General features: G+C 35.5%; 3 protein-coding genes and 1 long non-coding RNA gene across 11 annotated transcripts; 2 read left to right on the top strand and 2 right to left on the bottom strand.

The window, feature by feature from the left end:
* Positions 1 to 6,982: 6,982 nt before the first annotated feature.
* Positions 6,983 to 126,831, bottom strand: LOC136031787 (coiled-coil domain-containing protein 93-like). 7 transcript variants are annotated; one of them, XM_065711570.1, is made up of 12 exons: positions 126,721 to 126,753; positions 122,636 to 123,570; positions 79,503 to 79,654; positions 67,811 to 67,905; positions 53,674 to 53,785; positions 47,721 to 47,849; positions 43,245 to 43,429; positions 35,011 to 35,124; positions 22,222 to 22,451; positions 12,667 to 12,787; positions 10,814 to 10,898; positions 6,983 to 7,169 (listed from the first exon to the last, which is right to left on the bottom strand). In XM_065711570.1, exons 3-12 carry the CDS (start codon positions 79,632 to 79,634, stop codon positions 7,035 to 7,037), a joined length of 1,338 nt encoding a protein of 445 aa, XP_065567642.1. In that variant the 5' UTR covers positions 79,635 to 79,654; positions 122,636 to 123,570; positions 126,721 to 126,753; the 3' UTR covers positions 6,983 to 7,034. The 7 variants fall into 7 exon arrangements, with proteins under 7 accessions (XP_065567642.1, XP_065567641.1, XP_065567637.1 ...); XM_065711569.1 differs by lacking the exon at positions 122,636 to 123,570 and having other exon boundaries at positions 126,721 to 126,831; XM_065711565.1 differs by lacking the exons at positions 122,636 to 123,570; positions 126,721 to 126,753 and adding an exon at positions 126,152 to 126,221.
* LOC136031789 (uncharacterized) lies at positions 82,563 to 115,124 on the top strand. The gene is made up of 5 exons (XM_065711575.1): positions 82,563 to 82,683; positions 86,099 to 86,287; positions 90,373 to 90,577; positions 99,765 to 100,014; positions 114,514 to 115,124. Exons 1-5 carry the CDS (start codon positions 82,602 to 82,604, stop codon positions 114,697 to 114,699), a joined length of 912 nt encoding a protein of 303 aa, XP_065567647.1. The 5' UTR covers positions 82,563 to 82,601; the 3' UTR covers positions 114,700 to 115,124.
* A 15,676-nt stretch (positions 126,832 to 142,507) lies between the features above and the next one.
* Positions 142,508 to 183,704, top strand: LOC136031785 (mothers against decapentaplegic homolog 3-like). Of its 2 annotated transcripts, none has more exons than XM_065711561.1 (8): positions 142,508 to 142,569; positions 159,877 to 160,137; positions 164,891 to 165,084; positions 168,313 to 168,744; positions 169,859 to 170,014; positions 173,983 to 174,207; positions 176,625 to 176,769; positions 183,301 to 183,704. In XM_065711561.1, the coding sequence occupies exons 1-8, from the start codon at positions 142,523 to 142,525 to the stop codon at positions 183,422 to 183,424; spliced, it is 1,584 nt and encodes a 527-aa protein (XP_065567633.1). In that variant the 5' UTR covers positions 142,508 to 142,522; the 3' UTR covers positions 183,425 to 183,704. The 2 variants fall into 2 exon arrangements, with proteins under 2 accessions (XP_065567633.1, XP_065567634.1); XM_065711562.1 differs by having other exon boundaries at positions 142,558 to 142,668.
* Positions 183,705 to 186,125: 2,421 nt separating this feature from the next.
* LOC136031784 (uncharacterized) lies at positions 186,126 to 198,445 on the bottom strand. Its single transcript, XR_010618582.1, has 3 exons — positions 198,334 to 198,445; positions 190,856 to 190,936; positions 186,126 to 186,466 (listed from the first exon to the last, which is right to left on the bottom strand). It is a non-coding gene; the product is annotated as an uncharacterized LOC136031784 (long non-coding RNA).
* Positions 198,446 to 226,031: the final 27,586 nt, after the last annotated feature.

Raw genomic sequence — 226,031 nt, 5'->3', positions numbered from 1 at the left:
TGGACCTTTCCCGCTTATGGGAAATATTTGCGCAAGTCTCATAAGCGCCGCAAAACAGGCAGAACCAGGTTACTCACTGACATGCCAGAAAGGATGAAATTGAGACAAAAAAGCATGGAAAGGGAGAAAAAAAGACAATAATAATGATCTGTCATTCAGTTCATCGTCCTTGTCAGAAGAAGATTATGTCTTTGTCAAGTTCCAGCTTAAGAAGTCAACTCATTGCTATGTTAGTTTAGTGCAGAATATTGCAGACGGTAAAGCTATAATTAGTTTCATGAGCAACAAAAGCAAAAGATTTGTCATTACCGAGGCAGAAAATATTGCAAGTACGAATTTTTTATGTCCTCCAAAGTCTGCCAAAACTTTTTTCCTGTGGAGGAATCAGCAAAGTACCTCTAAGCTTTCGCTAGGAATTTGATTTTCCACAGCAAAATATGTCTTAATCAAGCAATCTTGTATTTTTTTTTTTCAACTGTATCCAAAGTAAAAAAAAAAAAAAAAAACTGTTTTATGGCCGAATTTACTGTTTCTACAGGACTGGCGGTAGATTCTTAGCAATTTTTTTTAGTTTGTCCGGTACAAGCCCTAGCGTATCCGAACCAACCCAAGTAGGTGGGGTTAGTTTGGACACTTTGACCGAAATTTTAAAGATAGATTTTGAGAAAATCTGAAGAACAAAAAAATGAAAAAAAAATTCAAGCATTCCTTATTCTGAGAAGTATCTAGAGAGCTTAATATTTCGGGTTTGCATTCATAAACAAACGAAATATTTTTTATCGGCGAATATTCTCAAGTTCAACCCCGAGCTCCACTACATAATACTAACACTACTACTTTTACCACTAAAACAACTCACTTCAGTACCAAGCCACCTATGGCCGACACAGCTACACACGCTCCTCTGCCATCCCAATCTATTTCAAACCTTCCTTTTTATCCCCTATCAGGAAGTTCCCATTTCTCTTAATTCTTTCCTTACGAACCTACTTTTCGTTTGGGCCTAGACGGTTGGCCTACAAGGCCAACTTTGGGAGTCTTTCATCCTTAATCCCAGGAAAGTGCCCTAGCCATCTCAACCTTTCTCTCGTTAAAGCCCTAAAAAGCGGGATTGAATCACATTTTTTGTACAACTTACTGTTTGAGATACGTTCAGGCAGTCAGGTACTCAAAACAATCTGTTGGCAATTTCTTTGGAAAACATCTAACAAATTCATCCTCCTATCGGAATGCCCACGCTTCAGAACCATACTTGACAACTGTCGTCACTGTAACTTCCATTATCCTAATGTTGGTTCGCAGAATTATCTTCCAATTGTTCCATTTTTTTATTGAAAAAAAACAAAACACCCTGAGCCTGTGCTATTTTACTTTTAACATATTCAATGCACCAACCGTCTTTAATAATAACTAATTAAAAAACATTTTACTATAAATAAATAAATGAAAGTCAAAATGAACAGAAATTACAATAAATGACCGAAACAAGCTTGAAACGAGCAAAATTAACCTAAGCTGGCCTGACAACCCCCATGCCTTCTCATGAATAGAACATAATTTCCACTTTACTGAAAACAAAACAAACAAATGACTGTCGATTGTCAGTTTCATATTAATTTTTAATAATTTTTTATTTACTGCGGTAAAAAAGGGAAAAAAGTAAAAACGCCGTCCTAGCAGAATAGATTGGTGCGCTGAATTTAGGATCCTTTGTCCTGGAGGGCGAGGGCTCGAATCCTAGTGTACCCAATTATTTGGTTTGGGACGGGGGTCAGTGGCGTGACACTGTAAGATCAGCTAGAGTCACCGCAGATCTAAATTGGTACCTGGAAAAATATGGGGAAGGTAAGCAGGAAGGGTGTGCGAAAGCACAGGATGGTTGGCCCCCAGCCCCGCCATTGCACTTCCTGGCTGGAAATCGGCTGGAAGAAACGGCGATCAGCACTGCCGGTAGGGACTGTAAAATCCAATTCCGTATTCTTCACCTTTTTACCTGTAAAAAAAAGTAAAAACATTTTAAATGTATTTTGTTTTCAGTAAAGAGAAAATTATCTTCTGTTCTCGAGAAGGCAACGGGGTAGACAGTCCTCTCATGTTAATTTTTGCTCGTTCTGAGTTTTATTCGATTAATCACTATAATTTCTGTTCGTTTTGAATTTCATAAATATATTGATGGTGATTTATTGGTAGTTCTGTGTTTGGAAGTTTATTTGACTTTATTTGTTCTCATTTTTTGCTTAGTGGGGCTCATTACTTTTCGTATAAAAATATTTATAAAAATATTAAAAATATTTATGTCGTTTGGGTAAATAATACCACACATTCGTGTCTCGTGTATAAACGTGTCTCTGTTTTCTTTGTTTGTGTATTTCATTTTTTCAAAATGTGATTATGCTAGTATAACGATATAAACTAATGGAATGTGACAGGCAGATGCATCTAATAGAGCCATAGAAACGATGCATTTTCATCAAGATCTCTCAAAGATATCTCTTAATATGGCTCAAATTCACATCTAAATAGATTATGGGAAAAACGAAGAAGAATATTATTCACATGTGTGCTTGTCAACCAGAAATGTCTTGGGTCAAAGAATTTGGTCATGAAACGAGATATTTTCATTAAGATCTCTAAGAATAATCTCTTAATATGGCATAAATTTACCTCTAATAACAACCCTCCCCCTCTGGAATTGCTTGCTAGGGTGGGCTAGCCGCATATTTCCACGACGGCGTGAATATACACAGTCTTACACATACACAGTCTATTGTAAGTAACGAGGCTTCTGCTTCACAATGCGTAATACTTACGGCTCATTCAAAATGTGATTTTGTGAATACGAAGATTTAAATTAATGGAATCTAGTATGCAGGCGCATCTAATAGAGGAAAAATCAATAGCATTAGGATGCTTGCACGCTCTCATGTGGAAAGGGTTGAAAACAACGGATCCATTTAATCATTCTCGAAAGTCGGGCTGGGAATATCCATTGAATTGAATTCCACCGTCTTGAAAAAAAATCCCTATTGTTTCTACTTTTGTGTTTGTTTGATATGGAAAGGCAGTGTGGTCTTTGTCGCTAGTTTCGATATTATGGTAGGTGAAGCTGTCCACTTGATCGATCTTCTTGTTACCCAACATTACCTTTTCACTTTCACTTATTCCTAGTCTTGCGACTGTTTCTTCTTAACATTAACTTTCAAACCTATTCTTGGATTCTGAACTCGCAAAGCTTTTAGAAGTTCATTTTTTTTGCTGGCACTTTCATCTAGGATACTTAAATCATGAGTATAATCTAAGTGCAGGAAACTTACCACAGGAGAGTTCATTTGATGTACAAAGTCCATCAAAATAATCCATGTGAATAGGGATAGAACGCAAACCTGCTTAGCTACTGACTTATTATGAAACCAGCTACTCCCTCATTTTCTATCTTAACCGCAGCAATATTATTGTCGTAGAGAGCATTGACCACTTTAATATCATAACTGGGAAACCATACAAGGATAAGACCTTAGCTAAAACTCTTCTATCAGCAAAATTCAACGCTTGCTCATAGTCTATAAAACTGGGGATTAACGGCGTAGGACTTCGCTTAAAATTTAATCTAAATCATCTACAGCATTTATAAGTCTAAAAAATAGTATCACATTAAGTAATTTACTTCCTAAGAAACTAGGCTTATGCTACTATAATTACCACACTCACTCTTATCACCTTTCTTATAGAGGGTTTAATTAAAATTTCTTTTCATAAATCGAGTTATCCTCAGATACTCCTTTTTTTCAAAAATCATATTCATAATCTTAAATAAGTTATCCCTAACCTCGTAACCAGGGCCGTTCCAAGGGTTGATGGTGCCCGGGGAAAAACCAATTACAGTGTCCCGCCTCAAATATAAATAAAAGGCCAAATCAAATTGAAAAATTAGATCAAAATCGGCAATCCCCCAGCCTCAGTTCCCTTCCCGCCAAAAAGTTTAGGGCAACTTCCACGGTTGCCCTCCCCCCTTTGAACTACTCTCCTAATAACCACCATATTCAAGACAATCATTCACCACACTATCAGCCACCTTTAGCCTTATTATGTTTCTTATTCTTTATGTACTGTCATCAATTCTTCCTTCACATCTAAAGCGTCACAGACTGTTCCGTTATTTTCTATATCTTTTCCTGTTCAGCAGATTCTCGAAATTTTCCGCTCATCTCTCTTTAAATCTTTCCGTAATAGCTGTGGCCTCGTTCCTATCTCTTCAACTGGGAAAAGTGCCGTCTGGCTGCCTCTTCCATATTTTCGGCAATTTTACCCATGGCCTAGACTTCGCACCTCCTTAATTCATATTTTAATGACTTCTCCAATTTCTTTACATTCCTCTTATTTTCATAAATAATAATTCTTGTAAAAGTCCCCTCTTTTTCAAACAGTTCGCGGCAAAGAACTGTCTGAGGTCTAATGAGGTTTAATTGATGAAGTTTAATGCTACCCATCACAACTTACGAACATGAGAAAATTTGCCCGATTTCTGAAAAAGGGGAGAAACACACCTAAAACATCAAGTAATTTTAATGAAAATCACACCATCAAATTCAGCATATAAGAGAATCCTACTGTAGAGGTTACAAACTTCTATATACAAAAATGAGGAATTTTAAATTTTTTGCCAGAAAAAAACGTGTTTATTTGTTGTTTTCGTTTGTTGGTTTGTTTCTCCCAGGGGTGATCATATCGAACCAGTAAACCTAGAAGATCAGGAGAAGGCTTATTTATCGAAAAAAAAAATGTTCGAGTGCGATTTTTAAGTGACTAATATATTTATTGGCAGCTAGCACCCCCCCCCCTTTTCTCAGAACTGTCCGATTAAAATTTTGAGATAGCAGAATTTTTTCCACCTTAGTCTAAAGATCTAATAGCTATATTTTTGAGGATGACTTGACCCCCCAAAACTCCTGGTGGAAGAGCTGGAAGCTATGAACTACGCCCATTGTTTATATATATAATTGACTATTGGGAAGCATACAGATATTTTTCTGGTGGGGAGGGGATTGTGTGGGAAGATCTTTCCATTGAGGAATTTTTTTGGGGAAAAGAAATTTTCATGGAGGGGGAGCTGGATTTCCCTGAATTATAAAAAAAAGCTATCTAAAATTAAATAGAAAAACAAATTTTTTGAACTGAAAGTAAGGAGCAAAATTAAAACTTAAAACGAACAGAACTTTTTAGGCATGTGAAAGGGGGGGGGGGGTCCGCCCCTCAATATCTCGCTCTTTACACTAAAGCTTTTTTTAGAACTTTTAAAAAGCTTGTGCTTCAGGAGTAATTCTTAAATAATTGGAACAAAAGTTAAACTTTCAAAAATGGGATGGAGTTGTTCGCTAGTGTCCATCGATGGCAGTTGAAATTTGTGCAAATCGTGGATACTGGTGAATGACTCGCTTTATGGTTGTTGGGTATTTGGCTTAAATTCTTCTAATTTTGCCTTTTACTGATTTTTATTCATCTTTCAATGTTGGTTTTTTTCATTGTTTTTTATTGGTTTGTTTTTCACAATGTTTTTCCATGTTTACTTTTGTTTTTAGTTTTTAGTCTTTTTCGGCATTTTGCTTAGATATATTTTTTATTTGCACTGAAAAAGAAAGGCGGTTGTCCTTTCCAAATAATTTGCTCTGTATTTTTTTTTTTCAGTATTTTCATTTAGCTATAAAAACCCCATTTTGGTTGTTTCTTACATTCTGATCCTGAAGTCTGACAACATCAGAGCTTCCTGGAGGTGGTTAGTCTTCCGAAATTAAGCTTTAAATTAATCCTAGATACTATTAGATGGTGATATTTACTTTTAACATTAATAACACTCATATAGACACTAGCATTTTGTATCAATCCTACCAGTCTTCCGTTTGCAATTACAGAGCCAACAAGAATAGCTTTATTGCCCTTACGTGAATACCATGTTAACTTATGGGCCATTTTACTACCAACTAGTGTATTTGTTACAATTAGCTTGCCATACCTATAAAATGGCAGCAGTCTCTAATCATTACTGTTATTTTTCCTACACCAAATTTAACAATCAGAAAAGCCTTCGACGCCATTTAGCGTTTGGCGATACTTGGCATTTTTCAGTGAAATAATAAGAATAATTAACTTAATTTAGATAGTTGGTAAAATTAGTGTAGTAATAAGTGTCTGACCTAAGTTCCTGACAGGAAACCGATTACAAAGCTTGAAAGAATACCAAGTGTCACCAAACGCTAGACGGTGTTCTTTGCCGATACTAGCGCCAGTTTCCACTTTTCTCACATTCTCAAAATGTTAGGCCCTTCTGTCTTAAACGCTTCTAAATTTTATACTTTTTTGTTTAGGCTGAGCAGCGTTCAATATTTGACAAATTGCCAAAGATTATTCTTAAAAAAAGGCCAGCATTATGAGCTTGGAACCCCCACATCAGGCTTTCCAACAGATTAAACATTTATACACTGCTTCCGCCGTCCACAAATTCCACGGATTTTGGAAGAAGGAGTCGGTAAAAAAAAAGAAGCCAGTATTATGAGCTTGGAACCCCCACATCAGGGTTTCCACCAGATTAAACATTTATACACTGATTCCCCTGTCCACAAATTCTCCGGATTTTTGTAAGAAGGCAAAGTCCTTAAAAAGAGAAAAAGAAAAAAAGAAGCCAGGATTAAGAGCTCGGAATCACCCCTTCATGCTTTCCACCAGATTAAGCATTTATGCACGGCTACAACTGTCCACGGATTCCCCTGAAAGAAAATTGAGTTCTCCAAAGGCTGTCAAACAGTTAACGTTTAAAAACAATTTTTTTTGTATTTCAAATTAACGTTCGTGACCTTATTAACGTTGATTCCCAGAGACATTTCAGAGAACTCAATTTTGTTAGGAAAGATTTGACAAAATCAAAAAATCCAGAAAAATTGGGACTATTTGAAGCATAGCATTCAGGGACTTACTTGCTGTCTTCCGTAAATAAGTAATATGTACGCATTTATTTCCGGATAACATTTTTTTTAAATACAAAATTAAGCATTCCTTTCAAGCAAATCCTGGAGTTCACGAATAGCCTTTTCATACTGTCGTTCGAGATCCCTTAAAGAAGCAAGGTCATCAAGAAGATTCTTCTTCTGTAACTTGGACTCGCGTAGCTTCTGATATATCTAAAAGAAAAATTTACCAGTATTGGATTTATATTTGAATATGCATCAACTGTCTCACACCACTAATCCGACAATGAAAAGAGGGCAAGAGGTATATTCTATTCAGTGAAAAAAAGAAAAAAAAACAGAGAAGTTTTAAATGTTTCGTCGAAGGTCACCAAAAACACGTTTTCAGTAAAAGAAAACAAAAAAAAAGAACAGAGAGAAAAATATGTCAAGAGCTTAAACACGAAAACCGAGAGAGCAAAACACATAATAAAGCAGGAAAAAGTAGCGTAAAACTAGAGACATCCAGCCTAGATCGAAATAAGTTAAAACAAAATAATTGAAAAAAAAGCGACTTTAAAAACCTGAAATAGAAAATAAACACAATGTGAACAACAAACCAAATTCAGAGCAATCTTATTAGTTACAACGTTATTTTAGTGTGAAACAGGGTACTTAAGGACTTTAATTGAATATATAATTGCAAAAAATTGTAGGGACTGATTCTATAGTTCTCGTTTAAGTTGTTGAAAGCCCCCCCACCCTTTAAGGGGCTAAATCCAAAGAATTAAAAAACACTACCCAAAATTAGAAATCGATCGACAGTAGGATTGCCCAAAATACAGAAATAATTTAGCCAAATTTTTTTAATCAGCCAAACAAGGGTTGCCAAAATTACGCTTTTAAAGATACTTATAAATTAATTAAATTATGTCAAAATAACAAATATTATTGCCCTAATCCATACAGCCTAGAACGTAGCTTTCTAAAGATTGCTTCTCGGAGTCATTTACAAGGCCCTATCTTAATTGGTAAAAAAAAGAGTTACAGAGATTTGCTGACTAAACAGAGAAGATTTACTATTTTTAATTACGCATGGGACGATTTGATAAAACCCGCTCTCCTCTTGCTTATTTGTCTCCATAGGATTGCCCCAATAAATCGTGAATATTTTCTATTTCTGTGTTTTGTGTCACTGAATGGCAATTCTGTATATTGTTGTACTTTTATTTTCCTAATAAATACAAGAATTGAGGAGCATAAATACAAATAATTTTTTTTTTATCACACTAAAATACCAGGTTCAAAATGAGAAATGCGGCAGTATTATGCCAAAATAAATAAGTAAAAAGGAAAGAAAAATGATGCATGTAAAATACAATTTTAAAAAAAGGATATACATACCTGTCACATAAATAATTTTCCGCTTGATCGTTTTTTCTTATTTGATCGTTTTCTTTTTTCTTTTTTTTTATGGTTTTATATGTTTCTTTTTTTTACGTAATTCTGTATCATTGTCCCGTAGTTGTTCTGATAATACCAAAATAAAGTAACGGACTCAGAATGATAGATACGACAAAATCATGTATACTCAATACAAAAGGAAGAGTTTTGGAAATTTTGAATACAAAATTCAAGTTTTTTTTTTCAAATAAAGTAAATAGATTTCTGTAACAAAAATAATTTTTAGCTTGACTGTTTTTTTATTTGGTTTGATCGTTTTCTTTTTTCTTTTTAGTTTTTTATGGTTTTATATGTTTATTTTTTTACGTAATTCTGTATCATGTCCCGTAGTTGTTCTGATAATACCAAAATAAAGTAACGGACTCAGAATGATAGATACGACAAAATCATATATACTCAATACAAAAGGAAGAGTTTTGGAAATTTTGAATACGAAATTCAAGTTTTTTTTCAAATAAAGTAAATAGATTTCTGTAACAAAAATAATTTTTAGCTTGACCGTTTTTTGATTCGGTTTCATCACTTCCTTTTTCTTTTTATTTCTTCAGTCATTACATAGTTTTTTATGTGATTTTATTATAATTCTTTCTTTTTCCACTCTGTGGACGTCTTGTTTAATATAGACAAGATTTCCGTGTAATTATTCTCCTTCCGTTGACGCACTTATTTAAATGCAAATAACGGGTTACATGACCCATGCAAAAAACATCAGCAGCTAGAAGTACATATGAAAAGCAAGGAGACTGGTCAGCCATAGCAAGGTCTGATTTTTTTTTTTCTTAATGTTGTCTTCGTTAATCTGTTTTTTTCCTATTTTCTTTGTTTTTTATCCATCTATTCCTATTTGAATTTTTGAAAATTTTAGCCACATTAAATCATTTTAGCCACAAAAGCTCTTTAGAGCTTATTGGCTATCCCTTTTTACGTATTTTGTTCCTTCGATTTTGTTCTATTAAATTGATTCTTCTTTTTTCACTCTCTCTTTATCCAATTAACAATTTTTTGTTTGAAATATACGCAGCTGGAAAGAGGATTGCAATTACATACATAGTATAAGCACAGCCCAAGACCATATCGGAATCAGAACTGATGGGGACGCACTTTACAATTAGCTTTAATGTCCAAAATTATAAAGGTTTCACATCTAGCTTTTGCACTGTATATTTTAAAACATAATCTAAAACAGAGCTAATGAAAATTATAAAGTGAATTATCTGTTATAAGACATCATTTACTGTTATAGCTTATAGCTATAGTTCATAGAAACAAGAGTTTTACCTGTGAATCTTGAAATTTTGTGCTCAATCAAGAATAAAAGTTAATTAAGGCAAAGCGAAGGCAAGGTATAAGAAAATAAGGGTAGAACAAGCCACTTTTAAATCAGTCAGTCTTTGAAATAACAGTCAGTCTTTAGCGTCTTGAAATTCAATCTCTTTGTATTTTGAATTTGAACTATCTTGTTCCTTAAGTCATATCAATAAATAAAGTTTCGTTTTAGGTTTTATCTCTTCATTCCTAGGGCTTCCTACTCAGTTTTGGGTTTCTTAAGCTAAATTCTATTTGTTTTAAGCTTTGAACTCGTTAATTACATTTCAATATATCGCAAGGAGCACCACAGGAAGTCGCAGGGTGTTTTCTTGCAGTTGAACAAAGTTGGGAAGATCAGTCTTGGAACTGATATTAGGATACTACTATTGATGGTAATGGCATCGTCATTTTTGTGTGTTCTCAATTTATCACATTATAGCAATATAGGTTCTCTAGGATATAACAGACACTATGGGTTAACACTGGAATGGGAGAAACGCTCTGCAAAGTATGTAGAAAATTCGAAAACAAGGAGTTCCCAGGAGGCGTCTCGGATATTCTGTGTGAATGAATTAAAATAAATTTATTTATTGATAGGACTTTAGGAACAAGATAGTTCAATAAAATCGTATTTGAATTAATTGTATTTTAATTCAATTTAATTTTTGTTTAATTTGATAAATCTGTTGCTATTCAATTAACTCCAATTTTTAATTAATTTAATCTAATTATTTTAATTTTAGTGTAATACCATAAAATAAAAGATACAGATGTTCCAGAGCCAGAGCCTTACTGGCGCACAGGACTCGAACCGACGTTTCAACAGGGTATCTTTTATGGGGACAAGTAGCAACCTTGTCCCCCAACATTGCCACAACAGGGATCCATTCTTGGGCCCCGTATGGCCAAGCAGAGCATTAACCCACAGTGCCACTACAGGGTATGTAACGTTAATTTTATTTTACTTTTTTTTTCAAAATCCCATAATAATGAGATTTATTATTCCTCATAATATTGAAAAATCCAATTAATTTCAAAATCTGTTGAAACTAAAATATTTTATTTCAAAATAAATAATTGAAATAGTTTACTTATAAATTATTTACCTGACTCTTTGTATTATTTAATCCATCGAGAACAGCTTTTAAGTTTTTGCTAACTTCATACCAGCCAGAAGGTTGATTGTACAATCTGAAACGAATAAACGATTATATAGGATTGTCAAAATAATTAATTTATGAAAACCTGGAGGAGGAGGGATGCAAAATGCCTTTTTTGGGCATGTTTGTTATTTTTTTTTCACTGGAATACCAAAAATATATTTTACAAGGAAATACCAAACAACGACATTTTTCAAAGTCTAGGGGAGGGAAGACAAATCTAGGATGATTCTGTATCCCTCCCCCTATTGGTGCCTCTAAATCCCAGAACAAAAGAAAAACAGGTGAAAAGTACATATACACTTTACCGTAAAAAAAAATAAAAAAATAAAAATTGATTGTGGATTGTCAGTTTAATCGACATATACTGATATTTATTCGTAAAGTTTTGATAATATTTTATTTACGAAAGTAAAAAACTGAAAACATTTAAAACGTATTTTCTTTTCAGAAAAGCGCAAATTATGTTTTGGTGTAGTCTTTTTCATGGAAAAAAAATATTTATTATCTTTTCAGATTTTTTTTTATAATTCACAAACTATTCTATCCATGCTCTTTGACAACCTTGATACACTTACACTCTTTTTGTTTATTTAAATTGCAAGAGCAGAAGTAGTAATAGTAGTAGCCTCAAAAGTTTCAACTTAATCCTCCCAGTCGTTTTCGATATATTCCTGGGGTGTCTTATTGGCAACCTTAAACACAATACATTTTGATTTAGTTTAAAGCAACATTTGGTTTTAAAGAATAATGGGCCAATTACATATTTGTGGGGGGTTGCTATGCCCAATATCCCCAAAGACATAGTTGCTGAACCGTTCAACCACACTGAAGAAAATAGCTGTCTCGAAATTTTGACTCGGTGCGTTTAGAAGATGAAGGGGCTTGAGAGACGGCCCGCATGCCCTCCAATCTCTTTTTACTCTGAAAAAGCACACAAGAACTTTTAATTTTTAATTTGTCATCAAAAGACTGGCTGACGAAATTCAACCAAACCTGGTCAAAAGTTACTGTTTAAAGTTTCCATTGTTGGAAAGTAATCCATTGTTGAACACCTAAATTTTAGTCTACGTCAACATAATTTTTTTTTTGTGTTGGTAATTTTTCAGTTGGTATTTTTTCTATAAGTAATTATTTTTTTTTTATTTTTTACAGAAAATTGAGGTACTTTCATTGAAAACATTTGAAAAACAACAAAATTACCCCTCCTAGATTTTGAAAAATTCATTCTTGGATTGTGGCTCTCAATTAAACGGGTTAGGGACTAGAACCTAAGGCTTAACCTTAAGCATACAAAGAATTTAATCCTATAAGCATATAGACTTTAAGCTTTTGTTTCAAGCTGCGGACGGAGTACATCTTCCAATCCAGAGACCGATGTTTTAAGGAAACTGCGTAGTGCATAGATAGCCAAAACAGAAACTTTCTGGACACTGAGATCTTTAAGAAGGAAGTATTCAGTACATCTATTCTATCTTTATCTTGTATACGTAAAATTCATTTCTATAATCCACAGAAAACGTAAAAGAAGAAACTGATGATACAAGTTTTTCTCAATGAGACATAGTGGCATATGTTGCTACGCAACTATGATCAAAGCCACAATAGTTACATAGCCACGGGACCTTGGCATTGTCCAGTTTTCTCTGATGTACTGCCACCCCTTCCCTGTTAAAGAGCCTTTTCAGTTACAAACTTTCCAGGTTGAGAAATGATGGGCAATTAATAAAGAAAAAAAAAACTTGCTTTTAAGAAGAAAATATTTTCGTTTGGTTACTACAAGTATGTTAAAGGAATACCTTGATACAGAGTCAAGCACTGAATCCACCACTGTCAGTTCCTTTTCTAAAAAACTATTTTCATCAGTTAAGCTATTAAGCAGTGTGTACAATGATGTTAGTTCTCGATGCTTCTCAGCAACTAAAATAAAAATTAATAATAAATTACTAACACATTCCTTTAACTTAACAATGTCGAAACATAAATGAATCGATGTTGCTAACGCTGTACAATTGTATCGTTTTGGTACAATTTAGAGGGCCTGGTAAAATTCGGTTTATTTAAATTTTTTGGTACAATAAAAATTTCTTGTATCTTTTGGTTTTATTTGCTCCTTTCTGACTCGGATACTTGTTCAAGTTTTAAATTACTGAGAATTTTCTTTCTGTGTCGGCAAATATTTTTATGTCAAAAATGATAGTATGTCTAATTAAAGATGATCACGTAAAAACTGAACTGTTTTCAGTAAAATATTATTTTCAACAAAATTACGATTTATTCTCCTTATCTAATTCAAACTGATTTTATGGTGGTGAAAGACAGTAAAAGCATAACAAATAAAATTTTCCGGTGAATTATTAAGACAGTAATTTAATTACATTTGATCAGGCAGTGCGGCCTAAAAACATTTTTGGAATAAAAAATAGCGTTTTCTGTTTTCTGTAAAGTGTTTATCTTGGAAGACAATTTACTAGAGTGAAACAGCGATATCCTTATTAGCTATCAGTGATAAGTAAATTTTCGTTATACTTGAGTTTGAATTATCTCATGATGCAACCTTAGCTCGTTCTGAGCTGTAGCTATTGTCAGCAGTTTACTGTTTTTTTGTCATTTCTTTACTGTTTTTTAATTTTATGATGTATGAGTTTTCTTAGGGATATAAACAAGAAACTAAACTTTTCGCAAAGCATGCGATATATAATCTTTCAATATTGAGGTTGAGGTGCAGTCACAGTCATGGGTTTTTCTGCCCCTGAAAGCAATCCCAGTTTTGCACACACACACACACACACACCCTTAAAACATAAGTTGGCCTATCTTTCATGAAATATAGCTAAAGAGGCTCCAATTGATGCTACAACCAAGAACAAGGGTACTCCTAAACTTCCTCCAAGCTGCACCAATGGCTATAGTGTTTTAATAACTTGATGAGCTGAAAAACTTGAATCAGGTGGAGTTGTTAAATGGTCTAGCGTATTCCAGCATAACCAGACGAAACTACTAGCTTCAACAGCTTTGAGAAAGAAAAATAATAGTCCCGTTAAAAGCTGCCTTTTTAGTTGGCGAGTGCTTCAGTCTTCGTTGGACCAATTGGTAAAATAATTTGAATATTGAAGGCCGAGGTATTACATAGAATCTAGATATTTACAAAATTTTGATATAAACTGAAACTATTTAGCTTTTTCAATTAGCAGTCTTGTCTCCATACTGCATTTGTTTTTAGCAACATAAAAATTGTCAATCCCGCTTTCTAGGGCTATAATGAAAGAAAGGTTGAGATGGATAGGACAAATTCTGCGGATGAATAATGACAGATTGCATGAGGTCGTCCTTGTCAGGCAACCGTCTAGGGGTAAACGAAAAGCAGGTCGCCTCCGAGTGGGTGGAAGGATCATAAGGAATGACTTGAGGGAAATGGAAACTTCTTGGGAGAGTGTAAAGAGGAAGGATTTGAATAGATTAGAATAGAAGAGGTGCGTGCGTAGTTGTATTGGCCTCAGGAAGTTTGGAGCTGCAATGAGTTGTTAGTGGCAGTGGCGTCATTGAGGGGGGCAAGGGGGCAGTTGCACCCCCAATAATTTGGAGAAAACTATAATTTATCAAGTAGATTTAAAACTGTTTTAAGTAGCTTTAAAATTTTGAAGCTTGTGTTGAGTGTCGAATTTGCTCTTTACTTTGAGCGGATAATTTTTTTTAACTAATTCATGCTCTTTTTAACATAAGGAAAACGAGAAATATAGGGGTCCATTAAACTTCGTAATACGTTCCGTATTATTATACCTTTGAAACCTTAGCATCAAGTAAAAATGTGACCCTAGTTAATGGAAAATTGAAAAATGTTCTACGCTTCCTGTTTGGCTACATTCGCTCAGGTCAATTTTATAGTTTGGTCATGGAATTTGGTAAAGCAACCTCTGCTCCAGGAGCCATTTAATTGTTTAATTTTTATATCCGGTATTTAATTGAAGATTTCGATTCTCTTATTTGTCAATGAATTGCCTAATAAGTGCCGATGACGTCCTATCCTTCGGTTTTGGAATCATGTAAACGCATAAATGAAGAACTGCCTCTATGCATAGTACAATACTCACTTCGGGATTTTTTGTTTTTCTAAATATTTCTTCTAATCAGCTTCAAAAAGAAAACTGACATAAATTTTCTAAGAATCATGACTGAAATTAGTCGTATTTCACACATCACCAACGTTACTTGTGGGACATTTATCTCTGCATCAGCACATTGTACGAAATGTCTGCTGAGAATAAAATAAAATGAATTTAAACAAAATATGTATATTTTTCTCACAATGTAGAAATTTGCTCACACGCTTTGCTTGTGAAGGGAATTATACACATAAAAACGATATTCAGTGTAACCCTTCTCCAGAAATGTATGCCCTCATACCTTTATTTACGCAGGAAAAACTTTTGTGTAAACTTTTATAGAATTAGTTTTTCTTAAACCAAGATACAAAGGAAAGGTGCTCAAACTCTAGGAGTCACTTTCCCCTTTCAATTGGCTTCCCTGCTAATTTTTAGTTAATTTAAGGTTTCTGCCGCAATGATGGCAAGAATTGTACAGATTTTCTGGGTATTCTCGCCCAAACAATGCCCAAGAGAGAAGATATTTCTAACTTCATTTTTCGAATAATCTGAAGTTTGAAATGCGGTCACTATTTACATGTGGGGAATATGTCACAGTATAATGTTACACAACCTGTGGTAATACTTCAATTTATCCTCAATCTTTGCTTAGATAGTGCTATTGTGCTGCCTATGATTTTTGTTTTGGCTTCATTTAGCCTGCTGATATCAATGCTATTTATTCATATATATCGGCAAAACCACACAAAATCAACTTAATAAAAAAAATCTTAATTAATATTTGAATATTTCACACATATTAAAAGCACAACAAATTAAATCTTAGAGAATCAAAATCCATTCAAAATTACAAGCAAATGAATACCGCAATACCCGGGGCTATTAGAATAGATCTTTGTTCAATTACGGAATTGAGCATCCTATTCTGGGCGTATGGGTTGGGGAAAGTAAAGGAAGAATGTGTACTGCAGCATTAGTAGTGAATCTGGCTGAAAAAGCTGAGTATATATGACATATACCTTTGCCCACCCGAAAGCTTGTTTATGCTATACTACTGTTTATGCAATATATACTGTGCTATATATGTGCTATATATATGTGCTATATATGTACTATGAAGGTATACGTACTATATATGTACTATATATGTGCTATGTGCTATATATATTATGCAATATATACTGTTTATGCAATATACTGTTTATACTACTTGTTTATGCTATACTACTGTTTATGCAATATATACTGTGCTATATATGTGCTATATATGTACTATGAAGGTATACGTACTATATATGTACTATATATGTGCTATGTGCTATATATATTATGCAATATATACTGTTTATACTACTTGTTTATGCTATACTACTGTTTATGCAATATATACTGTGCTATATATGTGCTATATATGAACTATGAAGGTATACGTACTATATATGTACTATATATGTGCTATGTGCTATATATATTATGCAATATATACTGTTTATGCAATATACTGTTTATACTACTTGTTTATGCTATACTACTGTTTATGCAATATATGACATATACCCACCCGACAGCTTGTTTACGCTATACTACTGTTGTCTGCAGCAGCTCATTGCTGACAATTTTAGCAAAAGTCAAGCAATAGCACTTATATTTTTGATTGTTTAATGTGTGTTTATTGTTTATAATGCATTGTGTAATGTTTTTAAATTTACCAAGTAGCCTGTACTTCCTTTTCTTGAATAGTGCTTGAATAGCATCTACTTAAATAGTACTCCCTCTTGCCCTCCCCCCAATAAAAATAATGTAGCTATGTTCCTGGTTAGTAGTAGTAGTAGTAACTAGAATATTTAACCGAATGCAATAGGTGAAAAGTCAAAAGTGCAAGTAAGCAAGATTGTAATAATAAGAAACTTTTGATTATGCCTCAAAAGCTAATTTTTTTTATTTTTGACAACGTTTTGACATGAGTTTCAGCACTACTTGGGCATTGTATTTTCGATGTCAAAAGAAAATGTCCAAAACTTTCATGTCGGCCATATTGCCCAAAAAACGCGACTATTTTTTTGGAAAAACTGCAGTTCTCTTAAACTCTTATGTACGATATATATGCAACTGCCATAGAAGGGAAATTTTGATTCTGTCCACTTTTTTAACTTTCACGTGTCATGACTTGAACATGCCTAATAAGTTAAAATATTGAATATAATTTGATATACATAAACTTTTACTTGATAAAACAAAATTTGGTCCTTTAAAAAAAAGTTAGGTTAAAATAGCAAAATTCAAGTTAAAATTATATGGGTCACCCTTCGAATATTAATCCAGATTATCTCACCGCACTGGGAAGTGTCACATGTGACGGGCTGTTTTGGTTAAAAGTGATTGCAGAGAAAAAGAACAAAACTAAGTTTGGATAAGGTAGGCTTTATAAGCCAAAACTTGACAGGATGATCAATAAATTCAAAATGTCTTCAAGACAAAGCGTTTCCTAGCCATAAGCTCTATCGAAGTCTAATAAATAGAATTTGAATTTGATCAAGGCGTAATTCGTTTCGGGGGTATGTGCCCAAACTCATCAAGAGGGCCAAAAGGGTCAATGAAAATCCTCAACTAACATATAATAATTTTTATAAGAATAAGTAATGATTTTGATACACATAATATCATCACAAATATTAGAAATATGTCGCAGTTTATTCGCTTGGGCACGACCCACATAATTCTACGACGACTATGTTTACATTGGCATCTCTCTTCTCTTTTAATTGTTTTTCTTTTTTTCTTTTTTTTTAAATTCGGTTATTTAATTGTTTAATTAATCCTTTGGTTCTTTTTGAATTTTTTTTCATAAAAGACGCTCAAAAATTTGGTATCGTATTTGGTCTTCTGTTCCAAGACCAAGTTCTATTCAGTTCTGTTCTGAAGACCAAGAGCTGGTCTTCTGTTCCAGCTTTTCAGAAAGACAAAAAAGAAATATAACGAGTGTATCAGTGATCTTAAAGCTTCAGCGTGCCTCTGCTGAGGCTCTTAAGAATCCAAACTTGATGTTGAAAAATATAGAAACATTCAGAGCGGTCGTAGTAAAGCGAGTGTTACTATTCCTGAAGAGCACTATTTCGCCATTACTCTGCTGTATTTGGCTGCTGTGATTCGAATTTAGAAACTGAAAGTGATGCCTTATTAAAAAGTAACATGTAACATGTTAAACGTAACATGTGTCTTGTTTCTAAAAATGATGTTGTGCGTGTGATCCGGCTTTTGAGGCGTCGTAAGGCTCCCGGTTTAGACGTTATCACATCCCACTACCTTCAAGCACTGCTGATTGAGCATATGACACTTTCATTTCAAATGTGTATTGATACAGGTCAAGTATCTAATTTTTTGGGTTCTGGCGCAATAAAGAATATTAAAAAAAGGGAAAATGCCTATTTTTGTAGTAGTTATCACGCCGCAACCGCAATTTCCAACGTGGAAAATCCTCCAGCGGACCCCTGCCCCCTTTTGCCCCTAAAACAACATTGGCAAACGGAACTCTAAATGTAAGGACCCTGGCTAGAGAAGACAAGAAGGATCTACTTGTACGAAAAATCAACAGGTATAAATGGGACATCATTGGTCTGTCAGAAGCCCATTTTCCAGTAACACGTGTTGAAAAAAATGCAAAGAATTCGAAAAAAGCAAAGAAATCACTTATCTCCACAACTCCATACTGGCAACGGCATCTTTCCACCTCCGTCTGAAGTCGACAACAAAAACTCCAGAAAAAGTCCCAAAATTCCATATCGAGCTTCTGAAAGACGAGTCAACTCACAACCGTCACCGGATGAATCTCGATTTGACTCTCAAAACTCTCTTAGAGAATTCTGCAATGAGTCCAGAGAAAATAGGTTTAGACACCCAGGTCGACAAGAGCACCGAGATCTTCATACAGAAAGCCGAGAAAGTCCTTGGAAGAACTAATGGCTTCGAAAAGCCATGGATCACCGATGAGATCATTCAACTATGTAAAGATAAGGGTGCTGTCGCTAATAGGCAAGACCCATAAAGCAGAGACACTTATAACCATCTTAAGCAACTATCGGAAAAAAAGATCAAACGCGCTCTAACCGCGTACTTTCATGACAAGTGTGACCAATGCAAGCTAAATTTACGAAAAGGTTATACCCATGCTCTGTACGAAAGAATACGAGAGCTGTCGAGGCGCAAAACTACACTTGCGAGTGTACTCCTGGATAAAGACAAGACTCCCATTAACAACGCAACCGGAATAAGAGAGAGGCGGAAACTACATTTTTATGAAAATTTGAACCCCCCAATCAATGCTGACTCTGCAGTTCTTTGGAATTTAACCATCTCCGCATTGGAGCCAAGCCCATCACCACTCAGAAGAGAGGTTGAAGCTACCTTGAAGTCACTCAAATCAAATAAATCGCCTGGATCATATGGATTGCAAGCAAAACTCATGAAAGTTGACTCTGAATTTGTAACAAACCTCTACCACAGAATTGCCACAGCTGCCTGGCACAAAGAATATTTCCCAAAAACGCGGTGGTCCGCTACCATAGTTTCTCTGCATAAAAAAGGGTCCAAAGCCGAATATGACAATTACCGTCCAATCAGCCTGACAAGCCGACCTGCAAAAATGTTGATCAAGATACTACTAGACAGAATAAAAGCATTAACCAGTCAAATCATCTCTGAATATCAGGCGGGTTTTCGAGCGAACCGCTCAACGATAGACCAGATTTTGTCATCCGTCAAGTAATGGAAAAATACCTTGAATACGGTCAGGACCTCTATCAACTCTTCATTGACTTCAAACAAGCTTTCAACTTAATCTGGAGAGAAGTCATTTGGCACATATTACTCGATTAAGAATTCCCGTCAAACATCGTACCACTCACTCGTAACATGTATGAGCGATTCAGAAGCCAAGTACAAACGTTGAGGGAACGATCAGAGAATTTCAAACTTCTGCTGGTGTTTTGTAATTATGTATCCTCTCACCTCAAATGTTTAATCTCTTCCTCTACCTATTGTGGAGAGAATTCTATATGTCACATGCTGAAGCAACCAATGGGGCAACGATGGGAGGGATCGTAATCAACAAGCTGGCATACGCAGACGACATCGACAAGCTCCAAACCAAACCAGATAACCTGGAAATAGTTACACGAACCTTCGGAATGAAAATTAACAAGGATAAAACGAAAGCCCTGCGCGTATCAAGGTTCAATAACCCATCCCCACCAAAAATAAAGCTTAACGGTACAGAAATAGAATGGGTAGCCAGCTTCACGTATCTGGGGAGCCAGATCACGAGCGACAATAATCACTCAGTGGATATCAAAAGACGCCCCGCTCTTTGTAGCGCCTGATTCAAAGCTCTGATGCCAATATGGAAACAAAATTGAATATCCATGAAGCTAAGACAAACTATTCTGCTCCTTCAGCATTCCTATAGCTATGTACGGATGTTAAACGTGGACAGTCAGAGTAGATGACTCCAGGTAACTCGCTGCGTTTGAGACAAAGCTGCTGCGTCAAATCGCCAGCATAACATACGTAGATCAAGTCTCAAATACCGACCTACTCGAAAGACTGCAACATGACACTACCATCCTTGACAGGGTCCGCGTCCAACAACTCTGGTGGCTTGGCCACGTCCAGCACATGTCCAACGGCCAAATACCGAAAATTGTCTTTGAAGGTCGTATCCACGGTTCTCGCCCTCGCCCTCCAAAGCACTAGAAGAGAACTTCTCCGACTACGACCTCCCTGGTTTTCTCAGAATGGGAGAAAACAGAGGGCTGTATAGGCATCACACAAATTCGCTCGTCATGAGAGAGGCCCCGAGACAACCACCAAGGCCTAAGGGGACTTAAGTAAGCATGTAAATGTTTCTAGTGTTTTAAGGAAGGTTCTAGAAAGTCTTATCCTGCCTGAAACGATACGTAAATACATGCTAGATTAAAGGCAGTTTGGTTTTCGTAAGCATCTGCATTTTGCGTTAGCTCATTTGCATTGCGTTAGATCATGGTTATATGATTCATTCTATATCTTGACTTCTAATTCTTCTTTAGATGTTATTGTTGCAGATAAATCTATTAAAGAGTCTTCTTCACTGAAATAGAAAGAGTCGTTTGGACTTCGTATAAGTCTAGATAAGCGTAGTACTCGTATTCTTACCGTTGAACATGCCATATAAGGTTTCCACGCCAGCAATTTTAAACTTGCTGCATTGAAGTATAGTTATAGCAAGCCTGTTCTTGCTAAACTATATAGTGCTCTAGCTCTGCCTCACGCGCTGTACATTTTGCCACTTTGGGATTCGCTGTCTAAAACAGAGCAGTTAAAGGTTCGATCGGGGTTTTCTCACTATCTGAAGTTTTTATTAAGTTTCCCGTTGTAAATTCATTTTTCAAAAATATTCCTACATCCCGGCCCTTTAGATGTAGTAGATTGAATAGACTGCGATACGTTTAAGAGAATTTTAAACCGTTTGCTTCATTTTCTGTCATTTAATATTATTTATCAGTGGTGTTCTGATTAATTTTATGTTATCTATTTTCCTTGTTTATAAGTTGATTTTTCTTTACACACATATATATATATATATATATATATATATATATATATATATATATATATATATATATATATATATATATATATATATATATATATATATATATATATATATATATTTACATACAGATGTATATATATATATATATATATATATATATATATATATATATATATATATATATATATATATATATATATATATATATACATACATATATATATATATACATATATATGTATATATATATATATATATATATATATATATATATATATATATATATATATATATATATATATATATATATATATATATATATATATATATATATATATATATATATATATATATATATATATATATATATATATATATATATATATATATATATATATATATATATATATATATATATATATATATATATATATATATATATATATATATATATATATATATATATATATATATATATATATATATATATATATATTCTCTTTCTTTACTCCGATTCTTTTATATGGCTTTACCAGCTTTGAAATACACATATATCTGTATGTAAATATACATAAATGCAAGGACACTCTGAAAAAAGAATGACTTAAAAACAAAAAAATAGAGCTTGTGTATCTAACTAGTTTGAACTGTCTATGTTAAGATACCTTGATCATTTAGCTGAAGGAATGTCTTTTGATAGAGACTAAGCTCTGCTCTAGATGGAATGTCTGCTAAGCGTCTCTGAATTTGAGAACATCTCAAATTCGTTTCTGCTAGTTTAGCAGTCAGGATGCCAAATTCCTTCTGGAGACTTTCTTTTTCGGCTTGAAGTTCCACAATTTTAGCCTGATCTTCTTCTTGTTTTATTTGATTTCCATCCAATTCAAGTAAAGACCTACAATCAGTAAAATACGGGTTTAATAAGTGGATATTCAGCCTTTAGTAAAAGTTAGGCTATAATTCGATATGGGACACACCGACACCCACACCAAAGAAGTTTAAAAAATAAGTATTCAGTTTTAAGATAAGAAAAAAGAAGAAAACAATATAAACACTAAAAACAAGAAGAACAACAGGGAATTCTTTTTCCAAGACAGTGGGAAACAAATTAGAATGAATATTTCGGCCCTATGTCTAAGGACCATTCTCAGCAAGACATAGATATATAAGAAAAAAGTTACAACTGGATACAATCAATACAACTAAAATGACATTTTTTTTCAAAGCAGTCCCAGCATCCTTACCGCAGCTAAGTTCAACCAAGACTGACAAATAAATTGTGATGAAACGAGTCATTTCATTGAAATGAAAGAGATGATTTAAGAACACGTTTTTAATACTAATCTTGCTTCTTTGGCTGCTGATCTCGTAGGTCTATTTGTGACAGGTTCTGTGTTAGTATCTATTGGTATTTTATAATATGGTGTAAGATTGTTTTTAACTAAATTCGTGTATATTGAAAACAATATACAAAAGAAACAATAACCCTTATATATTTTTCCTCTGGGAAAAGGATTTGGTCCTGTTTCTAAGGATCGTGAAACTCTGCTGAAGTCTTGCACATCTGACAAGCCTTCATATCTCTCAAAACTTCATAAAAATGTTGCCTCAAAAGATCATATAAACATATTCATAGTCAATAGAACTAGTTGTGAATTAACAATTTCATTGAATTCAACTTATACACGTTAACTTATGCAAGGAGGACAGAAAAGTAAAACTGGAACAATAAGAATTCAAATTTCCAGGACACATTTCAAGATCGATCTCAAAATATATGGAAAACTTCAAGAATTATTCTATGGTTAAAGAATTAACCAAATGCTGCACAAAGGAACTAAAATACCTTTCGGTTCCCAGATCAACAAATTGCAAGGCCGACACCATAAGTATATGGTAAATTTCAAGCACAATTTTATGGTTAAAATAATGAATCAAATGATGCTTAAAACAACAACTGTATCTTTATGTTGCCATGACACATGTCAGGATCGATCTCAAAATATATGGAAAACTTGAAGAGTTATTCTATGGTTAAAAAATTAATCAAAAGCAGCACAAAGGAACTGCAGTATCTTTCGGTTGTTAGGTCGAAAAATTTCAAGGCCGATACCATAAGTATATAGAAAACGTCAAGCATAATTTTATGGTTAAAATAATGAATGAAATGCTACAAAAAAAAATATTTTGCTGATTTGCTTGCAGCATAAGACGTTGCCATTAAATTTGAGCTTGGTTAAAAATAAATAAGAGTTGAATTAATAATGGGTAGTAGGTTTGGAAATCAGTTATAAGTTTACTGAATACCTACACGTTAATCGCTAAAATTAAAAAATAATTGTCACCAGTTTAGATTTTAATTATGCTGCAAAGTTGCCAGTTCTAATCTTACACACAAGTTTTGACGATTTAATTGCACCAAAATACCTTGTCACTGAAGTTTGAGCTTGTGTAAAAATGAATAAGAGCCGGAGGAATGATGGTAAGTAAGTTGGAAACCAGTTACAAATTTACTAAGAGCTAAGATGTTAATCACTAAATAGAAACGCGTGTCATCACGTTATATACTGAATTACACCCTATAAGGGCATAGATGCCAGTTATAAACTTATGTACATGTTATGCTGCTTGCTGGCACAGAAATATACTGTCGCTGGGTTTAAGATCGTGTGGATAGATTGAAAGCCATTCCCAAGTTCCAAGGAAGGCGGGACAGAATCTTGATCAGAAATTCTTAAAACCTTGGTAATAGAAACTATTCATTTTTCATTAGTGTTCGGCCATTAGATGAATTCACTAATTTATTACTTGCGCTGACTGAATGACACATTTACTATTTCTTTCACATAAACCATTTAAAACTGAGAAAGAATTCTGATCAAGAAACATTAGAAGTCTGGTAAAGGCTTCTTACCCTTTATACATGTCACATGTCACAATTACTAATAAACAGGCATGTGGTGCTAGTAGACAAGCATCCATCAAAAAAGTGAGAGCTGACATTTTATTCAAGGGCTACTAGCCCTGAATAAAATGTGGTGCTAGTAGACAGGGCTGACCAGAATAAAAATCTAAGGAAACTTGGAATTAAAAAGGAAGTACGGCTTAAAGTTAGTGTATACAATACGGCTTATTTAGTGTATACTAATGCTAGCGTATAATAAAAATAGCCTTGGAACTCCAGTTCCAAGTTAGCTATGCCATGTTAGTTGTTATGCCAGTTAGCTATGCCAACTCCAGTAAGCCTGCCTTTTTTGTGTCGTTTGATACTGATTTATTATCGCGTTATGAGGAAATAAAATGCCAAGGATTCAGTACACTAGTTATGAGGAAATAACATGCCAAGGATTCAGTACACTTGAATCAGTGGATAATGGATCCAAATAGAAGTACTTGAGGCAAGAGTTTTACTTAATATTTTTTTCTAGCCGATTCCCCGCTCACTCCATAAAAACCCTTGAATTTAGATATTAGAATTTGTACAGTAATTACAAACAGTAACAGAGCCTCAACAAACGTCAAGTTTAGCGACATTAATTTTCTCCATCGGGATAAAGCGTTTCTTAGATAAAGAAAGTGGTATTCATATCTGAAAAACAAGAGCTAAGAGCTTATATGGCACTTGTGACGAGATCGGAAGAGCCAGGAGCTCATATGGTATGAGCTCTAGCAAAATTCTAAGAATCAATAGATGGATTTAAAAGGAAAATCAGAGGTTTTCGGCCGGTCGGTGTTTAAAATAAGAGCTCCGAGTCATGAGGTCCTTCTAAATATCGAAATTCATTAAGATCCTATCACCCACTCGTAAGTTATAAATACCTCATTTTTTCTATTTTTTCCTCTCCCTTCAGCCCCCCAGATGGTCGAATCAGGGAAAACGACTTTATCAAGTCAACTTGTGCAGCTCCTGACACGCCAACCAATTTTTATCGTCCTAGCACGTCCAGAAGCACCAAACTCGCCAAAGCACTGAAACCAACCCCAACTCCCCCAAAGAGAGCAAATCCAGTACGGTTACGTCAATCACGTATCTACAACATTTGCTTATTCTACCCAACAAGCTTCATCCCGATTCCTCCATTCCCGTTTTCCCGTTTTCCAAGATTTCCGATTTCCCCCTCCAAATCCTCGCAGCGTCAACAGATCTGATCGGGATTTGAAAAAGAGCTCTGAGACATGAGTTCCTTCTAAATATCAAATTTCATTAAGATCCGAACAACCGTTCGTAAGTTAAAAATACCTCAATTTTTACAATTTTTCCAAATTAACACCCCCCAGCTCCTCCAAAGAGAACGAATCCGTTCCAAATATGTCACTCACGTATTTAGAACTTGTGCTTATTCTTTTCATCAGATTTCATCCCGATTTCTCCACTCTAAGCGTTTTCCAAGATTTCTGTTTCCCCCTCCGACTCCCTATGTCCCAGGATCCAATTCGAGTCGAAAATGGAGCATCTGAGACATATGATCCTCAGATATCTGTTTGATTTCTGTTTCCCCCTCCGACCCCCTATGTCCCAGGATCCAATTCGAGTCGAAAATGGAGCATCTGAGACATATGATCCTTCTATATATCAAGTTTCATTAAGATCCGATCACCTATTCGTAAGATAAATATACCCCAATTTTCACGTTTTCCTAGAATTCCGGTTTCCCCCTCCAACATCCCCCAATGTCAGGGGATATGGTCGGAATTTAAAATAAGAGCTCTAAGGCATAAGATCCTTCTAAATATCAAATTTCATTAAGATCTGGCCACCCGTTCGTAAGTTACAAATACCTCGTATTTTCTAATTTTTCCGAATTATCCCCCCCCCAACTCCACCAAAGAGAGCGGATCCGTTCCGGTTATGTCAGTTACGTATCTTGGACTTGTTTTTATTCTTCCCGCACAGTTTCATCCTGATGTCTCCGCTTTAAGTATTTTCTAAGATCCCCCCCCAATGACACTGGATCCGGTTGGGATTTAAAATAAGAGATCTGAGTTACGAGGTCCTTCTAAATATGAATTTTCATGAAAATCCGATCATTCCTTCGTAAGTCAAAAATACGTCATTTTTTCTAATTTTTCAGAATTAACCCTCCCCCCAACTTCCCCAAATAGAGCGGATCCGTTCAGATTATGTCAATCACGTATATAGGACTTCTGCTTATTTTTCCACCAAGTTTCATCCCGATCCCTCCACTCTAAGCGATTTCCAAGATTTTAGGTTCCCCCCAAACTCCCCCAATGTCACCAGATCCAGTCGGGATTTAAAATAAGAGCTTTGAGACACGATATCCTTCTAAATATCAAATTTCATTGAGATCCGATCAACCGTTCGTAAGTTAAAAATGCCTCCTTTTTTCCAATTTTTCAGAATCAACCCTCCCCCCCAACTACCCCAAAGAGAGCAGATCCATTCCGGTTATGTCAGTCACGTATCTAGGACTTGTGCTTATTTTTCCCATCAAGTTTCATCCCGATTCCTCCACTCTAAGCGTTTTCCAAGATTTTAGGTACCCCCTCCAGCTCCCCCAATGTCACCAGACCTGGTCAAGATTTAAAACAATAGCTCTGAGACACGATATCCTTCCAAACATCAAATTTCATTAAGATCCCATCACCAGCTCGTAAGTTAGCAATACTTCATTTTTTCTATTTTTTCCGAATTAACAGCCCCGCCCACCAGTGCTGCAACAAGTACTCCAAGTTTTTACTTAAGTATCAAGTATTAAGTACTCATTATTTTTTTACTTAAATATCAAGTAATAAGTACTTTCCAAATTCTTACTCAAGTATCAAATATCAAGTACTTGCCAAAATTGTACTTAAGTAATACTTCAAGTATTTATTCTATGTATATGGTTTCTTATCCCCTTCCCTTGCCTATAAAATGTCCCCTGTCATTCCTTTCTTGGAAACCTTAATCAAGAACCAGAATATCTGTTTTATTGTTTTTAACGTTTCCCTTATTCGGCTGGTACACACCCAATGAAGTCCAAGAAAATAATCTTAACCAATTTTCAACACAACGGCTTGAAAGGAAAAGACTATCAAAATAATTAAGTGTAGTCAAAAAAACTCTTGATTGGATTAGACATATCAGATGACAGGATTAACACAGTGTACGTAGAGTTGAACTTCTGGCGATTAGCATTCAATCAAATCTGGCACGTTTAAAAAAATACAGGGTTATTCTGAAACATGTGGGAATGATGGAAAAAATATTGAAAGTATTGTTTTCCATTGTTTGGCTGGTACATACCCAACGAAGTCCAAAAAATAATCTGAACCAATTTTCAACACAGCAGCTTGAAAGGAAAAGACTTTCAAAACAATTAAGTGTAGTCAAAAACTCTTGATAGGATTAGACATATCAAATGACAGGATTAACACAGTGTACGTAGAGTTGAACTTCTGGCGATTAGCATTCAATCAAATCTGGCACGTTTAAAAAAATACAGGGTTATTCTGAAACATGTGGGAATGATGGAAAAAATATTGAAAGTGTTGTTTTCCATTGTTTGGCTGGTACATACCCAACGAAGTCCAAAAAATAATCTGAACCAATTTTCAACACAACAGCTTGAAAGGAAAAGACTTTCAAAACAATTAAGTGCAGTCAAAAACTCTTGATTGGATTAGACAGATCACATGACAGGATTAACACAGTGCACGTAGAGTTGAACTTCTGGTGATTAGTGTTCAGTCAAATCTGACACATTTGAAAAAATACACGGTTATTCTGAAACATGTGGGAATGATAAAAAAAATATTGAAAATATTTTTTTCCCTTGTTTGGCCTGTAGACACCCAACAAAGTCAAAAAAATAATCTGAACCAATTTTCAACACAACAGCTTGAAAGAAAAAGACTATCAAAACAATTAAGTGCAGTCAAAAAACTTCTGATTGCATCAGACAAATCACATGACAGGATTAATACAGTGCACATAGAGTTGAACTTCTGGCGATTAGTTTTCAGTCAAATCTGGCATGTTTGAAAAAATACAGGGTTATTCTGAAACATGTCGGAATGGTGGAAAAAATATTGAAAATAGAAAAATAAACTTTGGATTGGCTTTAAAACAGATAAAAGGTAATAAAGTAGTTCATTCTCTGATTCAATAAATAAAAACCTTAGCAACAAAAAAAACAACTCAAATTTAAAAGTAAGGAGCCAAGTGAGTCAGTTGCAGACTTTTTTAACAAGAGAAATTAAAGCTCAATAATGAAAAATCAATTGATGGCATGTCTCGCCCTCGGCACCTTTACAAGGAAACTGCCTCAAGTTTTCAAGTTAAATTTCAGACATGCTATGAAAATGTGTGGCATCTATATCCTTTGGCTGGTTTTCACTCAAGCAAGCCGCATGGTGTGTAGTCAATTCAGATGGTCGGTAAAACTCCCTACAAACATATATTATAAAATCATGGTTCTGCAGCAAGTCCGTTGATCCAGACGCATTCCATACGGCTGGTCAAACTGTAGAATGAATGAATCAATGAATGCACTTTTTTATCCATAAAAGTATAAAAAAACACAAAGTACAGAGTATTATAAATAAACTAAAACAATGAACAGCAAGAAAAAAATTCAGACTAACAAAATGTTTGTAAACATGAATAAAGTAGATAGTCTTTTTCCATAAATCATCACCGGAAGACCGAATCCAAGAAGGCATATCTATTAAACCAAATCGAGCAATTATTTTTCTGTTTTGGTGCCATCCAGGAAGCTGGAGGAGGATTTTGCAATATCTGAAATAAGCTGCATGTACAGTATGGGGATTTTTCTTACAAAACAGATGAGCCATGCCTGATAAAAACAAAAGCACAGGGGCGCAATAAGTGTTATCAGTCATGCACAAACCATTGCAGTTGTAACGTCTTTTGTTTGGGGATATTTTTCTGTAAGCGACGTGTAGGTTTTTCATGGCTTGATTCACTAGGGATGAAAAGGTAGTGGAAAGTGTTGGACCAAAACACAGACCAAGCCAACCAACTAAAGAAGAACATGGCAGAACTGCAGTCCCAGCAACAAATAGAGCAACTTTCCAAGGGCTATTAAAACAAATAAACTTGCATTTAGACACATTAATTGACAGTCCAATCTTAGATAGCTCATTGGTTAATATAGTAAAATTGGAAAGCAATCCACAGCAAGTCTGGGCAACAAGAAGAACGTCGTCTGCATATGCAACAGAAGACAAACCAATATTACCATAAGAAATAGAACTTTTAAGGGGATGCAGGCACAATGCAAGCACACATTTAAATATACTAGAAGACAATACGGCAGAGTTGCAACCTATCTATTTCTAGCCGCAGTTTTCATACCATGAAGTGGTAAAAACCATGAGACTAAGTTGAAAATCTTCTGAGAAAAAAGGAATAAAACAAGAGCTAAGAGCTCATATGGCACTTGTAACAAGGTCAGAAGAGCCAAGAGCTCATATGGCATGAGCTCTGGCAAAATTATAAGAATTAATAGATTAATTTAAAAGAAAAATCAGAGGCTTAATGTTGGTCGGCATTTAAAATAAGAGCTCTGAGACACAAGGTCCTTTTAAATATCAAAATTCATTAAGATCCAATCACCCTCTCACAAGTTAAAAATACCTCATTTTTCTAATTTTTCCTCTCTCTTCAGCCCCCTCCCAGATGGTTGAATTGGGGAAATCAACATTATCAAGTCAATTTGTGCAGGTCCCTGACACGCCTACCAATTTTTCATTGTCCAAGCACGTCCTTAAGTACCGAACTCCCCAATGCACTGGACCCCCCTAACTACCCCAAAGAGAGTGGATCCAGTCCCGTTTCGTCAATCACGTATCTACGACATTTGCTTATTCTACCCACCAAGTTTCATCCCGATTTCTCCACTCTAAACGTTTTCCAAGATTTCCGGTTTCCCCCTCCAACTCTTACCCAATGTCACCAGAACTGGTCGGGGTTTAAAATAAGAGATCTGAGATATGAGTTCCTTCTTAATATGAAATTCAAAATACCTCACGAATGGTCATACGCTCTTAAGTTAAAAATACGTCATTTTTTCCAATTTTTCAGAATTAACCCTCCCCCCAACTTCCCAAAAGAGAGTGAATTCGTTCTGTTTATGTCAATCACGTATCTAGGACTTGTGCTTATTTTTCCCACTAAGTTTCATCCCGATCCCTTCACTTTAAGCATTTTCCAAGATTTTAGGTTTCCCCCTCCAATGTCACCTGATCCGGTCGGAATTTAATGTAAGAGCTCTGAGACATGATATCTTCCTAAATATCAAATTTAATTAAGATCCGATCTAATTTTTCCTAATTAACCGTCCTCCCACTCCCCCCCCCCAGATGGTCAAATCAGGGAAACAACTAATTCAAATTTAATCTGGTCTGGTCCCTGATACGCCTGCCAAATTTCATCGTCCCAGCTTATCTGGAAGTGCCTAAACTAGCAAGAACAGGATTGACAGACCAACAGACCTACATAATTTATGATCACTGTATGTCACTTGGTAAATACCAGGTGCCATACAATGTAATTTTTCTCTGGGAATGGAATATTTGGTTGAAGGTTGGCTTCAGTATGACTTATTTTGGAAAAGGGTTATTTCCAGGCTTTGGGCAAGCCATGGGCGGAAGTAGTTATAGGCCCTATTAAACTGAAGGAAAAATCGACTTTCTTAAAACTTGAAACCCCCTCCCCCTTGCCCTATTTTAGATAGGGCTTGTAATATCAGAGCTCGATATGAGCCCTGATCCTAGTTATCTTTGGTCTAGCTTTCATTTGGATCTGTTGCTCCATTTGCAAGTTATACTAAATTAAACCAAAAGCTTCACTGAGATCCATCAATCTCTCGCAAGCTACACTGAATTAAATAAAAAACTCAACTTTTAATTAAGCTTGGGTCTCCATCCCAGAACTCAATGTATACCATACTCTAAGGCATCTTTATTCGATTTTCCTTGAAATTCATCTCCATATGCAAGTTACAGTGAATTAAATAAAAAACTTGAATTTTTTTTAACACTTAAAGCCCCATCACCCTAATTAAGCTCAATTTTAAATCCAAATAGTTCAATTTCAATACAAATCTGACTGGTGGTTCTCTTGCTATACTTGAATGCACAGACAGACAGATCTCAAAAACCTATCTTGATGGATATTTTCCACTATCCAAATAGGTGATGATACCTGGATGATGATATGCCATTGTTTTCCTTTTTTAGGATCCAATTAGCCAACATGGCTACCTAAGACGTTGCAAAATTCGTCTGTCTGTCTGTCCGTCTGTGTAATCACGTATAGCGGGAGAAACTCTGGTTGGATTTGGATAAAAATTTTGATGGGCAGATTTGATGCCAAGGATCATAAGACATATCAAGTTGAAAGATGAAGATCCTAGCTCAAATAAAACAGGGGGGAGAGGGCTTTACCTGCTAAAAACGGTTTTTTGTTTAATTTAGAGTAACTTGCAACTGGAGTGATGGATCTGAATGAAAATTGAACCAAAGAGGCCTAAGACCATGACACATATCAAGTTTTGAGATAAAGACCCTGGCTCAAAATTAACAAGGGGGAGTGGGTTTTAATTCCTGAAAAATTTAAGTTTTCTGTTTAATTTAGTATAACTTGCAAAAGGAGTAATGGATCCGAATGAAAACTAGACCAAAGATGCCTAAGATCAGGGCTCATATCAAGTTTTGGTACCACAAAGCTTATCTCAAATAGGGCAAGGGGGAGAGGGTTTCAAGTCTTAAGAAAGTTGAGTTTTCCTTTAATTTAGTAGGGCCTATAGCTTATGAATGGAGTGACAAATCTGAAGTCAGATTCGTCTGAATACTTGAATTTGCTGGAAGGAATTTGACAAAATATCACTGCATTATATCCAGCTGGAATTACCTAGACATGTTTATTGCAGACAACATTTAGATGGGCAAAGATTCATAGCTTCAGTAGTTTTACCAATAATATGATCCTGAAGATGATGAAATGCTAGAAATCTGGTTCAGTTGATGAGATGACAAAACTTAAACACTAATGTCAGAAATATAAGCCCAAATTGACTACAGTATGCAACATTTAGCACAAAACAACGGATTTTAGCTCACTGTCGACCAGTGAACTGTGAAATAATTTCAATTTTCTTTGTTATATAACTTTTAAACAAAAATTAAACCAAGTGTTAATCATATTATATTTTTTTTCATAAAAAACAAATACATTATTTCATATCCAAAAATAGGGCATGGAGCTATATCTGTGTTTACTCTAAATCTAAAGGGTGATGTTTTCTTGTACATTGCCAAAGCACAGACAAACAAAAGCTATATCTGAGTTTGCTCTAAATCTAAAGGTGATGTTTTCTTGTACATTGCCAAAGCACACACACACAAAATTTTCATGTTAAAGGTAAAGTATTTGAAAAACAAGTTCATTAAAAGTATCTTAAGTAATAAGCATTTCGTAATCTTACTTAAGTATCAAGTAATAAGTACACCCTAGGGTTTTTACTTAAGTACAAGTACAAGTAATGAAAAATTTTACTTAAGTAGTACTTCAAGTAAAAGTACTTCAAGTAAGTGACAGCACTGCCGCCCACTCCCCCAAAGATGGTCAAATCGGGAAAACGACTATTTACAACTTAATCTAGTCCGGTCCCTGATACGCCTGCCAAATTTCATCGTCCTAGCTTACCTGGAAGTGCCTAAAGTAGCATAATCGGGACAGACCGACACACAGACCGACAGAATTTGCGATCGATTCTATTGTTTAACAGAAAATTAGTATTTCAATGACAGGAAAATGCAACAATTTTACGCGGAACAAGGTCGTGATGTTTTAAGGTTGATTTTCTTATTTATTCTTTTTCATTTATAAGCGTTGCATCATTAGCTGAATTAACTGAATTCACTACCTAAAACATCATTTGCAGAATAACCTGAACTCATAACCTGAAATAACTGAGTCGGTTAAATGAATAATTCATTAACTGATTTATAAGCAGTGGTGTAAATTTAGAAACATATTAGAGGGAGAGGGAGCATGTCTTCTCAAAACCTGGGGGGATTTTTTCGATTAAATTGTGAAAAGGGATTATTTTTACGATAGTACAAAAAGTTATTCTTCGAAATTTAGGGAGGAAGGGGGAACATACCTCCCTATACTCTTACAACTTTTGCCACTGTTTACAAGTGTATTTTCATTAACTGAAGACAAATTCATCAAATAAAACAGACATATAGTAGGAACATTGCCAATTTACGATCCCCTGTTTTCTTTTCTTTTTTTTGTAGAATTTTTTTAGTAGCTTTTTTTTGTAGCTTTTTTTTAGAATCAGCTTAAAATCAGCTTTTTTTGTAAACTTGAGTTGATGAGTTGAGCACCACTCCGGCAGTTTGATCTATTTATGAAAATTTATTTTTGTTTTGATGCAACATTTTTTGTTTTGATGCCACTAAATTACGGCTAATAGCCTACATTACATACTAAAATGTGAGGGTTGAAAATTCATGATCTTGATAGCTAATAACTACCAAGAAGTCACTAGGGGTCTCCTTGATTACTATGAAGTTCGTATACGCATTTTATTTCTCAATGAATAATTTGATATGTAGATTGCCTTCGGAACAGCCCTCGTGGAACTCACAACAGGGTTTTCTCTTAATACAGAAAAGCAATCGCAGTACAGAAAAATTAACCTCAGAAGGGGTTAAAAAAACGAAACATAACTACAACATCATGTACCCAGCTACCACTAATTTAGCACTTAACACTCAGCTCCTTCCTTAACACACAAAAATCAAAATAAAGAACTAATTTTTATGATTTAATACAATTTTATTCTATCCATTATTTACCCTATTAAATTAATCATTAACATCATATTTAGAAAACAATCCATTCTTCAACAGTCCTTTAAATTTACTTAAATCATTACTTTTATTATTCTCATTTAACGAATTCCATTGCTAAGCCCGTCAAAAAACAAGAGAAAACTCCGATTTAGACTTAACCAAAAAAAACGAAAAGAAAAAAGACACAACCATAAATCAATTTCTTTCTCTTACATTCAGATAGTGGCATAATTTCTTCAAAATCCTGGAGGAGTAGGGGGGCTAAGTTAGAGCCAATTTTCCCATATAGTACTATATATAAAGCCATATAGTACCATAAAGGCAAAGATATACTAAAGAAAACTAACATGTTACTCTCGATGCTTGAATTATGCGAGATTATCTTAGGCTTGACAGGAATTTTGAAGAAATTAAATTTCAGCTTGGGGGGGGGGGGGGCAAACTGGGTTCTAAGGGGGAGGGTGCAGTTTCCCCTCTGCTCCATAGCCATATACGCCCCTGCATTCAAAGGCAAATAAAAGATAATGTTTTTACTCTAAAACAAACTGGTGATAATGACCTGACATACTTAATTAAGATTAGAATACACACTCAATTAGTAAACTTGTTCTTGGCAGTACCTTATGGATTCTTCAATTTCTTCCTTTTCTTTGCGGCATTTCTCCTTGAAAGATTTCTCATTCTCTTTTGCTTTACTGACTTCACTTACAAGGTTAACAAGATCCAAGAATTTCCTTAAAGAACAAAAGCCTCTTAAAAAAACATGACTAAACTAGTCCACCGAAACATCCACCAACGTTAAACTTCGTTGTTTAAAGAAAAAAATATTTTAAATATTAATAATAATACCAAAAAAAAAACAAGCCAAATGAAAAAACTTCCATTTCCAAATTCCAGTGTCCAGAAGACATACAGTGTTGAAGGGTCCCATTCATCTGTACATAGCACTTGCGTAGTTTACGGCATTTTTATAGGTTTTTACTGGGTTTTATGCCACAATTTTTGGCATCGGAGATGGTGATGATGTTTTTCATAATAATAAACATTATATTTTTCTCCGCCATCTTCCCAATTTTCCCCACCATCTTCCCAAATTTTACCACCATCTTCCCAATTTTTACCGCCATCTTCCCAATTTTCCCCGCCATCTTCCCAATTTTTACCGCCATCTTCCCAATTTTAAGAAAACAAAAGAAACAACAGATTGGCTGTATTAATCAAAAAGAGCAGTCATATGCTATTTTTCCAATTCTACAGGAGAGCAATGAACGAAAACAGGTTTACAAAAAGATATAACCACAAAAAGACACAAAAACAAATAAAACATAAAAAAGCACATAAAAAAACAAAGAAACATTAAATTATTCATTTTTATAATGCTTCAATATTGAAAAATTCTGACTGGTCAAAATTAGTGAAATTTTACATTAAGTTGTTTGTTTTTTTTGTTGATATTGTGTGTCCTTCTTTTTACAAAAACGATACTTGTCTCAATTTTCTGCGACAGCTGATATGACGACTGTTGCAGCAGTAACTATAATCTATCAAACAGTTCTTGGTAACGAACTGTAGTAAGGAGCGACCAGGCTCAATAGTAACCAAAATTTTTAAAAACAGAATTTTGATAACCAATAGTTAAATTAAATATTTAAATATTTAATTTTAAATATATAAGTTTCATCAACTTAGTCTTACCCATCAAAAATTACGAGCCTGAGAAAATTTGCCTTATATAAGAGAATAGGGGAAAAACACCTTAAAAGTCATAGAATCTTAACGAAAATTAAACCATCAGATTCAGCGTATCAGAGAACGCTACAGTAGAAGTTTCAAGCTCCTATCTACAAATATGTGGAATTTTGTATTTTTTGCCACAAGACAGATCACGGATGCGTGTTTATTTGTTTTTTTGTTTGTTTTTTTCCAGGGGTGATCGTGTCGACCCAGTGGTCCTAGAATGTCGCGAGAGGGCTCATTCTAACGGAAATTGAAAGTTCTAGTGCCCTTTTTAAGTGACCAAAAAAATTGGAGGGCACCTAAGCCCCCTCCCAAGCCCATTTTTTCCCAAAGTCACCGGATCAAAATTCTGAGATAGCCATTTTATTCAGCATAGTCAAAAAACTAAAAACTATGTCTTTGGGGACGAACTAATCCCCCACAGTCCCCGTGGGAGGGGCTGCAAGTTACTTACTTAGATCAGTGTTTACACACAGTAATGGTTATTGGGAAGTGTACAGACACTTTCAGGGGGACTTTTTTTGGTTGGGAGAAAGGGTTGAGAGGAGGGGGTTATGCAAGGGAACTTTGGATTGAGGAATTTGTCACGGGGGAAGAGAATTTCCATGAAGGGGGCAGAGGACTTTTTATCATTTTTTAAAAGAGCAATGAAAAAATAAATATGAAAAAGTTTCTTCAACTGAAAGAAAAGAGCAGCATTAAAACTTAAAACGAACATAAATTATTACGCATATGAGGGGCTCACCTCCTCATAATACCTCGCTCTTTACGCTAGAGTAATTTTATTTATTTCAACTATTTATTCTACGACCTTTGTGATTCAGGGGTCATTCTTAAGGAATTGGGACAAAATTTAAGCTTTAGTGTAAAGAGCAAGGTATTGACGAGGGGGCGAACCCCCTCATATACGTAATGAAAACATACGGATTTAGAAGTTCGTTACGTAAGTTAGTTCGTAAGTTACGTTACTAATAAAACCGTTCGTAAAATTAAAAGTTCTGGTTGCCTTTTTAAGTAACCAAAAATTGGAGGGCAACTAGGCCTACTCCCGCGCTCCTTTTTTTCTCAAAATGGTCCAATCGAAACTATGAGAAAGCCATTTAGCCAAAAAAAAAAGTTAATACGAAAATTTCGTTTTAATTATTCATGCGCGGACAGCCAAAATAAAAAAATGCATTGATTCAAAAACGTTCAGAAATTGAGTAAAAAATAAGTTTATTTAAACTGAAAGTAAAGAGCGACATTAAAACTTAAAACGAACAGAAATCACTCCGTATATGAAAGGGGCTGTTCTCTCCTCAGCTCCCCGCTCTTTACACTAAAGTTTTTTACTGTTTTAAAAAGTAGAGTTGAAAGAGTCAAACTTTTGCGTAAAGAGCGGGGCATTGAGGAGGGAACAGCACCTTTCATATACGGAGTAATTTCTGTTCGTTTTTAGTTTTAATGTCGCTCCTTACTTAGTTAAAAAAAGTATTTTTTTTTATTTTATTAAAAAAGAGAAGCATAGCCCTTATACTCAAACGCAGTAAGCAAACCCACGTAGTAAGCAAAATCTGAAAAGTGCATTTGCTAAGTGAATGGACGCTGATTCAGAAATATTGCTATTATTCAGATCTAACAAAAAAATAATTTACAATTGTATAAATAAACTTTTGGGAATTTAACTTGCGGAAATAAGATGGTAAGGTCCATAGAGATATGACAGTCCAAAAACTATGGTAAGGTCCAAAAAACTAGACAGTCCGTTTAATTTGCAACTAGATCCTCTATCTAAATATAATCATCGTTTTTCACAAATACCAACGGATAAGTCTGTAAAAAAAAGAAAAGAAAAGATCTCTGACAAGATGATTAAAGCAATAATCATTCCAATTGAATATTCAAATCTTCCAATTGTCCAATTGTCCAAATATCCAATTGTTATTCAAATTGTATGTATCTGGGACGAACAAATCGCTTTCTGGAAAACCTTTGTTCATATTTCAAAGAAATCAGTTCATTAGCTGTCAGAGATTTTCAGGAATTGGTATTTGAAATAACTGTATAAGATTCTACTCACGCTCCTCAGCTATTTTCTTTAAATATAGAAAAAGTAAATTCATTGTTTAAGCAAGGACCGAATGTTCTCCCCATGTGTATATTTCTAAAAAAAAGACTTATCTCATAGCAATAGCGAGTAAAAATTGACGTTTATTGGAAGTACAGGAGTACAAGATTTTGAAGATAGCCTGCGTAAGGAATCAGGATTGCAAACACAAATGTAAGTGGCATTTTTGATACCATACGGTTAATGAGTGAGCCTTATATATTTCATAAGAAATATAATCTTACTCAAAGAAGATATTTCATAAATATTTGAAATTTTATCTCTAACTTTTCAAAGATACAGACTCTTTATCTATGAGACGGACTCTTTACAAAGACTTTACACAACTTCACAGACTCTTTATCCGTGTGAAAAAGTCAACCGCTTTTTCACACAACCTAATTTAAAACCTAACCTAATTTAAAAAAAAAGTTTTTCTGATGGAAGTAAAAAGCGAGGTTGAAACTCAAATTGGACAAAAAAATATTGCTTCCCTTTTAACGCAATATTCATCTACAAAAACTAGCTCCAATAAACTGATTCATAATATTTCCTTACATTCGCAGAATTTTTAAAAAATAGTACTTTCCTGAAAACTGACCTTGCTTGAAATTATGAAAGAATTTAAATTTAAAAACTAAAAATAATCGATATAAAGGCCGTTGAAAAACTATTGAGAAACTTTTATTTTCCGCCGGCTAGTTAAGGACTTTTCTACTCCTAAGAGAATATCCTTTTTCACTTTTTTGAGAGGGGGATGGTTAAATTGGAGACTAATGAAGTTACCTAATCCCCTGCATGGACCCCACGGAAGAGAGGCCCCCCTTTCCGGTATTTGATTTCAAAACATTTTTTTTACATGGACTATTTCTATCCAAGCATTAAAACTTGTCCCACGTTCAAAATGCTGACAACCGATCTTGTTAACTTTTGGCACTGAGTATCTGATTGCAATAACTGAATTGTGTTCAAAGTTTAATAAGCTGCAAATGATCCTTTTATAGATAGAAAATTCTTAGAATATTTATCTATCGGTACAAGCTGACGATAAATTTAGTTAATTTCAAAGGTATATAGGTTTGAGCGATTTTTTTTTTTTCATTTGAGAATTTCACTTTGATGTTTGAACCACATTCAGCGGAGCGCAATCATTAGCTTATTCAGCAAAGTTATTATTATTAATTGTAAATAACTCAAATAAGGTCTCTTGAAAACCGGGTAATTCGTCTATCTTCATATCATTCCTCTAGTTGTTATCCTATTGTCTTTCTAAAATAGCGATTAATAGCCTTTCCACATTGCTTTCCTCACGATCATTGGACAGATTTAATATTTTGTACACATTCCAAATGAATAGAATCCACTAATCAAACATCGTTTTACTGTTCTTCTTCTTATACATCTTTCTTTTACAATTCTTCCTCTTCTTCTGTAGTGCCTTCAGTTAGATCCATCATAAATACACCAACCGGAATTACTCACGGAGCTCTAGGGCCCCAAGTTTACTTCAAGGAAACGATTTGTCATGCGAAAAGTCTAAAATAAACTTTAACTTTAAACGTTAAATAAGATCCTTTTATTCTTCTGAGGTCGAGTTACCTCTCAACACCCCTAGGTTCTTGAAATGGCATCTCAGCTGAACGGTACTTGAAACACCACTTTTCATATTTTTTTTTTGGTAAAAAACAATACAATCGAGTAGTATGTATAAATATATAATTACATAATACATATTATGCAGAGTATGTATATAATATGTATTTATATTGTTTGGTATGAGATGTCCATATGACTATGAGAGGATGCCAAGAACCAGTCCTGTGATGACGCAGTAAGTTTGACCTTAGCTTGATAACACAGGACCCAGAGATTGAGCCTTGCTGAAGCAACTCACTACAGGGCCAACGCAGGGACCTCAATAGTCAAGAAGCGTCGTCAATTCGATTACTTTAATCCCATTACGTTAATCGATATGACCTTGAGAGGATGCCAAGAATTAAGTTAAGAGTGAGGCAGATCCACTAAGCCTCTGAAATTATTACCTTTGCGCTGATCCAGATAAGTAGTAAACATTGCTTTTTTCGCTGATTCAAATAAGTATTAAAAATTTCCTTTTTCGTTAACGAAAAATCGACCCCTTTTCTGACATCTCTTAGTATTTATGACTTATTCAACATATTTCACAAATTTTCATATAATTTGATTTTTTCGATGAAAAAAAAATCATGTAGGCTTATTCTCAATTTGATGAGGAAGGCAATACAAAAAGAAAAAGTAAAACACAACAGATTTTTTTTTTGAGAAACCGTAAAATACAGAGTAGTATCATCACTTTGGACCAATCAGGGCTGCTCACGAAAGAGGAAGCTAACAATCAACTTCGCCTAAATTTTACCCTATACCTAAACACTAAACCTAAATATACCTCAACAAGTTTCGAAAATCCACATAGGATTTTCGAAATTCGATGAGGAAGGCACTACAAAAAGAATAGTAAAACACAACAGAATATTTTTGGAGAAATCATAGAATACAAAATAGTATCACCACTTTCGAACAATCAGGGCTGCTTACAAAAGATGGAAAAAAAAAACTATGATTGGTAACTAATGCCTTTCACCTTAATTTTAACCTATAAATAAGTTGAACCCTAAGCCTTAATATACCTGAACAAATTTCGAAAATCAACACAGGATTTTCAAAATTCGATGAGGAGGGCACTACAAAAAAATAGTAAAATAGAACTTTTTTTTGAGAACCCATAGAATACAGAATAGCACAGCGTGAAAAATTTTGAGGGAACAGGAATTCAGAATGGTTAGGAAAGAAGAACGAGAGCAAAGTCTTTGAAAATTTACTATCGGGAACAAAGAGACAAATAGAGGCTCTATTATTTCTATCTCCGGTTTAAAAAGGGGTGTTTTAAGGTGGTTTATTGAATTAAAAGGTGTTTAATTCTTGGCGAAAAAAGAGTATATATTGGTAAGGTTAAGAAATGGTGAATCAATTAGTCTAGGAAAATTGTGAAAATAAGGCGTAAACCTCAAACACATTACTATACAAATGATTCTTCCAATACCCGAAACAAAAATATGTGCTGATTCTGGATCTGAAAAGTTTAATGCACTAGCTCTTTCACAAATTTGAGTTTTGAGGTTGAGTTTGAGGTTCAGGCAAAAAGTGTTGATTGAGTAAATACCAGCGAGTGTGATTAGATATGTCATTTCAACGCTCTTTTTTTGCTGATGAACATGAAACTAAATGTTTAAATCAAAAGAATTGTTTGCGGATTAAATCTTCGAGAGAGAGTGAGGATGGGGGAGAAGCTCAAGGAAAATCGTGAAAAAATGGAGTCAACCTAAAACAAATTGCTATACAAATGATTCTTTCACTACCCAAAACAAAATATGTGCTGATTCCGAATCCGAAAATTTTGCCGATCTAGCTCTTTCACAAATTTGAGTTTTTCGAGGTGAAATTTGAGGTTGAGGCAAAAAAGTGTTGATTGAGTAAATACCAGCATTATATATGTCATTTCTACGCTCTTTTTTGCTGATGAACATGAAACTAAATGTTTAAATCAAAAGAATTGTTTGGGGATTAAATCTTCGAGAGAGAGTGAGGATGGGGAGAAGCTTAAGGAAAATCGTGAAAAAACGGGGTCAACCTAAAACAAATTGCTATACAAATGATTCTTTCACTACCCAAAACAAAATATGTGCTGATTCCGAATCCGTAAAGTTTGCCAATCTAGCTCTTTCACAAATTTGAGTTTTTCGAGGTTAAATTTGAGGTTGAGGCAAAAAAGTGTTGATTGAGTAAATACCAGCAAATGTAATTAGATATGTCATTTATATCTTCGGATGTCCCTCTCTTTCTTTCTGCAAAGGCATTATTTCGTCGGGTCTTTCCAGTTCAATAATTTTTGTCTCTCTTTTTAATTCTATCCCAATTGTATGTCACTTCTCTTCTTTTAAAATCATTTCCAGCTATATGTTAAATCTCCTTCTAAATCTTCTATCTATTAAATGTCCTTGTCTTTTTCCATTCTTTTTTTTTTTTTTTTTATAAAAGGGTTTTATTCTTGGTCTCTGTGGTCCATTACAAGCAAAGCTTCTTGGGCCTAGTAACCGCTTTACTTTTGTAATAGTTTTTCTTTTAGTATTAATAAATTGATTGATTGATACGCTCTTTTTGCTGATGAACATGTGTAGATCATGTGAAGATCGATAAATGAAAGTGCGTTTAATTTTATGTGCAAGTACAAACGCTGGCAGTTAAACATGATTGGGAGGAAGTCTTACGAAAGTGGCTACGAAGATTTCTCAGAATGTGGATCGAATTGAAAGATGCAGACAATATCAACTAAGTTTACTATATAACTCGAAGTTATTGAAATACACGTTTAATCATTAATATTCGTTATCCTTTTGTTTGTTGCCATGACCCTGTGGAATATTTACAATGGTACACTCATTTGTCAGGAAATGTGCTAGGAAAGGACTGAATAACAGGTATTAAGAGAAGAAACTCGAGTTCATTCCTGAGAATAAACAACCACCCTCACATAACATAACCAAAAAATCATCTAATTCGTTTAAAAACTAACTAAAAGTACCGGTTTTTACTTTTTTGCAACTTTTTATTCAAGCTAAGCCAAAAAAACAATAAAATAAAAAAAATAATCTGCAAACACATTTTAGGTATTTTTTTTATTAAACAAATTTTGCATACTAACCAAGCCCTAACTAATTTGAAATGAACAAAAAACTGTTTAAAAACAAGAGAATGATTCTCAGAAAATCTCAGGTTGCATCCAAATAAATAAAGACCATGACTTAAAACTCATAATTTAATACACTAAAATTCGATTTCATTTAAATGTTTTTAATTTTCTGGCTAGCCCTGCGCTGGGGATGGCGCTTGTAGTCTTTAGTTTTCATTAAACCCAGTTTGAAGCAACTTGATTTTCCCTTCTGTCATATGTCTATATTCTTTGGGATTAACTAGACGAAAATATAATATGCATACGTTTCTTCTTCTGGAGATTGAAAATCGGGCGTTTCTTCTTCTTCTGCTATTTTTTTCCGTCTGCTTCTAATTTCACTATATTCTTCAGCCATTGAATTTTGCTTGTCTTCAAGATTTTTCTTTTCTTCCATTAAGACAGTTAACAAATCTTCCAATTGTCCAATTTGCTCATCCATATTTTCAGACTGAATTAAAAAAAAATATATATTGAGTTTAAATAATCGAGTGATGTACAGGTTTGCAGGTCTAACTGAATAAACACTAGAAGTTCTAAATTTTGTATACATTAAACCGCTGCTACCAGTGCAATAAAATATCTTATTGTGACAATTTAAACTCGGCAGGCCAAGCGATAGATTTGTCTTGGGCCAGGGCTCGTCTGATTTAAAATAAAAATCCATGAGGCTCAACAGGCTCAAGTTAGAAAATGAAAAATACCTTTATATTAAGTTCTAACAGTTGAGTTCTTAAAAACTGATGGAAGATGGACGACTAATTATTGGATACCATCGATGCAAGACAAAAAAAGCGTTCTTCATTTATATCTCGTTATCTGAATTGCGAGTAATGAGATCTTCACAAAAAAGTACTGGCGCTGATCCTTTCAATTTCAGGTGAAATTAGCGACACATTAAAACTTAAAATTTAAAACTAAATGCAATTGAAATTAAATTTAAATTTATTTAATTAAAGTTGAAACTAAATGTAACAAAATTTAGAATTAAATATAAATTAAATGCCAGTAATTTAAAATTTAAGAAGTGATATCGGGAACGCAGTTTCACGCAGTGATAAAGCAATTAGTGAAGCAGGGAAATAAAAAAGCTAACAGAAAATCCTGTAACGTAGCTTAAATAATTCATGATGAGTCTAAAGTTTTTAACGTCTAAATTAAAACAATCTTTTTCCCTGCTCCCAAAAAGACAGCCTCAAGGTACTAACACTTAAGATACCATTAATTATCCCTCCCCCCCCCATATAGGGCATGATCCCTAACGGACAAATCAGCAGGGACATATTCAAATCTTTGGTACCCCTAGGCACAAGCAGTTTTTTTTGGGGGGGGGAGACGCAGAGATTTACGAGAAATCCCCAAAAATTCCGGGATAATGGAAGCCCTGAAAAGAAGACAACTGATGAATGATGAGCCAAAAGTAATGCAAGAGAGAGGTGATACCGAGTTCTCAGCTGCCATTCTTAGGAGACATCTAACAGTTATTCCTGTGTTGTTTTAAAACCACTTTTCTGTGATAAAGAGCGCAGCAGCAAATTGCACCTGACACTTAGACGATAAATCACATCAGTCCAGTATTTGTTAATGAACAAAAAATCACTGTTTTTTTGCGTCCATCGGCATTTTGCGCCCCTAACGCTCGGGCCTATGCAGAAATCCTGGCCTGTAAATCAGTAAGGAAAACGAAATATATCAAAAAATTTTACAAAATCTTTTAAATTTCTGTTTTGATTGCCAAAGTTTTGTTACTGGTTAACATAGTGAATATTCCCCCAGTTTTTCACGTCTCCGACGTAATAGTTGAAATATCTGATTCTAATTTATTAGATCTAATTAGTCTCTTTCAAATTATTTCAACATCCCCCTCAACATTCCCTAAAAGTTTGGACCAAGTACCATTAACCATTCTCAGATATTGCATATGCGGACTTATAAGAACCGGGATGCACATAGTAGTAAACTTCAACTAAATACCATTAGCCAGTCAATTCTCAGATATCCTATATACACACTTTTCGCAACCGGGATGTACACAGTTATATTTTGATTATGCTCAACATTCTCCTCAATCCTGAAAGTTTCAACTTGCTACCCTTATCTATACCGGGACGCACATAGTTGTATGTAGCCAAGCACCGACTGTTACATGTGAAAGAACTGCCCGGATACTGCAGTGGGAACAAACAAGTGTCTAAACACGCAAGTTTTACTCGACAGGCATGTGAACACCGTTTTAAGGAGATCTTTGAATTTACCGACTGTTACATGTGAAAGAACTGCCCGGATACTGCAGTGAGGACAAACAAGTGTCTAAACACGCAAGTTTTACTCGACAGGCATGTGGACACCGTTTTAAGGAGATCTTTGAATTTACCGACTGTTACATGTGAAAGAACTGCCCGGATACTGCAGTGGGGACAAACAAGTGTCTAAACGCGCAAGTTTTACTCGACAGGCATGTGAACACCGTTTTAAGGAGATCTTTGAATTTACCGACTGTTACATGTGAAAGAACTGCCCGGATACTGCAGTGGGAACAAACAAGTGTCTAAACACGCAAGTTTTACTCGACAGGCATGTGAACACCGTTTTAAGGAGATCTTTGAATTTAAAAGTCTATTCCGAGAACTAATTGGCTAATTAGCTAATTTAATCCCTAAGCTATAGCTAAGGGAGTTGCTAGACAATAGGTAGAACTACTTTTTTCTACAAGTGGCCCTGTACACAATAGATACAGCGAATCATGGCTGTCAAAATCAACAATTCTAACGGAAAAAAAAGAATCGCACCTACCAGCAGCCCAAGGCTGACTGGGTCAGCGAGCCACACGTTTTGGTAATGGATTGGCTTTAGCCATTTTCACTTTCTTGCCATTTTGATTTTTTAGTCAATTTAAAAAAAAAATTAAAATAACTTATACTTGGGTAAGCTGAGCAAAAAAGGAATAGCGGAAAACAATGAGTACACGAGCACGAACCATGATTGCACCCAACAATCTGGCCTGTAATAGTTGAGCAAAAAAAAAGAAAATAAAAAGGCCACTGTTGCTGCAAAACACACGGTTTAAAATTTAAATCTTATGCAAAAAAAAAACAAAAAAAAAAAAAAAACAAAAAAAAAACAGAATAAACTCTTGTATCAAGTAGTAAAGTATAAGCCGGGGTAAAGTATAAGTAAAAGCAAAGTATAAGTCGGAGTAGTAGAGTATAAGTCGTTAAAATTATAAAATCCAATTTTTTCAACGACATTCAAGAGCGATTTCCATAAGAAAGTTTATATGGTGGGGCTAGCCCCTTAGAACTCCCTTACAATTGTTAATGATAACAATGACCAATATAAAGTGGAAAAAAGGCAAGGAAAGAAACAGTTTAATGCTCCTTAAAAGCTTATTGGTAAAAAAAAATGGCACTTGTTAAATATTCCTACCCCACTCAAGAAGTGAAGTTAGGTTAATCCTAATGAAATATACCAAAAAATGATTAAAATGTAATATTTTAGAAACACAATTATGGAAACTGCAGAAGAAAATTATGAAAAGCAGGCCACGCAGAACGCATTATAACCTAACCTAACCAACTCTATATATTAAAAATTTAATAAAAAAAATACCTACATCGTAGTTTTTCTCAATGAAATTATGCTAATTATAACCTACTGCGGACGGAAAAACCGGTTTTACTCAGATCATACAGATCAAAATTCTTCTGGGGTCGGGAGAAAAGTACCCAAAAAAAAGAAAAATGATGGATTCAATTTTTTTGTAGCTTGTTTTCAAAATGGCCTAAAAAATCAGATTTTTTTCAAGAATCTAGGAACAAGAGTGAAAACAAGATAACAGATTGGGCTTCACACAACACGGATACAATATTGTTCTAAATTATAAATTTAAAAGTGAAAAAAGTTGGTAAGTTGAAGAAAACGAGCTAAGAACAGTAATGTAAAGCCCAATCCGTTGTGCGCCCCTCGTCTTCGATTTTATTCATAAAATCTCGTTAAATAGAAAATTATTTTTCACTTTTTGGTTCCATTAATTTTTAGATGAGAGGCGTTTTCATTTTTTGCCGTTTGGATTTTTCAGCAAGTTAAAAAAAAAATTAAATAACTTATACTTAGGTAAGCTGAACAAAACCAGAACAACGGGAAATGATGAGTACACGAGCATGAAACATGACAGCACCCATGAATCTGGCCAATGGTAGTTGAGCAAATGAGAAAAAAAGAGCAGAAAAGGGCCGCATCTGCTGGGAAACGTCCAGTGTAAAATGCATATCTTATGAAAAAACAGAACAAATTCTTGTGCCCAGTAGTAAAATATAAGTTTTTCTCCAAGAATCTACGAACAAGAGTGATAACAAGGGGCATGTAAGGGATTGGGTTTTGTACCCCTCGTCTTAACTTTTATCAATAATATCTTGAGAATAAGGAAATTATTTTCAAACTTTTTGACCCATTTCGTCACGAGTTTAAACTATGTATATATATATATATATATATATATATATATATATATATATATATATATATATATATATATATATATATATATATATATATATATATATATATATATATATATATATATATATATATATATATATATATATATATATATATATATATATATATATATATATATATATATATATATATATATATATATATATATATATATATATTGTACTTATTATAGCTCAACCTCACTAAGCCAAATACACTCAACTATATACTCAAAATATGCTCACCGTTTTCGACTCTGCATCTTCGTCGTCTGACTGAATAAACTCTGGAAATAGCATTTTCATTGTTATTTTGGGTCTTTGACCCTCAGATCGGCCATCTTTTGAAAGGCTTAGAGTCAGCTCTACAAGCCACTAAAAGGGAAAAGAGTTAATAAATAGTTACAGTTAATTGATTAGATAAATGATTAGTCAAAATTAGCAAAGAGTTAATAGAAACATTCTACTCAGTAAATTGTTCCCATTGAAAATCACCTATACCACCTATATCTGTCATGTTGACTGTATCAACTGTGAAAGAAAGCATTTACCAGATTCTTCAATCGCAAGGGGAATTTTGATTAAGCACAATTGAATTTAGTTAAGCCAATTTTAACTAAGCACAATTTTAAGACACAATTTTAATTAAGCCAATGAAGCACACTGAATTTTATTAAACTGAATGATTCTTATCAGATCATGTTGGGCTTTTAACCCAACCGTAGCCCATCTTTTAAAACGATCAGTAGCTCTTTTTCTCACTTATACATATGGTTCAAAATTAACGATTAAATTAAAAAAATTTATGAGCTTCAATCAAAGTTTTTAATTAGGTTCAAAATTAGCAAAAACTTTGCTGACTCTGATTCGAATTAAGAATTCCACCTTGATGTCTCAATTTCGGCATGATTCGCGATTCTGATCACAAAATACTTTTCATTTTTGTTTCTTTGTGACTTTTTTTTTTCCAACACCGATAGCAATTACAAGACTTGCTGCTTAACCAGATCAATTTTAATGCTGGATATGTTTCTGACGCAAAGGTTGATTGCCAATCATTTGCTGTTTTCAAATTTTACGCTAAAAAACAATTAAAAAAAACGCACCAAGAAGCAAAAAATTCATTTGTATTTGGGCTATGGCTACGAAAATATGAAAAAAAGGGACTAGAATCTTCTCAAGGGCTGCATTTTTGTCAGCAGAGTCAGCAGAAACAAAATGAAAGCTTCCAATTCAGTGAAATGTCAAAAAATAGGTAAAAACTTTTTTATAGAAAAAATGAAAAAAATGGTAAAAACAGGTTTCCAAGTTTTCTGAGCTTTCTTCGTTTTCAATCTTTCTTTTATGAGAAAATAAAAATCAGCAAACACAAATAATTTACAAATATTTTCCAAAACTAACTTCACCCTAGCTTCATTGATGAATAGAGAACATTCTTAACTAAGCTACAAAAAATACAATTATACTACACTAGACAAAGCTGGTTCCAGTATATTAAATAAAAATTAAAAGACGCTGTTTGAATCCAGGCTGTCAGAAGGGCGTATCTGCAATATCTCGCGAATGTGTAGTGGATGTAATGTTGAATCTTCCATATTGAGAGAGAAATATTGAATATTGAGAAAGAAGTTGAACTTAGTCAACGGACACTTTATTTATCCAGGTTGTCAAAAGAGCGTATCTACGTACAATCTCAGGATCAACTAACAGCATAAAGTTTGAAATTTCGGGAAATGTTTATGGGGATGTTAAAACAAATTCGAAAGATACTATGGCTATCCAACTATCAAAAGGGCGTCAAAGTTTACCAAAAAGGCTGAAAAAAGTTTTTACTGATTTGCCTGAAGCTTATATACTTCAGCCTAAGCCGCAACGAAATAGGATTTGGCAGTGGCTGATACAATTATGCTCGACGTCGGAGTGCCGCCGAAAACTGATCGGTGACGCGACGTCAATTGAATCTTAACTTCCCCAAACATTCCCTACATCCAACTGATCGGCAGTGAAACCTTAAAATACCTGAAAACTGAATTAATCTAATAAAATAGGGAATTAGAAACTTAATTTAAATAGAATTCTAAAACTTAAATTAAAATTAGTTTATTTACCCCATATCTGGTCAAAAAAAACTCAAGAGAAACCTTAAGCGAATCTGATCCGTATATCTTACTTCAGATCTAAGCGTCCCCCTGTAAATCCCGCCTTAACTTCCTCAATTGCCGTTTGTTCAAATTTCGCCAAGCGGCATATGCATTATGTTCAAAATAGTGTAAAGGTTAAATAACTATGCCTCAGGATTTCACCCCCCCCCCTACAAGTCCCTGGGGCAAAGGCTGTAAGCTATGATAGTTGCCCATTGTTAAGATATAGTTTTTAAAGGAAAGGTGGTCGTGTAAACTTTGGAGGGGGCAGATACCTAAAATATTTCTAGTCTTTGGGGGGGGGGGCATATAAGATTTTTATGAAACGTGTGGTCATGTAAATTTTGGATCGGATGAAGCTCATTTAATTGGAATTCCGAAGTTTTAGTGCCCTTTTTAAGAGTCAAAAGTGAATGGAGAGCAATCAGTCCCCCTCCAAGCCTAACATTCCCACGTATATATCCGATCGAAATTATAAGAGAGCCATTTGGTTCAGCATTGCTGAAAGGTACAGTAATTATGTCGTTGGAGATGTCAACTCCCCACAGTCCTCAGGACAAGGTGTAAGTTAGACAATTCGTTCATTGTTTACACATGGTTTACGTTATTGAGAAAAGTATGTACGCTCGAAATTTACTTTCCAAGAAGACTAAGGGTATTCAGCTGAGCCTTTCAGAGGATATTGAGGGGAGTGTTGAACCAGATCAAAACATTTTATGCCTATACGGACTATCAAAAGGGTATAACACAGGAATAATTGAGCATAATAATTTGTAATATTCAGGAAATGATAAGGGAGATGATCAAAAAGGCAATATTTGCACACTACGAATCCTACTGCAACTACCACCACAACTGCTAGTACACTACTCCATTTACAGTATCGAGGGGAAATTTGAACTAAATCAAAAGATGTTGTGTGCTTGCACATGGTCAAAATAGCGTATCTCAGGAATTGATTTGGGTATCAAGTTGGATTTGGGCATTCAGATGAGCCTTTCAGAGAATATTGAGAGGCCTTTAGAACTAAATCAAAACATGTTTTGTGAATACGGATTGTCAAAAAAGTGTAACTCAGGAATGACTGAGAATATTAGTTTGGAAAATTCAGGAAATAAAAAGGGAGATTATGAAAAAGAAAATATTTGCTTGCTACCAATACTGCTATAACTACCACCACAACTCCATTTACCACATTGATGGAAAATTTAAACTAAATCAAAAGACGCTATATGCATGCAAATTGTCAAAAAATTGTATCTCAAGAATTGATTTGGGTATTTGGCCAGAACTTTCAGAGAAAGCTTAAATGGGAAAATCATCTCACCAAAAGGCAATATGTGCACACAACTGCTAATACTACTGATATTGCTGCATTTACTACTACGACTGCTTCTATTGCAACTACTTGTAACGCTAAGAGCATTGAAATAAAAATTTCAAGAAGTATATGAACATACAGATTATCAAAAGAATATATCAGCAATGTCATATCAACGGCTAATTGTATTAAGTTGAAACTTCAAGGACTTGATGAGAGGAATATTCTAATGACCAAAAGGCAATATGTCAATACTAGTACTAGTAATATCAATGCTACTACTGTGACTACCATTACGACTATGCCTAAGGGTATGAAGGTGAAATTTTCCAAGGATTTTGAGGGGGGTGAAATGATTGACAAAATGCCGTCTGTATACAGGTTGTCAAAAGGATGCAACAGGAATATCTTAGGAACAATTTAGTGTGTGAAGTTTAAACTAAGAGGGCTTGTTGAGGGGATGTTAAACTAATCAAAATATAATATTTGCATCCTAATGCTACACCTTCAACTCATACTACTACTACTTTTACTATTATTACTACTTCTATCACTACTACTGCCACTAAAGCTTAGGCTACTACAATTAATTCTACTGCTAATACTACTACTACTACTACTGCTATAAAGCTAACGACATTAACGTGAATATTTTGAGATACATAGAAACTATTTAGAACTAATTCAAAACACACTATGTCCACACAGGTTGTCAAGCGGATGCATAAGAAATGCTTCAGGAACGCTGGATGGTTGAAGAAACCAAAGGGGCTTTTGGTTTCCACTAAGGGTATTAAGGAAGAACTTTTATAGAAAGTTTAAGAGGAGTTTCAATTAACAAAAAACTGCATGCATGCAGGTTTTCAAAAGGGCTTATAAGCAATATCATTGGCAGCACCACTCTATAAGAGCAAGAAATATCATTAAAAATTCAAAAGCAGCCCTTTTTAATAGTCGAAAGTGATTGGAGGTCAACTTACCCCCTTCCACGCCCACCATTTTCCCAAACAATTCCAATCAAAATTTTTAAATAGCCATTTTGTTCAACGTAAATGAAAGATCCGGAAATTATATCTTTGAGCATGACATCCCCCTCCCCCAGAGTCCTCAGGGATAAAGTTGAAAGTTATGCTCTTGGGGCATATATTTTATGTATAGACAGGGTGATCGTATAAACTTCAGAGGGCTCATTGGATTCATTATAAGAAGTTCTAGTGGCTTTTTTTAAGATTCAGGGTGATCGGAGGGTAATGCATTTTTTGATTTTGGCTTTCCGCACATGAATAATTACAAAAAAATTTGCATATTAATTTTTTTTTGGCTAAATGGCTTTCTCATATTTTTGATCGGACGATTTTGAGAAAAAAGGAGCGGAAGAGGAGGCCCAGTTGCCCTTCAATGTTTTGTTTACTTAAAAAGGCAACTAGAACTTTTAATTTTTTACAAACGTTTTATAAGTAAAAAATATACACAACTTAGGAATTAACTTATGTACCAAACTTCTATATTCGTATGTTTTTATTACGTATATGAGGGTTTTTGCCTCCTCGTCAATACCTAACTCTTTACACTAAAGCTTAAATTTCGTCCCAATCCTTAAAAATGACTCCTGAATCACAAAGGCCGTAAAATAAATAGTTGAAATCACTAAAAATACTTTGGTGTAAATAGCGAGATATTAGGAGGCGGTGAGCCCCTCATATGCGTAATAATTCCTGTTCGTTTTGATTTTTAATGCTGCTCCTTACTTTCAGTCCAAAAAACTTTTTCATATTTATTTTTCCATTGTTTTTTTCAATAATCCTAGAAAATCCTGCACCTGCACCCCCTATATGGAAATTCTCTTCCCCCATGACAAATTCCTCCATGAAAAGATCCTCCCACATAACCCACTCCCCTCAACCCCTCCACCACCCCCGAACAAAAAGAATATCCCTGAAAACGTCGATACACTTCCCAATAACTATTACTATACGTAAATACTGGTCAAAGTTTGTAACTTGCAGCCCCTCCCACGGAGACTATGGGGGAGTAAGTCGTCCCCAAAGACATAGTTATTATGTTTTTCGACCATAGTAAATAAAATGGGTATCTCAGAATTTTTATCCGGTGACTTTTGGAAAAAAATGAGCGTGTGAGGGGGCCTAGGTGCCCTCCAATTTTTTCGGTCACTTAAAAAGGGCATTAGAAGTTTTAATTTCCGTTAGGATGAGCCCTCTCGCAACATTCTAGGACCACTGGGTCGATACCATCACCCCTGGGAAAAAAAAACATTATTTTTTTTTCGTGAAAAGACTAAATTAGTAAGAAATAAACAAATTAATTTTACAAAACCTTTACCCACAAAACAAGTTTTTCAAAGACAAGTAAAGAGCGCCATTAAGTCAAAAATGAGCAGAGAGAAAGTCGTATAATCTTCCAAGCGTAAAATTACCACAGATCACTATCAATAAATAAATGAAACTCAAAATAATAATAAAAAAATTAATTAATGAAACTCAGTAAAGAATAACAACAAAATTTAAAATAAGGGAAAAAAACTTGATGTATAAAAGCAAAGATAAAGAAGAAACTACTATTTACCATGCAGTAGTTTAGTCTACACAATCAAAGGTTTAATTACTGCCAGATTAGGGCCAAGCAATGTGAAATCAAGGCATTAATTATAGAAGTGGGCCAGCAAAATAGCAATGGGATTATTAAGCAAATTTTCCATCGAGAGCAATAAAATACTTACTTTTACAACAGGATATATACTAAGGTAGTCCAAACCCTGTATTTGATGAGGCTCCAATGAGTGAGGACATTTCATAAGCCGGAATGCTTGTACTAAAGCTTCAGTTAGGGCTCTAAAAAAATGATACAAGAGCTAAGAGCTCATATGGCACTTGTGACGGGGTCAGAAGAGCCAAGAGCCAAAAACTCATATGGCATGATCTCTAGCAAAATTCTAAGAATCAATAGATTAACTTAAAAGGAAAATCAGAGGCTTAATGCCGGTCGGTATTTTAAATAAGAGCTCTGAGACAAGAGGTCCATCTAAATGTCAAAATTCATTAAGATCCGATTACCCACTCGTAAGTTAAAGATACCTCATTTTTTCTAATTTTTCCTCTCCCTTCAGCCCCCCCCGGGTCACTGACACGCCTACCAATTTTCATCGTCCTAGCATGTCAAGAAGCACCAAACTCACCAAAGCACTGGATCCCCGTAACTCCCCCTAAGAGAGGGGATCTAGTCCGTTTACGTCAATCACATATCTACGACATTTGCTTATTCTACCCACCAAGTTTCATCGCGGTCTCGCCACTCTAAGCGTTTTCCAAGATTTCCGGTTTCCCCCACCGACTCCCCCTAAATGTCACAAGATCTGGTCAGGATTTAAAACAAGAGCTCTGAGACATGAGTTCCTTCTAAATATCAAATTTAAAAATGCCTCACGAGCGGTCACCCGTTCTTAAGTTAAAAATACCTCATTTTTTCTAACTTTTCAGAACTAACCCTCCCCCCAACTCCCCCAAAGAGAGCGAATCTGTTCCAGTTATTTCAGTCGCGTATCTAGGACTTTTTTTATTTCTCCCACCAAGTTTCATCCCGATCCCTCCACTCTAAGCGTTTTCCAAGATTTTAGGTTTCCTCCTCCAACTCCCGCCAATATCACCGGTTCCGGTCGGAATTTAAAATATGATCTCTGTGACATGATATCCTTCTAAATATCAAATTTCATTAAGATCCGATCACTCCTTCGTAAGTTAAAAATACCTCATTTTTTCTAATTTTTTCGAATTAGCCGTCCCCACTACCCCCAGAGTGTCGAATCACGGAAACAACTGTTTCCAATTTAATCTGGTCTGGTCCTTGATACACCTGCCAAATTTCATCGTCCTAGCTTATCTAGAAGTTCCTAAACTAGCTAAACAGGGACCGACAGACCAACAGAATTTGCGATCGCTATATGTCACTTGGTAAATACCAAGTGCCATAACAATCATTTTATGAAGTGACATGTAAGTAAAATAAAATCTTCAGTTTATGAGCTACTATGTAAATCTCACTAAGAAAAAGACATAGTCTACACAGATTACAAACATGGGGCGGAAACACAGGCGGTTTTAGGGGGCAGAGGGGGCACTTGCCCCGGGCACAGAAATTTTGTTGAAACTTCGCCAATTTTTTTGGAAGATAGGGGGCAGGGCGCCAATCAAGATTTCGCCCCAGCGGCAAAATAGGCCAGAGCCCTCTCCGGTTATAATCAAACTATGACTTTAGTTAATATAGCCTATTAACATAAAGGACCAAATTTGTAATAGCGATCTTATTGGGTCGGTTAGAAAATTTCAAGGCAGCAAAATCAAAATCAAATTTAACAAAAAGCACCATGTAAATCTTTTTTAGAATTACTAGTTTTTTTAAGATTTTTTAGAATAACTAGATTGGAGCTGTAGCTGCAACCACGAAAATAAGAACAATCAAAAAGTTCGAACGAAAAGGTAAAGGTAACGAAGCGTAAAGTAAGGAGCGATGTGGCTCAATAGCAAGAGAAACTTTAAGAAACAGATAACAATGAATACATCAAAAGAATCAAATTTTGATACTTCTTCAAAATATATAACATTTGTCAAGTTTAATGTTAACCATCAAAATTTATGAACCCGAGAAATTTTGCCTAATTTTAGAAAAATGGGTGAAACACCTCTAAAAAATCAAGTGATGTTAATGAAAATCATGCTACCAGATTCATCAAACCAGAGGACCGTAATATACAGGTTTTAAGCTTCTATACAAAAACGTCAAATTTTGCATTTTTTCGCCAGAAGCGCTTAATGTAACAGTTAATTCTGTTTAATGTAACAGTTAATTCGGAAAAATTAGAAAAGAGAGGCATTTTTAACTTACGAACGGGTGATCGGATCTTAATAAAATTTGACATTTAGAATGATATTGTGTCTCAGAGCTCTAATTTTAAATGCCGACCAGATCCGGTGAGGCTGGGGGGAGTTGGAGGAGGAAACCTGAAATCTTGGAAAACGCTTAGAGTGGAGAGATGGGGATGAAACTTGGTGGGGAAAATAATGACATGTCCTAGATACGTCATTGACAACCAGAACAGATCTCTCTTTGGGGGAGTTGGGGGGGGGGTCAATTCGGAAAAATCAGAAAAAATGAGGTATTTTTAACTTACGAACGAGTGATCGGATTTTAATGAAAATTGATATTTAGAAAGACCACGTAACTCAGACCTCTTATTTTAAATAGAGACCAGACCATTGGAAGAGTTAGGGGGGACCGAAAATCTTGGAAAAAACTTAAGAGTGGAAAGATCGGAATGAAACTTTGTGGGAAGAATAAACACAAGTCCTAGATACATGATTTACATAACCGGACAGCATTCGCACTCTTTGGGGGAGGGGAGCTTAATTCGGTAATTTGGAAAAATTAGAAAAAATGAGGTATTTTTAACTTATGAACGGGTGAATGGATCCTATTGAAATATGATATTTAGAAGGACCTCGTGTCTCACAGCTCTTATTTTAAATCCTGACCGGATCTGGTGACATTGGGGGAGTTGGAGGAGGAAACCGGAAATCTTGGAAAACGCTTAGAGTGGAGAGATCGTGATGATACTTGGTGGGAAGAATAAGCACAAGTCCTAGATACGTGATTGACATAACCACACCGGATTGGCTGTCTTTGGGGGAGTTGGGGGGGGGGGGTAATTCGGAAAAATTAGAAAAAAATGTGGTATTTTTAACTTACGAACAGGTGATCAGATCTTAATGAAATTCGATATTTAGAAGGACCTTGTGTCGGACCGGATCCGCTCTCTTTGGGAATAGGGGGGATTTGTTAGTTTGGGCACTTCGAGATCAGCTAGGACGATGAAACTTGGCAGGTGCATCAGGGACCATACTAAATTAAATTAGAAATAGTCTCTTCTCCGATTCGATCATCTAGGGGAGCAAGCGAACAAGATAGTTGAGAAGAGTTTCATCTGCCGATTTTTCTTCTTAAGTATGACTTGTGGTCTAGTGGTATGATTCTCGCTTAAGATGCGAGGGGTCTCAGGTTCGAATCCAGGGCCACCCTAATTTTTACATGAAGAAGATCCAAAACTTGATACGTGATCAATATAGCGATCACTGAAAGTTGGCAAACGTATCAGAGACCCGGCCAGATTAAATTATAAATATTCGCTTCCCCGATTTAACCATCTGGGGAGGAGTGGAAGGTTGGTTAATTCGGAAAAATTAGAAAAAATGAGGTATTTCGAACTTATGAACGGATAATTGGATCTTGATGGAATTTGATATTTAGAAGAACCTCGTGTCTCAGAGCTCTTATTTTAAATCCCGACCGGATCCGTTGACATTGGGAGGATTTGGAGGGAGAAACCGGAAATCTTGGAAAACTCTTAGAGTGGAGAGATCGTACTGAAACTTGGTGGGAAGAAGCTTTTGGCTCTTGGCTCTTCCGACCCCGTCACAAGTGCCATATGAGCTCTTGGCTCTTGTTTTTTGTTTGTTTTTCCCTGAAGTTGATCGTATCGAACTACTGATCCTACAAGATGAAGAGAAGGCTCATTTTATCAGAAATCAAACGTTGCAGTGCCCGTTTTTCAGAGACCAAAATATATGAAGGCGGGTAGCTCCCCTCCCACGCCCTTCTTTAGAACTACTTTTCCTCTTTTTCGCCCCTCCTCAATGCCTCACTCCTTACGCTAAAGCTTTTATTTAGAACTTATAAAAATCTTATTATTCTAATTAAAAACCCTTGTGTTTCAGGAGTCATTTTTAAATAAGTGGAACGAAAATTAAAAGTTTAGCGTAAAGCGTGAGGCATTGAGGAGGGGGCGATCCCCTCATATTCGTAATAATTTATGTTCATTTTAAGTTTTAATGCTGGTCCTTCCTTTCATTTGAAAAAAACTTTATTTAATCAAGGAAAAGGGCGCAATAGGCGGGATAGAGACCGTGGGCACAGGAAACATGAGAAAAAGAGAGGTATCCTCAAATGTCCCTAGGCGGCCATGGTCATGCAATTATGACCACTCATTGTTACTGCTATAGCTACTGTGTCTACTAGTATTTTAATGGAAATTTTATTTACGAGTTTAAAATTTACAATGGTAATCATGCTAAGCACAATAGCGCTGTTTAAATAAAGAGCAAAGTGGGCTATATGTTGTTTTTTCATTAAGGCACTTGGTATGGAGTGAGCTGTCGTAAAAACTTCGGAGGGAAGTCATTCGATTTGAATTTAAAAGTTGTACTACCACTACTTCTACTACTACTATTACTTCCACTACTACTACTACTAGTAAAACTGCTACTACTATTACTACTGCTACAACTACTGCTTCTTCAAGTTCAAGTTCTTTATTATTCTTTAACTATACATATTTAAAACTATTCACATAACATCCCCAGCAGGAAGACTGGCTCGAAAGCCGGGCGACAATACAAACGGTAGAAACAAACAAACCCATAAGAAACGGATGTCATCACACTTTTCACTCTATCTCACATCAAAAAACAAATGCCGAGAAACATTTATTAAAATTATTGTCAATATTTATCCGATAGCTGAAGGGCCGGGAGCTACTCACAAATTAATATTTACTACTTAGCAAAGCTTTGATTTTAGTTTTTAATGTTAAAAGCGATAGACTCTGATCAAAAAAAAGATTCATATGTATTCCAATAATTTGTAATAGCTTTTTTAGGCGAAAATCTAGACCGTTCGGAGACAATGAAAGGCACAGGAAGCTTACTTAAAGGACAACGAGGATTATAAGGTCGGAGTGAGGGAGCGCCTGGAAAAAATGATTTAAAACAATCTGGTTGCAGATCCTTTAGATAACGGACACGGAAAATTATACATTGAAAAGCTAAAATTTGTCTAACCGAAGTGATATTAAAACAACTGTAAAGACTCTTAGTTGGAGATTTACCAGGAAGAGAAACTGGGGAATAAAATAACATCCTAAGGATTCTCATTGCTTTATTTTGTAACTTCACAATTGGAAAAATATGTGACTGAAACGTACTCAAATAAATAATGGAACAATAATTAATATACGAATAAACAAGAGAAAAATAGATTGATTTTAAAGCATAAAAAAGAAGGAAAAATATAAGACGATGCATTACACCTACGTTCCTTCCCAACTTAAGCCTTAGGCTAGTGATATAAGCTTTCCAGCTTAAATTCTGATCAACAATGACTCCAAGATACCAAGTTGTTTGCACTCAATTTATTTTTATTACTCGACCTCCAAATGTGACTTCAACCTCTTGCAACGCTGGTATTGCAGTAGAAGTTCTTGAAAAAACCATAAAAAGAGTCTTTGAAGTGTTGACAACCAATTTGTTACAATGGAACCAGTGAAGCATCTTTCTCAGATTTGATTTTAGAGATTGATGATCTATGTCGCAGGTAGCGTTGGCTGTATCATCAGCAAACAGTAAACTGAGATCCATATCAGTCCTATGGCAGGTTAGGCTTAGAGGGAGATCATTTACATAGATAAAAAATAACAGTGGTCCAAGTATGGACCCCTGAGGAACCCCCACAACATTAGACAGGTTTTCCTCATCTGAAATGTAGCCATTTGCATACAATATTTGTTTTCTGTCCTTGAGGTAAGATTCAATTAGGAAACTTACTTGTCCTCTAACACCGCAATTATGTAGCTTAGATAGTAGAACTTTATGAGAAATAGTGTCAAAGGCTTTTTTTATGTCAACAAATATTGTTACAGGTAGCAGACCTTCATCCATGGGATCATTCAAAAGCTGGGTTAGCTTTAATATTGCAAGTTCTGTAGAGTATGAAGACCTGAATCCAAATTGAAATGGCTGAAAAAATTTGTTTTCTTCAAAAAACTGTACAGCCTGTTATATATGCACTTTTCAATAACTTTACTAAAAGCGGATAAAATGGAAATAGGTCGACATTTGGATGGATCTTGCGTGTTTCCTCCTTTATGTAGGGGAATAACTCGAGCAGTTTTCATCACTTCAGGGAAAGATCCGTATTTGAAGCATAGATTGACCAGACGAACCGGCACTTGAGCATAGCATCCAATGGTTTGTTTCAGTAGATAAGTAGATGAGCGATCGGTTCCTTCAGAATGTTAGTTCTTGACGATTTTTACCAGATTCTTAAGTTCCACTTCAGTTACGGGAGAGAGAAATATGGAAGAATCGACGGGATGTGGTTGGAAAGTCGCAAAATCTAGATTCCACATCCAAGCAGTCATTCAAATTACTATTTACGGTGGCCCCTCCAATCCTAGCAAAGTACTGGTTCATTTCCTCGGCTACCTTTTGCTTACCATTCACTGTTGACCCATCCGATACATTCATTGATTCGGGCAGCCCTTGACTTTTGCTTTTGTTAAGACACTTCGTTAATTATTGTCCAGGTCTTTTTTGGAGATCCTTCAGCTTCGAGAAATAGTTTCTCACAATGAATCTTCTTCGCCCATCTTATCAGTCTTGTAAGATGGTTTTTTATAAGATTTGAATGTAGTTTCATTATTTGATGTGGGAGAATTTATGTATTGAGCGTAAAGTCGATTTTTTTTCTCAATACTCTTAACCAAGCCTCTTGTTATCCATGGCTTTACGGGCACCTGGTAATTTTTACACCTTTTCTTTAGAGGAGGGTAAGTTTCATTTAAAGTATTCTGAAACGTTTCAGTAAGCAACTTGGATACAAATTCAACGTCATTTGACTCCAAGCATTGCGACCAATCAGTACAAAGTAACTTAGCATTTAACAGCTTAACCGAACCTTGACCCATCCTTCTAGATTTTTTCGTTTGACCCTTTTCACCGGAATACCGGAGGAACTCGCTCATAAGAATAAAATGATCAGACACATCCGTAAGTATTACGTCACAAGACCCAACAGGGAAATTTACAAATTGATTAGCAATAATAGATGCATTTTGATTCGTAACCCCAGTTGGAATCCAGACGGATGGAACAAAGCCAGCAGCTAATGATGTATTAAGGAAGTATGTAGCCAGAGTACTCGAAGGCGCAGAAGTACTTGAGTCATAACTTACTGAAGAAGTGTCAATGTTAAAGTCTCCCATGAGAATGACTTTTCTTTTCTTGGAACTGACCATCTTAGCAAATTCTTCAAATTTATCCGAATATTTCTTGGTGCTAGAACTAGGAGAGCGGTAGAAAATGCATAAAAGAACCTTCTCAGATGCTATGGTGACTTCGATAACCAGAAATTCGAACAGCGTTTCCTCATATAGAGAGTCAAAATCTTTGATTTCTTCAAAATGCAAACAAGTATGGATGTAGAATGCAAGTCCTCCTTTCTGATTATTCAATCTATTTTTCTGAAGTATTTGGTATCCTTGAATATTTGCCGCATTCAGGATATTTGCATTCTAAAAAGTCTCACAAAGCCCCATAACTCCTATCCCATTACCAGGAAGGAACTTAGATAAAAAAATCTAGGCTAGAAATCACCCCACAGCAATTCTAACTCGCAAGTCTAAAAAGGCCATTATTAACAGGAATAATTTCTTCAGGTAAAAGATACCTATTATGGGGTAAATTATCAACAAGAGGGTCTTGGGCTAGATCATCACCTATATTTATTGGATTTAATATTTTACTCAACTCAGTAGAGTATCTCTCAAACCGTTTCAGTCTATCAGACATATCAAAAAATTACTTAACAAAATAATTTGCTTTTAAATTACTTGCCAAATAGTATCCAAAAGCATGAGAGATAGTGAAAAACGCGCAACATGCCAGATCCTCTGGTGATGGATATAAATTCAAAAAGATTAAACACTGAATACCATTAGCATCTAAAGCATTATTTCCTAATTCATCCAACCGACCCTTCTGGTGTAACGGTAAAACTAATTATCAAGAAATAAGAACAATATAAACTGTACTTATTCCTTTTGAAAAAAAAAACTAATAATAAGAAAAAATTAAAAATAATAATACATAAAAAAAACTAAAAATAAAAAATAAATAAACTCAACCTAAGCGACATCTTGCAAAGACGATAAGCGACGGGGGAAAGCATCACTCACAAGGCGTATATAAACGCAACCTTGATCAGACCACACTTGTTTATTACGGTATTTTCACGTGCTAGGTTCAGAATGTCCCGTCTCTACTCTGTTAAGTTTTCTGATACAAATATACCAGTCCGCAGCAGCTTCGACTTAAGCTTAAAAACTTTCTGGGCCATTTCTATCGACCTGAATTTGACTAGGACCGAAGCTATGGCATCTTGACGAGTTGTAGAACTGTTTAGTTTAAATCTTCTCACTTCCACAATATCACCATCAGATACTCCAGATATGTCCATTTTATTGCGAATCACACCCCCGATTACAGACTTTAAGTCATTACTTAAAGGCTGTTTGATACCGTTGAAAAGAAGACTGTCTAGCCTTAAGTCCTGATCATACATAACTACTTTCTGCTCTGCATTCTTAACTCTCTCCTCAAGAAATATTATTTGATTTCTTAGAAATTTTAGCTCGTTAATGAAGGCTAGGAATTTCGGTTCAAACGCAACAATCAATGCTGAATAAACCTCACTGACGATAGTTGAACTCTGAGCTTTTATGGCATTCAAAGTGTCACTGGATAGAGACTGTCTACCAGCAGCAGTAGCCACTAGTTTTTCATCCAGCTTCTCGTCTATTTTTTTTTAGCAAGATTTTCCATTACACTTTGGATTTCCTGTCCTGTCGCGGAAATGAAGTAATTATAGCCGACGATCCCGCTATAGTTTGTTGCCCAGGAATTGGAATTTGAGTTTTTAGCTTCTCTTTGCAAAGTTCTATATAAATGTTCGGTTGATGAATAAAATCCTCAAATGCTCCCTTTACACCCTTGCTTTCATTGATTTCATAGCTTCAGCCTTATTTGCCTCAAACTGCATAAGCTGTGACTCGAGAACCAACTGTGTGTCATGTGACCCGTAGCAAAAAACTGGATACTTAAAGACTTTTGACTTTGAGTTCGCAGTCTTTGGATCCAAAACCGCAATAATACGAACTGGCCAATCGGGGAATCCTCGAAACTTTGCTAGGGCCAGATCATGAATACTAAATTTAGCCATTATCTGTAGCTCAAATTTATCAAAATTGATTTACAACAGTTGTCAAACAGTTCGTGGTAACGAACTGTGGTAAGAAGCGACCCGGCTCAATAGTAACCGAAACTCTAAAAAATGGAATTTTGATACCGATAGTTACATCAAAAGAATCGCATTTTAGTGCTGATTTTACATATATAAGTTTCATCAAGATCAGTTATACCCATCAAAAGTTACGAGCCTGAGAAAATTTGCCTCATTTTAGAAAATAGGGGGAAACACCCCCTATTGGCCGGATTAAATCCAGATCGATCTCATTTGATTTTAATTGGACGTTACAGTGTCCTTTTCAAGAGTCAAAATGATTTGAGAGAAACCCCCCCCCCCATGCCCATCATTTTCCATAACAAAAATCCAAACAAAGTTTTGAGAGATAAATTTTCAGCATTGTTAAAACGCTCAGTAATCATGTATTTAATGATGACGACCCACCCACACCCACCTCCCGAGGCCTCAGGTCAGGGGCTGCAAGTTATGCAATTTGTTCATTGTTCACATATGGTAGATGTTATCGAGAAGAGGTGTGCATGTTTGACTTCTACTTTCGAAAAATACAAAGGGTATTGAGATGAATCTTTCAGGGAATGTTGTGAGGAATTTTTAACCACATCATAATATCTTATGTGTATATGGATTGTCAAAAGGGTGTCCCAAAGGAATGACTGAGTATATTAATTTAGAATTTTCAGGATATATTTTTGGATATAACCTATTAATAAAGGAAGCTTAAACTTGTGTGATTTCCCTATGGATATTTATTGAAAATTCATTCATAATCGGATTATTTTCATTTGTTGGCTAATAGATAGTTTTGATATTTGAATGCAAATTCCCTTGGGACTTAGTGACTTATTAACTAAAAAGAATTCATAGGAGAACTGAATAAATTGAATGTATTAAAATTTTTCTAATAAGCGAGCAGAAGAGGGCAGTTTTTGTCGCAAGTACCATTGTACCTGCCGGGAGTGGTTTCTCCCTTAACTGCGGGGATCAGGTAGCAAGAAACTACGCTTCCTTCGCTTGTTGGTATCTGGTTCTTATGACATCGACTTAGGACTGGAAACGGACATTCTCTGGCTCTATGATGGAGTGCGGCATAGTGTTGTGCTGAAGTGTATATATCGCTCGATGGAGGGTGGTGCAGAACCTTACTCGCTAATTAAATCGTGTGTTCAGTTATTTGAAAAAATACGATTTTGGAAGCAAAAAAGTGCTTTATGATGAATTTGGATATGATGAGCGAAGTGTTCGACATGTAAAAGAGGAGGATAATGTTACGGATATAGGAAAAACGTTGACAAGATGTGCGAAGGACCGGAAAATCTTGCCGAAGTTTGTGATTTACGATCCTCAAGAGGTTATAGCTCCCTCAGAACTGACCGGAGTGTATATAGTATTAAAATACAAGAAATGTGCAAGAAAGTTTATAAGACCCTGGATAAGTTGAAGAAAATACTTCCTTCAACTTATCCAGTACTTGGCATTCATGAGGGGTCTAGCAAAGAACACGGAGGTAAGTCTCCTCTTCTCTACTAAGTAGTGCTAAAAAATCAGACTAAAACCATTATCAACGGCAGAAGCAAGAAAAAAATATAATTGACTCCGTATGTGGTGCCACTCATCGATGTCAGAAAAAAAAGATTTGATTTGAAGGTACTCGTAATTAACAAGCCTTAAGCTGAAAAGATAGCAAGATCATTCAAGACGTCCGATCAAGAAGCAGCTGTGTGTATTAAGTAAAAAAAAAATATGTTAAAATTATCAAGGGCATCTAACATAATTTCAGAATGATCTGTGCTCTTTCATTCATAAGTGTAGCAAGGCAGAAAAATGTGGCGGCTCACGGACTTCCAAGGTATTCTTCCATGATCAAGCGGACTTGGATTATGCAATCGCAAATCCTTCAAAAACAGGATACGAATGGCACAAAGTTGAGCCTTTTCTTTCCCTTCCCAGGAGATGTTACAGGTGTTACAAAACTGAGGGCCACCTGGCCAAAGACTGTAATAACGCGATTATTTGTTCTCATTGTGCTCAGCCAGGGCATATGAGCTCGCGCGATTCTCCGTGCGAAAGCGACTTTAGCTGTGTCTCTTTCAAGTCGAACAGGCATAACTGCTATTCACTTCGCTGCCCTGACAATAAGAAATTGTTGTCCGACAAAACCCATAATAGTGTAGCTGGCTCTGCAAGAAATGGACAGTAATGGGAGCATTTCAATTGTATCCTGGAACATAAACGGCGGGGTTTGTGAGAAGCTTCCTCTTCTATAGTCGCTGGTAAAGCAATTCAGTATCGTATTCCTTCAAGAACATTTTCCTTCCTGTGACTGGTTGCCCCTTATCGACCTACCAAACGCTCTTGCCACAGCGTTTTCAGCAGCATTTCGCCAGCAGAACTGATGTCACCTTTGCAGAGGCCTTGCAGTGCTAAGCAAGTATCAACTCCAAACCCTAGAAGTTAGTGAACGCTTTGTCGCCGTAGTGATCTATCCCGTTCTGAATACCCACCTTCTGAAACTATTATAAGTACGCTGCCTCCCTCGTTCTCATTACTTAGAAAGAACAAGAACTTCACATATATATATCATATGCTAGCACTACCTCAAATTAGGACAATATACTGTATTAAGCAAGCCCAGTCCAATGTGTGACAGTAACGGACGATCAGGCCACAAGCGACCATCTCCCTATATGTGTCTTGATAGCTGTAGTGGGACCAAAGCTGATGACTCTCAACCCAAGTTGTTCTTGAACAAGATTTGGAGTAGCTTATGCGTACCAGAATTTCGTAAGTCTTGCGACAGTATCCTAGTGAAACTGAAGGTTCCACACCATCTGTTACAGCCAAGTATCAACCTAAGTGAAAATGAGCTAAGGTAACAACTAAACATGTACTGTGAGCAAATAATATATCCACTGAAATGTGCTGATAAGGCGGCGAACCCATTGAGATGGATACGTTGTAAGAGTGAAAAATACAGGGACTCTAGTAACCTAGTCCAAGTGTCCCGCTGTGCTACGGCAAAGTGGTGGTTCCGGGTCTGGGACGAGTGCGAGAGGCCAAAGACCGGGGTTGTAAATACGGTCCAGATTTACTCTAAGAGAATATTTAGGAATGCTCTGCTGGAGCATCAAGCGGCGGTCAATTCGATTACTACCGAGAAGATTTTAAATGACCCTAATTACCTTTGGATGTCTCGTCCTCTTTCTGAGAAGCAGAACCATGAGGGCCCCAATAGCATTTCAGAGTCTGATTGGGTTGCCCATTTCAAAAGCTGGTTGGTAAAACCCAACAGCAGTTTAGAAATTTCTTTCGATAGTGATATGGCTCCGTTGCTTGATTCTAGTCAAAAATCAAATTCTATTGTGATAAGACCGTCTTTTATTAAGGAGGCTCTATTGAAGCTTAGAAAGAAGAAATTCTCGGCTGGCGCCGCCAGTATTTGTGCTGAGTATCTTATTGCCTCCTCTATAGCCACCTTGCATTACTTTTTCAAATGTTTTTAACGTTGGTGTCGTTCCGGACAGTTTATGCATTGGAGTGGTTAGCCCAATTCTGAGAAAGAATAAATCAAAATCATCATGTTCATCATATAGGCCAATGACTGTGTCAAGCGTTTTTGCAAAGATATTTGAGTTTCTGATTGTTGAACAGTTAAAAAGTGTATTATGCCACCATTCCAATTCGGGTTCCAGTCGGGATTAGGTTGCTTCCATGCTTTTAAAAGGGTATATAGACAATATCATAGGCAGCGCTGCTCTATCATAGCAAGCAATGTCATTGATACTTTAAAGGAGCTAATTTGGTTGGAAATTCGAAGTTTTAGTACCCTTTTTAAGAGTCAAAAGTGACTGGAGGGCAATCAGTCCTCCTCTTTAGTTCATAATTTTCCAACACTTCCAATCAAAATTTAAGATAGCTATTTTGTTCAGCACAGATGAACTGTCTGGTAACTATATCTCTGGGGCTATTGCGTAGTTCAGCTCCCCACAGTTATGCAATTCTCCCATTATGTTTAAAAACTAACTGTTGCCTTAAGATTAAATCAAATGCACTATGTTAATGCTAAATTCCAATAAGGCATCTCAGCAGTATCCCTATAACGACTGAGGGTATTATGTTCAAACTTTCGGGGATAGTTCTATTACTACTTCTGCTATTAAATTTAGTCAAATCAAAATAGTGTAATTGTATCCAAGCAGTCAAAGAGCATAGACAAGTTATTTTGCGAATGGTATCAAGTTTTCTATTTCGGGCCAACTAGAGGAGGTATGAAACTAAATTAAACACTACTATATGTGTCCTGATTTATAAAGGGGTGTAGGTCGTTAAAAATTGCTGAAAAATTTTCTCCAGCATACAAATAGCAGGCCAAACTACAAAGTCTTAAAAACAGAAAAATCTTAACTATTATTTTCTTTTACCCTGAAAAAACTATGTCAATACAAAACTAACAGACGTTAATTATAAAAACTTTTTCCACAAAATAAGTTTTTCAAAGAAAAGTAAAGAACTCCATTAAACCAAAAATGAGCAAAAATGAAAACATTAGCAAATTTATATTAAACTGACAAGGCACATTCATTTGTATTTTCTTTATACAAGATACTTTATTAACCAAAATAGCCAAAAAAAATTCGTAATGTTTAACGTTTAAATAAAGATCAAAATAAAGTTTAAAATGTGCTAATTATTGCTAAAAGATAAATACTTACATTTTTTGCCCTATGTTCAAATTGTCTTTAAAATATAAATCCACGTCTATGTCAAAGCTACAACGCTCAATACACCACACCATACCTCCTGCTACCTGTAATAAACACTAACATTTTATACGAGGTTTGTTGAGCCAACTCCAAAAAAGTATTTGAGAGAGAGAGAGAGAGAGAGAGAGAGAGAGAGAGAGAGAGAAATAATTTGTTAGCAAAAATAATGCTTACGTCATCTTTCAACAGTCATTGGGGAAACCCATTGGGTTTTATATGATGGTTGTTTACATCCTTATAATCTACTAATATATATTAACATTTCACTTCTAAATCAAAATAACAAAAAGAGATAAGAAAAAAAAATAAAACCATTAACGACTTCCAAAAAGGTAACGTTTCAACCCACTCTTGGACCGGCTAACATTATCTGCCACCTTTATACCTCCCGGGGAGAATTCCACAGCTGTGGTCCTGCAAAACGCGGAAATAAAGATCCTCGTTGAGTGCTCCAAGCCTCAGACACTACCACTGAAGAATATCTAGTTTCATAACAATGATAAAACGAGGTAGACTTAAAAATTTCTCAAGAGCACTCTGATGAATAACGATTCAAACATTGATAAACAAAAATAGCTAGTTGATAATCTTTTAACTTATAAACGTTTAGAATTTTTATTTTAGTGAAGCAACTCAAAATGTAATTTTCAAATATCACATAATCTCTTAGGACACGAAGAACTTTATTTTGTAAAAGTTGAACTCTTTTAAAACTTGACACAAAAGAACTAGTGAGAACAGCCATAAGAGAACAGCCATAAGACAAATGTGGATAGATAAGAGAACGACAGAGGATCAGTAGAATTCTATGTGGAATTGCATTGCTTCTATGCATAACCTTTTCGCATAGCTTTGAAAACAAAGACAGTGTCGAAATCGGTCTCCAGTTCGAAGGATCTGTTTTCAAAACTCCCTTGCGCAAAGGGATGACCATGGTCTCTTTTAATCGCGAAGATACTCACCCTTCTTCAGCGATAAGTTAATCAAATATACAACGGAGGGCAGCAATCATATCATTACCAATTTAAATGTTTGCATATTGAAACCATCACTCCCAGACGAGTCTGACTTCATCAATCCTATTATTTGCTTCATCTCCTTCAGATTATTTCAGCAATGTCAATGTTAATCCCCAAACCTCTTTCATCTTCAAAACGTTCGGCAATTTTACTACTATCACATTATGAAATTTCACTTACTGATTCACCTATTTTTGGAAAATGCTCACCCAAAACATAAAAAAAATTCATTCCTTTCAAAAACTATTCTATCATCGACCTTTAGGCTAGCTGAATTTCCATTCTTCTTGCCACCATTTAATAATTCATTAATGGTTTTCCACGTGCCTTTCATGTTCCCTTTATTATTTCAAATTTTATCCCATAGTATTTTTGAACGCAAGATCTGTGAAGCCGATTAGTTTCATTACGAAGTTTTTAAAGTTACTGAATACCTCCTGTGACTCTGAATTCAAATAAACATTTCTTTTCAGGATTAGTCGAAGATTAGTCCATGGGTTATCCATGGTTTTCTAGGAGTCGATTTCTTCAGCTTAACAATCCTCATTGGACATGTTGAATAAAAGAATGTATTTCTTTATTTTCTATTGAATAAAGCAGAGGTAGTGATAATTTCACATTCCACTTTTGGGACAGTCCTACCTCCAACAGTTTTTTTTTTCATTTTTGTTAAATCGTTCTATAGTATTAATCTTTTATTTAATTTTAAAAAAAGTAAAACTTTTAGAACATTTGCCCTAGTGTAAATTTTTAGATTAATTAAAATTATAAGTATTTGAATTCTTTCTGCTATTGCAAGTTTTCGCAGAAAAGCTGTTCGATGTTAATTTTAGGTTAATTTGAATTCATTCAACTATTTCAAATTTTCGCGGAAAAGCTGTTTGATGTTAATTTTAGGTTAATTTGAATTCATTCAACTATTACAAGTTTTCACTGAAAAGCTGTTCGAAGTTTTTTCTTATATAAAATAAGAAAAATAACACATTCAGATACCCATTACACAAAAATCCTAGACATTATAAAAATACAACTGTATTTGTGAGCTTTGTATAAGAGGTTGCATTTGAAATTAAAAAAAAAAAAAATATAATGTTGCTGTTAAGACGTCCAAAACACCCAAAAAGCGCAAGAACACTTCATAAATTTTACATTTTTCTAGCTGGAATTAAAAAAGTCAACCAACCGAATAAAATTTTTTGGCACAATTAAAATAGATATTTGAATTCATTCTACTATTCCCAGTTTTCACAAAAAGGGATTTTCGAAGTTTTATGTCTATGAAAAAGGAAAAAAATCGCAAAAAATCCAAACATCTATTAAATAAAAACATTGGGCGTTATAAAAATCTGACTGCACTTTTGAACTTTGTATAAAAAGTTGCATTTGAAAAAATGCCGTGAAAAATAAACATAATGCTCTTTTGACATTTAAAACGCACAAAAATAGCAAAAAACTTTTCTGTTTTAAAATATTTTTCTTTTTTGAATTTAAAAAATTAAAAGTAAAGACAAATTAAAATAGGTATTTACATGCATTCTATTATTCTCAGTTTTGTGCGAAGCAATAAATAATTTATCTTCAACAATGAAAAAAAGAGACAAAACCAATTAATAATTTCACAAAAACTCTGGGCGCTAGAAAAATCTGACTATCCTTTGAAATATCTGGACTAAAAACATCCAAAAAATACAAATAATCCTCCTTGGATGTTGGAAACACCAAAAAATCGCAAAAAGAACTTCTGAATCAGTCTACAAAAATGCGTGAGAAAATATTCGATCTATTATTGGAATAGTAAATTAATAGAACGTATAAAATTTAGTAGTTTGACCTTTAAACAAAACCAATGTTGTCTGTTATAGAGCAACATTCACAAAAAAAAAATAATTATTACGAAGAACACCGCTAAGCTTAGTTAAAAGACTTAAAAACAAAACGGTGAAAGAAAAATAATCTTAATTAACCAGTAAGTTACAGTTCTGTCTTCAAACGGTCGTTTTTGGTTAAAAAATAAAAATAAATAAATAAAAAAATCATAATAAAATAAAACAAACTTAAATAAATAAAAACAAAATCGCAGCAATAGACTCCACCCAGTTCTTATAACTTTCCATATATTCAATAAATTATTGAATAAAAAACTCTTCGCTAAGAAATATTTTCATTTTCTAGAATATTTTGAACGAAATATTACATTTTAGCTTCATTGTTACGGACTTACTAACTGCTTTTTGTTTCTTGCGTTTTTTGGCTTTGCTATTCAGTTAGGATCCCGAAAGTCTAATTTTTTGTCCTTCTTTTTTACTTGATTTTCCTATATTTTATTTGGAAGGGTCAACTTCAACATCGCTTGACAGCAGGTCAAATTTCAATTCTCTCGTAATATTTTCGATGATACGTTATTACTACTGTTGATTATTATTTGTAAAGTCAACGTGTAATTAGAGAACTTCTGAAATAAGTTGTGTTTACGAAGTATGTATCCGCATTGTTTTTTATTTTACCAGTATAAATACCGAAGAGATAATATAGTGTCGAAGAGATAATATTTAGTTCTGTAAGTATTCAGTTATTTTATGTTTCAACGGTTTGGCTTTTAAGCTAGGGTATTTCATTTAGACAAAATGTAGAGAATCCGAATCAAAATAAAAAAGTCACATAAGCAATTTTATTTCAGGACTAAACAAAAAAACAAGTTTTTTAAATGAAAGTAAGGAGCGACATTAAAACTTAAAGCGAACAAAAATTACTCCGTGTATGAAAGGGGCTTTTCCTCCTCAACGCCCCACTCTTTACACTAAATTTTTTTACTGTTTTAAGAAGTAGAATTAAGAGAAAGAGTCAAACTTTAGCGTGAAGAGCGGGGCGTTGAGGAGGAAAAGCCCCTTTCATATACGGAGTAATTTCTGTTCGTTTTAAGTTTTAATGTCGCTCCTTACTTTCATTTAAAAAAACTTGTTTTTTTTGTTAATTTCTGGACGTTTTTGAATTAATGCATTTTTTTATCTTGGCTCTCCGCGCATAAATAGTTAAAACGAAATTTGCATATTGATTTTTTTGGGCTAAATGCATTTTTCATAGTTTTAATCGGAAGATTTTGAGAAAAAAGGAAGCGAGACAGGAGGCCTAGTTGCCCTCCAATTTTTTGATTACTTAAAAAGGCAACTATAACTTTAATTTTTTACTTACGTTTTCATAAGTAAAAAATATACGTAACTTACGACTTAAATTACGTAACGAACTTCTATATTCGTATGTTTTTATTGCGTATATGAGGGGGCTCACCCCTCGTCGATACCTCACTCTTTACACTAAAGCTTAAATTTTGTCCCAATTCCTTAAGAATGACCCCTGAATCACAAAGGCCGTAGAATAAATAGTTGAAATTACTAAAAATACTTTAGCGTAAAGAGCGAGGTATTACGAGGAGGTTAACCCCTCCTATGCGTAATAAATTTCTGTTCGTTTTAAGTTTTAATGCTGCTCCTCACTTTCAGTAGAAAAAACTTTTCATATTCATTTTTTCATTGTTTTTTTAAATAATCTTAGAAAATCCTGCACCCCCTCCATTGAAAGTGTCTTCACCCTTGAGAAGTTCCTCCATGGAAAGATCCTCCCACGTATCCCCCCTCCCTCAACTCCTCCCAAACCAAAAAAATCCCCCTGAAAACGTCTGTACACTTCCCAGTAACCATTACTATATGTAAACACAGGTAAAAGTTTGTAACTGCAGCCCCTCCCACGGAGACTGCAGGGGAGTAAGTCGTCCCCAAAGACATAGTTATTAGATTTCTCGACTATGGTGAATAAAATGGCTATCTCAGAATTTTGATCCGGTGACTTTGGGGAAAAATGAGCGTGGGAGGGGGCCTAGGTGCCCTCCAATTTTTTGGTCACATAAAGAGGGCACTAGAACTTTTAATTTCCGTTAGAATGAGCCCTTTCACGACATTCTAGGACCACTGAGTCGATACGATCACTCTGGGAAAAAAAAACAAAAAAAAAACAAATAAACAAATAAACACGCATCCGTGATTTGTCTTCTGGCAAAAAAAGCGAAATTCTACATTTTTGTAGATAGGGGCTTGAAACTTCTACAATAAGGTTCTCTGATACGCTGAATCTGATGGTGTGATTTTCGGTAAGATCGTATGACTTTTAGGGGGTATTTCCCCCTATTTTCTAAAATGAGGCAAATTTTTTCAGGCTCGTAACTTTTGACGGGTAAGACTAATCTTGATGAAACTTATATATTTAAAATCAGCATTAAAATGCGATTCTTTTGATGCAATTATTGGCATCAAAATTCCATTTTTTAGAGTTTTGGTTACTATTGAGCTGGGTCGCTCCTTACTACAGTTCGTTACCACGGACTGTTTGAAAACCAACGAAAGTTCCAGTTCTTAGAAAATCAAGATCTGTCTATCCATGTTGGAAACAAAATTATACCTCGTCCAGAAAACATAGTTACCCCTAAGATGCCAAGAGAATCGATGCACGATGACAATTACAGAAATTATTTCTTAGTGCACAGTTTATTTCCGGATATATAAAAGTGCTTACTTTCCATGGCATCAAACGTCAAAAATATAACAAAGATCAAAATCCAACATTTTAGAAAAAAAAATTGGAACTTCTGTTTCAAAATCAGGATTGTTACATTATGCTAGTATCGTTACGAATAGGTTAGGTGGTTTAACATTAATACAGTTGTTTTTTTTTTTTAATGCTATTTAAAAGAATATTCTGATAACTTCTTGTGATAACTGGTTTAATTCTTCGGCGCTCACCAGATATACGAAAACCGCATATATCTTAATAGAAGGTACACATTTTACATTTCGTTGATATAGTAATTGTGCAAAGATATGTAATCAACATAAGAGATGGATGTCTGATAGGAACCTTGGTGAAAACTCCCTTCTTTACTCCGCCTAAAATATATAACCATATCACATCTAACCATATCACAAATCTATCCATATCACATCTATCCATATCACAACTAACCATAACCTAACCATATCACATCTATTTCAAATTAGGGTTATTCTGAACTATTTAGGGAAAGTTATAGTTAACCGTCAATCGTCAATATAAAATACTTTTAAGGGAAAATGACTTCTCTTTTACCTCTAACTTCAATTTATCTTTAATCTAAGCACGATAGTGGAGGAATCCAATGAATGGGGATAACGATTGCAGATGCCCTTCGTAGACTTAGAGATATCGTTTGATTAAGTCGATCAAACCCTTCGGAGTCTTAGGGTTCTACGGCATTGCCGAGAAGTTAGTCCGTCTAATAGTTGTCCGCTTTTATAAAGGAATGTTTTGTTGAGACCTCTGATGGCGACACGCACAAGTTCAAAATGATGACTCCCATCAGACAAGGCTATGTCCTGTTACATTTTCTCTTCGTCCTGGTTGAACGCTACATCTTTAGAGAGATAAGTGGACATGGAATCTGGACTGCACCAAAGTTTCTCTAGGATGTCGATTTTGCCGATGACGTTGGTCTCATAGAAGCTGACGAGCAAAAGCTTCAGGAATTCCTGAACAAACTCACTATAACAGCTAAATAGTTCGGATTACACATCACCGCTATGTAGACTGAAGCTAGGTCAATTAGCAATTCACTCATGGAAATCCAAAAAGGAGACAGACATCAAACAAGTGACAGACTTCAACATTGGCAACGCTGTTTTCTTGTCTATCTAAGTGTAATTAAAAAATCTTCAAAAATCAGAGGAAATAAGTATCAATCTGCTTACCTGCTTTGCTAATAAGTGACCCTATAGAGTGGTGTATTACCCTAACTCGCATTTTTAAGGTCAATCTTGTTATTTAAGGACTATTTTATTTGACCTTGTTTTAATTAGCCCACGTGTACGCTTGGTTTCAAAATTAGCGCGTGCGCACTGTTGTCACTATTAGAACGATAGAGTTATGGAGAAAAATAAAGGATCGTCTAACACAGTTGCCCAAAAAAGACCAAGACATTCGCCCAAAAAAGGTGTTGATGAGTGCAAAGGTTGTGACTCCAAATTGCAAGATGACGATTTTGCATTGCTTTGCGACTCGTGCGAATCCTGGGTATGCATCTTATGCTTGGAAATGACAGAGCCGGAATACAACTTATTCACAAAAATGACTCGGAGGCTCGGGTCACTTTGGTTCTGCCCCGTATGTAAACAAAAGAAAAACACGATCAACCAAGGGCTGACATCTGCAGAAATTAAAGATATTTTGAGGGGTGAAATTCAAACGTCATTTAAGGCGATGGAGGATAAGTTTTGCGCTTTATTAGAGCCTATCCAACGGAAAGTAGCTGAAATCGAGAATGACCTGAAAAATAAGTGCACACTTTCCGACGTCCAGTATTTTACCGAGAACCTAATAGGAGTGAAGTGTCAGAGCTTGGAAAAAAGCCTAACTGAAAAATTCGTGAAAAAGGACGAGGAAATTCGTGTCAGTAGCTCGAACTTAAGTTCATTTTATGTGTCAGAATTTGTGGAAAAACAAAAAAACCTGATTGTGTTTGGTTTAGCTGAAGACGCTACTTTGTCATCTCGTAGACAACAAAACGAGACCGATTGCAAATTTTTCAACGACGAGCTACTTGTACTTTGCCCTGCGAAATGTAGCTATTCAGTTAGACTTGGTAAACATACGCCTGGTAAGATCAGGCCTATTAAGTTGATGTTTAAGACACCGGTAGAACGTGATACAGCTTGTTTCTTTCTGATGTCCGAGACTGCTAGTATCAAAGCTACTTACCCCTTGTTCAAAGTCTCTCATGATCGTACTACGATTGAACTGTTGGAAAAAAAGAAGTACGATGCCCTGGAATAGGAGCTGAAATCGAAATTGGACGCTGGCGAAACTAACTGGAAAATAAAACGTAGCAAAAACGGACTAACCCTCGTGAATAATAACTCTTTTCGTGAAACCCCAAATAGCTACGCGAGCATCGAAGAGTGACTCCCTAAAAAAGTTGAAGTGTCTGAGTGACAAATTTTTGGTGACATATACAAATGCAGACTGCCTGTCATCTAAATGGGAAGAGTTTAGTGAGCTAATAAAGCAACGTAAACCGCATTTAGTTGTTGTTACCGAAGTTTTACCTAAACATTTCAGTGACCCGTCTATTTATTTTCAGCCGCTACCACAATATAATTTAGTATCTAATAATTCAGCTAAAAGAGGGATTTGTATTTATATTCATTGTTCTATTAAGTTTTCTGTGGTTGTTGATTCGTTAGTAGACTCAGTGTCGGAGTGTCTTTTGGTTGATGTTAAATTGCCTTATCATAGTACTTACATGTGTATTGCAGCTTTTTATCGTAGCCCTACTGTGAATTTATCGAGTCCAGTTAATAATGCCAATATTCTAGCGTGTATTTCTCGTCTTGTTGGTCGTAGTTCAAAGTTCCTTATTCTAGGTGACTTCAATTTACCTTTGATAGATTGGAGTGCGCATAGTACGAGTTTGTCCACCTCATCGTATGAGCAGCAATTTTTAGATAGATTGGATGATCTGTACTTATACCAACATATTGTTAGGCCAACTCGAGCCAGGAATGATGCTATTCCATCGATTTTAGATCTGGTTATTACCAAGTCAATCGATGATATTTTGAGTGTAGATTTCCATCCGCCTTTAGGTAAAAGTGATCATGTTGTGTTAGATATTTACATGAATATTGATGCTCAACAGAGAGGTTTTGAGTTTTATCGGCATGATTATGCTAAAGCTGATTATGAATCAATGCGACAATTTATTTCGTCTATTAATATCATGTATGAATTAAAAAACAATCATGTTTCTCCAGACACCGCGTTTGATTTTGTAAAAAAAAGTGTTGAGGGAATGTAGGGATAAATTTGTTCCTTTGGTGAAGAATTTTTCCGGTCGCAGAAATAATCCTAAACTTCCAAGACACATACTCCAAGCAATACGCGAAAAAAATAGTCTTTGGCGGTCTTATATTGAGTCACGACATAGTAAAGTAGTCAGACAAGGGCATTTGGATACTCAGTTACAAGAGGATTCAGGTGAATGGCATGCGTATTCACTAGCGAGAAACAAGGTCACTCGGCTTCTTAGGGCTAATCGTGAAGAGCTTGAGTCGCATATTATTCACTCAAGCACCGTATCACCTAAAATATTTTGGAAATATGTAAATAGGAATAAACCTAACCTTGCACCATCTATATCTACGTTCACACATCCGGATACACACCAAAAGATTGATAGTGATTCTGAGAAGGCTCTTATTTAACCAAATTTTGTCTTCAGTCTTTGTTAAAACACAGCCAATTCATTCAAATGAAGCTAATTTTGCATCTCAAGTAGAGTCGATTGCGTCGCCGGACATTCTTGTTCCATTTGATGATTCAGGTTTCTCATTGACTGAAGTTTATACTATTCTTATAAAATTGGATACGTCTAAAGCGCCGGATATAGACGGTTTCCCGAACATAATGATAAGACAAATTGCTCATGAAATTGCAGAACCACTTACCTATATATTTAACTTATCTTTGGCACATGGACTGTGTCCGTCAGGGTGGAAGAAGGCCTTGGTAAAGCCGCTTCACAATAGTGGCTCGAGGTCACATTTTAAAAACTATCGGCCAATTTCAATCACGTCTATTTTTTGCCGAGTGATGGAAAAGTAGATTGTTTCACGCATTCAAAAGTATTTTGACGGAAATCATCTTTGGAATCCTGCTCAGCATGGTTTCCGAAAAAATAGGTCTTGTAATACTCAGCTTCTTGAGGTTACTTTGGATTTTCAACGTTTTGCCGATTTAGCTATACCCTTTGACTGCATTTACATCGACTTCTCGAAGGCATTCGACAAAGTCTCAATACCCACCCTTCTTAAAAAATGTGCAGCTTATAAATTGGGTAAAAAAACAATTGCATTTATTGCTGATTATCTAAATGGACGAACTCAGCAGGTTGTCGTTGGTGGAGCTATGTCATCCTCAATTGATGTGTTAAGCGGAGTCCCCCAGGGTAGCTGCCTGGGTCCAATTTTATTTTGTTTATTTATTAATGATCTGCCTTCCTCTGTTCAGCATTCTACTGTCAAGATGTTCGCGGATGATGTAAAACTTTATCTACCAGTACGAGACCAAAACGATGTGCAACTTTTACAAGAGGATCTTGACTCTCTAACTTATTGGTGCGAATCTAATTCCATGTTCATAAACCCTTCTAAGTGTGTTGTTCTACACTATGCTCGTAAACTCCCACCTGTGCATACTTACCAGCTGTCTGGCATACGAATCCCTTCTAACGAAATAGTGCGTGACCTTGGTGTCTACTTTGATACCCAATTGAAATTTGATAAGCATGTTTCGGAAATTGTAAAGAATGCGAATTATCGTTTATCGTCTATAAGGAGAAGCTTTAGTAGGTTTAACCTTCGTAATTTCTTACTACTATACGAATCAATGGTCTGCCCTCTTCTTGAGTATAATACTTATGTTTGGTTTCCATTAAGTCTAGCGGATGAGTATAGGATAGAAAAGGTTCAGAGAAGGGCCACTAGATTGGTCCCATACCTTCAGCGGCTTTCTTATCCGCAGAGACTTTCTAGGCTTCAATTCCCGTCGTTGAAGTTTCGTAGACGTCGCAATGACCTTGTAAATGTGTTTCGTATAATTAAAGGAGTGGATGATGTTGATCCAAATTTATTTTTTAAATTTAGCCATTATCACTCTACTCGTCAGCATGATTATAAATTATATCCCCCAAAACCACTGAAAAAAATCGGTCAATTATCTTTTGTTAGTAGGGTTGCCGGACCATGGAATGGTTTGCCTTTGGAGGTTGTCGAGGCAGAGAGTGTTCGAAATTTTAAGAGTGCATTAGTAAATACGCCTTTTTATTTAGACGCTTTTGTTGTGTAATGTCGTTTTATTTAGAAGTTTTTGCTGTTTAGTTTTGTCGCCAATTTACTTTAGATTAGTATTATGATTTTGTGTTTTTGTGTTTTAGCCACAAGCATTTATGCTTACCGCTATTCGTAATAATAAATAAATAAATAAATACTTCGGAAGTACAGTAACTTCCAGAGGCAAGTCTGAAAAAGAAGTACGCACCATAATAGCCCAAGCCAACGGAGCATTTCAGGGACTTCTACACTCTGAAAATGAGCATTATACGGATCCTAATGAGCTTACGGATTCTATGGATGACCTTGAGAGACCATGTCGGCAACGACGAGATCCGTACTCGCACATGCCAACCAGAAATTGCCTCCGTTGTGAGGTAACGAAGATGATGATATCTTGGACAAATCCTCCATACGCCAGATCACAGACATCCTAAAATGCTCCTCCATTGGCAACCCAAAAGTACCCGTCACCCAGAAAGACGAAAGAACACGCCCCATAGAACGTACGAACATGACAGAAGAACCCTCTAGACTAGTGTAATCCCGGAGTGGGAGGAAAACTTCATTGTCTAATAAGAAGAGCGCAAAATCTTTTAATCATCAACATATATCTCCCCTTCTCAGTCAATACAAATGTGTCTGGGAAGATTCCGACTCATCAAGCGAAGTTTCCATTGACTACTACATTCATAAAAGCAATAAAATGCATACCTTATCAAACGGCTGAACGGTTTTTGATTTTGCTCTTGTGTAGCCCACAGAAGAAAGTAATTCCATCGATCGCTCATATGCTTCAAGGTCATCAGCTTGATACTTCACTGCTTCTAATTTTGTTTCTGCCATTAAAATTAGTTCATTTATACCTAGAAAACCAAGATGTAGAAAAATAGAAAAACAAGATCTTCAAATAAGTATGTGCAGTCATCCTTATTTACTATAACTCATTTACAAAGTTCTTGAGCATTTATTATCCATACTTCTTTATAAGAAGAGCACTACCGTAGTGAGTAGGAGTGCACACACAGAGTTGCAGCCTAAAAAAATTTACCACAACTTCTAAGAGTATCGCCCATATTTTTCCAGGTTTTATAGAAATTCTCTGGCAGGTTTCCAGAGCAATAGTCAAGCACTCTATAAGCATCATTTTTGGAGACAGGGCTAGTACCCCATCCGTAAAGTTCAACTGGAATTACTCCCGAGGATTGGTGTTGTCGCGACATCACCTTAACATTCCATATTTACGAAAGTTTTCTCCCGTGGGCTTTCAGGAAAATACGACTTCTTCTCGCCTCTGTCTCGGGACATTTACTGGTCTTAGAAGATTGACACCCCTCCCCACGAAGACTTTTCGCTGCATAAAAATGACCCAAGGGCCTTACCTTATTTTTTCACTCTATCAATCTAGTTTACTTTTAACGAAAAAAAAATTACCGAAGATGCAAATTTGCTTTTAAAAATCCGCAATTAAAAAATTGTGGTGACTTTTTATTTTCTCCCTTGTTTTGACAAACTTGTAAAACAGTAAGTGAAAACTGACACAAAAATAAGACAGTCCCTCCTCCGCAGAACATGTCGATGATTATCCTTGAATAACTTTTATTTTAATTATGAAAGTAAAGAGCAATATTAAATCTTAAAACAAACAGAAATTACATTATAAATAAAGGCGCTGCTGCCCATCCAAACCGTCTTTTTTTTACACTGAAATATGACTAGCACTTTACTAATATATTTTTACAGTTCGATATATATATATATATATACCCAACTAACAATTGCAAGTGTTTTATTTAACGAATACCTTTTGAAGCATTTTAAATGAAAAGCTAAATTGTTTATCGAGTCTAAATCTTAAAATTCTTATCACATTGCTGTTGTGGAGAACTCATTCTTGACTTACTGAAGAAAGGGGGTCAAATTAACGTAAAGAGAATTATATTGACGAGATAGCAGCCTCCCTTTACATAGAATATTTCTTTTCAGTTTAGTTTTTAATATTCCTCTTTACTTTTATACGAAAAAACGCGACTTTCGTTAAATTTTCGTTTGTTTTTAATTTCATATTCAAAGAAACCTAATATGAGGTGAATTCATACTTAAAAGAAGGTTCTTGTTATATATTTATCATCACCGACACTTGATTTTTTACAGTTTTACATACTACTAGCACAGCTCACTCTTCACTAATACAAATTAATACATTACTATGAATTGTTTAAAGGGATATATAAACCATGTTTAGAAAAGGATTTTTTCTTTTTGTTTTATCATGCTTAGCCGGTGTGGTCTCAGAAATTATTTGCCAACAGTCGGTACTTGTGTGTTATACCAACCGCACTGTTGTTTTTGATCTTTTTAAAATCGGTTTCTCAAATGTACATTCGAGAAAAAAATCAGCTTAGCCTGAGTGAGATAAATTACTATGCAGGTATATTTTAAGTAAATACTTAGTTTATAGAGTTGGTGAGGTCAGGATGGATACTGAATAAAATGCGTTCTGGGCAGCCTGTGTTCCACAATTCTCTGTTGCAGTTTTCATAATTTTGTTACTAAAGCATTATATTTTCGTCATATTTTGGTATATTTCATTATGATTAACCTAAGCTTAACTTCTTGAATGTGGTCGGTATAATAAACAAGTACCCAACAGTCAAACAAACCTGCAGGACGATACACTAGTGATAATTTGGCTAGTGTGCTTTTTCTCATGAGGGCTCAGGTTCACCCCCCAAAAAAAACTAGAACACGTACTAAATAGCAACTGTAGAAAGAGTATCTATAAAACTTGATGGTAATTGAGGTTTCACAACGAATGCGCTTTGCTAAGGTGTCCTTACAACTTTCTATGACCAAGCACAATATCAAGTTTATTTTTTACATGTTTTGTGTTTACTTGTGTCCTTGAGAACTGACGGAGAGTTCGCTAACCGTAGAGAAATGTCCTTGACAGACCATTTAAGTATCTGTCATTATTGTTTGACCTTGTCAAATTGACATCTAATCAATATGAATACAGCAAGACATTCATTATTGTTGAAATTTAGTTGCATTATCCCTTCTTTTTAAGATATAAACATAAAAAGATCAAATCCATAAAGATTTGAGCATAAAACAATTTGCGCTTAGCTGTTTTTCTTCTTTTTAATAATACCATTCAAGCCTCTAAGACCGTGATTCCCAACATGGGGCGCAGGCAGGAGGATGGCAATATTATAATGAGTCACGGGCAGGACGTTCAACCTTCGGCTGACTCTTCCTTAGAGTCGTAATTAAAAGAAAACAATTTCCATATGAATGATGTCATATTAAAATTTATTTTAAGAGCAAAAAAGATGCACAATAGTATTGCCATGACCTTATAAATTGTATATAAGGTGCTGTATTCAGACAATATTTTTCCTTAGTATGAAAGACTCGAGGAAGACCCAAAAAAGATAACAGGTTAATGACCTTTTAAGCTTCCTTCAGGTGAATCCACGTAAAATGTTAAACGGCAAATTAAAACATTATAAGGGATGCATCAGGATTTTAGAAATGAATAAATGGGTCGTTGCCCTAAATCGTCTGGGAACCTCTGCACTCTAAGATATGAAATACCTAACTTCATACATTACCAACAAAATTTCTGAAATAATACATTAAACCAAAAAAATTCAGAATTACTACTAAAGCTTATCTATCATAATTTGTGGGCTAATGAGGCTTCGCATCGACTTTATTTTGCTAAGGTTTCCTTGAACTTTCAAAGTCCAAATATAATTTTAGTTAGAGCTAAAATCCATAACGAAAATGAGATCGAGTTTTTAAAAAATGACTGTATTAAATAGCGATATTCATGGACTAAATGATGATAACCATTGTGATGTGATATCTCTTCTTGGGACTGTATCAGGTAATCAAGTTTCCGTTAGAATCAGACCCTGAATATTACAGCCCCAAAAATTATTTTGAACATTAAAGCTGAAATATTTTAAGAGGTACTTTTTCTTTAGAAATAATCATTTCCGGTCAACTATTGCTAAATGAAGTTAAACTAGAGCATAATCAGCAGGAACTAAGGGGAGTGTCAGCCTTCTCACGTATATGCGACCTTGCTATGCTTTATTTGAACTTTCAAAGCACAAATCATTTCAAGATATAACCAAAATCCATAAAAAATGAAATCAAGTTCTAAAAGATGCACTCATAAAAAACAGACATGACACTAAAGAAAAATTAAACTAAATAATAAAAAACAAATTCCACTGATTTACATCGATCATACACAAATCCCTTATTCAGATTTTATCCCAATTTGCCATGGGGTTGACCATTCTTTAGATTAATGTCAATGACATCTTTAGATTAATGTCAATGACATTGGTGGTACAGGGACCACTTCAAGCACAGTTGGCTAGCTTATACAACGGCACTTTAATCAGTAGGTCATGTATAAGAAAGAATTGAGGCAAGGTCGCTCTTTGTCGAGTTCTTTCAAAAACTACAGTTTTTGAAAGAGATCAAAGTTTTTTGTTTTTTTTATACGCTCCAAAACACCTAATCCACTTGACCGGCTATAGTGTCAAATACGATGAAGTATAACCCCATATCGACATGTCGCACGAGATACGTTTTTATTCGCAACGGTATTATAGAGGTTATTTTCCAACCAATCACATCATTTTTGCGAGACGTTTTTAATCGTCTTTGTGAGGCCCTTACCAGCCATTTTTCTAACGACAATCTCCTTAATTAAATGTTAAGATATAAGTCCATCCTTATAACCATGAGAACTGAGAAATACAAGAACGATGAATTGGTCAGCTGACGCCGATAACTAAGAAAAAATTGAGCTGACAATCTGTAGGTCTACTGCATTTAATTGGGTCTTGATAAGCCCTTCTGGTCGAAATGCATTACAAGAAAGTAGCCCTTTCCTAACAGAGGTGGGATCAATCATACATTGTAGCTGTCAGCCTGGTTTCCCCAAATTCCACGAGGGCCAACGACTATTTATAAACCGACAAGTAAAATCCCTCCCAGAGATTTTGGACCAAGTGCACACCCCAGAAATGCAAAAAATAGAGCTGATATTCGAAATACTCTTCTGGTAGACGCGCAGGCATCAATAATTCACAGGCGAAACCTTCCCCCTCCCTGAAATGGACCGAATATGCTCCAACGTGTCTACTAACCAATTAAACCGTTTAAAAACTTATATATCCTTGTAACATTTTTTCCCACTCCCATCCTAATCGGCTCTGAAATTATCATCTTCTAACATTAATACTAAACTAAAAATCTATTCTTATCATAGGCAGTGCAATAGCATTGCGCTGCCTAAGTAAAGAGCGGTGTGGGTACAATGATTTTTTTTTTCACCAAAGCACCTTGTATAGAAGGAATTGTCATAGAAACTTCAGAAGGAGCTCATTTCACTAGAAATTGAAGTTCTAGCACACTTTTTACGAGTAAAAAGAGACTGGAGGGCAGCCAGCCCCCTTCCACACCTATTAAATCCCCAATACATCTAATCACAATTTTCATATAGCCAACATTTTGTTCAGCACAGTTGAAAGGTCCAAAAACTGTATCTTTAAGGATGTCAACCCACCCATCCATCCGCCAGCCCCAATGCCCATTGTTTACATACAATATTTGTTATTTGGAAAGAGGCCATGCTTGTCCTTTAGTGCTCAAAAAGACCAAGCACATTCAGGTGAAGCTTTCATATAATCTTGAGTGAAGTATTGAGCTAAATTGAAACACATTATGTGCGTACAGTTTGTCAAAAAGGTGTAGTTCGTGAATGACCGAGGGTATCAAGTTGGAACTTTTATGGAGTTATGAAGGAAATGATCAACTGATCAAAAAATGAAATAATTTGCACGCTACTGCTACTGCTACTACTACTACTACTACTACCGCTACTAATGCTGTTATGACAAATACTGCTTCTGTAGCGACTACTACTAATGCTGAAGACATGGAGGTGACAATCTCAGGAAATGTTGAGGGGAAAGTTGAAGTAAATCAAAACATACTACGTGCATAGAGATTGTCAAAAGGGCCTATCAGCTATATCTTAGGAACCGTTTAGGAACAAGGGGGACTTTCAACTGACCAAAAGGCAATATATGCATCCGACAACTGCAACTTAGAAAAAAAATAATAAAAAAAAATAATAAAGAACATAAACGCTATGGAAAGAAAGACAAATAAAAACAAAGGAACTCCTTTCTGCTTAAACTACAGTTTTTTTGTTTTTTTTTTGCTCATATCAGAAGACGACTCGGCCATATACACGACGCAAAATAGTATGCAGCAGTCACTCTGTGCTTATTGCATTGAACCTGTTCGAAAAAAAGGAAAAAAAAACTATAGAGAAACAGATAAATTCATATCAGAAGACAGCTCCAACATACACAATAGTACATGGCACTCACCCTGTATGATTCTATGTGCGTATCTTATCGGACTCGTTTTGAAAACAACAACCATAGTTAGTTATATTTCGGCTTCTATTTTTCTAGTACAGCGCCTATCATCTTTCTACGTATGTGTTAATTTGTTTAATCTAGTTTAATTTTTATTTTTTCCCTTTCCTTTCTCTTCTGTTGATAATAGCTGGATGCGGATCCTTTGTAGTCTGATTTTTATTATTATTTCTAGAGACAAGTTTTTTTGTGTTTTGCAAAGCTCGCCGTCTTAGAAAGAAAACTTCAATATATTTTCATTTCATCTTATTTAAGACCTTTTATTTTATCAAGTTCATATTATAGCAAATAAGCTCTTTTATTTACTTTCAAGCCCAACTTTGGTTTGAGGATCTTGAAGATGAGCTTTTCCTTGAAAATCACCTTTTCCTACTAAAGTCTTCAAATGCACTTCACTATATTTACAGCTTGAGATCGCCGTACAGCAGCACCGATGTTGCGTTTAAATCGTTTCGTGATGACATGACATCGAAATAAGGCATGACAACCACCATAAGCGCTATGGTGCTTCCTTGTATTGGCGACGTAGTTGTTACTTCGTTCGTCTATATTTGTATGTCTCTCATTTGTTTCTTCCCCATTTATTTAGTTTTTCTCATTTATATTTACACATCTCTCATTTATTTTATTTATATTTGTTTTTTGTTATTATTTAATACTCCGCTAGCAACATCCTGTCGTTTTTATTGGGAAATAAATCCACTTATTCATTCATAATATTTATGAATTATTATATTATTTTTATTTTATTTATCATTATATTTATGAGTATTTTTATTGTTATTGTACAATTATTATTTTGTTAATTACTATATATTATTAAAATTTCAGGATTCACTGGGATCATCTCATCTTCTGCTGCATTGTGCATCTTACTTAAGAAGAAGCAAAAATGCGGAAGAGATGTTTTGCTCTACGTTAGTGTTCTGCTAAATATGGCACGTTCATTGGTCAGTATATTCATATACCAAAGTTCCATGTTTATTAGCCCTAATATAATATGGATATTAGAGTTGACTGGTAAGTTTTAATCAAAAGTGTGAATTCAAAGTCAGTCTTTACCTTTCTACAAAACAACTTCAGTCAGACTCAAAAAAGAAGCTTTTTCAGAAGTTGTGTTTTAACTATGAAAATAAACCTCTTTTTTCTATTGCCGTTCCTGAATCAGCGTCAAATGGCGACACTTTTTATTTTTCACTTTCCTTTTTACTCCAAAGCAGTTTTTCTATTTTCGGTTGCTAGAGCTTGTTTTTTATTAATGGAGGCCCTAGACGGTCAATCATTTCGATCAAAAGCTTCCGTCAATCGATTGACTCAAGCATGTTTGACCGTCTAGGAACCTGTTTGATGCTTGGGTCAATCGTTGACGGTGATTGATAGAAAGTTTTAATGAATCAGTCATTTTGATCAAAAGCAGTGTGTTATATCAGCTTTGGTCAAGATTGAAGGGTTGATTGGAGGGTCAATTGAAGGTTAATTAAAGCACACGTCAATCGATTGACGGAAACTTTTGATCTTAAATGATTGACCGTCTAAGGCCTCCTTAAGTTGCCTCTGACGCTACGACTATACCATACCGAAGAAAAAGGTTTAAAAATTTAGTTAGCAGATAACAAAAATATTATGTTAAAAATTAGTAGAGAAAAAATTAGCGGAAGAAAACAAACTTTATTGAACATTAGTTAGTAGAAAAAAATGTTCTGTTTTTCTGGAAATCAAATGTGTTAAAAATCAAAACTCATTTTTTTTCATTTTCGGTTGCTAGAGCTTGATTTTTACTAGGTTGCGTCTGACACTGCGACTATACCATACCGAAGAAAGAAGTTTTAAAATTTAGTAAGCAGATAAAAAATATCATGTTAAAAATTAGTAGAGAAAAAACTAGCTGAAGAAAACAAACTCTATTAAAAATTAGTAAGCAGAAAAAAAATTCTGTTTTTTTGAAAATTAAATGCTCTAAAAATCAAAACTCATTTTGTTTATTTTTGGTTGCTAGTTTGTTCTTTACTAGGTTGCGTCTGACACCGCAACACTACCATTTTTCATTTTAGAAAAGAAATTTTACACCTATGTGTAATATGCATTTGTTTTTCCGGATCCAATTGACCAATTTTTCAGTTTTTCCACTTATACAGTTGCTAATATGACTAAAAAATAGCCTCTATAAAGCTGATAACAATTATTGCATAGATTTACAGTGTTAAATATTAGTCAGCCGGGACTTTTTCTTTGAGGCATCAATTTTAGGCACCATGAAGGATCCCATGGTAACGGTCCTGAAAATGTCAATTATCTGCCAAGGAAACTACGAAAATTTCGATTGTACATCGTTAGAGTACGAAATTCTCCCGACAGTATAATTTAAATCGCACATATATACAACGTTAGGAGGGCATTTTATCAGGCATGAGATTTTTATTATCAGAATGCTATTCATTTCAATTGGTATTGATTAATTATCTCATTTCATCTCATTTTGGATATGTATATCACCTCATTTTTCATCAGATTGTTACCACCCTAAAATTGTTGGGCATGCTTGATACTACGTGACATAATACATGTATGTTAAAAACCTTCTGTCCCTCCCCCAGGGCACTGACAATCCTGAGGCATTCCATTTTAGCTTTTCATTCATTGAAATCTTGTAAAAGTGCATAAGACCGTAAAAACTGCGCATTGGGTGCTATTCATAGTAATTTCTGTTCGCTGAAAATTTGACTTTCGAAACTTCTGCTCGTTTTTAAGTTTTCATATTGCTGTTTAGTTGTCAGGTTTTTTTGCTTTGAGTCAAAATAAAATAGATTAAAATAAGTATACGTTATCTTTTTTTTTCGAAAGACGTATCAGTCCTTGAAACAAGTCACAGATATTTGTCACGTGGGAAAACAAATCTACAACTTAAAAATAATAATAAATATCTTAATTTGCTCACGACCAGGACAGTAAAATCTCAATGGAAGATTTATCCGTGTTCTTAAATATGAAAAAATGATATTTAAAGTTTCTAATTCGGCTCATTGGCTTCTTCAACAGGATAAATACAATTATTGAAGATGTCTTGTTTCTACCTTATATGGTCTCGCTGAAGTAATCAGCGAGACCGGAGGAAAAATTCACTGAAACATTCAGAGATCTAATGCTATATGACGGAGCCAAAATATTTCACGCCCTAATTATGTGGAATTTGGCTTTTCAACATTACAGATGGCGCTAAAAGGAAAAAAATATGAAATTGCATAAAATATTTTATCATTGTTGGGATTATTTTTCTGGAAGGAGAGGACGGGAAAGTAAAAGACCAACACACAAAGTAGGTGGCGATAAGTTGAAAATATTTGGAAGGGGGAAAAAGAATTATTTATTAAGGAGCTCCGTGACAAAAGGTATTCTCGGTACCTTTCAAAAGGATTATGACTTGGCAAACAGATTGAGGCGGACGGGCGATGGACAGGGCGGGTTGAAACGGCCAGGGAAACACGCACGGAACCACCGTTAATCAAGGCGGATAGATAAAGCAGAGACAAATGACATCGCTCCAAAATATCAGGTTATTAAGATATTTAGGTTTAAGGAAAAAAGGAAACGGGGCTTTACCCTCATTGCACATGATTCTGAGAGCGCATTTGCGGGCGGATTCGACTTTCTTACCAAATTAAATGGAATCACTAGGATACCCGATACTGGGCTGCCAAATTGACACATTTTGTGTCAAAATGACACAATTTGATGTTGAGTGACACAATGACACATTCAGTCGAAATGATGATACAATCGACAAAAATGACACATTTTTCGAAAAAATGACTTATTTTTCAAAAATGACATATTTTTCCAAAAATGACACATTTTTGTCATCCACGTCATGTTTTTTAAATGGTAATAAAAGAAAAGTAAAATTTCAATTTTCTACCTCCAGAAAAGCTACAAATTAATGGAAGGGAATAGCGCTACCTAACGGTGGCAGTAGTACACAAATAGTGCGGAATACATGACAGATGCCATCACCATATTTAAAATTTAAACCACACGAAAAGAACAGCCATAGGCGGAAATTTCAAATCAAAATGCACGCTGAATATCGAAACTTAATTGGCTTCTTGATTGAGTATTTGATGCAGCCAACTGGTACGTACTTAATAGTAAAAAGTAAACAGCATGCAGTTCACCAAAGCTGTATGCATAAGCAGCAACTCCCATTTTTAGGAGTACAGGAGGGGTATTCCACCTCAGACAAGATTACAAATTTCCAGAGATGTCTTTTCTTCAGAATAATCCATCTGGCTTAAAAGGCACCAACAAATATGACAAAAATACTAGATTGAAGCTGGTTGAATGGCTTACATATTGAGTTATTGGCTTAGCCGATTACGACGTCATACGAAAAGTCTATTTTCAATTTACTGTCGGAATTGGTTGTCCCTAAAACTTTTATAAATGTAAACTTGCCTCGTTGGCCGCCCAGACACAAATTAATAGTGTGTAACATTAATTTAATAGAGTATTTCTATTTCTTTCATGACGTCATAAAAAGGTCATGATCCCAAGATAATAGGATAAGGTTAAGTTTACTCCTTTTTGAACTGATTTGGAAAAGTTATATATTCAAAACTCTAAATAAAGATTTGACAGTTAATTATGATACCACTTATAGCAAACAAATATGACACATTTTGTGACACATTATGGAATGTGAGATGACACAAAAAGCACATTTTTGGAAAAAATATGACACACTCCTTAAATAAAAATTGGCAGCCCTGACCCGATAAGGTATGCAATCTGGCATAGCCCAACAGCGGCCCAATGAGGAAGAGATAAACAGAGAGGGAGCTAGCTCTAGCGCGCCTAAATTTATCGAAAATTTTATAAATTTGTAATTTTTTATGTATTGTTATATATATTTATCAATATTGTTTGTAACATAAGATATCTTGGAGTCAGCTATCAAATTGTTCCTGTTAATTGTGCTCTACGACGATTCTTGATATTTGCTTTATTTTTGTTTCTAATAAAAATAGTTGCAAATATACTACTTATCAGTTATGAACAGCATATCATACTTTGATGTGGTATGAAGATATTATAAAATTCATCGTTTTCAGATCATGTGGTCTTATCTGCAATACCCACGATGCAAAGTTGTACACTTAGAGACAGAGCAAAATATTCAGCACAAAAGCATATACATTTAGATGTTAAACCAGTCAAATACTTAAAGAAAGTCTTCTATTCTTTTTGCTTAACTTCAGTACCAGCTCTTGTGTCAAATAGTCTTATTTCTTCAGTGAGTTCATGTCATGTCTCAATGTAAGTACCATTTTATCTCTTCAACTCATAGGTTTTCCCAATGATCAAACAACAGAGGGCCGGTTTTATTAAGAAAGTGTCATTCCAGATCATTCCTCAGTTTCCACGTTTATTGAGGAAGTATGTAGCTTTAATTAATCTAAGAGGTAAACTGTACCCTAACCAACTCTATATACTAAAAATTTAATTAAAACATACTGGGATAGTAATTTATCTCACTGAGACTAAGCTAATCGTCTACGAATGCAGACAGAGAAACCGGTTTTACTCAGATCAAGAACTAGAGTGTGGTCACTAGTAATTACGTGTTATAACGACCATACTCAAGAAGTGAAGTTAGGTTAACCATAATGATATATACCAAATATGATGAAAATGTAAATACTTTAGCAACAAAAGTATGGAAACTACAACAGAGAATTATGGAAACAAGGCTGCCCAGAACACATTACATTAAATACCTTACCTAATTACCCCTATATATTAGATATTTAATTTAAAATATACCTGCATAGTACTTTATCTCGCTCAGACTAAACTGATTATCTCAGAGTGGACACAGAAAACCGGTTTCATTAAAGATCATGAACAAACTGGGGTCGCTTCTAACACGTAACTACCGATCAAACAGTTCGTGGTAACGAACTGTAGTAAGGAGTGACCCGGCTCAATAGTAACCAAAACTCTAAAAAATGGAATTTTGGTACCAATAGCTACATCAAAAGAATCGCACTTTTAAGCTGATTTTAAATATACAAGTTTCATCAAGTTTAGTCTTACCCATCAAAGGTTACGAGCCTGAGAAAATTTGCGTTATTTTAGAAAATAGGGGGGAACCCCCTAAAAGTCATAGAATCTTAACGAAAATCACACCATCAGATTCAGCGTATCAGAGAGCCATGCAGTAGAAGTTTCAAGCTCCTATCTATAAAAATGTAGAATTTTTTGCCAGAAGGCAGATCACGGATGCGTGTTTATTTGTTGTTGTTGTTTTTTTTTTTTTTTTTTTTTTTTCCAGGGTTGATCGTATCGACCCAGTTGTCCTAGAATGTTGCGAGAGGGCTCATTCTAACGGAAATGAAAAGTTCTAGTGCCCTTTTTAAGTGTCAAAAAAATTGGAGGGCACCTAGGCCCCCTCCCACGCTAATTATTTTCCCAAAGTCAACGGATCAAAATTCTGAGATAGCCATTTTATTCGGCGTAGTCGAAAAACCTTACAACTATGTCTTTGGGGACGACTTACTCCCCCACAGTCCCCGTGGGTGGGGTTACAAGTTCAAAACTTTGACTAGTGCTTACATATAGTAATGGTTATTGGGAAGTGTACAGACGTTTTCAGGAGGATTTTTTGGTTGGAGGCAGGGGTTGAGAAGAGGGGGATATGCTGGGGGAACTTTTTCATCGAGGAATTTGTCATGGGGGAAGAAAATTTCCATGAAGGGAGCGCAGGATTTACTAGCATTACTTAAAAAAATGAAAAAATAAATATGAAAAAGTTTTTTTTCAGCTGGAAGTAAGAAGCAGCATTAAAACTTAAAACGAACAGAAATTATTACCCATATGAGGGGCTCACCTCCTCCTAATACCACGCTCTTTACGCTAAAGTATTTTTAGTAATTTCAACTATTTATTCTGCGGCTTTTGTGATTCAGGGGTCATTCTTAATGAATTGGGACAAAATTTAAGCTTTAGTGTAAAGAGCGAGGTACTGACGAGGGGGCGAACCCCCTCATATATGTAATAAAAACATGAGAATACAAAAGTTCTTTACGTAAGCTAATTTATAAGTTACGTATATCTTTTACTTATAAAAAGATTCGTAAAAATTAAAAGTTCTAGTTGCCTTTTTAATTAACCGAAAATCGGAGGGCAACTAGGCTTCCTCTCCCGCTCTTTTTTCTCAAAATCATTCGATCAAAATTATGAGAAAGCCATTTAGCCAAAAAAAATAAATATACAAATTTTGTTTTAATTATTCCTCTGCGAAGAGCCAAAATCAAAACATGCATTGATTCAAAAACGTTCAGAAATTGAATAAAAAAAAACAAGTTTTTTTAAATGAAAGTAAGGAGCGACATTAAAACTTAAAACGAACAGAAATTACTCCGTATATGAAAGGTGCTTTTCCTTCTCAACGGCCCGCTCTTTACGCTAAAGGTTTTTACTGTTTTAAAATGTAGAGTTAAGAGAAAGAGTCAAACTTTAGCATAAAGAGCGGGGCGTTGAGAAGGAAAAGCCCCTTTCATATACGGAGTAATTTCTGTTCGTTTTAAGTTTTAATGTCGCTCCTTACTTTCATTTAAAAAAAACTTGTTTTTTTATTTAATACATGAAAAGAATAGACTTTTTATGCTGAATCCAAATATGTATTAAGTTCATTAAGTTTAATTTTACCTAGCAAAAGCTACGAACCTGCGAAAATTTGCCTGATTTTCGAAAAAGGGGGAAACACCCTAAAAGTTCAAGCTATCTTACTGAAAATCACATTGTCAGATTCAGCCTATCAGAGAACGCTACTGTAGAGATTTCAAGCTCCTATATACAACAATCGAATTTTGCTTTTTTTGCCAGAAAAAAAGAACACGGATGGGAGGTTATTCGTTGTTGTTTATTTTCACAGGGGTTTGTTATCAAACAAATGATCATGCAAGATCAATAGAGGGCTCATTTGGTAAAGAATCAAAAGTTCTAGTGCCCTAGATTGGAAGGCAACTAGCCCCCATCCCCCACATTCCTTTTTCCCCGAAGTCAATCTATAAAAACTTTGAGATAGCAATTTTATTCAGCATAGTTGAAAGTCTAAAAACTATGCCTTTGGGGACGACATGAGCCCCCGTAGTCCGTGGAGAGTAAGTATTTAGTTTACGCAATTTGCACATTGTTAACATGGAGTATATGTTATTGAGAAACATACGGATTTTTATAGGGAAGGGGGTATTTTCTGCGGGGGAGCGGGAGATTTCCCATGGGAAGAATTTCTTGTGAGGAGGAAATGTTCCAGGACAATTTTCTAGGGTAAATTTTACACGGGGGGAAGGGGATTTCCTGGCAGGATTTGAAAAATGGTCAGAAATTAAATAAAAAGACAAGTTTATTCAACTAAAAGTAAGGAGCAACATTGAAACGAATAGAAACTATTCCGTATGTGAAGGGGGTTGCCCCTTCTTCAGCGCTCATTCTTTACGCTAAAGCTTGAATCTTTATCACAATTCTTTAAGAAAGACTGCTCAAACACATGCCCGTTGAGTTTGAATGCAAAGCATATATAAAGAACTTTAAGATTTTAGCGTAAGAGCTGAGGGTTGATGAAGTGGCAACAACCCTTAGATACGGAATAATTATTTGTTCTTTACACGGGGAGGATTTTTACACTTTACACGGGGAGGATTTTCAACTTGGGATGGGAATACGCTAGACACCTTTTTTATTTCTAATATTCGCTTCACTGAGAAAACTCCCTCAACATAATACTCAATGAAGAGTATCGACTAAACTACTTCTAAAATATTAGGGTTATGCAGGTGACAAACACTAGGTTGTCTACCAAACTTGAATTAACGATATATTATTCCAAAAATCATGGGAGCTGAGTCCTGGCCCTGCTTCCATGACTAGGCACTCCCCCCCCCCCCACACACACACACAAAACGTATTAACGATATTTTATTACCAAAAATCATGGGAATTCAGTTAAATTTATTAGTACTCTATGATAGAGAATAAACAAAATATATCAACAAATGATCAATGATAGAGAATAAGAAATATTTAAGACTGAAATATCGGCAAAGAATTCTCAATCAATAAATGATCAACGATAGAGTGTGAATGAAATATCAATGAATGAAATATCAGAAATGAATTCTCTACCGATGTTGAAAGTGTGCAAACTAATCATCTTGCTTTGCTGCATTATCAGTTTTTGAATTTTGTGCTTTGAATTCTGCAGCGACAATTCGATTGGTTAGACAAATTCGTAAGTCGTGATAGCAAACATGTTTTTCTTTCACAGAACGTTCCTGGCGTGAACCTATTCTGGCACCAAATGCGTCTATGCTGCAGTGTGTTTATATTGTATTACATCAATATTGCATGTATGTACATTGCAGTGGATCTATACTAACAACAAGTAAAAAAAAAACGAGTATTTATGGCACTTGGTATTTGCCAAGTAATATACAGCGATCACAATTTCTGTCAGTCTTTCGGTCCCACTTTTGCTAGTTTGGGCACTTTTAGATAAGCTGGGACGATGAAAGTTGGCAGGCGTATCAGGGACCAGACGACATTAAATTAGAAATAATCCCCTTCCCAATTCGACCCTCTGGGGGGGGGGGGGAGGAGCGAGCAAACAAGATAGTTGAGAAGAATTTTATTTGCCGATAAAACAAATGATTGTTCTTCTTTAGTATGGCTTGTGGTCTATGGGTATAATTGTCGCTTAGTATGACAGAGGTCTCAGGTTGGTATCCCGGACCACCACAATTTTTACACGAAGAAGATCCGAAACTAGATACGTGATGAATATAGCGATCGCTGAAAGTTGGCAGGCATATCAAGGATCCGACCAGAATAAATTATAAATAGTCGCTTTTCCAATTCGACCATATGGGGGGAGTGAAAAGACGGTTAATTCGAAAAAAATAGAAAAAACGAGGTATTTTTACCTTACGAACAGATATCGGATCTTAATGAAATTTAATATTTGGTAGGACCTCGTGTCTCAGAGCTCTTATTTTAAATCCCGAACGGATCCGGTGACTTGGGGAGAGTTGGAGGGAGAAACCGGAAATCTTCGAAAACGCTTAGAATGGAGAGATCGTAATGAAACTTGGTGGGAAGAAGCTCTTGACTCATGACTCTTCCGACCTCGCCACAAATGCCATATGACCTCTTGGCTCTTGTTTTAACTGAAAGTAAGGAGCGACACTAAAACACAAAACAAACAGAAATTATTCCGTATATGAAGGGGTGGTCCCCTCCTCAATACCTTCTTCTCAATACGCTAAAGTTTTCAGCACATTTAAAGAAGCTTTCTATTCAAATTGAACGACCCTTGTGTTCCAGGAGTCATTCTTATAAAATAAGGACAAAGAGGTAAAACCTTAGAGTAAAACGTAAGGTATTGAGGAGGATGGAAATCCCTCCGTATACAGAATAATTTCTGCTTGTTTTGAGTTTTAATATTACCCTTACTTTCAGTGGAACACTTGTCGTTTTTTATTTATTTTCTTATTGTTTTTCAAATAATGCCGGTAAATCATGCTCGCACTCCTTGAAAAATTCCCTCCCCTCACGGGAAAGTCCCTCCGCGTAGAATACACTCTCCCATCCCGTAAAAATCCTTCCGGACAATTCCAGCCTCGCTGAAAACCCCCCTCCGTAAATTTTTTTAGTCTTTTCAGTCTTTTCTTTGAAAAAGGCTAAGCTCTAATCGTTTTTCCGATCACTCCGGAAATCCCCCTACCTTGAAAATTACTTCCTAAATATCCAAACGCGCTGAAAATTTCTTCCGGACAATTCCCCCGGATCGTCCCCACATGCAAAATTGAGTAGGCAAAGAGAAATAACACAAATAAAAAGAATTGCGTATAGGAAATCCGTCAAATCCCCTCGTCTAAGATTTCCCCTGGAAAGTTCACCCCCATAAATTTCCCTCCACACGAAAAATTATCCCCTTGGAAACTCACCCCGAGCATGTACCCCCCCTTCCAAACAAATTATGTATACTACCCAATAACAAATACTATACGTAAACAATGGGCAAATTCTATAGCTCAGACCTAGCCTACAGCCAGGGACTGGGGGAGGGGGTCATGTTATCTCCAAGGGCGTAGCTTTGAGACGTTTCAACTATGCTGAACCAAATGGCTATCAGAGAATTTTGGTCGGACGATTTCGGGGGAATATGGGGCATTACAGGGGGGCTAGTTGCCGTCCAATCTTTTCGGTCACTTAAAAAGAGCACTAAAACTTTTAATTCCCATTAAAATGAACCCTCTCCCGATTTTTTAGGACCATAGGCTCAATACGATCACCCATGGGAAAAAATAAAAAAAATAAAAATAAATACACATCCGTGATCTTTCTTCCGATAAAAAATACAAATTTCCACATTTTTGTAGATAAGAGCACGAAAATTCTACAGTTGGGTTCTCTCATACACTGAATCCGATGGTGTGATTTCCATGTAGATTCTTTTACTTTGGGGGTGTCCCCGCTTTTTCTCGAAAATAGGCAATTTTCTCAGAATCGTAGCCTTTTACGGGTAACACTAAGTTTAATGAATCTTATATATTGAGAATCAGGATAATCAGCCAATTCTTCTGATATATTTGTTTATGTGGAAATTTCGCTTTTTAGAGTTTCGGTTACTATAGAGCCATGTCGCTCCTTACTTGCATTTCGTTATCACGAAAAGGTTTGATATTAGCTGGTTATCTGACTAAGCTAATGAATAGTAAATTGCCCGGGCCGTATCCAGGATTTTTTTTTTGGGGGGGGAGTAACCCAAGAATTTGTCCTCGGAGGAGGGGGGTTCACAAAAAAACCTCGAAAACGCATAAAAAGATTTATATCCATTTTTGTTACGTTTTTACGAGTCAGACAAACATTTCGGGGGGATTCAAACCCCCTACTCCCCCTTGATACGGCTTTGTAAATTGGTATTTCTTATCCTTAATGTATTTTATAATTTTTTTTTGCAAAAGTCTAAAATCATGTATATTACATGTAGGGTGTATTATGCATACAATTTTGTATATAACCTTTGTTATAGTTTCTATTATGTAGTTAAGTTTTATCTTTACATTTCGATTCAGTATCAGTATTGAAATTATAATTGGAAGATTAGAACGTTTTTCAAGAAAAAATTAAACGATATTTTCCTTCGGGATTAACAATTTTGTTTGTAGATTGATTTTCTTGCTTGGCAGTGTTATAATAAATGAAATTGTAACAAACAATTAGCCTTTAGCTTCTAGCAGGTAATTACTTCGCATTTGAAAGGGGCTGTTCCCTCCTCAACGCCCCACTCTTTACGCTAAAGTTTGACTCTTTCTCTCAAAAGGGAAACTTACCCTAGATTTTCCAGGGTAAGTTTTATACTCGGGGGATTTGACGGAATTTCTATACGAAATTCTTTCTAATTGTCTTACATTCTCTTTGCCAACTCAATTTTGCATGTTGAGATATTCCGGAGGAAATACCCGGGGCTATTTTCCTTTTTTTTGATTTCCAAGAAAAAATTCAATGGAAGGGGCCATTTCAAAGGGGATTGAGAAACCAATAAGTGATTGAAGTCTTTTTCAAATGAAAGTATGCTAAAGATAATTTTTTATGCTTATTAAATTAAAAAAACACGTTTTTTAACTGAAAGTAAGGTGCAAAATTAAAACTTAAAACGAACAGAAATTACTTCGCATATGAAAGGGGCTGCTTCCTCACCAATGCCCCGCTCTTGACGCTAAAGTTTGACTCTTTCTCTCAATTCTTCTTTTTAAAACAGTAAAAAACTTTAGCGTAAAGAGCGCGGCGTTGATGAGGAAGCAGCCTCTTTCATATACGAAGTAATTTCTGTTCGTTTTAAGTTTTAATGTCGCTCCTTACTTTCAGTTAAAAAAACTTGTTTTATTTATTTAATTTCTGAACGTTTTTGAATTAATGCATGTCTTAATTTTGGCTCTCCGCAGATGAATAATTACAACGAAATTTGCATTACTTTTTTTTTTTTTTTTTTTTTTTTTTTTTTGGTTAAATGGCTTTCTCATAGTTTTGATCGAATGATTTTGAGAAAAAAAAGGAACGTAGGAGGAGGCCTAGTTGCCTTCCAATTATTTGGCTACTTAAAAAGGCAACTAGAACTTCTAATTATTTACGAACGTTTTTATTAGTAAAAGATATACGTAACATACGAATTAGCTTACGTAACGAACATCTATATTCGTGTGTTTTTATTACGTCTATGAGGGGGTTCGCCGCCTCGTCAGTACCTCGCTCTTTACACTAAAGCTTAAATTTTGTCCCAATTCCTTAAGAATGACCCCAGAATAACAAAAGCCGTAGAATAAATAGTTGAAATTACTAAAAAATACTTTAGAGTAAAGAGCGAGGTATTAGGAGGAGGTGAACCCCTCATATGCATAATAATTTCTTTTTTTTTAAGTTTTAATGCTACAACTTACTTTCAGTTGAAAAAACTTTTTCATATTTATTTTTTTATTGTTTTTTAAATAATGTTAGAAAATCCTGCGCTCCCTTCATGGATATTTTCTTCCTCCATGAGAGATTGCTCCATGGAAAGTTCCCCTCAACATAACCCCCTCTTCTCAACCCCTTCCCCAACCAAAAAATCCTCCTGAAAACGTATGTACACTTCCCAATAACTATTAGTATATGTAAGCACTGATCAAAGTTTGTAACTTGTAGCCCCTTCCACGGGGACTGTGGGGGAGTAAGTCGTACCCAAAGACATAGTTATAAGGTTTTTCGACTAAGCTGAATAAAATGGATGTCTCAGAATTTTGATCCGGTTACTTTGGGAAAATAATTAGCGTGGGAGGGGGCCTAGGTGCCCTCTAATTTTTTTGGTCACTTAAAAAGGGCACTAGAACTTTTTATTTCCGTTAGAATGAGCCTCTCGCAACATTCTAGGACCACTGGGTCGATACGATCACCACTGGAAAAAAACAACAACAAATAAACACGCATCCGTGATCTGTCTTCTGGCAAAAAATACAGAATTCCATATTTTTGTAGAGAGGAGCCTGAAACTTCTACAAGAGGGTTCTCTGATACGCTGGATCTCATGGTGTGATTTTCGTTAAGATTCTATCACTTCTAGGGGGTGTTTCCCCCTATTTTTGAAAATAATGCAAATTTTCTCAGGCTCGTAACTTTTGATGGGTAAGACTAAACTTGATGAAACTTATATATTTGAAATCAACATTAAAATGCAATTCTTTTGATGTAACTATTGGTATCAAAATTCCGTTCTTTAGAGTTTTGGTTACTATTGAGCCAGGTCGCCCTTACTACAGTTCGTTACCACGAACTGTTTGATAAGCTTTGAGAAGCAGTAAGGGTAGGATAACCTTTATTGAAAATTGATATAGTGACTAACTTAATTCAGGTTTTAATATTTCTTCTCTCTCTCTCTTTTAATTTAAAATATTTTTTTTTATTCTAGGTTCAGTGCATTTCCGTATGCAGATTTGAGTGATGAACAATTAATCTTGGCAATTTTTAAGTTCAGCCTGTGGATAATAATTTGTGCCTTTCTTCCTTCATTGGCTTCCGTTTTATATGTATATAAAGCTTTCAAAGGAATAGAAACTGAGAGGAAAAGAATTGCAAATGAAAAACGTAAATTAAAAGTTTTTACATGGTATCTCTATAATGACTTACTCAGGAGGAAAACAGAAATACGTATCAGCACGGTAAGCAGTGACCTTTAAGTAAATTAAATAAAAACAACAAGTTTTTTGAAATGAAAGTAAGGAACGACATTAAAACTTAAAACGAACAGAAATTACTCCGTATATGAAAGGGGCTTTCCCTCCTCGACGCCCCGCTCTTTACGCTAAAGTTTTTTATTGTTTTAAAAAGTATTGCGAGAGAGAATAAAACTTTAGCGCAAGGAGCGGGGTGTTGAGGAGGAAAAGTCCCTTTTATATACGGAGTAATTTCTGTTCGTTCCTTACTTTCATTTCCAAAAAACTTGTCTTTTTTATTTAATTTCTGAAAGTTTTTGAATTAATGCATGTCTGATTTTGGCTCTCCGTACATAAATTATTAAAATGAAATTTGCATATTAATTCTTTTTTGGCTAAATGGCTTTCTCTTAGTTTTGATCAGACGATTTTGAGAAATAAGGGGTGGGGAAGGAGCCCTAGTTGTCCTCCAATTTTTCGGTTACTTAAAAAGGCAACTAGAACTTTTAATTTTAACGAACGTTTTTATTAGTAAAAAATATACGTAACTTAAGAATTAACTTACGTAACAAACTTTTATGTTCTTATGTTTTTGATTATATATATGAGGGGGTTTGTATCCTCGTTAATACCTCGCTCTTCACACTAAATCTTAAGTTTTGTCCCACTTCTTTAAGAATGAACACTGAATCAGAAAGGCCGAAGAATAAATAGTTGAAATTACTAATAAAGAGCGAAGTATTTATCTCCTCCTACATACCTCGCTCTTTCTGCTAAAGTATTTTTAGAACCCTTCATATGCGTAATAATCTCTGTTCGTTTTAAGTTTTAATACTTCTCCTTACTTTCAACTGAAAAAACTTTTTCATGTTTATATTTTCATTGTTTTTTTTTTTTAAATAGTAATGCTAGAAAATCCTGCGCCCTTTTCATTGAATTTCTCTTCCCTCATGAAATACTCCTCCAATGAAAGATCCTTCCATATAGCCCCCTCCCCTGAACCCCACACCCAAACCAAAAAAAAAACCTGAAAACGTCGGTACACTTCCCAATAACCATTACTGTATGTAAACATTGGTCAAAGTTTGTAACTTGCAGCCCCTCCTCCAGGAACTGTGGGGGGGTAAGTCATCCCCAAAGACATAGTTATTATGGTTTTCGACTATGCGGAACAAAATGGCTATCTCAAAATTTTGATCCGTTGACTTTGGGAAAATAATTAGCGTGGGAGGGGGCCTAGGTGCCCTCCAATTTTTTGGTCACTTAAAAAGGGCACTAGAAATTTTCATTTCCGTTAGAATGAGCCTTCTTGCGACACTCTAGGACCACTTGGTCGATACGATGACCCCTGGGGGAAAAAAAACAAACAAACAAGTAAACACCCACCCGTGATTTGTCTCCTGGCAAAAAATACGAAATCCCACATTTTGATGACGAAGACTAAATTTGATGAAACTTATATATTTAAAATCAGCATAAAAATCCGATTCGTTTGATATATCTTTTAGCATCGAAATTCCGTTTTTTAGAGATTTGTTTACTATTGAGCCGGGTCGCTCCTTACTACAGTTCGTTACCACGAACTGTTTGATAGAAAAGACGTAGTAAAGATAAAGACGCAGTTGATTGTGCCGCCAATTCGCGAAAATGTACGGCAATTTTGCTGTAATGTATCTTCAATGTAATGTATCTTCAATGAAAATACTAGAAAAGAGGCATTTTTCATTGAACTACCCCGATAAGAGTATTTTTTAAATATTAGATAGATAGATAACATATAGATAAGAATTATTTATCATGAAATACGCATGCAATATTACATTTTACTATTCCCCCAAAGGTTCCTTGGCATGTAAAGAAGGGGGAAGACAAACGAGTCACTTACTCAGAGAAGAACAAACTAAACAAAATTAAAATAGTCACTTAGTCACAGATAGAAGAGCAAAAAGGAGAGGAAAAGAGAATAAAATCAAAACTATAGAAAATAGAACTAAATAGACCGAATACACCAAATTAATTAAGTAGATTAGTAGATTAAATAGACACGAATAAAATAATAATAAATATATATATATATATATATATATATATATATATATATATATATATATATATATATATATATATATATATATATATATATATATATATATATATATATATACTAGCTGTTGGTGTATATATATACACCTAGTTGGTGGGGGCGATTCGCGCCCCCCCCCAAGCCCCCCCGCGCGCGTAAGTCGTTACGCGCCATATTAGTTACACGCCATTGTAGTTGCGTCCCTGTGTCCCACCTGTGAACATAGATATATATATATATATATATATATATATATATATATATATATATATATATATATATATATATATATATATATATATATATATATATATATATATATATATATATACTAGCTGTTGGGGTGGCGCTTCGCGCCACCCCAACACCTAGTTGGTGGGGCGCTTCGCGCCCCCCCAAACCCCCCCGCGCGCGTAAGTCGTTACGCGCCATATTAGTTATGCGCCATTGTAGTTGTGTCCCTGTGTCCCACCTGTGAATATAGATAGATTTATATATGTGTTTCAAACTACGTAAAAATTGCGTATAAACAACATTCTTGGCTTTCCCATTGTCTGTGCATATACAAAGCCGTATGTACTAATAATGACGTCATATGCAAACGCTCTTTTTACAAACAAACAAACATGCATCCACACAACTCGTTTTTATATAGATAGATAGATAGATAGATACAATACAAATTAACTGCGTAAAACTTGCGAATATACAACATTCTTCGCTGTCCAATTGTCGCTGCATATCTATACATTGTCAGGTTTACCGACCCTCGAACATGCAAAGTACAATTGTCCATGGGAAAAACAATCAGTATTAAGATCTATACCACATTTTTCTAATGATTGACCTTGAGCTTTGTTAATGGTGATTGCAAACGCTAATCGAATTGGGAATTGCAATCTTTTAAATTGAAAAAGCAGATCCGTTGGAATCATGGGAATGCGAGGAATAAGAACAGCCTCACCCTCATAAGGCCCTGTCGAGATTGTGGCCTCTATTAGGTTTTCCATTGTTTTTTTTACGGCAAGTCGCGTGCCATTGCAAAGCTTTGGTGGGTTGATATTTCTGAAAAGTATTATTGGTACGCCTATTTTTAGTTGTAGCACGTGTGGTGGAAACCCTGAAGGATCTATGGAATTTAAAAATTCAGATGGATAATTAACCGCTTCATTTGGTTCCAAAACTGTGTCGACTGACTCGTAAAGGACTGCCTGGTCTCGAATCTTGGTCAAAACAATATTGTTGATTTCGTGGACGTCTATATTTTTGGGTGCGAGAATCGCTCTTTCACTTAGCCATTTATTATTTTTATAATTTTTTAGAATATTCGGAAATACTTTTTCAATCAATTCATTTTTGGACGTCACTAAATTACAGAAATCAGCAGGTAGTTGTATACGTCCTGAAATTGAGTCTACTGGGAGCTTTCCGTTTCCAATTGTCAGCAATTGATCTCAAATGTTTGACCAGAGTCATCGTTTTGCAAACGGACACGCATATTTGTAGTTAATTTTAATATTTTTACGTGTGCCCATAAATTAGAATTTTTCAGGCAAGCATTCATTCGTCTTCAATGGCTCTGGTGGTGCAGCCAATAGAGGAAGTTTAACTTTTCCTGAGGCGCAACACATTCCCATTGTTTCACCATTGAATTTCAAGGCCTTGCAATAGGGACAAATTTTAGACATTGTCCCGATTTGAACACATCTACTCGAGCTATAATCATCGACTGGGTTGTACCTGAATGCCAGGCGATAACTTTCAGGTTGCTCTGATTCCTCGGCACGCTTTCTTTTCTTACTTTCTCTATCAGCAGCAAGCCTGATTTCTTGCTGTTCTTGTGATTCCTCGGCACGCTTTCTTTTCTTACTTTCTCTATCAGCAGCAAGCCTGATTTCTTGCTGTTCTTGTAATTCCTCGGCACGCCTTCTTTTTTCACTTTCTCTTTTAGCAGCAAGTCTGCTTCCGCGTTGCTCTGGTAGTTCCTCGGCACGCTTTCTGTTCTTTTTTTCTCTATCAGCCTCAAGCCTGTTTCCTTGCTGTTCTTTTGATTCCTCGGCACGCTTTCTGTTCTTTCTTTCTCTATCAGCCTCAAGCCTGTTTCCTTGCTGTTCTTTTGATTCCTCGGCACGCTTTTTCTTTCTCTATCAGCCTCAAGCCTGCAGCCGACACAGAAACATGACGTCACCTGATCCACAGACAGACAGACAACTTATTTTTATATATATATAGATATATATATATATATATATATATATATATATATATATATATATGTTTTTAACTACGTAAAACTTGCGAATATACAACATTCTTCGCTGTCCCATTGTCTGTGCATATAAATAGATTGTCAGGTTTACCGACTCTTGAACATGCAACATATAATTGTGCATGGGAAAACAATCCGTATTCAGATCTATACCTCATGATTCTAATGATTGCCCTTAAACTTTGTTGATGGTGATTGCTAATCGACCATTCCCTGTGTCGCCGTCGTCATTTATATATCCCCCTGTGCCCCCCGGCGTCCCCGTTGCAGTTGTGTCCCTGTATCCCGGTTGTCATTTATATTCCCTGTGTCCCGGTCGTCATTTGTGTCCCGGTGTCCCAGTCTGTAATTTCTCTTTGAGTGTCCCGGTCGTCATTTATATTCCTTGTGTCCTGGTGTCCCGGTCGTCATTTGTGTCCCGGTGTCCCGGTCTATACATTCGTTTTTGAATTGGTCTTTTTTTTAGTTTTTAGTTTTTTACCTTTTTTAAGTTTTTTTAGTTATACCTCATGATTCTAATGACTGCCCTTGAGCTTTGTTGATGGTGATTGCTAATCGAACATTCCCTGTGTCCCCGTCATCATTTATATATCCCCCTGTGCCCCCCGGCGTCCCCGTTGTAGTTGTGTCCCTGTGTCCCGGTCATCATTTATATTCCCTGTGTCCCGGTCGTCATTTGTGTCCCGGTGTCCCGGTCTGTATAAACATTCGTTTTTGAATTGGTACATGATGAAATAAATTTTTGTGTTTTTCCTTTTTTTCTTTTTAGTTTTTTTTTGGTTTTTACTTTTTTTTTATTTTTTTAGTTTTTTTCTTTTTTCTTTTTAGTTTTTTTTTGTAGTTTTTACCTTTTTAGTTTTTTTTTATTTTTATTTTTTTAATTTTGGTTTTATTCTTTATTTTTCAGTTTTTTTCCTTTTTTAAATTTTTTTCTTTTTTAGTTTTTTTTTAGTTTTTTACCTTTTTATTAGTTTTTGGTTTTGTTTTTTTTTTGTAGTTTTTACCTTTTTTTGAGTTTTTTTTAGTTTTTTTGACGACCTGGACTTATGTCCTGGTCGTCATTTATACTCCCTGTGTCCCGGTCGTCATTTGTGTCCCGGTGCTTTGTTGATGGTGATTGCTAATCGAACATTCCTTGTGTCCCGGTCGCTTTCTCTTTGAATGTCCAGGTCGTCCTTTATATTCCCTATGTCCCGGTCGTCATTTGTGTCCCGATGTCCCGGTCTGTAATTTTGTCAGTCGAAAACATGACGTCAGTCGACACACGAACATGACGTCACTCGACAGACACACACACACACAGACAACTTATTTTTATATATATAGATTTTTACCTTTTTTTTAGTTTTTTTTTACTAATGTCCTGGTCGTCATTTATATTCCCTGTGTCCCGGTCGTCATTTGTGTCCCGGTAAACATGACGTCAGTCGACACACGAACATGACGTCACTCGACAGACACACACACACACACACACAACTTATTTTTATATATATAGATGTGCCGGTGTCCCGGTCGTCATTTGTGTCCCGATGTCCCGGTCTGTAATTCCGTCAATCGAAAACATGACGTCAGTCAACACACAAAAATGACGTCACCCGACAGACCCACACACACACAGACAACTTCTTTATACATATATATAGATATATATATATATATATATATATATATATATATATATATATATATATATATATATATATATATATATATATATATATATATATATATATATATATATATATATATATATATATATATATATATATATATATATAGTAAATAGATAAAATAACTTCTAAGAAGCCAAAGAATCTTGAATAATTTTTTGAACAAACCGAATGAGTGGAACCTTCGAGCTGATTTGGACAATTTATTCCACACAATATGACTCGCAACTAAAGGATTAAAATTAGACCTTCCACAAAGACTAAAAGGAACACTGAGGGGATGAGGGAGGTCACCATGAATTGAGAAATAAGTAAAATATGCACACGAAAGAATATACAGTGACTCGAGATCAAGAAATGGGATAACTCCTGAACGATTAGTTCCCTGAATGAGGTTTCTAGCTTTATTGCAAACTTTAGAAATTGGTTTTAACAGTGAAAGAAAGGTTGACATCAGATCAAGGAGTGAAAAAGGATTTTCAAAATTGATCAAGGAAAAGCAAGTTTAAGTTTCTTTAAAATACCGAGGCCCCTGCATATTTTCATTTTCATCCAATCAATGTGACGTTTGAAAGACAGGTTTTCATCAACAAGAACGCCCAAAGAACGAACATAACAAGGCCCCTCCCCCAGGCCCATCATTCCCCAAACACTTTCAATCAAAACTTTGAGATAGCCATTCTGTTCAGCGTAGTTGAAAGGTTTGGAAATTACGTCTTCGAGGATAACAGCCCACAGCCCTCAGCGCAAGGCCTGTAAGTTATGTACCGAGCGCATATTAGGCTTTTATAGAAAGCGTGGTCGTATAAACTTTGCAGAGGGTTCATTGGATTGGAAATCAGAAGTTCCAGTACCGTTTTTAAGAGACAATGTGATCGGAGGGCATTCAGCCCCCCCCCCCCTTCGTATATTCCTAAATCCGTCTGACAGAAATTTTGAGATAAAAATTTATTTGAAGTAGTCCAAAGATCATATAACAAGGCCTTTGGGGTTAACAAAATCCCCCTGAGTCTGGGAGTAAGGGTTGTAAGTTATTCCCAGGGCATAAAAGGTTTTTATGGAAGGGTTGGTCGTGTGAACTTTAGAATAGGCTTATTTGATTGGAAATGTGTAGTTCTAGTTCCCTTTTTAGAGTCAAACGTAATGGAGAGCAAGTAGCCCTCACCTCCCTGACATCCGCTTTTCATGAAATGCATTCAATAAAATTGTGAGATAGCCTTTTTGTTATCTATAGTCCAAAAATCATATATCAATGTCTATGGGGTGGACACAACCCCTCACAGCCAGGGGCAAGGATTGTAAGTTATGCCCAAGGGCATATTTGAGTCTTATTTGAGAGTTCGTTTGGTAAACACATTATTTTTGGATATAACCTATTAATACAGTAAGCTTAAACTTGTATGATTTCCCTACGGACATTTATTGAAAATTCATTCATAATTGGATTATTTTCATTTGTTGGCTAATAGATAGTTTTGATATTTGAATGCAAATTCCTTTGGAACTTAGTGACTTATTAACTAAAAAGATTTTCATAGGAGAACTGAATAAATTGAATGTATTAAATTTTTTCTAATAAGCGAGCAGAAGAGGGCAGTTTTTGTCGCAAGTACCATTGTACCTGCCGGGAGTGGTTTCTCCCTTAACTGGGGGGATCAGGTGCAAGAAACTACGCTTCCTTCGCTTATTGTAATCTGGTTCTTATGATATCGACTTGGGACTGGAAACGGACATTCTCTCGGCTGTATGATGGAGGGCAAATTATCGCACAGCGCAGAGCTATTTATATCGCTATATCTATTTATATCGCTCAATGGAGAGTGGTGTAAAATCGGACTCGCTAATTAAATCGTGTGTTCATTTCTTTGGAAACGATGTAATTTTGGAAGCAAAAAAAGTGGTGTATGATGAATCCGGATATGATGAGCGATGTATTCAACATGTAAAATAGGAGGATAATGTTGCTGACATAGGGAAAATGTTGACAAGATTTGTGAAGGACCGGATGAAAATCTTGCCAAAGTTAGTGATTTACGATCTTCAAAAGAATCCAGCTCCCTCAGAATTGACCGGAGTGTATGTAGTATCAAAAATTTAAGAAATGTGCAAGAAAGTTGATAAGACCCAGGATAAGTTGAACCAAGTGTCCTGTACTTGGTATCCATCAGAGGTCTAGCAAAGAACCCAGAGGTAACACTCCTCTTCTCTACTGAGTCTCTACTAAGTAGTGGTAAAACGATCCGACTAAGTCATTATCAACGGCAGAAGCAAGAAAAAACATAAATGACTCCGTATGTGGTCCAGCTCAGGATAAGAATACGACTGAGGTCAGACGAGATAGATCTGATTTTAAGGTACTTGTAAACAACAAGCTCTTAGCTGAAAAGATCATTCAAGGCATCCGATCAAGAAGCAGCTGTGAGTATTAAGTCAAAACAATATGTTATAATTATCAAGCATATCCCATCTGAATTTCAGAATGATCAGTGGTCTATTATTCATAAGTGTAGCAAGGCAGAAAAATGTGGCGACTCACGGACTTCCAAGGTTTTCTTCCATGATCAAGCGGACTTGGATTACGCAATCGCAAACCCATCAAAAATAGGATGCGAAATGCACAGAGTTGAGCCTTTTCTGTTCCTTCCCAGGAGATGTTACAGGTGTCAAAATACCGATGGCCACTTGGCCAAAGACTGTAAGAACACAATGATTTGTTCTCAGTTTGCTCAGCGGGGCATATGAGCCCACGCGATTCTCCCTGCGAAGACGACCTTAGCTGTGTCTCTTGCAAGTCGAATAGGCATAACTGCTATTCGCTCCGCTGCCCTGAAAATAAGAAATTGTTGTCCGTGAAAACCCGTAACAATATAGCTAACTCTGCAAGAAATGAACAGCAATGGGAACATTTCAATTGTATCCTGGAACATAAACGGCGGGGTTTGTGAGAAGCTTCCTCTTCAAGAATTGCTGGTGGAGCAATTTGGTACATTGCTCCATACATATCACATACATATCACATGCTAGCACTACGTCAAATCTGGACCATGTACTGTATTCAGGCAGCCCAGTCCAATGTGTGACAGTAATGGACGATCAAACCACCAGCGACCATCTCCCTATATGTGTCTTGATACCCGTCGTGGGGATCTGCTAATAACTCTCAACCCAAGTGGTTCTTGAAGAAGATGTGGAGTAACTTATGTGTACCAGAATTTTGCGAGTCTTGCGGCCAAATCCTAGGGAAACTGAAGGTGCAATACCATCTGTTACAGCCAAATATCAACCTAAGTGGAAATGAATTAAGGTTACAACTAAACCAGTACTCTGAGCAAATAATATACGCAATGAAATGTGCTGATAAGGGGGCGATTCCAGTGAGGCGGATACGTTACAAGACTGAGAAATACAGGTGGTCTTGTAACCCAGTTCTAGTGTCGCCCTGTGTTACGGCGAAGTGGTGGTTGCGGCTCTGGATGAGTGCGAGAGGCCAAGGATCGGGGTTGTAAATGCGGTCCGGATTTATTCTTAAGATAATATTTAGGAATGCTCTGCAGGAGCATCTAGCAGCGGTCAAGTCGATTACTGCCGAGAAGATTGTAAATGCCCTAATTACCTTTGGAGGCCTCACCTTCTTTCTGAGAAGTAGAACCATGAGGATCCCGAGAGCATCCCAGAGTCTGAGTGGGTTGCCCGTTTTAAAAGTCAGTTTGTAAAACCCAACAGCAATATAGAAATTGCTTTCGATAGTGAGACGGTTTCGTTGCTTGATTCTAATCAAAAAACCAATTCTATTGTGATGACACCGTCTGCTATTAAGGAAGTTGAGTTGAAGAAAGAAGAAAATTTCGGCTGGCACCGACAATATTTATGCTGAGCATTTTATTGCCGTAAGTGACCTCCTCTATAACCACCTTGCATTACTTTTTCGAATGGTTTTTACTGTTGGTGTCGTTCCCGACAGTTTATGAATTGGAGTGATTAGGCCAAACCTGAAAAAGAATAAACTAAAATCATCATGTTCATCATATAGGCCAGTGATTGTGTCAAGCGTTTTCGCAAAGATATTTGAGCTTCTGATTCTTGACCACTTAAAAGAAAAGTGTATTATGCCACCATTCCAGTTCGGGTTTCAGTCAGCTTTAGGTTGCTTCCATGCCCTTAGAAGCCTCTGTAATATACTCAGAGATACAGAAGCATCTGGGAGCCCTCTGGTTTTAGGAGCATACGATATTACGAATCTTTTTGGTTCCTTTGTCCACTCGCAGGCCATGTTAGAGTTAGATAGCCATGGTGTTAGTCTTGATGTAATTTCCCACTATATTATATATAACGTTCGTTTGAAGTTGGGAAATGTACTTTCGGGTTGTGAGCTCCCTGTAATCGTCTGGATAAAGCAAGGAGCCATCACATCACCGATTATCTGCAACAACGCGTCTCTGCGCGGATTGGCCTACCTATTAGTTGCATTTCAAAAGGGATGGATACATAAGTGCTTTGTTATGCGGACGATTTGTTAAATCCGTGCCGTCAATAGCTAGTCTTCAATGGAGTTTTGATAACCTATCTGATAGATATCTGGAAACAGGACTAAGTTTGGATGCTGCGAAGTCCCAAGTCCTTCTTTAATTTACATGGTATGCTCGATAGTGTCAGTCTAGGTGATAGTGAATAAAAAAAAAAAACTAATTTTGCAGAACTTTGTAGCCACTTAAGTAAGAAAATGATAATTCTATGTAAGTGAATTGGTTATTTAAGTAAGAGAATTATGCTTTTACCGTTTGGGAAACAGGCAGTAGCCAAACTCATGTTTGTAGTGAAGACACCATTCATAAGAAGTACATAAGGGTAAGCTTTTCAGAAAGAATTTGGGAAAAATCCGGGAAGTTTTTTTTTAAGTTAACTTTTGTTCGTTTTTTTATTGCAAAATTTTCCAGTTTTTAAAAAACTCCTTATTTCAAAATAAGATTTTTTTTCCGACATCATACTTTCATCGAAGTATCAAGACTAGTATAAAAGTAATAATACTAAAGTACCGAAAAATCAAAGTAAAGAAAGAATCGAAGTTAACAAGGCATCAATGTAAACAAAGTATCAAAGGAACAATAAGCAACTTATACAACTTACAACCCTTGCACCGTATATCGAAGTTACCACGTAAATCACTAAATCCAAGTATCAAAGTAGACAATGTATCAAAGTACCAATAATTAAGTTCCGTAGCTCAGAGCAATTTCCCCAGGGCTTGGAGGCGAGTCAACCTCGGAAGCATAGTTATTTGGCCTTTGAACTATTTTGAAGAACGTGGCTATCTCCAAATTTTGACCGGATGCCTTTGGGAAAGTAGGGGGGGTGAGCTAATTGGACATTAAACCCTTTTGACTCTTAAAACAGAGCTAGAAGTTTCAATTTCCGATCAAATGAGCCCCCTCCAAAGTCAACACAACCGACCTTTCCACAGAACCTTTTATTCAATAAAGGGCAACTTACGTAAGTAAAAATCCTTGCCTTGGGGGTTAGGGAAGATTTCTCAATCCCTAAGCAACACTAATTTGAATTTTAGACTATTTTGAACAAAATGGCTATTTTGAAATTTTAATCAGATGCATATGGAGAAAAAAGGCTCAAGGGGGGGGGATTGATACTTTTTGATCACTTTCGATTCTTAAGAACCTACAACTTACATGAGTTACAATTTTTGTGCTGGGTTCTATGAAGGATTTCTCAACCCCTAATTTAGAGTAATTTAAATATTTTAATTAATTTTTAATTAAAAAATATTTAATTTAGAGTAATTTAAAACTATTTTGAACAAAATGGCTATCTCAATCACTTTTTATCGGATGTATTTGGGAAAAAAGGCGTGGGGGTAGATACCCTCCGATTAAATTTGATGACTCTTAAAGAGGTGACTAGAACTTTCAATTTCCAATCAAACGAGCTATCTTTGAAGTTTATACGGCCACCCCTTATTTAAAACCCTATATACCCTCGGGGAATACCTTACAACACTTGCCCAGGGCTCCAGGGGGATGTGTCGACCTCAGAGTTTTGTTATTTGATCTTTAAACTATTTTAAACAAAATAGCTATCTCAAAATTTTGATTGGATGCATTTGGGAAAAAAGGGCCTAGGGGGGGGCTACTTGCCCTCCGATTTCTTTTGAATCTTGAGAAGGGCCCTAGAACTTCTGATTTACAATCAAATAAGCCCCCTCTGAAGTTTATACGACCAACCCTTCCATAAAAACCTTATATGCCCCCAGGACACATTTTACAACTCTTGCCCCCAGATTCTGGAGGGGGGATACTTTATCCATGGAGTTTTTGTTATATTATCTTTGGTCTATTTTAAACAAAATAGGTATAAAAAAAATTCTGTTGGGTACATTTGGGGGAAAGAAGGTTGGGAAGGAGGGGGGGGGCTAGTAGCAATCTGGTCCCTTTTGACTCTTAAAAGGTTATTATAACTATCAATTTACAATCAAATGAGCCACCTTCGAAGTTTATACAACGACCCGATAAGAACTTGATACGCATCCGAGGCATTACTTAAAACGCTTACCCCTGGGCTCTCGGGGGGAGGGGGGGTGTAGACCCCGGAGTTTTTGCTGTATGATGTTTGAACTATCAAAAAGAAATGGATATCTCAAAATTTGTGCCGGATGGATTTGGGGAAAACAGGTAGGAGGGGCTAGTTGCGCTCAGATCTGTTTTAATTCTAAAAAAGTGAACTAGAACTTTCAAATTCTAATCAAATGAACCACCTTTGAAGTTTATACGAACACTCTTTACATAAAACTAATACACCTCCCAGGCGTAACTTAAAACACTTGCCCCCAGGCTCTGGAAGGTTGTGTTGACTGGTGCTTCGATGAAAAGTGGAGCAGATTTTAAACTTAGAGCCGAAATTACTATGAACGAAGAAATGAAACATAAATAATATTTTCAAAACAAACAGAACTTGAAATCAATAATGAAGCCAAACTTAAAGAACATAGAAAACCACAGATACGTTTAGTGCTACCACCCCTAGTGAAGTTAATTGCAGGAAGGAGCGTCATCCCCACCCCTCATGCTCCTTTCTCTCTAGATTTCAAAAAATACCTTTGTGGGGGTATTTTCTTAGAAAAATGTTTTTTTTTGTCATTTTCGTTAAAAAATGAAAGAAATCGCTTGCCCCTCCTAACTCTAGATTTTGAAAATATGTTTTGCTACCCGTCCTCCTAAATCTTTATGAATTGACGCCAAGGATCACTCCATTAAATAGAGTAATGTTATTTGCAATTTATTGAAACGGAAATATGCCTTGAAGATTTATGCTGTTTCATTATTAAAATATTAAAAACGATAGATGCTGCGAAAATTCCTAGGATCTTTTCAATGTTGGTATATTGGTAAAAATCAACTTATCTTTATTAGTTATTAAACAACAAAAAACATCCTTTTTTTAACTGAAAGTAAGGAGCGACATTAAAACTTAAAACGAACAGAAATAATTCCGTATATGAAAGGGGCTGTCCCCTCCTCAACGCCCCACTCTTTACGCTAAAGTTTTTATTGCTTTAAAAAAGTAGAGTTGTGAGAAAGAGTCAAACTTAAGCGTAAAGAGTGGGGCATTGAAGAGGGGACAGTCCCTTTCATGTACGAAATAGTTTCTGTTTTTTTTAAGTTTTAATGTCGCTCCTTACTTTCAGTTTAAAAAAAAAAAAAACTTGTTTTTTTATATTTAAATTCTGCACATTTTTGAAATGCAGGTTTTGATTTTGGCTCACTGTACATGACTAATTGAAACAAAATTTGCATATTAATTTTTCTTTTTTTGGCTAAATGGCCTTCTCAAAGTTTTGATCGGACGACTTCGAGAAAAAAGAGGCGGGGGAGGGGGCCTAGTCGCCCTACAACTTTTTTGGTTACTTAAAAAGGCTACTAGAACTTTTAATTTTATTTACGAACGTTTTCATTAGTGATAAATATACGCAACTTACAAATTAACTTACGTAACAAACTTCTACACTGGTATATTTTTACTATGTATATGAAGGTTCGCCCCTCGTCAATACCTCGCTCTTTACATTAAAGTTTAAATTTTGTTCCAATTCTTTAAGAATGACTTCCGAATCATAAAGTCCGTTTAATTAGAATAAATAGCTCTTTTGAAATTACTAAAAATACTTTACCGTAAAGAGTGAGGCATAGAGGACGGGACAAACCCTCTCAAATATGTAATAATTTCCGCTCATTTTAAGGTTTAATGTTGCTCCTTAATTTCAGTTGAAAAAAACTTCCCCCGTGATACTCTCTTCCCCCTTCTATTCGCTCTCTATAGGAGTTTTATTAAAAAAAAACTCTCCTATTAACCTAACCCCCTAACCCCTCCTCAAATAGAAATAGAAACAACTAAATTGTCACACAAAAGATTTTTTTAGGGTCACATTTTCCAATCTAACTGTATTTTTGTGTCTAACATGCTATTTTTTCTAGGTTACTTTGGTCATCAGCTTAATGACCACAGCCAACTTCTTGATTGTAGCAGTTTGCAAAGTTTATTCTTTCTACCACTATTGTGCAAAAACACTAATGACACAAAAACTCCTTTTATTTTTACTGCCTGTTTATGAGTTAATAACAATTGCGTGGTTTACAGCGATTTATTATAAGGAGAAATGACAGAAAATTAAAAGGAACAAGTTAAAACTTCAATAGCAAGTCTACAGTGAACCTAGTATGTGTATTAAGAAAGAGAAAAGAAAGAGAAAACTAGAATTTTTGAAAATAGTGTTTCGAAAAAGGCATTTGTGAGGAATGAATACATCTATTTTACCATTTTTGTTGTTATGACAAGAGGTGGACGTCAGAGACTAGGAAACTAACAAGCTCCAATTGGTCTCAAAAGAAAGAAGCAATTAAAACCATCTTATGTTTTTACAACAAAACCCTAAGATTGTGGATTCTATTTTAACCTCACTCTTTTCTGTTATAACGCTTCCGGTGCAAGGGATATATATACATTAGAATTTTTGTTACAGCTATGGTAAAGCATCTGCAAGGGATACAGATATTAGTATTTTTGTTACAGCTATGGTAAAGCATCTGCAACGGATACAGGTATTAGTATTTTTGTTACAGCTATGGTAAAGCATCTGCGAGGGATACTGATATTAGTATTTTTGTTACAGCTATGGTAAAGCATCTGCAAGGGATACAGATATTAGTATTTTTGTTACAGCTATGGTAAAGCATCTGCAAGGGATACAGATATTAGTATTTTTGTTACAGCTATGGTAAAGCATCTGCGAGGGATGCTAATATTAGTATTTTTGTTACAGCTATGGTAAAGCATCTGCGAGGGATACTGATATTAGTATTTTTGTTACAGCTATGGTAAAGCATCTGCAAGGGATACAGATATTAGTATTTTTGTTACAGCTATGGTAAAGCATCTGCAAGGGATACAGATATTAGTATTTTTGTTACAGCTATGGTAAAGCATCTGCAAGGGATACAGATATTAGTATTTTTGTTATAGCTATGGTAAAGCATCTGCAAAGGATACAGATATTAGTATTTTTATTACAGCTATGGTAAAGCATCTGCAAAGGATACAGATATTAGTATTTTTGTTACAGCTATGGTAAAGCATCTGCAAAGAATACAGATATTAGTATTTTTGTTACAGCTATGGTAAAGCATCTGCAAGGGATACAGATATTAGTATTTTTGTTACAGCTATGGTAAAGCATCTGCAAGGGATACAGATATTAGTATTTTTGTTACAGCTATGGTAAAGCATCTGCAAAGGATACAGATATTAGTATTTTTGTTACAGCTATGGTAAAGCATCTGCAAAGGATACAGATATTAGTATTTTTGTTACAGCTATGGTAAAGCATCTGCAAAGGATACAGATATTAGTATTTTTGCTACAGCTAGGGTAAAGTATCTGCAAGGGATACAGATATTAGCATTTTTGTTACAGCTATGGTAAAGCATCTGCAAGGGATACAGATATTAGTATTTTTGTTACAGCTATGGTAAAGCATCTGCAAAGGATACAGATATTAGTATTTTTGTTACAGCTATGGTAAAGCTTCTGCAAAGGATACAGATATTAGTATTTTTGTTACAGCTATGGTAAAGCATCTGCAAAGGATACAGATATTAGTATTTTTGTTACAGCTATGGTAAAGCATCTGCAAAGGATACAGATATTAGTATTTTTGTTACAGCTATGGTAAAGCATCTGCAAAGGATACAGATATTAGTATTTTTGTTACAGCTATGGTAAAGCATCTGCAAAGGATACAGATATTAGTATTTTTGTTACAGCTATGGTAAAGCATCTGCAAAGGATACAGATATTAGTATTTTTGTTACAGCTATGGTAAAGCATCTGCAAAGGATACAGATATTAGTATTTTTGTTACAGCTATGGTAAAGCATCTGCAAAGGATACAGATATTAGTATTTTTGTTACAGCTATGGTAAAGCATCTGCAAAGGATACAGATATTAGTATTTTTGTTACAGCTATGGTAAAGCATCTGCAAAGGATACAGATATTAGTATTTTTGTTACAGCTATGGTAAAGCATCTGCAAAGGATACAGATATTAGTATTTTTGTTACAGCTATGGTAAAGCATCTGCAAAGGATACAGATATTAGTATTTTTGTTACAGCTATGGTAAAGCATCTGCAAAGGATACAGATATTAGTATTTTTGTTACAGCTATGGTAAAGCATCTGCAAGGGATACAGATATTAGCATTTTTGTTACAGCTATGGTAAAGCATCTTCAGCTTAGTGTTTTTTCTGGAACCAGACAGGATTACTTCATTTTTGTCTTTTTAAAGGGTGACAGATCTTTTTTCTTTATGCATTTGTTGGAAACTCCGCAGTGTTTTATCAGAGGCTCTACCGGTTAGGTTTCCACTGACCCAAAATTCTTGAAGAGTATTTAAATTGGCAATTGATGAAAAGACAACATTCTTCAAACCGCAATTTTCAAAAAACGTGCTCAACAGTATTCTAACACTGTCTATGGCAAAGGAATCTTCAGAGGAGAAAAGTTCCAACTCTCAATTACGAAATATATTATTAATACTAAATATCTAGCAAATGCAAGACAAACCTTCTTTAGTCATTAGGAGATAAAAATAGCTCTAAGTACTACCTATATTTTCCAATTTAGACCAGACAGGTTGCTCAAATACTTAACACGATATTATTTCAAACTTGAACTGAACAAATTCAGTTGAAATTATGACATATTTTTGGAGAGCTGATGTGCTGCTAAGATTTCTTTGAGTTACCATGAATTGCAGTAAAATTACAGGGGAGGAGCAAGGATGAAAGATGAAAGGATTTCAAGATTTTTCAAACATGAACTGGCATAAATATTGAAGGTAAGTCTCGAAATTAAAAAGTCTCGAAATGCACTCTTCTGAACCTAAATGGTCCTAGAAATACTTCATAGCTCTCATCTATGAATCTGAGCAATTTACCCCTAGCTATGGTAGTAAAAGTAATATAATTTATGGAAGCACAAACCAAAAATTGATAAAAAGACTAATATGTACATATATTTGTACAGGTAGTCTCTCTGATGAGGAGGGAAAGGCTAACATGGTAAATTTTCATGGTAAGCCTATAAACTATTAATAAAACAATGTTAATTTGATAATCAAACAATGTTCAATGAAACATTTCTAATAATGTGGCTGTCATTGAAGCAAAACAGCAAATACCTTTAAAACAATGTGATGAACTATTCAAAGGACCTAATACTAGTAAAGTAGCATTTTATACCAAAATCCTTTTATTTTTTCTGAGGGATCCTTTGGGAGTATCTTTTTTAAGGATTAATTTGAAAAACATTTCCACGAAACAAGTTTTTCAAAGAAAAGTAAAGAGCTCCACTAAGCCAAAAATGAGCAGAAATATAGTCAAAGGACTTTCCAAGCGTAGAACTACTTTTCTTTGAAAAACTTGTTTTGTGGAAAAAGTTTTTCAAATTAATTTCTTTTAAAGTTAATGAATGATCATATGTTGGAGGAACTGTTTATAATGTGTACTGCACTATGTGGTTTGCCTGTATTGCTTGATATTTGACTGAGATTTTGATTCAGTCTATGAAGTTCTTAAATATCATTTTTGTTGAAAATGGAACATATTTAAAAATATGTGAATTTTCTCTATCCTCTTTTTTATTTTGGAGAGCCATGCTTTGATTTCATTAATTTATAATCGTTAGCACTGAATCATTTAGTAACATTCCTTTAATAATATCTTACTGATCACAAGTCTTATTCTTAATCTTACTAAATATGCTGATGATTTTTTTTTGCTCATTTTTGGCTTAACAGTGCACTTTACTTTTCATTGAAAAACTTGTTTTGTGGAAAATTTTTCAAACCAATTTCTGTTCGTTTTCTATTGACATAGTCTTTTTCGTGGAAAAAATTATTTTATATCTTTTCCATTTTTTTTTAAGAATCCATAGCTGGGCTTGCTATTTTCATGTTGGAGAAAAATTTTGCAATAATTTTTAATTCTGAAGAGAATAGTATTGTTTAATTTAAGTTTATACCTCCTCAAGTTGACCTGAAAAATAAAACTTAATATCATTCCCAAAAAATTCTATCCATACGCTTTGACAAACTGGATACACTTACACTCTTTTTTGATTTATTTAAACAGTAAGAGCAGAAGTAATAACAGTAGTAGCCCCGAAAGTTTCAAATTAATGCCCCCAGCCGCTCTCGATATATTGCTGAGGTTTCTTATTGGCAGCCACACACACAGTGCCTTTACATTTAGTTTTAAAGCATAATGTGCCAATTGCATAAAATGTGGGGTTGACATACCCATTATCTCTAGAGACAAAGCTGCTAGACTATTCTACTATGCTGAACATAATGGATGTGTCAAATTTTGATTGAATGTGTTTGGAAAATGAATAGGCTTGGGAGGAGAGCTACTTGCCCTCCACTGCCCTCCTACTTGCAAGTAGGCTACTTGCCCTCCTTTTTACTCTTAAATAGGGCACTAGAACTTTTAACATCAAATTAGCTCCTTTTAAAGTTATAGGGATAATTCTAGCTGTTATAGAGCATCACTGCCAATGATATTGCTTATATGCCCTTTTGAAAACCTGCATGTATACATTTTTTTTTTCTTTTAAGTGAAACTCCCCCTAAACATTCCCAAAAATTTTCACCTTATTGCCCTTAGCGTCATTAGTTACAGTAACTGCAGTGGTAGTATTAACAGTATATGTGTTGCCTTTTGGTGATTTGAACATCATTTCTCATCAAATCCTTGAAGTTTCAACTTAATACAACTAGCCATTTCTACAACATTGCTGATATATCCTTTTGATGCCGTGTATATTTATGTACTTTAGTGATTTTAATCTTAATGATCTTAGCCTTACAATTAATTGCAATAGAGGTAAAATTTGAAGTAGCAGCAGTAGTAGTAGCAGTAAATGTAGCAGCAGCAGTAGCACTACTAATAGCATGCGCATATTGCCTTTTGGTCAATTCATCTTCCCCTTTAAGCATTTTCAGTAAGTTCCAACTTAATACTCAAGTCTCTTCTTGAAATACGCTCTAGTGACAATGTGCATGCACATTGTGTCTTTCGATTTCGTTTAAATTCCCCTTCTGTATTGTAAATGTAGTAATGTGGTAGTAGGAACTTTCGATTTCGTTTAAATTCCCCTTCTGTATTGTAAATGTAGTAATGTGGTAGTAGGAACAGCATTGGAAGTAGTAGTTATGGCGGTAGTTGTAGTAGCAGTAGTAGCGTACAGATATTACCTTTTTGGTCAATTGATCATTTCCCTTATCATTTACTGAAAGTTCCAAATTAATATACTCAGTCATTCCCGCGTTACGCCCTTTTGACAGCCCGTATACACATAACGTGTTTTGATTTAGTTCAACACTCCCCTCAACCTTCTCTGCCATGTTTACCTGCATGCCCTTTGTCTTTTTGGAAAGTAAAGGTCAGCATACATACCTTTCTCAATAACATATACTATAATTAAACAGTGAAGAAATGACCTAACTTACAGCCCTTGTTCTGGGGGCTGTGAGGGGGTTGACGTCAGCAAATAGGATCTTTCAACAATGCTGAATGAAGTAGAAGTCTCAAAATTTTGATTGGATGTTTTTTTTGGAAATTGATAGTCATGGGAGGGGAGGCTGGTTGCCCTCAATTCACTTTTGACTCTTAAGGAGAGCAATAAAACTTCCAATTTCCAATCAAATGAGCCCTATTAAAAGTTTATACGAACACCCATTCCATAAAAACCTTATATGCCTTCGAGGAAAAACTTAAAACCCTTGTCCAAAGGTTATGGGGGGGGGCTATTTCAACCCCGAAGGTCTTATTATACGATATTGAACAGAATAACCACTTTGTTCAAGATTTGAACAAAATCTTAATATTTGAACATCAAGATACCATCAGATATCAAGATTCAATATTTGAACAAAATAGAAATCAAAAAACTATTTTGAACGATGGAATGAGCCACATTCAAAGTTTATACAACCAAACTTCCCCTAAGAATGTTAAATGTTCACAATGGGCAACTAATTTAAATTAAGCCCTTTCCCTGAGAGCCATGGGAGGGGGGTTGTCAACCCCAAAGTCATAATTATTGGACCTTTCAAATATACTTACGAAATGGCTATCTCAATTTTGATTGTATCTATTTGGGGAAGTGATGGATGAGAGGAGGGAGGCTTGCTGCCCTCCAGTCACTTTTGACAATTTGAAAGGGCAAAAACTTCCAATTTTCAGTTGAATGAGCCCCTTTTGAAGTTTCTACAATCCTTCTTTACAAAGTGCCCTGGTCTAAAAAAAAAACAATAATAATAATACACAGTGTCCACATTGCTCTTTACTTAAATTTCCATCAGATTCATTTTGGGAAAATACGACGTGAGCGGGAGGAGGGTATGCTTTGATAATTTCGGCTCTTAAAAAGGGCACTAGAACGCATGATTACCAATCCAATGAGCCCTCTCAAAGGTTTATACAACCAACCTTTCAACAAAAACCTTATATGCCCCCAAAGCATAACTTACAACCCTTGCCCTGAGGGCTCTAGGGGGTTGTGATCCTCAAAGACATAATTTCCAGACCTTTCAAATACACTGAACAAAATGGCTACCTTAAAGTTTTGATTAGATGCGTTTGGGAAAATGATGGGTGTGGGGGGGTGGTTGCCCTCCAATCACTTCTGACTGTTAAACAGGACACTAACCCATTCAATTTCCAATCGAATGAGCCCCTTTCAAAGTTTCTATAATAATAGATTGCACTCACATCACTCTTTATTTAGGAAGCATTATTGCACTGCCTAAAGTATGAAATTAATGCATCTCCTCTTATATGGAGACATACCTGGACCCAGGGGTATATAGGGAATACACACCTCCTCTCCCTCCAAGATTAGTCCAAAGAACACCAATCCTGCAAAAAAAAAGAGCAATATTGGCATAAAAATGCCTTTGTTTTGATTTTGTCATGCCCCTAGTGAAACGATATGATGCACCTATGGTTTGGAAAACAATCTAAGGCTAATCCCTACAAAATATGATTTAGGTCTAGCAGGTTCTTGTTTATGTGATTAAATAAATGTGGTCTTTCCTTTGCATAGAGGTGATCAAACGTTTCTAGGTGGCTACCCATCCCTGAAAAATACCTCCCGCAGAAAATACCCCCCACTCTCACGGAAAATACCCCCTGTAGAAAATACATCCCCACTGAACAGAAATTACTCCTAAAAATTACCTCCCACTGAAAATTCCCTGACAATCCCCTCCCCATGCAGAACACCCCCACGAAAAATGTCAGTATGTTTCCCAATAACAATTACTATCTGTAAGCAATGGACAAATAACAAAAGTTAAAAGGCACTTAAACTTATAAAATGAGGTTCCATGATTGTTTTTTGGTTAGGGAAGGACAAGGATACCTTAAAGGGTGCATTTTAATGCCAAAACATCACAGCTCTCACTAAACCATCAGATAAATACAGAATTAGGTCTAAAGTAGAGACAAGGGAGGGTGGCGGTAGAAATTAATAATTGGGCTGTAACCATGATTTTTGTTTGGGGGGTTGGCACAAAAGAAACTTTCAAACACATCAAAAATATGAGATTTTTTTCTGGAGAAAAATTGCACTGGAGAAAAATGATGAGGGTTTGCTCCTGCACAAAAGTCCATGTCACTACTTACCTATTAACTCTACTATTTACTTAAACCTCAACTATTTAATTAAAACTAATATAAATAAACCAAAAAGATAAACTATAACCTATATATGTATATATATATATATATATGAAAAGATAGATAAATAAATAAATAATGGAGTTCCATAAAGATGGACCCAGGTGTTTCATTGAAAATGAAGACCTGGTACCATGATGCAGATCAACAACTATATTATTGCTTTGCCTAGTACCATAATTTCGCAGGTCACTATTAGTTTGGTAAAAAAAAAAAAAACTCTGAAAACCATCAGGCGTTAAACCATTCTTGCACTGAAAAACAAATACTTCAGCTTGTTAATCTCTTATCTTACCTACATTAAGGAGCTTCAGTGACCTAAAACAAGCACAGGTCTCATGTACATCCTATGCATACCTACTGATTGTTCTAACAGCTTTATTTTGCAGAACTTGCACTCTTCTATAATTGTATAAGAAGTTACTACTCCATAGGAGGCACTGTAGGAGATATATTGATAAACCACAAATAATATATGTTTAGAAGCATTCTTAGAGGGAGTAAGTGCTGTAGACATAGAAGTATGCCTACCCCACAGGCAATTTTTGATGAAATTGCATCACTGTGACATTTCCATGCCAGATGGAAATCAAGACAAAAATCAAGGCAGCAGAGATGATCATTTTTCTGAACTGGATTACCACATAAAGTTACCTAGCCAGACACATCCAACAGTATACTAAATCTACAGAATGCCATTAAAAATGTCTTAGCAAACTTTTACACTCAATAGACTAATGAAGTGAAATCTCCAGCCTTTCTAATGTGAGATTTGCTTCTATCACCAGGTCCTTCACAGATGAGGCAAAAACAGTTAGAATAGTATCATCAGCAAACGAGATAAGACACACATCTTTCAAATAAAGATGCATGATATCAACATAGATGAGCTAAAGAAGCAGACCTAGCACTGGACCTTGTGGTACTCCACACATCACTGGAAATGCTGCTGAGCACACATCATTCAATAATAGTTTGACGGATCTCCCTGTAAGATAATTTTCAAACCACTTTAAGCACTTTTAGCAGACACCTATCAACTCTATCTGACTTTGAAAATTAACTGTATCAAATGCTTTGCAAACATATGTAAATATAGACAACAATGTTTGACCTCTGTTCATACCACAGTTAACTGATTCCATAAGTTGTTTTAAAGCATTTGTCATCAAGTGCCCTTTGCAAAATCCAAATTGGGTCTCACTGAGCAAACCATTACCCTGCAAGAAACTATATAGACATTTATGAAGAACTTTTTCTAATAATTTGGAAAACAAGGGAAAAATTGACATCTGCCTCTAATTCTCAATTTCCTTTTTAGGGCCACCTTTATGAAGTTGCATCACTTTTTTAACTTTTAGCAGATCAGGGAAAATCCCCTTTTCAAGTGAATGGTTTACAATAAAAAGCAGAAATGGCAGAAAATAATGCATTATTGCCTTAAACACTCAAAAAGATAAGCTATCCACTCCCACAGAATTTGATTTCAGAGATTTTATTATATTAAGTGGTTCATCACTTGTACACAGATCAAAGGCTTATTCAAACTCTCACCTCTATTATCACAAATAATGTATTCTTCAACCTAATGGCATTTATTTTTTACACTATTTTGTACTTTAATACCAATACTGGAGAAAAAATTATTAAACTTATTTGCAATTCCAGAGTTATCATCAGGGATGAACCCTTCAAGGTGTACTTCCCCTCCAATTTCAGCATTCCCACCAGTCACTTCATTTATCAGTCTTTTTTATACTCCAATTTGAAAGTGATTGGAGACTAGCCAGTCACAGGGGGGGGATATTTTCCAGGGCAGGTATTTTCCAGTTTTTTTATGGGGAATATTGACCAGGGGTACTTTCCAAGGGAAGGTAAATTTTCTGCAAGGTGGATGGAGGGTACTTTCCAGGAGAGTATTTTCTTCAGGAGGGTATCTTGCAGGGGAAGGGGAGGGGATAAATGCCAGATACCAATCAAACATAGACACACATAAACTTGATTGTAAATCTTTATTAAGTTTGTAGAATGAATTCCACCATCCTAGCAGTTGATATGTTGATATGGATAATACCACATCTTCAATCCCCTTCAACAAAGGCTGTAAAGCTCATAAAAACATAAAACTACAAATCCATCTCTTACTTCTTGTCACATTTGTTTTAGGAACTGATGTGTTGTTCTGGTAGAAGTACTTATGAATAGAATTTAATGACTCTTCTTCCTCCCCAACAGACTTCCAATCAACTCTGGTGTCTGAAAATTCAATTTAAAATGGAATATTCAAGAAAGAAATGTTGAGCTTTATTTACATCATTTGCCAAGTCACCAAAGTATTGAACATAACAAGGTAGCCAATTTACTTGCAAATAAAACAATAGACTTCCACATAGACCCATCATTAAAATCAAAAACTCCACATGAAGCAATTTGTAGAAGAATTCCCAAGAAGAATCTACCACAGCTAGTACTCATTTTTCCATCACATGAAGAAAATACCCAATAATTCTGAATTCAAAATGATACATTGATCCTGAAGAAAGAAGAATATGACTGGAAAAAAAGAGGGGACTAAAATTATAGATTTTGCTCTTTAGTCCCTGAGACTACACAACACCTCATCTTTAGCTGCAATAGTATTTCAAAGTTGCCAAATAAAAGAAGAAATATTTTCAATATTTTAAATAAACCCTGACACAAGTGAAGTGCTTAACATCAAGCTGCTAGGAAACAACAAAATAATACTATTCTAGGAGATCATTTGTTTTCTAATGTGGAATGACATGGTTTACAGTGGTTGACATGACCCTGAAACCTGCTTCAGTTTGGTTAAGTGGAAGTATAATTGAAAAGAGTAGTATGATTATTTGAAAGAAATAAACCTGCAGAATTTTTTGTTTATGAAGCCAAAAGGAAACTATCTTTAGACTCTAAGTGATGTTTTTCCAAAGAAGAAGATCTATGAATACATTTCCTAAATTAAAAGAAAACATTGGTATGGCTCAAAACTATAATAAATGAACAGGACTTGCATTTTAAAAACTAAAAATCTAAGGAAAAGAAATGGAAAATGAAGGCATAATGTTTTTGTCAAAATTCTAATAGGTATAGGCTACAATATGTCAAGTAGGCAAATTGGTAAAATTCTAGTTAATTGACTTTTTGCTATCTCAGAAAGGGTTTATGTTAGAAAAATGAAACTTTCAGGGATGAATCTACAGACTAAAGTATGTCCCAGGATGGTATTTTGAAGCAACAACCTCCACTCCTTCTCCCTCTAGAGGGCGCTGACCTTTAAAAATATGTGTGTTATAAAAGTGAAACCTTGCAAAATAGATCTTCTGCTTAATTGAAGTACAACAAAAATTTTTTCAGCTTCATAACTTTGCTCAATTCCATTTTATAAGGTTTTAGAGATATGCACATACATTTCCTAAATTTTGAAAAAAAAACATTGATATGACTCAAAATTCTACTCAAATAACATTTTCAGAACTAAAGGCAGAGAAAAAGCAACTAGTAACTGAAAATTAAGGTAAAATGTTGTTTTGTCAAAATTTCAATAGGTAGAGACATGTCATATAGTCAAATTTTAGGGCCTCTAGAGGGAGAAGGAGTGAAGATGGGTACTTTAAAATACCTTCCTGGGACATACTTTATCCTGTAGACCCATCCCTGAAAGTTTCATTTTCCTAACCTAAACCCTTTCCAAGATAGCAAGAAGTCAATTAACTAGAATTTTACTGGCAAATCTAAAGTCTAAGACTTAAAAATCAGAAGAGTGTTAATATAGTAGCTTGGAAATACCTACCCAGAACATGTTTTTTGACCCTGAATTGATTTTCCTTAACTAGTCCTGGTTGCATTTTCCTAAACTGATTCTGGTTGCATTTTCCTAAACTAGTCCTTTTCAAATATAGAAGAAAACAGCTTGCCTAGAATTTTCAACATGTTGAAAATCTTGAAACTTTGGCAATCAATAATGAGCAGAAATTCATCTAAAAAAAGGCTATAAATTGTAAAACATTAAAAAAAAATGATAGTGAAAAATAATCTTGAATTTCAGAACTTTCAGCAACTAATATCATTCATGTTAAATATTCAGTTTAATATCACTAGTTCTTTCAAAACCTAGGCTGGTTATCACTAAAAACAGGAGTTTAGATAGTTTCCCCTTCCCTAACTGTATGATACTAAAGCCTACTGCCTCAGTTTCTTTTTATTGAAGACGAATTATTTCACAAATATTTTCATTTGTACTTATTACAACATTGACAACAAAAATTACATAGCCCCCAGTATGTAAAAATTCACTTGTTACGCTACAAGATGTGAAAAGTACCCAAACACTACCATTTACTAATACCTAACTCAAACTACCTCAGATTTAATTTCACTGCCGATGATTTTATGCTTGTTGACTTTTCGTACTTAAAAATAAAATAAAAATATCATGTACGATTTTCAAAATTTTTGCTATCTTCTTTAAAATTGTCAATTCTGCGAAAAGTTCTTTCTACAACAACAAAAAGGCGCATTATTACGTATATGAAAGGGCCTGGTCCCTGCTCAAGACCAGTTTACGCTAAAGTTTTGATTTTTGTCCCAATTCCTTAAGAACGACTCCTAAAATACAACAGTTGTTTAATAAGAAAATTAAGATTTTTCTAATTTTCAATCACCTGTTATGAAAGAGTGCCGGTGGGTGCAGAGTGGGGACAGGGGATGGTGCCTGAGACCACTATGAGGAAGCCGGATTTTCCGGCATGATCTGATCAACAAACAGATATAAAATTTTAAAAAAGTATTTTAAACTTAAAGTAAAGAACAACACTGAAAAAGGCAAAAATTAGTCCAGTATGGTAGCACCCTCTGAATCCCTTGCTGAGTAAACGGCCCCAATATTTATGAAGTCTTTCTGAAAGAATTGAAAACAAAGTCAAACTTTAGCGTAAAGAGACAGGGGCTTAAGAGGTGGAAGCGCCTTCATATATGTAATTGTACTTGTTTTAGGACTCAAGGTTTTCAGCTCTCTCTGGCACTATAATCTGGCAGACGGTTGATTGCCAAGCCGATTGGTCGTGTGTATATGGTGCACATATTTCAAGCCACTTCTTGTCCCAATTTTGGCAATGTCATGTGAAACCACCAATTGGCTCTAAGTCCACCTTGAGTATTAAGCCAGGTCTTGACTTGTCTATCCCGCTTCTTCTTCTAGTATGTGAGGGATATGCAGTATAGCGCTTTTTTAGTGAGGGTTTCATCTAACCTCCGATAAACATGGCCAAACCAAGTTAGGTGGTGATATTTTTTATTAGAGCTTCAAAGTTAAGCTTTAGGTGACATCGTCTACGAACTTTGAAATTGCTAATTATATCTCAGAGGGAGACACCGAGGATTTGTCTCAGGTAAAAGTGGTCGAACACTTTGAGAGCATGAACATCCGCTGCTTTCAGGGGCCATGTCTCTCATTTGTAAAATAATAGGGAGGGGACCGTTTCTTTAAAGATCTGGATTTTTGTGAGGCCGTCATAAAATTTATGAAGACGGCTATAGTAATCTGATTGTGCTTCATGCGGTGTCCGACTATGCGGCCCATTCCTGGCCAAAAGTTCCCCTGGTTTTGGCGTGTGATCGCGTTTCTCATTGAGCTGATGCGGTTGAGTAGAATCATGGTGAATATTTTGACAGCAATCTTATGAGTGATATCCCCCGGTAGTTCTTGCATCCGGATTTATCCCCTTTTTGTACAGGGGGATGATAATTGAACTCTCCAATCGTCTGTGAGAACCTGTTGGTATGGCGTCGATTCCCGGCGCTATTTTATTCTTCCGCTTCTCTATTGCTACCAGAATTCTCTCTTTGTCAGGGTGTCTATTTTGACTCCTGTGTATTGGCTAATGAGTGCTTATGAAGGAGGTGGGGGAGGTTGGGTCACTTGAAAATTAGGAGCAGGTGATGAAAGGTCCACTTGGGGATTTGGGAGTTTCTGGAAATGACGCTTCCAACGTTTCAACAGCTTTGTCAGGAGTCGTTAGGATATTACCGTGTTTATCTCTTACAGAGGCCATGTCCTTTGAGGTCTTCCCAGTTGACTCTTTAAGCAGCTGGTTCAGTTTCCTAGTATCAGACAGGCTAGCTGCTTTTTGCATTTCCACTGTCATATTATCCTAGTACTTCCTTCTGTCTTTTCTGCCTGACTGGTGGCATAGCTTGCGTAGCTATTTGAATTCAGCTGAGTGGCCTGATGGTAACATACTTTTCTTTGTTGCAAGTCGGAATGTCTCATTGGACATCTACCGTCTTCGCTTTCGCTTCATTCTTCCAAAATTTTCGAGAGCTAATTCCTGGAGTGTATTTCGGAACTTTTGTCAATCTTCGCTAACCAACGATGCGCTCGAGTTCCCGTCCTCAGAAGACTCATTTGAGTGTTCATGCTTGAGGGTAATGAACCAATTTGAAAGCTGATGACGGAATTGCTCTACTACTGCCAGGTCCTTAAGACGAGCAACGTCAAATCTTTTTAGGAGTTCTTTCCGTTTACGAGCCACTAGCCTGATCTTTATAGACATTGTAACCAAGGTGTGATCCAAACCGCACTGGGAACCTGTGTCAGGTTCTCTGTAGGCTCTGAGTTGTGGATCAAGCTTCTCTAACGTGACGACACGAGTAGATAGTTTAGCTGGGAAGATATTTTCCCATCTCTGGATCTCCAGGTTAATTGCGTGCAAGGGTTAATGTCTGAAAAGTGTATTTACTATTAGAAAGTTGTTCGCTTGGGCAAATTAGGCCAATTTGGCTACTCGTTTGCATCTTTGGCCATAACCGTAATTTCGAAGGTGCCTGTCACCGTTTAGCTGTCTGCTGCCGACGTGCGCGTTGAGGTCGCCACCGATAACGAGGGGGTCACGTTTGGGGTCTTTTTTACAGCTTCGTTGAGTTCGGCGTAAAACGTATCTATTGCTTGTTCAGAGCTGACCCTTGTGTGTGTGTAGACGGCAAACACTGTAACACTAAACAGTTTGCATCGGAATCTAGCTTTTGTAAGGCGAGATGATACGGGCTTCCATTCTATTAGAGATTTTTGTGCTTGAATGTTAAGGATAAATCCAACCCCTGCACTGCCACTACCATCTTTGAGTCCTGAGTTATAAAATAAGAAAGAGTTATCTGAATTTGGTGTTGCTATCTCTAGGTTTTCTAGTGTCTCATTTATTCTTGTATCTGATACACTGAAGATGTCGAGGCCTAGGTAATGTATTTTACCAGCTATGAAAGTCTGGGTCCTCAAACATTTCACCGAACAGACGTTCCAGCACCCTATTGCAAGGGATTGTCTTCATTTAAACATATGTCCATCTTGCCAATTTTTCGAAGAAGATCCCAGTAAATCATCCAACGCATCGCTTGCCGGGAATGCCGTAGCCTAGGTTGACATTCTTTGATTTTCTTTCTTCATAACGATTCGAGAGAATATTATTAACCGACAGGTCTCCAGTTCGTCGATACCTCCACACTTTAGCCACTCTTTTGCTAGGCATGTAGCTACATAGTATTGATACCGCTTGACCACTTTGACACCCGTACACCCGTACATTTTCGTACATCAGTCAGCCGGGTACCCTAAACAGTCCGTAGACAACTTTTCTGGAAAACATCTAGTAAATTTTCTTCCGCTTTTTGGAGCACCCATGCTTCTGATCCATATTTTACCATTGTCATCACTATATCTTCCAATATTCTATTCTTGGTTTGCAGACTTATCTTTCTATTCCTCGAAATTTTTTTCTAACTGTGAAAAAAACACCCAGAGCAGTAGCTGTTGTACTTTTAACATCTTTACTAATAATACTACCAAGGTAAGCAAAGAACCCACCTGATCAATCTTTTCGTTACCCAATGTCACCTTTTCATCTTCACTTATTCCTAGCCTTAGTGGCTTAGTCTTCTTAACATTAATTTTAACACCTATTCTAGCACCCTGAATTCGTAAAACCTTTAAAAATTCACTCATTTTGTTCACACTTTCACCTAATATGCTTAAATCATCAGCATAATCTAAGTCCAGGAACACTTTTCCTCCCCAGTTGATTCCATGGTCTCCAATTGCCTTTCCTGTGATCCCTACGACGAAGTCCATCAAAATGATCCATGTAAGGGAGATAGAAAACAACCCTTCTTAACTCATGACTTAATGAAAAACCAGTTACTAAGCTCATTTCCTACCTTAACCGCAGCAGTATTATTCTCGTACATAGCACAAATCACTTTAATGTATTTGTCTGGTATACCACATACATTTTGTATTGTAAAATTCATAATATTTTCCACATCAATATTTGTCCAAATATATTGCCTTTAAAACCTTATCATGAAGTAAAATTTGAGCCTAGTTAATGACAAAATTGAAAAATGTTCTATGCTTCCTGTTTCACCATGTTTGCTCAGGCCAATTTTTTCCCTGATATTTAAGGAACTCTTTCTTCCTAAACTTTATCAGTTAAAGGTTAGATTCTCTTTTTTCAAAACTGTAAAAGATGAATATGAATACACCCTCTAAATGTGCAAATAGTACAGAATAGTGGCAATGGGGAGGACCTAAAATCTTGGAAGACGCTTAGAGTGGAGGGATCGGGATGAACCTTGGTGAGAAAAATAAGCACAAGTCCTAGATACATGATTGACGTAGCCGGAACGGATACGCTCTCTTTGGGGGAGTTAGGGGCGAGGGTTAATTCTGAAAAATTAGAAAAATTAGTTATTTTTAACTTACGAAGGAGTGATCATATCATAATGAAATTTGATGTTTTGATAGATATCGTGTCTTAGAGCTCTTGTTTTAAATCCCGACTGGATCCGGTGACATGGGGGGGGGGAGCCTAAAATCTTGGAAAACGCTTAGAGTGGATGGATCGGGACGAAACTTGGTGGGGAAAATAAGCACAAGTCAAAAATACGTGATTGATATAGCCAGAATGGATCCGCTCTCTTTGGGGGAGTTGGAGGGGGTCTAATTATAAAAAATGGGGAAAATGAGGTGTTTTTAACTTACGAAGGAGTAATCGGATCTTAATGAAATCTCATATTTAGAAGGACTCATAACAGAGTCCTCTTGTTTTAAATCCTAACCAGAACGAGTGTCATTGGGGGGGGGGGCTAAAATCTTGGATAACGCTCGCTTAAAGCGGAGAGATCAGGATGAAACTTGGTCAGAAGAACAAGCACAAGTCCTAGATACGAGATTGAGATAACCGGACCACATCCGCTTTCTTTGGTTGAGTTGGGAGGGGGTGTAATTCGGAAAAACTAGAAAAATGAGGTATTTGTAACTTACGAACGGATGATCAGATCTTAATAAAATCTGATATTTAGAATAATCTTGTGCTTTAGAACTCCTGTTTTAAGTCCCGATCAGATCCGGTGACATTGGGGGAGTTGGAGGAAGAAACCAGTATTCTTGGAAAACGTGAAAATCGAGGTATCTTACGAATGGGTGATCGGATCTTAATGAAACTTGATATATAGAAGAATCTTATGTCTCAAATGCTCCATTTACTTAGAAAAACACTAAAAACACTTAGAGTGGAAAGATCGGGATGAAACTTGATGGGAAGAATAAGCACAAGTTATAGATACAAGTGATTGACATAATCGGAACAGATTCGTTCTCTTTGAGGGACCTGGGGGTTTTTAATTTGGAAAAATTAGAAAAAATGAGGTAGTTTTAACTTAATAATGGGTAATCCGATCTTAATGAAATTTGAGTTTTAGAAGGATATCGTGTCTCAGAGCTCTTATTTTATATCCCGACCGGATCCAGTAACATTAGAGGCAGCTGGAGGGGAAAGCCTAAAATCTTGGAAAACCCTTAGAGTGGAGGGATCGGAATGTAACTTGGTGGGTAGAATAAGTAAATGTCATAGATGCGTGATTGATGTAACCGGAATGGATCAGCTCTCTTTGGGGGAAATAGGGGGTTGCAGTGCTTTAGCGAGTTCGGTGCTTCTGGACGTGCTAGGACGATGAAAATTGGTATGTCAGGGACCTGCACAAATTGACTTGATAATGTTGTAAAATGTTCCCAGATTCTACAACATGGGGGAGGGGCTGAAGAGAGGGGAAAATTAGAAAAAATTAGATATTTTTAACTTACGAGTGGGTGATTGGACCTTAATGAATTTTTGATATTTAGAAGGATCTCGTGTCTCAGAGCTCTTGTTTTAAATCCCGACCGGCTATAAGCCTCTGATTTTCCTTTTAAATCAATCAATTGATTCTTAGAATTTTGCTAGAGCTCATACTATATGGGCTCTTGGCTCTTCCAACTTCGTCACAAGTGCCATATGAGCTCTTAGCTCTTGTTAAAATAGAATTGGGAAAGCTGACTCTTCATTGTTCTTCAACGAGTCTAATGGAAACATGTAATCATGTAATTATAGAGCAAAATCATGGGGGGGGGTCAATGTGACAGGGAGGCCAAGGAGCGAAATCTTAGGGAAAGCTGAATGTCACAAAGGTGCCAGTAATTGACGGTATTGACAAATTTATTAAGAAAAAGAGTGAAAAAAGAAACAAACAGAGAAAAGGGGGCACGGGAGAAATCTCGGGGGGTTAAGGGTCCCACCCCCTCGATCCACCAGTGTTCTAGTCCTTTATTATAAGTCGAAATGGATTGGAGACCAACTTGCTAAGGGAGGGAGTATTTTCCAGAGGGAGATTCGCCGGTGATTATTTTCAACAAGGCGTATTTTGCAGGGTTTTTTTTTGGGGGGGGTGTATTTGTCGGAGAGGAAAGACTGTGACAGATTCTTTGAAAGTGTGGTATATTCTTAGGAAGAGAGCTATTTTCTACAGGGATGATTTTCCATTGGAAGAGAAGTTTTCGGGGGAGGGGTAGACTTTTCATCAGAAATTTTACACGGGGGAAATTTGGCTGAATTCAAATACAAATTTGCTCATTCACCTCATGATAAATAATCCATGAAGAACTATCTATTAGAATTATCTACGAGAAACTTCTCGATGGAGGGGAGGGATCTTGGAAAAATTTTCAACATAGAAGTAATTTTCGGAATGAATTAATAAACGATCAGAAATAAAGTAAAAATTAGTATCTTTTTTTAGTAAGAATATGAAGAATAAGCTAAAAAGAATTTTTCATCCGGAATAGTGAACTTTTTTTGGTGGGGGGCATTTGTAGCAATGACACACTTTTACGATGGCAAGTTCACGGGGGAAGAATTTTATGTGGGGGAACTTCCTTAGGGTAATTACCATGAATGAGGAGGTATTTATCGGAATATTATTCGAAAAAATCAGAAGTTAAATTTTAAGAAAAACTATTTTTTCAGCTGAAAGTGAGGAGAAGCGCTAAAGCTGAGAAGTTTATATGTGGGCTGCCTCCTCCTCGATACCCCACTATTTAAACTAAAGTTAGACCTTCATTCAAAATTCTTAAAGAGGGACTTTTTTTGAAGTGTTTAAAACTTGAGCGTGAAGAGAGATGTATTGAAAAGGAGGCGGCATATATACGGAATAATATCTGTTCTCTTAAAGTTTTAATATTATTTCTTACTTTTAATAGACAAAAAGTGTAACTTTTTAAATTTAATTATCATAAAGATTGATAACTTACAACTTCTTTAAAATACATCTAAACTCCTTCCGAAATCCCAAGGCTATAATCAAATTCTCCAATTAATAGTTTATTCAAATTTCCAAATAAGAACTACAGTTTAACCCACCCTCTAGATTAAGCAAATACCTTTTGCAAGTAATTTTAAGGACTCATAACCTGTTTTGGTATTTTATTGATAAAAAGGACAGTAAGTGAAAAATATCCCCCATCCGAATTTTCATATATTAGATCTACCGTCCATTGATTTCCACTGCGAAGGACATATATTAAAACCAGGTATATGGGGTAATCTCCAGTACCTGCAACTGTTTATCAAGACCTGTTAAAGGTTTGACACATTAATATTAGACTTCAAAACACCACTTAAACATCAGAGATTCATCTCTCATACGCCATCTTCTATTCAAAGTACCTACTACCCGTATATTTGATAGACACGCCTTTATATCCATGCCAAAAGCTAAAACAAGAGACATCCAAGGCTACCACTTTATTCTTATTAACAAAACAAGTCTTGTGACGTATTTTCTGATTATCCCATCACCTTCCTATTAGCTTATGAAGCAAAACAAGTTTTGTGATGTCAGGTCTAAGACGTGCCCGGATTGCATATTTGTAACTTTTTTAATCAAATTGGCATGGCCGCAAGAAACCTGTTTTCTAACATACCATGAACGGCTAGGCCTGTTTTCGAGAGACCCGAAATAGAAATTATTCGAATGGAATTTCGTGAATGAAAAACAATAATAGAAAAAGAAAATAAAGACTAGTCTTTTATAATGTTATTCGTACTAAGGCTATGTAGGTCAAATCGATTGTAGTGTCATCATGGAGTTCGGTAGAGGGGAATCCACTCCAGGAACCTCAATTATTTTAATTTGTATTTACAGTATTTAATTGAAATTTTGGTTCTTTCTATTTTGTCATGGAATTGCATAATAAGCACTGATAATAATAAGGAAGAACTGGGTACCTCTATTTGTGACTCAATTTTACTGAATTAACCAGCTCTATGTACCCTAATCGCTTACCATTTTAATATAATTTTGTTCCTTTTCTAAAGTTTACAACAGAGGTTGAGCCCGTTTGTTTTCTGAATGCACTGATTTGGCCCCAAATTACCCATGCGCTGGGTACTATGGGACAGTTGTATATTACTTTGGGAAGTGTGTGTAAATAAAAATTTGCTCTCAGTTATTAAGAACAATAAAAAAAATGTAAAAACTTCTCAGTTTCAAGTCACAAAGGTAGATGCTACAGTAATACAATGTTTCCAGTTTCTCTCATTCAGCCGTATATGTAGCTTGATCAATCAAAAAAATAATCATCTTTGAAACATGTTCAGTTACCCCACAGAGCCTAAGAGCTCGAAGACACAATTTGACCTCTCCAGCATCCACAAAGGCCTCATCTCTTGTAGTGGGGAACACAAACTTTTGTGATGGGAGTTACCTTTTCAGGAAGTTGACAAAGTAACCATCACCTAGTTCTCCTAGGACCTCCCCAATATAAAAGTAAAAATCCTTCTTGCCTTTGTACTCTACCAAAGCGAAATCACCAGGATTTATCGCATCTGTTTCCTTTTGCTCCATAGCAAAACTGATTGTGTAATTTTCATTCATATTTTTTTAATTTTAGGGGTGTTTCCTCCTTTTTCAAAATTCAGGCAAATTTTCTCAGGCTCGTAACCCTATACGTTTACACGAGGCCTAGTATATATATATTTAAGTTGATATATAAGTTTGATGTTGTTAACACTTCAAACTTTTGTTTTCACAGAAAATAGTGGACTTGCTTGTGATTATGTAGGCCTATTTTGTTTTATAATATGAAAAAAACTTCGTTTTCTTAAAGAGTTAAAGAGGCTGCGTCCCAAAGTCGAACCTTAAAACGTACAGGAATTAGGAGAGGCAGTTGGGGGGCTGCCGCCCCCCAAACTCCTCGCTTTTAAAGACTCTTTTGTACAAGTTTTTTGTTTTGTTAATTAAAAGAGGGCCTTTCCGAAGCCAAGAGCGGGGGGTTAGGGGGGCGGCACCCCCCCACAACATAAAACCTGTACAAAAGAGTCTTTAAAAGCGGGGGGTTTGGGGGGCGGCAGCCCCCCAACTGCCTCTCCTAATTCCTGTACGTTTTAAGGTTCGACTTTGGGACGCAGCCTCTTTAACTCTTTAAGAAAACGAAGTTTTTTTCATATTATTTCTGTACGTTTTTCTACAATCCATGGTGGATGTAATTTAATAATTCCTTTACTCCTCGTACAGGAATTAGGACTGTCTCTCCTAATTCCTGTACGTTTTAAGGTTCTACTTTGGGACGCAGCCTCTTTAACTCTTTAAGAAAACGAAGTTTTTTTCATATTTTGTGAAAAAAACCGCCCGATAAGGGACTTGAACCCTTGACCTTAGGATTAAAAGTTCCACGCTCTACCGACTGAGCTAACCGGGTAGCTAACAGTTAACGTGAGCTAACAGTTAAAAATAACTTTTAAGAATTTCAAAAATTAACATGGGCTCTTATGGGGAAATGGGTTTTTCTAAGCTAGAAAATCGGGGGGTTAAGATTTTCCGACGAAAATTTCCAGGGCAATTACTCGGAGAATTCCGCGTCGAATGAGTCTTCGTACACCCAGATCCGATGTCGGCTGTGACCTGTAGGCGTGGCAGAAAAAAAAGAATATGAACATTAAGTGGCTATGCGTGGTTTCTGGAAAACAGGGAAGGAGTTATCGGATGGCCCTAGGGGACCTTAACTTGTGAATTTCAGCCCTATCGGACAACGTTAAAGGGGGGGGGGTTGACGGGTCGAAACTTTCGGCCAGATTTTCCCCATGAAGGAAAAGTCGGAGGGGGATGAAATTTGGCAGGTTTCTTAGTTGGAGCTCGGGCTACGAAATACATCCCTCCCCATCCCTCTGCAACCGCTGCAACCGAAGATCGCTTAACATTGTCGTGGTTCGTCTCTTTAAAGAGGCACGAGTGAGCCTCCTTGATCCATTCCCAAAGGAAAAGCCAAGCCTCCCCCCACTAGAAACTCTAGATCTACCATTATTCAAAGGTATAAATATAATAAAAAAATTTACTCCCCTTTACAGAATTTTTATAAATTTGCGCTGCTGTATCTATGAAAATAGATGGAAGAAGAAAACCACGGTTCTTTACAATAGAAACGTATAACGACGCTTCTTTACCGGTTTGAAACACTATTTTGTAAGTCTGAAATTTCCGAATATCTCCTTCTCGTGCACTAAAATAAAATCGAGAACAGAAGAAAAACAGGTCGGAAAACAGATACAGGACAAAATAGCTACAGAAATAGAACAAGAAAACCAACAACAGGTCATCTGGTTCTATTCTGTTTCCGTTTTTTGTGTGAACAGAACAGAAACACGTACTTTGAAAACAGGAAAGAAACAGTAAAAATTATTTACAAATCACTTGGAAAAGCTCTTCCTTAAGAGGGATAAGAGGGATCGAACCTGAACGTCTATGTGTTAGTGAGTTGAATTTGTCGAATAGTTTGCTCGCATTCTTTTCATAGAAGAGTTATGATAGTTAATGTGCAACCACTTCTTTGTTTAGCTGTCAGCAGACTTGAGGTTTTATTAATTAAACTAAAAAAAAATTAAATGAAAAGTAACATTAAAGCTCAAAACGAAAAAAAATTATTCCGTATACGAAGGATTACCCCCAGAGGTGAATATCCAACATTTGTATTGGAGGAAGGAGGGGGACAAGAAGGGTCCATATCCGGATAGTCAAGGGGCACGTGCTATATAATACTGTTTCTCCAAGTTATTAGGGGGAAGCTGCCCCCTCGCCCCCCCAAACGATGCCCCTGGCTGCCCCTTCCTCAAAATCTTGCTCTTTACTCTAAAGCTATTAGTCCTTTCAAAAAAGCTTCCTATTCTAATTGATCGGTCCTTATGATTCAGTAGCCGTTCTTAAAAATCGGGACAAACAGCCAAATTTTGACGTAAAGAGCAAGATATTGAGGAGAGTACAACCCCTCATATAGGAAACAGTTTATGCTCGTTTTGAGTTTTAATGTTGCTTCTTGCTTCGAGCTAAAAAAAACTTGCTTTTTATATTTAATTTCTGTTCGCTTTTCAAATAATGCAGGTAAATCTAACTCACCCTCCATGAAATATACCCCTCCAGGGGAGGACCCAGGATTTACTTTAGCAGGGGCAGCATAATAGGTTGCTCCGATAAACTTTCGAAAAAAATACCAGTAATTTATAAGGAACATCAAAAATTATATACGTCATAGGTAGGTAGTGGAAATACTACTGCTAACAACTCAACGCAGCACCAAGCTGCCTGAGTTCAACACAGATACACACTCTCCTCCTCTTTTGGACAAACAGTCAAACTCTTGCGTAGAAAGCAAGATATTGAGGAGGGGGAAAACCCCCCCATATACGGAATAATTTCTTTTTGTTTTGAGTTTTAATGTTGTTCCTAACTTTCATTAGAAATTAACTTGTTATTTTATTAAATTTCTGATCGTTTCTTAAATATTACCGGTCAATCTGGCTCACCCTCGCCTCACAGGAAATTGCTCCGTGGAAAGCTCCTCACACATAAACACGCCCCCTAAAATTCCTTTCGGATAATTCCATCCTCAATAAAATCCCCCCCTTGCCTCCACGAAATTTCTTGCAGAAGATTAAGCCTGAAAATTCTCCTTTGCATACGTTCATTTGGAATTGACTTGAAGTTCCGTTTGGTTTTTCGCTCACTCCAGAAACTCCCCTTTCAGTGGCAATTAATTTTCAGCAATCCAAACACGCTGAAACATCTCCACATGCAAAATTGAGTAGGCAAGGAGAAATTAAGAAAAATAAAAAGACAATTTATGTTGGAAACCTGTCAAATTCTCCCAGTGCAAAATTTCTCCGTAGAAGCCCGTAGAAACTTCCCTCCTCGTTCCCCATGGAAGCTAAACTTAAGCACAAAATTTCCCACTGAAAAATATCTGTATACTTCGCAATAAAAAACACTATGCGTAAACAATGGGCAAATTTTATAACAGTTTTGGGGAAAGAATGGGCGTGGGAACTAGTTGCCCTCCAGTCATTTTGGTTAATCCAATCTGTTTGGCTACTAGAACATTCAGTTTCCTTTCAAATGAGCCCACTTCGATGTTCAAGAACATTGGTTTAATATGATTACCCCGGAAAAAAAATTAAACACGCAACTGTGAGCTTCCTTCTGGCAAATAATAGAAAATTCCACTTTCAAGTAGGAGCTTGAAACCTCTACAGAAGGATTCTCTGATACACCAAATCTGATTGTTTGATTTTCATAAATATTCTTTGAATTTTAGGGTTTGTTTCCCCCTTTTTCCAAAATCAGGCAAATTTTCTCAGGCTCATGGGCAACACTAATCTTAGTGAATGTTATTTCTAAGTTGATATATAAGTTTGATGTTGTTGTCACTTCAAATTTTTGATTCAAAAATGCGTGTTGGCATGCTTCTGATTATGTAGGCGTTTTCTTGTGGTTCATTCCAAATGACATGCCGAGCCTCCCTCCCTATAGAAACTCTGGATCTACCATTATTTAAAAAGTGTAAGTATAAGAATATGAACTCCCTCTCCCCTTCCAGAATTTTTACAAATTTGCGCTGCTGTATTTACGGAGCTTAATGAAAGACCAAAACCATGCTTTTTTACAATAGAAATATATAACCACGCTTCTTTACAAGAGAAACGTATAACCACGCTTCTTTGCGATTTGAAGTACTATTTTGTAAGTCTAAAATTCCCGAATATATCATTCTCGTTCACTCAAATAATATCGGGAACAGAAGAAAAACAGGTAAGAAAAAAGAGAAATACGACAAATTACCTATTATAGAAACAGAAACAGAACAGGAAAATAAAAAACACGTCATCTGTTTGTGTTCTATTTCTGTTTTTTTCATGAACAGAACACAAACAGGTACTTTGAAAAAAGAACAGGAACAGAAAACAGAAATAGTGACCATGCCTAGTTTCAAAGGTTAAAAAAAATTACCTATATAAAGAATTAAACAAGAACTTCCTCACGAGAGCAGGGATTAAACTTGACCGTTTACGTTCATTGAACACGCTCATATCCACTCTGCTACCGTAAGGTAACTGAGAACTAAATTTGTCTGATAATCTTCTCACATTAAAAAAAAGGTTTTGACTGGACGTAAGGAGCAACATTAAAACTCAAAACAAACAGATATTATTCCGTATATGAAGGGCTTTCCCCTCCTCAATACCTTGTTCTTTACTCTAGAGCTGTTGAAACTCTTAGAAAAGTTTCATATTGTAATTAAATAGCCCCTGTGTTGCAGTAGCCGTTCTTAAAAATAGGGACAAACAGTCAAACTTTAGCGTAAAGAGCAAGGTATTGAGGAGGGGGCAGCCCATGATGTACAGAAAAATTTCGGTTCATTTTGAGGTTTGATGCCGCTCCTTACTTTCAGTTTAAAAAAAACTTGCTGATTTTTAAAATTTTATTTCTGTTCGTTTAAAAAAACTGCAGGTGAAATTAATTAGTTATCCTTAATATACCCCCCCCCCATGAAAAATCCTCCGTGGAAATTTTATCCAGCTTATAGTCTACTCCCCCCCCCCGAGTCAAGTTCCCTCCATACAATTCCACCCTTGCTGACCTTCCTCATAAATTTTTTTGCGGACATTTAAGCATAAAAAATTATCTTTAGCATACTTTCATTTGAAAAAGACTTCAATCACTTATTGGTTTCTCGATCCCCTTTGAAATGGCCCCTTCCATTGAATTTTTTTTTTGAAGCAAAAAAAAGGAAAATAGAACCGGGTATTTCCTCCGGAACATCTCAACATGTAAAATTGAGTTGGCAAAGAGAATGCAAGACAATTAGAAAGAATTTCGTATAGAAATTCCGTCAAATCCCTGGAGTATAAAATTTACCCTGGAAAATCCCCCCACCCCCGAAATTTTTCTCCTCAAGGAAGATACTCCCACTAAAAGTCCACGCCAAACATACCTCCCCCCCCAAAAAAAATGTCTGTATACTTCCCAATAGCAAATAATGTACGTAAATAATGGGCCATTTATAACTTACAATGGGTTATCATACCTTAACGACCTCTCCCCACAGACTGTGGGGGTCATTTTACCCCTAATAGTTATTTGGTCTTTCAACTATACTGAACAAAATGGCTATCTTAAAATTTTTATCAGATAGTTCTGGGAAATAAATGGGTGTGGGGTCAGTTACCCTCCAGTCTTTTTTGTCACTTAAGAAGGCCACTAGAACTTTTAATGTCCGTTCAAATAAGCTCTCTCCCGATCTTCTAGGACCATTATTTCAATACGATCATACCTGAAAAAAGAAAAAAAAAACAAAGCAAAAAAAAAAAAAAAACACGTACCCGCCAACTGTCTTCTGACAAAAATAGCGAGTTTCTACATTTTTGTATGTAGGAGCTTGTAAATTCTTACGCAGGGTTCTTGGGTAGCATGATGGTGCTATTTTCATCAAGATCTTTGAATTTCAGAGGGTGCTTCTCCCCTAATTTCAAAAAGCAGGCGAATTTTGTCAGGCTCGTAACTTATAATGAGTAACACTAAACTTGATGAATATTATATACATAGAAACAGCAAAAAAGTCTTATTCTGTTGATATCCAAATTCTGTTTTTAGAGCTTCGGATACTATTAAGCCGAGTCGCTCCTTACTTACAGCTTTTTACCACGAACTGTTGACTATATGATACGGGCCATCAACTAGGAGTTATATTTTCCGAAGAATCCTCCTCTTAAAAATGTCAATGTAACGACCCAAAAACCAATGTGGCATTCCAGACCCCCTTTACAAAAATATGAAGATGACAGTTTTTCCAGAGGATTTTTCTTAGCTTTGAAGTATTGTCGATATAATAGTCAAATTTTAGCATCAAGATCAAGGGTGAACTAAAATAAGCATGAAAGTAAAAACTAATAAAAACCAAATATAAAAATGTTGTGAGAAAATAAAAACAGCATAAGAACTAAAATAATCAGAAATTATTCTACATAATATAGGGATTGCTAATCCTCAAATTCTAACTCTCTAAACCACAGTAACTTCTCTTCCTTCAAGATTGAACCTTCTTACTAAAGTATATCAGGGCTATCTGAAACTTATTTTAACTAGAAAATACCAAATTGCAGTTATGTAATTTCGTTAAAATCTAGAAGGGGGGCCAATGTTGGAGTCAATTTTCCCAAATCAAATGAAAATGACAATGAAAACTGAAAAATGAGGCATATATTACCATAAAGGCGAAGGGCTAGATCTTCTTACGCCTAAGGGCGTTAAGAGCAGTGACGGTTGACCTCCAACTTGGTCTTACTTGTGCCAAAGACGAAAGTTTATTCTGAGTGGTTTGGAGACTTGTCACGGAGAAATTTCTCAACAATGTTGGCATGTATCTTTAAACAGTGGATTGTGCCTTATATTTGCCATTCAGTTGAACAAATAATCTCAAAAAGCAGTTTAGTGTTTGCGGCGGAAGGCGGGCCATCGTTGGCTATTCGGCTGCATGCCGAAGCCAGCAGTGGGTCAAAGAAATATTTGCAATGACGTGCCGTAGGTTTTCTGTTGATCAACAAGTTATTTCAGAATTTCTGTAAAGCTCACTATCCGTTTTCATCTGCAAGGCCCACAACCTTTTTTAGAGTGCAATGAGTAGGTTAAAATTAATGATAACTTCTAGTAAATCTAATGGTAAAGAGTAATAAAGAATCACATAAAGATATTTGTGTTTTTCCTCTAGTTTTTTTTAGGGCAGTTTACTCTGCATATTACCCATGCAATTTGCTATAACCTACTTCACTCTTCAACCCCTTTACCCATAAATTAAATCAGCCAGGATGAAGTTCTCTCCAGGGTCTAAGCTCTAAAGTAATTGGATTAACAATGCTTCTTGATTAGTAAGGCCCATGCAGTGTATTAACTACATCAAAGTTTGATATCTTGGTCCCATTTTACCAAGCTAAGGTTAAACCTGGCTAAGGTAGCACAAAATGGGTGTCTTCTTGTTTTATTAACATCCTGGTAAACAGAATACCATTGGTAAGTTCTGCTTCTGCCAAGCATATTTGTGGCATTAATCTAATTTTCTACACTAAACCTTGAAGGGAAACACAAACCCTCTGTGAGAGTGCTATCAAGGTCCATGGTGGATCTGTTTTGCTCAATGTCAATTATTACAATGTATAATGTAAAAAGTGATTACTTAAAAAGTAACCACTCCCATGACAACTATGATAAATTTAAACAAACCCAAAATTAAGTTAGGTATCTCATGAGAAAACTTACAACAGAATATGAAGAGAAATTGGCACTGGACTCAAAATCTAATCCTAAGAGATTTTAAAGTATGCTTCAGCTTGAAAACCAGGGAGACACTAAGTTACAGAACTACTTGTGAATGGCAATACAGTTAGTACCCCAAAAGATATAGCAGCTGAATTGAGTACTCAATTTAAGTCAGTGTTCATGCCTCCAGATGATGTCCCCTTACCAGAATCACTAGAATATTCTATTGAGGAACCTATACAAGAGATAACTATGGTTGCCTATTATGTGGAGAGTTTGTCTGAAGCTGCTTAATCCTAACAAATCTGTTGGCCCTGATGAAGTTAACTCACAAGTATTAAAAGAAGCTCATGCAGAAATAGCCCTTCCCCTTACTAACATGTTTCAGAAGTCTCTTGATACTAAGCAGATTCCTCAGGATTGACAGAATGCTAACATTATACCTGTAGACAAAGGGGGTAGCTATAACAGCATTTCCAATTATCAACCCATTAGTCTTACATCTGTAGCTGGTAAAATCATAGAAGGAATTGTGAATACTCACATTGTTGGACACCTTACCAGTAATGAGCTGCTCAGTGATAGTCAGCATGGCTTCAGACATGGATGCTCAGTTGAGTCTAATTTGATCAATGTATATGATTATATTACTGAGCATCTAGATCAAGCAATTTCTGTTGACTTGGTTCTATTGGATTTTGCAAAAACCTTCAATAAAGTATGTCACCATTGACTAAGGACCAAGTTATTTGCAATTAGGATACATAATGATATTGATGAGTGGGTGCTTCAGTTTCTTTCCAAGAGAAAGCAAAAGGTTAAAATATTTGGAAAAAATGGACTGGTAGCCTTTTCAGAAGAAGTGGAGTGCCTCAGGGACTCCACTAATAAAGACAGCCACGCCTTGGGGCTGTAATGAGAAAACACTACTCCAATTTTATAAATTATATATAAGACCCCATTTTGATTATGGCCTCATAGTTTATGGTGCTTGTGCTAAGACCCCATATGCAAAAAATTGAAATGACTCAAAATGATATAATCTGTCTTATATTTGGTCTTAGGAAACCAACAAACACTACATTTCTGCTTACTGAGAGTGGACTATCACCAATAAATGAAAGAAGAAGATCTCTACTAATTAAATACCTTACAAAAATTGAAGCCAATGATTCTCATACCCTGCATAACTGGTTAAGAAATCCATCTATGTTTTGAGGCATTGCAAATGAATATGCAAATATCCAGAAGAATTTCCCAGTGCCAGTAAAATCTATTGCACCCACATTCCTCCAAACCCCCCTTGGAGTTGGTCAATCCCCATAATAAAGACTGAATTCTCAAAGTGGACCAAAGAACTTACACCCATTGCTTTTATTCAGAAAAAATTTGCTGAGCTAAATAATGTTGCGTATAAAAACCATTTCCAAATTTTTGTAGATGGGTCCAAAATGAATGAGAAAGTGGAAAGCAGAGCATTCTTCCCAACCCATAATATTGCTTTAGGCAAGAGATTACACAATAATTCATCTGTAATGTCTGCCAACCTAAAAGCCATAATCATGGCATTAGATATCCTCATGGTTAATGAATATATGAATGTTAATATTAAAAATATTATAATATATTCTGACTCTTTGTCTAGCCTTGAGCTGCTTTCTTCAGCTTCTCAATATAAGATGGATATTGACACATTTCTTTGTCTTAGGATTATTGATATTTTTGCTTCAAAAGGTATTTTAACTCATATCCAGTATATTCCAAGCCACTTGGGTATAGTAGGTAACCATAAGGCAGATGAAATAGCAAAAAAATGCTTTAAATATTGACCAGCCAAGTGGGAGACCAATCCCCATTAGAGATATTTACCACTGGAGACTTACAGAGGTACTGATAAATAATAAGAATCCAACCCTATCACCTTTCCCTAGTAAGCACCTTTCCAAGATTTATCATAGAATTTGGTCAGGTTCAAATGGGCTAAATTTTCAGGCATTTTCATATCAGATCCTTAATTCAAGTGGTGAAGTTCCCTTGTCCCCCCTTTGCAGGTCATGTAATCTTAAAAATGAAACAATAGATAATTGCTTATTTGAATGTAATATGCTGACGTCTGCACAGTATGCACTGTGACGTAAAATGTTAGAATGCTCTAAACACCACAAAATTCCACTAACAGCCAAGAGTCTTGCTGACCATACTCGCACACAGAGCTCAATATATATTCTCTTATAATTCAACTGCTACCAAAAGATATACTACAAGAAATCTGAGCAGATACAAATTATATAAGACAAACCAGCTCCATAGATCTGTTGATCTCACAGAGTGAGTCAAAAGGAAAAGGGCTGAATAGTATCAACTGAAAAGCCCCTGCCTGCTGAAGAAGAAGAAGAATCATCTTGGGACCAACATTTATATTAATGACACGCCAACGACAGTCAAAAATAAAATAAGTCTTTATGCTGATGACTCCAAACTCATTAGACCTGTTGATACACCTGATAAGAGAGCCTCTATGCACAATGACCTATGGGTACTTTCCCAGTGGGCAACTTTGGAGACTTGAATTCAGTATAAATAAATGTCAAATAATCCACTTTGGAAATAAAAATGAGAAATGCCCTTATCATATATTAGGGATGGATGCATCAAGACAGAATATCATCTTGTCTGAAGTGGAGAGACACTTAGGGGCCATAGTTGATAAAGAATTAAAATTCACTATGTACACACAGACACCTGTAGCCAAAGCACTCCAAACCCTTGACATTATAAAAAGAACAATCACTAGTAGGTCACCAATGGTAATGACTAAATTGTATAAGGTATTTTTTAGGCCTAATTTGGAGTTTGGTATGTCTGTTGCTAGCCCCCATAACCAAGGTGACCATCAGAAGTTAGAAGCAGTTCAGAGACAGGCTACAAAAGCAATTGACAGATGCAAATATTTGTACTATTCATCTCATCTGAATATATTGAAGCTCCCCAATCTTGTCTACAGATGTAAAAGAGGTGATATTATTATGACACATAAGCTCCTGAATTCTAACTCTTCATTAAATAAGCCATTTCAGCTTAACTAGTCTGCCAGAACTAGGGGGCATAGGTGGAAAGTATCAGAAGAGAGCTGCCACTAGACTACACAATAATTTCTTCACTAATAGAATAGTGAGGTCATGGAATTCACTCATCAAAGAAGTGGTCACTACCCCCAGTGCTGCTGCCATTAAAAGAGCTATTGATGGAGAATGGTCATCAAACTGTGGCGATCCTGTTGAGACATCCAACCATCATCATCACTAACTAGCAATTCTACAGGATTTAATCCTTATTTTGCTGGACAATGCAATTTAAGGTAATAAAACGAATTTTGTATTGAAGTTCCAGCAAATTTCCCTTGACAAGTTCACTCCTTGGAAAGTTTCCCCCTTGGAAAATCCTCCACCCCCGCCCAAAAATGTGTGAATACTTCCCAGCTACAAATACTACACATGAAGAATGAGCATATTTTATAACTTAAAGTCCTTTCCCCTGTGGTTTTTTGGGGGGGGGTCATGTTATATTTAAAGGCATAGTCATTGGGGCTATTCAACTATGATGAACAAAATGGCTATCTCAAAATTTTGATTGGATGATCTTGGGGGAAAAGGGACAGGGAAGGGGGCCTAGTTGCCCTCCAATCTTTTTTGTCACTTATAAAGGGCAATAGAAGTTTTAATTTTGATTCCAATGAGCCCTCTCCTGATGTTCTAGGACCATTGGGTTGGTACAATCATCCCTAGGAAAACAAATAGACACATATCCATGATCTTTCTATTAGCAAAAAATAGAAAATTCCACATTTTTGCTGATGGGAGACAGAAAGCTCTGAAATAAGGTTCTCTGATATGTTGAATCTGATGGTGTGTTTTTTATTAAGATTCTTTGACTTTTAGGAAGTTTCCCCCTCTTTTTAGAAAATCAGGTAAATTTTATCAGGCCTGTAGCATTTGATGCATTACAATAAACTTGATGAAACTTATGTATTTGGAATCAGTATAATAAGCCAAATCTTTTGATATATCTATTGGTATAAAAATCCCATTTTTCAGTTTTGGTTACTATTGAGCTGTGTTGCTCCTTACTCAAAGTTTGTCACTGCAAACTCTTTGACAACTCCAAGGGGTGAAACACAAGGGCGGTTTAATTGGAATGAGAAGATTTCTTAAGGTACAAGAAAAACTTTAGTGTAAAATATGAAGGAACAAGGATTCAATAGTCCCCCTCATATTCCAAATAATTACTATTTGTTTTATGTGTTAATAAGGCTCCCTACTTTCAGTTGTAAAAACTTGTTTTTTTATCTGATAATATAGACCACAGCAATGTACTTACTATATAATAAGAAATATTTAGCATTCTTATTGACTCTCTTTTACTTACTATTCTTTATTTTTCTTCCCATTGTCTCTCCTTTCCTTTCTTTATCCATCATTTAAGACCAGTTATGGTGGCCTTTAGCTGTCAGAAAGCTTTCTTAAGCTGTTTCTATGTTAAGGTTACTTGGGAACAATTAATTTTGGTTTCTGTAGCTTAGAGCTTATCACTTTTATTTCAAATCATTTCAACATGGAATAATGATGTAAATATGACTCTTATTACAACTCAGTAAACAAAATAAGAGCCTTACTGTGTCATTAGATGTATATTTTACATAGTATTTCAGGGATTTCGAAAAATACCTACTTTTTGTGTTTTTGTTTAAAAAAAATAACAGCAAAATCATTGCTTCTCTTCATTTTTGCCCCTGGAAACTTTTTAATTATTAACAGGAGGACCACCTTAGAATACCTACTGAGATGGGTACCAGACAGACAACTGTTGAAGCCTAATCCATGCTCATTACATTGTTCTGTTATCTCAATGCACAAATGAACCCTTACAGGAAAACAGGAGGGAAAGGCCAGATGCTACTAAAAACATGTAAATATGCTTGTCAATACACTGAGGTATTTGTATTTAGGTAATTTCAAGCATTGAATTAGTTCTTCTTTTGAGAAGTTTTCTTTGTAATTTGGTCTTTAGCTTGGTTTGCTACCCCCAAGGCACTTGCCCCCTCTAAGTTCAGCCCCAAATCCATCCCCAGTCCTCTCCCTCCTATTTAGCCCCAGACCGAATAGTAAAGCTGACATAAAATAAAAAGAGTACCATTAGATACCTCATTCTATGCTCCTTTTTAACATAATAGTTTCTTCGCCAATGATGCACCCACCCCCTGATGTATTTGTTTGTTATTCTTTTTATTGATTGATATGTTGTTTAACTAGTCCTGTTGTATAGAGAGAGAGAGAAGTTTATTATTAAATACAAGACAATACAAAATACAATTTAAAATTGAATCACAATTCATTTATTCCCCCTCAAAAGGCTCCATGGCTAGGGATACAAGGGGGATAATAAGACTCCAGGTATCCAGTTTAGTCTAGATTGTGCTGAACATTATATAAAAAAAATAGCCAAAAAACAGTTTGTGGTAACAAACTGTAGTAAGGAGCAACCTGGCTCAATAGTAAACGAAACTCTAAAAAACAGAATTTTGATGCTAAAAGATACATCGTAAGAATCAAATTTTTATGCTGATTCTAAATATATAAGTTTCATTAAATTTAGTCTTTGTCATGAAAAGTTACGAGCCTGAGAAAATTTGCCTTATTTTGGAAAATAGGGGGAAACATCCCCTAAAAGTCATAGAATCTTAACGAAAGTCACACCATCGCATTCGGCGTATCAGAGAACCCTATAGCTAAAATTTCAAGCTCCTATCTACAAAAATGTGGAATTTCGTATTTTTTGCCAGAAGACAAATCATGGGTGCGTGTTTGTTTTTTTTTCCAGGGGTCATTGTATCAACCAAGTGGTCCTAGAGTGTCGCAAGAGGGCTCATTCCAACGGAAATGAAAAGTTCTAGTGCCCTTTTTAAGTGACCAAACAAATTGGAGGGCACCTAGGCCCCCTCCCACGCTCATTTTTTCCCAAAGTCAATGGATCAAAATTTTGAGATAGCCATTTTGTTCTGCATAGTCGAAAACCATGATAACTATGTCTTTGGGAATGACTTACTTTCCCACAATCCTTGGGGGAGGGGCTGCAAGTTATAAACAGTGTTTACATATAGTAATGGTTAATGGGAAGTGTACAGACGTTTTCAAGGGGATTTTTTTGGTTTGGGGGTGGGGTTGAGGGGACGGGGCTATGTGGGAGGATCTTTCCTTGGAGGAATATGTCATGGGGAAGGAAAAATTCAATGAAAAGGGCGCAGGTTTCTCTAGCATTACTATAAAAAAACAATGAAAAAATAAACATGAAAACGTTTTTTTTCAGTTGTAAGCAAGGTGTAGCATTGAAACTTGAAACGAACAGAGATTATTACGCATATGAGGGGTTCTAAAAATATTTTAGCATAAAGAGCAAGGTATTTAGGAGGAGATAAATACCTCACTCTTTATGCTAAAGTATTTTTGTAATTTCAACTATTTATTCTATGGCCTTTCTGATTTAGGGGCCATTCTTAAAGAATTGGGACAAAACTTACGATTTAGTGTAAAGAGCAAGGTATTAACGAGGGTACAAACCCCCTAAGTTACGCATATTTTTTACTAATAAAAACGTTCATTAAATTAAAAGTTCTAGTTGCCTTTTTAAGTAACCGAAAAATTGGAGGGCAACTAGGCCTCCTTCTCCACCCCTTATTTCTCAAAATCGTCTGATCAAAACTAAGAGAAAGCCATTTAGTCAAAAAAAAGAATTAATATACAAATTTCATTTCAATAATTTATGTGCGGAGAGCCAAAATCAAACATGCATCAATTCAAAAACGTTCAGAAATTAAATAAAAAAAACTAGTTTTTTTTAACTGAATTGTTTTAAAAAGTAGAATTGTGGCAAAGAGTCAAACTTTAGCGTAAAGAGCGAGGGATTGCAGAGGGGACAACCCATTTCATATACGGAGTAATTTCTGTTCGTTTTAAGTTTTAATGTCGCTCCTTACTTTCAGTTAAAAAAAACTAGTTTTTTTTATTTAATTTTATATGAGTTAAAAATAAGGACAATGATAATAAAAGGAAACATGATAATCTAATTAATATAAATATGCTGCATATTACAAAGTTAGAATAGTTTCACTGTTCCAAAATTCCTTCTTATAAGCCTCTGCATGCATTTATAAAGTAAATGTGCAAAACAATAGAAAAATTAGTAACAAATGAAAGCAGCAATAAAGCATATGTAACCAAGGTTGAAAATACTATTGGAAGTGCATTCATCCTTAAAATGATGACTATAAAGTATCCAGGACTTCATTAGTTTCAAAGCTTCTCATCCCTGCTCCTCATATTTAACGTTCACATTATCTAATCTTGAGAAAGAAACATAAATGTTTGTCTTAATATTTAAACCACTTCATTGACACTTGCAGATAAAAAACCAAAGATTTAAGAAAGATCCTGGTTCTTTGCTCCTTTTAATTGCATATTTATGCTAAAAATTTAGACAATTAGGATAGCAAAACCTTGGTTCAAAAAGCCTACACAAACATTAATTTGCTACCAAACACTTTTCACTAATATTGCATTTATAGCTTATACATGATTCAGTACATACATAGGAATAGTGTTTGTTTGAGTTTTCATGTGTTCTAACTTCACCAAATTTGCACTCAATATAATATGATAATCATAGAAGTGTGAACATCAAAATGTAAACAGGGTACATTGTTTGTGTTTTAGCTGTGTATAAACAGGTTTGCAACAACAGATGTAACTTTAATGTTGCTAGGCATAACATAGTTATTTATAAAAGGCTAGATAAAGAGTAGAACACAGAGAACATAATCCACCCTTGTTCTGCTGTCCATGAAAGTTAAGTTACTGATGCCCCAGAATTTGTGCTTATGGTTCAGCACTTTAATAAAATAGATAAAACCAGGACTTGTAAATAAGTTGTGATGAAACAAGGCAATTCATTGAAATGAAAGAGAATGATTTAAAAACATGTTTTCAATGCCAGCCTTGCTTTTTTGGCTGCTGAGCTCATAGGTCTATTTGTGACAGGCTTTGTGTTAATATCTATTGGTTTTTATAATATTTTGTAAGGTCGTTTTTAATTAAATTTGTGTATAGAGCATTTAGAGCATTTTATTTAATCTGATCTGTAAAAATTAAAAATAGAAGAGGACCCAGTATCAAACCCTTGGGTACTCTGTAAGTTATCTCATTAGCCACAGAAGTAAAACACCCATTGACCACAATTTGCTTCTGATCGCTTAAATAAGATTCGAACCAAGACAAACTCTTTATGGTTCCACCAATTTTTTCCAGCTCAAGTAATAACTGTTTATGGTCAATCTTGTCAAAAGCCTTCTTCAAATTCAGGAATAAAACATCTGTAATCTGACCCGCTTCAAACAATGTATTTACCCAGTCAACAAGTTTAATTGTTGCCATTTCTGTGGGATTATTTTTTTTTAATCAAATTGAGTATTTATAAGAACTTTTTTATTTTCAATGTAATCAGTTAGCCTGGATCCAATCACCTTTCATATATTTTTGAAAAGAGAGGGAAGATAGAAATGAAAGAGGAAAGAGAGAAGGAAGATAGAAATGAAAGAGGAAAGAGAGGGGGAAGATAGGAAAGAGAGAGGGAAGATAGAAATGAAAGAGGAAAATGAGAGGGAAGATAGAAATGAAAGAGGAAAGAGAGAGGGAAGATAGAAATGAAAGAGGAAAGAGAGAGGGAAGATAGAAATGAAAGGGGAAAGAGAGAGGGAAGATAGAAATGAAAGAGAGAGGGAAGATAGAAATGAGTCTTTTGTTTGAAGGCTCATCTCTCTAAACTCCTTTGTGAAATGGTATCATTTTAGTGAGCTACAAAGCTTTTGGGAAAATTCCTTTTTCCATAGATTTATTAATTAAATTTCATAAAACTGGTATTATAACTGATTTAGCAATCTTAAGAGAAATCCCGTCTACACGACTTGACTTTGATTGCATTCTACTGATAATTTTACTCACTTCATTTATAGTACAAGTATATTAAAAACCAAATGATTTTTTACTGGAACTTCCGAGTGAACTATTTTGGAAGGCTGCTTAATTCTTTTCCGAACATCATTGCAAAGTTCTGCTCACTCCCTCACTAGAAAAATATTCACATAAATAATTCACATCCTTTGAGTAGTCAAATTCTCCCCTCTGATTGTAATTTATTAATAACTTCTGTTTTACCCTTTTCACCCAGGATTGGATTTACCGTTTTCCATGTTTTTTTTTCATATCACATTTATGCTTCATAAACTCATTTGTAAATACATTTCTTATGGCACTTGGTATTTACCAAGTGACATATAGCAATCACAAATTCTGTTGTTCTGTCTGTCCTGGTTTTGCTAGTTTAGGCACTTCCAGATAAGCTAGGACGATGAAATTTGGCAGGCGTATCAGGGACCAGACCAGATAAAATTAGAAATAGTTGTTCCCCAATTTAATCATCTGGGGGGGGGGGGTTAATTCGGAGAAAAATAGAAAAATGAGGTATTTTTAACTTACAAACAGGTGATCAAATATTAATGAAATTTGACATTTACAACGATATCGTGTTTCAGAGCTCTTATTTTAAATCCTGACTGGATCTGGTGACATCAGGGGGAGTTGGAGGGGGAAACCTAAAATCTTGGAAAGTGTTTAGAGTTGAGGGATCAGGATGAAACTCGTTGGGAAGAATAAGCACAAGTCCAAGATACATGATTGACATAACCGGACTGGATCCGCGCTCTTTGGGGGAGTTGGGGGAAATTCGGAAAAATTAGAGAAATAAGGTTTTGTAACTTATGAATGCATGATCAGATCTTAATGAAATTTACTTACTTACTTAGACTTAGGTCCCCTCACGCCTGAAGGTGCATAAGGCAGCAACAGTGATTCGCCATGACGACCTCTCCTGAGCCATCGACCAAAGCTCCTCCATCAAAGATCTCGCCAAATTTGCCTCCTTCTCTAATATCCTGCCAATGGTCATTTTGGGTCTCCCTGACTTCTGGAGGCCAGGGGGTGTCCAACACCATATGTCATGTGGCAGCCTTCCATCACCCATTCACACCTTGTGCCCCCAATACATCCATCATCACTTTCGAATAACATCAAAGATGGGGATATGATCTGTCATGCTATAAATCTCATCATTTTTATTCTCTCCCCCTAGTGTATATTCAAAATAGATCTTAGGTAGGTATTATTGAATGCCCACAGTCGTTTTTCTATTTGCACAGTGATGCTCCAAGTTTCACAGCTATATGAAAGGACAAAGAGGACATTGCTATTATGAGCTTTATCTTCTGGGAATATTTTTTTTTTGTATTTCTCCAAACACTGCTAAGACAATTGAATAGCCAATGCTATTTGCCACAAAATTTGTCTTTCAGGATTGGCATCTTGCATAAGAATGCTGCCAAGATACTTGAACTCTCTCACCACTTCCATTTCTTTGTTGTTGACCAAGAGTAACTAAGTCAGGAATGACCGCATTTGACATTGATTTAGTCTTGTTAGCGTTTATGGAGAGTCCAGCAGCATTTGCCACACGCCCAAGTTCATTTATATTGTGTTGTATAGCTTCTGATTCATGAGGAAAGAGTGCAATATTGTTTGCAAGAACACCATCATGAAGTCTTAGAAATTTGATATTTAGAAAGATCTTGTGCTTCAGTGTTCTTATTTTGAATCCCAACCAGATCTGGTGACAGTGGGGGAGTTGGAGGGAGACACCGGAAACCTTGGAAAACGTGAAAATTTAGGTATCTTTATCTCATGTATGGGTGATTGGATCTTAATGAAACTTGATATATAGAAAGATCTTATGTCTCAGATGCTCCATTTTCAGTTCAAATCAGATCCAGGGACATAAGGGGGAAACAGAAATCATGGAAAACGCTTAGAGTGAAGATATCAGGATGAAACTTGATAGGAAGAATAAGCACAAAATCTAGATACATGATTGACATAATTGAAATGGGTCTGCTCTCTTTGGGGGAGTTGGAGGGATTTCCAGTGCTTTGGTGATTTCGGTGCTTCTGGACGTGCTAGGAGAATGAAAATTGATAGGCGTATCAGGGACCTGCACAAATTGACTTGATAATAGTCAATTCCTCGATTCAACCATCTGGGGAGGGGGGCTGGAGGGAGAGGAAAAAATGAAAATATGAGGTATTTTTAACTTACGAATGGGTGATCGGATCTTGATGAAATTTGATATATAGAAGGACTTCGTGCCTCAAAGCTCTTATTTTAAATCCCGACCGTATCCGGTGATATTGGGGAGTTGGAGGGGAAAGAGGAAATCTTGGAACATGCTTAGAGTGAAGAGACCGGGATGAAACTTGGTGGGAAGAATAAGAACAAGTCCTAGATACATGATTGACATAACCGGACTGAATCCGCTCTCTGGGGGAGTTGGGGGGGGGGGGGGTTAATCTGGAAAAATTAGAAAAATTGAGGTATTTTTAACTTAAGAATGGGTGACTTGATCTCAATGGAATTTGATATTTTGAAGGAACTCATGTCTCAGAGCTCTTATTTTAAATCCCGACCAGATCTGGTAACATTGGGGGGGGGGGGGTGGAAGGGGAACTAGAAATCTTGGAAAATGATTTGAGTTGAGAGATCAAGATGAAACTTTGTGGGTAGAATAAGCCAATGTCGTAGATACGTGATTGACGTAACCGGACTGGATCTGCTCTCTATAAGGGAGTTGGGGGGGTGCAGTGCTTTGGTGAGTTTGGTGCTTCTGGACGTGCTAGGACAATGAAAATTGGTAGGCGTGTCAGGGACCTGCACAAATTGACCTAGTTGTTTCTCCTAATTAGACCATCTGGGGGGTTGAAGGGAGAGGAAAAATTAGAAAAAATGAGGTATTTTTTACTTACGAGTAGGTGATTGGATCTTAATGAATTTTCATATTTAGAAGGACCTCATGTCTCAGAGCTCGTCTTTGGCTCTTGGCTCTGCTGACCTCATCACAAGTGCCATATGAGCTCTTAGATCTTGTTCAGCTTTCCGTTTAAAGTATTCTGGTAATTTTGAAACTGTTGAGAATTAATGACAGATGGTTCATCTAGGTATATTCTATACAATTCATTTTTCCTACTTATAGATTTCAGAATACCATGTGTAATCCATGATTTCTTTGGGAATTTCGTTCTACCCCTTTTAAGTCTTCTAGAGTTCTTGTCTTATTCAATATCATTGTAAACTTTGCAACAAAAATATCATATGCAACCAACAGGTTATCTTCTTCAAAAATAGGAGTAAAATCTGGATCACCCATTTCTTTCTCATTTTTTTAAAATTATCTTTTATTAATTCATGAATTAATGTTTATTTATTGGACCAACCTAATTTTTAATCTTGTAAGATTTTTTTTTTACTATGAAGAAAAAGATAGTTGGATCCATCTGTAAGTAAAACATCAGTATATGAGCTTTCAATCCGCTTTCCATCCACAAATATATTATCAATCAGTGTTGCAGACTTATCAGTTATTCGTGTTGGAATATTTACCAGTTATCATGATGAAATCATCAAATCAAAAAAAAATCTAAACGGCTTGTACTTTTAAGAAAGTCAATATTGAAATCACCTATTACTACTTTATATTTATGATCATTATTAAATTTCTCCATCTCCTCAATAAAAGCATATTCATTAAATGACGGTGTTTTATAAACTAAACCAACAGCTACATTTTTATCAGATTTATCTTCTACTTCAATAAAAAGAGTCTCAAGCCTTCCTTCAAGCCACAGTGAGAGATTCTCCCTCACCCAATACAAAACTCCTTCCTTTATCAACAAAGCCAGATCACCTTGCTCCATAACCTGTCTTTCTTTTCTTTCACAAACATATCTGTGAAACTGGAAAGCCCACACAGAAAAATTATCCCTGTATGATACAAACATCTCACATAGTCCTATTATTAACGGTGTTTCTTGTATATCACTTACTATGTTACAGATTGTAGGGTATGCAGTCTTAAGGCCTTGGCAATACCAAAATGCAAAAATAATATCCTCTTTGACTGACTATTTCTTCAGTGATAGATTATCCACAAAATTACTAGCTTTCATTGCTTGTGTATTATTTCCTTCTCTTAAATTATTATTTGCAATAGGGGTGGATAATAATTGTTCAACAGATAGCCAATTACTTTCTAAATCCCTGCTGGTTATACTATTCATGATAACACTCTAGGACACTCAATAGTGAGAATTCTTTGATATCTCAGTAACAAAACAAACAAAAATATTTTTGACATAAAATTGAAAAACAAAAACAAAACAGTCAATCCCAAATAAACAAAAGATTCGAGGATTGACTCAAGGTGTCAGTACGGATCACTGATCAGATCATTTAGTGACCTAATTTTCAAGACGGCTGAACTGTTTTCTGGTTTGGTTAGTACATGGCCGCTATCAGTCCATACATTCTTAACTCCCCATTTGTCACATGCCAGTTTCAGCAGTTGCTTGTGTTTTGGTGTTAAATACTCGGATATAAATACTTCTGATTGGGCCAGCTTCTTTTTGTTCATGAACACATGCTTTAGGTTGTCATATTTTTCTGAAAATTAAACAATATGACTTGATTGTTGTTTCTATTTTATTAAAGTGCTGAACTATAATCAATATTCTGGGGCAACAGTAACTTAACTTTTGTGGATGGCAGAACAAGTGGGGATTATGTTCTCTGTGTTCTACTCTTAATTTAACGTTTTATAAATAGCTATGTTATGCCTAGCAACATTAAATTTATATTTGTTGTTGTTAACCTATTTATGCACAGCTAAAACACAAACAATGTACCCTGTTTACATTTTGATATTCACACTTCTATGATCAAACAGTTCGTGGTAACGAACTGTAGTAAGGAGCGATCCGGCTCAATAGTAATCGAAACTCTAAAAAATTGAATTTTGATATCAATAGCTACATCAAAAGAATTGTATTTTAATGCTGATTTTAAATATATAAGTTTCATCAAGTTTAGTCTTACCCATCAAAAGTTACGAGCCTGAGAAAATTTGCCTTATTTAGGAAAATAGGGGGAAACGCCCCCTAAAAGTCGTAGGATCTTAACGAAAATGACACCATCAGATTCAGCGTATCAGAGAACCCTACTGTAGAAGTTTCAAGCTCCTATCTACAAAAATGTGGAATTTTGAATTTTTTGCCAGAAGACAAATCACGGGTGCGTGTTTATTTGTTTTTTTTTTTTTTTTTTTTTTCCCCAGGGGTCATCGTATCGACCAGGTGGTCCTAGAATGTCGCAAGAGGGCTCATTCTAACGGAAATGAAAAGTTCTAGTGCCCTTTTTAAGTGACCAAAAAAATTGGAGGGCACCTAGGCCCCCTCCCACGCTCATTTTTTCTCCAAAGTCAACAGATCAAAATTTTGAGATAGCCATTTTGTTTCGCATAGTCAAAAACCATAATAACTATGTCTTTGGGAATGACTTGCTCCCCCAAAGTCCCTGTGGGTGGGGCTGCAACTTACAAACTTCGACCAGTGTTTACATATAATAATGGTTATTGGGAAGTGTACAGTCGGTTTCAGGGGATTTTTTTTTGGTTTTGGGGGTGGGGTTGAGGGGAGGGGGCTATGTGGGAGGATCTTTCCATGGAGAAATGTGTCGTGGGGGAACAGAAATTTAATGAAAAGGGCGCAGGATTTTCTAAAATTACTATAAAAAAACAATGAAAAAATAAACATGGAAAATTTGTTTTTCAATTGAAAGTAAAGAGTAGCATTGAAACTTAAAACGAACAGAGATTATTACGCATGTGAGGGGTTCTAAAAATACTTTAGCATAAAGAGCGAGGTATTTAGGAGGAGATAAATACCTCGCTCTTTATGCTATAGTATTTTTAGTAATTTCAACTATTCATTCTACGGCCTTTCTGATTCAGGGGTCATTCTTAAAGAATTGGGACAAAACTTGCGATTTAGTGTAAAGAACGAGGTATTAACGAGGGTACAAACCCTCTCATATACATAATAAAAATTAAAGAATATAAAAGTTTGTTACGTAAGATAATTCTTAAGTTACGTATATTTTTTACTAATAGAAAAATTCGTTAAAAATAAAAATTTATAGTTGCCTTTTTATGTAACCGAAAAATTGCATGGCAACTAGGCCTCCTTTCCCATCCCTTATTTCTCAAAATCGTCTGATCAAAACTAAGAGAAAGCCATTTAGCCAAAAAAGGAATTAATATGCAAATTTCATTTTAATAATTTATGTGTGGAGAGCCAAAATCAAACATGCATTAATTCAAAAACGTTCAGAAATTACATAAAAAAAAAACTAGTTTTTTTAACTGAAAGTAAGGAGCGACATTAAAACTTAAAACGAACAGAAATTACTCCGTATATGAAATGGGTTGTCCCCTCCGCAATCCCTCGCTCTTTACGCTAAAGTTTGACTCTTTGCCACAATTCTGCTTTTTAATACAATTAAAAGCTTTAGCGTAAAGAGCGAGGGATTGCGGAGGGGACAACCCATTTCATATACGGAGTAATTTCTGTTCGTTTTAAGTTTTAATGTCGCTCCTTACTTTCAGTTAAAAAAACTAGTTTTTTTTTTATGTAATTATCATGTTAGATTGAGTGCAGATTTGGTGAAGTTAGAACATATGAAAACTCAGAAAAATATTATTCCTATGGATATACTGAATCATGTGTTGTAAATGCAATATTAGCAAACAGTATTAGGCAATAAGTTAACGTTCATGTAGGCTTTTCCAACCAAGGTTATGCTATTTTAATCGTCTAAATATTTAGCATGAATATGAAATTAAAAGGAGCAAAGAACCAGGATCTTTCTTAAATCTTTGGGTTTTTTTTTATCTGCAAGTGTCAGTGTAGTGGTTTAAATATTAAACCAAACATTTACGTCTCTTTCTCAAAATTAGATAATATGAACATTGAATATGAGGAGCAAGGATGAGAAGCTTCGAAACTAATAAAGTCCTGGATACTTGCTAGCCATCATTCTAAGGATGAATGTACTTCCAATAGTATTTTCAACTTTGGTCGCATGTGCTTTATTGCCCCTTTCATTTGCTACCATTTTTGCTATTGTTTTGCACATTTACTTTATAAATGCATGCAGAGGCTTGTAAGAAAGAATTTTGGAATTGTATTATATAGATATAAAGGTTTACACTCTAGACTGAGGAGTTTCATTATACCGAGCAGCGTTTTTATGATTTTGTAACTTGTCATGTGATAAAATTGAAAATGTTTTGACAGTTTTTTGGAAGACGTTCTGACCTGGCTTTACTCCAAGCTGCCGACTGTCTCAAATTTTTGAAGGTGTATACATTTTTATTCCATTTTATTCCTCCTCAGTATTATCAAAGATATTCTCAGAAATGTTGATGCTTTAAGCCATCTTCCATCTCCCTGCTGTTCTTTTAGGTTTTGTTCGTGTATGTCTGTGCTTAATGATATGCAGAAAGTATAAAATGTTGTTTTTTTTATTTCAGGGCGAATCTTAGGAAAGAACTAATTATTATTATTCACTATCAAAATGTCCATGTCATGTCTTCATATCCTGGCGCACCTCCGTCACCTGTAAAGCGTTTAATCGGCTGGGTCAAAGGGGAAGCCAACACTGTTGAGGAGCAGTGGGGTGAAAAGGCAGTCCGAAGCTTAGCCAGAAAATTAAAGAAGTCTGGTGGTCTCCAAGAACTAGAAAAAGCCATTTCTCTTGAAAATCCAGAGACAAACTGTGTTACTATTCCAAGGTAATTTTTTATTACTGTGTTAGCTTGTTATATACTTGTAAAAATATTGTGAGTAGAAATAAAAACTCACAAAAATAGGGAATTACCTGCTTTGCACAATGGTCTTCAGACCATTGTCCACAAACTGTAAGTTGGTTAACTGAAGAAGCCAGGGAGAACTCTTGGGTTTAATAAATTGAAGACACTTGCTTTATAAGTTGAGTGTGATAAGTAAAGTCAGAATGATGAGAGTGTCTATAAGGATTCTGATTATGCTTATAGACAAATTCTAAAAAAAAAACTTAAAATAAACTTCTAACAAAGGTTGACAGAGTTTCCTTATCCAGAAGAATTAAAACAAAACCAAGATTTTTCTAAATGTAAATTATAGAAATAAAGAAAGATAAGTCAGTTGAAATCCTTCTTCTTCTTCATAGCGAAGTATACGAACCGCCATGAAGCTTTTTTCATCTATTTGGGCAGACCTGTTGAATAGCTATTTTGGCTGGCATGGCTTTTCCAGGGACTAATAAATGATTTTCTTTTTTAAGATGTAAACATTATATTAAAATATTGACTCTGTTTGATGAGAGAAATTGGGACTAATAACATTGAATATGCTGAATATTTCGTTGGATTGATGGCCATGTCAGTAGAGAGGAAACTGATGTAGCTTCCCACTAAATGACCCTCTTAGTTATTAGGGCGGCAGCTGCTTCCTATCTCCTTTAACCCCCATTTAGTCACCAAGCTGATTGAGGTCCAACAATCTCCTCTCCTAGTTGTCCTGAGAACAAGAATTTAGGGACTCATATTTCTCTCCCAAGAAGGCTAACCCGTGCTCCTATTTTCTTAATTCTGTCTTTCTTCTTCTTCTTATTCAGGAGGCAGGCTTTTCAGTCGATACTATTTAGCCCTTTTCCTTTTGGCTCACTCTGTGGGATCGACAGAGCTATGGAGCTGGTCTGTCTTATATGATTTGTATCTGCTCAGATTTCTTGAAGTATATCTTTTGATACCAGCAGTTGAATTATAAGAGAATATATATTGAGCTCTGTGCTCTGCGAGAAAGCATGGTCAGCAAGACTCTTGGCTGTTAGTGGAATTTTGTGGTGTTTGAAGCATTCTAACATTTTACGTCGCAGGGTATACTGTGCAGACGTCAGCATATTACATTCAAATATGCAATGATCTATTGTTTCATTCTTAAGATTACATGACCTGCAAAGGGGGGACGAGGGAACTTCGCCGCTTGAATTAGAGATCTGATATGAAAATGCCTGAAAATTTAGCCCATTTGAACCTGACCGAATTCTATGATAAATCTTGGAAAGGTGCTTACTTGGGAAAGGTGATAGGGTAGGATTCTTATTATTTAGCAGTACCTCTGTAAGTCTCCAGCGGTAAATATCTCTAATGGGGATTGGTCTCCCACTTGGCTGGTCAATATTTAAAGCATTTTTTGCTATTTCATCTGCCTTATGGTTACCTATTATACCCGATTGGCTTGGAATATACTGGATATGAGTTAAAATACCTTTTGAAGCAAAAATACCAATAATCCTAAGACAAAGAAATGTGCCAATATCCATCTTATATTGAGAAGCTGAAGAAAGAAGCTCAAGGCTTGACAAAGAGTCAGAATATATTATATTATTTTTAATATTAACATTCATATATTCATTAACCATGAGGAAATCTAATGCCATGATTATGGCATTTAGCTCGACAGACATTACAGATGAATTATCGTGTAATCTCTCTCCTAAAGCGATATTATGGTTTGGGAAGAATGCTCCGCTTGCCACTTTCTCATTTATTTTGGACCCATCTGCAAAAATTTGGAAATGGTTTTAATAAGCAACATTATTTAGCTCAGCAAATTTTTCCTGAATAAAAGAATTGGGGGTAAGTTCTGGGACTGCGATTGTGATTATTCACGTGAACTGTTCTTGTTAATTGTATTCCCAATTTTTTTTTTACTCAGTAAACAAACATTAAAAGTTTGCTTCTTTTCTGTTGTATCAGTATTCTGTTGTCCTTTCTAATACAAAATTCAAAATCATGTCACCTCTCTCTTGTAAATAAATAGATGAATATGCCAGGGACTTACCACCAAGAGATTTCAAAACTGAAACATGTTCCGTTTGCCAAGAGAAAAGTTGTGCTGTTTCCTAACTCGTAAACTTGGTCTGACGGACATAGATCTCAGTAACTAATACATTTTTTTTCTATGCCCAGTTTTCAGCCAGAAATAAGTTAAAGGCAAGTTCCTAGACTGGAATGAAGAAGAGAATATTTGAGAATGATTGGCCTTTGCTCTCAGCCTCAAAGTATCCCTAAAGGATCAAAGGAGGATCTGGCCGTGGGATATCTGCTGCTTTGTTTGCTAGCAGATCTGTAGTGTAATTTTATTTCATTCCCTTGTGGCTAGGGATGTGCTGGAACTTAAGGTACAGCTGGAACAGCAGAGATACAGCTGACTTAGATTCAGTCTAAGATCAGTATATTTCTTGATGTCATGTTAAGATTAACCACCATCTCTAAAGCCGTCTCAAATGCTCAGTGTTCTGCTGAAAGTAGAGAATAAGTTTTAGGCAGATATAAGATAATAACACAGTTTAAAGCAGGGATGAAAGAGGCACCTGTTGCCTACCATGTCCTTTGTCATGGAAACGATTTGACTTCTTTAAAATTATTTATGCTTCATCATTTGGGTACTTTTATTTGTCATATGGCAAAGTTATAGATTGTAGGCTTTGTGTCCCACGTTGGTGAGCCTGTAAAAGTGTCGTCTCCATAGCTGCTATCTTTACCAGTTTGAGATGCTGATTGGAAGTTGTGTAAGCAAAAAACAGTGGCCGAAAACAGTTTTTTTGCCTACCCTAACCGTGAGTTTATGGCCCTCTTTAAAGTTCGTAAGAATCAAGTGGATTTTTGGAGTGGGACTTGAATTTGGTGCCACTAATGTTTTTTGTAGAATAATTATTTCACATGCACTCGTTTTTGAGTGGGAAATGTACATTTCTATTTTGAATCTAAAGTAAGCCCAAGAAATTTTTACAGTTCACAGATTGAATTGGAGTATTCTTTTCAGGAAATTAGGGAGGGAGGATATAATTATGCCTTGTAAAGAAGGTTGTGCTAATTTCTGATATTGCCACAGGGGGCAGAAGAATTAGAAAAAGCACATGATTTATTAATATTTTGCTCAACATCAGTGAATAAAAAACTATAATCTCATCCAGCTTTCCAAATCATTAGGTCATCATTATATAAACCAATTATTATGCTAAGGACATTAAGTGCAAAAACGTACGTTTTCAAAGAAGTTTACTTTTACTCTACTCCCCTCTATCTTTTCAATAGACAGCGTGTTTTACTTTATCCATATTTTTCAGCCTTAATTAAAATTTTGTATCAAAGAGTGTGGATAACTTCCAAGAGTGGAATCTGGTACTAATATTTACTAAAGAAATATATGAACACCATCTAGCTTTGGTGACATCTGTTAATTTTTTTCAAGCTCTGTTATAAATTCTCTGTCAGGAACAGGGATCAGACTCTTATAACTACCCTAATTTGAACCATTTGTACTAATTTAATTTATTTTTCTTATTATTACTCTGAAAAAAAAAGGCCAAGTGTCGCCAAACGCTATATACTGTTGATAGCGTTTTGTCGATACTAGCGCCAGTACCCATATTCTTTGGTCTGTGCAATAAATTAAGTTTTTAAAATACACACAAAATTGAAAAGTATCATAACTGTAGTGAAGAAGGCATTTGTCAGGTAATAAACCTTTTCTTAGACTTGTGTCCCTTCTTAAACGAAGGTCTTATTGGCTTGTCCCCTCCCTCTGGAAAATTAATGTGATCGCGATCTGTTGAGACTCAATTTTATTATCGAAGTAGATGGTATCTCCTAAAAAGATTATTAATATGACTCCTAGAAATTCAAAGACAGGCTAGAAATTAGAGTAATGAGAAACATATGTAAGATTCAATAAAAAAAAGAAAAATCTTTACAAAAAGTTAATAGTCTTCTTATTTTTTGCATCAAAGCTCTGTGGCCATTTGTTTATTATTTCAAACATTTTTGGGTTATTTTTGAGATGCCAACTGAAGTAAGAATCCATAGTTATATTATTGATCGCACCTTGAGACATATGGTTGTCTTATGCCAACTTATTTCATCAAATGCCACTCGCTTTTCTTCCGTTGTATCTATGACGTGAAGATGAATGCATGGACTGATTTTTACACTCTATTTTTTCTTTAACCTTTCTTATATTATTTCATCAAACGCAACTACATGTGATGTTAGTTCGTAACACAGAGATGCAGGATTCCCTCCCTACTTTAAAAATAATACAAAATACTTCACTTTTATCAGGGTTATTACTCCCCCCCTTCTTAACACTATGACTTGTACTCCTATGCCTGCCTGCACAGAGAATGAGTCATCTACATTATCCTACTCGTTGGGAAAACTTAAGAAACAGCCTGAAATATAGAAGAACTTGTAGGGTTTCAGTATACAATAGTTAAATTTCACGGTCCAAGATTCTTTTCTCCGTCCTTTTGAATTATCTAACTTGATAGGTAAAAATGGATATTTAGCTTTTAATGCACATTTTGTGATACACCCATCCCCATAAAATCCAATGATACCTCATAAAATTGCAGCCAAACAAAAATCAGCTGCTTGGATTGTAGTAAAAAACTTAGTTGCGTGCACCTATCATGTCAAACATGTTCTATTTTCTTTCAAGATCTCTTGACGGCCGACTGCAAGTCTCTCAAAGGAAAGGCTTTCCGCATGTGATTTATTGTCGTCTGTGGCGCTGGCCGGAGCTTCAGTCTCAACACGAACTCAGAGGGATTCAGTCGTGTAAATTTGCGTATAATCTTCGAAGAGAGGAAGTTTGCATTAACCCTTTCCATTATCAACGTGTTGAAATATCTAGTAAGCTTTTGCTTTAAATTAATCAATTAAAAACGTATTTAGTATATCATTACCCTTTTTTAAATTGACGGAACTTGAAAGGGTAACTCTGTCAGAAGAAGTATTTTTAATGATTATGATACAACATTTGATCATTAGAACAGAGTGTTTGGTTTATAGCTTAGTAACTATTATGTTAATTTACCTAATTAGTTTTATAGCTATTTTTTTTTCAGAGGTAAGTAAAGCTGCTTTGTGTCTCTACTGAGCATTATGGAAAATAAATAAGAGGGGAAACTCATATTCGATTTTAAGAAGAATAAAAGCACAATCTAGAATTGTCGAAATCGTATATATTGAAACATATTTTCTTATTTTTACTGCAATCTTTGTCTTTGAAAGCCTACCTAGTACTAACCATTGTCTAATCAATAAAAGTAGTTTTACATGTAATTTTTACAATCTGGGTTGTAAATCAAGAATCTAGATTGTTGCGGTAAACCGTCTTTAATTGAAATCTATATTTTAGTAAGCTTCAAGGGGTTTTCCCATGACTTTCTACGATCATCAATGCAAACTAAAAATTTTCAATCTAGATTGAAGAACATCAATCTGAAAGGAGACAACTGAAAACCTTATGGAAGGAAAATGGGGAAAATTTCAAGCTTGTCCTGGGTGCAGAAATTTTAGGGATGTAAAATTTCAAATAAATTATCTAATGGTTATAATTATTTTGTAGTTTTGAAATTTTATTTTTATTAAAATAAAGTAGAAGGTGTAGTTGTTAGTAAGTATAACCAAATTGAATCCGAAATTTTCATTTTCTTCTCATAATCATCACTATTCGTTGAAAACAAAAGTAGGTAGTCCAAATCTAATTAATTTTATTTATTTATTTTTTTTGTATATAGGAAAGCGGTGCTGCTAAAAAAAACGACATTGTTCATGAATGAAATTTTGTTAAAACTGCCTGATATTCTTTATTAGATACGGGGGGGGGGCTAATCAAGATTTTGTCCTGAGTGCAAAATAGGCCGTAACGGCCTTTATTAAAATTAATTAGAGGGTGCAATTGGCAGTAAGTATAACCAAATTGAATCCGGTTTTCATTTTCTCCTCATAATCATCACCATTCGTTGAAAATAAAAGTAGGTAGTCCGAATTTAGTTAATTTCAATGTTTTTTTTTATATTTCGCATATATTAAAGCGGCGCTTCTGGAAGAAAACGACGTTGTTCATGAAAGAATTTTTTTTCAAAACTGCTTGAAATTCTTTAGGAGATGGGGGGAGGGGGCGGGGGGCTAATCAAGATTTAGTTCTGGGTGCAAAACAGATTTTTTTTCTTCGGATTGATTAATTAACTAATTAATTACCTTGAAGTAAGATGAATTAACTGATTAATTGTGGAGTTTGTTATTATTACGTTTGCACATGCCTTGCATATTGTTTCTTGTCATTTGACAGTTTTAACATATTGACAGTTTCTTGTCAAAGTAAAAAAGATAATAGCACTTCTTTGTTGGTCACAAATATGAATAGAGATGATTTTCTCGAAATACTGCTGAAACAGCTCTTGTGATTGCATTTTAAAGTTAGAAATAGAATTGTAAATTAAATTAAATTGAAAAACCCACTAAATTTGGAAAGTTAATATAAATATCTTTTAAAAATTAGAATTTTGAGCCTAAAAGAAAGTGAAAAGGAAAGGAAAGAAAAGATAATTTGAAAGTGTCTACTTATTGTGTCATATCCTTCTCTTCTCAGCTCCCCATACTTTTTGGGCTTTGAGCAGTGGAATCTGTTATTATTACGTTAACACATGTCTGCCATAATAAAAAACGATAGATTTTTTTTTACCACAGCAAACCACGTCAAGCAAAAGAACTGGGAAGAATGTTTTGAGCACTGTGATGTGGAAGGAAGGAGAAGGTGAAGAAAAAATATGCTGCCACTACCAGAAAAAAACAAAAATGAGATGATACTATTGTACAAAAACAAAACGTAAAAGGAATGAATAAAACACACTAGAGGTGATAAATTGGCAGTAACAGTAATACCAAGAAAATTATGAGTGGATTTTGAGGGAGGTACGGAATTTCTGGATGCCACTTATTTTTCAGATGAACGGGCCTGGGTCAGCTTAAAATTCTGTTGTCAGAATCCGAAGAGCAATTACAAGGTATACGATTGCACCTAAAAGTATAGAATTCCACTTTAGATGAGTTCCACCTTGGACTCCACCTTAATTCCAAAACTCCATTTTAGACGGATAATCATGAATATGACTAAATTGTCATGAAATGAAAGCGCGTCAACCTTAGTAGAAGAAAAAGACACATTGCTTATAGTCAAGGAGACATCGCCCAAGATCTGTTAGACTACTAACCTTTTAAGGTTCAGGCCCTTGTAGGCTCCAAATGTCGTAGTTAGAGGCGGCGAATATTTTGCTAAGGTGTTACAATTATTTCAGAGTACCTTGCATGATCTTAAACTTTAAGATTTTTAACATTGCAATATTTCCTTTTCATGTAATGTCCAATCGTGAGTACTATCGTATCACCATTGGTATATGTTCTCTTTGGAGATAGGAGTTGTAATCTTGCTGGTTTTGTGTAACTAGAGGGTCTCTCAGAAAGAGCTCCAGATTTGAGTTTACTATAAATCGAATTTACCGCATGGTTTACACAACAATGACGAATTTGTGCCATGAACATTAACCTGGAAAAGAAAAACACAGTATCAAGACATTACCTCAAGGATCAGTGATAACAAAACATGCAAAAACAGTGTTAACAGCAAAAACAGCGACCGTCTTTGGAGAACGTGGCGCCTTTTTTTTTTTTTTTTTTTTTTTTTTTTTTTTTTTTTTTTTTTTTTTTTTTTTTTTTTTTTTTTTTTTTTTTTTTTTTTTTTTAACGAATAGTATTTCAAAAGTTATAAGGGTCTGATAACTTCAGTGATCAATCAATAGTGAAGAAACCTTAAACGTTACATTTTTTTTGCGGATGCTTGTTACAGAGCCATAAATCTCTATAAAAGAAAAAATAAAAAAGGCTACATCTCGTATGAATGACGAATCGATGATTAAATGAAAAATTGTAAAAGGATGTTTCGTTCAAGTTCTTAATGGAACCTGGTTGTTTTGAATAATTATAAGTTTAAAGACACGTGTCTAATTACATCTATTAAACAAACATTCTGAATACATGTATTTGATAACGCGTAAATTTAATAATTTTTTTTTCTAGCTAGTGGATCTTACACTCTAAATCAGTTAATAGCTGTGCAAAACGAAGTTCCGAAAACAGAAGATTGTACTGACGAAGACAATCTACAAGAATTTGAGTTTATTACCATTAGAGAAGAATCGTTTGAGAGTCAGTCTCAGGCTGAAAGTGTATCAGAAACTACAGTTTTAAAAGACTCTACCTCGTTTGAGTCTGACCAACCGGGAAATTTGAAATTACAATTTCCCTCCTTCGACGATTTGATAAGTACTTTGGAGGAGGACTTTAGGAGAACTATGTCAAACGCCCCAAGCCCTGTTGGGCCTTTGGCAAGTCCTTTAAGTGTTAGTGGAAGTGAATCAAGTCCATTTTCTAATGGGAGCCCACCAGTGACGGACAGTCCTCCTCCAGGCTACATGTCAGAGGATAATGACACACAGGAGAATGGAGAAGGTAGCTTTTAGATATTACGTGTTTGTGCCTATAATGTTACTCGATGTCTCTAGAGCTGAAGGTTTATGTTCCCTGTGCTAGTTTCAGTATATTCTTCTTCTTCTCTCCTACGGTTTTAATAAATCAACAAACAGAAAAATATGCATTATTACTCCACAGCTGAGATTCAGCTCTATCCATCCAACGAATTAATTTTTTGAAATTCAGTGCTAAAAATAATGTGAAAATCAGTGAAAATATTACTATTTTCCTTTTTTAGGAAGTTTAGATTTATCTCTAAGCAAATTAATACTTTAATTCTGGCTCGGTGAATGGGCAGATCTGAGACTAGTAAATCCAATGATACAAGTAACTTGTCATTTCGGTGGAAACTTTGGCTGTAGGCTTGTTGCAAAATTGCTTGTTTCAGAGGGAACATATACCTGAAATGAATAAATATCATAAATGGGAGCCTTTAAGGGTGGGTTCATATTGAGCAGTATCCTTCTACATTTTAGAAATCAGAAAATAAACAAAAGCTGATTTTTTTTTATCTTGGAAAAATGTGATGCTGTATTTCCTTTTTTTGAAAATTGGGCTAATATATTTTTGTATTTCCGGCTTGAAGTAAAATGTCCTGATTCAGGAAATAGAATAATGAGAGAGATTGGTTTATTGCACAACTTTCATAGCTCTTGGTTACATCATATAGATGCATATATATATATATATATATATATATATATATATATATATATATATATATACATATATTTGAATATACATATATATATATATATATATATATATATATATATATATATATATATATATATATATATATATATATATATATATTGTCATTTATATGCGATGAATATTCACAGTGATTGCTTTGTATGTGACTTTGAATCGAATTTTAATTAAAATTGATTAAGTTCCAGAGTACAGCGCTATGGGTTCCCTAATCTCAACTAAATTCAAATGATCCAGATTGAGAAAAGTGATTAATGACCGACAGTATTTGAGAATGGCACCGAAAAAAAAAACAGGATAGGGCCTAATTGAAGGGTGTTAAATTTAGAAAATTTTAGAAATAAAGATTGTTTAAATATAAATAAAAAAATTCTTATAGGAAATCAGATGAACACAAGTCCAGTTGTCGAGTCTCAACCAGTAATATATACAGAGCCTGCCTTTTGGTGTTCTATTAGCTATTATGAACTGAATACCCGCGTAGGAGAAACCTTCCATGCATCGCAACCATCAATTACAGTTGATGGATTCACTGGTAAACTTGTCTTTTTTTTATAGTATCTATATAGTGTCTATTGCGGTATTATTATAGTGTCTGTATCTATTTACCTTGGTTTATTGAAATTTCAATTACATTCTGAAAATTACACATTGAAAGTACTTCATATTTCATATTCTAGATTCCAGTAATTTGGAAAAAATTCAGCAATCTGAATTGGTAATGAAATAAAAATTTAATAGGACATCGCTATGCTGTTCTGGCTGTGTTTAAGTATATAATCTGGATTTAATCGCTACACTAAAAAGTTTTTCTATCCCACAAGTATGTGACCCAAGGAATGTATTTTGAGGAGGGGGACTACATTTTGGTAGAGAGAAGATCAAGAAACGCTAAAACTATGAAAAATTGAAGAAATTCTAAAGAATATTATTAAAATCTTGATATTTAGGAAAAAATAAAGTTTTGAGAAGTCATATTTTAGCCTTTACCCTTTTAGAATTTATAATCAAATTTTTGCTTAATCAGTTTTTTCTTTTTATTCTTAAATTCGTCGCGCCAGGTATAATTAAATTTTTGATCCGTCGCTAGTATTCTACTGATGTTTTTAGATGACTATTAAATCTTCTTCTTTTCAAGTGCCAATAAGGACTTAGGGATAACTTCCTCAGGAGCATCATTACACATCGAAGCGTGAAGTCGAATGGAAGTGTTCTTCAAGTGCTCTGTTCTTGGCCTGTCAGCCTCAAGATGATTGGACCAAGCTGCGTACCTTCCTGAATTTCTTGTTTGGACAATTGGAAACACAATACGAGAAACTTCCAGAGATTAAGGTCAATTGAAGTACTTGTAAAAAACAGTCATCGACGCTACATCAAACCTCTCACTAGCAGACTGGAAAGAGTCGTGGTAAACGACTAAACCTACCCTATTTTGAATCTTTTGGGGTTGTACCAGCAACATTGTCAGAGCACCAGCATACAGCGAGCATCCATACTCGGCAATGGGTCGGATGCAAGACTTGTAAAGCAGGATGATCAAGCTGAGTCGTGGAGGGGTTTTGCAGCAGAGTATTTTCCCTAGCTTTCTTACGCAGGAGGTTTTCACCCGATCGAGATGGGTGCTCCGAGAGAGATCTATGGAGGAGTGGATTCCAAGGAGACGAAGCTCGCCAACTTTCTTTGTAGCTTTGTTCAAGAAGATGAAGTTGGGGTCAATGTGTGGCACTTTTGGTCGGGAGATCAGCAGCTCTTTTGTTTTCGATGCATTGAATCTGACTATTCAGGCATCAACCTGCTTTTTAATTTCCAAAAATCTGTCTGTAGTGGCAGGGATTCTTTGAATGTAAATAGTACATCGTTTGTATAAAAATTGATATTAACCTTTTAAGTTCTTATTTAATGTTGATGCCTGTTTTTCGATATAGGTTTTATTCATTAAGAAAAAATCGAATTTGCTTTTACATAATTATTGGGTGAAGAGTTGCATATAAGTAAACTTATTGAAGAATTTATGTTTATGGAGTGTTGGAGGCACACACTTAAGAAATGGTGCCTTTCACCTTTTCTCCAAAAATCTTTATATTTTGAAATTTCCCCTACAGACGTTTTTCCTTTTTTTTTTCTTTTTTTTCTAACCCTTGAAATATCTCTTCCCAGAAAATAGATTTCGATGTGAATATGTGAATTTTGGCATCATATTGGCTGCAGTCTTTCAATCTGATGTTTTAAGTTCAATTGACTACCCCCAACACGTTTGGTCAATTATCACAGTTTGGCTTCCCTTGATTTTTTTTTTCTTTCTCGAGGTATCTAGAAGCCTAATGGTTTTCCGAAGTGTCTTTCTTATGTCGAATGTCGAACTGTCGAATATGTATTTCTTACTTTATAAAGATTTAGAAATCAGGGCTTAAGATGATTCAGTTTGTTTTTGTCATCTACTGGAAATTCTTAAAATACTTTTTTTGCCCAAGCTACTGGTTGCTATAGAACACTTGGCAAATTTAAAACAAATTTTCTATTCTCTTGCAAAATTTTTGTTTTGTAAAGTAACCCATTTTAGCTGTAACATGTTCCTTTATGTTCTAGTTCGTTTCGTCACCTGACCATTAGGCAGGAGGTTCTTCATTCAATCTCCAGCAATAGATAATTCATCATAAGTAACTGTGTTTAATTTGGGGGGGAGCCATAATGGGCTGAGTAAGGAGTGTAGAAAACTGTTCAGACAGAAAACACATTTCCATCTTTGAGGAAATGAAATAACCAATCTGCAAATGATGTTTCTCGAAATGAGAGAAACAACCAAAGCCTCGTAGCGCTACCCAGCAAAATAATAAAGCTAATTACAAAAAGCTCAGTAAAATTGTTACTTGTATTTATTTTATATACCTCTGTTTTACTTTTATTTTTTAGTTTTTTTTTGTATTTTTAATGCGATTTTAATTTTACTAAAAGAAGCATTAAATATAATTTTAACTTACCTTGAGTTTTTTTTTGCTCTGCTGGGCAGTGCTATACTGTCAGGGGTGCTGTTAATTTCTAAGTTTGAGAATTCACATTTAACCTTTTAATGTCTCATTTTATGCTGGTACTGGCGCTAGGTATGAATTCTGTCCATTAAAAAAGAGACAGCTCATTGAAGCGGAAACTTGAAGCTATAGCGCCATTTTTAAGCAACAAAAGGTAAAGAGTGGGTGGGGCTTCCTGACATCTGCCTCCCGGTATTGAGGCAAACTTAACGCCAATTCCCTTCTGTTCTCTTATGTGTGTAAATATCATTATAACATTATATCATTAAACCGGAAACTTGAAGTTATAGCGCCATTTTTAAGCAACAAAAGGTAAAGAGTGGATGGAGACTCCTGACATCTGCCTCCCTGTATTGAGGCAAATTTAACGCCAATTCCCTCCTGTTCTCTTATGTGTATAAATATCATTATAAGATTATATCATTAAACCGGAAACTTGAAGTTATAGCGCCATTTTTAAGCAACAAAATGTAAAGAGTGGATGGAGACTCCTGACATCTGCCTCCCGGTATTGAGGCAAACTTAACGCCAATTCAATTCTGTTCTCTTATGTGTATAAATATCATTAAAACGGAAACTTGAAGTTATAGCGCCATTTTTAAGCAACAAAAGGTAAAGAGTGGGTGGAGACTCCTGACATCTGCCTCCCGGTATTGAGGCAAACTTAACGCCAATTCCCTTCTGTTCTCTTATGTGTATAAATATCATTATAACATTATATCATTAAACCGGAAACTTGAAGCTATAGCACCATTTTTAAGCAACAAAATGTAAAGAGTGGATGGAGACTCCTGACATCTGCCTCCCGGTATTGAGGCAAACTTAACGCCAATTCAATTCTGTTCTCTTATGTGTATAAATATCATTAAAACGGAAACTTGAAGTTATAGCGCCATTTTTAAGCAACAAAAGGTAAAGAGTGGATGGAGACTCCTGACATCTGCCTCCCGGTATTGAGGCAAACTTAACGCCAATTCAATTCTGTTCTCTTATGTGTATAAATATCATTTTGACATTATATCATTAAACCGGAAACTTGAAGTTATAGCGCCATTTTTAAGCAACAAAATGTAAAGAGTGGATGGAGACTCCTGACATCTGCCTCCCGGTATTGAGGCAAACTTAACGCCAATTCAATTCTGTTCTCTTATGTGTATAAATATCATTATAGCATTATATCATTAAAACGGAAACTTGAAGTTATAGCGCCATTTTTAAGCAACAAAAGGTAAAGAGTGGATGGAGACTCCTGACATCTGCCTCCCGGTATTGAGGCAAACTTAACGCCAATTCAATTTTGTTCTCTTATGTGTATAAATATCATTAAAACGGAAAGTTGAAGTTATAGCGCCATTTTTAAGCAACAAAAGGTAAAGAGTGGGTGGGGACTCCTGACATCTGCCTCCCGGTATTGAGGCAAACTTAACGCCAATTCCCTTCTGTTCTCTTATGTGTATAAATATGTATGTATTTTTAGATCCTAGTAATTCGGAGCGGTTTTGTCTCGGTCTATTATCAAATGTAAATAGAAACCCAGTGGTGGAACAAACTCGTCGACATATTGGCAAAGGAGTTCGCCTCTACTACATTGGCGGTGAAGTGTTTGCTGAATGTTTAAGTGATTCCTCAATTTTTGTTCAGTCACCAAATTGTAATCAGCGGTATGGGTGGCATCCCGCCACTGTTTGCAAAATACCTCCAGGTAAATTATCTCTTGTAACTCCTCCTTATCATCGACAAAATTTCTTTGGAATAGAATTAATTTATTTTAAGATATTAAAGTGTTAAGGATAGTGAATAATAAATCTGACTATTTGAATAGGTTAAGTGGAAACTTGAACAACCATATGTATTGTATGTATATATATATATATATAATATATATATATATATATATATATATATATATATATATATATATATATATATATATATATATATATATATATATATATATTAAGGATATATATTAAGGATATTATATATATTAAGGATAGTGAATAATAAATCTGACTATTTGAATAGGTTAAGTGGAAACTTGAACAACCATATGTATTGTATGTATATATATATATATATATATATATATATATATATATATATATATATATATATATATATATATATATATATATATATATATATATATATATATACATATATATATGTATATATATGTTAATGTTACTATTTAATTTTTTAAATAGTAATGCTTTTCTTTTCTAATTTAGTGACTTTTTGTAAAAAAAAAATGTTTTTATTATTATTTTTTTAATAAAAAAAAGCACCAAACAGCTTTGGGAATCAACAGACTGTTAATGTTTAAGTTTTTAGGGATGATAAAGCGTTGTCAGATTAAATATATTTGTTTAGCTTGTTTTTTTTTCACGATTCAACGTTGCAATTCTGACATAAGTGGCAACGCAACACTCTTAGAAATGTGGTACTTCCCCAGTGGTGTTGATTAGGGGAGAATGGGATTTAAGTTCTCCTATCTCGAGATTAATTTTTTTTTGTTCGGTATACGACAAATATGTCTCCCTCCCCCTAGATTTTGTAAAATGCATTTTACCCCTTCCCCCTCACAAAATTTTGTGAGTTAACGCCACTGTACTGTCCTATAAATCTTCATAGTTTTTAAGCAGACAAAAAAAATTGCGATTTTCACCTATGAATAGACTAGAATGAGGCGATGGGCAAAAAAGTTTTTATTTTGATGTCCTTCGTATTTTAAAGGTTCCATTCATTACCCTGCTTGATTTTGAAAAATTACTTTTTGGAGGTGTTTTCATTGAAAAATGCCTTTTCAGGTATTTTCATCGATAAAATTAAGAAAAGCGACAAATTTGCGTCCGTCTTGGATATGGAAAACGTATTTTGCCACCCCCTCCTCAAGAATTTCCGTGAAGTGTACTGCTCGAAAAGTTAAAATTTTAAAACAGACAAAAGAAAAATCTTAGAGAAATTCGATTTTCAGCTATGTGTTTCTGGCTAGTGTTTCTGTGTTTCAGCTAGTGTTTCAGCTAGTGGTGTATGTGTTTCTGGTTTTTAGCACCAAAGTCAAATTATGACACTCATTTCTTTAAAACAATCTGTTGATTTCATTGTTTTCTTTACTCTGTGAAACAATAACTATATAAAACGATAAGTATTTCGAAAAATTTGCAGGAGTATTACCGAAACCAAATTACTAAATAATTTTTCAACATTAATAATAAAAAGAAATACAAACAAAATTAATCAGTAGTACACCCTTTGCTTGCGAGGGTGGGATCCTAACAATTAAATATTAACGATAACAAATGTATGATATAAAGAGTTGGAGGGTGAAACCATATACCGAAAAATAAGACATGGGTAAAAAAAACACTCAGTAAAACTGTATGATGTCATCATCCCAAAGTATCAATAACCCCCGTCCCGTAAAAAAAAAAAACAGTCAATAATAATAACAACAAACAATTCAAATGACAATAAAAAAGATATTCAAAGATCATAACATAGAAAAGAGGCACTAAGACCTGAATCAAGAGTCTTGACGGAGCATGTAAAAAGTAGATAACATTGACTTGGCTATATATTTTATATTTTGATTTGGCTATAATACTTTGACCATCCAAGCCTGAACGAAATATGAGCAAAAAGTAAGTTTTTACCAAAAATAAATTTAATTTATTATAAGATGATTTTTTATTTAAAGTTTGATGTGAAAACAAAGAATGCTAAGTGTCTTTTACTAATCAAAATATTTTACATTATTTTCAAAGGAAATTTTTGGGGGAAAATCTGTTTGTTTTTGTCCTCTGTCTGATTTTCTTTTTTTGTAGTGCATCGTTTTTGTTGATTTTGTAAGTGTGCGTCTTGTATTTTTGTTTTCAATCAGTCGCGATTAATTTTCTGCCAGCACTTGTGCAAGATATTTATTATGACATAAAAGTTTGCTCTAAACGAACATGTCTTTACGTCTTGTGGTTATTGGAAGTTATTCCTGAGGGACTGATCCTTCAAAAAAACTTTTTTTTTGTTTAATGGACGTACTTGGTTAGGTTGAAAGGGAGGGGGGGGGTTCTCTCTTGTGAATACTGGTAGCCTGTGATTAAAAAGGTAATTTGATTTCAGGATGCAATCTCAAAATATTTAACAACCAAGAGTTTGCTGCCTTGCTTGCCCAATCCGTGAGTCAAGGATTTGAAGCCGTTTATCAGCTAACAAGAATGTGTACCATTCGGATGAGTTTTGTCAAAGGATGGGGTGCTGAGTATCGGTAAGTTGTGACTTTATTGCAAGTCTAAATTTGTAAACACTTAGTCAAAACTTTTTCGCCAGATGACCAATGGTCTACGCTGCTCAGGTACCAATTTTCTGATTCACTGCCTTCAGCGAAGAGTGCAATACGTCATTGGGGTCAAATCACTCGATGTTTTCAGTGTTTTCCCCAGATTTCTTCAGGTCCTCATTTAGAGCTGGGTCGACTCTGATTGAGCTTACAGTCACACCATTGACCCCACGTCTCAAACCAAATAACCAGAGACACCAGGATTCGAACCCCCGACCCTCAGGATTTTCATGTCTAGCGCTGTAACCACACGGCTAGTCGCTGTGCCAAAAAATGACTTAATAAAGTTGCGTTTCCATTCTACCTTTTTGGCGCCATCTATCTTGACTACGCTAACTGCATTGCACTTACTGCGAGAAGTCACAGGTGGCGCATCGTCCACCAATGGAAACAATCCGACAGGAAAGAAACGTGGGTGTCGGGCAGGGAAAAATGAAAGGAGAAGGCGTACGGGGTGTGCTATTTCGGTACTAGTGACAAGCCGTGACTATCGTTCTTCGCCAAAACAAGTGTTAGAGCGAAACCTGGTGAAAATCAAGATATCCAGAGCACCTAAAATACCGAGTCTTAAGAGATTTGACGAAACTCCCGTGTGCCCCTTCCAGGATAGCCCGCCCGTTCTTAAGCCCGAACGTCCTTTAGCTAAAAGTAAGTTGCCAAATATACTTGTGTGTAATGCTAGATCTTTGAACAACAAAACTGATGCACTTGAAGTTATTGCCAGGCAGAACAACGCCTCAATAATAATAATAAGCGAATGTTGGGACACTTCTGACGAATCGGCGCGCATCAAAGGTTACGCAAGCTACTTTAATACGCGTCACGATCGTGGCTTGAATCGTCGAGGAGGAGGCGTTGGACTTTATGTTCGTAATGACCTATCCTCAAGGCTGTTAAGTGAGCCTTTTTGACTCCGACCACGAAATATTATGGACCGAATGCAAACCTGCACGTTTATCAAAAAGATTTTCATGTTTAATTGTTGCTTCTGTCTATTATCCTGAAAGTGCTAAAAACAGGAAAGACTTGATTGAACACATTCAGTTTTTCGTAGACAAAATGCGCCGCAAGCATGTCTCTCCTGGCTTTGTTATTGCCGGAGACTTCAATCAAACTAATAGGCAATGGGTTTCAAATATTTTAGATTTGCGACAAGCCGTTACAATACCTACCCATCAAAGTGGCAGCATACTGGACTTGATTTTTACCAACTTGACAGACTTTTATTACGCACCGAGATCCCTAGGACCCCTTCTGAATTCTGATCACTTTATCATCTTCTGGGAAGCCAGTTCGGCAATTCCGAAGCCAAAACGAGTCAAGTATACGGTGCGACCACTTACTGAGGACTCGATATCTACATTTGGTCGCTGGATTGGTAATTATCAGTTTGAGGACATTTGCTTTGAACAGGATATTAATATTAAAGTCAATAAGCTGAATACTCTGCTTCAGGAGCAATTTCAGACTTGTTTTCCCGTAAAAGTCATTACTGTGAGTGACACTGATAAACCGTGGATAACCAATGATCTACAGAATTTAATAAAAACCCGTTGTCGCCTTCATATCGCTGGTGATACCGTAGCTTCAGCCAAGTTGCGTAATCATATTGTTAAACTAAACAAGCGTGCCAAGAGGCAGTATGTGAGGGATAAAATTACTCCCTTACTCACAATAGACCCCCACAAATGGCATTCCTCAGTAAAAAGACTTACCGGTAAGACAACACTCAGAGATCTAAGGCTCCTCAAAGAGGACGGTACCTTAACCTCAGCTAATGAAGTCAATTCTTTTTTTGCTAACATTTGTACCTCATTTCCATCAATCACCAAATCAGAAATTGATACTATCATTGCTGGTGCAGAGATTGAGGACGTATGTGAGGTCTCTGAATTCACTGTTTATAAGGAACTCCTAAGACTGAAAGCGAACTGTGCGTCCCACCCAGGTGAGCTTCCAGTAAAGCTGTTACGTGAATTCAACATTTTTCTTGCTAAGCCACTCTCTTCTATAATCAACCAATGTTTCCTTCAGCAAGTATTCCCTAGTGCTTGGAAAAGAGCATATGTCCGCGTTATTCCAAAAGTAAGGTGTCCAAAATCTTGTGATCAACTCCGGCCTATATCAATAACTCCGAACCTTTCTAAAGTTGCAGAAACGTTTATTTACCGCAAACTTATGTCACAGGTCTCTGCACATCTAGACCCGTATCAGTATGGATGCTTAAGAGGCAGCAGCACAACTGTTTATTTAGTACGGATGTACCATCTCATTGTCGACTGGCTCGACCGAGGAAGTGCTATAGTCGACCTTCTCCTCGTAGACTACCGAAAGGCTTTTGATCTTATTCGCCATTCCGTTGCTATCACAAATCTACGCACCATGGGTGCGCAAAAACATATTCTCCTTTTAGTGATCAATTTTTTACAAGCCCGCTATCAGTGCGTTTACAGTCTTTTCCCAGGAGATACCGACTCCGAATGGGTCGAGCTTACATGCGGAGCCCCACAAGGTACTAAGCTCGCTAGTCTACTGTTTTTGGCAGTGATAAATGTCATCCTTTCCGGCTAAGAGGAAAGATTTAAGTATGTAGACGACTTGTCAGTCCTACTGAAGTACATTGTTGAGAAGTCTGTGGCTGTCCCCCAATTCTGTAACGAAATAATCAAAAACTTCAAAGATGAATGTACTGCGAACAGCCTCCAAATCAACGAAGGAAAGACTAAAATCCTTCGCTTTAATCCCCTGAAGAGAGACTTTGTGTGCCCTCCTCCTCCTTATCCTAGTGAATCTTCGGCAGTAGTGCTTGGTGTCAAGTTTAGCATCGACTGCTCTTTCAGCCTCCATGTTGATACATTTATCAAAAAGGCAAATAGTGCGATGCGGACACTTATACTAATGCGTCGATTTGGTTTTTCAGTGACACAGCTAAGGATAGCCTATCTTACTTACATTCGACCAATTTTAGAGTATGCATGTCCCGTATGGGGCCCACAAGTCAATAACACTATTTACCTAAGTGACCAGCTTGAGTCAATACAAAAAAGAGCAGTCAAAGTAATATTGTGCGATGCTTTTATCGAATATAAGTTAGCATTATCCACTTTACAAATTCCCTCTCTTCAAGAGCGTCGTCTCAGTTTGATCCTTGAATTTGGCCAATATCTTCTCAGAAGTGATAAATACAGATCGATACTACCACCAGTTTTAGTGAAACATCGAAGTACTAGGTTGAAGAAATTTGACAGATTAGCAGCACCTCCTTCACGCACAAATCGTTTTTCCAACTCATTCATCCCTTTCTTTGTATCAAAGTATAACAATTGTTGATTTTAAACTATTTGGCTTCTGATTATTTTTTTTTTTTGTCGTTTGATTTAATCCTTTTTTCTTTTTTGTAAGCACAAGCGCCATTTAGTTTTATGACTACGAAAGATTGTGCAAATAAAACCTATTCTATTCTATTCTAACTACAATGGCATTCAAATTGAAACCAAAAACTATATACTTCTATTTGCAACGTCTGCGCCTTACCTCCATCGCCTTCAAAACAAAATTCCCACCCTAACAATCGTTTGTAGGAATGTTGATTTACGTACTGTTAGACCAAGCCTGCCACTTTTCTTGATTTTCCCCGAGTTCTTGGGATTTCAGCCATGTAATCTTGGAAACTGGAGCCCTCAAAAAGTGTATTAATTATATGTCTTATTGTTGTTAATGAACATCTTGGATTTTGGGGGACGGGGGGTCCAGGTTAATTGAATAGGCTCTATTAGGAGTGGGAGGGTGAACACCGCCCTATATTCATACCACGATGACCTCATGCCCCGCTATCTGAGGAAAATAAAATAAAAAAAGATGCCATATCTGCAGAACATCCTACTAGCAGGCACTTCTCTTGACTTTCAAGCCAATACATTTTTCTTGTTGTTCAAGCCAAGGGACGGAAAGTTTCTTATATAGGGGTTCTTATATAGGTCTTACACAAGGCGGTTCCAATAGTGTACTTCTTGTTTAAATCTGACTGTATTTTTGGTAGTTATGGGTTATTGTAATTTTTACTAAAGGACGTGATCGTTTCATTCTAGGTTGCTAGCTACTGCTGCAACCCAGATAATCATTTAAGAAAAACAAAATATTTTTAGATTGGGTCCTTGAAAGCCTACGTGGCGTAGTGTATATCGTGTGGGAATTCTAGTCCGTTCGAAGGTTCAAAGCCTGCCTCAGGCAATTTTTACACATTGATCAATTTAAAGTCTTAAGCAAAAATTTTATTAAAAACTACTACATTAGATCCTATTGACTGACATCCATCTTTTATGTAATGTTAGCTACCACTGCAACTTAGATTTTACTCAAATGTCGTACAAAAATGTAGTGTTTCGTAAAAATTTTGTTCTATTGTAAATATTACAATTGTTAAATTACAAAAAGTTTTTAAATACATCAATTTCCTTTAAAATGAGTCATTAAACAGCTATCTATGATGGTCCGATGCCCCAGTAGCTACGAATAAGAGGAAAAAAAACAGAAAAGGAAAAGATACCGTCGATGCGGAAGATGGTTGAAGCCATCTTTCTTGTTTTTCAAGCCAATAGATTTTCCTTGTTATTGAAGCCAAGGGACGGTAAGTTCCCTATATAATTTTTTTGGGCAAGACGGTTTTAATTGTACAGCTGTTGGAGTTCCTTATGGTGCTACCCACTTTGATTGAAAACCTTGTCGAATTTTCACTTTTCACTTTCTTTTCAATCAAATTTCATTGTCATACCACAATTCGCAATAGATTTCAACGAAAACTATTCCCCTTGGATAATCCGCAAATGGACCCTTGTCTTTGAGAAGGTCAGCCAACGTTGAGGCTCGCAAAATGATTTTTATGGTGTCGAATCCTCTTAAGTATGTGTGTCCAATTATGAATTTAATTGTATTAAGGATGCTGTAGATGCGCACACTCAACGCATGTGCTGTTCTTACTAATCCTAATATAATTTTCAATAAAAGTAAAGTACCTCCTTAGTTGTAGGAGGAGGCTTGGAAGAAACCCTTTATTTGGCTCACAATAAATGTACATTAATTACCGCCAGCCCCGCCAGAAAAATAAAAAGCTGTCCCCCATCACTATCTTATCTTTGTTACTTAGACTAGTCTACAAACTGACAAAATTCCCATAATCCCCCCCCACGTACAGGTATGATTTGGACCCTTTCTTCAGAGTTTAGGTGGGCAAATCATCAAGGATAATAGTCTCGTAAACTGCTTAACACCGCAAGTACCTAAACAATGAATTGGTTAATAAAATTATTTTGAAAAATGTGATAAAAACGTAATAGACAATTAAAGTTTATTGAATGAATCGGATTTTTAAAGGAGCTTCCTCTGATTGGATCGAACCCCCAACTTGTTTATAACATTATTTCTTTTCTGTCTTATTTTGTCCATGCCTTATTGTTTTGTCGGCCCTCTTGCTCTATATATTCTTGAAAAATTTATACGGCTATCACGGCTAGGATTTATTCATTGACTAAAGATATCTTTTTGACCCCACACTTTTTAGAAGGTTCTTTTGACGATTTCCCCAGCTGTAAACAAGCGAGTAACAATCAATTCGATCCTGCCCGTTCAAGAGTATTACAGCCTGCCCTAGTCAATCTATTCCATTTGAAAACTCGCAACTTGATACACCGAATCATGAAAACCCACGTACTACATTTAGGTCTAGAATATTAGGGTAAATATTTGCCAATTCGTTCATTTATTTTCGCTTCGTCTACATTCTTTATTTTCGCTACTTTTACATTCTTTCTTTTTAGTGTTAAAACTGTTACACATTGTTAGATAGGGCTTCATTTAAATGAGCCTCTACAGTGTCTTGACTGAGTATTAACTCAAATGGGTTCACCCTAACTTCCTTGTTTTTCTGTGAGCTTCGTCATATATTCCTTACCCCCCCCCCTCCTCCCCATTCTCCGCCGTGTGTGCAGTATCGTCAACTTTTGTGCTATATTAAGACAAATCTGTGAAAAGTTTTCTGCGTTCAATCGGGCCTGCCCATTCATAAGTATTACAGCTAAGCTTAGACAATTTAATATATTTAAAAAGTAATGTCAATCGGTGTAATGGATCATGGAAACCTACGTAGTGCATTTAGGGCTTAAAAGGTCAAGGTGAATCTTTGCAAATTCATTCATTTCAAACACTCATTAATTATCCTTATCTAACAATCAGATGTATTTCTGACAGTAAAATTCTTACAAGATGGAGTCACAGAATTTCAGTTTTTGTGCTTATTTAGAAATTTCTTGATATTGAAAAGGGAATCTTAGTTAAAATTGAACTATGCAAGCACCATTTTTTGGTGCTTACTATTTTGGGTGGGAGCTCGCCCTCATTCAGTAAGTGGGAGCTCCTCCCCCTCATTGATTTTTTTTGTGCTAATTTTATATTTTTCCTTTTCAGACGCCAAACAGTCACATCTACCCCTTGTTGGATAGAGCTTCATTTAAACGGACCACTACAGTGGCTTGACCGAGTATTAACTCAGATGGGTTCTCCTCGGCTTCCTTGTTCTTCTGTGAGCTGATGCGAATATCTCGTAAACACCCCCCGAGTGCGCGGTATCGGCAACTTCTTGTGCTGTGATGAAAATAGAGCTGCAATATTGGACTATCAGCTGAAACTGAAATCCCCCCCCTCTTTTTTAGGAACGAATCCCCGGTGTAATTTTTGGAATTGCGACGAAAAATGGTGATGAATTTGAGGACATACTCTTTATTACGTCCACTTGGACTCGTGTGTTATTATAACTTTGTCTTGACTTTTTATATATAATTTTATGTATAATATAACCATATGTGTGGCTCTGTCTGTATCTATGCTTTAAGTTTTAAATGCTATTTACTTTTGAGTGTTTGATATTGTTAAACATAAAAACTATGATCATATTTACTTACAGAGCCTTAACAAGAAGTAGATGAAACAGCTTCAGTTAAATTTTAGGGTAGAATTTAATACTTGTCATTGATTTGGTTGTTTAATTCTTTTTCTCTGAAATTGCTATGAATTGAAATCTTTTGCATGAGTATACTACATACAACGTAATCAGTCGTTTGCTATAGAATTGATAGTTTTTTGTCGATTGACAGTAATAAATACTTTTTTGAAAACCAAAGCTTTATATATTTTTTCTTTCCTTTTTTTTGCTCGAATACTACTATTGCCATTAGTCATAGTGTTAATCTGCCTGAGGCGTGAGAACAGTGGAAATAGAATCTGGAAGTTTGAATTGGTTAAATGGCAGGGGCGTAGCTTCGGCATTTTATTGGGGGAGGGCGAGAGGGTTCTGTATCCGGAGATTCAAGGGACATAGGCTATATAGTAATTTTTTATCCACATCTATTAGGGGGCAACTACTCCCCCTCCCCCCCCCCCCAAAAAAAAAGACGCCACTGATAAATAGAAACTTGAAAAGTCGTGTACAACTTTAAAGAATAGGAAAATCGAGAATTCAATTCTTAATGAAAATGCCCTCATATGCAGATATGTTTTTTGGCAGCAATGGGCACCGAATTTAAAAAATAAAACGGGTCAAAAATCGGAAAAAAATAAGCTGAATAGATGGCATCAAGAGCTTGAGAATACATAGCCTGCTTTTGTAGATGTAGTTATCTTTGGGAATCAGAAGAAAATTAAAACTTGAGCTTTTATGGGCGGAAAGCGTTCTGAAATATAAATTAATTAGTTTTGCTTATTTATCTCCACAGTTCAACTTAGCAGCACTGAAAAAATTTGGTTTGCCCTAAAAACTTCATAATTATGAAACAACCAAAAGGAAAACCTTAAACAAGCTAAGTGTTCAGGTATGAATAGACCTAAGAATGATAGGGGTAGAAAAATGTTTTGTTTTATATTCATTGTACTTCAAGCAATGTTGGACACTTCTCTTCCATCCTGCCTATAAGCTTCATGTGGCCATCCTCGTTTCTGTAAAATTCCGAATATTTTAGATCAAAATTTGTCACCATTGAAAGACGCCAAATTTGTATTTTTCATCTTTTCCTATTAAGGATGTATAGTAAGCTTTGGCAAATATCGTGTAATGTGGGAGTGAGGTAAGTACTAACAAAACAAATTCTCTGCATACTGACTATGTGTACAACCTGTCTAGGCTGATGTTTGATATAGTTTTTATTAGCTGTAAATCAGATATATAATCTGTTTGATATAGTTTTCATTAGCTGTAAAGGAGACAGATAATTTTTTTAATTAATGGTAAATTACATAACGGCATGTGATTTTTATTACTCCTAATCAATTTTTCCTTTCCTACAGTTCCCATTATTAGTTTCTGTCACTTCTAGTTTTACATTATTTTGAATATCGTTTAGAACAACATTAAAAAACATAACAACAGCGTTTCTTCTTATTGGTGTTTCCCCTTCTTTTCAAAAAGAGCTTAAGAAAAATCGGTTTTTAAAGATTTTTGAAATCCAACATTAATTGTGGACAAATTTGTTTCTGGGATTTCATGAGCTCAGGAAATCATCTGCTGACAGTCGTTTGTATGCCACCACTGAATGCGGAAAACCCTGTATTTAGTATTTCCTAAGCTTTTGTTTTGAAAATCGATAAAAGATTGTTTGTATGCCCCTATTGTAAGTGGATAAATCTGTCCTTAGGATTTCATGAGCACAGAAAATCGGTTGTTGGGAAGTATTTTGTGCCACAACTGCGTGGACGAATCTGTCCTTAGCATTTTATCAGCTCGGAAAATCGGTTAAAAAACTATAAATAAGGATTGACTAGGCCCAATAGTAGCTGAAACTTAAACAACAGAATTTTGATAACAATAGATACATCAAATGAGTTGAATTTTTATGCTGATTCGAAACAAATATAAAATTAATTCAGTTGAATGTTACCCATCAAAAGCCACGAGTCTCGGTTACTGAAAATCGTTTGCATACTATGACTATATGTGAACTAGCCTGTGCTTAGCATTTAATGAGCTCAAAAAAGTGTTATTGTAACTCGTTTACATGCCACCACTGTACGGGGACGAATCCGGTCTTAGGATTCCATGAGCTCGGTAAAGCGGACGTTACAAGTTTCTCTATGTCACCCCTCTATGTTGACAACCCTGTCTGTAGAATTTCATGAGCTCAGCAAACCAACCATTACATTTTTTTTTAATACATGATTTGATATGTATCATTTTGGCATCACTAATAGCCTAACTTAAAAAAAAAGAAACTAATTCAACAGGGTAACAATAGAGCAAGAAACATTGGGCAAGATAGTTTAATTATCCATGGATCACAATTAGACGCCGGAAAATAGTTGAGTAGACTAGATAATTTAATGAAGATCACGTCTCCAAACGCTTAATCAGCGCTATTTGAATAAGTAGCTCACGGATAGCCAAAGGCACTTGAACTGAAAAATATTCGACTAATCAGAAGGATCTAATGGATAACGGAGACCTAGGAAAATAGTTCCTCTTCCTTAGGGGCACAAGCGACATTTTGGCAAGAGCCAAACTAGATACAGCGATTCCACATAGAGCCATGCATGCTGCAAGTGGTACAATGGAAGGACTCTGCCTAACTCCTTTCGACTTGGTCACCTAAAAAGAAGAAATAACTTTAGAATAGTATATACACAAAGACTATAGGGTATTTTACAACCAAAAAACGCTAGTTAAGCAATCTCAATGCCTCTTTTCTTAAATACTTTGAATAAAGGATGCTCCAACGATCAATTTATTATCGTACCCCTGTCCCTTACTGATAAAACAGTACAGTCTCAGCAATGCTCTTCTGATCTTATTCTAACAGCAGTGGGAATTAAGCACAGCTTAAACTATAATAAGAAAAAATTAGAAAAATCAAGACTAGAATATAGGTAAAATCAAATTATCTGGTTAAATTACTTATTCCCTCCTTGTATACTGCTCAAGAGCTTCAACTGTATTGAAAATCTGAAATAAATAGCATAAATAAGTAAGCCCTCTACCCAAAAAAAGATAAAATTTGATGTCAACAAAAACGTGAAACAGTTTATACTGGATGAACTTAAAGTGGGTTAGTTTTTCAAACTTTTCATTACTTGAATTCAATTCTTTAAAAAAATTCAATAATTAGCTTGACTCTCCATCACTGTTCATCTCTGTGGTTCTCAACGTTGACTGCAGGCCCCACCAATGAAAAAGATACACGACAGTATTGCAATCCCGTATTGTATAAAAGCTGTTTTATACAGACGATATTTTTCATTAGCATAAAATATGCCTAGAGGACGACCTATAAACAGTGGCGTAATTTCATCAAAATCCTGGGGGGAGGAGGTAAAGTTGGATCCAATTTTTCCAAATCAAGTGAAAATGACAGTAAAACCGAAAATGAGCCACTTGGTACCATAAAAAGATACTTTAAAGTACTATAAAATTATGCTCGCTTATCTTAGTTTTGACCAAAAAAAATTCAGGTCTGCTTGAAATTCGCTTTTGCGATTGGGCATGCACTGTTTTAATGAAGAGGTTAAGTTCGACTTGCTCCTCCCAAGGCAGGAAAACCTAGTTACTTTGGATAAAGATCTCTCCTATATATGTGCCGGGATGACCCTAAACAATATCAAGTGCAGAAGGGCTTAGCAACAGAAATGGTTTATTTTAACTCATTATATACTTGAAAAGCATATTTTGTTATTTTATTTTTAAATAAGAATGCTGTAAAAACGCTGAGAAGAGGGTTGAGTCCCTCAAATGCAATACAGAACAGCATAAAGTGTCTATATGCTATAACAAGCAAAATCTTTTTCTTATTTATCCTTTTTTCTTTTTCTTATTTTTTTTCTGTTATTTTAGTCTGTTTTCCAACTTATTTTCATAATTTTGCAGTAGAACAAAAATTAGTTGTTTCAGGTTTAAGAACGGCTATTTAAACTTAAAAATGAAAGATCCTGGCCTTTGAGAATTGATGCTTTCATTGTATTGCTCAAATGAAGTACGCTGACCACATCACAAATGAACAACTAGCAAAGCCCTGTAGTAAGCCAATACCATAGTGAACGATGTCAAGAAACAGCAGCTGCCCTGTTTTGACAATATTAAGCAAGTAGAGCTTAACTACCTCCAAAAAATGGCCACACAGACTGCAAAACTAAATGCATAAAGAACTTCACCGCATTGCAGACAGCATAAGTATTTTGCATCATGCTGGGTATAGCATTACATTTATCCCTTCTGCATGAGCTAGCACAAGCAATAGCCCCAAAACGTCCCCTAAGGATAAATGAGACCTATGTAAGTAAAGTTTTATACAAGTATTTAGATAAGCAAAACGCGTCAACTGAATACAGTGTGCAACTGAATAGTCTTACTTCAGTTTGGTATAGATACTCATGAATTTACCGCGTGAATAGACACTAGATAACATAGAAAAACTGTTGCAATACACAAACAGATAAACAACCATCACTTAAAATATAAACAAATAAATAACTTGAATAAAACTGGCACCACAAGCACTATACTGACATAAAAAAAAGCATTCACAAGCAGTTTCAGGAAAGAAACCTTTAATGGTGACATGGCAGAAAAAGCACAAGGAGCTTGCAAAAACTCATACTGTCTCTAATATGTAATAAATTGAGGCATCTATGGATATATAGCACATACAATTATGCTAAGAACTCTTAAAGCAAGAGCTGCTGATCCCCTTTTTATCTCAGTGACGCCTTGTTTCCTATATCTCCCATAACATAAGAATGTCTTTTTACATATAACCAGTTAGGTAAGGGCTACTAGAAGAATATTTCTAACCTTGTAAATCAATATATATAAAAAATCACATTCTTTGGTTTTGGGGCCAAATGGCCAGTTGCATAACAATTAACTACTATTTCTTTATACAAGTAATGAGCAGGAGGGGCTATACCTTGTGTTTAAAAGTCCATTGCCAAAAGTGAATGCGTTTATAGACTTTTTCAAATTCACAAGACAGGGAATTTACTGGTAAATAGTGGGAAGATTCAATTATTTCTTTGAGTCGCCCCTCTTTCCATTTTTTTTTTTTTTTTTATTTATTTATTTATTTATTTATTTATTTTTTTTTTATTCGAGAGGACTTTCTAAAGCATATTACTTTTCTGGACTAATCTCAGTCTTTTTTATTATTATTATTCCTATATTCACAATGCCAGGTACATAAAGGTATCTGATATACTGCTATTCATTTACCTCGTTCTGAAACCTTGAGGTTCTAAATGTCCATTGAACCTTCTTTAGAAGGAGTTAGAACAGAGGGATTTACAGGAACAATATCCCCAGGAAGATCATTCGATATAGAAGTGCAATGCCAGATGAAGCTCCTCAAGTACTTGGTTCATGGCGTGTCCTCCTTTAGATGATTGAACCAAGCTGTGCTTCGTGTCTGCCTTGATGGCCGGACAAAGGGGGGTACAATATGAGAGAGCTCGTCTGAGGAAGGCAAATCCATCTAATTGTAGAAAACAGCCATCAACGCTACATCAAACCTTTCACTTAGAGGCTAGAACGAGGTATGAGTAGAGGCACAGCCCGCCCTACTTTGGATCTTCCAGAATGGTACCGGCAGCATTTTTGGAGCACCAGCACATAGTGGGTCCATATTCATGTGTGGGTCTGATGCAAGACTTGTAGGGGGGGATAATCAATCTGGATAGAAGGTTTTTTCAGGGAAGAGAATCATGTCAATATCACCTTCCATTTTGACCCTTTTTCAGGCTTGCTTCTTTTTAAAGGTAACAACTGTCATCAGCCAACACCTTCCTTCCCCATTCACTGCCTTTTATGCCCTCAAATTCAGCTTTTGTCATGAGATACATTTCTCAATCAGATTTTTTAATTAGTCGAGGTTTTAAATAGAGACAATATTATTTTTCAAATGCACTTAATATTTTCAATTCACATTCTTTTTATAACACTCCAAATTGGTATGCTGTGGCAAGTTTTTTCTTCCTAATTGTTTTGTGACATGAAATGACTGCTCATTAGACATTCCCCTTCACTTACATGACAACTTATCTTTAGTAGCCCTTTACCCTCCTAAGGTTAGAAAACTTTGAAAAAGGTGCCAAAATGATAAGAAATCAGTAAAAATGGATGTTAAGTATTGACCTATGATCATAAGCAATGCCTTATCCATAACTCCATTATTCAGAGAAGAAGGGTGCAAATGTGGCCAAGGTCCACATAATTTATAAAGGATTGCCAGTGTGTATGTAAGAATTTTGGAATTGTTTTCTACGACAGATATCCATAAGATGTACAGGATTATTTTGGTTTGAATATGGACCAATGTTTTTTTTTTACTGTAGGAGGAGGGAGGGTGAAAAACCTCTTTAAATAATTATATTACATTTGTTTTTTACTCAAAAGACTGCTATCAGACTTCATGTTTTAACTGCAACAATAGTGTCATTTTTTTTTTACCAAAAGAGCATTGGATCCTGCAAAACTTAAAGTGAAACTTAAATTTATGTGAAAAAAGGTATATAAAATAACAGTGTATGCCTCTGCTAAAGTAACTTTTAAAAAATGTTCTATGGGGAAAACAATGAATGATAATGTTTCTGGGTCCTTTGAAGATAAAAGAGATGGTCAAATAGTGATCTAGAGAAGATATGTGCACTCTATTTCAACCTCCTCCCCTTAAAAGAAACAATATCCCATCATCCCATATGTTATAGAACATCCCAACTTTCAACCTAAAATGGCAGACAACAACAAACTTAACCCCTAAGATGCTTTAATAAATTAAAGGGGCTAACGTTGTAACACAATCTGCACTTGTAATAATACAAACTGCTTTGGATTTTTTTTTTTTTGCTTTCTGTTCTTTTGGGGAAAAAACAGATAACTATCATAAATTATAATTGATTCTAGAAAACACCCTACATTTGTTGATTGATGAATTATGTAATAGCCCACAGAAATATAACTTTTTCTTCTGTTTATTCTAGGAAATATATTTACCTGATTCAAAATTTTGGATGAAATAAATGAAGAAAGAGCAACCATTTGAACGTCTTCTATGTGCAACAATGGATACTAGACCTGAAAAATAGATTTTAACACATTATGCATGCTAAATTCTGACTTACACTCAGGAGCACAATTTGGGCATTTCCATGGGGCCTTACCTCCTCAAGATCCAAAAATATATAGGTTATATAAAAGGGACAATACTTTAAATAGAAGAAAATTCCCCCTTCCGCAAAGAAAATCCTTCTAGCAGTGCATTTTTTTCTTGCAGACAGTTTTTTTTTCATGCCAGACAAAAAGTTTAATAACACCTTGTTGTCAGAATCAAATTTTGATGTTTACTCAAAATACGTAAATTTTTTCAAATGAATTTTAAAAGTTGTGAGCCTGCAATAATTTGCCCAATTTTTGAAAAACATCAAGTAATGTTGATGAAAATCACGCCATCAGATTCAACATGCCAGAGAACCTTGCTGTAGAGTTTTCAAGGTCTTATGTTCAAAAATGTGGAATTTTGTTTTTTTTTTGTCAGAAGAAAGATCACAGACACGTGTTTATTTGTTGTTGTTTTTTTCCCCCAAGGGATGGTCATATTGAACTAGCAATTGTAGAAGATCGGTAATCAGAAGTTCTAGTGTCCTTTTTAAGTGATCAAAAATATAGCCCACCTCCCACATTCATTTTTCCCCCAAAGTTACCCAATCAGAATTTTGAGATAGCCATTTTTCTCAGAACAGTCAAAAGACGTAATAGCTATGTCTTTGAGGATGACTTAACCCCCAGAGTCTCCAGGGGAAGGGCTGCAAGGTATGAACTTTGCCCATTATTTACATAGAGTATTGGTTATTGGGAAGCATACAGACTTTTTAAGGTGGCATTTTTTCTGGTAGAGTGGAGGAGGTTACTTGGGAGGATTTTTTAATGGGGAAAGGGAATTGGACATGGACAGGGTTGTCATTGGCCATCAAGGAAATTGTTGTCAGCCATTTCAAACTGCACACTCCAGAGCCCAGCCCCCCCCCAGCTATTTAGTTTCTGCAAAAAAATCTTGTCAAAACAAAGATTAGTCTGCACAATTCAAGCATTCAGAGAAACACATCAGTTTTATTTATTATATCTTTGCCTTTATGGTAATATATGGCTCATCTTGAAGTTTTCACTGTCATTTTCACTTGATTTGGGAAAATTGGCTCTGACTCCCCCCCCCCGAGATTTTGACAAAATTACACCATTGACCCCCCCCCCTCCTACCCTCTGACATCAGTTATGTCTTGTGAAATGTCAAGAATAAGTAATTAGGCTTGTTGGATAAGTAATCTTGAGGTGCTCAAAGGCACTGAGCAACAGCATTAAAACAAGAAGAAAATAACAGGCAATTTTCAGGATCTAAATGAAATAGAATAAGAAACTGATAAGAGAGGGAACTCTAGTTTGTCTCTGGTAGAAAGCACCACCAGAAACATTCAACATTACTCAATAAAACCACAAAGTTAAGTATAAAAACCTAACTAGATGTTATCTTTTTTTTGCTTGTGCTTTACATTTGACCAAAGATAAAATATTTTCCCCAAAAGGGCACAATAAAGTAATGTTCTAGCACCTGAAAAAAAGTTTTTTCCCTAAATATTGATAGTTTGACTTGCAGTTTAATAAAAATTACAACAGCTTCAAAATAATAAATATTGTGGTTTAATTTTTAAATACCCTAAGGTATATATATAATCAGTGAGTCACCACCTGCAACCATTAATAACACCAAAAAGCTGATGATAATTCTACCATTTAATGATAAGAACACCAAGAGTGTTAGTGAAATAGTGGCTCACTGGTAAGATCCCCTATATACTATCCCCCTAGATACTATTCTATTTTTTCTAACTAGCATTTATTCTACCTCTAACCCCAACTCCAAATATTTGATAACAAATGATAAAATGCTTTAAAAGCCAAAACAAATGCTTATATGTAAAAAATTTAAGATTGGATCCAAAACAACTTATTCTGTTAAAATAAATCCCAAATCATAGTAATATAAATAGAATTCAATCAAAGATTGTTTTAATTTTCTCTGGTTTTGCTTGATAATACTGCATGTTTGATGGCACTAATAGTTTTAACTCTTATAATTAAAAAACTGTTTCTAATAAAAGTAAACAGCTGATTTGAAAATTAAAACAGTTTGCTACATGTGTCTGAACTACCTCAAGTAAACTGACTCATGATATTTCTCTTTATTTGTGGAATTCTAAAAAGCCCATGCTTTACTGAACAAGGAGCTTGCTTGAGTTTTTAGAGAACTCAAATTGTGCATTAAAATTTACAAATGTCAAGGCCAGTGAAAAAGTGTTGAGACATTTACAAACTTGTCTTTTACTTTCTGGAAGCTAGTTAATGACTAGTGAACTTCTAGTCTTCTAAATTCTTGTGCATTAGTCCTTGTCCATAGTGTTGATTTGATTCTGACATTTTAAATGTTTTGTTGATATCCATATAAAAAGGTAAATTTTCTGACCATTAAACATTACAAGAACATTATGATATCAAACAGAAAGAGAGCAAAATATTAAAAATTATTTTCCTTGTACAAAAATGGCCCAAAATAACTTTTTCACATTTGTAATAATACTCTAATAGCCTACTCTTGTAGTTTGCTATTATAATAATACTAGCACCCAGATAATGCACCATGTCATATAGACATCAGAAAAAATTATGAAGTCTTAGAATAACATTTACAAATTCATAGGTCCACCAAATTGCCTTTGGAATCAATTACTTTTGAATAATTGATTTAAATATAAATGGAATTTTTTAAACCATTTCAATTGGCAAAAAAATCACCTTCTAGGACCTCTTTAAGGGCTAAATGGAATGTGTGATCATAGCAATTAGTAGGCTATCTTTGGAAAGGGTAGAAAAAGACACATCAATTAATTGGTTCAACTTCTACCTAGGTAAACTATAGAAAAAACTCAAAACTCATTATATGACTCTCCCTGTTGATTTGTTAATAATTGCTCTAATCAACAGGAAGAAGATTAGATTTATGATATTTTAAAATGCAGTCCAAATAGCTTAAACAAAGTGGGCTGTATATTTATGCATAAGGACAGGGGAGTGAAGCAATACACTGCTAGAAGTGAGATAAAAGATCTGAAGTCAAATTAATATATTGACAGTTAGAATAAACTAATTGAAAGAATTGGGATAAAATATAAAATAATCTATAAAATCTAATATTAAAATACAAAAACTAAAATAATACAAAATATAAGGAAAAAGCCATAAACTAGGCTATATATACAATTAGGCTTAATACTGTTGTGATATTTCACAGAGTATTTATAATGCATAATTATGAGCAACTCTAATGAATAGCCTACCAAAAAGTAACTAGGTAGGAAAGAAGAAAGTTAATTATATTGTTGTGAATTAATTTTTCTAGGCTACTGGTATCAAACAAGAGCTAAGAGCTCATATGGCACTTGTGATGAGGTCAGAAGAGCCAAGGGCCAAGAGCTCATATGGCATGAGCTCTAGCAAAATTCAAAGATCAATAGATTAATTTAAAAGGAAAATCAAATTATTCAAAAGGAAAATCAACTGGCTTAATGCCAGTTGGGATTTAAAATAAGAGCTCTGAGACACAAGGTCCTTCTAAATATCAAAATTAATTAAAATCCAATCATATACTCATAAGTTAAAAATACCTCATTTTTCTAATTTTTCCTCTCCCTTCAGCCTCCCCCCCCCCAGATGTTTGAATTGGGGAAAACAACTTTATCAAGTCAATTTAATGCAGGTCCCTGACACACCTACCAATTTTGATTGTCCTAGCATGTCCAGAGGCACAAAACTCACCAAAGCACTGGGCCCCCCCTAACTCCCCCAGAGAGAGTGGATCCAGTCCAGTTATGTCAATCATGTATCTATGACATTTGCTTATTCTACCCACCAAGTTTCATCCTGATCTCTCCACTCTAAGCATTTTCTAAGATTTCTGGTCCCCCCCCCCCCTTCAAATAATAGCTCTTAATTACAATATCCTTCTAAATATCAAATTTCATCAAAATCTCATCACCCATTTGTAAGTCCAAAATACCTCAATTTTTCAAATTTTTCAGAATTAACCCTCCCCCCAACCCCCCCCCCCCCAAAGAGAAAAAATCTATTCCAGTTATGTCAATTATGTATCTAGGACTTGTGCATATTATTCCCACCAAGTTTCATCCTGATCCATCCACTCTAAGAATTTTTCAAGATTTTAGGTTGCCCCCAACTCCCACATATGTCACAAGATCCTGTCGGGATTTAAAAAAATAGCTCTTAATCACAATATCCTTCTAAATATCAAATTTCATCAAGATCTGATAACCCATTTGTAATTTAAAAATAACTCAATTATCCCAATTTTTCTGAATTAACACCTGCTCCAATTCCCCCAAAGAGAGCAGCTTCAGTCTGGTTATATCAAACATGTGTCTAGGAATTCTGCTTGTACTTCCCACCAAGTTTCACCCTGATCTCTCTACTCTAAGCATTTCCAAGATTTCTGGTCCCCCTAACTCCCCCTAATGTCACCGGATCTGGTTGGGATTTATAATAAGAGCTCTGAAACACAATATCCTTCTAAATAAAAAATTTCATTAGGATCTGATTGCCCATTTGTAAGTTGAAAATACCTCATTTTTCTAATTTTTCTGAATTAACACCCCCTCCAACTCCCTCAAAGAGAGCAGATTCAACCTGGTTATGTCAATCATGTATCTAGGACTTCTGCTTATTCTTCCCACCAAGTTTCATCCTGATCTCTACACTCAGTGTTTTCCAAGATTTCCAGTCCCCCCCCCCAACTCCCTCCACAGACACTCGATCCAGTCACAATTTAAAATAAGAGATCTGAGTAACAAGGCTCTTCTAAATATAAAATTTCAGTAAGATCTAATCTCTCCTTTGTAAGTTAAAAATATCTCACTTTTTCTAATTTTTTTGAATTAACCCCCCCCCCCCCCAACCCCTCCAAAGAGAGCAAATCCATTCCAATTATGCCAATTATGTATCTAGGACTTGTGCTTATTTTTCCCACCAAGTTTCATCCCAATTCCTCTACTCTAAGCATTTTCCAAGATTTTAGGCCCTCCCCTCCAACTCCCCCCAATGTCACCTGATCTGGTTGGGATTTAAAATTAGAGCTTTGAGACACAATGTCCTTCTAAATGTCAAATTTCACTAAGATCCAATCACCCATTCATAAGTTAAAAATACCTCATTTTTCTAATTTTTCCTAATTAACCATCCCCCACTCCCACCAACCCCCCCCCCCAGATGATCAAATCGGGGGAAACAACTATTTCTAATTTAATCTGGTCTGGTCCCTGATATGCCTGCCAAATTTCATTGTCCTAGATTATCTGGAAGTGGCCAAACTAGCAAAACCAGGACCAACAGAATTTGCAATTGCTATATGCCACTTGGTAATTACTTAGTGTCATAAAAAGAATGCCAGCAATTATATTTGGAAACAGAAATAAAAAAAGGTAATCAGTAAAATTCTAGTTGATTGACTTCTTGCTATCTCAGAAATGGGTTAGGTTAGGGAAATGAAACTTTTAGGGATGGTTCTACAGGCTAAAGCATGTCCTGGGAAGGTGTTTTGAAGTACCTACCTCTACACCTTCTCCCTCTAGTGGGCCCTGAACTTTGATGACCTTAAAAATATCTGTGTTATAAAAGTGAAAACTTGCAAAATAGATCATCTGCTGGAATGAAGTACAACAAAATTGTTTTCAGCTTCACAACTTTGCTTAATCCCAATTTATAAGGTTTTAAAGATATGCAAATATATTTCCTAAATTTTGAAAAAAAAACATTGATATGGCTCAAAATTATACTCAAATAACAGAAATTGCAATTTCAGAACTAGAGGCAGAGAAAAAGCAACTGGTAACTGAAAATTAAGGTAAAATGTTGTTTTGTCAAAATTTCAATAGGTATAGACCTATCATTTAGCAAATTTCAGGGCTCTCTAGAAGGAGAAGGAATGGAGATGGGTACTTTAAAACACCTTCTTGGGACATATCTTAGCCTGTAGACCCATCCCTGAAAGTTGCATTCTCCTAACCTAACCCCTTTCTGAGATAGCAAGAAGTCACTCAACTAGGATTTTACTAAGGAATTAATTATTGTGTTCACATTCCCTCTATATAAGTTATGGAAAATAGTAGGCTATATATTTGCCTTAGTCTTTTTGAATAAGCATAGAATGGGGAGTCTTCAGAAGGAAATATGTCAAGAAATTCTTACTTTATAATAGCCTATGCAGAAAAATTTTAGTAATGAAATTTTGAAATCAATTCCACTGTAATTTACCCACAGCCCCCTAATGTGCAAATTTACAGTCCAAATTACATACTTCCCTTGCATCACTCTTGTTCTAACCCATGTAGGCTACCCATAAATTGAACCAACACTGACAAAATCAAGAAACAGAAAAACAAATGGAAAATATATAGCCTAGTAGGCTATAGTCTATGTGTTCACACATTTGAGAGGGGTGTTGAGGCATAGTGGAACTACTTTAAAAATTTGTCAACTACAATTTTCTGCATAGCCTGTCTTAAATTATAATTTTTTTTTAACATAATTCCTTCTCAATATCCAAATTCTTGGCTTTTATATTTTTTTTCAGTAAAATTCTAGTATATTGACTTCTAGCTATCTTGGAAAGTTGTTGGGCTAGTGAATTGAAACTTTCAGAGATGGGTCTACAGGCTAAAATATGTCACAGGAAGGTATTTTGAAGTGCCCACCCCCACTCCTTCTCCCTCTAGAGGGCCAAGAAATGTGCCTACATGACAGGTCTATACCTATTGAAATTTTCACAAAACAACATTTTACCTTAATTTTCAGTTACTAGTTGTTATGAGCAATATCAATGGTTTTTTTTCAAAATTTAGGAAATGTATTCCCATATCTTTAAAACTTTATAAAATGGAATTGAGCAAATTTATGAAGCTGAAAACAATTTTGTTGTACTTCAATTAAGCAGAAGATCTATTTTGCAAGGTTTCACTTTTATAACACACATATTTATAAAGGTCATCAAAGGTCAGGGCCCTCTAGAGGGAGAAGGCGTGGAGTTAGTTGCTTCAAAATACCTTCCCAGGACATACTTTAGTCTGTAGATTCATCCCTGAAAGTTTCATTTTTCCTAGCCTAAACCCTTTCTGAGATAGCAAGAAGTCAATTAACTAGAATTTTACCTTTTTTCCCCTATCTAATGTCTGTCCTACATGCAGGACAACCTTAATCTACTTTCAACCACATCCTATAGGCTACTAGCCTTATATTTCTTGTAAATTTGATAGGCCTACTTTTTTAGCCTAATCAATGAAAACTAGTAAAACATAATTTAGCGAAGACGTAAAAACAGTTGCCATAAGTTTTAATTTAGCAGTAATTTCATTTACCAATAGACGATGGAGTTCGTTACGTAGCAATTTTGTCAATTTGCAATTTTGTCAATTAGTAAATTTGGTTACGTAGCAGGGTAGCACGATAGTGTAAATTTGAAATGAACGCGAGAAAATCTTCATATAAAAGTTGCAAACTTGAACTCACAGAAGAAAAAATGGTTTTTTCAGATGTATAATTGGCCCATTCTGCAATGCTTAAAAAAAAGTGTGAGTTATTACGTCTTGAAGCAATTTGCGATGATGGTACTCTACAATGAAAGACAATTTGCAATGTTTATTAGACAACCAAATTATCCAAGGGATTAATTCATGTTTCATAAGCAATATTTACTTAACGATCATAGGTCTATTGTAATAAATAACCGAAAAAAAACATATAGTTATATCATAGCTCATTTTCAATTTCTTTGAGCTTCTTTTGTAAAATCCAACTATTCGAAATAAGAATAATCCTACTTTATCTCCTTTCCCCAAAAAGAATCTTTCTAAAATTTATCATAGAATTTGGGCTTGCTCAAATGGACTAAATTTTAAGGTGTTTTCATATCAGTTTCCTAATTCAAGCGACTCAGCTCCCTCTTTCGTTCTATGCAGATATTGTTATATAAAAATGAAAAAGAAAATTGACCGTTACCTATTTGAATGTAACATGTTGACGTCTCCACAGCATACCCAGGAATGTAACCTGTTAGAATGCTTCAAACACCACAAAATCTCACTATCAGCTAAAAATCTACCCGACCATACCTGGAAACAAAGCGGAGAACTCAATATATATCCTCTTATATTTCAACTCCTATTAGCAAAATATTTACTGCAAGGAATCTGATCAGATTCAAGACAAATAAGAAAAAACAATTCAGTAGCTCTGTACATCTCACAGAGTGAGTCAAAAGGAAAAGGGCTGAAAAGTCTTGACTGAAAAGCCTGTGTTTGCTGAAACGGAAGAAGAATTTATCGGCTACTAACATAGCATATCTAACATCGGCTACTAACATTACTATCTTACAAAAATTGAAGCTAATAACTCTTATACCCTGCATAACTGGTTAAGAAATCCATCTATGTTTAGAGGTATTGTAAATGAATATGCCAATACCCAGAAGAGGTTCCCAGTGCCAGTAAATTCTATTGCACCCACATTCCCCCTAATCCCCCATGGAGTTAGTCAATCCCCAAAATAAGCACTGATTTTCCAAAGTGGACTAAAGAACTAACCCCCATTGCTTTAATACATAAAAAATTTGCCGAGCTCAATAAAATTACATATAATAACCATTTCCAAATTTTTGTTGATGGGTCGAAAATCAACGAGAAAGTGGCAAGTGGAATGTTTATTCCAACCCATAGTATTGTTTTGGGTGAGAGATTACATGATAACGCGTCTATAATGTCTGCCGAGTTAAATGCCATAATCATGGTATTAGAGTTCCTCATGGTTAATGAATTTATGATTGTTAATTTAAAAAACATTATAATTTCTTCTGACTCTTTAACAAGCCTAGAGCTACTTTCTTCAGTTTCTCAGTTCAAGATAGATATTGACACATTTCATTGTTTTAGGATTATTGATAAACTTCCTTCAAGAGGTATAACTACTTATCTCCAATATATTCCAAGCCACTCGGATATAATAGGTAACCATAAGGCAGATGAAATAGCAAAAAATGCTTTAAATATTGACCAGCCAAGTAGGAGACCAATCCCCATTAGAGACATTTACCGCTGGAGACTACTAGAGGTAATGTTAAATAGGAATAATCCAACACTACCTTTCCCCAATAAGCACCTTTCTAAGATTTATCACAGAATTCGGTCTGGATCAAATTGGCTAGATTTTCAGGTGTTTTCATATCGATTCCCTAATTCAAGTGGCGAAGTTCCTTTTTCCCCCCTTTGCAGGTCTTGTAATCTTAAAAATGGAACGATTGACCATTGCCTATTTGAATGTAATATGCTAACGTCTGCACAGTATACCCTGCAAAGTAAAATGTTAGAGTGCTTCAAACACCGCAAAATTTCACTATCAGCCAAGAGTCTCGCTGACCATACCTGCACACAGAGCACTGAACTCAATATATATTCTCCTATAATTCAACTCCTATATTCAAAAGATTTACTGCAAGAAATCTGAGCAGATTCAAGATAAATAAGGACAAACCAACTCAGTATCTCTGTCCATCTCACAGAGTGAGTCAAAAAGAAAAGGGCTGAATAGTCTCGACTGAAAAGCCCGCAACTGCTGAAATAAAGAAGTTTGTAGCTTAGTTTCTGTTTACTGAGAGAGGATTACTAACAATAAATGATATAAGAAGATTACTTTTAATCAATTATCTTACAAAAATTGAAGCCAAAGCATTACAAATGATTATGCCAATGCTCAAAAGAAATTCCCAGTGCCAATAAAATCTCTAGCACCCACATTTACCCATACTCCATGGAGTTGGTTGGTCCCCATAATAAAAACTTATTTCTCAAAGTGGATTAAATAAGTTACCCCCATTGCTTTTGTCCAGAAAAAATTCACCGAGCTTAATGCAATTATATATAAAAACCATTTCCAAATTTTTGTTGATGGGTCCAGAATGAATGAGAAAGTGGCAAGTGGAGCGTTTATCCCAACCCTTAATACTGCTTTGGCCGAGAGATTGCTTTGCAATGCGTCTGTAGTGTCTTCCAAGTTAAATACCATAGTCATGGCATAAGAGTACTTCACGAATAAGGAATCTATGATTGTTCATTTACAAAATATCATAGTTTATTATGACTCTTTATCAGGCCTTGAGTTACTTTATTCAGCTTCTCAGTATAAGATGGATATATACACATTTCATTGTCTAAGCATTATTGATAATCTTGCCTCATGAGGAACAAGAACTTATCTCCAATATGTTCCAAGCCACTCAGGTATAATTTATGACCATAAGGCAGATCAAACTGCAAAAAATGCGTTAAGTATTGACCAGCCAATTGGGCGACCAATCCTCATTAGAGATATTTACCGCTGCAGATTACCATAGGTACTGTTAAATAAAAATAATCCAATCCTATCGCCTTTCCCTACCAAGCCTTTTTTTAAGATTTATCATAGAATATGGTCCAACTCAAATGGGCTAAATTTTCTGGCATTTTCGTGTCAGTTTCCTAATTCAAGTGGTGAAGTTCCCTCTTCTCCCCTTTGCAGGTCTTCTAATTTTAAAAATGAAACAATTGACCATTGCCTATTTGAATGTAATAGGCTGACGTCTTCACAGAATAGTCTGCAGTATAAAGTCTTAAAATGCTCCAAACACCACATAATTTCTCTATCAGCCAAAAGTCTATCCCACTATACTTGCAGACAGAGTTCAGAAATCAGCGTTTATCGTCTTATATTTCAACTACTAGAATCAAAAGATCCACCGAAAGAAATCTGAGAAGGTCCTTGGTAAATAAGAAGCAACCAAATCAGTAACCCTGTCCCATCACAGAGTAAATCAAAAGGAAAGGGCTGAATAGTCTTGACTGAAAAGTTCGCGTCTGCCAAAGAAGAAGAAATGGTAGCTTATAAGTTTGATGACCGTATTATATGCTTTGGTCGGTGGTGTAACTTTAACAATTATCCACTAATTGCATATTTATTTGTAGCAGGACTCAAGCATCTCAGCTCTCCCTGGCGTCCAGTAACTTCATCGTTATGGTAAACCAAGGCTCTCAGGCGTTCGTGAGTGGCTCAAGCAATTCAAGCTAGGACTTATCCCATTTTTGCCCATAATTCCTGAATTCCTCAAAGGGTCTAAGTCTGCCTTGGTGCAGGCAGGCCACGTTTTCTTTTATCCCCCACGTCACTTTTTCCATTCTGGAAGAGGCGTACATCTAAGGTCTTCATCGACGAAGGTGTGCTGTGGGCGGCAAAGTAAATGATTTTATTCGTCTAATTATAGTAGTCAAATCATACCGTTGATGGCAAATTTTTACGGAGTTTATCATTGCTAACTCGATCACAGAGTTTGATGCCAATGATTCTCCTTCGACATAAATGGTCGAATACGTTTAGGGCTTGAATATCTGATGCTTTCAGAGCCCATATTTCACAGTCGTATAGCAGGGCAGACTGAACAAAGGCCTGATATATCCTTATTCTTGTCTTCAGAAGGACTTTTTTTGGTTCCATAGAGAGTAATTTAGCTGGGTGAAGACCCAAATTGCTGAAGCAATTCTCTACTGAATTTTTGATATTTATCCTCCTATTGGGTTTACGAGAGAGCTTAGGATCTTGAATTTAGATTTCTCGTCTATGGGTGACTGTTCTATTAAGTAAGCATTTATGTTCTTCAGATGATATACCAGACACCTTGACTTTTGTTTTTTCAGGAGGTTATCATCAGGCCCACCAGAGAGGAGTCTCCAGCTACTTCCGATAGCATGGGTTGGCGTTCTGAACGATATTTTGGTAATAAGCTAATGTAGTCGGTGTAGCCTAGATCAGTGATCACAAAAATGGGGGTTACTTCAATGCCTGAGATGGTCGTCACCACTTTGGTCATAATCCAGTCAATTACGAAATTAAACAAGACGGGAGAAATATACATCCCTCTCAGACACCAAAATTAATTTGGAACATCGAGGAGAGCTCCCCACCTGTATGAATTTAGGCTCGTGTACGCTGGGCACATGCTTGAATAAGTCTAACGGTCTTGTCTGGTACTATATCTTCCGTCATGGCCTTCCAAATTCCATTCCTTAGAACAGTGTCAAAAGCTGTTGTAAAATCTATGAATAAAGACACTGTCGGTTTCTGGTGTTTTGCACTATGTTCAATGATTTGTATTAAGAAGAATATCTGGTTGATTGTTCCCGTGCCTGGGTTGAATCCCGCTTTCTTCACGTTGCGCTGGACATAACCATTATGTAGTATTATGGTGAATATTTTAGCTGCAGTGTAGATGAGGAAGACTCCCTGTGATAATTGCTGAATTTTGTCTTTAGCCCTTTTTAAAAAAAAAACCAGAAGGATGATAGAGTCTCCCCAAACATGTAGAACCATTTCTTCTTCCCATTCACGACAGCTTAGTTTATGAAGTCTGCTGACAAGTGGTGTCCCTCAATACTCGTAAACTTCAGCCTGGATGGCATCAAGATCAGGGGCTGTATTACTTTTCAGGCAATTGATCGCTCGTTGGACTTCATTTAACATGGGAGGAGGGGGCACGTTCACGTCTTTGTAGATACTACTGGTTGAGTTTGGTTTCTGTAGGTTATCAGGGCTGTGGCTTTGGTTTTGCAACACTGATTTTGATCCGTTACTGTGGAGATTTGGTGCTGGTTAAGTAGTTTGTCACAGTGATGGATTATTTTGGACTAATTTGAGAGTAACTTGCCGTTTTCATCTTCGAAGGAGGTACTTGTAGGTTTAAGTGACAAGCTGCTAATTGGTCTTAGGATCTGATACATCTTCCTGGTGTTGGTTCTGGAAGCAGCGGTTTTCATAACTTCAAAGATTCTCCCTGTACTGGTTTTTATGGCACTTGCTATTAACCAAGTGACATATAGCAATCGCAAATTCTGTCGGTCTGTCTGTCTGTCGGTCCCTGTTTTGCTACTTTAGGCACTTCCAGGTAAGCTAGGACGATGAAATTTGGCTGGCGTATCAGGGACTAGACCAGATTAAATTAGAAATAGTCGTTTTCCCGATTTGACCATCTGGAGGGGGGAGTGGGGTGCCAGTTAATTCGGAAAAAATTGAAAAAATGAAGTATTTTAACTTACGAACGGTTGATCAGATCTTAATGAAATTTGATGTTGGGAAGGACATCCTGTCTCAAAAATATTATTTTAAATCCCGACCGGATCTTGTGACACTGGGGGGGGGGGGAGTTGGGAGCGGGAAACCTAAAATCTTGGAAAACACTTAGAGTGAAGGGATCGGGATGAAACTTGGTGGGATAAATAAGCACAAGTCCTAGATACATAATTGACCTAACCGGAACGGATCCGCTCTCTTTGTAGTAGTTGGGGGGGGATGGGTTAATTCTGAAAAATTAGAAAAAATGAGGTATTTTTCACTTACGAACGGTTGATCAGATCTTAATGAAATTTGATGTTTGGAAGGATATCGTGTCTCAGAGCTCTTATTTTAAATCTCGACCGGATCTGGCGACACTGGGAGGGAGTCGGGAGGAGGAAACCTTAAATCTTGGAAAACACAGAGTGGAGGGATCGGGATGAAAATTGGTGGGAAAAAATAAGCACAAGTCCTAGATACATGATTGGCATAACCGGAATGGATCCGCTCTCTTTAGGGTAGTTGGGGGGGGGGGGTAATTCTGAAAAATTAGAAAAAATGAGGTATTTTTAACTTACGAAATTTGATATTTAGAAGGATTTCGTGCATCAAAGCTCTTATTTTAAATCCCGACGGGATCCGGTGACATTGGGGGGGAGTTTGGGGGGAACCTAAAATCATGGAAAACGCTTAGATTGGAGGGATCGGGATGAAATTTGGTGGTAAAAATAAGCAGAAGTCTTAGATACTTTATTGGCATAATTAGAACGGATCTGCTTTATTGGAGGGGAGGGGTTAATTCTGAAAAAATAGAAAAAATGACGTATTTTTAACTAACGAAGGAGTGATCGGATCTTCATGAAACTTCATATTTAGAAGGACCTCGTAACTCAGATCTCTTATTTTAAATCTCAACTGGATTCAGCGTCATTTGGGGGGGGGGGGGGCAGTTGGGGGGGGGACCGGAAATCTTAGAAAATACTTAAAGAGGAGAGATCAGGATGAAACTGGATGGGAAGAATAAAAACCTGTCTAAGATACGTGACTGACATAACCGGACTGGATCTGCTCTCTTTGGTGAAGTTGGGGCGAGGGGGTAATTTGGAAAAATGAGGTATTTGTAACTTACGAACGGGTCACCAGGTCTTATTGAAATTTGGTGTTTAGAAGGATATTGTGCTTTAAAGCTCTAATTTGAAATTCCGACCAGATCCTGTGACGTTGGGGGAAGTTAGAGGGGGAAACCGGAATTCTTGGAAAACGTGAAAATTAGGGTATTTTTATCTTACGATTAGGTGATCGGATCTTAATGAAACTTGATACATATAGAAGGATCTTATGTCTCAGGAGCTCCATTTTCGACTCGAATTGGATTCGGGGACATAGGGGGCGGGAGGAGGGAAACATAAATCTTGGAAAACACTTAGAGTGGAGAGATCGGGATGAAACTTGATGGGAAGAATAAGCGCAAGTTCTAGATACGTGATTGACATAATTTGAGCGGATCCGTTCTCTTTGGAGGAGCTGGGGGGTGTTAATTTTGAAAAATTAGAAAAATTGAGGTATTTTTAACTTAAGAACGGGTGACCGGATCTTAATGAAATTTGATATTTAGGGGGATTTCATGTCTCAGAGCTCTTATTTCAAATCCCGACCAGATCCGTTGACATTGGGGGGAGTTGGAGGGGGAAATATTGGAGAACGCTTGGATGGAGGAATCGGGATGAAGCTTGGTGGATAGAATAAGCAAATGTCCTTGATACGTGATTGACGTAACCGTACTGGAGTCGCTCTTTTTTGGGGAGTTGGGGGGAGGAGTTTAGTGATTTGGTGAGTTTGGTGCTTCTGGATGTGCTAGGACGATGAAAATTGGTAGGCGTGTCAGGGAGCTGCACAAATTGACTTGATAAAGTCGTTTTCCCAAATTCGACCATCTGGGGGGCTAAAGGGAGAGGAAAAATTAGAAAAAAGGGGTATTTATAACTTACGAGTGGGTGATCGGATCTTAATAAATTTTGATATTTAGAAAGACATCGTGACTCAGAGCTCTTATTTTAAATCCTGGCCGGTATTAAGCCTCTGATTTTCCTTTTAAATCTATTGATTCTTAGATTGTGTTAGAGCTTATACCATATGAGCTCTTGGCTCTTAGCTCTTCTTGCCTCGTCACAAGTGCCATATGAGCTCTTAGCTCTTGTTATCATTCTTAGCGTACTGGTGGTATTCTCTTCTCAGGCACTTGAACGACTTCCATTTTCTATCTGAAATCTGTTGCTTTTGCTCAGCCAGATGGACTGTGCGTGTTGATATACATTTTTTGGATAGTCTTTTGTGGTACCCTATCGTAGCTTCTGCAACCTTATGGATTATACTGCGTATGGTCACCCTATCGTAGCCTCTGCAACCTTGTGGATTATACTGCGTATGGTCGCCCACTCTTCTTGCAAGCTCTGGGTTTGCTCGTCAGTTGTTTGCACTTGAAGAGCTTCAAAGCGATTAGGGGTCTCTAAGATGAATGCCTGTCGCATACTACAATGTTTTTATTCCCGCTTTATATTTTGGAAAAGAACTTTTTTGGGGTATTTTTGTTGATAAAGCCTTTTTAAGGTATTTCCATTGAAATACCTCTTACATATTGTAACATACATCTTACATCTGTCTTCTTAGATATTGTAACATGCATTTTGATCTACGTCTAAAATTTATTGAATTGACACAACTGTCTGGACAGGATGGCATATAAAAGAAAAACTTAACTGACGCTACTTCTTGGAGCTTCGACGTGATTGCTGCAATAGATATTAAAACTTCATTTTGCCCTTTACCTAAATCTTAGCGAATTTAAAAATATCTGAATAGAATGGCACATGAAAAAAAATCTTTAAAAGACAGTACTTCTTGGGACTATAAAAATTAACATCGTTTCGCTAATCCTAGCCTGTTTCATGACTGCATTTATACTGAGTTCTTTTGCTGGTAAAAACTTGTGTTAATATCATCTACAGTTTAAAACATTTACAAGTACAAAAATATATTCCACACAACCTAGGGAAAAAAACATAGTTTCATTTACCACTTGAAATTAGGAAAAAGATTAGATCTCCATTGCTGAGGGGTAAGAATACAATAGCTCTGGCCTTGAATACGTGGATAGAAAGTGGAACAAGAAGCCCAAGTAAGCATTTCAGGTGCATCAGCGTTATCTGACAACTTTGCTGCAATAAATTTATCTCGAGATAATATTATCTCGAGATAAAAACTGATCACCAACCATAACGATTGCCACTTCGTCGATAGTTGGAGCATTGTATCTACGCACATGTTGGCCAGTAGGCGTTTTGTCAGCGGAAGTAACATTTTTATGCCTATCAGTAGGCATCAAATCGATTGCTGTTTTGAATAGACGCACTAAATTATTGTTTTTGCGGAAAAGATGTTACAATTGGGAAGCGATAGTCCTTTCAACGTCGGGAGAAATTTCGGATTGAAATTTCAGCAATAGCAGAGTTGCTATTACTTCGTATACCTTCGTATCACTTCGTATATTGATAATTTAATGTTGTTTAATCAGCATTTATGCATTAAGATACTTGTAGATAATATGAAGCTTTATTCAGTTGTATCTCAAATGTTCTGACGCTTTTATGAAAAATTGTTTGTGTCTCTTCTGGTGCATAGCGCTTTATTTTGATTCCTGATAAGTCTGACTGATGAACATAAAAGTAGAAAGTTTCAAATATATGTTTTCACATTTCAGTCCATACCTAAAATCAGGTGTAGAAAAAATCTTGTTCCATATTTGAGAAGCTTTTGTATAGCTATATATACTCCTTATGTTTAATTGTATAGACAGTGTGCAGATTCGAAACACTAAAAATATTTACGTTATAGCTCATTTAATTCCAGCAACTAACCCAAAGTTTGTTTGGCCCCTTTTTGCCTTTATACTAAAAAATATTCTGAAATATTCCTATTCAAATTTTGACAAAAAAAACTCTTGGTAGGGCCTCCCACCCAGGGTTGCCGACAGTCGTCGCACTTTTGCACTTTTGTCGCACTTTTTCGGCTTATGAAGATTTTTTTGAAGTAATAAAAAGCTTTAGTGTGGAGAGCAAGGTGTTGCTCTCCACACTGCAAGGCAAGCAAGCAGAGGGAAACTTCTTTCTTACACCGGAAAGGGCTGTAGGTTTTGAAATTTGCCCACATTTTTTTAAACATTGTTTTGTTATTGAAATGTAGTGCAGATCGAGAGATCACCGGTTCAAACGTGACTGTCCCCCTGATTTTAGTCAGAAATGATGTGAAGACCGATGACTACGGCATTGAATTTTTACATAAAGTGATTAATATTTTTATCAACAAATTACAGATATATATATTTTTTTGTATTATTTGTAAAACGATCCGAAATGAAAGATTTTTTTTTAGCTGAAAGCAAGAAGCGACATTAAAACTTCAAACAAACAGAAATTATCGTATAGATGAAAGGGGATGTCCCCTCTTCAGTGACTCGCTCTTTACGGGCCTAGTCAGCCTCCTATCACTTTTGACTTCTAAAAGAACTAGGGCTTTTGATTTACAACTGAATGTACCGCATCCAAAGTTTATTTTATACACGAACCCCTTTCTAGAAAAACCTTAAATATTAAAAATGGGCAACAATCATAGCCTTTAGGTCTTGCCCTGAGGAATGTGACGAGGGGAGGGGGTTGTCATCCTCAAAGACTTAATTACTTGACCTTTCAAATATACTTAAAAAAATGGATGTCTCAGAATTTTGATCGGATCTTTTTGAGAAAATGATAGGTATGGAGAAGTGGAGGCTGGTTACCCTCAAATAAATCTCGACTACGCATGTTAAAAATGGCACTAGAACTTCTAATTTCCAATCTTATTAGCCCCCTCCTAAGTTTATACGACCACCCTTTCTGTATAAAAACCTTATATATCTCAATGATATAACTTATAGCCCTTGTCCTAAGGGCTGTGTATTTGGAGGAGGGGTGTCATCTTCAAAGACATTCATCTTCAAGACCTTTAAAATATGCTGAAGAAAATGGCTATCTCAAAATTTTGATTGGATTTATTTGGGGAAATAATAAGTTTCTACGATAACTTGTTCCATAAGAATTGCCTTGGTCTTAAAAAAAATAGATACACTGTGCCCATATGATTCTTTACTTAGGCAACACAATTGCGCTGCCTATGATCAAAACAAAAAGCTGTGTTGAAGCTAGGAATCATCAAAGAAGAAATATTCCTTAAACTATTGCTTAAACTAGTTGATTAAAACTAGTTGCTTTAAACTATATTACTTAAACTAGTGGATTTTCATATCCACTTAACGTATGATCTTTTTAATATATGGTTCAGGCTTGCAGTTTTATCGCACTTTTGTGGGACAAAAGTCCAGCTTGTCGCATTTTTTAGGTAGAAAACACATCTTTTCGGCTCTGTTTGTCGCACGTTGACAATTTTGTCAGTCGGCAACCCTGTCGTTCCTCTCATGAAATTTTTTTCATGAAGGTCATGTAGCTCACGAATTGATCTAGAACTAGATCCATAAGTGCCTTCAGTTAGTCTTGAATGGTATTGCCTAAACACGATAAATGTATGAGTACATTCAGATAAATATTTAATATATATTTATATTTGAAACTCTAGTAGCCATTTTTCCTGGGACCCTGGAGTTCAGGCAACTTGAAAAGTCTAGAACGGTAAAAGTGGCATTTGAATCTGAAGTATTACGTTGTTCATGGGATCAAGCTTCGTTACGAGCTCTTCAGAATTAAGATAGACAATGTGATTCCTCAAAGATGTATTGCATGTCAAAGTTTCTCTCGCATTGAAAAGAACTGTGATTCTGCTACTCTGAAGTGTGTTCGTTGCAGTTGAAATGATAGATTAATGAAAGATAATCCTTACGATAACGCGATTTGTTGCCCAAACTGTAACTCGAACAAATATCCATCCTATAGTTTCAGCTGTCCTGCTATGAAAAAGTTCTTTAAATGAATACAGTTTCTATAGATGGATCCTTTAATTCAAATGGAGTTGTTGACAAATTTGCAGTGCTTAGTGAATTTGTTTCTGAAGATTTTTGCTTGAAAATTTGATTGTGTTCTAGTCAATTGCTATTTGCCTACAAATTATCACGATGATTTGTCTTTTGAAGTATTTACGTTTTGGTTGCCATATAATTAGTAATTTTATTGCCCATTTAGATTTGAGTTTACGCATGTTATTTGTGGTGCTTTTAACTGTGATCTTGATTGAGATAGAAATGAGATAGTACAATTTCACTTTCATCCTTACTAGTTTTAATATTTGCCGCAAGTCACTTGCTTTTGCTTATTGTCACTAGAGTGGGAGTACGAGTAACATTGATAATGTTCTTACTAATTTTGCTCCGTCTTTTACAGTAAAAGTTATCCCAGATTTCCCAATACACCATCACTTGCCAATTGAGTTTTTGACAACGTTTTCTACAATCTATAATTTGGCTGCGGCATCTAATTCTGTTCCAACTCGTCCAAAATGTTTGATAGAGCTATTTGGGATAATACATTGATACTGGTTTACATTGATAAACTTGAATTATTGGTTTGAAAGGTAGCTGTGATTGTTCATCCAAATTGTCATAATGATAATAAGAAGCTTGAGCTTAATGGTATATATTTTCAATTATTACATTTCTTAAAATATGATGGTAGAGAAGCTTTTCAAGTAAAACGATGTAAACCAAACCTGGGAAAACTTTTTTGGTCATCAAATCCGCTTCTTGTGCATGCTAAAGATAGTATAAACTGTTTTTTTTTACTTATGGAAAAATTGAGGACAGCCGTGGCATTGTCACCCAGCTTTTCTGAGTATGAAGGAAAAGAAAGCGATTTTCCAGTTGCAGCTTCGTCGTCTTAATAATATTTTGCTAATGGACGTCTCATCTAAGGCTTACGTGAATGAAAAGAAGCTTTGGAAAGCTCTACATTTAAAATAATAATTAATGAACTGTCCAAAAAGAACAGACCTTCACTTGTTGAGTGGGAAACCATTTTGGTGACCTTTCGTATTCTTGAGATGATCCTAAAAAGCTTCTGCAAGTTGAAAATTTTTTGATATTTCTTTGAATTTACACAATTTTTCTATTTCGTTTGATTCTTTATTGGATGCGTGTCTTCAACTAGAACCCCAATCTTTTAAACATGAGGATGGGATCCACTGAAATCTTGTCAAATTGCCTCCCCTTTCTTTTCTTCTTTTTTTTGAAATTCATAAATTTACCCTCGAGTCTGGTAATGGTCCTTCGTCTTTTAAGGATGGGTTTGTAACTCCTAGAACAAAATCTTGTAAAAGAGATGTCCAATCTTGTGATTCTTATAGACTGATAACAAAGGGCTCCATTGAGCTTTTTGAATTGCGTATGAAGGGTATATTTGAACATTTCGATGTTGTCCTTAATCAAGTGGGCTTTGAAAAAGGCAGAGGCTGTGACCATGCCCATGCAACATTTGATGTAATTGTTAATGAGTCAAGGTCTTCTGGCTCCTCACTTAATTTAAATTGATATAAAAGGATCATTTGGAAATATTTCGAATGCTTCCTTTCTTTCAGCCCTAATTAGGGTGAGATTCCCCTTTCTGTGATTAAAGTTCTTATATCCTGATATCAGGGGCTTATAGTAAAAATTACTGCTTCTGACTCTTTTTCTAATCCGGTTTCTGTTGGTCGTGGAGTTAGACAAGGAGGAGTTTTATCCTCTTATATTTTTGATATACGTTTGGCTGAGTGTCTTCGTTCAATATTTACAATCTTTATCCCTCAGGGGCGGGGTGTGTCTTTTACTGCTTGTGCTGGTGGTACTATTTTAGTGAATCCTGCTAGTATAATTGATTGTTTTAGTACCCTTTCCAGTAAGCTTAAAGATAAGGACTTTTCTATCAGTCTTAAAAAATGGCAATATTTTTCAAACAATAATAATAACTTAGCTGAACTATTTTGCAACAGGAGTACTTCATTTCCGGTTTCTGATACAGTTCTTTATCTGGGTATACCTTATTGTGCTTTAGATCGAAATTTGAAGTCAATATTGATTTAAATATTCAAGAAAAATTATAAAGGAATTTGGCTCAAATAACGGCTTCGTGGCACCTATCGTTGTGATATTTTAGGTTATCTTTTTTTTTAGTTGCCCTCCCTCATGTTCTCAATCATGACCTTCTTCTTCGAGATTTGAAAATCTACGATTTATCTTCCATTCGCTTTTGCTATTTTAAATATTGTGAATTTTTACTTGGTTTTCCAATTTGTTTTAGTAATGCTTAATTAATTTCGAGATTTAAAATTAAAGAGCCGTTGGAATTAGCTAGGAATTAGCAAGGGCTAGTTTTTCTTCTAAGTCTGAAAATGTTATCTTTATGCACAACCTTTATCCTTTTTTTCCAGAATTTAACTTATGTTTGATTTTTTGTTGTTGTGTTTTCCTTACCTATTTTATTCAGTTATGTCATTAAGCCTATTTTACATTGGTGCTTTGCTTTGTTTGTTGAAGTATTTCGTTTTTCTTAACTTCATTTATGCATTTTATATGCTCCTCAGTTTTGAGGGAAATAACTAACTAAATAGATATAAACCTTATGTCTTAGGTCGTTGGCAAACAGTTTTCTATTTTTTGAATTTGAGAATGAGCAGAAGTACACATTATTTTGTGAGAAACAATTAATATAGAAGTGGAAAATAAGAATTGGGGATCTTAATTCTTGCTCTGTGGGATAGAAAATTTTAATTGGAGAATTTAAAGTGCTCTTTCCAGAAATGTACAAGACAAATCTCTAAATTTCTCATTTAAAGACGATTCGAGAATAATAAATATGACATAGGTTTAGTACAATAATAATTTTGTTAAGAAAGAAAGCAAAGTTTAGCCAATAGCAGAAGACTTCTGAAAAATTTCAAAGAAAGCATATACAAATAAATATTTCATATGTAATATTGTATACTTGCTTTAATATTCAGCTTGATAAGAAAATAAGGGTTAGACTAAAATATATTTTCATCTAATTATTCAGGGCTCCAACGCCATTATCAAAGTAAATAAAGATTTTCATGAAACTGCGAAACGTAAAGTTTGTGGTTCTAGGCACTTAAGCCCCTCCCGGATTTTAATCCCCACCCCCCAAAAAAGCCTCCATGTAGAAGACTCCCGTGTAAAATACCTCCTTTGAAAATACCCTCCAGAAAATACCCCCTCGCGGAAAATACCCCCACGAGTAAAATACCCCCTGACGGAAAATAACCCCCGTAAACTACCCCCCTCCCCCTGGAAAAAAGACCCTGAAAAGTCCCCTGGGATATAGCCCCCCCCCCCCCGTGAAAAATAAGGCTCTCCAAATCCGAGAATTTTATTTATGTTTAGTTTTTTTCCACAGGGGGGGGGGAATTTTGGTGCTTGTGAATTATGCGCCCCTCACTCAAGTTTACGTTAATTAAACTCGAGAATAAACCGGTTTCTTGGTTAATTTCTTTCAGCTTAGGGCCAGACAAGACAAAGACAAGTGAAAGAATATATGGGAAATATATAATTTGGGCTATATATTTGCACATAGGGAGAGGGGGTAAAGTATTTGGACAGTTTGAAGTCAAAAACAGTTCTTACTTCATAATATGTAGAATAATCACACCTAACACATTTTGAATACAGACCCGCTATACTTTAACCCCCGCCCCCTAATTTGCAAATCTATAACCCGAAAATGTTTCTAAAATGACGAAATAACTAGCGAAAAAAACACTTTATTCTCAAGTTTTACACATCGTAGATTTGAGTGAGTGGCGTGTATTGCACAAGTACCGGAATTTTTCATGGAGAAAGAGAGCCGAATTTCCTGGTATTATTTAAAAACGATCAAAAATTACATTAAAAACCAATTCTTTTAATCGAAAGTAAGGAACACCATCAAACCTTAAAACGAACAGAAATTATTATGTATATGGAAGGGATTCCCTCCTCCTCAAGACCTCGCTCTTTACGCCAAAGTTTTTTTTTTATAGAGCTTTCATGTTAATTTTTGCTTGTTTTGAGTTTCAATCGGTTATTTATTGTAATATATGTTCGTTTTGGGTTTAGTTCATTTATCGATGGTGTTTTGTGGTAGTTTTATGCTTGGAAAGTTATTTGAATATATTTTTACTAATTTTTGGCTTTATGAGGTTCTTTACTATTCTTTGACAAAACTTGTTTTGTGGATTTCTTTAAATTAATTGTTGTTCATTTTTTATTGACATAGCTTTTTTTATAGAATAATATTTTTTTCGATTAACTCGAAAAATTTTTAGTTTTTTTTTTTTTTTACTTTGAAGATTATTGGACTTTGTTTCTGCTCAATTTTAGTTTAATGATGCTCTTTACTTTTCTTTAGAAAAAAACTTGTTCCATATGTTTCTTTTTAACAAATACTATCTATAAGTAATTAAATAAAAAAATAGTTTTTCAGCTGAAAGAAAGAGCAACCCTAAACTTTAAAACGTACTGAAACTATTACGTATATAAAAGGGGTGGGTTCCTCCTTAAGACCTTTCTCGGGGGGGGGGGGGGGGTATTTCTGTAGGGGGATATTTTCCGAAGGGGGATGTTCTCGGGAAGGCTCCTTGGGGCTATTTTCTGGGGTTTATTTTCTGCGAGAGGTTTTTTGGAGGGGGGGTATCACCGGGGGGTAAACATCAGCCACCAAAGTTTGTCCCGCTCACGCAAGAATTTCCCCTTTTTTATTTTACAGCAAGTTTTTATAGCAATAAACTGAATAAATCAAACTTGGAACTGAGAAAACCCTCTTCATTAGCAATTCTGTTCCTTTTAATAAGAATGGCTTACATTATTTTTTTTTCATTTTTAAACCTTATTTCTTTACGAAGCAAAATATTTTCATACATTATGATATATGTAGACTCTTATTTGCGTGTGGTTTATTTGAAGCTTTCTCCAAGTTGGCTGAACTTTGCGGACTTTCTTGAAAGAGTTAAACAAAATTCAGTTTTTTTTCCGACAGCAATAAAATCGGTAAACTTATGCGAGGAAATGGCTTAGTAATTTTTATTAGCTTATTAACTTTACTGACGCCGTGGGAGCTCGCATGACTTGTTAAAAAAAAAAAAATCCTTAAGATGAAGGTTTTGCAATCTTCATGTCTAACGAATTCATGTGTTTGCTACTAAAAATTGTTGTAAATTCGAAAAGTTGAAATTCTTGTGTGAGTGGGATAAACTTTAAGGTCTGCAATTTCTTGAAAAACTTTGTTAACTTTGATGACGCCGTGGAAGCCCTGCAGGAAATTACTATATTGTATCACTATTGTCCAAAATCTCAAAGTAGGGAATTACTGTCTCCCCACCTTGGACTGGATAATAAGGAAATCTCGTTTTGCATGGTTAGCACTGATATATCTCCTTTATTTAATTTCGGCTTTTTGTTGTAGTTTTTCCCATGGGTGATCATATCGAACCAGTGGTCGTGAAATTCTGAGGTAAGGCTCTAGTTCCCTTTTTTGTATGTGCAACAGTCATGTATCTCTTTTTCATTTTTTTTTTTTGTCCGCTAGGGCTTGCAGGTTACGTTAAGATTGTAGTTAGATGTTTAATTGCTCATTTGAAAGCCACTGCTTAAGTCGTACGATTTACACTGCAAAGTGCCATCTGACACTGAAAGGGCATATTTTTAGTGTCATTTCTGGAGTAGAAAGGTTAGGAAGCATAACAAGGGTACTATTATAATATCAATCGTCAAAAACGCTTAACAGATGTTTGTCATCCCTTTTAGTTTTATTGTCTAAGTTAGACAAATATATTCTTTAGTTTTTATTTTATATGCTTGAGGAATTGGTAAAAACTAGCCAAATTTAATTTAGAAAAAAACTAAAAATCTCTATTGGAAGTAAAGACCAAAGTTAAAATTTAAAATAAAAAAGAATTTTCTTGCGGTCACATGTGATAAGTATGCAAAATTCATTCAATAAGCCCGACTCGTGGTATTGTTCTTATATTTTTGGAATTCTAAGCCAGCATATTACTAAAGCTAGGGTTAGTAGAAAATTTAAGCAAATAATATTGTCTACTCAAAGTTATTGTTGTAATGGCTAATGTAAGACTTTTAAAAGCTTTATAAAATAGTCTTTTATTTCTTTAGACTAGTAATAGAATTTATTGCTCCCGAGAGAAATTTCTAATTTTTTCGCCGGTTTTGCGTTTTCAGTATGGTGCTAGTTTCTACAACCAAGCAAATCTAAGGGATTTCATACTTTTTTCAAAATACCTTAATTAAGATATTTAGGATTATCTGAGACTTCACATATGTCTGGAACTTCCAGCCAGAAATGAATATGAAAAGTTTCCAATAGACTTTTTGTGTAATTTATGGAGAACTATAATGGTAATTATAGTTGTAAACCAAAAGTGATGAATCTCGTGACCAGTGAAAGACTAATGAAAGCCTTACACATTAACCTTTTGTTTTCTGTAGGCTAGCTATGGCATTTGCTGATCTCCATTTTGTGGCTGAAAGGCCACGGAACGGAGGTCAGCACCACTGGTTTGGACCTTAAGGCTCTAGTGGCGTCAGTCTTACTTACTTACTTCACCTACTATGGAATGTATACTCCTAAGGGAACAGCCTGTTTTTTAGTGCTGGTTTTGTGTCTTCAATAAAACATGGGTCTTAGAAATTAACAGATATTGGAAAATACCGTAAGTTTATTTGAGCTATTTATGTAGAAATATGTTGTATAATCTGCGAGGTAATAATTTTCTTTAATTTAAGTTTCAAATTAACTCCTTACTTCCATAAGAAAGACTTCAGGTTTTTAAATGATTTGACTCGTGTTCTTATGTCAATGTTGTCTAAATCAGCTTTCTAATGAAGAAACAGAAAAAAATGTGAAGATTCCTGTGAGCAGCGTTTCAACTACGACGGATTTTCCTGTCAAAAATGGATTTTTTGGGTCTTCGACGGATGAGAATTTGATCCGTCGGATTTTCAGATTTTTGACGGATTTTCAAAGATTTTACGTAAGAATTGAATTTGGTTGTTTTTATTCTCAAATTAAAATCACACTGATTTTTTCTAAGTATCAATCTTTACTGGTTTTTTTTGTTGTTTTCCGTTCTGACTATTTTTAAACGACGGATGATTTCCTGACTAATTAGCTCGCCTACTCCAGTCCAGAAACCGATTTGGCATTAACACGATCAAGTTGCATCCACTTTTAGAGCTGCCGTGAGCTATACAGTGAGTCATCAGGTCAGGTTTATTCCCGCGATTTATTTATACCGTGAGTTAGTACTGTGTTATACTAAAGCAAGGAAGATATGGAAACTGAGGAGGCGTTTTGTTGCATACTTTGATATGATACGTGGTTAGTAAATAGGCTTCTTCAAGAATTGAATTTGTAGTTTCATAGCTTTTCCTTATTGTTTTACTGACATTATGTTAAACGCGGTTACATGGTTTCTTTAATACCTGAAAGAAGTATGACAGTCTTAGAATAGCGAAATGCTACCAAAATCACATAGTAGCAGTTAGAAATTTAATTTTAGCCAATTATTTGATTTTATCCATGCCACTTGATTTTAACTATACCGGCAGAAATCACATTTTAGCCAGTATTAAACGGCTGGTATTTAAGCCACCCAAGAATCCTGAACTATAGCGGCTGAATATGTTGTTACGGTGGTTGACCAGCAGATACATTGAGATCCTTTTCCTGAAAAACTGATATCCCGTTCTTGGAAACTTAGTGCATAGATCTCAACAGGGGTAGATCCAGGCCGTTAGTCTAGGGGGGGGGGTTCTTCTCCGGAAGGGACAAAGTCGGTGTTCAACAATGGAAACAGAGAAAGATATTTAAAAAAGACACAAGAAAAAGACTTGCTTAGCCTTGCAAGTGATATTTCCTACATAGAGGGTTTCGCCAGTGCTTTAACTTTCCAAGATTTACCCAGATATTACGGATTTTTGGACCCTGGTAGGATTTTTTTCTATATTTTTGAAAATATAGAATGCCGTTTGCAGCGAGAATTAGGAGTTCAGTATGCAATGTAGCCATAATAGAAGCTCTATGTTAATTCTTCTTCCATTTTAACTGTACGCCTAAAAGACCGCGGAAAAGTCTGTAAATCTGTGAATTATCTGGACTATTTTACTACTTTGAAATAGCTATAGTGGGAGGGCGGTAAACAAAATCAAAATACAACGATGCTTACTTTTATTTTATTTTGAGCTATGCTTTGTGTCAAGGATGTATAGGAGAGAAAGGTTGTACCAAATTTATTTTCAACTGCTTAGTTCTTATCATAAGCATGGCTTACAAATCATATGAGGCCTAGAAGCTGTTTTCTATGTAATGCCAACTATTAGTCGATTTATTGCATTTCTTATAACCATGGTGTTTGGATTCGTGAAATTTTCCGATTTTCATGGGTAATTTGCTGGTAAAAAAGAAAAAATTATATTCTTTCAAATCGATATATATATATATATATATATATATATATATATATATATATATATCTATCTATATAAAAATAAGTTGTCTGTCTGTCTGTGGATGGATGGATCAGGTGACGTCACCTGAAAAAACTGGATCAGGTGACGTCAAAACTGAAAAAACTAAAAAAAGGCAAAAACTACAAAAAAAAACTAAAAACTAGTAAAAAAAATAAAAAAGCTAAAAAACTAAAAAAACTAAAAAAAGGCAAAAACTACAAAAAAAACTAAAAACTAATAAAAAAGCTAAAAAACTAAAAAAACTAAAAAAAGGCAAAAACTACAAAAAAAACTAAAAACTAATAAAAAAAATAAAAAAGCTAAAAAACTAAAAAAACTAAAAAAACTAAAAAAAGGTAAAAAACTAAAAAAACTAAAAACTAAAAAAAACTAAAAAAAAGGAAAAAACTGAAAAATAAGCTAAAATAAAGGTAAAAACCAATAAAAAACTAAAAAAAAAACTGAAAAAACTAAAAAAAGGCAAAAACTACAAAAAAAACTAAAAACTAATAAAAAAAGTAAAAAAGCTAAAAAACTAAAAAAACTAAAAAAACTAAAAAAAGGTAAAAAACTAAAAAAAATAAAAAATAAAAAAAAAACTAAATAAAAGGAAAAAACTGAAAAATAAGCTAAAATAAAGGTAAAAACCAATAAAAAACTAAAAAGAAAAAAAGGAAAAAACTAAAAAAAATTTTCATCTAAAAAACTAAAAAAACTAAAAAAGGTAAAAACTAAAAGAACTAAAAAAGAAAAAAATAAATGACGAAACTCAAAGAGAAAGCGACCAGGACAAAAGGAATGTTCGATTAGCAATCAACAAAGCACCGGGACACAGGGAGTATAAATGACGACCAGGACATAAGTAAAAAAAAAAAACTATCTATATATATAAAAATAAGTTGTCTGTGGATCTGTGGATCGTGGATCAGGTGACGTCACCTGAAAAAACTGGATCAGGTGACGTCAAAACTGAAAAAACTAAAAAAAGGCAAAAACTACAAAAAAAACTAAAAACTAATAAAAAAAATAAAAAAGCTAAAAAACTAAAAAAACTAAAAAAAGGCAAAAACTACAAAAAAAACTAAAAACTAATAAAAAAGCTAAAAAACTAAAAAAACTAAAAAAAAGGCAAAAACTACAAAAAAACTAAAAACTAATAAAAAAAGTAAAAAAGCTAAAAAACTAAAAAAACTAAAAAAACTAAAAAAAACTAAAAAAGGTAAAAAACTAAAAAAAATAAAAAATAAAAAAAAAATAAAAAAAAAGGAAAAAACTGAAAAATAAGCTAACATAAAGGTAAAAACCAATAAAAAACTAAAAAGAAAAAAAGGAAAAAACTAAAAAAAATTTTCATCTAAAAAACTAAAAAAAACTAAAAAAGGTAAAAACTAAAAGAACTAAAAAAGAAAAAAATAAATGACGACACTCAAAGAGAAAGCGACCAGGACAAAAGGAATGTTCGATTAGCAATCAACAAAGCACCGGGACACAGGGAGTATAAATGACGACCAGGACATAAGTAAAAAAAAAAATTAACAAAACTAAAAAGAAGGTAAAAACTACAAAAAAACTAAAAAGAAAAAAAAACTAAAAACTAATAAAAAAAATAAAAAATCTAAAAATCTAAATAAATTAAAAAAGAAAAAAAAAGGAAAAAAATAAAGGAGAAAAACAAAACTAAAAAACGAATGTATATACAGACCGGTACACCGGGATACAAATGACGACCGGGACACAGGGAATATAAATGACGACCGGGACACAGGGACACAACTACAACGGGGACACCGGGGGAAACAGGGGGATATAAATGACGACCGGGACAAAAAAACTAAAAAGAAAAAAAAACTAAAAACTAATAAAAAAACTAAAAAATCTAAAAATCTAAATAAGCTAAAAAAGAAAAAAAAAGGAAAAAAATAAAGGAGAAAAACAAAACTAAAAAACGAATGTATATACAGACCGGGACACCGGGATACAAATGACGACCGGGACACAGGGAATATAAATGACGACCGGGACACAGGGACACAACTACAACGGGGACACCGGGGGAAACAGGGGGATGTAAATGACGACCGGGACACTGGGACAGGGAATGGTCGATTAGCAATCACAATCAACAAAGCTCAAGGGCAATCATTAGAATCATGAGGTATAGATCTGAATACAGATTGTTTTCCCATGGACCATTATATGTTGCATGTTCAAGAGTCGGTAAACCTGACAATCTATTTATATGCAAAGACAATGGGACAGCAAAGAATGTTGTATATTCGCAAGTTTTACGTAGTTAAAACCATATATATATATATATATATATATATATATATATACTAGCTGTTGGGGTGGCGCTTCGCGCCACCCCAAACACCTAGTTGGTGGGGGCGCTTCGCGCCCCCCCAAGCCCCCCCGCGCGCGTAAGTCGTTACGCGCCATAATAGTTACGCGCCATTGTAGTTGTGTCCCTATGTCCCACCTGTGAATATAGATAGATATATATATATATATATATATATATATATATATATATATATATATATGGTTTTAACTACGTAAAACTTGCGAATATACAACATTCTTTGCTGTCCCATTGTCTTTGCATATAAATAGATTGTCAGGTTTACCGACTCTTGAACATGCAACATATAATGGTCCATGGGAAAACAATCTGTATTCAGATCTATACCTCATGATTCTAATGATTGCCCTTGAGCTTTGTTGATGGTGATTGCTAATCGACCATTCCCTGTCCCAGTGTCCCGGTCGTCATTTACATCCCCCTGTTTCCCCCGGTGTCCCCGTTGTAGTTGTGTCCCTGTGTCCCGGTCGTCATTTATATTCCCTGTGTCCCGGTCGTCATTTGTATCCCGGTGTCCCGGTCTGTATATACATTCGTTTTTTAGTTTTGTTTTTCTCCTTTATTTTTTTCCTTTTTTTTTCTTTTTTAGCTTATTTAGATTTTTAGATTTTTTAGTTTTTTTATTAGTTTTTAGTTTTTTTTTTCTTTTTAGTTTTTTTGTCCCGGTCGTCATTTATATCCCCCTGTTTCCCCCGGTGTCCCCGTTGTAGTTGTGTCCCTGTGTCCCGGTCGTCATTTATATTCCCTGTGTCCCGGTCGTCATTTGTATCCCGGTGTACCGGTCTGTATATACATTCGTTTTTTAGTTTTGTTTTTCTCCTTTATTTTTTTCCTTTTTTTTTCTTTTTTAGTTTATTTAGATTTTTAGATTTTTTATTTTTTTTATTAGTTTTTAGTTTTTTTTTCTTTTTAGTTTTTTTGTAGTTTTTACCTTCTTTTTAGTTTTGTTAATTTTTTTTTTTACTTATGTCCTGGTCGTCATTTATACTCCCTGTGTCCCGGTGCTTTGTTGATTGCTAATCGAACATTCCTTTTGTCCTGGTCGCTTTCTCTTTGAGTGTCGTCATTTATTTTTTTCTTTTTTAGTTCTTTTAGTTTTTACCTTTTTTAGTTTTTTTTAGTTTTTTAGATGAAAATTTTTTTTAGTTTTTTCCTTTTTTTCTTTTTAGTTTTTTATTGGTTTTTACCTTTATGTTAGCTTATTTTTCAGTTTTTTCCTTTTTTTTTATTTTTTTTTTATTTTTTATTTTTTTTAGTTTTTTACCTTTTTTAGTTTTTTTTAGTTTTTTTAGTTTTTTTAGTTTTTTAGCTTTTTTACTTTTTTTATTAGTTTTTAGTTTTTTTGTAGTTTTTGCCTTTTTTTAGTTTTTTCAGTTTTTTTTTAGTTTTTTATTGGTTTTTACCTTTATTTTAGCTTATTTTTCAGTTTTTTCCTTTTTTTTAGTTTTTTTTAGTTTTTAGTTTTTTTAGTTTTTTACCTTTTTTTAGTTTTTTTAGTTTTTTTGTAGTTTTTGCCTTTTTTTTAGTTTTTTTAGTTTTTTAGCTTTTTTATTAGTTTTTAGTTTTTTTTTGTAGTTTTTGCCTTTTTTTAGTTTTTTTAGTTTTTTAGCTTTTTTATTTTTTTTATTAGTTTTTAGTTTTTTTTGTAGTTTTTGCCTTTTTTTAGTTTTTTCAGTTTTGACGTCACCTGATCCAGTTTTTTCAGGTGACGTCACCTGATCCACAGATCCACAGATCCACAGACAACTTATTTTTATATATATAGATAGTTTTTTTTTTTTTACTTATGTCCTGGTCGTCATTTATACTCCCTGTGTCCCGGTGCTTTGTTGATTGCTAATCGAACATTCCTTTTGTCCTGGTCGCTTTCTGCCCCTTCTGCCTTGAATCTGCAACTGGATCTCAAGGACACTCTTTACCAATGTAACCAAGGTAGCAAAGCACTGAGCTAGGATCTAGTGTTTTATTTCTATTTAATTTTTCAGTTGCAGAAGTTTGTTACATTAATCTTTTACAGAGATAACTACGCTGCAGGGCTTAGTTATAATCTAGTCTAATCAGCTGTTGTTTAGTCAGCTACCTGAGCTACCATAAAAATATAGGCTAGCATAATTTTTGCTTAGGAGCTAGGTTAGGTGAAGTATCACATGTGAAAAGTTTGGTAGCTTGGAACGAATGGGACTATCAAAATGGGCCTATCCCATTTGCAAATGTGTTAAATTACTTAGTGTATTAATCATCAAAATAGTATAGAATCTTTCAATGTGATTTTGTTCTATTAGTAGGCCTACTGATTAGATTATTGTTTTTTAATTGGTATATTCTTGAGGGAAAGAACAAAGAAGAGGATTCCATGCATTTTATATTAGAACTTTTCAACCATAATTGACTCTCGTCAATTTTTTTACATTTTGATGAACTTCACAGCTTTTTGCTGATTTTACGAGTCCGATACTACGATGGTGAAGATGCAGCTAGTGCGATGGAATTAGATAGTGAAGAAGATAGAGAAACAACGTCAGCTAAGAAAAAGTATGCCCGATCAAGGTCCAAGTTTCAGTCTAGTTGGCTGAGAATGCCTGAGTTTTCAATTTGGCTTCCAAGAGATAAAGCTAGTGACGAAAAGGGATTTTGTACGCACTGTAAAAAGAGCTTTATTTGTGGAAAAACTGAACTTGGTAAACATACAAAATCTGCAAAGCATCAGGAACTAGTGAAGAGTATAGACTCTGCAAACGAAGCCAATGTCCCCATCATTCTTGTGTTTGCAGTTAATCTTAAAGACGTTGAGACTACGGAAACCAAGCTGGTTGCCTTCCTTACCGAGAATGACTTGGCTTTTTCCCTGATAGAGAAGCTAGCACCACTTGTGAAAAGCCTGCCAAATAAGTCTGTAACTCAAAAGATTGCTCTTGGAAAACAGAATGCAACTACCATTGTTCGTCAAGGGCTAGGGCCTTATTTCAATGAGATGTTTTGCAAAAAACTCGAGTCAACTCAGTTCACGGTCATTATCGATGAGACAACTGATGTCAATGTGGTGAAACAACTTGTTGTTGCCGTCATATCTTGCAACTCAGAACTTGAAATAGAAGTTGACCTGTTAGACATAATCGAATGTCCTGACTCTAGTCCTGACAGTCTTTGAGTTTTTCGAGAAAGATATCAAAGATAGAAAGATACCACCCGAGAACTGGATCGGCTACTGTTTGGATACCTGTAATACCATGTTTGGCTCTGACAATTCTGTAGTCAGCAGGATCAGGGCACATTATCCCCAGATCACCTTTATAAAGTGTAGTAGCCTTGTGATGCACCTAGTAACATTTTATGCCTGTGAGAAGCTACCAAAGGGGTTAGAATATTTATGTCATACCATGTATGCCCATTTCAACATGAGTACTAAGAGAAGGACCAACTTTGTTTTTTTTCCAAAGATTTACAGACACAGATATCTATCGAATGCTCTTGCCAGGGCAGACACGTTTCCTTTCCCTTAAATTTTGCATTGATAGGACTGTCGAAAAGTGGAGTCCTTTGCAACTCTACTTCCAAGATTTCGGTCTCGAAGACCCTATTCACGCTACCGATGGAGCTGCACAAGCGTTGGCTAATCCACTTCTGAGAATCCAGTTTGAATTTGAAAGCTATGTTCTGGAATTAATAAATGATTTTAGAAAACTCTTCCAGAGCGAGAAGCCGCTCTTCCATCATATAAAACCAGAAGTGGAGCTGCTGATCTGTAAATTGGCAATGAACTTTATGAAAGCAGCTTACGTCCGAGGGACGTCTGCATTAAAGTTATACCCTGAAAATGTCAGGGAACACCTTGCTTTGGAAGAGGTATATCTTGGGATGCTCACCTATGAATCTCTGGAGACGTTGCAGTCAGACCGAAGAACTCCCACTGACGACCTTTCTGTTAATTTGGTGTATGAGTCAGCCCCTTTTCTTTAGGTCGAGGTGATTAAGCAGATATAGCAAAGATTCATATTTGACGACAAAATGTTCGTGCACGCTGATCTGTTAGACCCTGTGATGACCACCGACTCAGCAGCTCCAATAAAACAATCAAAATTTCTTCGCAAATACAAGCTTCCGAACTAGAATGCTAAAAGTGTTCATGACGAATGACGGGAAATCCTGGTCTCAGACCTGCCCAAAAGTACTGAAACTTTGGACTTCTGGAGAAAGATTTCCAAGATCAATACTCCAACTGGAAGTCCAAGGCTTGCAAACGTCATGGTTGTGATTAGGTATTTGCTAGCATTCTCAAACACCGTCACTGAACGCTTTGTTAGTGTCCTAAAACACATCAAAACTGATTCTTGAAATTGTCTCTCATCCATTTTGCTAAAGACTGCAATGCAAACGAAGGTAGGGATGAGAGGGATGAACGGTTACCCCATGTCGATTATCCTGGAACAAAAGCTGACCAAAAGAATCATGTCGGTCTAGGAAAATGCGACGGATAAAGAGTGTCAAACGCTAGTTAATATTCTAAGTGAAGCTCTTGTTTCCCGAGCTGATGCCGTCACCGACATACAGTGGTAGCTGATTTCCGTTGTATCCCAGTACCCCAGAAAATGGCTGTTTGTTTATTATACAGCACCGTATATTATGGTTAACTGATATCTGTATCCGTTCTAGTCACTAAGCGTGTATTTTCTCAAAATTTTGAGGCTTTCAAAGGAGCTAGCTTACGAGTTATGGCCTTGATAAGTTCTAATAGATCTACCGTACATAAATATCAATTCATCGAGCTTTTTTAGCCCAAAGTAACTGCAGATCGTAGTTTATCACGGTAAAAGGACAATCTTTACTGAGTTAGGTTAGTTGCCTTATTGTTCAGACAACGGGCTGATTCGTATACCATTTAACAGAATATTGTATGTTTAAGCATTACCATCAGAGAGAGAGTCTAGACTAGAGACTGAAAAACAAGCGTCCCGAGATATACTCTAGTCCAACTCAAGCAAAAGCGTCACTGACACATTTGGTTTCATGAAGTTGTACTCTTTTTCACAATGAGATAG

The sequence above is a fragment of the Artemia franciscana genome, chromosome 10, assembly GCF_032884065.1.
Source record: "Artemia franciscana chromosome 10, ASM3288406v1, whole genome shotgun sequence".
NCBI classification, from domain to species: domain Eukaryota; kingdom Metazoa; phylum Arthropoda; class Branchiopoda; order Anostraca; family Artemiidae; genus Artemia; species Artemia franciscana.
Note: the sequence above shows the minus strand (reverse complement) of the source record. Positions and strands in the feature narration are given on the sequence as shown.

Excerpts from the sequence above, each read along its gene's own strand:
- LOC136031789 (XM_065711575.1), top strand. The coding sequence starts at position 82,602 with ATGACTGTATTAAATAGCGATATTCATGGACTAAATGATGATAACCAT. Across the intron at positions 82,684-86,098 it reads TCTTCTTGGGACTGTATCAG|GATTCACTGGGATCATCTCA; the intron begins GTAATCAAGTTT and ends TTAAAATTTCAG. Across the intron at positions 100,015-114,513 it reads CAGAAATACGTATCAGCACG|GTTACTTTGGTCATCAGCTT; the intron begins GTAAGCAGTGAC and ends TATTTTTTCTAG.
- LOC136031787 (XM_065711563.1), bottom strand. The coding sequence starts at position 122,857 with ATGTCTACAGCACTTACTCCCTCTAAGAATGCTTCTAAACATATATTA. Across the intron at positions 79,655-122,697 it reads GCTGTTAGAACAATCAGTAG|GTATAAATGAACTAATTTTA; the intron begins GTATGCATAGGA and ends TTGGTTTTCTAG. Across the intron at positions 12,788-22,221 it reads CCTTCAGCTAAATGATCAAG|TTGCTGAGAAGCATCGAGAA; the intron begins GTATCTTAACAT and ends TTTTTATTTTAG.
- LOC136031785 (XM_065711561.1), top strand. The coding sequence starts at position 142,523 with ATGCCGAAGCCAGCAGTGGGTCAAAGAAATATTTGCAATGACGTGCC. Across the intron at positions 165,085-168,312 it reads TCAACGTGTTGAAATATCTA|CTAGTGGATCTTACACTCTA; the intron begins GTAAGCTTTTGC and ends TTTTTTTTCTAG. Across the intron at positions 170,015-173,982 it reads TACAGTTGATGGATTCACTG|ATCCTAGTAATTCGGAGCGG; the intron begins GTAAACTTGTCT and ends ATGTATTTTTAG.